Below are 288,358 nucleotides of genomic sequence, written 5' to 3' on the forward strand. Positions count from 1 at the left end.
GTTTAATAACTATGAGAGGAAACCCCAGGAGAACCCAGAGACGGGAAGAACATGCAAACTCCACGCAGAAAGGCCCCGACCACACAGTCCAACTGAGAATACGATCACTGTAAGGGGCTTTTCTGCTTTTTTCTGACTCCCACCAATATAATTTATATAAAAAAATTTACTATTTTGAGAATGAAAAAAAAATGAAGCTGTCTCTGACTCTTGCATACATGCCCTGATCATACTCTTCATCACCACATGGAGCTCCACCCCTTCTCTCTTGCCTCCAGCTTGATAAGCGCCTCCCATCTTGAAGCCGTCATACTCTTCAAAACCAACAGGGGGCGATGTGACCCTGTTTAAAAAACCAGCGCTTCCACTGGAGAGGGTCGAGGGTGAAAGCCTCAGCATATGCTGAAGAAGAACAACAACAACAACAAAACATGAACATGTGACTCACAATGCTGCACATATCTTGTCATCTGTTTACTTTTCCACCAGTTTGGTGCTGAAACTTTCACGCGTGCAGAAGAAAACACTGATTTGAGCCAAAGCGAGGCGCTATCTCTGTGTACATCACATTAGATGAGCCAGAACCAAAATAATCTCCCCCCAACAATCTTACAGGCCGCCTCTCACCTTCAGGTCATTAATTTCACCAAAGCATCAAAAAAATCCACCGGGCAACACCGCTAATCTCAGGGTTTCTCTCTTCTTTCTCCCACGTTATTGCTTGTAATAACTCTCCCATGAACTACCTGTTATTAATCATATCAGTCACAGCGGGGCTGCTGCTCCAAGCTGCCATTTGCATATTCTTCCACTTTGAACAGTATTAGCCAACAGAGTGAGGGGTTTTTTTTTTTGTGTGTGTGTGTCAATATTGTGCAGTAAAAGGAATGATGTGTAAAAGAGGGAGTGGAAGCTGAATACCAAAAGACCAACATCAAACAAGCTTTAACGGGAAACTAAAATGAGGGATTTAATTAAACTCCAGCACGTTTCTTCAGGGTGCGCGTGCTTGCCTGGTGCTCTATTCTAAAGGCAGTGAAGAGAAACGGTCGGATTATTTTTTATTCCCAAAGAGAGGTTTTCATATGCGCTCCTGTGCAAGTTACTCTGTGACAAAGTTACTTCTCACTTCGTAATTGTGCCCGGCTCCGATTTATACCCACTTGATTTGAACTCTCCTCATGACACTAATGACACTTTTCAATCGTTTTATCGAAAAATGCATGACAACAATTAAAAACAATTAAAAATAAATAGTTTCAATAATTAATTTAAAAAGAAAAAACGAAGAACAGGACTAAAACTCAATAATCCGGCATTCACCACTCAAACGTTCACGATCAAATATGTGATAAAGGTATTTACACCTCATTTGTTTGAACACCAGCCAACACTTCTCACATTACTTAAATAAAAAAATAGTGTCTCGATAGGTCTGAATGAATTTCTCAGATTGAGTTCACTATCACGTCGGTTACATTTGGGCAGCATCAGACATTTCTTGGAAGTCAGAAATGAATAGTGACCACTGTAGTGCAAAGACCCCAGCAGGCCGCCAGGTGCAGGCCGACACTGCCGGGGGTCGCTCCTGCCATCGACAAATCTAAATACACAGAGAGTAAACTTGCATTTTGGCTCGTGTCCTCCATCTGCACAACATGGACCGGCTCAGACTTCTGACAAATCTGTGGAGACCACACATGCTGGGATGTTTGAACAAACACAAATATTTATTCATCTAATATGACCAAAAAAAAGAAATAAAATATCCCTATCGGTGGTTTATTATGTGCACTGGTAAGTGAAAAACTTTTTATCCAATCTAACTTTCACGTGGACAAAAAGTTCTCATCGCTAAAAGCACAGAACGAATGCAGTCAGTTGTCATATCCGGCCAGAGGAGGCAATATGTGGCTGCACCTCTCTACCCAGCACACCTTCCAGGAGGAACAGGGAGAAAAAAATGGTGGGAAAAACACAATAATCTCATGTCGCACGTCTTACCGCTTCAGCAGTCCCCGCCCCACTTTACAAATTCAGTTTCTTTTATTCGCTCACCCGGGGCAGGCGGGGAAAGGGAGAGGTCGGGGGGTTAAAGTCAGTCCTGAAATGGGAAGACGACCTCCCCGTCTGTTATTTACAAAGAACTTTGAAGTGTTTGTTTGAGTCACTCGAAGAGGAAACGCAAACCGGAGGTGTGAATGAGCACACCCCATAGACTTTCTAAGTATTGTTCCTATTTGGTTTTATGCATTAAACGTAGCTGCACCGAGGTTTAGTGGTGTTCTCGAACCACGGCGAGAATGTTTTTGGGGTTTCGGTCCATTAGAAGGACTTTCTGTGTGGAGTTTGCATGTTGTCCTCACGCACCAGTGGGTTCTACTCAAGTTTCTTTCCTCAGCCCATAAACATCGATCACTCAAGGCCAATTGGAGAAACAGAACTGATATGAATGTAAACTCTCATAAACTGTGTTTTTAGACGCTTTGTCCCATAAGTGTCCTTTAGTTTTAGATATCTCACACAGAGTCGATGTTATTGTTGAAACCCCACGCGAGAGACATTAAACTCTGTGTTTGTTCGCCATTGATCGTCGCCCATACGTTACTGGTGACTGGTAAACAATGAGGCCTGTGCATTTCAGGGAGACTATTAAGCGCCGCTTCCCTCGCTCCTCTCAGCATCTCACTCATCTGCTCACCTATAATGAGAAGACAACGGATCAAGGACCTCGCGGCGTATCTTGGCAACAATTATATGAACTAAGAGATTGGCGAGGCGAGTGATGGAGAAAAGAGAGAGAGAGAGAGAGAGGGGTAGAGTGTGTTGGAGGGAGGAGAGGCCTCGGCAAGCAGAGATAAGACGGTATTCTCCCTTCGTGCAAAATGAGTTCATTAGGGGAGTGAGAGACAGTCGTTGCGGGGAATGGAGGTTCTGTGTGATAAAGGGCGGCAGAGGAGGGGGGGGGGGAGAAAAAAGAGTTTCATTTCCTGTTCTTCAGAGGCGGCGGCGGTATCAGAGGATCAGTCGAGAGAGGGTGGGCAAAGGGAGGGGTAACGGAGAGCTGATGGGACAGAAGGCCCAGGTTGGCGAGGTAAATGCCAAGATGCCAGGGAGTTTCAGTGGAGAAAATAAAGAGAGTGACCCTCTGGACGGCCGTCGAAAAGCATTCGAATCGAGGACTCGAGTGAAGGTGGACGAAACGAGAGTTGAAAGATATGTCAAACTCGGCTGTGCTCTGAAAAGTGGAACGTCAAAGTGAGCGGCGGCCGTCGAGTCTTTGGGGTTATCACTTTGCACTTCTGCGTGGGAGTCCTCACGCTGACAGCGGATCTGAGGACAGAGGCGCCGGCGCAGAGCCCCGGCCGGGTTGCCCAAATTGATATAAGGAAGACGAAAATACCGAAGATAGGAGGGCTGGAGAAAAAGAGATGAAATGAGCCCGGAGGTCTTGATAGACACCCGATAGTGGGCGAAGCTGGCAGGAAGGCAGCTGAGCCGATGCTGAGATGACAGGTAGAGCCGAGGTGGAGGGATACGCCGGCTGAGCCGCGCTCTTTAATATAGATCTGTGGTGATAAGGCCTGGCGCGGAGCACAGGAAGTGTCCATCAGTCAGGGGGAAAGGGGGTTCAGAGGAAATTGCCACATTAAAGCGCGCGTATATATACACACACACACACACACACACACACACACACACACACACACACACACACACACACACACACCTTTGCTTACTTTGAATGACTCGAGGGGCACGACAGGCTGTACATAGACCCTTCATTAAATACTTTTTTTTTTTCACGTTTTTTTCTCCCAATGTTTCTGAGAGCTGAAGCTCATCATACAGCCACTAGGATCTCCTCACACTCCCTTTGTGTCGGACAGCGACACAGAGCAACATCACAAAGGTTCCTACCTTCCACGGTTCTCCTAAAGCCTGAGTGTTTGTGTGGACTGAATCCAGCTGCTGTTAAAGCTGATGGTGCAGTTTAGTCCCGAACTCTGCCAGTGTAAGTACAAAGTCCCCCCCCCCCCCCCCCCCCCCAAAGAAAATGAAGGTTTGAGAAGGTTATTTGTGTGTGGTGCACAGTTTAGGTTTTTAAAAGTGATTTTCAATGGTGAATATTGCTGAAGTTAAGACCCCGTAGAGTTTATTTTCTTTCTTTTTCTCTATGTATAATACTTTCATAAGGCCAAATCTTAGAAAAATATTATTTTTTGACTGTTTCTCTGAAAAAGGTCTTGCAGGCCTCTTCTGTGACGAATACATTGAAGGCCGTTGGCGGCCAAGGCTCGGGGTTCTTCTTGGATGAGTTCCGTACCGTTGGATCTGTGCAGTTTATCCAATTACTCCCAGCAAATCCTTCCAAAGCTTCAGCAGATTGGAGTGAACTGCTGGCGTCACGTCTCTCTACAGATGTTCTTTGGGGTTAAATTGTCGGGGCTGCTTCTCGGCCTCTCGAGGAAAAGCGCCGACGTTTTTCCAAACATTTGCCACAAGAACACGTCCTGAGAGGTGAGCGCTGCAGCCTTGGTGAAGCCCTGACCCCGTCGCAGGTCTTGGTTGATTGTTCTTTAACTCCTGATGACAGTTTAGTTTTTAATCCTGTAAAAGCTTTTTCCAATTAAATTCAACTCAAAGTATCCAAATTGAACTTTTTATGTTTTTTTTTGTCCTGTTGTTGTATGTGCGTGTATTTCTTTTTCTACTTGTAATAAAAATAAAGTAAAAAAGAAAATGTATCCAAATAGTATGCACATGGCAGAAACGTATATGCTTTTAACAAAGGGAATTAATCCTTCACGCGATGTGAAACATTTTACTCTTCATAACCACAAACCACACGGGGCACCAACAGCAGCAATGGAAGGGGATCTGGCCTATTTAATCCATTAGTGTTTTACAATATGTAGACGGACAGCTGCGTATGCAGGTCTTACCTGGAAACAAGTGGAACCATAAAAAAACCAAACATGCATTGTGACGCTTTCGGCTCCATTCTGTTGGTTCTTGGGTCCTGCTACCGCTTATTTGGAGATTCTGATTCTGTCTCGTGTTTCAGGCTCCTGGACTTCATCTTCTCATGTCTTGTTGCTGCGCCCCACCCTGATGTGTTGATTGTCTTCACCTGGTGGCTTCTGGGATATATTGTCTGTATGTATTCTGTGTGTTCTGCTGGCCCCGATCCGACCGTGTTTCAGTGTGAATAGCGCGTCAGTGACAGTGATCCGTGGCCGGGGCGACCATGAGCATCGGGTTTTTTTTAGGCTCCGCTTGAGGAAACGCAAGTTTGAGACGCCGACTCTAAACAGGCCAATGGAGAATCTGAGGGGTGCAGTGAAAACTACACAAAGAATGAAAGGATCTGCTGCTAACAACCTCCCTCAGAGGTCCCGTGGCGAATCCATGCTTCAATCTGCCAAAGCAGAACAGCCATCAAAATGGCTGAAGACACAATGTGAGACGTCAGCGTGTGAAGGCTTTACACCAATGGAAGACGCCTAGGGATGTCTGTGCGCTATGATGGTAAATCAGTATGTATGTATGTGAAAGAAAAGTGGTTTGTGCTTACGTTGCACAGCAAAACTATCCGTGTTTGATTTCCGACTTTCTGAGAGCAGTATTCATGTTCTCCCTGAGCACTTCTACGGTCTTGAAAACAGGCAAGGTTAATTGCCGACTCTGCATTGGGGGTTTCATCTATGAAAAAAAAAAAAAAAAAATGTTTAAGCTTAAATACATCAAAACAAACTTAAATGAATGACAGAAGTTGTCTTTGATCTCCATATATCTTTATTATCTGTTTTTTTCCCATATATTTTTTTAATAGCTTTATACTATACAGGTGTATTTCTCAATACAGTCTTTTATTGACATACATAGATCTTACATAAAATTCAGAGGTACGAGCGAAAGAGAGGCAAGAGGGATTTTCTTTTTTTCTTTTTTTTTTTTACTTTCATCATAAGATATTTTGGCCTTTGACAAGACAACAGGAGATTACATCACACACACACACACACACACACCCACACACGCACACAGGCACGCAGACAATTGAAGTACAATATACCCACACCATTGCACGCAAGCATCAAGGGGTTTAAACGCCTCTAAACCACATGCACACCGGCCCGTCACTCACTCACTCACTCACAGAAGGAGGAGACAGGTTTTTACAGGATAGATTACACACCAATACCAGACCGACCAGTAAATACACATGTAGATGTACAGTACTTGCCATGTTTTAAATCCTGCCCCTACACACACAAATACACTCTCAACAAACACACACACACACACATACACACACGCACGCACACATGATTTGTATTCATTTTTTTGGGGTTGAAATTAAAGAGCAGTAACGCTGATATTCAGACTGTGATACTGATAATGGTATTAGCTCCGATCCGTATTTGGCTTGTATTACTGACAGTAATGCAGCATGACAACAGAGTGCAGGACATCACTGCGAATAAACAAAGACCATCAGCGACAATCCAGAACAACATTGAAAGTGAGAATTAAGAGGAAAACAAAGTTCAGCATGGATAGATGGTAAAATAAATACACATCTCATATTGCAGGAGGAATATGCATCGGTCCTGTCTGTAGTTTAGTTCCCACGGGGTTTTGTAACAGTCTGTTATACACACACACACACGCATACACGCACACACACGCACACACACACACACACACAGGTCACTACCAGACAGTGCTTCACAGTGTAGGGACCTCATTGCAAATCTGGCGTTCGTCCAAGATGCCTCAAAAAAAAAAAAAAAAAAAAAAAAGCTGGCGACAGCAACAAAATCGAAAAATCTTTTAAAATATAAACAGAACATACATCATTTATTTGGCTTCAGTGACAGATTTTTTTTTTATAATTTTCTTTTTTTAAAGATACCTGAATTTTGCTACATATTAAAATGCATAACTTAACAACACGATGACGAGAATATGAAGAATGAGCGTGGAGCCATCTCTATTTATCCGGCCTTGTTTAACTGGAGTTCACTGAGCAGTGAACTCCAGTTCGAGTGCACGTTTTATCCTCCACGCCAAACGTAGATGGTATCACACTTTATAGAAGTACATAAAACGTCCGTTACTGCTACATAACCTTAAGTTGCTCGCCACAAAACGTGGGACATTTAGATCTGGGTTTATGCACTGCAGAAACTGAACAAGCATGAGGGAACCAGGCCAAACCAAGACAAACAGAAAGGTATTGGCTCCTGGAACACAATTTCTGGATTCTGGCGGCGGAGAGGAGAGCAGATGGATGACATGTGAGATAAGAGGCAAAGACGGTGAGAAGTAGCCCCCTTGTCCTGTAGTTTTGCAGTATGGCCAGAAGAGGGCGCTCGATGCAGTTTGAGGCACCTTCTTGGAGGTCCGGAGTTGGTTCACACTGCGTTGGTCACAATGAAGTTTCTGTGGTTGTCGTTGCTTGGCTCTGGAGTAATGCTTTTTAACAGGCGCTGCAGAGACACAGATGGAGGGGAAAAGAAACAAGCTAAACCGCAGGAATATATAAATAAACACAGATCCAGGGAGTCTTTAGAATTTAAAGAAGGTCAAAATAGCCGTGAGAAATGAGTGGTTTTGACTTGGATGCTCAGTTGTTTGTTAGAAATAAGAGTAAAACTGTCAAAGAGGGATTCTGACAGGGCGTCGCACAGTGAAAGCGACTCTTTACAATTCTGCAAGGACATTTCTTTCAAAAAATGGGACTGCATTGGTAGTTTTACTGTTAATTCAGCCGCATCACACAATCCAAACACATGTATTTTAGGTTAACTGTCCTGAGGTGTATAATGCGTGATTATGAGTTTGTCTGTTAGCCATGACATACACGAGAAACTTGACTGGAGTCTATAGTGTTAAGCTTTAGCTTCCATACTTGGATACAGCAGGTGGAATAGAAGATGAATGAGTGAATGGTTGTAGATAGGTGTAGTAAAATCTTGCAGATTGATTCTGAAACATTTCAATCTTCAATTTTGGAAATAGTCTGAAAATCATGTTTTGAAAAGTCAAGCCATTCTCAGGTCAATTAAATACCAAACATGTTTAAATGTTCACCGTTACATGCAAAAACTTAAAAAAGAACATTATTGAAACTTCCTTTCAGGACAAATTTTTCCTTTGAAAGCTGATTTATTTGGGATTAAATTGATCCATATTAATTTTTCAATACCACAATCCTTGTGAAAGCTAATCCTAAACAGATCTAATTTCATTAAATTATTGGTTAACATTAAAAAGAGCATTAACTGCATTGAGACGTTTACATAAGTGTGAGCGAAAGCACTCGCCAACCAGTTCACAAAGACGCGTCCCGACCCTGCTCGGCCTCGTGTGTTCGTCAGAGTCACGGGGCTGCTCTCTGCTTTCACCCTCATTTGCACACACACACACGCACACGCGCACGCACACACGCACGCACGCCGCCTGTGTTTGTACACGTATGTCAGTGTAATTGTGTGTGCGCTGGCAGCAGAGTCAATACTGGGCAGCAGCTCGTCTCTTTGAAGTCCTCCTGCCTTCTGTCAACCTTCACACAGGCTCCGGTCAGATAATGTAGCAGTGATGATGATTGTGGTGTAGATGTCCTTATTGGTATCCCCCCCCCCCACCCCCACCCAAGTGGCAAAGTGTTGTGTGATTTTATTGGTGATTATGATGCAGCTTTTCTGCTTTTACCCTTTGCCTTTAAGTCTGACAACAGGTCGGCCTGCGTTTTGTATCCGTGTGAGCGAGCGGTGCCCGTGTCAATGCTCATTTTTGTCTTCCTTCCTGCTAATCTTTGGCGAGGGCCTCCTCACTCCTTTGATCCTAATCTCCTGAATGTCCTGTCATGTGTTCACAGGAGAGGGGAGACCCTGACGGTGCGCGGAAAGACAAGAGCCAGAGGAGATCTGTGCTGTTGGAGACGAGTCAGTTAGAGAACAAAGATCAGCTGAGGACGCAGGGCAGGACAGTGAAAGAGGTGTGTGTGTGTGTGTGTGTGTGTGTGTGTGTGTGTGTGTGTGTGTGTGTGTGTGTGTGTGTGTGTGTGTGTGTGTGTGTGTGTGTGTGTGTGTGTGTGTGTGTGTGTGTGTGCATGTGTGTGTGTGTCCAGAGAAGACTGAAAAAAGAAGACGGAATGGTAAAATAAGACAATCCTGTACCTGTTTGAAGGAACCCTTAGCATTGAGCAAGTGGTAGAACATGTAGGCAGGCACACAAATGAAGGAGGACACCCCGATGCAGTAGCCCAGGACCGTGGTCCACGGTGGGTAGTGGTAGTTGAACAACCTGACCTCGGGAGGGAAGGCCAGGAAACTTATGATGATGAACTGCAGGGGGAGGGGGGGGGGAAGCAAATCCAAGATCAGAGGTGAGAAGTTTCTATCTGGATCACTAAACACCTCAGACTGTGACGTGAGCGTGTTGATGAGGCTGACCAGCAGAAAGCAGGGGCAGATGGCCACCCAGCAAACCCTCCAGAAATAACCCGGGTAGAAACCGAGCATGTAATGGATGTCATTACAGAAACGCTGGGTACCTGGAACACACCGCAAACACCGCTGAGTCAAAAATCCTTGTAAGGAGAGGAAGAACGTTGATGGACGGGACAAAACAGGAATAGTTGCACGCTGTATTTCAAAACTCAGGTGTTAATACTAACAAGAGAGGAACAAAAAACACTTGCAGCATCATGTTAAAGCAGTTTTGGTTCGCTCACCGTAGAACCAGGAAACGGCGATAACTTCGAGCAGCACCACGGTGATGACCGCAGGGCCTGTGGCGTACTCTTCAAACAGCTTCACCACGAACGCGCCGCCCTGCGACACGAAATTAACATGCAAGTTTCTCCTCCTCTGCTCAATTGTTGTTGGTTTTTTTTTTTTACAGAAGGGAGATAAAATGTCTCTCGCTTCACTGCAATTAAAGCAGACCAGACAAAAGACGTCAATTGAATGTGAGAAGCTGTTATATCGGAGATTGAGACTTCAGAAATCAACACAACCCTCACAATATTTCTTCACATTAGACAGTAATTTTTTTGGTTTAAATTCCAGATTCCCTGTATTTTTAATAAGAAAAAAATGTTGCTGTCAATGTACTTTGACCGATAAGCAATAAATAAGATTTACCGATGGGTGCTCGTCACAGTCAAGTCTCTAACGGAAACATTTTTATCTTATCTGCATTGCATTTATGACATTATCAAGAATCAATTACACTAATAAAATGTGAATTTTATGGACCGAACTATGTCAGATACAAATTAAAATGATAAAAATAAGCGCCAGTGTAAAACTATAGGTACAGACTATATATAAAGATCTGGCCTTTCAAATTGAAACGTCCAGTCGGCACAAGAACAGTAAACTCATTACAGTGATTAATTGTTCGATGGGCCTAATTTAAATTAAGCTGGTATGAAAGTTTTTTGAATGGATTTTCAACATGCACTACGGTTGCATAAAGTTTTCTTTCTTTTTTAAAGGTTCTGATATATTACGCCGTTCCTAAATAATTGTATTTTCTGCTTTTTTTTTTTAATCTTTATATTTCAGTCTATCTTATTATCTCTTTGCTTGTAATTTTTTCTTTTCATTGTTTCGTTCTAAAAACACTTTGAACTGCTCTGCTTGCGGGCGCTGCACAAATAAACCTGCCTTGTCTAAATAACCCAACACTAATTCTCTGCGGACAAGGCAGGCTTGCTCGCGACATGTATGTAGTGTATATTTAACTTACATATGTGAGCGTGGAGAGAGCCCCGAGGTAGCAAACACACACCAGGCCAAAGACAAACAGCTCTCGTCTCTTAGCCAGGACATCGGGGAACTCGTCGAGCATGGCTGTGATCACCCCCTCCAAACCTGCAAACTGGAGGAGCGAAGAAGGACCAAAGGAAAGGAAAACATCAGGGGAAGATCAGCGGAAAGAAAGTGGCGGAGGATGAGAATGTGAAAAAGTCACAAGCGGAGTTGATTGATTGCAGGGGCGATTACTCACCTGCCTGTTTAGCGTCTAAGTTATTGAAGCCAACAACAATGTGGCGCCGTTTGGCAAACCATACCTGTGTACTTTGTAGGATTTAGAAACAGGAGCCGTTGTGTAGGGCGGTTCCCTACGAATTCAAGCACACCGACATGTTTTGCCGTAATATCCTCAGTCATAAAATCGAGGAGCGTAGCCGCCTCGATGCTGATCCCACACTGATTATCAGCGTGCGATAAGAACCTCACAGGTCTCTCCAGCTGGCTGCTTCTGAGCAGATACACAAAGGCCGATGGAGACAAGGCCACCACACAACGGTGATATGAAACTCCTATCACTTTGTTTTGTTTGACCGTTATTCAAAATGGAACCGAGAAAATGAATAGTATCCCTCACGCTCATGGAAATACAAGCACGACCGGCAGATACGAGAACAAGGTGTTTGTCCGAGTAATCATCAAATATGAGACCTCGGCGTCAAGGTGTGAGAAAGAGATCCAGGAGAACCTGGAGCGAGGAGATTACAAAACGGGAGTGAGGCGAGCCGACTCACCGTGCTGTCCAGGCCCAACATGATGATCATGAGGAAGAAGATGATGGCGAAGAAAGTGGCGGCGGGCATGTTTGCTATGGCTTCTGCATAAATGATGAAGAGCAGACTGGGACCTGGAGGGACAAAAGAAGAAGCAGATCAAAAAGCAGCAGCTGCATTGATTCAGGCGGTGGAGCAGGTCTGCGCAGGGTTAGAGGGTCAATCTGAATATAACGTCTATCCTGTGACATGCGAAGGGGAACGGGACGATGTACTCTTAGTCTACATGTTAGCGCCACTGCTGGATTATCTAATCCCTTCTCGTAGTGGTAAAAGCTTCTTGCTGATGTTGTCTGCTGCTCTCCCGCTGTTATGTCCTACCTGCATCTTTGGCCACGGCATCCACAGACTGCTGCCTCATCTCAGCCATGTAGCCCAGCACGGTGAAGATGACGAACCCAGACAGGAAGCTGGTCAGACAGTTCACAGAGCTGGTGACCAAAGCATCTCTGAGAGGGACAAAAGTTTGGATGACCAAGTTAGACCCTCTCTGTACAGCGTGATCATCTGAGCCACTGCATTGTATTTACACTTTGGAGAAGATGAAGAACTTAAGAGAAGATGAAGAACTTAAACCACACTGCGCCTTCCTACTAATGGATGTCAAGATCTAAAAGCCACCAACGAGCATAATGATGTCTGGCTATTATAAAATTCATGTGTCGCTTTCACTAAACAAATTCAAGGAGAAAGACGTTTTCAAGATGAAATAAAGGAGAAATTCAAAAGAAAGGAACCCTGACACGAAAAGGCATTCTACCGAGCCCCAGATTTCTCCTGCTGTACCCCACTGGTGCCCCTCCAGACCCATTAGGGTCACCGTTTAAAGTCAAATGTTCAAATTTCGCAAAACAATACTTCAAATTAGGCATTTCCATTAAAGTGCACTTCATAGGAAAGTGTTTAACAACAGTGAGAGTCACTTTGATATGCTAAAAAACGTGGGAAATAAGTAGCTGAGCTGCTCTTACTTGTAGCAGTTGTTGTGAAACGGGTTGTAGCTGGCAAACGCCAGGAGCACGCCAAACCCCGGACCCAGAGAGAAGAAGATCTGAGCCGCTGCATCAATCCACACCTGTGAGAGATTGACAGATTAATGAAGGCGACACGTGGAGACATTAATAAAAACATGCAGGCGATAAAGAGAGCGACAGCAGGATATGAGTTGGTAAGGTGGGTTAAGGATGTTAAAGAGATAATGGACAGTGAGAACCAGAACGGGGCTGGACGTCTCCTGGTCCCACTGCACTCACGGTCGTGCTGAGCAGTTTCTCCCAGTCCGGCTTGAGATAGAAGACGACGCCCCTCCACGCACCGGGCAGAGTGGCCCCGCGAACCAGCAACACCAGGAGGACCAGGTAGGGAAACGTGGCTGTCACCCAAACTACCTAATGCAGCCAAGAAGAGCACAGGCAACACAATGGACTGATTCTGAAAACAAACTGAGATGTGCAAATGCTAAATAGACTTCTTGTTTCTTTTTACTGCAAAGGTTTTGTAGAGGTGAAAACATCAACGCTCTAGTAGAGGACTTTTGAAAGACGATGTGCGTTTGAAACTGCGGCTACAATGGCAACAGAAGTACAAATTAAAAAATAAAAACTTATTTTGAAGACAGAGACATTTAAGACAGAGGATTTAAGGTTACCTGCTAGACCTTTTCTCACATCATCCGAAAGCTCTGACAGCAAAAAAGCTTTGAATAAAACTGTTTGAAAGGCAGCTGAAGTGACTCTAAATAATTTGAATAATCTAGTTATATTATTTGTTCAACCTTTCAGTCAACTTTTCCGTGGTTAAAGACGATAATGACATTTGTAGGTTGAAACCCCCCAAAAAAATCCAATCTCACCTCTATAATCTGACGTATAGTTTCATTTTTACAATGTAAGCCACAAACCATTTAACGTGAGGAAAGCTCTGCTAAACACCATTGTGGACATGAGGGATGATGATGATGAAGGCAACAGCCAATGGCAGGAGGACCTGCTGATGGTTTTCTTTTTTTTCCGCCTGGGTCTAAACGTTCGTTCATCCATCCATCCGCTCTAACTGACACCCTCCATCAGCCATGCAGGCGCCCTCTCAGCTACCTTCCCAGACGTCTTGACTCCCTTCCAGATGCTGAAGTAGACGATGGTGAAGATGAAGAGCAGACAGAGGGCCAGTTGCCAGCTAACAGAGCCCAGCTGGTGCAGACCCGGCGAGCGGTGGACCTGCAACACCTGCCGGCTGAGGAGAGAGGACAGGAAGTGGCGCACGCGTTTAGAGTTGGGGTAGAAGAAGACGCAGGGAGATGAAGGAGAGAACGGGAAGGAAAAAGGGAAGACGTGGAAGTAAAGTTGGGCTTTTGGGACCAACCCAACACAGTTAAGTTGGGATTCCTTGTTGAATCACAGACTAAATAAACATTTTCAACTTCTAAGACAGTGTGTTCGTAACTTATTTCAGTGATAAACCCCAAGGAAGATTTTTTTTTTTTTTTTAAAGCGAATTATCCTGATTAATATTACAGCTGCCTCTGTAAGATCTGCAATATCTACTGGCCCAACAAGATCACAAATTAAGAACTGAATAAGAAGATGGACCGTACAAGCTGTCAATGGATGGAGGAAAAGAGGCAGGCCAAGAACCACCTGGTGAATGAGTGAAGAAAGAACGAGAAGAGACGGTTCTGTCATGGGGCAAAGTGCAAAGCTCAGGACAGGGCAAAGCATTTTTGACTGGGGAAAAAAACAAAACAACATAAGACTGTCAGCAACTGATTGAATTTAGTGATTAATCAAATTTTGTAACTGAGCACAAATGTGCAAAATATCCATAAAAAAAAAATAGTTAAATACAATGTTGTACCCGTATACAATAATTGACCAAAATGTTTTCGGTTAATAATAAAAGTTTGTTTTAAATTCAATTCATAATAATATGAAATGTTCACAAAAAAAAAAAAGGTTTCGAAGGATGAGAATAAAACACAAGATTCTTTTTACATAGTCTGCAACTGTTGTAATGTTTTTTTTAAAACAGTAAATTCAGTATGGAAATTGTTTGTTTCAATATATATATAATTAATAGTGTAACCCTTCACTCATTTCTATTTATCATGGCTTCTCTTCAACGCCCCCAAAAGCCCTCTGGCCCCCCAGCCGGGTGAGACCCATTCCACACTCTACAAGCTCCTGATGTAGGGAGGGAAAAAAAAAAAAGAGTGACAGAGAAGATGAGATACACTTTACAACCCGGGGCGAAATACAGGAAAAGGACAGAGACTGTAAGGAAATAGATATGATTGAAAGGAACAGTAGGGAATAGAAATACCCCACGAGATAAGGAAAGGGACACCAAGAGGCAAAAAAGAAACAAAGAGTCTGAGAAAGCTACTAAATAAGTCATGATGTAAAAGTAGGATTCAGGGCAAGGGTTTCCCATTCACTGAAATTAAAATATAAGAAAAATATATGAGCGAAAACAAACCGTCTGTATTGCGCAGGAGGGTCAACATCTGGTCACAGGTTAAACCCACACAGCTCGAATGATAAAACGGGGACGTGATTTATGTTGAAAACAGGAAATTCTGGCGCCAGGCTGGGTCGTGGAATTTGTTACTTTTAAAACCTTTATTAGGAAAAGTCAACTGCGGATAAACCCTGGATGTGTCTCCGTTGGACAGATGCGGCGTCAAGAGCGGCTGATAAGGCCGAGCAAAGCGGTCAAGAATAATAAAGACATTGTTCTGAAAGGGCCTCGAGATACGCAAAAGTAAATAAATATATGAAACATGTAAAACCTGACTGCTTTGAATGAGTCTGGGTGGTTACTGTGAACTAAAAGCTCCGAAAAACATTTATTTCCTACAACTACTCGATGTACTAGTACTTGAAAAAGTACAGAATTTATAAAAATGTTGACCTCCTTGATCATTTTCCTCAGATTGGTCATTTTCACTCTGGTTTAACTTCTGTCCTCCCATGCCATGGTGCACTTTAAAATTTATTTTAAATTTTTTTTATACGGACCGGAAACGCCCAAACCAACCCTGTAATCGCTCTCCAGAAAGTCACCCTCCCTTCATCCGCCTGGCATCTCCCTCCTGCCGTACCCTTCCCTCCTCACGCCCTCTACATCCGACTTACATGCACTTACGTATAGAACTCCTCGGCGGGGGACGTGGACGAGTTGGACCACGACACGTTGTGGTCGGACGACATGTAGCGGTTGCAGTTGGCCGTGTTCCAGCTGTTGCCGCACGTGGTCCAGGGCAGGGTGGGCCGAAACGAGGACAGCAGGTAGTACAAGGCCCAGGCCATGATGGTGTTGTAGTAGAAGGCTATGTAGAGCGCGATGATGCAGATGGCGAAGCCTATCCCTGTGTGGGTGAGAAAACAAATGAAATGATTGAACGTGTGGTTATGCGACACGGGCAAGTGTGTTCCATGAGAAATCAGTAGTGTTTTCACGATAATTCAAGTTTGTTTGTTTGTTTGTTTGTTTGATTTTCGGGCAAGCGGTTGACATTTCCAAACAGCAACAATTTGCATACCATCAAAATTCTCAGCATCTGGCATTTGGCGTGGAAATGTGACAATTTCCATAACAGAGAGTCAGTCCACCTCACTAAATGGGCAACAACAACAAAATAAAACGGGGGGATGGTCTTCAAGGGAACTCCACAGAGTTATATGAGCTGTCTGTCAAGTCACACTGACATCTTCATCTTTATTGTTTGGTTTTCCTTCGACTGACCGAGCCATTGCGATGGGCTTTCTCTTTTTCTCTGCTCCCTGCATCCCCCCCCCCCCCCCCCCCCCCCCCCCAAAACCACGATTTACCTTTGAAGATGGGGCAGATGTGCTTCCAGATGGAGATGCAGCCACTGCGGTGGAACTGGCCGAGAGCCAGCTCCATGTAGAACAGGGGCACGCCTCCGAACACCGCCATCAACAGGTAGGGCAGCAAAAAAGCACCTGGACAGAGGCAGCGGGGGGGGGGGGGGTGGTTAACAGCGCAACAGGTTTGAAAGTGAAAATATCCACCCCGCCCCTCCAAAAAAAAAAAAAAAAAGGGGAGGGGGGATAATTGCAAGGAAGAAAGAGTTATGGAGGAACACTTAAAAGGCAATTACACTCTTGAGAAACGCTGCAAATTCACACACCATCTATAATCCTTGTGGTCCCCTCAGTAGCCCACAATCACCAGAAGAGCTGAAGAGCACTCTGTAAAAACCATCAAATATTGTACGAGCCCCATCATTTACATAACCCAAGTCCATTCAAAAACAACAAGGTGTGTTTTCCCACTTTTATATCATTTTGCATTTAATGTGTGCACTGGGAACACAGTGTGTGTGTGTGTGGGGGGGGGGGGGGGGGGGGGGGGGGGGGGTCATTTTCTTTAAAGCACATGATAAATTACAACGACTTAATGTTGGCTCAGTCCATGCCAAGAATTAAAAGCCATATGGACGGAACAGAAGCCGGACGGTAGCCAGACCTTCAAGACTCCCCAGCTTCATGTGCAGTTTGATAACACATCTCTGCTTCCCTTTTCCCAATCTGATGATAAACTTATTTTACGCGCACATGTTGCTTTTGTGCGTGCGGCCGCACGTGCACGCCTCTTTGTGACATGAACGCAGAGATAAGAGTTGATTGAGCAGCTGCCTGGGAGGACAGGTTATTAAGCAAGCACACAGAGACTGAAGGCGTTCTCATAAAGAAAAAAAAAAAAGAAAAAAAAATCACAATTAATACTGTTGCCTCTATCAAGTGTCTCCCAGTCTCCATCTCTACCTCGCTCTGCGAGACACACACACAGAACACAGGAAATTGCAAAGATTTTATTATTGCAAATTCAATATAAAGGGATGCCCTCTGTTTCACCGCGAGGTGAGGTTTGTGTAGGAGCAGGGCATGTCGGACTACGGCAACTTTGCGAAGGCACAAGATCACCTGTGTGCGACGAACAGGCAGACTTCAGTTGCCAGTTGTGAACGTCTCAGTGGACTGAAGCTGCTTCGTTTGGACAACAAAATGATGATACCCCAGAACACACGAAGATGCATGATGTAAAAATGTTTAACATTTTAAAATATAAATGGTGCAGTTGAGTTGAAAGCGTTTTCTTCTCATGACGACACCACTGTCCCACCCGCCGCCTTTCGCCCTGCCGACACCCACCTCCTCACACCCGTCACCCGCACTAAGCACCGAACCGTGGGGGACCGAGCCTTCGCCGCTGCCGCTCTGGAACTCACTCTCTCAACCCATCAGGAACACGGACTCAGTCCAAAACCTCAAAACCCAACGGGTCAAACTTGCTTTTCCTTAACCTCTTCATTTAATTTCTATTGTTACTTTCTTTTTCTTTATTCGTGTTTCTCCACTGTGAAGCGGCTTTCAGTAAAAAAAACGAAAAAAAAAGTGCTATACAAGTCTGATGGATTATTATCGTTATTATTATGACCTCGCCCCTTCTCTCCCACTCGTACTCTCATGCTCCTCTCCCCGCTAACACCTTTTTGCCTCCTCACCTCCTCCGTTCTGGTAGCAGATGTATGGGAAGCGCCAGACATTTCCCAGATCCACGGCGTAGCCAATCACAGACAGCAGGAAGTCCATCTTCTTGCTCCAGGTCTCTCGGGGTCTCTCTAGGCTAGTCTGCTGAACCACCAGAGTCCTGAGGCTTCCCAGTCGGGCTGAGGACCCGGAGCCTCCCCCGGGCCCCGAGGCTGTGCCCACGGCGCAGGCTGCGGTCCCCGGTCCCTCCCTGGGACTCTGCGGACTGGATGCGGTGAAGCCATTGGACACCTGTTGACCAGAACCGGAGGTCAGGCTCTTGGGTCCTCTGTCTGCAAGACCGTCAGCCAGCATCAGTCGACTGTTGTGCCGCTGAGTCCCCTCCTCTTCTCCCCCCACCTCCACGCTGCCTTTGTCCTTCTCGCCCTCATTCTCCCCTTGGTCCATTGTCAGCATGCTCGTCATCATCATGTCTTGTTTCTCCATTGGGTCGCGTTGATGTTGGTGTTGGCGAAGGCGGTTAGGGGTGGAGAGAGGCTCTCAGTGGCGACGAAGGGAATGTGGCGTTGCTGTCTGATATGGTGCCCATCAGGGGAACAGGGGGGTTAGGAGGGCAAAGGAATGGTGAGGCGAGGAGTGGGGGACACGTCTGGAGGAAAGACGAGGTTGTCCCGCTCGGACAGGTAAAAGAGACGGGGGAAGAGCAGGAGAGCAGAGCTAAAAGTGGAGAATGGGGCCAGAATGAGGGGAGGTGTGCATGTGGGAGAGGACTGAAATGTGCAAAGAGTCTGTTGAGCAAGAAGGAATAAGAGCAGGCTGCTAAGAGACAGAGGAGGGGATACGAGAGGAGCGATGTGTTTGAACAGGATGTGGCCAGCAGAAAAGTTACAAGAATCTTGGATCTTCTCCACCAGCGGCTCGTCCTGATGGAGCGAACTGCAAGACAGAGGGAAAACACACCGATAATCCAGAGGAAAAGACTTAATCCATCCTTTATTACTTGTCCGTAAACTTCCACAAAACAAATATAATGCGGTAGAATTAATGTTTGGAATATAATGATGAAAAACTGTTTGGAAGAACTAAATCAGATGTTGTCTTACGCGATTTTTATCTATTTGAAATAAGAAACCCTAAATCTGAGGAACAGTGCAAATTAAGGGGATTGTGCCGGGACATCCTGATTCACTGGCTAAAACCTTTTCCTCATGTTTCTCATTTGACGCTATCTGTTGCATAACCTGTTTTGATGTGTGTCTAATCAAAGCCGCATAATGGGGAGAAATGAAGGAACATAAGGACACAAGGACCAGGATGAAGGCGCCAGCAGAGAAACACAAGGACAACTTTCGTGGCAGAAGACTCCAATTCTGCTCAACAGGTTGTCCATAACACGCTCGCTGAACAGAAAAATCTGAAGCGTAACCTAAAATAATCAAATGCGAGGAGAGCCACTAGTTCTAATTGCTTTTTCAGTTCTTTTAAATGATTTTGACATAGTTTAGACTATTTTAGCAAAACTGCTTGAAAATTCAAAGATGCATTCAGCAAAGAGTAACATTATAATGCAGGAAAAGTGAATACATTTCTGCATTACTTACATTTATATTAAATTGCAAAACATTATTACATTGGTTTAAAAGTTATTTAAGTTGTTTGTTTTTTTTACTTTATAAACACAATTTAGATTAAAAAAATATCAAAAATACCACCTAAGAGTCTATCGCGAGTCATAGCTCAAACTCAGACACAGTCTGAGGGGGATTAGATTGTTTATAGTATTAGATCAATTAGTTATGGACGCCAGAGTTAATTTGCGCGAAACGACATTATCTTAATGGAGGACGAGGGTCCAGCAGTTTGACACGGCATGACGTTTCACCGCAGACTCCCATCTGACTGCCATGCCACCAGGAGCCCGTGATGTACCTGAATGTCAGCGCAACACAAACTTCTCTTCTGCTGGTAAACAAACACTTATGATGTAAGCAAAACACATTTTGCATACTCTGCCACAATCATCTGGATCCTCGGGCTCACGTAAGTACCCTGAAAGACGCACTCGAACGCAATCCTAAAATCAGAATTAAGTGCAATGTGCTTGTATTTCAGTTTACGGAATTAATGTTACATTCTGTGTTCAGAAGTAAATGTTCCACAAGGTGTCAGATGTTGCGCTGACTCCCAACTGCAGGTCAAGAAGAAACAATGACAAACTGACTGTATTCGAGCTGCATGTGCCAACACATTCACCGGCTGAAATAATGACAAAAACCTGCATATTTGATTCAATTTTAACTAAATTAAACTCTGCAGAATAAATCCGTGAAGGAAACTTTAAATCATTTTAGTCGTTTTGTGCGTAAAAATTCTAAATTCAAAATCTTGATATAATTGCCATCCAGGCTGTAATTAAAAACAAAGAGGCTGCAGGATGACACCACCAAGATTAAAGCAATGATAAACTGAGACACATGGAGATGGTGCTTAATAAAACAGGATTAAATTAAAGTAGACAAAACATTTTCTTCCATTTTAAAATTGTGAGAATTCCTTCAAAAAAACACGAAACTGGTAAAAGAAAATGCTAAAAGAAGCAGAGAATTGAAACTTCCTTTCATCTTCTCTCTAACTGATGCATACTTTACCTTTGGAGTGGACAGAAGAGCAGCAGCCACAACTCCTGCACAAAACTTAAAGCAATCCTGAGGCGAAACAAAAAACTTGCCCGAGAAACAGTGTGCACCAGCACATCAAGACACTGTGTTTGCCCATTGAGCTCTCAAACCCCTCTCCTTTCTTTCTCTCTCTCTCTCTCTCTCTCTCTCTCTCTCTCTCTCTCTCTCTCTCTCTCTCTCTCTCTCCCTCCCTTGCTGTCCCTCTCTCTCTGAATTGCAGCCACACACACACACACACACACACACACACACACACACACACACACACACACACACACACACACACACACACACACACACACATTGACACACAAGCTACGCTCAGACACACACAGCCGTGCAGACATGTGCGCAGATGGACGCATGGATGCATGCACTCAAACAGTAGATAATGGAGAAGCACACAAACACGGACCTGCACATTACTGCAACAAGTTTGCCTTGATGCAGTAATAATACAGAAAATAATGAAGTGCAGCCCGGCTCGGACGGAGGTCGGTCACGGCACCGCACTCATTAAAGCACGAGAACACGATCACACAGACAGGGGGAAGTCCTACCCCGGTAGAAGTTGTTTTTACAATGTGGGGCTCTGTGTCAGGGTGCTACACTCGCTACTGTCTTGTGGGCATGCACGAACACACTGCCAACCACGGGTGAGTTTCCTGCCGAGCTGGAGTCCACACACACACACACACACACACACGCACACACACACACACACACACACACACACACACACACACACACACACACACACACACACACACACACACACACACACACACACACACAGAGAGTGTTTGTTCCATGTTTTATTTGTTCTCGCCTACTCTCACCTGTCTGTCTCTGATCCCTGTTTGCATTCTTTCTGCTGCACACCTGCTCAGAAGAAACCAGCCTGTTGCTGATTTGACCCTTGTTGCTGGTATATTGTCAGTGTAGTCTAAATGCTAAAAACAAGAAAGAAAAAAGAGTGCATTACTGATGATTCTCTGAGTCCCTGAATCATATCGGGACTCCAAGCTAAGCTGTGGGAGGATTGACCGTGGAGCCAAACTGATTTCCTGCAGCTACACTCCTCCAGGATTTTGCCGCAATTCGAAACTTTTGCCCAGTTGAGCAGAATTTCAAGAAATTAAAAAAATCCCATTTATACAGATGAGGTCAACATGGTAGAACAGTCACATAATTAAATAGAAAGGCTGTTATACATAATATTACCAGCATTAAAACCATGATCCTGTACTGTGGTACAATGAAAGAAGACGTTTGTTTTTTATAAACTTGGTAATATACAGAACTCCCAATCCTGCTTAAATAAAACTATATAAATACAAGGTTGATTATACAAGTACGACAATTGAAAAATCATGTAAATCTCATTAAAATAATAAAAACATTTTTTTATATATTTGACCAATAGCATTATTGCTGCACAGCGCTGCAGCAATTAGCATTTTTAACAGGAAGTGAGAAAACGCCCAGTTCAAGTGCGGGGTGTAGTTTGATTGTTCTAGCTATGACTTTGTTTTTGTTTGTCCAGGTACTATGATTTGTTTCCACAGTTCAAAAACATGTGTTTGAGATGAATTGGTGACTTTCAGTGTTCGATAGATGTGAACATTAGTGTGTCTTTCTCCTTCCTCTGTGACGGACTCTCTTTTCACCCAAAGTCAGCTGTGATCAGCTCGTGTACTTTATGACACCAAAGTATGATAAAGCAGTATAGAAAACTATGGTAAGAGCACTATGACTGTTTGTAGGAAGCAATTCAGTGTTGTAGCGTGTACGTAGGCCGACTGGTCGTTATGGATGAGTTCGCTCAGCGGCTACATCCGATGAAATGCAAGATGATTGATAGAAAAGGGAGGAACAAAAAAGAATGAAGACTTGCTCAAACTATATTTCTCTTTGGTCGCTTGCAAAATAGTGGGCTCGCATGTGGATTCCTTCTTTGATGGATGGCCTAACAATTCATCTGATTCCTGACAAGAGAAGCAGATAGGACAGGTGTGGTCAACCTTGAAGGTTCCGTTTTTCACCAAATCTCACGTAGGTGTCAAAGGTACAACAACATTTTATTTCCGCAAATCCAGCCTTGGTCTTGAATCTCAGCCAGTCTAAAAGCCCCTCTGGTGACCCCGAGTGAGAACAGGCCGTTTCTGTCCTGTACTGTATTTCTATTCTACAACGATCTGTGTCTGTCCACACCACCCTCGAGAGAAGACGCGGCTTTCCGGTACTACGCGTGGATTTATCGCTACGGCTCGGAGAAACGCTGTTTTTCACTCATGCCAGTTTGAATACGTTCAGCCTTTGTGGCTGCTGCAGCAGCACATTTAAGAATCGTCAGTTAAAAATAGTGTGTGTCGGAATATGTTACTTTGGTCGTAAGTGTTGTTGCAGCTACTACCAAGTCGCTAGCGCTAGCTCCTGCTAACTGTACGATTAACTGTTATGGGTTTTTTTTCCATATTAAACTGAATTTATTCAGTATATGAGTAACCTTTTCAAGTTTTTGTGGGAGGCTCATCCAGTATCAAAGGCCGTGGTTATTTCCGCAAATGCAGTGAAAATCTCAAACTCGCCTGTTTGAGCTCACCTGCGCTAAGAGCTAGCAATGACTGACTTTCTTCTCCTCTGGGTTCTCATACACAGGCTATGGGGACACATATTGCTGTTAGAAAACCATTATAAACTGAATTTTGCTTAATATGGGACCTTTAAGTACTGCGAGACCAGATGTGACCGAACACTTCTAAAACAAGGATATATAGGAAATTCTAAATTGGATTAAATGGGCGGCTGTGTCTCAGTTGATGGAGCCGGTGGTCTATATATTGAAAGATTGCAGCAAGTTTGATCTACCGCCCTAAGTTAATTTAAAAACCCCATTCTTAATCTTTCCTGACGTCAGGGAAAGCGCTTTTCAAAGTTTGTTTTGGAAACTCTCAGGGGTGTTTCCTTAACTTTATGCGCCTGGTTTAGTGTTAGTGTTGTTTAGATCCCCACCGCTTCGGGACGTATTTCAGAATAATGACAAGATTATAACATCAGCAGGACACACAGTTCGGTTTATTCCAAGTGGCTGTCTCTTGATCAAATTTTAAATAAGAGCCTAAAATCTGAGAATTAATGAGAATAATTAGAATATTCGGCAAAGAACAAATTACCCTCTGTTAAATTTTGCATTCTGTACAGCAATTTCCTGTCGCTTACTGGCTGCCATTCAAATGCATACAGTTCAGAGATAAGCTAATGCTCACTTATATACAAACCAGACTCAATATATTGATCTAATGTCTGTGTGCCAGCTGTATTAAGATTATATGGTGCTAATTTGTTTGGTAGACAGTAAAGTACAAATATAAAAGCCTATATAGTAAAATTAAATGACAGCAGATGAGTGTTAGGAAAGTCCAAATGTAAACCTAAACAAAACAAAAATATACTCTTGGACTCTGTAAAGAAACATTTTCTATGAAGGAAATATGTTTATATCTTGTAGTGAATGAGATCTGAATGGAGTGTATTTATAAATAGTTTGCTGAGAATAGAAGGGATATCCATTTCACTTTAACATATTACTGGGAATAATAATTGGGAAAAATACTTTTTTTTTTTTTTTAGTCTTTTCCACATTGTAGATTCAGCTGCACTGAGATGTATGAGCACATTTTCGGTGAAGACGAGTCACAGAGAAACAACCTGTAGGTGGCATCTTTTCCCACTGTTTAGTCAAGACGTTGGGCAATATGAGAATGTTATTGATGATGCTTTGAGATTATGGCCTACGGCTTCCGCCCAGTCTGTGAAAAATCTGTCAGAGTGGTCGTACACCCGACAAACGTCGGTCAACACAGTCCTGTAGTGACACAAACGAGGTTAAACACGGAGAAGTAAAAGTAGTTCCTTTAGCATTTTCTGCTTTTAAAAAAAAACCAATTTGCGGCGCGTCAGAGTGACTGCATTTCACTACTATTTTCGCTGCTTTCATTTTACGGGCCACTGCGTTGATCCGTCTCGGTTTTTAAATCAGTATTTTCCTTACGGGTTGACCAGTATATTAAAGTAACATCCTGGGCAGTACCTCTAACCTTGTCTGTGTTTTGGGCTTACGTAAGAAATTTGCAATCCGAATCATCCAACAGACGTACAAGTGGTAATCCTGGATCTCGGAGATTGTGTATTAAGGAGAATACGTCATCCACAAGCTATTTTGGTTGACTGTCGCCTTTGTTCGTACAACACCAGCGGTTTAATCAGCAGAGACATTTGGACGAGCAGAGTTTGCCCGATGTCGCTCATGAGTTTTACTGCTCCGTGGATCCAGTAGCGCCGACCCGTACGAGCTACGTGCCAAAGGCTTTTAGGGCTCACACACCGGCGATGCCACATGCATAGGAAGGCATAGCCTTCAGATATCAGTTTGCGAATGCGATCAATAAGTACTCATAAAAGGTAAAAGTCAGTACTCGTCCTTTAAAAAAACGTGGTATCGGTGGATCCCTACTTATGATCAATGGATGACTCTCGTTCAAGACCTGCAGTAAACATGCGTGGCCAGCCGTAGTCTAAATCCAACTTCGTCACATCAGCGGTTTGGAAAAGCAATATAACGGTGGATCAAACTTTGAGGACGACAAGTTTATAAAACCTAAAATCCTGACATGCGACAGGTTTCAAGGTGTTGCACAATGGCGGAATATTTAGAAAGTTGCTAAAAGAAATGGCTGCAGAGGCTTACCGGGTTCGACTGCAGTGAAGGAAAGGTTGATGAGTAGAAAAGGAAAAAAAAAAGTTTGTGGGTGACAAACCACCATTGAGTCTATCGGACACTTCTGCTGCACGTAACTGGCTCAGGCCGAGGCTGGCTTATCGCTCAGGTGAAACGCTTGAATTCAGGCTAATTCTCTCAGTTCAGTGGAGTTTATGAGGCACTAATGGAAGTTTGATCACTTACTTGCAGACCGGAGGGATTTCTTTCTAAGAAATGTCAGCATTTCAGAGTAAAGCAGAGTCCATTTATGGTGATGTTGTGCTAATTATTTTGAGATTTTCTCAAAACTGTAAATGGTTAATGACCGTAATTTGCATGTTTCAGTGAACAGCGGGAACTGACCTGTTTAGCGGTGCCAGACTGTGGCCTTTGAAAGGTTTTTCAGTCAGTGTTACCAAAATAACACAGATTGAGGACATGGGGAAAGAATGCAATAGTTACTTCAAATTAGCAGTTTGAGTTTGGTTGTTTACTTGCATTTGTTTCACAACAAACTACATACTTAAGTTAACAATATGGGAAAGGTATATATCTTTAAAAGGTGTAAAAAAAACAACAACAGTGAATCAAAGTGAAAAGTTTACCTTAAAAAAAATTCATAAAAATGATAGATTTTTTAATAAATGTGACAAACAGAAATGCTTTTAAGCTAAATTATTCCAGATGCCATAACAAAATTACCCCTCGTGCAAATCTCACCTGAAAATCTCACCACACTCCAAACAAGAAAGGTCCCACAGTACATGTTTGAAGCATCAAGCTCATGCGCAATCAACTGCTTCAAAGTGTAAGAAGTGTGGTCTTACCTGGATATTTTTAGCAGGACGCTCCGTGTTGGGAGTGTTGTGAGGCGTCTGGTCATCCACAATCCCAGGACGTTGCCTATCAACGCTGACTAAACCCAATCACACAGACCACACATGCCTGGGCTTACAGTGGCCGTATTCTGCTCTGCGTGGCTTAGAACACGAACGCACATATACCCCGGCAGGCAATGCTCCCACTCACACACACTCTCACACAGACACACACACACACACACACATAGAAAAGGATCCGTGTCCCCGATCCAAGATTCCTTGATGCACATTTGTAAGAGGGCCAAAGAGGAGTGAGAGAGGAGCAGATACGCATAAATTAAGTGGCAAAATGTTAGAAATTAGCACGGCCAAACAAGTACTATGACGTGAATGGGTGTGAGGGAGATTAAAGTCCAAGCCTGTCTGTGCCCTGTTCAACCTAACCCATTTACAGCCACCTGCAACCTATCGTGCCAAAAGGCAGCATGCCAAGTACAGTAGTAGTCAGTCTTCACTGTGTGCCTGTGCGTGAAGGTGGAAAGGAGGGAGGAATGTATGATTAAAATAAGGCATCTTGAACACACACACACACACACACACACACACATCTAAAACTGACATTTACTTATTGCGTCCTTGGTTATGTCTCGTCACGCCTCCTTCCCGTTGAAAGCCGGTCGAGTGTGTGTTGAACGTCATTCCAATCAGCATCAGCTGAAGTACTAGGTTAATCCTCATTGCAACACACACACACACACACACACACACACACACACACACACACACACACACACACACACACACACACACACACACACACACCTGAAACAGAAAGTATAAAAGAAGGTATTAATTATACCAGTGGTGCCTAGTGACCAATCCTGTCTGCTTCAGCATGGGTTAATTCTTCCTGTCAGACACAAACAGCTTCTCTGGAGTATGTAAACTATGTAAACGTCAGTTTTCAAGCATCAGGACTTGTGGTGGTTTAGTTCATAAGTCCTGCTTTGTTCTGCAATCCTCACCTGATGGCAACAATAAGCCTTCATGGATTGCTTTACAAGAGAGGAGGCATTCAGGAAACTTCCCTGATTAGCCCGTCTGTTACACAGCAGGTCAAGTGGACCTGATCCAACGTTTACAAATTTACAAACAAAAAAACTTTCACAGGTTAAACTGTTTCCTATGAGCCTAATTAGTGGAATGAACATGGAAATCAGCGCCAACTTATCATGTCTGTCGCTCCTAAACCTTTAAAGATCAGCCTATAATGTGTCAGAAGATTCACACACCACTTGTGTGTCCATCCTGTGAACTATTATGAAGAGCAACACTCAGGTGATGTCACAGAAGATAAAGTCTACACTTTTTCTTTTTTATAATCATGAGGATGTTCCCTGAACGCATCATGACTCCGTGGAACAAATAAAAAAAATTAAAAAAAGGTAGAATTGATGTCAACACGCAAACATTCGAACTCATTGACAAACCTCACAATGTGTTACTGTTAATTCACAATTCAAGGCCACATTTTAATCTCTGCAAAGCTGCTAATCCCTTGAAGCAAAAGTGTGAAAACAATCGTTTGACCTCAGACACACCCAATGAAAACCCAACAGATTAATTTCCGTTTAAAGTGACTTGATAAATAACATTTCAATACATTGTATTTACTTTAGCAATAAAGTCAAGCCATTTTTAACATTTTGTTTTAGAGAATAGCCTCAAAAGGCCAAATATATACATTCCAAAATTGCCTGGATTTCGGCCTCATAACCAGCGGTGTTACTGACATATCTATTGGATAGCTATAATTATAAGCATCAATAATTGAATGTAAATAGTTAAGACAATGTTACCTGTAAAAGTAGAATACGTCATGTTGTGTTCATAGTCCTCTTAAACTGTGTGGAATTTACAGAACTGACGATAATCAATAAGGTATTCTTTCGAGGGGGGAAAACAAATAAAAGAAAATTTGGTTACAGGTAATTGCTAAATGTAGTGGCTGCAGTAGTGGTTTACTTAACCACGAAACATACAAAAATAAAGTTTACAAAAAAGGTTTACTGCCATGGAAATGAAGCCTTGTTGTGATGGTGCATTTGTGGTAGTGGGAAATTTCCGGACGGGAAAATGCATCCTGGGAAATGTTAAGTTTCTTGCTCCAAGTGATTTCTCTTTTTCCTCTAACATCAAATATCTTCTTAAGGAAACAATACGAAGTAGTTTAAAAGACCGTTTCAGTATTATTTATGTGACACGTTCTGAAATGTTCTTGTGGGAAATTGACTTCACATGTATTTTTCCCCCAAAGTCAGAATTGGGAACATTCCCACTTCCCGTGTCACTCTTGTAGAGCAGCGTGTATCTCGTCTAAGGAGAAGTTAAACACACATACTACTACTACTACTACTGAAGCTAAAACCCACGCTGAGGACTCGCTTACCTTCAAACGGAACGAAGGTGAAATGTTAAAGTCGGGAATAATTCCCAATTTCCTCTGAAACATCCTGTGAAATCATGGGATTGAGCGCACACCTCCCTAAATTCAACCCAGATAAAGAAAATACCATTCCTCTTAGGGAAGATTTCTGAGCAGGTTATCAATCTGCCAGCCGTCAAATCCACCTCATCCATCTTTACCTCAGGAGAAAGTGCAAATTTCAAAGCCACCCCACTGTCACTATAATTCACAAGGTGAAGCAGTGCTCCGAAGCGTGGCTTGCCTCCAGGTGCAGTCCTCTGGTAGATATGAATGAGCTTAAGTAAAGAAATGCTTTTTTAAAAATGTGAGTGGGTTGATTTGGGATAAAAGAACCAATGTTGAGCATCACATACAAAATATGGGATATTAAATGAGAATATTTAGAATATGGTGCCAAGTTGCACATCAAATGGAATATTTAGCATTGAGTTTTTTGTTTTTATTATTTCATTCTAACTACACACACAGCGACTGAGACAAGAATTCAAGACAGCGTTATTGAAACTACAGTAAAATAAAAGTAAACTCTATAAAAGCTGCCGTGGTCCCGGGACTCCGGCAGTCAACATGTGGTGCTGATTGGGCTTCTTCTGTTTTAGTAGCCCACACCGCGGAGGGCGGGAGGCCGTAACTCATCCCACAGGTCGGGTCCACCGCTGGGAGGTGGAGCGGTGGGGTGGAGGGGTGGAGGCCCTCCTCACCTCAGCGAGAGTGTTCTAAAGCAGGAAGCGGAGGAGCGTCACCGAGGTGCGATTGCCCGACCTGTGCAGGAAGCGGGTGGATTTTCGCCCAGACGCGGCTGCCCCGTGCAGAAATGAGCGAGTGCGACCTTTTCCTGCTTTCAACATTCCTGGATAAGCAATCAGGCGGGACGCAGGCAGAAGATGTAATAACAAATATGTGTGCACGAACCCGCATGACTCACTCAAACACATGCACACCTATGCTTCTTCTCTGGTTTACATTGTGTTGATTGCGGAGAGGAAGTTATGACAAGATTGTGAGTTACTGGAAATCCTTCAAGTGTTATTCCAACGAGAGTAAATCAATTCAGTGTTGTTTCGTGAACGAGATGAGAAATGAATGAGAAATGAGCTCAGATGGTGAAAATGGGAAATGTATTTCAGTTTCACCTCAAACTGTTGTTGTTTTTAGCTTCTTTCTCTGCAACAAAGCAGCACGACGGCGACACACAGTGAGAGACTAACGGCTGGTCTAAGAAAGAGAAAAACAGGATGGAACAAAATACACAGGCGGCCCAGTAAAAAAGAAAACAAAATCTTTATTTTTCTAGAAGATCGGGCTGTTTTGAAAGGAGGTGTGGGTGGGGGGAGGGGGGAGGGAGAGGGTATCGAGAGGTAAAAGCAGCCGAGGAATAGGGCGGAGTTAAAAAGACCAGAGGCTGGGGCTAAAACCTGGATATCCGCGGTTATGCCAGAGCTCCCATCGGGTCCCAGGCGGGGAGTACGATGGGCTCTTGTTGCATCACTTCCATGACTTCAGGGGAAAGGAACTTTTTGTCTACCACCACCTCGTACACGTACTCGGAGAACCAATCGTCCGTCATGATCAGGTAACCTAAAAGAGATGGAGGAACAAGAGGAGAAGTCTGATCAGAAAACGTGACCATGTGACGAGGAGCTCGGAAAATTTGGAACGCGGTTGAAAATAAATGCAGTCGTCTCAAAAGTAGCATCATCATCATCATCATCATCGTCAAAGTAGATGAACCACCTCCACCGTCTGAGGTCTTCCTCTTCTCCTTCCACCTCTAATCCATCCTCCAGCTCGTATCTCTGAACTGCTCCAACGTAGCTGTGGTCGAGACCAGCTTATTTAAAGTGTGTTTTAGTTTGTGTATCGACTGAATTATGGGGTTAAAATGTGATCTGCTTTTATTTCTGCATTTAATTTTGTTTTGATAGGCGCACCTGCACGTACCAATTCCAAGGACCCTGCAGCACAAGCAACGAGTTAATAAAGACACTAAAGCTCAGTACATTTAACAACTAATATAAAAGGTCATAATGCTGGAACCAAAAAGAGAGACACCATATTTAATTGAAATCTGCCACTTAAGTCATTGTTCAAAACTGCTGCTCATCTTATCCTTTGAGCTGTGGAGCTTTTGGTACTACCGGATTAGATTTAATTTCAGGGTACATCGTCATTTCAAAATGTGCTGCATTATGTTAATATTTGATATTGTGTTACATATATTTTACTAGAACCACATGGTTTAAGGGAAGGTCAGAATGCTCTTTCCACAGAAAAATAAATAAATAAATGAAGACCACAGAAGGGAGAATGAGAGCAGGAAGCCAAGGCCAAAGCTTCCACATACTTTGAGTGTTCCTTATCGATGAACTTTGTTTTCACACTCAGAAACATGGAAGACCAGAAGAATCCACGCTCCTCATGATTGACAGGGCCTCTCCCTTCAAGTCAAATATAAACTCAACATTTCTGCCATCATCTCGCTCTGCAGCGTTTCACTTTAACGCCGCTTCACCTGCTCTCTGTGCGCTCCGACAAGCGTACCTTGAACTTCTGATGGCCGTAACGGATCACCTGCTGGTTTCTGGATGACACTGTGGCTCAATACTGAAGAAGTTAATTAGAAAGAAATGAGTTTGTGTGTTTCTAGATAAAGAGCAGCTGAAAGCGAGCGCCCAGCTGACCCATATAGTAATCCTGCTCAGAACTGGGAGCCAGGTCCTGGGACTACGCTGGTTTTTTTTTTACTAATCTTTTCATCCGACACCACCTTTCGCTCAGACTCACTTTCCCCCTCGTGTCTGCAGAACAAACTGTCAACTCCGCCCCGTCAACGACGTCAGGCGATCAGCAACAACGTGCTCAGGTTCAAAACAATGTATTGGGATGGCGTGTGCGCTGCGTATCAGTGTCCTTCCAAGTACGCACATCTTCCATGGCGCGTTGCCTGGTTCTCACTGTGGTATCCATGTGTGTGTGTTGACGTGAGCTTCCTGGAACCCGCGTGTTGGGTGGCATGGTGTGTGTGTGTGTGTGTGTGTGTGTGTGTGTGTGTGTGTGTGTGCGTGCGTGCGTGCGTGCGTGCGTGCGTGCGTGCGTGCGTGCGTGCGTGCGTGCGTGCGTGCGTGCGTGCGTGCGTGCGTGCGTGCGTGCGTGTCTGAATTTTGGGTGTTATTTGTTTTTAGGGATAGGTTGACTGTCCCGTCTCCGAACAGATGGACGTACTGGAAGCTAAGAAGAAGGTCCAGTTCAAAGCGGTGGTCTCAGGTTTCGACTTGAAAGAGACAGATTCTCCTCCGCTCACTGCTACTGTGACGCAGTGTTTGTTTGGCTTTCACGAGACGGAAAAGAAAAAGTGTTAAACAATCACGTTTGAAGGCCTTAGAAGAAAATTCCTTCATTTTGGCCAAAACCCGAAAGAGCTGTGGAGTTGGGAGTGCAAAGGCCTTGCTCAAAGGTCCACAGCGGTGCAATAGAGGGGACAAGATCGGCAGCTTCACGACCCCCACTGAAATCTCTTTCTAATCAAGGGATTTGAACCAGCGACCATCTGGTTATAAGCTTGTTTATCTTACCTCTTGACCCCCGGTTGAGAATACTACGACCCTTCAGGTTTGGACTAAGTTTTCACAAGTTGATGTCAACTTGTTTATGTGGTCATTATACTTTATAAGACATATGTAATAGAACCTATAAAGTCTATAAGTCACGTGATAAATGATGTGCGGATGACATTGGAAAAGCTTTAGAAATGATCAAAAACACACGTAAGGTTTCGTTTGCAAAAGTCATTATCATGAACGTTACGATAGCATGAAGTTTGGATGAACCAAAAAAAAAAAGTATTCTTTACTCTGTCAAACTATTCCAGTGCTCAAACACGAGCTTTAACAAATCTTAAGGAGTCGATCGGGCTAATATACTTCTAAACTCTTAGGGACCCCAGAGTGTGCTGCCTGCCAAGGATTTGTTGAAAACAGTGTAAAATGTATGACTTGTGGAGTGAGCCAACTCATAACAGTGCGTGTGTGACAGCTTAAAGATGAGGGCAACAGAAAGTTAAACCTCTCCAGAGAGCGCCCTTCAGCATTCGGAGGAGAGTTAGAAAGGTCTGCGGGGAGACGTTAAGGCTTTACAACCCTTATAAATACAACTTGTCGTCTGGTACCTCTTACAGTGTTTCTCTTTTTCAGAATATTCCCCACTTATATTTCATCCGCTCGTTCTAGGAGAATCAACCTGTGCTACGGCGCGAGTTCTGCTTCGTTGCTGAACTCCTTCATGCTCGCTCTCCTCGTCCTTTCTTTCGCCTGTGCCTTTTTTTTTTTTTTTTTTTTCACCCTGCCTCAGCTTTTGTCAAACAAACAAAGGCTCAAGATTCCCAAGTGAACTCCACTTCTCAAAACTTTTGTTCTCCAAAGCTTTATTAATTTGGCTGCGGACGGGCTCGGGGGCCCGGGCCTCCCCCCATCTGCTGGTGTTTATGGAATAAGATATGCGTGAAACACATTTGATTTGACTGAGGGGTTTTCACATGTTTTCCCAACAGTCACCAAGGTTTGTGGGTTCAAAGCAAATATTGTGAGTACGTGTGCGTCTCTTTGTGTGTACATCCTGCGCCGTGTGTGTGTGGCGCGCGCTGCCAGACGATGCATGACTGACCTGAAATACTCTCCTATAATTTGCAGAGGAATGTCGAGTCCAGAGATTGGGGAAGAGAGGGTCAGAGGAAGATGAGAAACAATGATGAAAGGATGAGAGGGAATAACAACTGTAGTCTGGGGCAGCGGTGGCGAGTACCTGCTGTGCTGTGAGGGCCGTTGAATAAAGAAAACAGCCTTACTTACTTTGTGGTCAACATTTGACATTTTGACTTTGATCCTTAAAAATATCTTACCGGTGGTTTGCCAAAGACTAACTTTGCTCGTTGGGTTCATTTTTAAATTGTGGTTTAAGGAACCAAAAAAAAAACAAAAAAACAAGTGACCACAAAAAATAAAATATAACGTCAGGTTCAAAAGTTCCCGGTTTTCCCTTAATGAAGACTACACACTGTAAGCTTAAACTCTAAAATACGTCATTGAAAATATTTTTCCATATGAACATTTGGTCGATATGCTAAATATTGTTGATAGGTATTTTATTTCTTTATATTCTAAAAATGGTTTATAGACGACTCGTGATGCTTGCTTCATCAGAAGATGCCTGGTTTGAATTTGGGCCTTGCTGTGGGAAGCTTTCCTCGCTCATACACACCACTTTAAAATGTGTGTGTGTGTGTGTGTGTGCGTGCGTGCGTGCGTGCGTGCCTGCTTATTTCAGATTTCAGTTGCATGATTAATCCGAGACGATACGTCCACAGAGGACGCTGTATTTCACTCATATCGAATCATACAGAAGATGAATGGAGGCAAAAACCACAGAGCGATTTGCTGAATCCATCCGTCTTCTATACCACTTCATTCAGGTGCTGGAGCCAATCCCAGCACAACATGGAACGATAATATCCAACAACTGCAGGAGGCAGAATCTTTTAGAATGAGCAACAAAGTCAACAAAACTTTGGATTTCCCCTCCAAATGTGAGCAGCTTTTCACAAGACAAAAACTGAATGAACCAAGTTTAAAATAATGTCACACATATCAGTTAACAGCAGCATCTTCGCCAGAGCCGTGGAGTCGCCAGCTACATACAGGTAGGAAAGTCATACTTCGTGCCGTGAGATTAAAATACGCTTCACGTTGCACATGAAGCATCTAAATTCAGCCTAAATTCATCGAAAATCTCAAAATCGATAATATTTTCCCTTTGAATTGTTTGAATGAATGAATCAATGAATGATTAGGTGTTAATAAATGTTGTATGGTTGTTAAGAATTTAATATATTCATTCATTCATTCATTCATTTTCTTCCGGTTATCCGTTTCACGGGGGTGACAGTCTGACCACTGTCGCCCAGATCACAATGCACCATTTAAGAACCTTCCTGCAGGTGGTGAGCCCACGGGAAGGTGGCGCCCGGCGTGGGACACGAACCCACTACCCTGAGATTGTGAGTCTCATGCTCTACCAACTGAGCTAGCCGGGGGAATTTACTATATATATAATAATAATAATAATATATAAATCTATAGCATTGCAGTAAATTACTGCCTCTAATTCCGCTAGAAATATATATAAAAAAAACAATTTTATCAGAACTGTTAAAATGTACACTGCTCGGCTCAGATTGCATCAAATAAAAGAAAAATGTGAAAAGAGAAAATGCATCGTCACATAACACTTTGTGAACTTTTTGGAATCACTGTTCGATGATTTAATAACAGCAACAAGCCCCAGAGGCACAGAGCTTTAGAAAAAAAAAAAGGGGGGGGGGGCGGGGGGAGAAAAAGAAAAACACTATAAGGTCAGATGTGAGTTTCTGTGAGCCTTTATAAAACAGGACACAGCCAATTACAAATTCATAAACCTCTTGTTCTGACCCTGTTCTTAATTTAACGGCTCCAAACAGGAAAATTATGGTTTATAACCAAACCAGATGACTTTGTTGGAAATATATGTGAATGCTTCCTAAAACACATCCAGGTGAAAGCACCTTTTTAGAGGTCACCTCTCGGCAAGCTGGTTCAAACACATGGTGCTTGTACTCCAGTGTAAATCGAGAAGAAATAAATAAATAAAAAATGACACTCTCAAGGAATCGGTGAGTTAAGATTAGGAATGAGGTGAGGTGTTACCTTTGTTCCCACGGTCGTCCCCCCAGGAGTTTTCCACCCTCCACTTCTCGTAGCCTTCTTTCACATCCTGAGAGACGCAGCAAGGGACAGCCGATGGGGAGATAAGAGGGAGAGTCAGACATGAGAGGAAAGAAAGTGTCCTGACAGCTGGGCTTACTTACAAGGGGGGAAATTGACAGCACAATGAAAAACTGCAGCGGATTAAAGCAGTATAAACACACAGCAGGACTTTCATGCAAGATACTCTGGGAAACTCTGAACGCGTGTTTTCTGGTTGGTCAGTTTGTGAACGGATACTGAACAGGCGAGTACCTGGAGAGTATGTTTGCGTGAGCGTACCTTGTCTGTGACAGCGGTGAGGATCATAGCGTGGGTCATGAGAGAGTCGCCGAATATCAGTCTCTCTGCTTTGGAAAGATTCTTCACCGAGACTCCAAACACCAGCTCGTGGTTGAACCTGCGTGCAACATACACACAAAGCCGAGCTGCTTTAGTACACGTCCTGTGGTGAGAAAGGAAGTATGAGCTCCCCCCCTGTCGATTTCACCTTACAGTTCAAGCCAACTTTGATAACCGACTGTATTATAATCCAGCAAAGCTGCAAAGTTATTTTTAGATGAAGCAGTTGAAGAGATGACCATAAATAGCCAAATGTGCTGCCTTCATAAGTCTGGGATTGTGCGTGGGCTGAAAAACAGCTCACCGTTTCATTTCATTCTCAAGCATGAATGCAGAAATGAGGCAACATTAAGCCTCAGCCTCATTCCAATTATAATCTACCAGCACAAGACGTGGTCTGTCTGAGAGATGAGCTTCAGTACAGATGATACCAGACATTCGGCATCATGCTGCTTCAGTTCAGTCTGAATATGTGAGGCAGGCGCCAGAGGCTCAGACACTGATGCTGCTGCGCCTGAATTTCAAGGCCAAGTGACTTCCTCATGTTGGGGCAGTTGAGGTGTGGCAGCTCTGTTGACTCGCACACATGATGTTACTCGATTATACTCACACGTTCATGTCGTTGATGCCCAGCTTGCCATGGAAGTGTTTCCCAACGTCACATCCGAACCACACTGCCTAATAAAACAGAAGAAACACTTGCATTTCAACTGGGCACACGCACACATGCAATTCTTTTTTATTGACCAAATGTCTCTACAATATAACACAAAAAATTATATTTGAGGAAATACCAGTATTGTTAAAAACAACTTAAAAATGACAGACCAACAATGGAAAAATGTGTATATTAGTCCAATTTGGTTGCACTGGCTGAGTGTGATGTACTGCAAACAGGCTTTCATTTTCCAAGATTTCATCAGTGATCTCAACTTACCTCTCCATCCTTGATGGACTCAGCTGCAGCCTGTTTAAGCAGCTGGATAGGCTGGTTGTTGTACAGAGTGCTGCGACCTCCAACCATATTACCCAAAAACTCAACACTGTACAGCTTCCCGTAGGGGTTCTGGGGCCGAGGATCGTTTACAAGGCAGACCTGAAGGTAGGGCGTTGCCGCACAAGTTTAAACACTGAGAAGCTTTATGCAATAAGTCTTGAAGTAAGATTTACATGTCTGCCTGTAAAGCCTGAAGGGTCACATACTTTGTCCTGAATGTTGTATAGAGGTTTGACGTGCTCCCTGTAGAATTCTTGAGGGGTGAGTGGTCCCATGCGATTGAAGTTCTTGTCCTTGTCCCTGTACTCCCAGCAGATGGTCTCAGGAGGGCTGCCTAGACAAACACTGGCCACCCGGAACACCTGTGAACCACAGAGGGGGGAATTTATCCAAAAAGCACTGCACTGAAATGTTAATCAGGCTGTCTAAGGCCTCCAAAATGAAAAATGTTTTAAACCTCCTAGGAAAAAGAAAAAAGTCACCAGTTATTTTATTGTACATTTATCATAAGTGCACTTATTTCACCCATTAACCATAGTATCCTCTTGTGCAAATGAGTACAGTGCCTAGACCTGTCATTTCCCCCTCTTCTCCAGCTTCTGATCTTTCTATTCACCGGTTTGCAGGGCACACCCTTTCTCTCTCTCTACACCATGTGCGTCTTCCTGCAGCCCAGAAGTTCAGGCCAAATCCCCGTGGGCTAAATCGAGGTTGTTTGGACTTGGCCGTCTGTCATTCTGGTCCTTCCAACCTCTGATATAGTTATCTGTGGAATTTACCCCTTTTGCTTCTCATTTCTCCCATCCGCTGTTCTCTCCCAGGACTCCATACGTGCTTTTCCTACCAAATAGGATTAAGGAGGAACTGAGAAAATTAAGATGCAGTACAGACCATTGTTGGTGGTAGATAAAAGAGGCACAATTAGACGGTGATGCATTGGCCTGAGACGAAGCAGATGCACATGCACAGTGGGTCCAAAACACAGAGTGATTGCGCGAATGAATGGTGATACATCATACTCCAACAGCTACCTAGTATCAGAAGGCACAAATTTCGCACAGACTTTTATTCAATTTTCAGATTTTCAGAGAAATTAACCTTCTGCCAGGCTGAATAAAGAACTGCCTGCAGGATTATTTTTGGCCAGGAGTGGAGAACTGTAGCAGCCATAGCAGAAGTTTCCCATGCTCATGTTATTAAATTCCCCTCACATAAAGATGACATTCTTGCTTTTAGTCGAGTAGACGTCGAGTCTACAGAGTGCGCCATTCTCACCCCAGAAATGCTTGCAGAGAGACAAACACACACAAATATGCATAAATTCAGGCCTGGCTTACCCAAACAAACAACCCCCTTCTTCATTACAGAAACACGTAAAGTCACAAAAGTACAGACGCACACAAAAATACACACATGAGCTGAATCAACAAAGGCATCTGTTCAAATCCCTCGCTTGTTAACCTCTGAACCGCTCTGTTCTCAATTCTACTACTGTGTTTAGACTATCATGGACATGTCTACACGGTGCCCATCTCTTCATCTGGTTTCTGTTTGCCCAAATGCCTTTGGTGCGCCAAGAAGATACCTCCTCTACCCCTGGATGGCCCACGCTTTACTTCCCAATCCTCTTATGTCTTTCTTCCAATAACAACGCCGCTCTTCCCAGTAAATCCTTTATGATTCGCGTTACGTTTTTTCCCCCCGTTCTTCCAGATGCCCTGACACATCCTGTAAAAATGACCCTTGATGTTGGATCAGCCTTGTGCCCACTCATCATGCCTGGCAATGCAAATAAAGTAGCCGTGAGAGGCTGGGCTCGCACACAGAGGTCTCAGTCAGACAATAAACAGCCACAGTGACATAAGAGGAGCATCAATATTGAAACACCTGCAGACTGGTCGACAGATATACAGTACATGAGTGACAGTAAAGAGATACAGTGAGCTAGAAAACAGTAGACTTGACTTATTTCTTATTTATCTTTCGGGATAAATATATTAGTGCAAGCGTGCAATCAATTCACAACAGTCAAAATATTCAATGGCAAATACAACTTGTGATTTTTATTGAATTATTAAACCATCTGGGATGACGGTGTATTGGAAAACAAAATCCACAGCAATTGCTTCCCTACATCAGTAAACGTTAGTGACTGCCACCCATACAGGTACTGTGAACACTGCTTGTGTTTAGCCACTGAAAACATGGTGGAATGCAATAAGGCATCAATATTGCCTGATTTGCCTATATTGTCCCAAAATGGAGATTGTGTGTTTATTTACTGCTCTTCCCATTTTTAAGGATAATTTAGAACATGATTAACACTATTTGATTTCATCAACTTTCTATTTGAGGCAAAATCCAGTAATGTTTTTTTTTTTTAAAAATCAGTAAAAAAAAAAAGTCAACCGTTGAGAAATTGTGCTAACCACTACATCAGCGGCCATTATTCACAACATCTGTATAAATTAGGTCATGTTTGGACTCCAATTTCAACATCCTTTTCTTTCACACCAGAATAATTCAAAAAACATCTGAATTGTTAGCAGTTTTCAGGATCCAGCTGATTATATACGATAGTTAGCAACGTGTAACGCACTCTTCAGTCCTTAGTGTAAGGTGGATTTCATGTCAGTGACATGGTGAGTTTGCATGTCTTGCTCTAAATCTCAATCAGCTAAACTGCACATTTATTGTGGCTGAAGTTGACTAATGATCGCATCTGCAGCACTCATTTATGGATATATTGTAGGTTTGTGTGTGTAGAAAGTATTCGTTTTCCAAGGAATGTGAGACATAGTTTTGGCTTCTGAACATACAAGCCCTGCAAAAAACCATTTCTATCAGTGATACCCCAGAGTTAAAAGCTGGCAGGTAAATGAGAAGTAATTAGTTATTACATTTTCCATTTGTATTCAAGATGATATGCAATGTCTAATGCCTAATGTTTAAACGGAAGAGACTTAAACCAAATGTGCAGCACATTTGTGAGCCTGTCACCTATTATTTTGTATAAAATACATCCGACTGCTATAATGACAGATTGGAGAGGATTTTGTATTGTAAAACAATTAGCAGTTCCCCAGAAATAATAGTGCCATGGTTAACAGGTACACAAGATCAATCTATAAAAGCTGCAAAACCTTGTTGATGAGAATAAACCATTAAATGATATTATACGCAGTCTAGCCATGTTCAAAGCATGGCTGTACCAGCGGCAGGAGAAACCAGACTGGGATCCTTTTTCTCCAGTTCCTCACAAGTTTCTCAGACACACTGAACTTTTTCGGTGGTACTTTTGCAGGATTCCACTGGCATGCAGCGATATCTCGTGGTCCTAGATGGTGTATTTTAATTAAGTTGTTTCTGAATGCAAGTTACATGACCAGCCAAACAACAAGTACGACATCTGGTCTAGAAACATTCCTTTGCTCGCAATTCAGCTGCTGGGTTGGGGATTTTTAGAAACTAAGGGCCACCACCTGAAGCATATCTCGGTAAAAAAGGTTAAGTTAATGTGATTCACACAGGAGATGTTTTGGTACCGTTTTGACTGTAAGTGTTAAAGAGAAGAATTATTGAGCCTCTTTGCACCAAAAACATTTTATTCAAAGTTTATTGCCCCAAATCCAGCTTTTCTTTGATTTTCAACAATTTGAATACTGGATCACAGGAGCTGCATTCAGAATCTGCTGTGTCTGTGTGAGCTGGACTGGCTCCACCCACACATGACCTTCTTGGGAAGAGGAGGAAGTACTTCCTCTCCTGGTGCCATGTGCCAGAGCAGAGCTGCCTAATTGTGGGAGGGTCAAAGGGAGTGGGATGACTGGGATTGACTAAACCCCTGATGACACTATTTAGGGTTGATTTCTGATTCGCTGCTTGGAGTGCACACTTTTTAAAAAAAATGAATCAAGCCAGGTAGAGAGATGACAGACTTTCTTCCCTTCTGGAAAGTCATTTCCAGGTATGGGGACCAATATAACTCCAATATAACTGTTGTAAAACCATTAATATTAGAAAGTGAATTCTGTTTATGACCCCTTTAAACAATTGCACATAGAACCATCAATGCATTCATTTTTCGTATATTGCGAACATTTAGAGTATAAAAACAGTTAACTTGCTATAAAATCATTTTTGACTTGTTTATGAAATTCAATTATTTCAAATCACATTAAAAAAATATACATTTGGGGCTGAGGCACTCAACTTACTGAAAGTTCAAAACTAGCTCTCACCCAGTTGATACCAATTTGATGCAAAGCATGCGGCTCATTGCTACTCTGAAGTACATTTTTAAAAATTGTGTAGAAGCTGGACTTGTGAGTGTAAGCAAATGACACCATGCAAACAGTTTGGATAAAAATGAGTGAGGTTTTGATTAAACTTCCTTGTTTTGTAAACATGCAACACATGTGCTCATTGTTACATTCTAACAATTGCAAAAGAAATTCAAGAAATGTGAGCGGACAACTCAGAACAGGCTATTCTGAGGCTTTTCCTGAATCCCCTAACAATGACACAGACCCAGGAACCCACCCACAACGAACAACAAACCTGCACAGCCCACGGCCTCGGAGCTGCAGCGGGAGGAGGTTACCCTGCAAAAATCTCATAAATTAGACTAGTCTTAGGAATCGTTCTGTGAATTCGGAGCCAAGACCGGAGCCGCACACTGTGTTTCTGATTCCATGACGCAATGGAGCACGGAAAAGGCTACGGCGGTGGCGTGAGGGATACCATCTGTGTACGTTTCATGTGTGTGAAGTTCTGCATGTACAGTTTCCACTGATTGTGCCGTTATTTGGGTGTGCGTCGCACAAGAGAGGAGGAGCGGCAACAAACACCCGATACAGCATGAAAGAAGAAAGGCTGGCTTTGAAATCTAAGCTATCGAGAGTAGGAATTCTGTCTACGAGGACAAAACCTTTCAGTGCGCAGCATTAGTTCGTTTACTCTTACTGCAGGACGAGTTGAAGTAGGTTAAGTTTTTTAAAGCAAAAACACTATACTCCGACACTTAGATTGATTCGGTTAAATTAACCGCGCTCCGGGTTCTATACGGCGAATAGAAGCAGAGGCGCCAGCCCCTATTCCCTGTCGTGGGGTTGCACGTGGGGCCCAGTGTTGATAAAGACCAGGGCGCAGTCCCGGCCGTCACATCGGGCGGGTGGACAGCATCACTTCCACACACACTCGAGTAGGACTGACGCGGCACTTTGATCTCCCGCTGAAGAACCCACACGTGCACACGTGGATGCAAAACGCATGGGAGCATGAAGAAACGCCAGCTTCCCAATTTGTGGGAGTCCAAGAAAACCAACGCACGCAAGTCCACAAACACTCAGAGCGCTCGAGTCCACAAACAAACTTTGAAACGAGGACAAGCATTTGATGGTCTGTGAAATCACCAGTTCCTTTGAAAATTCAATCTACGCAGAGATGAAAAGTGGCTTTCTAGAACAAAAAAAAAAACAAAAACAAAAAAAAACACAACATTCATGATGACTCTTGATGACTGCTGCTCGCTCTGTGGTACCTTCAGGTCGTAACCATGAATCAGGTGCAAAGGCTCTGAAGTCAATAATCCCAATTTAGTCATAATTTACAGTGTTAATGTGTAACAGCGCTGTTGTTCTGAATGAAACAACTTGTCATGTTGACGGTGAAGGACCACACAGCTTACTGCCGGTGTGCCAAAGTCCAATCCCCCCCCCCAAAAAAAGACAGAATAAAACCCAGCCCTCACGTTTTTATTCAGTCTTACTAAAAATACACACAAAGACACATGACTGTGGAGCATTACTTATGAGGCCCAAACATTTACGTGATGCATGTAATATCTCCTGAACTTGACCCGAACCGTCACAATTAAATGTCGAATCTGGCGCTCAGAGGTTTTGGGACTCCCCAAAGTGAGTTAAATTTTCAAAGAAACGCACAAGTTGGTGACTTGATGTTCTGATTTTAAAGGTCTTTCATTTTCTTGTCTTCACTTCACTCTTTTATAATTGAAGCGTTTTTTTTATACACCAATCTTCTCCAGCACTTTATCCCGTACACCAATTATTTTCCCACTCAAGGTACTTATTTCACTACCTTATTATAACCAACTGTTCTGCTTATTTACTTTTATTAGTCTGGATGTCTGCATCTGTCATATGCAGTCATACACACACTTATATATATATATATATATGCTTTCCAGGGAAACACTCTGAACTGCACTGTATTGTCTGAAAGATGATATAATGATTGAATTATGATAGGGTGTACATTATAATGATAGTATCTTAACTTTATTCTCAGTAAATTTGTCGACAAGAATGCATTTAACTTGTAGTTTAACAAATAGTTTCATGATTTTCAAATCTATGAATATGTTGGATTTAGATCATAAAACCATGCAAATTGTCATGAAAAAGAAGCCATGGTCTGCATAAATTGACCAGAAACGTGTGATGAGTTCATCAATTTAATGAATACAAGCCGCTTTCTTTTGTTTGTTTTAGATTTCATAGCCAATCCAATGTAGATACATGTCATCTGTCTCTTACTACATGTATTGTCATTTTCTGGCTTCTTTGAGAACTGGAAAAAAAACCACTTTGTGTAATAATCAATAACAACAATTTCTAGAATTGCTTTAATGTATATTTTCAGTGTTATCGCCGATTAATAAATTGATATGAAACTGCACAAAAACACTATATATGGAATAAATTGACAACAAAAGCAAAGGCAGAACAACATGAATGAGCCACTTAAAAATTATACACCCTGCTGTGTGTATCCTATAATGGATGTTATATTAGATTACTGTAGGTAATATGTACTTTTGATAATATCAGAAGAATTTGAATCTTCACACCAGTCGTTTTTTTTTTTTGTTTTTTTTTGCCATGACTCAGTCCTCTGTCGTCACAGGCCGTGACAGAGCAATGTTTCACATAACAAAACGCTTCCAGGTGGACAAACAAGCACGCCGACTGTCCGTCGCCCGTCGGCCTCCACACTACCACGCGCTGCTCCGAGAGCCGTTTTCACCGTTATGTGTGTGTGTGTGAACAAGTCTCATGTGTGTACCTGTGCTGCGTGCGTGGAGGTGTAGTGAAACACAGGCGACTGTTTAAACAAGCAACCAGCCGTCAGCACAATACAAGCCAACAGCTGATAACAAAGTCTGCTTGACCAGACCACCAGGCCTCTGTGCTGTTTGCGACAATCTCAATGGAGATTGATTGACGAGGTTGTGTGTCACGCACACACACACTAAAGCTTCATATCTACACAACGGAACAAGTCCGGCCTACAAAAACACATACCAGTGTGCACGACGGCGTTTAGCCGAACACGTACAGGCGCACGTGACTCAATTGTTTTGTTGTCTTATTTGTTGACAAGCGCAAGCTCACTCATCAGGCGAAGCTGTATTACATTGTAGTTTTTGTTCTTGTGGAGGTGGATACTTGTTCCCCTGATGTCACACAGCTGAAGATAGTGATCTTGTTATGGAACAGACCAACATCTGACAATGGAGAGTGATCAGTGTGCACATGATTTCTTTATTCTCTTGAACCTTTTCCAATCAGTGATGGCAGCACTCATTTTGGAGGCACTTTGTAGTATTTTTAATTCCTTATTAAATGTACGACATTAGTCTCCCCTGTGCTATTAAAGAACGAATATGGTGGCTTTCATCCTTAGTCTACTGTAGGTAGAAACAAGGAAATGTGTCCACTACTTATTCATAAATTGTCTATAACTTTGAAAAACTATGTCTGCAGGTGAATATTAAACAAGGCATGATACTGTTACCATTAGTTAAATCTCTAAGAAAGTTAATAACAGCCTTATCCCTACTATCACACTGCAGGCCGCTTTGCCATTAGTTTCTGCTCAGAGGTTGCTCATTGCAGTATTTTATTATTTGACAGCTCCCTCTTCTGGTAAAAATGGAAATATCTTACAAAGTTTAAACTTTAATGTCCAGTGTTTGTCATTCGTTCATGCACAATTTCTGGATGCAGCAGTGAGCTCTAAACTCATACAGCTATTTAATGTACATGTTTTAACCAATCACCAGACCAAACCAAACCAGTCCTGAAAATTACTTCAACACTTCAATAAAACCCAACTATAAACAACGGTCGCTTCTACACACCAGTACTTGAATTCCTAATGGCACTGAAAGAAAGACAATCAAGCTTTAATTGGACTTTATACTTTTTTTTTTAAAACACATTTTGAGTTTCATGAATGAGCAAACTAGTGGAAAACCCCAAAGTCTCTTTAAAATCTGTCAATAAATAACTAGTCAACGAAAGAACAGAAGGCCGTTTTAGCCCGTGTGTGATGAGACAAATGAAGGCACGTCAGTCACTTCTTATAATCTTAATCAAGCATCAGCGAGAGGTTCCCACGGGTCACACAGCTGCCAAACAAGAACTACGATGAAGAACATTTATGTCATTGACTGTTCATACCGTCCATATTTCATCCTCAATTTAACAACTGGTGCACGGTTCAACACAGTTGCATCCTAATAATGCTTTCATTTGACTTTCTTACAATTTACTTTTTAATGAAATGAAGAGTATGAAATGGTGGCATGCAATGAGACCCGACAACCTCAGTCCTAATAGATTTTCAACTTTTCTATTTGTATATTCACAAGAGTTTTATGACACTTCTGACTATTTTAAAGTAAATTTGTTTTACTTCTTCATGACTGAATGACTGGCTAAGAGTGAAATTTAAGTAACGGTGACTCCTTCAATTAGATTGCAACAGTTTTTCATAGTTTAAATTTCTTTGATTTCTTTTTCGGGCTCACGTCACTCACATCCTGTTAAGTCCTGCATAAAATCCAACAATCCCAATTCCTTCAATTTACCCCAGAATAATGACATTAAAAGGTGCAAATGTGAGTTTTCTTTTTCAGCCTCACCTCCTCTATCATCGTGTCCACAGCCTCAGACAGTTCATCTTTGGTAGCATCGCTGGCCACCATGTTCCTCAGTCTTAGGCAGTATTCTCTCAGCTGTAACACACCGGGAGGGAAAAACTACAGTCAGCACTGGCTCGTCAATGCCTCCACTTGTCTTCTAAAGTGAAGGAACTGTATGAATGTACCTTATGATTGAGGATGTCATTCATTCTGCGCGAAGCCTCTGAGCTGTGCGACTCTGGGAAGCATTTCTTTGGAATGACACCATATTTTTCTGAAAACAGGACAGCACGAAGCAATATTGTTAAAACCATTACACTGTTATTCTAAGGATTATTCTTTGAATCTTTGTTAACTGTATGTTGTGATGATTGCTTTTCTGCAGCACTTCAGAATTATCCTTTAAAGTAAAGTGTGTTAGAATTAAAGGGGAACCATGATGATTATTCATACCCCAATACAGAATATAAAGTGAAAGAGATGTAAACATCAGTCAAGTGATATTCTCAGTCAGTACCAGGTTTGAGTAGAGACAGTTTATTGAAGTAAAGTTATAGGATATATGCACTATACTTAGTTATACAACATAATTATATCTAATGCCCAAGTCTAATATTATAATAAATCTAAATGTGAGATAGAACTGAACCGATTGCCTAATGTGACATTCATAAGTAACAGGTACAAGTGTCAGAATATAAGCAAGTTTAACAAGGGTCAAATTGTGATGGGTAGATGATCGGGTCAGTGTGTCTCAAAGTGCAGCTTATGAGGTGTTCCTGGACTGCCTAAAAAACCCCAAAACAAAGCAGCCGGAGAAAGGAAAGAAAGAAGTGTTGAACTGGTGACAGGGTTATAGAGGAAAAGACTTCAGATCCACGTGATCCCACCGAGCCACATTTGGGATTTCTGAGGTCTACGACTTGCATCATCAGCGGTCCAGTGCATTGATCACAGTGGTGACAGACACAACCACTCAACATGAACTATGTTCAAGATGATGTGTGACCTTTAACAACAACTAACCAATGAGGTTGACAAGCATGTCCCACTGCCCTCCATCGTTGGTTGGATTAGACAGAAGGAACTGAACCAAGCGTCCATCGACTGGTTCCTTCCTCTGTGCCGTCTCCACACAGGCCTGGAGGAAGTAATAGCAGCGCTCCACCTGCAGATAGAAGAACACAACAAGGAGACGCTGTTAATAAACTGAGAAACTGTAAACTATCCTATTATGCATCCTTCTAGAACTGCATTCAGCTTCAGTTGCAGAACCAAGACTCAGCACTTGATTGCAGGAGGATTTTGACCTCTCAAAGCTAGTTTTATCTTGTTTTAACATTCATTTTATTGTATTGATGGTTGTCCTGAGAGGATACTTTGAATAAAATGTATTTATACTTTTTAAATCAAAACATGCAAAATCAAAAGCTCTCAATTAAAATTTGGAAAGCATTATCTATCAGAGAAATGAACTCATAGTAGTAACTTAGCAGGGTGAAACCTCCAAACTCAGACAACTGAATCATTTCATCTATACTTTAGTTGGGAATCAAAGCAATAATGTACAGTATCAGGCCACCTTTGGACACAAATAAATTCAGATCGACACCTTTACCAGACCAACGTCTCCACAAAAGGATATAAAACATGACTCATTGTGGCAGTCGGTGGTCAAGAGGCCTGAAAGATTTGAGAACATGATGCGAATGGGATCTGAGCTTCAAGCCATCTCAACACCCCAGATATAACGTCAAACAACTGTCTCAGACTCAGAGGGAGTATACTTAGAGCTTGACCTTTTCCATCTTTAGTGCGACATCTACAGTCAGTAGGACTCTCTAACGTATGCATTGAACAAGGCGAACGAGGGACTAACAAAACTTGTAACCCCGTAGCGAGGTGTCACTCTGACGTCAACCCGGGAAGAGCACTGACCACAACAACACAAAAGAGGGTTTTAGGAGAACAAAGCCGGTATAGTACAGGAGCGCGGCATAATAACTCTGCACCAATGCACCATGCATGCTCTCTCACACACGCAGACACACACACAATGTCCTTATTGCAGAAAAACAAGAACATCCCAAATAAACTCAAACTTAAAAAAAATAAAGAAAAAAAAGTCAATTCAAAAACATGACAGAAACAAACAAGTTCATAATCCAGTGTCAGATCTCACCTTGTCCCAGAAAAATAGATAGGATTGACTAAACTCAAACTCCTCTATGTTAAACTTCTTCATGAAGGGGAGTCGCATGACGTTGAGGCACGAGAAGATCCAACATCTCCCTGCGAACAGAAAAAGAAGACAAATGTTCAGGGTACTGAGGCTTTAATATACGAGTGATTGGATCAACATCTCTCACACACCAAACTTGAAATTCAAGTGTCACTTGTTTATTAGGTTATTCCAATTTACAACCAAGCTGGTCCAATATTTTTAGCACAAGATCAAAATTGGTGGGTCAATGATCGCTGTGTTGTAACTGGGACACTTACAATAACAAATAAACGCTCGTCAGACATGGCTCTGAAGACAATGGGGAAGAATGTCTGTGTAACGGCCAGGAATTATTCATCAGATTCCAGCGTACAGTACAAACAGCACTGAGGCTAAAAGCGGCAAGCATTGCTGTTTTCGAGACACTCAAAGTGAAACCATCTGTATAACTTTTGAGGAGCAGTCGGTGCATTTATGAGCCAAGACAAACTTAGGCAGCTCACACTGGATCCGCCAACACGCATGTTGTTGTCGCTGCGCCGCTCATTGTGTCAGAAAGACGTTAAACCTGAAGTCTGTCGGCTGGAATCACTGCCAGAGTTTAATACATCACAGAAAAAGCTCGGGGGCAAATTAATGACACAACCAGGGGGAGATTATTGCCATTAATCTGCCTGTCGGCTTATTTCAGTTACCCACTTTACTAATCTTTTGCTAATTTCACACAATAACAGTGTAAATTCAGTTTTTATCACAATTCTGATTGAACAGATTATTTTTTTTTTATTTACACATACAGTATATTTCTATTATTTCAAAGCAAAACAGAAGATGAAGATTTAAGCAACAATGACCTACTAATTCATGCTTTGGTCATGAGCAACTAACATTTGATCAGAGCAAATGTGCAACACAAACATCCAAACAAGTGCATCTATAACTTGGAATTGTAGTGAGGACATTTTAGGAACACATGAACAGTTACTTCGGCAATATCTTCAATAAACAATGTTAATAAATGCTTAATAAGTGATTTTTGGGCCATGGCCCCGAGTGAGAATATAAAACCTAGGGTCAACTCCTCAAACACATCGTGTCCTACCTGAGTTTTTCTGGTTGGTGACAGGTTTGCCCTCTGTTGGGATAGAGTGCTGGAAGATGTGCACAGTATCCTGGACAGTCTGCCGGTGCAGACAAACCTCCAGTGGGTCGATGCATGTGGACACGTTCTGAGCCAAAAGGTAACGTGGCTCGGCCCGCAGCCGCTTGAGGAAGGTGGCTACCTTCTCCTGACTCAAACCTTCCGGAGCAAGCAGGAGAAGAGAAAGAAAGAAGTGGTTAATGGTGAAATAATGGAGGAAGAAAACAGGCACTTAAAAATTCTACAGAGTTTAAGAATACTTTCCCCCCCTACTCGATGTCTATGTTGGAAGGGGAAGTAGGTATTTCCTACCATGTACTGTCCAGATTCCCATGACTCGTTTGTGCACTTTAGACACGCACATTTCCCACTTAGGATCTGACTTACGAGCACTCACGCGCTCAGATGTTACAATAATGCCTGGATAACATCCGATCAATAGTCAGAAACCAACAGCACGTCATTTTTTACAATACAGATGTCTGGCGCTTGCTTTTTTCCCCCCACCCTCCACGTAGAGATCATCCAGGCAAATGGTCAATTAAGGATATTGAACAAATGTAATATTGTAGGTTAGATGAAGCATGACGAGAGTGGAAAACAGAGAGGCTGTTGAAAGCAAACATAACTCTCTCGTAGTACTGTAAGTGTAGTAGCTGAGAGCTGATCAGAGGTGGCTGGCATCAATCACCTGCCGAACACACTGGAAAGCTTGTCTAGTCTCATGTTATGGGGAAATGAGGGGTACACGTACACACACAAACACAATGACAGAATCAAACTGACACTGCCGTGTGGTTTGTAATTCACTCAAATAATAGTGCAGCGCAATTAAACATTGAGAGGGACATTGCCTAGTCATGCATGATGCCGAGAATTCGACCGGTCTCTGTTCTTTTCCACCGACGTAGAGCTGAAATGAACTGAGCTTTGCAGATTAGGACAGTGTCAAACTCCATTAACTGTCACGCTCATGTTATTAGGGAGAAAAGGAGAAGTGAGCCTACACCAGAGAATATTTCAAGAAATGTGGATCCCGTTTTTTCCTCAGAATGCAACAGCTGAGATATTTTCTATCTTTTTGATGATGCTGATGCGCATAGACACGTAATAAATGGGAAATAACAAGTGATAAACGGTGATTCACCGTATATCCCACCAGCAGTGTCTATAAACAACATATTAATCGTGCTTGGAAGTATAATAAGTGAGCCTCTCAAAAAGGGGTTGGATAGTTGTTTGGTCAGGTTGCTTTCAACCTAAATGGTGAGGGCATACATTAAATTGGTTTTCAATGGAAAGGGGACAAGCCAGCTAGGGTGACTTGCAAATTTACACATCAGTGGTTGGACAGCTGGGATTATGACAGCAAAGCATTTTAAGAGCTCTGCTAGATGGGTGCATAGGTGAATTAGAGCTGGATTAAAAAGTGATATCTTAAAATATGATTTGCATTATTAGAAAGCAGGTCCATACTTCAATGAAGAATCTTATATTGTGGTTAAAAATAAAAAACAAAAAATCAGTGGTGTATGAATGAAAACCACTTGAAGCCGATTTAAACAGAATGACCTTTGCGTTATTACATAATAAAACGAAACTGGGATTTGGAGCAATTTCCTCAACTATTTAGTTTGAATGAAGGCTAACTTACATAGCACTGCTAAAAGACGTTAAAAGAGTCCTATATTAGTCTGATTTATCTTTTAGAGACAGAGACTCTCGTTGAAATGAGTAAATCGGCGTCTAAAAGAGTTTGACAGCTTTTAGCATGTCAACGTTCATTCTGAACGAGCTAGCTCCGCGAGCTAACAGTCACATTTCCTGGAGCTCGTGATTTAAATTAAATTTTTTTTTAAACCAACAACATGGGGTGTGTCATCGTCCAGTCTGTGCGGCTTGAATGCCGGCGGCGTGCTGGCAGTTAGTCGGTGTGAACTGTCATCCTGGCTGAGAGAAGGCGGCCGGGGCGAGCCGTGCTATAGCAGGCTGGCATGCTAACGCAGCGGAAGCTAACTTTAGCCGTTTCGCTCGCGCTCCCGCAGCTGTCATCCGAAACACACGCAGCCCGCGCTCCGCCCGATGCAGACACGACACGCCGCGGCTCAAACACGGCTCGTCGGCAACTCGACCTACCGGTTTCCATGTCGCCGAGGAGCTTGGGGAGCGGAGTGCGTCGTCCTGAAAAGTCACCGGCTCTTTGTTTATCTCATTCACCGAGTCGTCAGTCAGTCAGCGGCAAGCGCGACACCAGGGTGCGCTCGATTATGGACTCCCGGTCGGTCTTTGACGTGGCGGTTGGGCGGAGTTTGCGCGTGATTTGGACGAGTGGGACCAAACACACAGCAGGTGACGTGACCCCCAGAGAGTCACCACTGAGAGACAACTGTGCATCACCGGAGGGGAGACGATTATGACAATCAACACTAGTTACATAATAATTACATCGCACATTTCAGACAGGGAGATTGACAAGAGACAACTAAACAAACGAACAACTCTGCACGCATACGTATGAGTGCACATGCTTGTACGCTTCAACTCACATCTACACACGTGCATGGGTGCACGTGCATGTAAAACACACTCAAATCAAGAGTACTTAGAAAATAAATTGAATCATTACAATTGAGTGCAAACTATCCATATCAGTAATTCTAAAGTGTACAGGCATTCTGAATGTAAATAATGCTCCAGACAATAGCTGCTCCTCCTCCTCCTCCTCCTCTTCTTCTTCCTCTTCTTCTTCCTCTTCTTCTTCTTCTTCTTCTTCTTCTTCTTCTTCTTCTTCTTCTTCTTCTTCTTCTTCTTCTTCTTGTACTGTTTTGGTGCGTGTGCTTTCTTAACTACACCTGCAACATGGAACACAATAAGCATGATGGGTTAGTGGTGAGCCCTCATGCCTCAATGTGAGAATGTCCATGTGGAGTTTGCGTTATTTCCCTGGCTACTAACAATAGATGCAAAAGCTTTGCTGTTTGTCTTGGTGCTCGTGTAGCTGAATTTTGATAAACTATTTTGAAAATACACTGATCTTGTGTCCAAACGCTGCTGAAAGCCCCCAAAGCTCCACACAGCAAAGGTGTGTGAATATTCACAAGCAAAATATATTTCGCTACATTAACAATGTTCTAGCAGTTGAGCAATTGGGTATTTCTGCCTTTCGCAATAGTTGTCAAACCTGCATGCCCACTAACTAAAGTTTTAATCTGCCAGAAAGAAAAACCCCTGTTAACTTTCTAATATTTCATGAAGGGACCAATTAAACTGAAAGTGTGTAGAAGGTATCCAGCCTACAATATTAAACAAAGCTGTAAGGTCTATGAGAGGATCAGAAGATTTTGTGAGACAGTGTGAGAAATGAGCCATGTTTATATTTAACACATAAGCACATACTGTTGTTTGATGTCAAGTCTTGTTTATTAAATTCTGTCAGATCTTATTTCGAAGGTTGACAGTCTGCAGGGAATCAGCTTCCTGAAAATACAATATTTTCTTTGAAATTTTACAGTGCTAAAATTGGAATTAAATTAAAATGAAATCTTCATTGCTTTTGTTTTTTTCCTGTTTGCATAGCAGTTTCTTGAAACTGGCACCTTTCTTATCGGAAATTCCTCATAAAATTATCGTTTTCCTGTAATTGTGTGTGTGTGTGTGTGTGTGTGTGTGTGTGTGTGTGTGTGTGTGTGTGTGTGTGTGTGTGTGTGTGTGTGTGTGTGTGTGTGTGTGTGTGTGTGTGTGTGCGTGAGAGAGAGAGAGAGAGTTACGGGTGGATTTATGGGTCACTTCCTTCCTTTACTTAAAAATGCACAAGAGCAGCAGCAGCAGCAGGACGGAGGAACAGCAGTTTAACCACAGAGGACAGGAAGCACAAAGTGGAAGAAAGAGAGAGCTGATGGACTCCCACAGACGGATTACAGTTTCAGGAAGTGCAATCCTTTCCCAACAAATCCACACAAGTCTGAGAGCCTCCCCCCTGTCAAGCAGGGACACAAAGGCCTGATCTGGGAAGTGAAACCAACGTGCCCTGACACTGGCCAGCAAGAGCACCATCACAGACAGACATGTATGACTATCTCCTCGGTGTTATCAGCTGTGTTTGCATGTTCCATTCTGGTAAGTAATGTCTTTTCAGCTTGGGCATACTGTATCTGAAATCTTATTCAAACTGGTGGCTTAACAAGGGAAAACAAACTTAAGACTGAAAAATACTCAGTCTGTCATTTTACACGACTGTCTTTGTCTTCTAAGAATTTGTTTCATGTCAAGTGACAAGTGCAAGTGTGTCAGTAGTTTATTTACAACCTTTAAAGTTTTTGTCAACTGCAGTTGGCAAATAAATACAGACATGTTCCTGTGCTAATTAAATGCATTTGATATATTTGGGGAAGACTTTTTATGTGCAACTGCCAAAGATATTACATGCTTAGTTTTATGCTAAAGCTTATTTTGTATTCTTGTTTTCTTTGTCTCTATTTGTTACAATAAATTCAGTTTTAAAATTGAATGCTGATTAATTAGGATTTCTTTGCTATATGCCTTCAAACCTATATTGCTATGGTGTTTAACACGCTCACGACCTGCTCAGATTCACTTTACAACAAAGAAGTGATTTTTCTTTAAGAGCTCCAACTTTACAAAAATAGAAAGTTCAAGAGAAACAAGGCATGCAGGTTGCAAATCAATTGTTTAACGGCGATAAACACTCGAGTATACTGCTTGAGTTGGAGGTATGGAAGTGAAACGGCAACAGTGGTTTATTTTGTACTTTACCAGCTTCTTTTTGCGCTCCTGCTCGTGGGATTCTGCAAAAATTTAAATTTAGATTGAATGGATCTTTTCAATGAATTCTTTCTTTAAATATGTTTTTTTCAGTTTAGTTTGGTACACAGCTTTTTGGTTTAAGAAAAATGAAGTGAGACTGAAGCTTCTCATTGTTTCTAAATGTGTCCTACCCATCCCACCCACCAATCCTCGAAGTAGAAGTTAAAAGATCAACAAAACTTTAACATTTAGACTTTGCTGAACCTGATCATCAAGTATAAAGTGAAAATAGGTGTCTTGTTTAGCTATAATAAAAGTTTCCTTCGTTCAGGTCTCTGTGTTGAAGACTGTGACCAGGTCATTCTTGCCAAACGTCAGGTAGTGTATGTGCCAGCAGGGGGCGCTCTGTCCCTGTCCTGCATGGTCAGGCACTGTGGACTCAACTGGACAGGCACCTGGCTGTGGAAAAACTCCACAGATGAACACTTAAGCACTGTTAAAGACACTGTAAGGCGTCATTTGATCACAGTGACGGTTTCAGCTGATGAGGCCCAACTAACTTTAAAAATCCCGAGGGTCAAGCAAGTGGACGAAGGCACCTACGGATGCTCCGTCACATGGGACAAAGGTGACACTGACCAGGGACATTTGATGTACGTGAACGTCACAGCAGGTACGTAGAGTCAGAATTCTATGTTGCACATCAGCGTGCGTTTGTACATTACCGAGTGAATGTAACTCCTTGGACGTGTCCCCTGCTGTGTCTCCTGCAGCTGTCGTCTCTCAGAGACATGTCTTGCACAGGATTTTCATCTGGGCTGGTGCTTTTCTGTGCCTGCCCGTCATTCTGGGGTTGGCTTGTTGCCTGAGTTCAGAGGTCAAGCGTCAGCCACTTCCCAGGACAGAGTTCATATATACAGCTGTGAAGAGAGATGGATCACACCCAGCTCCACAGCCTCCACCCCGACACCCAGGAGCACAGGAAAGAAACGCTTCCTTTCATCAAGGTATCGAACAATCTTCACCTAATTTTGTAGAATATCACGGTCATAAAGTCATCATGATACTTCCTATGTTCTCATTGGATTGACTAAATGTTGCAGGTCCCCCGAAATTCCACCAGAAGACTGAGGTGTGTGAACTTCCTGTTTTGAATAATGTCCTTTTCAGTGTCTCTGACATTGTGATCTGCCCAAAGCAGTGATGGTGATTTCCCTTTTTGCTTTCAGGTGGTGTATGCAGACATTTCCCAGGATGCACTGCAGCAACAAGGCGCAACGAGAGAGCCCGTCCAGTCTACTGTGTACTCACTCATGAAATTTCCCTGAACAGTGAAGAGCCGTTTGCAGAACATTAAAACATTCCTGCATGTTTGAGATGTTCTCCATCTCCTGACCTTGCCTGCATTTTTAATTAAAGAAAAGTTTTTTTTTTTTTATAGCTGTGCTAATTACTCTCTTGATCACACTGAACGTTGTGACTGTCGATGAAGCAAATCAGAATCAACTATTCTTCATATGCAAGTACAACTCACAACACGTTGGGAAGAATAAATTAAGCTGTTGCACTTTGTGAAGATTACCAAGTGGCTTGAATTCACTGACACTACAAATTGCTTTGATATTTGATTGTGGGGGAAAAAACATTTAGTACAATATACAAGTCATTTAATGAAGATTTTAATTAATATCCTGTCAGTCACTTCTCTAAACAACAGTGTATTTACAATACTAGTTACTGCAAATATAGTTAAACCATAAAGGCTTTTCAAATTAAAAGCTTTCCGTCAATCTGAACTACGGTAAAAAGAAAATGGGAAAATCATATTCATATCGTGACTAATTCACTCAGCAGAAGTTAAGTCAGTTCATTAGCGGAAGATGCTCTACACTATGAATTTTAGCACTAATTTTAAAGAAACATATTTTTCAAATGACAACTAGAGAAATGCACAACATAAGAAACAAACAGTCCCAACTTGCAGTCAGAAGATGTTTCACACAGGTAAACTAGTTTTAATGCACCTACGACTGAGGCTAAAGTGAATATTGCTTAACGTCAAACATCTTTCTGTCATTTCAGAATCAAACGCTTCTCTTGTGGTGAACAGGATAGTAAATAGCAACAACTGCCGCTGTAAGGAGACAACAGTTTAGATTTTGCTCAGCAAGTTGGACATGGATTAGTTACCGAGTCATTTGGGTCAAAAGCCTTTACAATATAAACATAACCTTTTAACATTCAAGCCCAGCACTGATCCTCGATGTGTCCATGTTCATTAGTTAATAAAGCACCAAAAGGTGTAAAATAAGCAAGTGTGAGTAAAATGAAAAAGCACACAAATGACACAAAATACAACATTTTATTTTAGAATAAATTCTCAATGGCACATTACATAACCAAATATACATATACAGATTTAGACATCTTTTAAATTAATATATTTCCTTTAATCATTTTTAAGTTATTATTTAGCGCACTCTGCAGAGACGTTTTTACATGACATCAATGCAAAAGAAGTCATCTCTGAATAAATTAAGCATATTAACAAAGAAAAAGGCTGCAGGGCGTTTCAAGCAATACCTGCTACAAACTAAACGATATCTGAACTTTCCGCCTCTGCCCAGAGGATTTCAATCCCTGCTTCCTTTACTCGAGGTAATTACTGGCCTACGCTCTCTGAGAATGGTGTGTGCTTGTCAACACATCTTTTTCTAGTCCGGTTTCAAGTAGCTTCCTTGAGAACATATTTCTGGCGAGTTAAGCGCCCGCCTAAATTACGGCAGACGTTTGTAATTTGTGAATACCGGGCTTTTGAACCTTTACACACTACGAAGCCAACAACAGGAATGGTTCCCTACACATTAAGATTACAAAGACGATTCTCCAAAACCCAGCAGTTTGGTCACATCGGAAACAAGCTCTCTTCTTAATGAACTCCAGATTTGTGCAGCTCCGGGCTTGTGCCATGTCATGTAGCTCAGGATGAGAGCAGACCTCTGTGTGGTCTGGTTGTGCTTCGACAACTGTCTTCGCAATCAGGTCATTAAATGTCAAATCAGCAAATCATAGCAAACTTGTTTTTTTTTTTTTTTTTTAATAACTGACCACGAAGGAATGTCTTAGTACCAAAAAAGTAGCAACCCATATCTTTTATTGTGAAAGAGGTTTGGCGAAAGGTTATTTAAAGCCACAACGTTGGTTAACTTAACCATCTGAAATAGTTGGCACACAGTGGCGTGTATGCGGACTGAAATGTAAGATTTCAATTCTACTTTGTGGCTTTGTTGTCTTCCCACTGAAACAAATTGACAAAAAGAGGAAGGTTTACTGGTTTAACACAACAAGGTGCAGGTGAAAACAAAGTGGATTGTTAACAGGCTGATTAAAAAGGAGCATATGCATGGATTAGACAGAGACACATGGAACCAAATGACATGGTTTAAAAAAAACAAAAAAACAACCAAAACAAATATATGCTCACTCCAATATAAATTGATTAGATTGAAGCAAATCCCACATGGTCAGCCAGGAAAACTCTTTGATTTCACATGAAATGGCCCAATTTACCTCTAATGACAACAACAAGGCGTGAAACATAAAATACAAAACAAAACAAAAACAAAAGCTTGAAGTTCACATTCAAAGTGTATTTGCCCTAAGGTGGTTCAAAGGTTCATTATAACCTGAAGCTTTTTTTTCTTCTTCTTTTTTTTTTCAAGTCATATTCATCAGCTCACATGCTGGGAAACTTTTCACACCACGGAGGCTTCCCTGTCAGAACGAAACTGCTGCACACACAGCGAACACCGACACACCGAGCGAGCAAGCTTCAATGGGAGGTATCAAGAGGGTGAAATCTTTTCCGTGAGTGCAACGTCTATTTTCGGCAAATGCGAGCGTCGATCGGTGACCCACAAACATAGCTGTATTCACATCGAGGGTTAAAATCGTCCCCTCACATGGTGAGAGACACAGAGATACGCGGACAGTGAGAAGGGAACAAAGAGGGGACACACCTGTGGTGCAAAGGGGTTCAGATAGATTGTAAGGCGCAGCTTTGGCTAAAACAGGCTTGTGGCGAATATGCGTTGGCAGTGTCTCCTACGGTGCCCCGATTTGAGCCAATTTTCCACTCACGCTTTCCCTTACAGATCCAGAAACGCTGCCACTGGAGGACACATGTCATGTTTACGATGCAGTAGACACAATGCAGCAGCGAGCAAGGTTACAAAAGCATCTCTGAAATTAGACCCCCTCCTTTAGAGAAGCAATTACATAGGCAAAGGAAAGGTTCAGTCCCTACAGTGAGGAAAGGAGTGCTGCCACCTCCAAAGGCTTTGCTACTGTAAGCAAACTGTACACTGACTTTCTGTGCATGTGTTTCTGTGCGCGTGTCTGCCTACTATTTTGAGGGGAAAAAGCAGAAGTCTCAGCAGACGCGCCGCTCGAGGGGGAAGGCAAAAGGAAACATGGTGAAGCCTGACAATTCTTTCCACGAGTGGAAAGAACACCGACAGCTGGCTGAAAAAATAAAAGGAGTAACAGTTCAGCCGTAAACTCACGTTAGTGGTACTTTACATCAGCGTGTATTAAGATGTTTGAGTGGAGGCCCAGTGTTGCTCAGCCAAAACTCTCAACATACCAGCCGCACCAGGCCTCAATGTGATGACAGCAAATAACAGCTGAGAAGCAGCACTAACTTCTGAAGCGCAGGAACACACGCACGCACGCACGCACGCACGCACGCACGCAGTTATTTTCAGTTGGGTTTACAGTATGTGTTGGGACTCTGGTGCAGTTGGTAACCTTGTCAAGTTCTCCTTGACTTAGGAAGTGGTTCAAGTGGTTTTGTGGCTGTCGTCTTGGTTTTCGGGGGTGTTTTTTTTTTTTGTTTTTTTTTTGTTTTGTTTTTTTGCAGCTCCTTCGGCCCCCCGTTATCCCATCTTTGTGCAAATCCACGATTTTCCCATCCACAAAGCTACTCGGGCTGGAGGAGAGAATGGTTGGACAAAGAAGAAGACAGTGAGAGGGGGCTGTTCATCGACAGTGCGCCACCGTTTGTGATATGATGGTTGTAGGATGAACAGAATCAGGCAAAAACGCATCAGAGGACTTTTTCCTCTCCGCATCGGAAATGCTGAAACATTATCATAATTCTAATATATCACAAGTTTCATGCGACCATGTTTGATAACTGTAGAATTCAAATATATTGTAAAATAACAATTTACAAGTTGATTCAAGTCACAGAATACATGATAAAACAATGGATGTAAACATGGGATTTCTAGAATTTGTTAAAAAAAAAAAGATGCTTAATAAGATAAACCCTCCTTGTTTAAGTGTCTCGCACTGAGTGAACCTGATGAATGTTTTATGCTTGTGTATGCGATTTAAAACAGCGATATGCTTATTGTGTTTCTGGGTATTTTCAAGCTGTATTTGGTGAAATTGTGTCTCTCTGATGAACTTCATTAGATCCAGAGTTGCTCACTTAAAAAAAGTGTTTAAAACATTAAGGAAAAGTATGCTTTAACATCAGCAACGCACACAGAAGCCGAGAGCAAATAAAAGTTTCTTGTTATAAATACCCAAACAATAAACTTATTTTGAAAATGACATTATATTTTATTGTATTAACAGTAGTACTCAATCGTGTATGAGCAAATCTATGAGGTAGGCCTATCTAGAGAAGTTTCCTTGAACTGCAAATGGTGAAAGATGTGGGATATTAATCAGTCTTAAGCCATTTACGAGAATTGATAGAATTGGCAATTGACTGTGTATCTTAATAAAGTTTAGTGAGGGAATACCGGATCACGGTTTAAAAGTGAGTGCTATTGTATCAGATAAAAGGAAAAAAAATGCAAACAAAACAGTTGTGTTGAACTTACAGTCGCGGAAGAGTGGCTCATTTTGTCAAAGCGGAACTTCAAGTTGGACCTTGGTGACGTCTTACTTTTCCCATCTGCAGAATGCAGAGGAAGGAAATTAAATTTCAGCACATTAAAAACCCCGTCACCTCTGACATGTCACACTGCAGAAAACTGCTGAATGTATGAGGAGATTCCTCTACGACATACAGCTTTACCTGTTGGACTGCGGCACATGATGACCGGGGTCCCGGAAACCTGGCAGTCAACACTGAGGGCAGGGCTGAATGCTGAGGAGGAGGAGGCCACGCACTGATGGCTGGCCTGAGGGAGGGACAGGACAATAGGGGGAGAGGCACAATTAATATAGAGGAAAAGGTTTGGAAGAAGGAAGAATTTAACTAAAATTCCATTATACTCCTCTTTAACAAAGCAAATGGCTGTAGTGGGTTTTGATACTGGAGGGACAAAGACAACATTCCTTCCACACACACACAGAAGCACAGTGAAATTATCCTTTACTTTTAAGTCAATAAGGAGCAATGGGCAGCCACTGTGCCACTCCCAGAGACTACCGTATTAGCAGTTTACATCGATTTGTTCAAGAATTACTCACCGTTTCTAGCTCTTCCAGAGCTTCTGTTTCTCCCGTGGTGCTGCTGAAGCTGCTGGTGCTGGACGAAGAACGCGAGATGTTGGGCCTGCTGCTGGTGCACTCCTTCATCTTAGCAAATGGCCTGTTGAACGAAATGGTGGAGGAAGTAAACGTGGGAAACAACAAAAGAGATTTCATCATGCGTGGAAATATTGGGACAGACTTCCGCTTCACTTCAACCAGAGATCAGAGTTCTTCCTTATGCACCACCACCGGTCTGTCTTACCTCTCCTTGTTGGGGCAGATTTCAGGCGAGCTGGGATTGGACGACGTCTCCGACCTCACCTCCTGGGACAGCGAGCAGACCTCGGTGAGCTTCTGGTCGCTGCGGGCAAACAACATTAACGTTGATCAAAAACAGTGTTTAATCACGAGCACGGACATAAGAGTCATATTTAGACAGAGTTCTAAACACTCACCCGCGTGTTTGTTTATCTGACGGGGTTTCTGTGCTGGAGTGGAGACGAGGGAAGAGGCCCGAGCGCCGTTTCACGGGACTCTTCAGAGGAGACTTGGCTGACATCACAGGAGGCTGAAGATTGCAGATCACAAAGTTACACTTCTCTAAAAGGAGCTTGCCAATGAAAACACTGTTCAAACTTTGCATAAACGTAAAGAATTTAAACGAATTAAAATGACTGCTGAATGAGAGTTCTGATCAAATCAGCTCAGGTATTCTTTTAAGCGATGACAACTTGTGCTTGTGCTCAATTTAGCTGAAAAGAGAATTCATGTCATCTTCTGGCACTCTCATTGAAACGACCAAGTTTCAAGCTACTTTACAGACAACTTGACTATGTCATATTCAAGAGGAATTATCATTTGTACCAAAATCATTGTGTCGTAAATTTACACTGACTTCAAGTTAACTGGATTCGACTATAAAATACAGAGGAGATGAGCCTTTTATTTCTGTACTATATTTTGTATTTGAACCATCATTTCAGTTTGATCTGGGATTCACTATCAGTTTATCATTTCTTCTGTCCTTTCCCGTCTCATTCCAAAACTTGCATTTTATATTTTGTTTTATTCATTTTTCAACTTCCGATTTACATAGTTTTTTTTGTCACTTTAATTGATTACTTTGTTTTGACGTCTTTATTTTTTTGAATACTTTTCTGTATTCCCCAGCTTTTAGAGCTGGAGGAAACCCACACACACATGGGGGAGAACATGCAAACTCCACACGGAAAGGCCCTGTATTTGAACCCATGACCTTCTTGCTGTGGGGCGAGAGCGCTAACCACTCCGCCCCCATGAGGCCAAAATCTGATGTAACAAGATAAAAGCAATGAAAACGATGTGAAACTCTACAAACTAAAGCTGAAAATGAGTCCTTTGAATCTGATGTTGATCACAGATAGAGAGAGTTACCATGTGGCTCAAAGTGAACCGGAGGAGTTTAGTTATGGATCACATCCATGTCCTGACTTGGACAGAATAACGTTCTTCCTCTCTCTAAAAATATTTAAAAAATGTCAGAGAAAGTCTATTTTTAACTTTCACATTCATGACATTATTCAAAGTTTTACATTTACATAACATCAGTCAAGTTCAATCTTATGCTCGCTTTCCATTGTGATCTTCATCTTTCCATCCTCTCAGTCATCCTCCTCCTCCTCCTCCACCTCACTTACAGTGAAGGTGCTCTTTGTGCATTCGCTGGTGCTCTGGGGCAGTCCTCCCCCGCTGAGGCTGGCTGGAACCCCACCTCCCACCCCAGGGCTCCTGTGGCGGTGCGACCCCACCATGGTCTCCATGGAGTGGCTCCTGACACGCATGGCTCTCTGGAGAGGCAAGAGCACACGGTAAATGAGAGGGTCAGGAACAGAAGGAACACAGGGGAAAGGAAGCAGGTGGGTGAAGGAACAGCAGGTGACAACGTAAGGACATCCATCCATCACTCCATCAACTCATGTTATTGCTGTACCCAGGGCCACAGGAGATTCCCATCTGACCTTGAGGGAAAGTTGAGGTAACAATAGAGGGGGACAAAGAGAAAAGATATACTATCCAACATAAACTACGAATTGCACAGCTAGTAGTTATCATATGGTAAAATAGTTTTCTTAAAATATTATTGCAAGAGCAACCACCAGAGGGCGCAGTTCTCCAAGAAAGACGTGCAGCGAGTTGGAGTAGATTGGGCATGGCGCCTGTGATGGGCTTTAATCTGGTTCATGAAAGTCAACATAAGACTTGCCTTACGTTTTATTTAACTATATTAACAGTCAGTATTCTCAAATGTAATCGAAGATGATGTTTTTAAAGCGTTTGGTGTCGCCAATAGGTGAGACGACCCCAAATCTTTAGAAAGCATAAACACAAACAACATTACATGAAATTGTGTTTATTGTTGAACAATTGTAATATCTTGCATTTACAAGTTTACAGAAAAGTAATACACTGCAAAGGAGATGATGGCAATGAGAATAGCGCCCCCAGGGACTGTCTGCAGAAAGTACAAAGTCGCTTGCCACAAAGCCTGTGAAGAGTAAAAGCCAAATTATCACATTAGTCACACTTCTAATAATTTCTCACACACACACAGATGGAAACACACATTCTAATGGTCCTATTAACATGAATCAGCCTTCAGTTTAGGACGAAAGAGACTGGAAAGCCACTGTGCAACAAGAAAGAGTTACACAGCGAGAGCAAACAAGAAAAACAAAAAAGATCCACAAAGACAAAGTGGCTGCTCGTCACTCTTCTGATCGCTGCAGTGTTTGGCATTCAGATTCACACATATTGTCAAACTCCTTGATAGCAGAGAAAATCTTTGCCGTTACGTGGTTTCAACACCTCAAGTCATCCTGCGAACCCGTGACATTTAGCTAACCTACAGCAAGAAAACCTTGCACTCTGGCACTATAACGACAGTGATTAAATAAATGTCACAGAGCTGGGAAAATACCGCGCGATGTACTTTGGTCTCGGCTCATGTTCACCTTGAAGGACTCGAGCAGGCCCCCGTGTCCTCCGTTCTCCAGCTTGTCCTCCTCTCCCACCTGGCCCAGGCCCAACGTGGCCTGGCTCTGCCTGTGCAGCTCATCGTGCAGATTGTCCAGCAGCGCGGCCCGAGTCCGTCCCTGAAAATCAGGGTCCACACAAGCACAGACACCTGTGAAGTGAAAAGCTTCAAGAGGACGAGGCACGTGAATGAGAGACTGGTCGTAGGGTAGCCGAGTGAATTTGTCACCTCGAGTTTGGCAAATTTATCAGATTTGTAGCAGGCGTTTTCAGCATTGATCAGCTTTGTCAGCAGGAAGTCTCGAAACTCAGGACCCTGGCGAGCGAGAGCGAGAGAGAGAAGGAGCAGAGTAAGATGATGAACAAGGAGCGTGGGGGGCAGTAGTGAAGGGGATGATAAAGGTGACCTTTATTAGCGCCGTAAAGATTCCATTGTTGCAGTACACTGTCTGTGATTATGAGTCTAAACCTCTGTAATTTAAGTCTCTTTCTGCATTCAAATCCTCCCCTTTGTCCTTTTCTGCAAGGCACTCTCAGGAAGTAATAGAATCTTCTGAATCACAGCGGTGGATTCTTTCTCCAATCAAGTTTCCACCTTTGGCGCTCACTCAGGGAAGACGAAAAGTTTCTTTTACAAGACAAAAAGTCGTATTGTGCTCACTATCAAGATCCTTCTAGTTTGAATCCATATCAACTGAAACTCTGTTTTTGAATGCAACAAAAAGGACGAACAGCCAATTTACTTCAAGTTAGCTCAAGACTACAGAAAAAGGGTTAAAATTGCTAAATGTTGATAAATTCCACTTTACAGATTGACAACTGTCTGTCTCAGAAACAATCACTCTCCATTTTAAGAGGGGCAAATGCGCTGTTTTTCCACCGGATGCAGTTGCCAAGCAACCAGAAGAGATTGCAGGAAGTTGCAGGGAAGTGGGTTTTGGTACTTTTGGGCAGAGCTGGGCCAGTTTGCTTATGCCTTTCCAGTCAGCACAGAAACAAGACTAGTGTCAATAGTTTCATCTAATTCGTCAGCAAAAATGTATTTAAAAACAAAGTGTATTCCTAAAACTATCCTGTGAACCATACATTTAAAAGTAAGTGATCATGGTTCTCCTACAGCTATAATTAAAGCATCATTTATAATTTCTGATCAAGGTGTGTATTTATAGAGCATGTTTCCAGCTTGAAGTAATTCAAAGTGCTTCACAGGAACATTTATACAAAAAAAATGAAAACTGCTAATTGAAATTGAAAACACACACCCATAAGGTAAACTGAGAGTGAAGGTGGAATTGAGAGAAAGACAAGACGATAGAAATACATTTATGAATATAAATAAACAAGATGGCATGGTAAAATGACAAAAACAAGAAAAGGTAAAACTGCAAAATATATGACTATAATAAAGCTTACAGCTCATAAAAACTGATAATGAAAACCAGAATCAGAGAAAACTCAAATTTAGATTAAAAAAAGCGATTTGGAGAAAAGAAACATATAAAACAGCTCAACTAAATAATAGTCACCACAAAGGTGTCTGTTTCACGTTCTGTCAAACTTTAAGACGCCATACGCCACAGTTTGTGTCGTGTCTTTGCAAAAAAACACCATTTTCCATCCATACCATGTCTATTGAGGGAATTAAAAAGCATATTCAAATGTGAAAAAGTAAAAGAAAACAACGTTCGGTGTGGTGATACGAAATGTAATCACATTCGGACCTTGAGACTTTACTGTGTCTCACCTTCTTGAAGACCGCTGGGTTTGGAAGAGGGGGTCCAAAAGGAGGCACGTCCTCTCTCGCTGTGACAGACACCTGGTCACGTGAAACAAACAAGAGTCTCACATAATGTCAACCAATGCTCAACGGTCAAGGTCATGTCATAAATTCAGTCTTGGTCGGGTTGAGCCAATCACACGACACCTAAAGGGTGACGGCTGCAATGTGAGGTGCTGGAATCACCATCGGGAGAATCACCACAGCGTCATTACCTTGTATGTTGTGTTCTCGGTACAGGGGTTGTCGACCTGCACCAGCACATAAGCGTGCAGAAAGTTCGAAGCGATCATGTCCGGAACAAACGGCGTCTGCACTTCCTGGAAGACTGTGGCCACAATGTCGTTGCCTATGTGCCTTTTCCTTTGCAGCTGAGGGGGAAAGAGTTTGTCAGTGAACCCGTCTTGTTCTTTTTCACTTCAGAGCAGGGTACGGGTATACCTGCTGGACGTCGCCCTCTGTGAAGGGAAGCTTGGTTGATACGTGGAACATAATCTCTCTCTGTCTGAAGGTTGTGTAGATGGACGCAGACCCCGTCTGTCCATGGGAGACGTCGAGGCCACCGCGAAACCTGTCACATTGTTGGGGGCACACATGCCAATCGTGAGGTCGGATATTCCATTATGCATTTTACACATCGGAAGCGTCGCACGAGCTCCAGGGCCACTAAGTATTTAATCGCAACGTGTCAGACACAACTTAAAGCCTCCCCAATAGTGAAAGTAACACATGTAGCACTAAAGAAAAAGGCCAGCGCAGAAAGCTCTGATTACCTGTCCACACTGCACTTTCCTTCCACCGATCTGTTTCACTAAGCAGTTTATCTCAGTTGCATGCTGAGTCCGAAACAGCGGGACAAATCGCTCCAAGGTTACAGTAATTAAACCCTGCTATTTTACCCCCACAGCTATACGTTCATACAGCTTTTTTTTTTTTTTCTCCCCCTGAGGTCTATTTATTGTTCTATTATGACTGAATTCTCTTTTATTCATTGACTGAACCTATCGCTGCTCACTCTCGCTCATTAAACCGCATTGAACTCCACCAATTACCCTTTGAAATCCTGAAGATCAATGTTGTCCCCTAAGACACTGAGAAACTCCTTAAAGGCCGGCGTCTCTTCGTTGTTCCCAAACAGCTCCTCCTCCGACGTCTGAAAGGAAATCACACGCACGGAAAACAGAGGGAAGAAAATGTGAGTCTGTGTACATAACCACATGATGCACTTATCAACGTCGTCACAACACTTCACATCTCGATAACATCCTCACGTCACACTCTTTCACAGGTTAACCACTGCAGGATGATGGTCATGTTAAGCAGGTCAGACATTCCTTTAATGAGAATTACTGAGTTCATTTCCAGGTGGACATGTTTATTAAATTAGAAGAATCACAATTAGTCTATTTACTGCCATATTACCATATTTCTCATATGTAGCATATGGCCAGTTGGTAGCGAGGATGAAATTGCGAAGCCCTCTCAGTATTAAAAGTTGTCCATTCCTGTTCTATAAGCACCAGGGATTATAAGCACTTTGCTGACACTGATCAGTCAACAGTTTTTAATCATAGCGTCCACAGGATCTGATAAGAAATTCAAACTGTAGAAGTTGTCTGTCAGATGGAGCTTTGATCAAGTAATCCCATCAATATTTACTTTAATGCCATCTGTGGTTCTGAAGAAAAGTGGTTGTTTGAGCAATGGCTCCACTAAAGTTAATTTTCTTGTAGCTGGTGTCTCTGTCCGATCCTTTTCTTTCTTTCCATCCCCTCAACGCAACTGGAAAAGCAGAAAGTTGCCACCTTGGGGTTTTTTTGCTCTTTTTTAAGGAAAGCAGCTTAAGATAAATGTGGCGTGTTCAGCCCTACATAAATTAAATTGAATATAATTTGATGACATTCAGTAATCTAATGTATTTCATTTGCATCATACCAACATTTCTTTTTATCAAACGTATGTTTATTAAATTTGCCATCTGCTCGAAGGCAAAAACACAAATCTAATTGATGAATTCAAGCAATATGGGATTTTTTTAAAAATCGCTTACCTGCCCAAACTTTTGATAAATGACGCCAAATTTGAATGTGTTGTTCACCTCGTGTTCATCGTAAGCCACTATCAACTGGGATCCCTGTGGACAAACACAAACATTTATCAGTTATCCTATCAAGTATAACTGAACTTCCTGCACACTTTCAGCATGTAATAACAGTGAGGAAAACATGTTTTTCTCCACTCCCAGAAGTCTCCAGGGCAGGTTTACTGGGATCGTCTTACGTAAGGCTTCCATGCGACAAACTGTCGAGGCCCCCAGCGAGGGGAGTGATCTTGTTGCCGTCTCTTGCATACGGAGACACAGATGGGTTTTTTTTTCCTTCCCCGAGGGCACAGGCTGAGAGCATGCTTCATCACCCTCCTCCACCAGGCTCACAGGAGGAGGAACAGATCCATCATATCCACATTAGAAAGTTGTTGCGTCAGGAGTATAATGCGCTTGCTGAATGGGGCAGATGTGACTGAGGTGGGGGGGGGGGGGGGGGTTGCTTATGAGGGGTCCAATGTGATAAGCAGTGTGCTGTTTTCCTGTGTCAGCATTATAGGGGGTTGAAAAGTTAATGAACTTGAATTTGAAGGGAGGAATCTTGGCAAAAATAATTAAACGTAAATAAGTTTGATGTTTCAGAAAAATCTCCCGGGCCAAAACTAAATGGCATGAAAAATTTATGGAGTTGCTCAATTTATGAAAAATTATTCGTCGGGGTCACAATAAAGTTGCAGTAGATATGACTGAATGAAAAAACTAGAATGTGGCCTCCCTCGGTCTCTCAGCGGAAGCAGAGACAAGAGACATAAGTCATGTCAGCTTGAGTTTGCAGAGGGCTGCTGAGGTCAGAAAGGTTATGATGAGGCTGCAGTGTGGGCGCTGATGAGGAAACCCACCCGAGGGTACAGGACCGGATTGAACTTCAGCCCTGTAGCATCATCGCACAGAAGCTGAAAGAAGAAGAAAAAAAAAAAAAAAACTGAAACAAAACATATGACTGACATGATGTGAGAAAAAAGGCTAGAGCAGAAGGCATTGCCACTGTAGGAATAATAATAAAATGTCAACAGAAATCATTTACTAGGAGGTGAAATATATCTATTCCACTGGAGAACTAAAATCTACTTAAGTCACTCAAATTACAGACTTCTCGCTTATTAGGAGACGTTAATTGGTTTGTCTAGATCACTTCTTTTTTTTTTCACACATTTTTTCTTTTCTTTTATAGTATGTGCTCAGTTACAGCAAATACAATGGCTGGACTCAATAGTGCCATCTTACCTTGGCAATCTGAGGCACACTGGGAAGCTGGTTGATGCCTGCTAGAGAGATTCGGTCGTGAACTGTTTTGGTCCTCGACCTGAAAAGGAAGAAACTTAGTGTAAGGCTGTTCAGCAAGTTTTAGGTTAGTTTAGATTGTGTTTAACTCACATGCATTTTACGATTTAGCACAATTCCCACAATGTGTGAGCACAATTAATTCTCTCTCAGAAGACACAACCGGTATAGTGTAGTGCTAAATTGCTTGACAGCTCATGTGACAACACTGGTGTGATTATTAGTGTCATCACTGTCAACTGTCTACGGGGACATTAGCATTCACCTGGCTGCAGTCCTCTCAGCAGTGCCCACAATGTCTGAGCACAAACAAAGCATTATGTTATTGTTTTTCTTGCCTGTTAATGAAAATGTCACCAGCTGTGACAATGGCAGGATTAGCCGTCCATGACAGACCCACACATGTGATACGAGCTAAAAACGACACCGCTCAGATCTGAGAGGAGGAGGGAGGACGAACACCCACCGCAGTTTCATGCTAAGGGGACGCTACTGCAGCTGTGTGACCTTCATGAATGGCAGTGTACTGTCAGTGGGTCTGATGGACGATCAGTACTGGATACCACTGAAACTTCTTCCAAACTGTTGCATGGATTATAACATTTTGCACTGATGCAGTATTTGTGGTCCCTGGAGGACGAATTGTATAAACAAAGTTTATTACAGACTTTGATGCTCCCATCAAATCGATTTATAATCCCTTTGACGATCCTTTGAAATGCCATTTTGTGCAGGAGTGTCAAAATTGCATTATTTCTGAGGCCAATTTGATCTCGAGTGGGTCTTATCAACAAAAATTTAATGATTTGTGCAACCCTGTGGCGCATGGACTGTCAGAATGGAGTATTTTAAGTTCTAGTTTACAGAAGGCAGGCTTCCTCCAACACACCAGAGAACATCTAATTAGGTTGATTGGTGACTTCAAATAGCCAGAATGTTCAAATATGTATATGATTATGTGTGTTAGTGATTATATGTCTCTCTGTGTTAGGTTTGTGATACAACTTGTGACCTCCCCAGACCTTTTTCCCCTCATTATGTCTTATTATCAACTACATCTTCCTGAAACCTAACTTGGTTAAGGCAGCTTTGAAGCTGAATGGATGACGTGTATTTATTTGTTTTTGTACCTGAGCATGATGCGCAGGAACTCCTGTCCATCAGCGTCCTCGTGCTTCAGAGACATGATTAGGTTTCCTATGCTGCTGCCAGTGCAGTAGTAGTTCATGTGCTCCTGGATGAATGAGTATTGAAAAGAGGGGAGGAAAGACAGGTGGTTTTAGGTCAGACAAAAACACTGAAACTGACATGATTGCACACGAACTCACTAACCTTGCCCAGGAAGTGTTTGCGGTACGCTCGAGCTGTGCTGTTGCACTCCAGGCGGTAGCTGTGCCCCCCACCGGGGCTCATGCCCTCTCCTCCATCCTCCTCCTCACAGAAACTGGACTCCGAGGAGGACGGCGTTCCTGCTGGGGCCTCCACATCTTCAATCCAGTAACCCCCGAACTGCGGCAGGATTACCTGGGGATAAGGGCCGCCTTTCTCCAAGACCTTTGACGTGAGGAGGGAGAGAAATGCAGGCGGGTAAACAGCAAGATCAAGAAAGGCTCTTCTGAAGTGTGGTCCCACATAATGCACCCCGCTTTTAGTTTAAATGTTAATGTCTTCTTCGAAACATTTAACGCAACTGTTACACGTGTGTTTCCAGAGTATTTTGTGAAATGACTCACATCTTCTATCCGTGGGTAAGGAATATAGTCATCCTGCAGAACAGAAGACACAAACACCATGAAAAACACTCATTTCTCATTTATATGAACTTTGTTGCCACAGTGATTGAATACAAATTGCAAGCACAGCCACAAACACAGACACAAAAAGGTAACAGAAGTTATTATGCCAAAGAGACTTCCAGGCAATGACGCAACTACTTGAAACATGCAGTCATCAGCAGACATTAGCGAGGGCGTGTCAGCTCCGACATGATGTCAGAGCTCTTTGATTCAGTCGCCCCCGGAGGTTAAGAGCTGTAACGCGTCTTGGGTAGTCAGCTAGTGTATAGCGCTGGTGTGTGACCTCTAAATACTGCTGAGGCCTGTCTGCGGCTCTGAGGGCGCAGAGCTATGGATAGCCGGTCATTTATATTCTGCAGCCGCAGGAGTCAGGACACTGGCAGGCCAGAGAGGATCAATTGGCAGCTGGAGTTCATTCAACTTAAAATCAATCAGATCAGGAGATTATTGATTTCCTACTGTGAAAGCCCTGAGAAAAATCTAAAAAAAAAAAAAGGTTCACAAAGGGTGTTCAGAACTTCTCATAAGCAGAAAAGATGAGGACAGGACAACCACAGAGGGAAATGATGAAGCAGAAATGAAGAATTTCATACAGAGAAATTAAGGTTATGGGTACAATGACACACACTGATGAGATTTACAGAGATGATATAAAAACGTGTGAATCCAGTCACACCTTCCATTTTTTGGTCTCTTCAGCTTTAGGGACCTTATTAGTGTCCGTTTGCAGCGTGCGGATGGAAAAAGCACAGAGGTCAGAAAAAGCAAGTTCACCTTATTTATATGCATTCAAATAAAGTTGCCAGTGGACAAAGTGAGCGAGTCATACATGCTAATACACTTCCCTGTGTGTATGACAGTCATCCTTTCTCTGAATCCCGATTCCACAGTCTCAAGTGTTCCTTTATTTTCATTTATTCGACTCATTTGTTGGGACACTGCAGCATTGTCACAGGTTGAAGTTGGTCTATTCTTCAGTTGAGTGGTAGTGCGCGTATATATGTAGGTGCAGAGAGTCAGTTAGGTAAGACACAGAGCAAATTGGCCAATTACATGCAAACCCACTGAAACAGCTTTACATGACTTGGCATAGGAGAGAAAATAGAGGCATGTGCTTCAGGAATGAGAGGTTTTCAACTCTACTTTCATCACTTATGCCAACAATCACTGTGCGCACGCAAGCACATGCTGTCGTTGTGGGGCCTTTCTGTTAATTCTAATAATGTAATTCTCTCCCTCGTCCCTTTGAAGAAAGGGACGAGGGAGCGAATCCTGAGTACCTGGGGAAAACCAACATAGCACAAGGAGAACATGCAAACTCTACACAGAAAGGTACTTTTCAATGTGCTATGAGGCAAGAGTGCTAAACACGACACCGCTGTGCAGTAACCACCTCATAACTGTCATGACCGGCACCTCAGCTGCCACATACGGGCACTATTGCCTCGCTTTTGGTTTTGTCCGCCTCCCTTTCCAGTTTTTTTTTTCCAGGTAGGCGTGCCGAGCTGTGTTTGCGGACGTGGAGACACTGCCTGGGATTAATGAGCTAATGGACTACACTTGCTACGCCGGGTGGAAGTCGTTTCCCTGCTAATGACTCACACTACTTAACTAGGCTTCGGTCTCGTGAGATGTGTTTGTTTTTGCGGCTTTTCTATGCCTAAGACTGATTCCCCTCTCTTCTGTAACAATCACAGCTAAATGTTGAACATTAACTGAGCTGTGACCTTAACCCTAAACCTTTCTCAAAGTCAAATGCTGTACATGTGAACTCATGAAGCGCCCTGTTCCCACAAGACAGGCCAGAACCCACAAATACACTGCGCTTACAGTCTTCAGATCTAACAGGAGAAACACACGTGTGTTTTTCATGCTTCTTGGTGACATTAAGTGGAATTACTTCCAACTCCAGCAGGTATATTCTAAATCCAGCTTGAACTAGTACTTCCATCGATATTCTACACCGCTCTAGCCCTTTGAGGGTAGCGACTTTCACTCTTGAAAATTGGGCGCTCTACTTTACTTGGATTTTTTTATTTTTTATTAATTTGATGGGTTTTGTTTTGTCTGCTGAAAATAATATTCAATTACTGTGAGAGGGCAATACATTAAATCCTTTCTGACAATAAATATGAATCGGGAACATGGGCGATGCGTTGAACAGAATATATTATATATTTCTCTTCAATATTATACAGGAAAAAGGCCCCCTGAATAAATTACAGTGTACAATAGCTCGCTCACTACACTGAGTTATCAGGTATTTGACACACTGACTGCACTTCAATGTAAATGAGTTGAGAATTAAATGTCCCAACAAGTTCAAACATTTTAGAAATTAAATCATTTCTCACTATTTTTCATTCTCGTTTCTCCTTTCACTCTTTAGTTTTTCTTTCCTACCACACCACTTTCTTCTTCCTTCACCTTGTGTCCTTATATATGCCTCCATCTGTCCTTTGACAATCCCCCCCTGCTCTCAAAGGCCTGTGGAGGGCACAAAGTGGTCCCATGTGGCGAGACACAAACTTTCTTCAGAAGGAAAATAGAATCAATGTATGCCACACAGAGAAAATAAAAAAGCTATTTCAGTCTGAATCTCTCTGAGGCCATTCTTCTGTGCCTCCTGCATCTGAATTATCCAATTTGAGACACACTGAACCAGCGAGTTGACCGATACCAATTGAGTCATCAAAGACATTCTCAAGGTATGATCAGGTTATTTATCATGGCTGCAGGATAAAAGGGGACAGATACATCTCTCAGCATGTTTCATGTTCTCTTTAGAGGTTCACCAGGTGCAAGAACAAACATGCTGTCACAGGGCAAATATGCAATTATAGCAGGAGTCAAAGAGCAGAAGAAGAGAGAAGGCAAAGAGGATGGAGAAAAATGGAGATAAAAGGACAAGACTGGAGAAGGAGACCGCATTGAGAGGACAGAAAATATGTATTCCATACCGGCATTCTTTCCAGCATATCGAAGAACTCTGCAGACTGCAACACAGAGAAAAAAGATTTCAGTGAGGATCAGAGCACCAACATCTACTTACACCAAACACAGATGTAGGCAGATTAACAGCACATTAGTTGGCCGATGGTTGCCTCTAATTTACACTTTATAGAAGTGTGTTTACACACAACATCAAACCCAACAGTCTGAGTTTAAAGCTCTTACTCATTAATAATGTTTGGTCAAGACAACAGCGGATACAGCTCTCCTCTGTGGAATTAACTTCGCCGTGTCAAGAGGGACAGGCAAGGGCAAGGACATCTCCAACACCCCCTCACTCAACACATGCACACACACACACACACTGATAAGCAACCACTTCCTTCACACTGAGAGAAACACACACATTCACATTGTACACACAATAAATACCCTCGAGTGCGTCCCCCGGGGGCTTGCACCTTGCCACATGAACAAGCTGTGAGAGTGATAATGGTCTACATGGTCTTTGTGGTCCCATTGTGTCGCCACGTGGTCAATGTGTAAATGCATTGTTTGCTGGTTTCAGGCTTTGAGTGTGTGTGTGTGTGTGTGTGTGTGTGTGTGTGTGTGTGTGTGTGTGTGTGTGTGTAATCACTCAGACTCAGAAGATGACAATTTGTGGCGGGGAATCAAACTTCCTTCTAGAAAAAAGCCAATAAAACCCTCTACCGCCACTATGTTTTGCTTTCTCTCAAACATTTCTGAGCTGTGTAGCGTGACACAACACAGTGACACAAAAATGAAAATAAAAGTACTGGCTGCCGCGGATAAAATAGCCTACTTTAACTGAGTAAGACACGTAGAATTATGCCTGTATAGATGTGTCACTCAGAAAGCTGCACCTTCAGTTGCATCCTCGAGAAAGCAAGTGGAACGAGGAAATAAATGATTTACCGACAAAGTGCAGCAGCAAAAACAGTCAAGTCTGGAAAAGTGTTTGTTTAAAAGCTGTTTGGGTGTGTTGCGGCCATAAAAACCGCTAAATAAGTCAAATTTGAGAGAAGTGCACCAATAAACACCAAGCCTTACCTGCTTTCCTGGGAAAAAACTATCATCACCACTCCCAGCACCAACACATGCACACGCACACGTCAACAAACACACTTATCAAGCAGTTAATATTAACCAGTTGAAGGTGCTGTCTGCTCACACAGTGCTTTGGTTGGGCAAGAAGAGTCAACACAGGGCGGCTTGAGCAGCAATAAAAACCGGTGCCTATATATAACTGTCTGACAGAAGAGATGCACTCTGAAGCCACACCATGGTGTGTGTGTGTGTGTGTGTGTGTGTGTGTGTGTGTGTGTGTGTGTGTGTGTGTGTGTGTGTGTGTGTGTGTGTGTGTGTGTGTGTGTGTGTGTGTGTGTGTGTGTGTGTGTGTGTGTGTGTTCCAAATGTAACAGTGTTCAAATGTGGGCAGAGTGACACAGAAGGTGAGTCAATCCAACACCAATTAATTTGTGATTTGTCATTATTGAGCAAAATGCTTGGAAATTGAGCTCATTATTTTACATTTTAAACATTAAACAAAGCACATAAAGTATTTGGATTATAATGTCTTTGTTTTAACAATGCTTCTTGGGGTTTTTTTTTCGATTTTTTTTTTATTTCTAGAGAGCGACTTTATTCAGTTTTAATTCTGATTGTGTCATATTTGCAAGGAAGATGCATTTGTGGGATGAGCAGTATTTTGCTCCCATAAGATATCTACTAAATAATCTTCGCCAATCCTCTGTCATCCCACTGCAGGGTGTGTCCTGTTTGTCAAGACGTTCATCATCCAGTTGACCAAGCAATAGTACACAGCAGAATGAGCTGTCTCTTTAGCATTGGCAGATATATTTTGGGTTTAAATTTAAAAAAAGAAGAAGTACAATCTACAAATTAAGAATTGATGCCCATCCCACCAATGCATGTAGTTTAGAAATATGGCACTGGTTCCCCAACAGTGTCTGATTCATAAGATAAGAAAAAAATCCACCAAACAACCATCCTACTTTTTGTGCTTTGCTTAGTTGGATGGTACTTTAATTAGTAAAGTGGTTCGTGCTGTAACATCACTGAGGTTGCATGTTCTCCCTGTTCCTTTGTGGAGTGTTTTTCATGTTGGATTTGTTGGCGAGTCCAAATTGTGTGAGTGTGAATGACTGTGTGTCTTTGTTAGCTCCATGATAGACTCGGACCTGTCCACAGCGTGCCCGGCCTTACACCTCATGTCAGCTGGAATAAACCTCCGCTTGTGGCACACTCAGTCACGACAAAGCAGAAAGCAGGTACAGAAAGCGGGTGGCTGTTGCTGTGTGAAGATATATAAGCCTCCAAAGAATTACATTTATTTGTTTTTTATTTTCATGCAAGTTTTACCAAGACATAAATTGGCGTATTCATCAGTTCAGTTGAAGAAATAATAAAGGCACAAATCAAATCCTAAAAAAAAAAAAAAAAAAAAAAGCTCCTGTCTGGCAGTAATAGTTCAAAAGTAATGAGTTATGAAACGAGTCTATTTCTATCCAAGTTGGTCATGTGGAAGGACAAGATATTCATAGGTATTTTATGCTTTAGCTATTTAAAATGAAGGTCTGATATAGACTGTTGACCACGGAAGGTCAAGGAGGGGATGAGACAGTGTTGGAGTGCAGTCGCCGTTTCTCGGTGCATTGCCCTGACGAGGACAAGAGACCACTATCTATCAAACACTTCAGCTGTCATTCTAAAACACGACTTTGTTATCTCTCTCCCACTTCCCTGTTCATGTCCTTGCTGTTCTCTTCTGCCTGTTATCACAGAGTCTCGTTACGCTAATTTGTCCTTTCGTCCTTTATGAAGTCTTTTTCACTTCCTCCTCTGTATCAGTTACTTCTTCCTCCTTTCACCGGCTTGTCGTCCCATTCGGTGCATTTCCGCTCTCTCCCCGGTTGGCCCCGCAACATCTGCATTCCTCATCTCCCATGGCAACCTGCGGAGGCTACCACAGGCTGCCTGCACATTAAACAGGCTGCCTGGTTCTCGGACTGCATGACTGACACATCCGTTGGCTGCCGGGGATTCGCACATATTAGTGTTCGGTCATGGACATAATCATCTGTGGAGTGACAGAACTGATGATAAATCAGAGTGGGACAGTGATCTACACCTCTCACTTCAGGATTGAAGGGACGCCACGTGTTTTAGATTCATCTCAACCACAAACTCAAAGACCGCAGAGGAATATCATGGAAGCACGGCGTGGAGAGGCGTTATTTACCTCATATTTATTCATTCATGTTCAGGCTTCATACAACCTCCTCCTTCATGAGAACAGTGACAGGAAGATGAATGGATGAATGGTCAGCCAACAGAAGTCAGACATGCACATCTTCACAGGATGCTCTCACCCTCCTGGTACCGCAGCAGATCTCTGCACCTCCACACATCTGTGTCAGCTGTCAATAGAGTTTTGGCTTGGTCCCTGGGTTACGAAATATTGTTGTGAAATCTTTCACTTGTGGGAGTAAATCCGCTATAAATACATAGCAGAGAGTTTCAGCGATTCCAACTTTATCACAATCCTGACTGCCTCTACAGGAACGGTGAAGCCGGACTCCTGATCTTTAAATAAACCGAGCACATCACGGTTAAACTAAACTACACAGTTGCACTGAAGCTACATTTACTCAATAGTTCCCATGCTGTTGAGCAATCCACTGAAAAAGGAGCAGCAGAGATTCACAAGAGATGTTTTCTGCTAATAGCTGATCTCTTGATGATTCACACACACACACACACACACACACACACACACACACACACACACACACACACACACACACACACACACACACACACACACACACACACACACACACACACACACACACACACACACACACACACACACACACACACACACACACACACACACACACACACACACACAGGACAATAAATTCCTTTGACTACTTATTTAATAGTTTTCATAGTCATAGCCTACCTTTCCCACAGCAGCCAACACATGTGAGCCTCCCGTATCTTTGTCTTCCTCATAGTTCTTTGTAAAGCCTTCCACATTCAGAACAGGACTTCCTCCTTATTGGCTTTCTAACTACATTCTGACTTTTTGCAGTCATACGCCAAAACAAGAAAGTCAAGTCAGGCAGCACTCTGAATCGTTTGTCAAACCAAAACTAGTCCTCCTAGTGTGCATGCGCAACACACAATAACACATGGTTGTTAACGTTACACTGCAAATATTTAAAAAAACAAAACGCTGAAGAAATGTCTGCACAAACAAATGCTTTTCATGTTTCTCTCAGGTTTTTAAATGCCGAGTGTGCGTGCTCAGAACTTTTATATAGATTAAATTAGCAAGAGGGCAAAAGGAGCAACATTCTACCAAAAGTTAAAAGAAATGAATGTGCCAAATATTGTACCAACATATTGTATAAAGATCAACCTGTTGTTGAAAATGATCAAGATGAAGCGAGTTTTGACAAGTTGCTGCTGTTGACAAACCGCAAGATGCTTTAAATCGCTAAAGAAGTGTGAAGAGTTTCACATCTTCAATTTGCAACTCGTAGCTTTCCTTTTATATATCGCTAAAAGAGATGCATCCCTCTTGCTTTTTTTTTTTTTTTTGCTTTTTTTTTTTTTTTAAACCAACCAGACTCCATTTACAAAAACTGGGATTAAAAATTGTAAAGCATGATGTAGCTGAAATATTTCTCCTTTAATGAGTCGCTAAATTTGTGTTGTAGAAGGATTTCTCAGATCTTATACTAGAGTTAAGCATTAAAATCAACACACACTAAAACTGATTAAACATGTGCATGCTAAAATTAGATTAATTGACTTTCTTTTTTTTAAAAAGCTTTTTGAATTGAGGTGCTGTGATTATATGAAATTATAGATCATGACTTGTCCCATCCGTGTGACAGTGACGATGACATGCTGACCATTAAAACACGAGCTGGCAGCAAAATTGCTGGTTAGTGATTCATAATTGCCAAACGTCAGACACAAATCAAGAGGGAAATTGATGATTTCTGGCTGTGGTTGTGTATCCACCACATATGAAATATACGTTCTTTTCCATCTGAGTCATCCATTTCTAACCATGATCAATCGCTTAATCACTCTCCCTGCTCTTTATGGTTTCTCCATCGGCGTTGTCTTCAGTAAATCCAGTAATAAAAGCCTATTTCCAGGTGATTTACGATAACTTGCTTCCTCTAATAAGAGGAGTCATTTATTTCCAGCGTATCACTCTTGCTAATGTTTCTTTGGAAAGCATTGTTGCTTTTAAGAAAACATAACATTTTCGGTTGAGTTACGAGTCTGAAAAATATCACGCCTGAGAATCTTATAAAGAAATATCTTCTCTTGAAGTGTAACAACTCTTGAGGAATACAATCTTTTACAAGCAGATGATTTTAATCTGTACTCATATTCAGTTTTGAGTCTAATGGTTTATTTTTTTGGGGGGGCATTCAAGCTCAACTGAACTTGACAATTTGTGGTCAGGAAACCGTTTGTATAAAGGAGAACGCTTCAAAACATCCTACTGTAGCTTCTCATGACTCATTGTACTCCATTCACCACACGTCCTCTTCTCATAACGCAGCCTTTCATTTGCCAACCTGAGAAGCTCACTTGCTCGATGACGAGAAGCAAAACGCAACACAGTCCTTGGAGACCTATCCAGAGGTCCGTATCATAACAATTTCACATGTCAGTAAAGGCAACAACAACCAAGGTAAGCCCTGGAAACAAGCGCTGAAAATAAAATAAAAACCGAGTAGGTGCAGGACCAGAGGTACAAGGTGTGCACATAGGAGTCCGTTGATAATTCCTAGGATTTCAAGGTATCGTACAACACATACTGGGATTTCAAGAGGATTCTCAAGTAAAAAAAAAAAAAATTGAACCAAGATCTAAAGTATGGCAGTCGTACACAACACAGTCAAGCTCTTGCATCAGCTTTGCATCTCGGGGCCTTATTCCTCCTCCCTCCAGAGGTAATCCCTTTTTCTTTTTTTTTAACGTCAAGCAGACACTGACAAAAAGGATTACAGCACTTGGTGCCTCGAGAAGCAGTCACACAGAGAAAAGAGGGATTTACTTTACACACGTACATCAACATGTTTGCTTAATTTGTGAGTGAATGATGGGGTATCGTACTTTAATAGGATTCGCTCAAAGCTGAGATTTCATCCCCTTAAAGTCTTACTGTACATGTGTTTCACATAATAGTGCAAAAATAAAATCCTCAAACGGGGTAATGAGTATTTTTCTAATGCATTACGTGGACGTGTATCTTCAAATACTGAATATTTATGTGTTACAGCTCATTAAAAACACAGGCTGTCAAGAAAAGGTAAACTGCAGGATGGATTATAAGTGACATAAACGATGTGACTTAAAGCATCGCCAGCCACAAAAAACAACAACCAAAAAAAAAAACCATTAGCTTTGCTTAAAATGTTATGTAATATGCGTCAGGCTGTAAACAGTTTTTGTGACACTGCAGTTTGTCACCGTCTCAGAAATGCTTTGCTTGCTAACAGGATTTCTAACTGAGAGGAATCAGAATAGATTTTCTACTCGGCGTAAAGGGCTGGAGGGCCAAAGAATGTCAATGAAAAAGTCAATAAATTAATATCCATCTAAAATGTGCTAATCCCTCCATTTGTGTGGAGATGTGAGCGTGTGCGCGTGTCTCACCTTCATGCTGGGTGGCGCGGTGCGGGGCGGTGAGGGGGGGCATTCTCCCAGAGGGACGTTGGAAATGTTCAGCAGCTCTTGTTTCCTGTAGAAAAGAAGAACAAAAGGTAAATTTTTGTGGACATCCATGACCACCGAACTGTTCCGCTTTCATTAAAGGTAATTCATTCTCAATTATGCGCACAGGTTGATTGAAGTGCTAGAATCCCGTTGTTTTGAATGGAAAATGGGCAAAAATTACTCTACCCCATTCTTGTCAAACACAATTTCACATTGTTCACGTTTTAATTTTCACATCCTTTGCTTTGCTATGGAATACAAACATAACCTAAGCCTGGTTAAACTAACCTAAACTTAAATGAACTAAAACCCTTTAAGAGTCATGACATCAAATAAGCATTCGAGGACAACTTTACAAAATACCAACATTGCATGTCAAAACATTTATGAATACAAATACAAAGCAAAAACTATAAAGGAAATTCACCCTTCCTGATCCCCAAACCAGAGATTAACCTACTACTAGTAAAAATAAACTGTAATTCGTTTAACAGTGAAAAAATTGACAACAATGACAAAAACCAAATACCTTACTTATGTTAAACAAAAAAACGTTTTTCATCAATTATTCAATATCATGAACCTAAACTGTTCATAAGATAAACCAAACAAACACACATGAACTAAGCCAAACAAAAAAAAAGGCAGTTCACCTGAACGGCACTCACTCAAAATACCTAAAAGCTTTAACTACTTAAAAGACACACAAAATTGCATCAGTGGGCTTAAACTAACCATTCTCAGATATCTGCATCCTTTTAGTGCCTGAATATTAACAAATATGACCGGCTATATATGAAATGACCCGATGCATATTTACTATGTTCCACTTACATTGCTTCTAGTATCAAAAGGGTCATTGACCTGCTGAAGCCCACCAACTATCTCACCACGATGGAACAAGAATTCTCACTCAAATACACGTACAACTAGACGTACGACTCACTCTGACACAGACAGCTAGTACAGAACACAAAACAACCCAAATAATACAAAAGTAATAGCTCGACCGGTATATGTTCTGTCAATACCAACATATGTACGTATACATATAAGTACAAATACGAAGTGTATGGAAACAAAAAGTTACAGAGTCAAAGATGTTTTCCAGGGCAGTCGGACAATGCATATGGTGAGGAGGAGGTATGCCAATTTAAAATTTACCTCAGGATGTCACTGAAAATATCAGCAGTATTATGGTAACAGGATAACATCTTGTGTCAGCTTGATGGTGTTTCTTACACATCAGCAGGAGAGCGGAGAGTCTGCCCACTCTGGGTTTTGTTTTTCATGGTTCTGCTCTGCTCCAGTTCCTATTCTGTGGACTAAAGCATCATTTAAGCCAAGAGTCTTCAAATCACTAAACTATGAAAGATTTTTTTTTTTCTTTAAATGGAATATTTTACAGAGCGGAAACCAAAACACGCACTCAAGTGTCAAATGACTCTTTGCTGTTTCAATCTGCTAAGTGAAGACCCTGGAGGTTGGCAGCCAAAGTTAGTTTCTTTCATGAACATGTGTTGGTTTAGTTTTGTTATAGTCTCCTAATAATGACTCTATAATTGAAACTTCTGTTTTTAGTCAAACAAATGACCAGTATTTGTGCTTACTCAATTATGTCCATTTGCAGTGATGTTTTCTTGCAATAAAATGAAATGAACATACTGTGTACTGTGTATTTCACATATGATCCGTCTTCGTTGTTTTGCACATCATTGTGTGCCCTTTTAATGTGTATATTAAATGTCCATAAGATATAATATCTGTTTACATGCACCTCCAATTGGCTTTGCGCTTATGTGTACTTATACATATGTCCTGATTGAGTTTTATTCACACCCAAGAAAGGTAGCCAGTCCATCAAAGTTGTAACACAGTGAGACAGACGATACAGTCACACCGAAGTAGCCAGTTAAAACCAACAGGAAAAACATCCAAACTGAATGCAAATGGTTTGTAAAAAAAAAAAAAAAAAAGTTGTATTTAGCATTGTAATTGATCACCTCAAATTAAGTAGATGCGGGGACAAGAAGAGACTGGAATAGTTTTCATGAAAAGATTATGAGGAATCACTTTTCCTTTGTTTTCATTTGCCAGACATAAATCTCAGCTGAAGACTCCACCTACAGGTATTAATAAAGTCACCTTGACAGCTCTTGTCTTTTATCCAGCTGCTCACAACCTATATAAATAGGTTGTGAGCAGCAATGACACTCATTGACTTGTAGGAAACAAGCTTGGGGAGAGCTTAAAAAAGAAGAAGAAAAAAAACAACCTGCTCAATGTTAAGTAAAAGAAACATTCAGTTCAGCTGCTGTTCATAAAGTTGTCTTACAGAGTTTATGAGCCTCACAGACACCCAAACAAAGATGGAAAATCAGAGGCAGTGAACACTAAAGTCTCCACCCAAAAGACATTTCAGGTCAAACCCAAAGCGGGCTCAGCCCTATCCATTTTATTCCTCTGTGTAGATTAAAAGCCCACATAGACCACTTCTTTTCCATGGGCTCAGCATTCACACAATGCACCGCTGTGTCGCCAATGTGCAGCTGTACTGCACCCGCTCGCAGCAACCAAGACTTGACGGTGTACATACTGGGATAAGACAGAGGACAGATTGGAGAGAATGTCTGTGATAGGCATGGTTTATAGTTTGTATTTTTCAGCCTGCAGGTGAGAGGGAGGCCCGTGGCTTTGTGGCACGGCCCTGTGAAAAGCAAAAGCTTGCTCACACCAGCGTTCCTGGCTGTGTCTCTGTCGCTGTCCCTTATGGGCACAGCGACGACACCAAGCTCATTGCCTTCTCCGCTCACACCTGCACACAAGAGAGGCTGTTTGCAGAGAGAGAGATTAGGTGTGCCCTGTGAACGAGCGAGGGAAGGATGAGGAGCTGCTGTACTTGCAGCCCAGACATCGTCTTTGTGTCAATACAACGACAGCTACGTCACCGCAACCGACTCCCACCCGGGAAGGGAGGGCCAGCAGCAGGGAGGAGGCAACCGAGCAATTCAGAGAGTGAGAACACCTCACGGAGAAAGTGAGTCACAGACTAGAAATGTGGAGAGACTATGCAGTAGGGCACTCTGAGGCTGGTGCTTGGGTTAAGGGTACCACCAAAGGTACGTATTCAGTCCTGGGCCTGAGTTGGTGAAGTGCAGGAAGTGGTGACTAAGCTTGGAGGTTCGTCTCTTACTTCAAAGCTCCTCAGCGTGTGCCTGTCATGTAGTGACACAATCTTTGAAAGCTTTTATTTCTTAAGTATTTCTTTCATTTCCCTCTGGGATTAACAACATGTTTCTATTCTGATTGTGAATACAAGGGTATGTGGGTCTGTACTTTTTTCAACAGCACATGTCTTTGATATCATGTTCTGTGAAAGTTGATTAAAATCTGTTAACTGAGCCAAACAATAGAAAAACTTTAATATGAACAGTAAGAAATTATAAGCCTGAAGATGGAGCACAGTATGCTTTATGTCTTTGTTCTGCTCACAAGCGTTTGATTTCTATGAGCAAAGAAAAAAAAAAAAAGTCCAGTGAAAGAATTAAGGCACGAAGCCAAAAAGAAATTACAAAGAAGAATCCTTCATTTTTGTGAAAATTAATTCAGATAAATACCTAGTTTTTGTTGAATAACCTTATAAAGAATGTTGTGTCTTTGTGTTTTAAAGGAATAATTGGTCTGGTTTGTGCATTGAAATTAACTGATTAGTCACCAAATCTTGACCTTGAGCTACCAGCTTATAAACATTAATCATGAGCCTGCCTTCACTTTAAAAGGGCCAAACTGTAACCCTATCTTACCATAGTCTCGTCTTTACGACCACTATCACTAATAAAATTTGGTTTTATAACCATCACAGCAGACTCAATGGGACCAACAAATCCTTACCTCTCTAAATGTCAGATAACCGCGGCTTTTTGTAAGTACTTTGTTGTCATGGTGATGACAATATACACACATAAAGAGTTCAGAGTTTGAGTTCGAGTTGGGATTAAGTTGAGTTCATACGCAATGTGTTGCGTTAAATTTACCTATAATAACTGTAAAGTGAAAAGTAATTTATCATATTAATAACAGTGTCATCTCATCTCTCTCCATTAATTTTGGTCAAATTTTAAATGTCTTAAGAACATTTGGGTATGTTTATGTATACTTTTGCTGTTTTTATATTGCATGTCTTGCGTGCAAAATCTATCAAACTATTTTACAGCAAAACTTCCCACCTATTTTATTTTTGGGTCTCTGGACCACCTCATGGAAAGACGAACATACAAATGGTGGTTTGATAAATCCGAGCGTCAGAGGCTCCCCTAAGATCTTGGCTTGCGCCCTGAACGTGTTCATGGACGTTTGCTTGTGCCCACTGCTCCGAGAGCTTGAGTTTTGGTATTACACTGACAGTGGAAGTTCAGAACAGAGAACAGATGCTGTGTGAAAAATAAAAGTACATAACATATGCATACATTAACAAGTGGCTTTATAGTTCACTACAGAGACCCCCCTGCATGTAGTTAGTAATCTCAAATTAAAAGCTTAAAAAAAAAGCTGCACAATACAAAAGTCCATATTGTTTGGGAACATCCTTCACTTAAGATAGGGGTTTGGTCAATAGCACCATTACCTTTCTCAGCCTGCAGATAGCAATGTGCAACCAATGTGTCTGACCACACCTCATTTTTTCAGTCCATGGATGCACAGTTGAGCACAAGTATTTGCTATTTAGGCATGGCAGGCGTTGGACAACTGTTTCCATCTGAAAGTAACACATGTGCAGCTTTGCGCCGAGCAAAAGAGATATTCAATATGCCATGATTATTATGAACACCAACTGCCACGGGGAATTTAGATTTGACTCAGCAGTTGACTACTATTGCAATTGTACGATGAAGGCCTACACAAAAGTGACTTGCAAAAGTTTGGGCAACCATGGACAACTTTCTCTTAATGTAACAGTTAAGCAAATGGAAGAGGATCTCTAAAAGCCATGAAGTAATATAGTGCAACTAATATTAGAGATTTATTTTTGTTTTCTACAGTTTTAGAGTGAAAAACAGAAAGTCGTAAAAGAATGTTAATCCCAGGACACATTACCTCTCAGATAACTTTGATCAAGGTATTAGGTCTTATTTAGTTTGTTATAATGACTGGTTCACCATAATTGTTAGGAAAGGCCAGGTGTTTGCAAATCTCAAAGCTTTGTAAATACCCAGACTCTAACCATTTCCCAATAATCAACAGCCAAGGGTTCACTGAGTGCAGTTGCCAAGCAATCTGAAAATGAAAATGATTTATGCCCACAAAGCAGGATAAGACTACAAGAAGATAGCGAGGTGTTTTCAGTTACCGATTTCCTCAGTTCGATATGCAATTAAGAATTGGGAGTTAACAGGAGGAGTTGATGTCTGGTAGACCAAGAGAGATATCAGAGAAAACTACCTAAGGTTTGCTATAACATCAAGCCAGAATCCCCTGTTTGATAGCAAAAGGCATCTAGAAAAGCTTTGCCTGACTCTGGAGTTGTGGTATATTGTTGTGTAACACCTGAACAAATATGGCCTTAATAGAATAATAAGGAGAAAACCTCCCCTGCGTCCTAACTAATAAATGAGGTATGTTTGGAGAAGAAAGAATAACATTTTAACTGTTAAACATGAGCGTGGGTTGATCGTGCTTCGGGGTTGTAATGTAGCCAATGGCACAGGGAACGTTTCAAGAGTAGAGGGGAGAATGGATTCAATTTAATTCCAACAGATTGTGGAAGCAAACGTAACACCATCTGAAAGGAAGCTGAAGTTGTAAAGAGGACGACTCATGATGGAAAACCCCAAGAGGCCGAGCTGAAGGTTACACCATGACAATTACAGTCTAATGGAACTTTCTTGAATATCAGTGGACGCCCTTAAAAGAGCAGTTGTACGCAATACAGCCAAGGAATCTCATAAAACTGGAAGATTTAGAAGAAAATGCCACGAATGCTACGAAAGGTGTAGACGAGCTGTGCTATAGGTGCTACCTATTCCGGGTGCCCAAACATGTGCCTTGGAGTGTTTGCCCTTTGCCTTTAATTTGAATACTTATCAATTTTGCTGCTCAAACTCAATTTACATGATCAGTAACACAGTAACACACACACACAACTATCAACAGCTCCATTGTGAGCCAATATTGTATAACTCACCAAGGATACAAAGAAGGCAAATTGTCAACTTAAAGTTCAGAAGATGGTCCATGTCGTCCACCAAGTGAGCCACCGCTTTCTCAAAAGAAAGGTGCAAGAACAGAAAGAATTAAATGGGGGTAAACATTGTTAACATTTATAAATTGGTTCATGGCTCCATGAGGAAATGATTGAATTTTCCATAAATATCTTGAAGAGTACATTTCTGCTCAAAACCTTCACTTCTGCTTTAGAGGAAGTCAGCATCTGGACTGTGGAGGGAAACATAAGGTCAAATTGCATTCAGCCGTCTGGCTCCAAGCCGGTACAGACAACATGATGCAGAAATGTCGCAGCCTGCCAAAGGCCACTGACTGCCATACAACTACATTACTTCATTAAATACCGGCGAGCAGGACCCTATGGCAACTACGTTAGACTGTGTGCATCTCGTCTGGTTTCCAAGACCCATTAAGAAAATGTATTTTACCCACAAATCTTCAAGAGTTTCTGTTGCTGGGTGAATATTGAAGGGTGAATAAAAAAAAGATGTAATTTAACTCAAGCCTGTGTCACCTCAAGCCAAGATTAATTGGTTGTAAACTCAAAGAAATTACAGATCATGTTCCACATTTGCATCCAAACTATTACAAGTTGGATTCTTGTTGCATGCCTGTAATCCTCCTTGCGTTTGACTGCTGCTAATTATCGATGATTCAACACTAATTACTTCTACACAGTCATCTGGTTTATGAAATGATGCTGGCCTAGTGTGTGTGTGTTCGTGAGAAGAGAGAGAGACGGATGAGGGAGGGACGGTAATACTGCTCTGTTATTTCATGTATTGATCAGACCAGTGAGATAACTTTTACATGACAAGGCAGGCTGGGACTGGTCGAGATTCAGAGCTGAGCGGAGTGTGTGAGAGAGTGACATCTCTGTGTTTTACACACCTCTGCATGAACGACTGATCCCAGAAGAAGAGATACGGGCGGTGAAAACGGGAAATCGGAGTGATGGAGGGCAGAGAGATGATAAAAAAATAAAGAACAGAGGACAGTGATAGAAGGAGGAGGTGACAGAGAGAGTAAAGGAGCCTCTCCCAGGGACCGACAGTGCAGTCCTGTTTCAAGTACGTCTCAATATTTGCTATGAAACTCGATGGGAAGCCTGATCTCCATGCTGATTGGCCAATTACACATCTCATGGTTTCTGTAATCGAATTAATCTATCTGTAATTGGAGACAAAGAGAAAGAGTAGGAGAGCGTAGTGCACAGCGGACACAAGGCAGCCTGCAGGGGAGGAGTCGGTCGCAACAGTCCTGATTTATATTAAAAGAGACTGACAATAAAAAAATTACGATAAACTGCACAGCAAAATCCTCTGCGGTGTCACACATTAGATCTGACAGCTGCACCTCGAAGGAACTGCTTGAAGAGAATGATGTTACCAAACACGTGCTGGGAGGTGAAGTTAAATTGCACGGACGAAAAAAGTTTGATTCATTTTGTCCAAATCCTCTTAAACATTAGCTGAATATTATTCGATCTTGACTGGCAGTCATATACATCCACTCATAAATAGCCCTTTACAGTGAAAGACACATCACGGGCCCTTTAACAGCCTTTAAGCAATTTAATTTACAACCACTTCATCTTTCTGTCCTTCCTCAATTTCCCCCTGAAGCCATCGACTGTGACAAAGTCCGCTCCACGTTGAGTGGTAAGAAATGGATGTACGAGTCACTCAGCTGTCCAACAGGAGCGCACGGGCATCCCAGATATGTGGCAAGGTCGGGAGAGCAAAAATTAGGAGGCAACTGCAGTCCAAGTTGGCGGCTATTTCCTGTGGGAACATCGGGCCTCGCCCCCTCTTTCTTACTGCAGTAAGAATAGATACAAAGTGGATAGGAGGCAGAAGATTAGACCGTCCGCCCAGACAACCTGAAATGTTACACACATCTCAAAGAGGAAGAGACAGCGAGGACAGTGTGCCTCTGGTGAAAAGAGACATTTAAACACTGTATCTCCAAGTTAATATATAACTTTGTGGGAAAATAATGGGCTTGTAGTAAGCAACTCGGAAAACAAGGTTTTATATATATATATATATATATATATATATATATATATATATATATATATATATATATATATATATATATATATATATATATATACAAACTTGGCAATTCTTTCTGTGACAAAACAGGATAATAAATACATTTTGAGTTTGTATGTGGACCTGTGTGTGTATATTCCACTTTATTCGCAGGTGAAACTCCACTCCAGACCCTATTATATCACATTATACAATGGCACAGTGGCACAGGCGCATGAAGACACTCTTTGTCATTATCACCCTAACAACTTATTTATGTGTCGGAGAGGCTGAAACCCGAGTTCACAAGCACAAAGAGTTGCACAGACAAAATGTTCTCCATGACATTAATTCACTGCAAAAGTGTTTCAACTTTGTTCACCTCTCATCTTACAGACATTAGTTAGTTCTGCATCATTTTTCTCTCGTAAAAACAAAAAAATCTTCACATCAGATCAGCAACAACAATAAAAACTGTCTGCTGACTCTTAAACAGTTGTCAATAAAGTTAATAAATTTAACCTTGTATTTCTCCACAGTTAATTCAACTCTATCAACGCTTCGTTAATTACAATCACAGTATATATGTTTAAACGGCAGTATGAAACACTTTTATGAGTATTGCTTGTATAGAATTACTATAATTTATATAGAAAAAATAAAATTGACCAGACATCATCTGTATACTTCTTGCCTCTTTGTTGTGGCAATACACCTGCTATATTATATTAAAACAGTCGTGTGATGCGTTAGATCTAACTCACTGTAGTGCAAGTTTTACACTTAGAAATATGCATAACATGCTCAAAAAGCCACATTAAGCAAATATTGCCTGCCATATTTACAGCAGTACTCAATTGCGTAGAAGATCCAGCAATATAATAAAACCTTTCAAAGAAAATTAGGGACATAAATGTCATGAAAATACATTTTAGGCTATCAATAATAAAAATGTGTGGTTCCCTTCCACACAATGTACTGCAAAAATCGTCATTTTGACTTAAAAAAGTGTTAATGGTCCTCAAAAGCACCTTCAGGTTGAAAAAGTGAGTGAGTACAACTGATTGTCTTATGATTACTGGACAAGTTGAACAGACACTCGTCAGAGCAGCAGGTGTTATGGTTTACCAGTTCACCAGCGAGTTGGCTGACTGGTGATCGTACAGTGAAGGTGAATCTGGTGTATATTTTGCACAATTTCCCTAACACGTGTGTTTAAATGAAGTCGATGCCTGATCAGACCTGTTTTAATGACAAAAGGAGGACCTCAACATAAAGTCATTTCAGACATTTAATTGTTTTTCATAACCACTTCTCACAGAGGCTGTTTGTTTCAATTCAATTTCAATTCAATTCAATTTTATTTGTAAAGCGCTAAATCACATCAACAAACATCTCAAAGCGCTCTTACAATGATAGAGTACAACAGGACCCAACTAGCTGTTGCAACAGCTGTTGCACCTTTTTCTGCCTTATCATCAGTGTGAATGCCACAGAGGTTGAATGGGGGAGGCTCAATGTCATTCCACCATCTCTGTCCCCCCCCCCCCCGCTGTGCAAGCAACAGAGGTACTAACAGAGGCACGATAGCGGCTCGAAGCTATCGGTATAAACGGTGGGGTGACAAAGGCACTCACATGCACACAATACAATTTCACACTGCTCAGAGCCATTGCCTCGATGCTCATTGATTTCCTGCCCACTTCCTAGACTACACTAAACTTTACCACAACCTGGACCCATTCCTAACTTTATTCTACCAAATTTCAATGTGATTCTTCACGTTAACTCAATGGGAGCAAAAGCCCCTTTATTGTGGGTCAGCAGGGTTCAACTGTTAATACATTACCAATAACCCCAACCTTAACCATCACACCTAATTAACCTTGACCCCAACTCTAACTTTAATCTAATTGTCATCATAAAACGACATTATAACCCTTTTTGGAAAACATGGATCATTTTGTTAGGTCCACTATTGTTAGGTGTATCCTACAAGAGCGTTTGTTCAAAACACACAGACACACACACACACACAAACACACATAAGCTGAACATCTAACACATTTCTGGTGCGAGAAGCCACCGAGTGCTGTTTGCTAGATTCTGTGAAAAAAATTGCTAAGTGCTGGTGTCAATGGGGGAACTCAATACAGCAGTGTTGTGGAATCTCTGTGTGAAATGGGATATAATTAGCTCATAACGCTGGAAGTAAACTCAACCCAGAGAAACGAAGAGAAAGGGGTTTAATTTTTAACCTTTAGTAAAAGCACAGCACATAACCAGAGGTATTAGGAGCATTTATCAAGGCTTTGTTCCTATGGTCTGTTTTCCTCTTTCTCCCTGTGTTTTTGGTGCTCTCCCCTCCACTTTTAGACCTCTCCTCTCCTCTCCTCTCCTAGGTATTTCTGTAATTAATCTAAGCGTTGGGCTAAACTGACACCAGTGAAGGTCTCGCCCTCTCCAAGTACATAGTCCCACCCAGGGAAACTATGACTGTGTGCGTCATTTCATTCCTCCCAAGGAAAAGCAGGTTAATTATACTGCAGCAAGTTTGTTGCCCCTAGACAGTTACGGCTCACTGTATCGCCACCGCACTGAGCACCTACAAAATGTTGTAGCCAAAATTATCGACCCAAATACTGACATTTCAAACAACAAATGACCGGCATCGTTGACATACAGAACACATCAGAGGAAAACAGCAGGCGCTAGTAAAAGGTTGCATACTGCAGCTTTTGTCTTACCTTTGAAATGTCTGTGTTGTTTTCTATCTCGCTGCACAATCAGTGCCAGGAGACCTCTGATGGACACTTATGTGTATTTACCTCGAAGCAGCAGACAGACACTGATAAAGGCCACCGGATCATGTTTATGCCGTTTGTCTTTTGTTGTGCTTGACGCAGTTAATTAGCCTACATTCTTCCATTGTGTGGAAAGCAACACTGACACTGAGACTAAATGTGCAGGGGAGGGACTGTATGGTTTCAGTGAGTGCATTAACCTTCAGATCCAGACCTAAATGGGAGAATTCCAACAAATGACATTTCCTGTGACTATAAAAGGTGACAAGATATCTGAGGAATGCTCCTTTTGATTACCGGCACTTCCTCTGACACAATTCGAACATTTTCCTGCAGTTTTATCTTCTTTCTCCCTTTAGCAAAGTCAGGGGTTCATGGAATAGAAAGTTATCTAATCTTTCACAAGTCACCATCACCAATTGATACCCAGGCCATTACAGAGAGATGTACAATCACCAACACACTCCCTCACACCTTCAGGAAATTAAGACTTATCACATAAGCAAACATGACTTTGGACTGTGGGAAGAAGTGGAGTTCCCAGGGAAAACCTTGAAAGCACCAGGAGAAATGCTAAATATTGAGAAAATATTTTAGGAGTGTTAAAAAAAATCATTGGACATCATAAACATCTGAAATAGTCAACAAACACTGAGTAGTCGCCAAGTTGAAGCTTGATGTGTATAAAAAACTTAAATTGTGCACAACTTTGAAGTTTCCATTTTGAAATACTTTATTAGAAGCTTATGTCTCTGCTTATTTTACATGAATCGCACATGTGTTATTGAAATACAAAAAACTATGAGAGCCACAAAGGCCATCATATACGTAGGTACACACGGGTCCATTTGGAATCAGCTCCTCTGCTCAAATTCAAAACTTTAGATTTAAACATGTCAAGGTTTTTGTCCTCTGTAGACGTGCCGCATTTCCACACTCTCTGCCATATCAGTGGAAATGCCATGAATTCTGCCTAATCACATTCATTTCCCGGAGCCCCCTTTGTCTTTATCACGCACCAAACCCACACAATCTTTCTAACTCGAGTCAATGAAAAATAAAACTGAGTTAAGCATCTGTCAGACGACACTGGATGCCTCTTTTCTCAACTCCAGCACGTCCGACTACTTGATAACCACACCACAGCGGAAAGGTCCTGAAGAACAGGAGAGCGATATGAAGACAGAGAGAATAGAGAGTGAATGGACGTCAGGCCATCGCTGAAAGAGAGAAAGCCATGGAGCAAGGAACGAAGGAAGAGAGGATAAATGAATCTCCGCGGACTAAAAATAGCTCTCAATCCCCTGTATAGAGCTGGGTAAATAGGCCTGTCTTGGGTGGGTCTCTGGGCACTTGTTAGAGACAATCCCATCTCATCCGTTACACTCTGACACAAGGTTGTCTGTCAGTCAGCAAACGTGATGAAATGTGGGCGTGTTTGTGCGCATTTGTGCGCGAGGTCATTCAAGCGTGCACTGTCAGCTGTTAGTCAAAAAAAAAAAAGAGCGAAACACATGAAAGAAACAAAGAGAGGGTTTAAAAGGGAGCAACTGAGGGTAGAGAGGAAAAGCATTAGAGGAAGCAAGACTGGAAATACTAGTGAGTCAGTGAATAATAGTGGTTGTGTTTAGGGAGTGGGAGGGCAGGCGGAGGAAAAACTGTGCAAGGTGGTCAAGAAAAGCAACATGACTGAACTTTAAAATACAAACTTCCCCTCTCAAAGGATTTTTTTTTGTTTTTTGTAATTTGCTAAGACTCACCCACTGGTCACTTTAAATACATCTCTTGGGGGGGGAAAAAGATTCATTTAAATAGTGTGTTTTTTTCCACAGAGTTACATTTAAAAAGTCTTGAGGCTTTGAATTTGGGAAGAAAATACGTATATATATATATATATATATATATATATATATATATATATATATATATATATATATTATAATCAGGTTACTGTGAGAGAAAAAGGATCTTTTCTTCTTGGACCCAAAATCAATGCAAAACAAGGACATTTTTAAGTTTGTTTCATGTTTAATGTTACTCAAAATAATGAAACGAGGCCCTGTAGCAGCTTTGTGGCTACACTGTTTAATGTAAGGCATCAAAGATTATTCATTTTGATATAAGACATGAGTCTGTCTAACTTACTCTTCAAACCAAACCAAAGAAGTTTGTAATGTGTCATATCATTTGCCTATGCAGGCCCTGGAGAAGATATGTGGCACATGCTGCCACTGGTACTGACAACAGCTGAACCAACTGTTGTTGGTTCTCATCTGTTTGGGGTGACTTGCAGCTTCTAGTTGGCTTGGCGGGTTCTTATCATAGACAGACTGAAAATAAACATTGGAGACGCCCTATAAGTTTTTCTCTAGTGCCGAAATGTAACAACTGTGAAACGACCTTTAAAGATTCCCCAGATGTTTGACTATATTTAAACTTAAAAACATCTATGTAGCACGGGAAGAGTAAGGATTCTTAGCTTTAATGGGTCCAAATAGCCGCACTCAGCCACAAATCTTGACCTGAGACAAGACATGAGATGAAGAGTAATGTAGTTAAAACTCTATGAAAGAAATGTCTGATGGAAAAGTCTCACCTGCATAACAAAGGTTTTTTGTTTTGTTTTTTATAGTCCATCTCTTGCATTTGCAAGCCTAAATCTATGTGAGTGAAAGGAGGAGACAAAGGTCATCAACCAGTCTAGAAAGTATGAAAATATTACAGTCATTGTACTTTTTTTTTTTTTGTGAAACTTTGAATGTCCTATGCAATAACAGAAAGCTCCTCAAGTTTGAACATGAAAAAATGGGGGGAAAATGCAGCTAGCAAATGTGCAATTACACACAAAAACCACCGGCTGTGTGAATGAAAGCTGTTTAAAAACCAGTTCAGCTGTTTAGGTTATATTCAGACTTAATCAAAGTGCTGCCACACAAACGGAGTCTTGAAGCTGCCAGTGCCTTTTCACTGTGCGTACGAGCGAGTGCCTTCTTTGAACTGCTGCCTGCTGAGCCGCAGAGTCACTGGCTGAGCCTGTGTGTCTGAGGAACCCAGCAGGTTATTTAGCTGTGACCAGCTGTTGGTGTAATTTCCTCCGTCAGCTGTTCAGTCCCAAGCATGTCAACAGGCACACGGCCACTGCAGGACACGGTTACATCAACGCTCTCTGAGCCAAACTGGGAGGCACATGCGACTGCGCCGGCTCCCTGAAAAACAATAGAACCGTTCTTGAGTGGACCGCCACTCGATTTATCGAGTCTCGCCATTTAGATTCCTGTCGTCCGTGTCAAGGACCCTCCAGCAGATGTATCGGACCACTAAGAACTGCTTGATGAGATTTTGTCCTAAGAGACGATGATTGTTGAGGCACTTGTGCAACTGTCAAATCAAATTAATCTGTCTGGTCGCTGGGGAAATTTGCATTTGAAACACCAAAAACAAAATAAATCATAAAACTGTGACGACCAGAAGACTGCAACAAATTATAGACGACAAAAAGCCCCGGCAGAGATGGCAACACAAATAAGACAGATTTGATGTGGCATAAAGGGTGTGTGTGGAGAAACACAAAGGGAATAAGAGGTTAGTTTGAGTGGGATTATCGTTTCTTCTTTCTTTCTTATATAATATGGGAGCCTATAGGAGAAGAGAATAGAATAGAATAGAATAGAATAGAAGAGTCACTCTGTAGCAATGTTAAAACAGTGTTAGCAGCAGTGACATGTCTAGTATAGTTGAACATCTTACAACAGTAAATGGAGAAAAAGAAAAAGAAAGTGGATTTCTTCAGTTGGGATAAAAAGTAAGATTTATACTTTGAGCATTTTCACAGAAAATGTCTGGACGAGAACAACATCCTGATCAGTAATATTGGTTAGTGTAGATATCGTAAGGTCACTTTTTGAATCAATGCTCATGTCCTTAGTTTTTGCCACATTTGGCGAGACGAAGGACTTAAGGACTTGTCACATCATGACACCAAGTCCTCCTCCACAGGCCAGCGGGCCTCTTCCACCCAGTCTGTGCAATCTGCGCTGACGAACATCCGAATCATCCGCACATTTTATTGTATGTCTGTTCCTATCGCTGCTTTGACACTTGTTCTCTTGAATAATATATTGAAGGTGAGAAAGACCTTGTCGGGATGTGATGAAGAATTTGATTCAAAAGTAGACCGTGTCCAGTCAGGCTGTCGGCAGAAGGACCAAACCACACCAGAGGAGACATGTCCTTGGGGATTGAACTGTTTGATGTGTATTTATTTTGTAGATTACAGGTTAAATTAAAAAAAGTAATTCAAGGATGAATTAATTATGAACCCGTCTGTTAACCATCTTACCTGCAGGTGATCTGGCTCTGGCTGTATCATTGTGGTTTTAAATAATATTACGGGTTGGTTAAGTTTGAATCTTGTCCCTGAGTAGGTTTTCATTGGATCCAAAGACCTGCTTGCTCCATTGACTGGAGAGTCTAAATTGATTGAAAGTAAGTGCATTTATTCTGTCTGTTTTTGAGTCAAAGCTGCATCTGACTGGTGACCTATCACACCCACTGTTGATGGAAATAAGCTCCAGCACTTGCATCATAAATATCATGACAAACAAAGAACTTTTTGTTTTGTCTTGTGGAGTCAGACAGAAAATATCAATGCCAATGTCATGTTTGTACTACAAATATAAAGCTGGAGTCAGCAGTCTGCTTTAGCAAACAGATGTGAAACAGAGGGGGAGAGGGCTCTAAATCTCTTTCCGTGTAACCGGGGGGTTTGTGCTAAGCTAAACAAACCAACCGATCGACTGGTCAGATATGAGACGACTGAATTGAGCTTTATCAGTCCACTTAATGGCCTTTACCAGCTGCTATCACTCCCATGTTAATGCTCCAGACTCGGCAAACTGCACCTGCATTTCACTTCATTTATTATCAGAATCGGCACCTGTAAATCTTTGTGGCAGATGTACCTTCAACCAGGCTACTACTACAGTGTGGTAATTTTCCAGTCCGTTTGCTGCAAAAACTTTTTTTTAAAACGTTTGAGCCTAATGTGAAGTACATTGAGCAAACTTTAATAATTCAGTAACAATGTCAAGGATTCCCACTGTGGATCATAACAAGGATCATGTTCACGGTTCCCACAAGTCATTATAATTTCAGATGAATAAACTGCATCAGTTTCATCTGCAACCAAGTGAAAATGTTGAATTTGTCATGAGGCATCTTGTTGACATCTCCAGTTCTAATTACCTCTGAAATACTGGAGTAACATCCACTTAAAACGCTCTTAGATTTTCTCAGATTTCCCTGTTAGGAAAATAAGAAAGAGAAACTCCAGACGCACCAAATGCTTTCAGCCACTGCAAGTGGAAAGCATGTGGCTGATTGTTCATCATCGCATGGTTGAGAGAGGTGTTGGGCTGTGTGCAAAGACGAGAAGACAGAGAAATGCCACTTAAAAACATCTGTTCAAAATATTTTGAAGTGAAAATGAGAAGGGACAGATTGGTTTAAAGAGAAGCTTACAATTGAAATGCTTTGTGGTTTGCTCAAATCTGCACGGAAACATTTCAAAGTCTGGATTTAAATGTTTAATATTCATAGAATTTGATCACAAACTAAGCATGATGAAGTGTTTCTTTGCTGTAAAATTGCTTCTTTGCAATGAATCTAAAAAAGATTCGAAATGCTGATATTTGTCTTTTAAATGGTGCCACATCTATAAGGGACATGCATTTGTGGGATGAGCAGCCGAGATGAGTGTGTGTCGCACCTGGTAGCGATTTCACAAATCTTCTCTGCTTTTGCAAACAGCTTTTCTTTGCTGATTCATTTGAAGTTGTTTGGATGATTGTGGTCTGAGGAAGCAAGACAAGTTGACCAGCTGGAGGAAATCTCAATGCTGAGAGACGTCGACATGAAATTCTGCCACCATTGTCAATCTCACTTCCCCACACTCTGGGACCAAACTCTATCCTCCATGATGACATTGCTGTCGACTACAGAGTGGGGCTCAGCAGAGACGACCTCCAGAAACTCGGAGTGGTGAAGATGGAGTGACCTGCCAGCAGCCCTGACTTTAACCCTATTAAACACTGTGATGCCCAGAGCAGTGTGAGCAGGAAGGTGATCAGAGTCGGCTCACCAGTGAGGCAATACAGGCAAATGCCGGTGCCGGGGCTTCCGGTGGGGCGCCTCAAACTCGGGGAAGAAATTCCCTTCAATGCTGTTGCGCAGGCAGAGCGTGCTGAGAATGGATCACTGAGCCTCACATAGGACTCGAAACTCTTGATTTATTTATTTGAACACCAACACAACATACAACACGGCCATGTGTGAGCAGCCCCAAAATCCTCCTCACTCACGGTGTCACACAATTACAACACAAACTGGACTGAGCAGGGCAACGACAATGGATGATGAGAGAAATACAAAACAAACAGTTAACGACACTAAACTTAAACACAAATTCTAGAGGTACAGTAAAACGTCCAATAATCTGGTGTGCTGCCCCGACCAAGATGCCACAGCCGCTGCTACATTATAACTAAACTAATTATTACAATCAACTCTTAAAATGGAAAAGCTTACACTGATTCAAATGTAAAGCAATGCCCAATTCATTTTACTGCAAATTAAAGGGTGGAGTCTACCATTATAGATCATTTGTAAAGATTGTACCTACAGTAGGCGTCTGCATTGGCTGAATCTACACTTTTGTTATTTGTTTTATTTACAGCCGACGAGCTAAGGTTGTTCGCATTTTTAATATTCAATCAAAAAAAAAATTCCCTTTTCACCCCTTTTATATATCACATTTTCAAACTTACTTGCTCGTTGTGTTACAGTTTATATTGTCTAACACGTGTTCAATGTTGTTAACTTGGCATCAGTGTTAAAATACACATTATAATTATCATCAATACTCCAAACATAGCATTGCCACACATACTAAACTGCATTTTACTGCTTGTCTGAATCAACATTTCACTTTAATGACAATAACGTTGTCTGTAATCTAATGAGCATATCAGGAAATAAAATACATTGCATAGTAGACAACACGTTCTATTAGGTTGTTTTTCCAAGAAATCCTTTTTACGTTGATGTTTTTTGTGATATTTTAAGCATGTGACACGTGACATGTTATCTTATAAATCAAAAACAATAGTAAAAACAAGCAAAATCTGGCTTCTTCAACATGCGACAGAGGCTAATATGCCTTGTTTCTTCAGATTATTGCTTTGGCGAAGGTTTGGCGCATTTTTCATTGGCGCAACCCACAAACTCAGCTCTGCTGCTCATCCTTTCCTTTCAGAAAGCAGGACCTTTTTCACCTAGTTGCACAAGAAAACCAGATTTTAAATGTTAAAAAAGTAAATTAATAGTCTAATTGGAAAACAAGGGGCACATATTGTCTCATTTTGTCACTAAAATAATTCATATTATGTGTCATTTCCATTCAAAATATACACAGTCCATGGCTCTATCTTAGGTGGCTTGATCTTGTCAAGAGGGATCTTGGATCAGAGCATCTTGGAATAGCCGAAACACAGAGTGTAAACAGAAAAGCCCAAGCTGTGATTACTTATTAAGTCTACAAAACACTTATAGATGGGTCTGTCACTCTCTCACACACACACACACACACACACACACACACACACACACACACACACACACACACACACACACACACACACACACACACACACACACACACACACACACACACACACACACACACACACACACACACACACACACACACACACACACACACACACACACACACACACACACACAGACCAGTGGCATCACACAACATTGGACTGACAGGCACATAGGCAGTTTTAACAAGTGTTAACGTCTCTACACACCACACACAGAAAAATATAAAAAGCACGGTATATACAAAGACACAAGCAGACAAAACAAGTCTGCAGCTGAAGATAAATGAGCAATGGATGATATTAATGCACAAACATTCACATACGAGCTGCAAATCCCATGCTGTTCGACTTAATGGAGGGCAAATGTAGAGTGTGGCTCTATCAGTCGAGATAAAGATGAAGGAAGACATACAAGTTGCATTTCCGTGTGAGTTCCATCCATTAAAGCAAGCCAGAGAACTGGGAACAAAAGGAGGAAATCACATTTTTAAATTCATTTCTGCAAAGTCGGGTTCCCTCAAACCCACTGAAACGCTTTTTTCCTGGAGTCTATACATCTTTGCCTATCATTATGTTGTTAAGAATGCTCGGCTCTAATAATACCAATCAGTCTGTCATACTTTTCCATGTATCTACAGAGTGACTCTTGCTTGACGAACATAAAACATCCTTTCACAAAGTATGGTCTACGGTTGAAAGCAGCATTAAAAGTCTGAAAGGACACAATCATGCACACAATAACCATGACTTGGAAAACGACACCTCAAAATTGTCAACAATTCTGCCAGAATCATCAGACGGTACAGCAGCCACACAGACAGCAGATACAGCAGTGCCACAATGTTGTCGCAGTGTTTAAGAGTGTTAATGCTTTCTGCAAGATTGCACTTTTGTCATTTAACAAAAGAAATTATGAATGCACAACATCAACACTTCCACAAATGTAAACAAACACAAATTTCTTCATCTGGGCAACAGTAAACCACTCCTACATCCATAAAGGATTATAGCCTCAAGACATGACTGCATTTATCTTGAGGGTAGAAATGATCTACTGAGGCCTCTGTGACCTTGCAGCACTTGCAATTACATTTGTCCACACTGTTGCAGGGAAGTATGTTTAGTTCAATGAGAACCACTTCTGGTTTGCTGGGAAACCACCGGGGTGTTTCTTTGAGAATATGTGCAATTGAAGCCTATTATCAACTTCAATGTTTAAGAAGCGTGATCTTCATTATTTAAGATAACTGAGGTCACATGGTTTTAAGACAATGATTTCAGTGGGCAGCATTTCCTGTTAACATTCAGAACCCGACAATAAACATTTTGCTTTCAGGGGAAACACAGTGAAGAGCAATTTATGACCCTCAATTTGCATGTTTGCTGATAAAGCCACGTCTCCTGGAGTTAATTTTAAACCATCTGAAACTAGATTACACACACAAACAGACGAAGAGGTCACACAAACTTATCAGCATTTACAAAATGAATTACAGCCTATTTTGGGCCAGGCTATTAGAACAAAGTTGCAAAGGGCTTTTAGTGGCACGCACGCACGCACGCACGCACGCACGCACGCACGCACGCACACACACACACACACGCAAACAAATGCTCACACAAGGATAAGGACAAATAAGGACGAGACAAATGCACTACACACAGACACACACACACACACACACGCACGCACACACACACACATGCACACGCAAACAAATGCTCACACAAGGATGTGTGTGTGTGTGTGTGTGTGTGTGTGTGTGTGTGTGTGTGTGTGTGTGTGTGTGTGTGTGTGTGTGTGTGTGTGTGTGTGTGTGTGTGTGTGTGTGTGTGTGTGTGTGTGTGGTGCATTTGTCTAGTTAGGTTCAGGCAAGTAGTTAAGGGTGAGTTTCCAGTCAGCCTGCAGGAAATACATTTATGCAAAATTCCTCCATAGTATAAAAACACAGGTAAGAGGTGTGTGTGGTGGTGGTGGTGGTGGTGGCGGGGGGGGGGGGGGGGGGGGGTATCAGAGTCTCAACTCTGCCAACATCACACACTGTTACCAGGTGTAATATTCTCAGGAGTCTTATTGACTGCGCTGGGTTGCATTAGCAGGAAGATGATCTGGCTCAGGTGCAGGTGAAGCAGCAGTTGTAGAAGACGTCAGGTATTAAAGTATGAGCCCTGTTTTATCGCACAATGCAACAATGTGCTCGCATTATGTGAACGTGACTGAGGGGTCTTGTAAATCTCCTCAGCTTCAGATGTGATTTCAAATCTGCTCTTTATTGCCGCTTATGTTGCGCTGCACTAGTTCACCAGAAAACAAATGTCTTCCCAGATATAAGAATCAAAGAACAAAAGTAGAAATAGAGAGATCAACATGTGTCCAATAATGATGTTATGTGCAGTAAAAAAAAAAAAAAAGCCACTTAATATAAAGCTAGAAAGAGAAGTCAGAGTGAACAAACAATTTTTTTCCATGTTAAGTTCTTTCTACTTCCACACCGGTGCTTTGTTTCGTTGATGCTCTCTGCACCTCTTATTGGCTCTTCAAAAGCACTCAGAGCACACCTCCATTCACCTCCACTTCTCAATACCTTTCTCCTTCTTTCCCATCCATCATTTCCACTGACCCAGATACACACACACACACACAAGTACGGTCAACAAGACACACACTCACAGACAAGCACACTCTAATAAAATGGACCTCTAGTAAAACTGCAGAGGCAGACTCACTGAACCATACAGAGCTCAAAGTGCCCTCATGCCACAGGAATAACAAAGACATTACAAGCTAGTAAAGTTTTCTTCACAATCCCAGCTCGGCACCGCAGTGCAGACCGTCTGCTCATCCCGAGCACCACCTATACCCAGTATGCCTCCCTCGTCAAGCAGCGCAGCGGCACAAACTTCACCCACCCTTCGCTCTCCTCTTTCTCCCGCTCCTTCTCCTTCGCTTTGCGAGACTTGTGAAGGAGTCCGATCAGGATGACGGCCGCCCGGATACCGGCCTTTTTGTTGTGGAACCGTCCCGATGTCTGAGACATGCCTGACGCTTCTGCCGGGGGCAGGAGGGGTTCGGGTGACAGCCGATCCAAGGTCAGACCGGCTCCAGGGCTCCCTGGTTGCAGGACCTGCCTGGACGTGGCTTTGCGAGGTTCCAGCGTGGGTTTTGGTGGAGAGACTGCCAACAAAGAACCTCTTTGAAATTGTGCCCTCTTGATTGGCAGCCTCTTGTCAGACCTTCCGTTCTGGGTCTGAACCAGGAATCCGAAGAGTCAAACACCCTGAACACCTTTGTGTTTTGGATGATCAAAACAAATCTCAGTTGTTCTTGCTCGCAGGATCAACGAGTGTTTGCTGTAATCCCAGAGGTCCCAGAGTGGCACAGTTGGACTCCAGCTCAAGGTGAACTCTTATCTGCATTGCCAGCTCCTGCAGCGAATCTGTGCATCACAGCTCCAAAACACAAGCTGGTCCCCGACGAGAGGATGAGGAGCCGCTGCCTGGCAGAAAGGCTTGCTGTGGCACTGCATCTCTCTGCCTACCTCTACCTTCCCACCTCTCCCTCCTTCTCTAACGTGCTCTGCTTCTTCTCCCTCTGTGTCTGCTGCTGCTGCTGCTCTGCTCCCTCCTTCCTGTCAACCAAACCCCGCCCGCCTCCGTCTGACAGGCTGGAGAGTGTCAGGACTCCGCCTCCTCCCGCTCCTCCCCTACTGTATGCCACCCTCCCCCTCGCTCTCCTCCTCCCTTGTCCTTGTTTCTACCTTGTTAATAATTTTGTATTAATATCCCCGACCTTGTTCTATCTACACTTGATTTCATGATTTCATTTCCAGGCACAAACAACCCGCCCATAAAAAAAACTGTAACACACAAGCAAACATTATCTCTCTGTGTGGAATCTCAATTCAAGCAGTCTTATCAATTTATTGCGCGGTGTGCTGTTGCCAAGGGCATGACAACCAAATTAAACCACACACAAATGTACACATTCTAAAACAGAAATGCACAGCACATATATTTTGTGTTTTATTTCTTCTTATTCTTTACTCTGACATACCCCTAGTCCTCTTTGTGCCGCTAATAAACAGTCTGCATTCCTCTCGTTGTTCGAACAAATATCCATTCTGGTGTGCCGGGGCGTCTCTCCGGCTCCAGCCACAACCCGTTTCCTTTTTAGTTGTCTCACTTCAGTAAACAGAGCCGAGGCAGTCGTCTTCCCAGAATATATTGATCTGAAGGGCTCCGTTTCCATCGTTGACCACCTGTTGTTCTTCCTCTCTGAGCTCATCAACTGATTGACTGTGAGAGATTGAGTGAATGAATGGACGAGTGTGTATCCACATGATTTCCAGTTTTCATTATTCATTTTATCTTCCCCATTTCATTTTTCTTTTTTTTTTTAAAATAGTTGAATTAAACTGGCAGTGGCACACATCCCACTCCATTTTGTTCTCAGCTTGTTTGCAATTCACATTGAATAATAGTTTGGCAACTCTGGCAATTTCTGTATAAGCAATTTGCAGTTCACCAGGAGGATAAAAGGGATATTATGCCTTCTGGGTAACGCATCTCATCTTCAGGTTTGCAGGTCCTTTTGTAATAGCCCTTTATTGTCATACCTACTTGTGGTTACCCATTATAGCTTATTGCATAATTTTAATGGGTCTTCATTATATTCAGAAATATAATTAAAAAAAAAAGAAATTTTTTTAAATTTGCAAATTATTTTCTGAAAGAACACATTAAAATAAGTCCTGCTGAGAATCTAACTCATGCAGTCACCAATTAAACAATGTGTTATTACTCAATTTTCTCTCTTACCTTCAGTACTTGCACAGACAATGGTTTCTGTGAAGGGATCAACAGAAGTATCTGTCATTAAAACTTTCTTCAAAGATCCCAAAGCATACTAACTAGACAGAGAGACAAACAATAAAGTGATATTTAAGTAGACAGGCTCATTAAACAAAATATCAGTCCACTTCTTTGTTTAATTTGTCACAAACTTATTTTAAAGATACAGTATTAACCAAATGCAGTGTATTTTGCGTCTAAATCTAGCATTTCTTTTTGATTTAATCAAATTCACAAGCCTGAATCTCAGTGTTAACATTGGCTGTGGTGGTCAGCATATTAGAGATATTTAAGTACAGAGGTTAAAGAAGGACACATGGTATTTGGAGTTTTGCAGGTTTGAATCCCACCAGGGAGCAAGGCCCATGAAACCACTTTGTTTGTCCCCGTTACATTTTGATCGTCATCTGTAAGACTTTTTGCAGGATTTAACATGAGCGTGCTGCCACATTGCTCTCCTTTGAGCTCCTGCAGACTTCCAGTCATCTTGTTAAAGTTGCGTCCACGACGCATTTATGGTGTCATCTATAAATGTAAACCTTTCAAACACCTTTTTGCTCTCATGCAGCCCCGTGCTATCGCACTCCCACTCCCACTCTTCACTGTCATCACTTCGCCACGCTGAGGATCGTCAGCATGGAGATCAGAGAAACACAGACATCCCGGTCCCCCCCCCCCCTCCCTCCCCCTCCCCAACAACTTTCTACAGCTCTCCTGCTGTAAACATTAAACTGGCTATTACCTTTAATTGTTGAAACTTCTTCTCATATTTTTTCAAAGTTTAACTTTGTACTACTGTGTCGGAAAACATTTTTTTTTTTTTTTAGAGTTTCAAACAGGTTTATTTAGTGAAATCTTTTAACAGGAGCAGATTTCCAATGATGACACATGAGAATAACTTGTTAGTCAGGTTTTCAGGGCTGGACCTTTCTCAGTACATCATGAGGTTATTTTTAGAAGATGATCCAGGATTTGCAGTAAAGCTGTGACTGTGTTTGAACCCAATATCAATTTGTCAAAAAATAACAGAAACATGTCATTAAGCAAGCAATTTGTTTGGGGTTTTTTTGTTTGTTTTTTCAACTTTTAACTATTCCTATTTTGAAAATTAAAAAATGTCCCCAAAGGTTCTGCGTAACACAAAGCAGCAGTTATAGGGCTGTAGTTATGGACTTCATGTTTACAGACTTTGTCCTGAACATTCTCCTTGAACTGAAACGTATCCTCCAAGACACGTGCATATAAATGGGTAAAAACAGGCAGGTGCATTATTATCAGATGATCACGTAGCAGCATAGATAAAACTGGGCAGGCACACAAGGACATAGACATAAAACTACAGAATACGAGCAACACGAAAGCCTGATGCAGCAGAAGAAGAAGAAAAAAAAAAAAAAAAAAGGTGGTGATTCATATTGCGCATCCTGTGCAGTTTGTCTAGGTGAGAGTGGTGATAATAAAAAAGGTGAATGTTGCTAACTAAAATAGACTCCTCTCAGACTCCTCAGACAGAGGACGATTAGAGAAATGGATCATTCAAGATGAGGTACAAAGGCGTTTGAGTAGATGAGATGCTTCTGTGATTGCCCGACAGCAGAACAGATTAAGCTGAGAAAACAGCGGCTACAAATACAATAATCAAACAGAAGGCCTTCTCTTTCTCTCTCCTCACACATTGCTTTTCCTGTGTGTGATCAGCGCCATAGCAACCAGGCAGCTGCCAGCGAATCTGCCCGAAGGACCCCCAAGGCTGTATCCCCTTGACAACTATTCAAAGAAAAAAAAAAAAAAAAAAAGATAGATATACAGTTATTATCCTTATTGGAATTTACTTTTAAAAATCATAGTGTGAGATGTTTGATTGACATACTGTGTGATCGTGGCTCCTTCACTTACAGCCACCTGAGGATTTTCCCAGCTCGAGACGGGAGAGACGGATGAATAAGCTCACAGCTAACTTGTTCTGTCGAACGTCCCCCAGAGGCCGACTGTTACACACACACACACACATACGTATGTATGTACACTTACGTGTGTGTGCATAAACAATTCACTAGGTTGTTAATGCGAATCATGAGGGGGGGAGGGGGGGGGGGGGTGGTGAAATTAGACACCTGTATCTATTCACTTTCGAATGCAAAAACACAGTTTCAGCTCCTCCCACGCTCACAAACAGGTGTGACATTGTTCTTGTGTGATACACTGAAGAACAGCCAAGTGAACAGTCAGAGAAGACATGGTAGTTTTACCTCATGTAACATTGGTAAACAGGTACACACAGTCAGCTGGAGCTTTTCCTGATGTTTCCAAGGTGAAACTCATTAATTCAAACAATTTGATGAATTGCCAGTTTCTTCAGTCACCTTGCTTATTTTAATTAGGAACCTGCATATCAATAAAACAATGATTGAAAACATGACGTGTTTTTTTCTTCTTCTTTGTCATCAGTTTATAGTTGAAGCAGTAAGGAAATTTAAGACTATTTTCTTTGTGCGCGGATGAGTAGAGAGTCGATAGTAAGCACAAGCATGGCTGAAATGTCATCTTGAAACCTTTTTCAGCCTGAAAGTGATTTAGATTATTTTAGGTAGCTTAGCTGCTTTGTTTGTAATGAGAAGAATTACCATCTGGACCTTCACAGCAAGTGGTGAACAGAGGAAACAATCATGGTCTGGACATCTGTTATGCAGATATCTGCAGGCTAAACCAGACTCTGATCATCATTTGACAAATCCTGTTGCTAAATTGTTGATGATGGAGGTAAAACGCATATCAAGGAGAAGGAGGAGGATGTGTGTACATACTGTACTTAAACATTTAATCTGTCAGTTTGGATCAATATCTCTGTGTGTGTGTGTGTGTGTGTGTGTGTGTGTGTGTGTGTGTGTGTGTGTGTGTGTGTGTGTGTGTGTGTGTGTGTGTGTGTGTGTGTGTGTGTGTGTGTGTGTGTGTGTGTGTGTGTGTGTGTGTGTGTTATTCCTCAGTGAATTATATGTCTACATAAAATTTTATTTACTTTCATGTAAAATAAAACTGTAAGGTCTATAAGGCATCCACTTTCAATTATGGTTGACAACTACTCGTGAAATTGAATGTTGGATTAATTTTGTGTTCCTGACTAGTTTTATATGAGTTCCATCACTCGATCTATGTCAAGTGCAAACACACACATGCACACACTGCTGCACACACAACCAGTGCATGCCTTATTGGTACCCAGCAGCCTTTCCTGTCACTTCACAGGTCCTCAAGTGTCTCGAAAACAGACGCCAGCCCACCAGGGTCACCTCACTTTGCAGCCCATACTATTAAAGGACAACACACTTACTCCCGTATAGATTAGATACTCTGCGATGTCTTTTATAGTAAATTACAATACACTATGACATTTCCCAAAGCATGTCCCTTCACATGCTCACAAAGCCACAAACAAAATACTTGACCCAACTACAACACTGCTGAAGAAAGTGACCTTCACAACTGCTGCAGAGTAAGTGCCCCCCCACCCCCACCCCCACCCCCCAACACACATACACATGCAGTGTTAGGATGGCTGGCGGCGGCTGGATAAATCCAGGGGATTGAGGCAGAGATGAGGTGTGGACCAACCCGGTGTTTTGTTTCACCCACACAGAAAATTACAATGTACCGAGACACTTCCACACAACACCGTCTCCCTCCGACGGCCTCAGGTTCGGAGAGCAGACATTAACCGTGAGAGGCAGCCTCATGCAGACTGCTGCGTGTCACCGTACAGCTCAGAGGAGACCGCAACGACAAATACACTGCTTGTTCCATGTCTAAAAACAACATGCGTATATCTATACGTTTTCATTCATAACCACGTCACAATATTGGACGGAATTGTGCTTCAATTTGAAACGGTGCTCAGGCACACTGGGGAACATCCTCATCTGAACACTGAACAGAACACCACATGAAATATGGGTAACGGCCTTGAATACATTGTTTTACTCTCAGAAAGGCCGTATCCTGACTTTGTGTGCGAAAAATGACCCGTTACAGGAACACGACAACCTCTAACCACTAACGCGCTGCTGATTACTAAAAGAAAATTGTTAATGCGATTACAATCTGTCAATTGTCTCTAGGTATCTGTTAGCATTAGCAGAAACTTTTATCTTAATGGATACTTTACTAGGAGAGCAACGTCTCATTCACCCAGAATTACCTCTCTCTTCATAACAGCATCAGGAAGGATGTCCAATTGGAAGTAGGATTAGTTTGTGGATATTAGCGGATATAATGGCCACAGTGTTTCCTGTATACTGTTCTGCTGCTGCTGCCTCATCTCATTGGCATCAATTAATAAAGGGTTTGATGCTTTCTAGGTGTTTTCTATGTGCAATGGAGCACGTGCAGCTTAAAAAAAAGGACTTTAATAATGACTGTTTTACAATGAAATGGGACAAAAATAACTTTGTGCAGCACCATTTAACTTGGACCTTCCTGATACAAATTCAGAATACAGGAATGACTGAACCAGACATCTAAGAGACCCAAAGAGTGCAGTCAGCACAGTTAATGTGTCACAGCATCACTGCAATAATACAGCGATGTCCATATTATAAATATATTCTAATTGAGAGAGTCAATGTGCAAGTTACTTTTTCGAGAGACTAAGTATGTTGAGTTCGGTAACTAGTTAGTGATTCCACTATTTCTTAAAGTGGTAAGTGAGAAATTGATTCAATGTTTTCATTAAATGGCACATAACTGTGTATAAGCATTTGATTGTAGCTGATCAAACTTGCTCTAATGTCGTGTTTTTCTGTATGTCTTTTCAGGATTGGTCCAGCAACAGCTGAGAAGCAAAAAAATCTCTCTAAACACTCTAAAAACCCATTAAGAATAAATTACATCCCCGATCGGTGATGCAGACTCTTGCCATTTACTTTAGTGCAACATGTGACATTTTGTGAGTCGTCCACAAATCCACCCTCTTTCTACACTAATCCATGTCGAGTTATTTTCTCCAATACATATTGGCGTAAACCCCAATAAGAACTCGACTAGACACTCGCGTGTCTTTGCAGACTAATCCATCCGTAGACCCTTGTCTCATCAATATCAGTGACAGTGTCGGTGGTTCGGCCCGGAAGATGTGTCTGGTATTTATGGAAAAACACCCCAAGTTCAAAAGCAAATGGCAAACAGGTCATGAATATGAGATTAACCCTGAAATATCATGTTGTCTTATAAATTAAACAGCAATCCTTTAAGCACAAAGAAATGTCAACACTCCCCCTCTCTCGCCCAGTGGGTCATGCCCTTATGTACAGAGCATGTGGCGCTCACATGTGTTTGACAGTTTTGCATCATGTCGTGGAGACTTTGATTATGTAACAAACAAAAGCAAATTGACAGTCGGAGCCTTTCAGGAAGCGAGGCAGTACGTGCTGAGCATTCGCACACAGTTGTTAGGGCTTTTTAAGCTGCTCTGATTACTCTCTAATGGGCCTGCGAGTTGCCAATCATCAACGTAAATGGCTTTATTGTTTTGTGTAATTGACATGTTTATTAAAACTGGCTCCTTCTGTCATGTTATCATTGTGAACATGTGGTGTAACAATCCCTCTCTCTTTTCTGCTGATCACAACTTGCTAAGACTTACATATTAAGGTGAATTATTAAGGTATTTGCTTGAACCTGTTGTTTGCTAAAGTGTGGCTTTTCAAATGTAAATGGTCAAATTACACACCAGTGGGCGATAATCAAAGAGTGTGAACCATCACCCTTCACCACCAAAGCAACGTTCGCCTCATAAACATTAAGAACGCGCAGACATCAGACGCAATTCCTCTGAGTTCTGCATCACTCAAGTAAAATATCAAATGCTTGGCCAAAACTTTGTCATTTCTTGGCCCTCAAATCGCTCACTGTTGCTATAGATCAACAATACACACTCAGTCACTTTTTTAGGGACATGTGTACAATGAAATGTAAATGTGACATCACTGCCATGCAGACATGCAGTCACGCACTCTGTCAACATCAATTAGTGTCAAATGTACTTTTTTTTTTTCATCCGTGGCAGGAAAACATTAGGGCCCGGGAAAAACTCACAGATGGACAAGGAGAAAACGCAAAAGTTCATGTGACAGTATTAATTCAATGTGTATTTAAATTGCACGTCAGGGTTGACTTCATACAAATCTGAACATTATTAACTTTGTAAGGATGCATGTACACTTCCATACATACTTAAATGCCTGCTTGTGGTATATGTCTACTTAAAAAGTATGTTAAGAGCCTAATTGGGAACCATCTCACTACATACACTCCTGTTTAGTGTTACTTGGACTGACTTCAGCCCTCTATAACCCTCTGAAGGATCAGTGGCTCAGGCTGATGGATGGATCCCCTTTGCATGTATTGTTCGGTTTCATTTTGGGACTGCTTGATCCAATTCTACATCTGTCCTTCAGTTTCTAATTTGTTGTTCGATGCTTAAGAGGCTTCGTTTGTGGATTAACAAGAAATTCATTATTTTCCTTTGTGCTCACTGGGCTTCACGGGAACTACAGCAGAGAAATTATTGCAGCACAGCGTTGGAGCTATATCATGAAAAATGAAAGTAGGAGGAGGTCCAAATATGGATTTCACAAGGTGTACCTTTAGCGGAGTCCGGTGAGTGCCTAGTGTCAAGCAGAGAAGCTGTCTGTTGTGTTGGCTCTCGTCATTGTGTTGCCTCTCCAGAGCTTCCTCTCTCCTTTATAACAGCCCCACTTCTCTTCCTCTGGCTCTGGTCCTTCTCACAGTTCCATCACCCTTTCTCCATCATCAGCGTTACGTACTATGAAACCATTTTTTCTTTCATTCTCCAAGTGTTCCCTCCGCTTTTGACCTTCACAGGCCTTGAAAAACCACTACAGATTTGTAATGCTCAATGAGATGTTTGATAGACACACCAACCTTCTGATTGGCTATAATCATGTATTTGTAGGAAGAATTCAGACCTGAATGTCTGATAACATTTCCTGCCCATTCTGCACCATCAATGAACTTTGAAAGACTAATAGAAATGTTGAAATCACTGCAATCAAAGGTTTATCTCGGATAATGTTACATTTAGATAATTAGCATTCTGTGAGACATTACCACCATCAGTTTGGAGTATAAGTGTCTCATCCATCTCTTCCTGCAAATTAAGTCACACTTCATATCACTTTTTTTCTTTTCAATCTCCTTTCTTGGCATGGTAATCCTTTCCATGATTCAGTGTTTGGATCTACACTCATTTTCAAGTGCAAAGCCACAGACGTAACTACATTGATGGCAGCACATAATCCAAAGGCGAAAGATGTGTCAACACATTTATTAAAGTATTGGTAATAAGCAAATGTATTACACAACCACTTCATTTGTATAATTACAAGGTTCCTCTTTTGGTTTCACACACATGTAATTTTCCACTCACCTGAGTGTGTGGTGTCGGCCTCTTGAAATTCTTCCTTTGACGAAAAATAGCAACTCAAGTGTCGGGATTCATTATTATATACTAAGTGCCATAAATGGACAGATTTACCAAGAAGGGCTGTTAAAAGGTCTTATGATGTAATTGCTATCTATTGTAGAAGAATGCAGTAATAAAATGGGGATTATGTGTGACATTAAATAAAATAAAGATAAGTCAAAAAAAAAATAATTACTGAATTTTGCATTTATTACACTGCTATTTTCAATTAACTGCCATTATTTGATTATTTGATAGTGATATGGAACAAACAATGTCATAGATAGAGTGACATTTTAGAATAAGATGAGTACAAATGTTTTCACATTTATTCACAGACTTGTCAGCTTTGCTCAGATTGACAAACCCTGGTGCAGTTCAGATGGAGTTCAATTGATTCAATCATTGAATTCAATCCTTGCTCACTGTGACGGGCTTCAGCCCCAGCAGGTATGGAAGGGTTGAGTGCCACATGAACTGGGAAAATAAATGAAAAAAGGACTAACATATTTTCCATAGTCTCAATGTGCAACTAGATAAACAAGAAAAAAAAGACAACAACAAAAAGTTTGTGTTTGGAAGAGCAGCAGAACGATGTATGTGGGTTGTGTAGATGAAATATTTGCCAAATATTCTTTGCCAAAGCTATAAAGCTTCTCTTTGCACCTGCCAGTGAGCTTGTTTTGAGCTGCTGATCGTCCCCACCTATGAGCATGGGCCCTGCTACCCTCGTCACTTGGTGTCCGCTGGTGTTGATTACATGTACACTTGTAAATAAACATGTGGAGACCTGCTTGTTTAACGATGAGTCCAGATTGTGTCTACCTCATTTGGATTGTATGGTCAATGTGGAGAGAAGATGTGGTGAAGGCTTTACTAATTACTGCACTGAAAGAAAAAAAGACCTTTTGAAGGGGGGGACAGGCTGTTGAATGTTCACTTCATGATTGTCTTGTTTTTTTTCAGACTTTATCCAAATCTTCAAACAAGAGTCAAAAGCAAAGAAAAGCTGTTTGGTATTGGCAGAGAAGATTTAGAAAAAAATTTCCATGGGCACAACCCAACAAGCTGAGCTCTTCTACTCATCCCACAAATGCACGTTCCTCACAAATGTGACTTTATTTAACATGGAAATAATCAGGCATTGCAAAGGTGGAATTTCGTGTCCATAAGCATTGTTAAATAAAATAATCTATCAAATACAAATTTTATTACTTTTACGTAGTTTAAAATTTTCCGTAAGTAGTAGTAATTCTTTTTGCTGTATGTGTCATGGTTCTTCTGTTTTGTGTTATTTGATCGTTTTTCTTGATTTTGTGTTCAAACCAGATCTACATGCTCTTTACTCAATTAGAGAAAAGAAATGAGACAGCAATGTTGCTTTTCACTGTCACACAAATCCTTTTTCCCCCTTTCAGCCTTCCTCTGTCTGGTTGAACTGTTTGGGGTTTTTTTCTGTCTTGGGTTTCTGTTAATAAAATTTGAGTGTCTCTGGGTGGCGCTCTTATTTGTCTGCCAGCTGTAGCCTCTCATGCAAACGACCCATTTCCTCTGCAGGCTGCGCAAAATGAATCATCAGCTGTGTGATAAAGTACGTTTCTAGACCTGCTTGACAGCTGTTTTTAAATGTAAGAGCTTCATGAATCACTGTTGTACCATATCAGCCACAGAGCAGCCAAACAAATGGCAGAGGATGGTGGATTATTACTTTAAGATAAGTTTACCGCCACATGCTGTTTTTTTTCTTCTCAGGAGGGCAGAGCAGCAGTGAGTTATTGCTCCATGTGCTCTATCGGGGTAGGGAAATTGCTCCTATATGAGTTATCTACACGTAAAACAACATGGTGACACGCAAGCAGCAACACAAACATTCACGAGTGCAGATACAGTGCTGTATATCAGGTTAAGTGACATGGGAAACTCAAAGTTGAATAGGACACACAAATAAAAGTGGCAGCAATGGAAGATGAATGCACTTCAAAGTGGGAAACGAAACACTGGATTAAACACACGGTGAGCTTGGAGCTGGTGTCAACAGCACTAGAGGATCATTTCAAGAGTGTAAGTGGAGTGCCACAAGTGACTAAAGTACTCGAGTTAATTTTACATTATTGTCTGCAGCGAAAAAACAAACCTGAGCTGGAATATGCGCAAATGTTCAGCTTCCTCCTAAAAACCAGTATTTGCCTTTGACGAAAAGAAGCTGAGAGTCTTGAATTCCATCAATGATCATATTTCACTCGTGAGCTCGAACGAATGACTGTTGTTTTCTTCCAACAAAGAGCCATTTTAGATTACCCTGCTATTGAAGAACAGGAATGGGAGGTTTGTCTCAGTTTAAATTCCTTTATCTTTTGTCTTGAACTTTTGCTTTGTGGGGTTTTATTGGTGTTTTTTTTTCTTCTCCTATTTGCCCTTTCAGAGCATAAAGCCTCCTGTGATCCTCGGTGTTAATGGCTTGAACATCCCGTCACACGAATTCATCATGTGACAAGTAATAAAAACATTGTGCGCGTTATAGTCAGGTGTGAAATGACATGTTGATAGAACCTGCTGTGTGAAATTCAATCAGACCGAACACAAGGTCTTGTTTTTCCTCTTTTTCTGTCAAGGATTCTCGGTGAAATAGTGATTATTCCCCTTAAGAGCAGGACAGTGACAGGCTCCTAATCGGAATCTTAGTGCAAAGGTTGACACATGTGCAGCATGTTTCAAGTATCATTTAAGTAAAAAATTGGTACATTGTTACAGTGTGACACGCAACATGGAAGACATGACCAACAAACTTGAGCACGGTGAGTGTACGCCAGTACAAACACATCAACATACCAAACAAGCACACCGTACTGCATGAAATACATAATACTACAAATAATTAATCACACAAACACAGGGCGATGGCCTTGAATTTAACAGCAAAAAGCAACATGGATTTTCCCATTTAACTTTAACTAACTTAACTTTGTCTGATCTGAAATTAACAAGGTGTTTTTGTTGCCTGAATCTGACAACACATGGGTGAGAAAGAGCTTATAAGAGCACAGCAAAACATTGTAAATCTCAGTAAACATAATATCTAACCTGCTAAATATTCATTGAACAGTAGAAAAGCGCAGTAGACTACAGTTGTAATGATACAGGATTTGTTGCCTCACTATTTTCACTATCTTGTTTTGCCACCTGTAAAGCACTTTGAATTGCACCAACCTGCACAAAAATATGAAACATAAAGAGAGCGTGATTGATATCGATTACAGATGTTTTTTTTTTTTTATGAAAATTGCTCCCATCATTACAAAGTAATTGATTTGAGGTTCAAAGAGAAAACACTTTTCCAAATACCTGACGCTCATTAACATGTACAAAGACATCATGTTCTTATACCTGACATTACAATTTCAAGATATTGTCCAATGTTGGAAACTGGTTCGTGTCACTTTGATATAGAAGAATCAAAGATATAGCTTTGAGTTTCGAACAGTAACACACGTCAAAATAAAACAGAAAATGACTCACAAAGTGATCAGATTGTTTCATAACCAATTCAAGGATGTACTCACAGAAGTTTACATTCATAACGAAGCTGTTTATCCTGTCATCATGCATCCAGACTGTAAAACCACTCTCTTTTGTCTCATTGCCTCCACTTGAGACGGTTTTCTACAGACCTTTATGCCAGTTTGTTCCTCTCATTAGTCTTAGCTGCTCTCTGTCTCTCTTATCTCCCACCATTCTGCTGTTTCCTCTCCACACGTCTCACCGGATTAAGGTAATACTCTGGCATGATTTCAGGGCACATAGGCTGAACCTGCAAAACAGCCCTGAGTCAGTGAGCTGCAGTTTAAAATATCATTACTGAGCGTCGCCGTTCCACTTTTGGACTTGACCTGCTTGTGAATTACTGTACGTGTCCAATGACTCTGATCTCTGTGATACACACACCTCTACACCTCTACACCTCTACACCCGCTGCCTCATTCTTCTTATCCTACACAAGAAAGTATGAGAGATGATCAGTGTGTGCGTGTGTGTGTGTGTGTGTGTGTGTGTGTGTGTGTGTGTGTGTGTGTGTGTGTGTGTGTGTGTGTGTGTGTGTGTGTGTGTGTGTGTGTGTGTGTGTGTGTGCGTGTGTGTGCACGCAGGGCACCGAGCCGGGGGCCTTGCTGAGTCGACCAAACAAGACACCATGTGTTTGTCAGGAGGCGACAGATGGAGGAGAGGGAGGAGAGAGGAGGAGGTGAGGGATAGAAAGTGTGGCGTGTGACGGTCAACACACGCACACACACACACATACACGCGCACACGCATGCCCACACAAAGACACACACAGCTTACCTTCAGGAGTGACAGACGAAACATCAGATCATTAAATCTCAGCTGTTGATGGCTGCTTCACACAGAACAAATCTGTGGCTCATATGTTTGACTCACAGTTTAAGTGCACAAGGCCTGTCAAAGCTTCAGACACACAAACGTGACTACATTAAACTCAACTGTATCTATGTTGGGGGACACATTTGTACAGTCATTGCTTTTATAAGTTCACAAATCTAAATCTGCAAATACAATATCCAATATGTCCATGTTGCGTAACACTGGAAATGCTATGAAGAAAATGGGATAGCAAAGAGGGCTGGGACATATCAACATTTCCTGGTTACCAGCGGGTTTTTATTGCCTGTCGCAGACAATAAACCGGGACAGCATTTACTGTATATCAGAAGAACAAATTAGCTGGCGTCCACACACAAAGTGCAGCACGAGCAACATTTGTCAAAGGACAGCAGCAGGATCATGTGTTTGACAGGCCGCTGAGGGTCGGATTAAAATCGGTTTAGCAAACTGTTACTCTGACAAACCTTGTGGAGATTCTTTACGTTTGCCTTTAGAAGTAAAGAGAAGGGCGACACGTGACGGTAATAATTCTTTTGCAAGTCTAACTTCTTCATGAAACACACCATCCGCCACCCCATTCATTCAGGAAACAGAAAATGTACAACCTTCTGCTGCAGGTTCTCCCATACATCCAACCAAGAATGGGCAGTAACATGTTAGAATTAATAGCTTACTGTAATCTGATTACTTCTTTTTTTTTGAGACTGTCTTGTAACAATGACATATCAGCAGCACGACGCCAGTGTGAACAACAGTGCAGTGATCAACATGGAGCGCAGGGGAGAGCAGGACCTGCGGCGTTCAAAGCTCAAAAGTACAAACTTTGAGTTCGACTCAGTAAAAGGTGGAAAACACATAAGCGCCGACTGTGTTGGAAGAAAACTTCATCCACAGTGAAAAATTCCCCCTCAAATGTGAGCAAGCCGCAAGAAAGCTGGCACGGGAAGGTGAAACTGAGTGAGAAAACCCCGGACGAGACCCGGAATGTGAAATATGGTGGAATGTGCAAAACAAAAATAGGTTCAACAATTTGCGTCGAGTCAGAGAATGCTTAGTTTAACTGCTGCTTGATGCAACGTGCATAAAGTTAAAGGATTGAAATGAAGTTTAAATAAAACAAGTTTAAATAAAAAGAGAGTTTCATTTGATTCAGTTTTATATGATGGAATCTGCGGAGCGACGAGAACGAGGCTGAAAGGTCTATTGCTTCACAGCGTATACAGGCTGTGCATCATGTTTTTGAAAAGTAATGAAAATTACTGAAGTAGTTACTTTTGAAAATAAGTAATCAGTGAAGTAACTGGATTATTTTCTGAGGGAAGTAATCAGGAACTAATTACTATTTCCAAGTAACTTCACCTACGCTGTTGGCTTTTCCTATGAACTTCCAAAACATGTATTTTGATTGATTAGTGCATAACAGCCCCCCAAGTGTAGAATCGAACCGGGTCTCTTCTCACTGTGAAGAGGACGCTAACCACCACACCAACAGATGCAGCAGTCGTTTGTGCGTTATGTTTGATTGGACGACGCAGTTCTTACTCGGAACCACTCAGCATGAAGTGTGACGAGTGGCGCTGTGGTGTTTTGTAGAAAATACCTGCTAGTCGACATTATCATCACTGCAGGGAAATTGCTGGTGTAATCCATGTGTAATGAAAGTGTTGTGAAAGAGAGGATTGTTGTGATTATGTTTTGTTTTGGGGTTTTTTGGAGGGGGGGGAGGGGTAATATGCATGCATCAACCACCAGGTGTTAAACACAAAGTGTAAAAGCTTCCAGTTACTGACTACCACACTGATTACGGCTGTTTCGCAAAACACTGCTGTTCTGCAACGGTGATTTATGTGAAATTATTATAACCAGAGTATAAGCATGAATGCCTCAAATGTCATGATTCAATAATTTTGTAGAACTTAGAGGAGTCACGTTTCTGTTATGGCAGCAACTGTTTTCCATTTTATTCTCCGAGAGAGCATGTATGTGACTGGAGTGTTGAGCAGTGTATGAACAATATTTGTTCACTGCAGCAGCAGTGGGATTATCTGTACCGCATGACTTTGTCAGAGGTTGCTTGTTGGCATTAACTTATTCACCTGAAGCGCTGGTGGCCTTCATTGATAATGGCGGACAATGAAGAGCGTGCACACTGGGAAAAGGCTGAGTTGTAATTTATATCATGCAAAGTGAAATAGGACTGTGCTTCCCCCCCCCCCAGCGTTCCAGCTGAGGGAAATATGAGTGATAATCTATAAGGGGGAAATAGCAACAGAGCTTTGTATGTTCTGTGTATGTGTGTGAAGAAGCAGTGGCAAGACCAGTGAACAGGTCTGTGTGAATCAGAGCAGAACAAAGATGCAGAGGAGAACAAGGTGTTTTCAAAGGGGACACACACACACACACACACACACACACACACACACACACACACACACACACACACACACACACACCCACATAGGTATGACAGCCCAACCGGCTATTACAAACTGCTCTCTTGCCCTGCGAGCGTCCGAAGTGGAGTCTGATGAATGAGCCATCAGCAGGACCGTTTATGTCGCAGCCTATCTGGAGACCAGACACCGACAAACCCAGCCAGGACGAGCACAAACACGATGGATGGACGCTGCATGCAGTATCAGGCAGGAGAGACAAATGTGACGAGAATGATGATGTAGTCATAAGACTAATGCGATTGCGATATTCAAACACAGAACCAAGTGGATATCGAGGCAGATTCTATCGAGTTGTTGCGTCACTTCTGTTTTTCTACCGTGGGTGATTGCCTATAACTTTGCTGTTCACAGCATGTTACACTGTGAAATCAGAATATGAATTCTCACATAGCGAGTAAGGCGAGCCTTCTTGAATCACAGCAGCGATATTGTCCGTTTGAGTGCAGTTGGGAGTCCTTCTGTGTGGCGTTTGTTTTTGCAGGGCTTTCCCCCTGGTACTTCAGAGAGCTTCCAGAGGCCAAAGCAAAAGGAAATGAAGAGAAATTGTGTTTTCAACGTTGCCATGAGCTTGACAATAGGATTTTTTTTTTTTTTTAAGGATTTTCAGTTTATTTAGATAAACATTAGTGTTAATTGGACCTAACATATCTGGATTGAGCAGTGTCAACACACCTTCCATGATCAGTCAAATTCACCAAATAACGCACCAAAAATGAAAGCTGCCATGCGAAGTGCTTAACACACCACTGGGAACAACTTGGGGTTTAGTGCCTTGCCCAAAGATACGTCAATGCATGGGCAAGGTGAGATGAGGAAATGAACACCCAACCCTTGGATTGGAAGACATGCTCTGTCATCTAATCTTCATACTTGAAGAAAAATAACTACAACGCATGTTTTCAGATGCACCGCAAAAATTGAAAACCTCTTTTCTATTTAAAACAAATATTGAAGGAATCCATGTGTAACTGACCTTCAGCCCCGAAATTCAACATGCAGTCACCCAGTTCTATGTGAATTAGTAACGGCTGTGTGAAGAAACATCAGCCTGCATCTCTACAGAATCTTATAGATTTTCTGGAGATTTTGGAACGATGTTGGGCACAATTTCGATATTGTCATATCACTTCAAATACCCTTCAGTTTGCTGGACCACTTATTCTTTTCGGGGTCACAAGGGGCCAAACCCAGCATGCTTCACGGGAGGCAGAGTACACGCTGTACAGGTCACCAGTGCAAACACACGGAGTTGAGAGGAAGTCTTTTCCACATTATTGGAAGCTGTCAGCGCCACATGCCAGATATAGATTACGGCTTGTTTAGCCAGGATCAAGATGTCCAGGACTATAGATCCCTCCTTTACTGTTCTTCCACTGTCACTGCAAAATGTGCTCATTACCCTGCGTCACTGAAGGTGCTGTGGTGCTTGGCACTGTGAGAGAAGTTCAGGGTTCAATTCTAAAGGCTTTCATCGTAGAGTATGCATGTTTTTCATTAATGTACTTGTTCGTAGTGCTACTCTAGTTTCCTCTTATGGCTGCCTGCTTGACTTTTTGATGAATGGAATTGTCTGTAGGTGCAAGTGTGGGACTTTCTCAACTGTTGCAGACAAAAGATGGATGGAAAAATATACTGGTTTCTCCTTGTTTGTGTGTTATCCGGTCATCGCTGTAGCCGCAAGTATAGGCTCTACTGGAAAGTCTTCTTTGAAGACTTCATTTCAACATGGGCACCGACACCTTCGACCTGCTCTTTTTGAACATTTCCAATGACAATCACAATTTCAATGGCATTCAGTTTTATTTATTTGCTCTTATAGTTTTTAACGTATGTGCATAAAAAACACTCTTCTGTCTTATTTTTAAATAATGTCATGCACATTGGATTACCTGAATACAACATGTATTCTAGAAATGAACCTCCCCAGGATTGTCTCTGATGATATTATCGTTTGTATTTGTGATTCTATCTTAACAATTTAATAATTACGTGGCAAGAAGCTGAACCGTTCTGCAAGAAATAGTATTACAATAAAACCCCAAAAGGATTTTTGTTATGTCTTACATAAACTCCCCTCCTCATTTTCTGTCTTTAAACTTTTCCTTGTTTGTAATGCTCAAGCAAATTTACCAAAAATATCCTTCTTTTTTTTTTTTTTAAAGAGCCGAGGACTGGCATAAAAAAAGAGCCGATTTCAAGGTAAAGCGAAAACTAACCCAAGCAGGCAATAAAAAAAAAACTAAATAAAGGAAAAAAAGAGTGAAGACTTGAGAACGAGGAAGAAAATTGGAGACACGCTGCAAACAAGAAGAAGAAAATGAAGGGAAAATGCAAGTGAGAAAGAGCTGGCATAAGCTGGAGGACAGAAATGAGCTCTGAGTGATACAGAACCGTGATGAATAGGAGATATATCGGCTCCTTTTGTCAGCGCTGATTACAGTGTCAAACCACAGACAGTCCTTTGTTAATCACCAAGCACGCTGGCCTTGACTATCTCTCTGCTTACTGCTGTCATTTTAACCACGACAGAAATGTCAGACAATTATTTTCACACACTCGGGCTTATTTTCAGCGCGATTGTTTATCTCTGCTTATAATGTGTGGGTAAATTGGCTCTGGGAGATGTTTTGTTTTCCTTTTTCTGGCGCACACACACACACACACACACACACACACACACTGAATGTGTGCACAGGTTTTTTTTGCCATTTTTCGTCACTAATCGCTGAAATGACGGCAAATGAGTTCCTGACAGGCGTGAAAACACGAGCGGACAAATGAAGCTTTCCACTCCTGCTGTTCAAAAACTATTTTGTACAAGCAGCATCGCATGGCAACGGAAAGCCGCACTCTTTGCTCAGTGTTTTAATTACACTATTATTTTGTTTTGCCACTTTTTCTTTTCCTCTTTCCATTTCCTCTGGGACTGCCGTGTCATGCGTAACATTTGAGGTAAATCAATTTCCTCCTTTTCCCCGTTTGCTTGGTTGACTAGGATGTCAACTGATTGCCGGTTGCTTCACAGTTGTTAGGAAATACATTAGTGACGGCAAGAGGACGGGAGATGGCAAATGACACGTTAATACACGACACAACAATAACGAGTGCCACTGTTTGGCGTTAACACCTGTACCATACATTAACACAAAATACTGACAATTCAATGAACAATAAACCTCGACATCAACTGTCAACTGATATCTTAGCAGTGGAGACTGAAGAGAGGTGCAGTGATCTGGAAACCTCTAACAGCACGTCTTATTCAAGTACTTTCCGATAAGCTTAACCCTTCAATGGGTACGCGATCAGAAATGGGAACTTGTGCGTCTCTTTGTTTCCGGGTCAACTAACAATGGTAAAGTTAAGAAAATATTGGAAATATAGCAAATTATATCACATTCTTATTATTATTTTCACTCTGACATAACAGGTCCTCCTTAAGATAGCTGGTGAAGTGCATGTAAAACAGAGACATGCTTGCCCCCAGATGTTTACAAGAGAACATGTGTCTGCAGGACAACAACCAGCAGTGACATGTTTGATCCACACTCAGACACAGAAGCTATAATACGCATACGACTATTTAATGAAGAAAAATGACAGGCTTTTTCACCAGACATAACAGGCTAAGTATCAGACTGCCTTTCCAAATTACTTTTGTAAAATTCAAGACAATTAATGACATCAAGACCTCAATCTGGATGAAATCCCAACTGTTCAGAGACCAGAGGATGTTCATGTGCTTATTGGTATCCAATGTTATTAGAAAGAAGGCAAACCACACAAGATATTTTATGAACGAGAAATTGTGAAATGTGTGGTTTACCTGTATTTACAATAGGCTTGCTTGTGTACTCGGCACATGACGGTGAATCTTTGAACGGATTGCAAAGACTTGCAGCATCAACATTTTCAATAAGGGTTGCCTCTAATGTCGAGATCAACAGTAACTGAAAATGTTCCATGGTTAATCTTTAACAAACCCCAAACATTCACTTCAGGCTTTTATCTTTAGGGCTGGAAACAAGCAGTACAGGAGCTAAAGCAATCCAAAAGGTTATCTTTTATAGAGCATGGAACGGCGACATAACCGCCCGGGACTGGTTTCACAAAGATATCAGCATTTCGTTTTAGTGATACCGATCTAATTAAATGTCTATCATTGGTTTCCATCCAACCATGGGCAAATGAGAGAAAGGCAGTTGTAGGATCCACATCAACAGTCGGCTCAGTAAGAATCTCGGCGACCATTACACAGTGGAGATTAGCAGCAGTAAGGAAAATGACCTTACATCTGTGTTAAACACAATGACACACAGTTAACCTTATAGGTGAGATTTGACTGGGTTCATTTGAGGAGATGATAATGTTTTGAGGTTGATCACAGGAGAAGAGTCTCAGTCAGGGATGTAACTAAGAATCTGGTGGTTACTCAAAGCTCCACTGTTTCTCTGTGGAGAGAGGAGAACCTTCCAGACAGGCAGTTTGGAAGAAACCAGCTGTGGCTCCTCACGAGGCCTTTTATCATCCCTAGAGCGAAGCATGGTGGTGGCAGCATCATGCTGTGAGGTTTTTTTAGTGGCAGAAACTGGGAGACTAGTCAGGATAGAGGGGAAGATGAAGTCAGGATTGTATAGAGACCTCTTTGATGAAAACCTCCTCCAGAGAGCACTTGACCTCAGACTGAGGTCACGGCTCATCTTTCTGCAGGACAACGACCCAAAGAACACATCCAAGATCCCAAAGGAGGCTTCGGGAAAACTCAGTGAAACCCTGAGTGGCACAGCCTGAGCCCAGACTTGAATCTGATTGAAAATCTCTGGAGAGATCTGAAAATGGCTGTGCCAACACATCAGACCTGATGGAGCCTGAGACAAATCAGGAATTGGCAATACTGCTCGAAGCCAGACGTCATTATGGGTTATTGGATGTAGAATTCTGAGGAGAAACATGAATTTAATCCATTTTGGAAAAAGGCTCTAAAGGTTTAATTTCTCACCAAAAGGGGGAAAGTGAGAAGCACAATCAATACTTCCCGGATGCACTGTATATTTATTGTTATTATTGTATTAATAAATACATTGATTAAATGTGTAAACAATTAAAAGTGGAATTAAATATACAAATATGTCATTAAATGTACCGTTAATTCATTAAAAATACCAATTAATTCTATCCAAAACATATTTAATATATTAATCAAACATATTTGATTATTTCACTATTCAATTAATTATTTCATGGTCCGGGTGTTGCACAGCTTCATGAATTTATTTTATGGGACATGTTAGTGTGCGGCACCTGGGATACGCGACTACGCTGAATGTTTACCTCACGTGCAGAATTTAGGAAATAAAAGTTACACACCTGTTGGGTGGAAAACAAGACAAGTCTGGAGTTTTACTGAGTCAGGAGCAGACATTAACATCTGGCGCCACGCAGTGGATCACAATCCGTTCACAAGCTCTGCATCAATACATTATCAGGAGAACCAATCGCGTTTAAAATTTATGTTTATGTATGTTTACATTATTAAATATGTTTTACATTAAATTAATTGGTATTTTAATGAATTAATGACATTTAATGACACATTTATACATTTTATTTCAATTTTAATTAATGACAAATTTAATTAATTGCTCAATGGTGTATTTATTTATTTAATCGTGGCACATTTTGTCCTCCATATATTCTATCAAAGAGCATGTAATATTTTAATCAATCCCCTGAAATTGACTACGACCTTCATTCACCAGTTTTTATCAAAACTGTACAAAAAAACCTCTGATCTCACTCTTCATACTATTATCAACATTATTTCTCTGGATCATTTTCTGATGAAGACGTTCTTCGGTTCCAGACTGTTTGTGTAGGTGACAGGTGAGTCCAGATTCAGTGACAACCTGCTTTAACAAAGGTTTTCATTTTAGAGCATCAATTTAAAAATGAAATTTCAGTCAAGTTTTGGAACTAAAACCAGTTAAATTGTCTTCTCCGCATAAGCAGATATTTACCATATTAACCTCTTGATGGTCCATCAACTACACACGCGAGACCTGCCTTTTTCCTCCGACGAGACAAAAATACACAAAGTTCCCATCATCATCATCACTGAACACGTGCAAAGCAATGATAGTACACTTCATGACCAGTGCAGAAACCATAACAACCATGACTATTTTTCACTGTGTCAATCATCACACACACTTTCAGAAGTTGATGCGGACCTCGCTGTACATTCAGCTTTTCATCTATTGTCACAAGTAATTTGATATTGTGGTGACCTCGGGGAAATTGACAAGATCTATCAAAGCAAGCCATTACTATTTGTGCTCTTAGTGACGGTCTAGGGGCCAAACAGGCAAGGACAGGCTGAGGCCGTATCTGCAGGTTGCTCATATGGAGATGAATTATTCGTTGGGAGAGAAAATTGGGTTTGAGTTCAGCTCTGCCAGAGCGAGACGGGGTCTTGTTCCCTGCCTCTGATGCACACACAGAATAGATGCGCTGCTGCAAGAGTGTGTGTGTGTGTGTGTGTGTGTGTGTGTGTGTGTGTGTGTGTGTGTGTGTGTGCGCAGTGGTCAAACCAAATGCTGTTTTCCTTATAGATTTTTAAATCCACTTATGATTAGGAGAAAAATAAAAAGGTGAGTCGATAAAACTAATTTGAGTGCTGAGAGATGAGATGATGTGAATGGGGGGGGGAGGAAAAAAGAATCGGAAACTCTGAAAAGCTTCTGAATGACTGGATGGACCTGAGACGTCAGTAGCCAGGCGCTGGACCATCTGTGGGCAGCTTTTATGTGGACGCTGGCGGATGACCTGGCTGTTACAGAGGAAGCAGTGCCCCCTTTCTAAACCACACTTTTATCCACAGAGGTCACCCTTTTACAAGTGAGAGTGTGGAGGTGGGAAAAAAAAAAAAAAAAAACATCTTTCACGACTCCCTGACCACCCCCACCCCACACACACACACACACACACCTCGCCCTCTTTGTCATTTTCGTCTGCCCGTCGCCATCAACAGCAAATCTTTCCCCAAGAGAAAACCCTTGTTTTTCACTTCCATTCATCATTTTTTGACCTCAATTTCTTATTTTTAAATTAAGAACATTTCTGTGTGTGTGTGTGTGTGTGTGTGTACACACCACAGAGCTAGAAAGGATAAAAAATAAAAAATTCATGCAATCAGGAAAGGATCTCTGTTCACTGCTCTGTTATTGTCACCTCTGCTCTTTTCTTCCACCCTTGATCCCTTTTTTCCACAGCTCCACACCACGCACAGGCTACTTGCATCCTTTTCACTCTTTCTCCTCTTCATTTCAGTGGGTCCTCGTCCTCCTTTCAGATGCCCAAGGAGATGGACTATAATTTGCCACAAGCTTATGTCAAGTATTTCTGTACAAATCAGCCACAGAAGCAGCCTCGTAGCACAATTCAAAAACATCGACGGCAACCCTGCCAGGACTCATTCGTTTTGGGAAGAACTCCCAGCGACTCAACAACATGGAGACGACAAGGACATCAGGTTTATTTTGGGTTTAATAATGAACTGAGTGATTCTTTAACACACAAATAGATGGCATCCCAGAAAAAAAAAGAATTATTTTACGTTTCATGTACTGGAGGACAGCACCTCATATTTCCTAGAGACACACAATCTCAAGAAACAGAAAAACAGCCCTAAAAAGAATTTTATGACTGACTTTTTGATTGACAAAACAGATCAAAAATCTAAATATACCAGTTTGTGTCACAAATGTAAAATATCTAAACGTTTCAAGGATGGAATTAACACATTTAAAAAAAAAAAAAGCATTATAGATTTTTCAAGTGTGTTTTCTTCATAAAATTTATATATATTTAAAGACAGCTAATGTCTATCCAGATTAAAAGTGAATTATAAAATTGTGCTTCATCATGGCTTCATCAAATTCAGATTTTACTGTATTTGAATCATTCCGAGAAAATTATTTGATGGCTCTTTGGTAATTTACTTGTCCAGATTCGTGTGAGAATATCCCCAAATTTCACTTTCATTGAGGAAATTTGTAAATTGCTATAATGACACAAACTTCGCTCATGATTCTGTTTTTGTCTTTGCCGACAAACATACGTGCGGTATATCTCTTAAGGAAGAGGAATGTGTATTTTGCAGGACTGACACTGATGTAACTATGAGGTGAGTTTGGATGCTTGCAGAATCAATCTCTGTACATCTTCATCCTCGAAGGGAGCCAGCGAGAGCAGCAGTTCTGAAGAAACCCACAGCACAAGAACGGGTACATCCTCTGATCCTCTCACCTCCGATCAGTCTCAACTCCTACGTGTGTGTGTGTGTGTGTGTGTGTGTGTGTGTGTGTGTGTGTGTGTGTGTGTGTGTGTGTGTGTGTGTGTGTGTGTGTGTGTGTGTGTGTGTGTGTGTGTGTGTGTGTGTGTGTGTGTGTGTGTGTGTGTGTGTGTGTGTGTGTGTGTGTGTGTGTGTGTTTACCCTTTCTCCGCAGCTTGTCGCTCAGGGAGCTCTCCTCCTCTAAATAGGTGAGGGTCTGTTTTATGAGCCCTTAACAGCCAGCACTCAGGCCAGATGGTGCGCTTATCAGCTACTCTGTGCATCTGAGTGTGCCAGTGTTTGTGTGCGTAGCATCAGGAAAAGGGAAAGAAGTAAATATTTGTCAAAAGCAAAGAGGCAGCTGCGTTGTCTGGGGGACTCAAGAGTAGCAAGACTGTCACTTTAACAAGCGGAGCACACATGCAGTGACACTCGTGGCAACAGGCTGAAAGACAGAAAAGCAACAATGATGTTTTCCGTATGTTTTTTTTGTTTGTTTTTTTATGTGTCTCTAACACTAATAGGTAAGCTTTAAATAAAACAGTTCCTGCCCAGAGTCGTTTAAACAAATGTTAAAGTACTGAAACCACACACACACACACACACACGCACAGAGTAATACGCTATAGACATCAACAATGGCGAGTACACGGATATTCCTATGGAGAGATGAAGAAGGCGGATTGTTATTGCGAGCAACTCTCCACTGTAAAGCCACCGAGTCCCAGGGGAGTATGGACTGGGTGTCATGACACTCTGGAGGCTGCCATTGTTGTTATTGTCCGTCTACTTGTGCATGTGCAGCAGAACTATTTACTACGGCCGTGGTGCACTCGCACAGTAGAAAATTCTGAAAGGTTGCGTCTTCTCCCTTTTTACACAGAGACGGAGTGTTCAAGGTTTAAGAAGCTTCCAAGAAGGTGTATTTTCAGTGGCTCTGAGCATCGCTCCCTGTGCTTGTGTCATTGTTGTTGTTGTGCAATTCTTGTGCCAAGTATTGATAATATTAATATTGTACTTATATACAATTTTTCTGTCCTCTCTATGCTCATATCATTATTGGTACGAACATATTGTATCATTCTCTTTTAATTTTAAAATGTTCTTTTTTTTTTAATGTTCAAAATAAAGATATATATACTGTACCATACCACAGAAAAACCTCCATTATTACCATGTCTGAATAAACTTGTGAGGGACTGGAGAAAATGAAAACAAGAAAAGGCTAATTGTGGGTAAAAAGCACAGCAACCAGAGGAACACGAACACAGAATGTTCAGGAAGAGCTGCTGGTAAAGGATTATTGACAGAACATAGAAAAAATGAATGCAACTTATATTACACCAGTCTGACTTATGTTCTTTTTCCTCATCTTTACAATTTTCAACATAATTTATATTCAGGCGTGATTTATATTCTGGAAAATTTGCCGATTCAAATACGATGAATTAAAAGCTTACACAGTATATTAGATTACACCTTCTTTTACTGTTCACATCAAAGAATCATGACCCAAACATGATCAACACACTACCTGCTACAGCTTGTACAACTTGAAATCACACTGAACTGGTACACTGACAAACAAAACACAGACAAATGTATACTGAACTGAAAGGAGAAGTCCGGGTCAAACTGTACCTGCAAAAATGCGTGCATGTTGTAGTAAATTACAATTATAAATATTTGGTTCTGGTAAAACTGTTAAGCAAGACAGTGAGAAATATTAAGCACATGAATATAAGGTCTCCCAGTCCATCGATCACTTTATTTAAAAAAAAACCAAAAAAAAAAACGCTATTAAAAATATAGTTTGAGACAAAACTTTGTATTGGAGAAAAAAGTTCTGTCACTTTTTTAAACAAAAATCAAGTACTGAGATCTTGATGCCGTCCTATGAGGAACTATAAACTCCTGGAAAGGTGTCGAGACATTTTTGGAAACTCCTGTGCCGATTCTGTCACAACTAATTGCAGCCCAGTGAAATATTGGTTTTTGGACTCTGGGTGCAATATTCATCGCGATAAATCTTTTGCAAAATAAATTTTAAAAAAGACTGAGATGCAATAAATACTTAAATGCAGGGTGCATTCATGCTCTGCATGTCAACATATAAAGCCCATTAGATGTCGGCCTGGAGCCCAGATTGTGTTGAGAACCGCTCATATTTCTTTTCATTAATTCAACATCACACCTTGTGCCAACAGGCCAGAAGTCAGAAGCACAAAGGAACAATAATAAAAGAGAAAATGGCCAAACACAAAGTCAATAAACTGCTCAACTCCTGAAGCACTGCTGGTGGGAACCGCAAACAGACAATAAATCGAAAAAATGTTCAACATATGTTTGATAACTTGCAGCCTAATTTAGGACGGCCGCCACGCTACAAGAGAGTTCTTGATTTGACTCAACTGGGAGGAACCTGCTGCTTCTACCTGCGCCTGCTGGGGTTTTCTCCACGTACCCCAGGAAACACTAAACATTTTTCAGTAATTCAAAATGTCCCGAGGTGTGAACATGTGGGTGACTGGAGACCTGTGTATATTTCTACCTCTCCTTTCACAATGGATGGGATAAGCCGTCACCATTTGCAAACCCTAGTAGTCGATATAAAATAGAAGATAGGATGGACGCAATTGTATTTACATATGAGCTAAAGAACACTGATGTTATCAGCGCAGGCTCATGTAAATACTTCACACAAAAGAAGCTTTCTGAAAACTTCGATTTGCCACCGATGCCCAAAGAACATCAACCCAAACAAGTAGAAACTCATTTCCTCGCACATACCAGAGACATTTAAATGAATAGTCATTACCAGCGGCTTGTCCAGGTCGAACCTGCACCTTGGCAAATGTAAGCTCATATCGGCTCCGACCGGCCTACAAGATGGACGAGTAGTATTGATGGATGGATGAGTTGGATTATACTATTCAACCCGTTTGACACAGTGTTTGAAAGAAATGCGGAAAAGTATTAAAACGAAACAAAATCCGAGCTTTCAGATAGAATACATCAATAAATCACTGACGTTGTCAATTCACTTGAAAGTCCATTTATAACATAATAACTGCGGCAAAGAAATGATGGAATCCCCCCGTCTTGGAGGATGTTCATTCAGTTCAGTTTACAAAGTTCCACTGAGATTCATGAAGACGTCATGCCTGAAGAAAACATGCAAATTCCCACAGTCATTGACGATGTGGGGCTGCGTGTCGGGCGTAGACGCTGAAGGGATGGCCGTCATTACATCTTCACTAAATGCACAACTTTACGTTGACATTTTGGACGGTTTTTCCCTCTTCCATCGGTTGAAGGGATGTTTGGGGATGACGATACATCTTGTCAAAAAACTTAACACATAATGTAAATGTCATGGCCTGTCTAAAAGTTCAGTTTGCTATACGGACAATAAAAAACAAGAGTCACGACTTCACCCAACTCACAGCTTGTCGTCTTCCAGGACACTATTAAATCTATATGTTTTAAAGGCCAAATCGACGCTGATCCCCACTTTGCTTCTTTATCACACTGATATATTTAGTGAAATGTAAGATTCAAAACAAACCGTTAATAAAATTGAGGCGCTCGTCCCATAGCATCACTGCAGTGTGTTTATCATTATGTCCAGCTCTTCAGTGGCTTTAAGGACATTGTGCATGAAATGCTGGAGTTTCATTCATCTGACGTTCAGGCAAAAGTCCAAATAAAAGTTAATATCATAATGATGCTGCTGATGGGTTGAATGTGTAATTAAGAGTTTTTGAATTCACTATGTGAACCTAAACAACAATAATTCATTCATTCATTCATTCATTCATTTTCTTCCGCTTATCCGTTTCCGGGTCGCGGGGGTGACAGTCTGAGCACCGTCACCCAGATCACATCGCACCATTTAAGAACCTTCCTGCAGGTGGTGAGCCCACGGGAAGGTGGCGCCCGGCGTGGGACACGCCTCACGTCTCATGCGCTACCAACTGAGCTAGCCGGGGGGACAATAATAATATATACTTTTATTAACAGGATCTTGGTATTGAAATTTTTATTTTTTCCCCTCACTAATCAACAGCTTTTTAAGATTGTGCTGAGGTTTAGAGAGGTCTTTTCCTTTTCAGTGCCAGTTTTGAGAAGGTTTTTTTGGCAGAGCTGTTAATAGAAACTTTGAGAATGTGTGAGAAACTATGAGCGGCTGAAATGCATTATCACACCCTGTTTTTATACTGAGGTGGCAGGGCTAAGACAATCGGTAAAAACGATGGTGTTAATATAAGACAAACCCAAGTAAAATGTAAAAAAAAACCTAAACAAACAATAAGTCAGGTTAATTTGAAAAAAATAGATTGATGTTTAACTTCTTTTTAATGATGGAAACGCGGGATGACCAATCTTCTCCTACCGAGACAATATAAGGTCCTTTGTCCTTTACCCTCCCACTGAATGCATTACCTGAGTGCAGCCTACACCACTCTACATACCTCAACCATTAAATCGGTTTTAACCTTGCTCCGAGCTTTTACCCGCTCGTCTGCCACGACTGCCAGCAACAGTGAGATGATGATCCTTGAATAGAGATGAACCTTCATTCCATACCTGTAAATCTTTTTGCCATTTCAACAAAATGATACTTCTTCAAGTAAAAACCACATAACTGTTATATTGTGCATCGTGTCTTCTCTTGATCCACCGCATGAAACGTCCTGCAGTCGCTTTCAGCGACGACCAGCAGAGCAGGTCAGACTTCCCAATGGTTCTGTTTTGATACTCTGGCAATGAAGTCTGTCCACGAGGCGAGACAACCAGGGCCAGTCACCATGGTAATGAACCATAGTTGGACCATCCCTCAGGTGATCATTGGTTCTTGCTACCATGGCAACAGCCGTAGCTCCCTATAGGCCGTTGCATAGCGTACGGCTGGATAAATAAATGCAGCGATCTTGTCTCGCTGTGGTAACCTATAGACAGACGCCAGCTTGTTAGGGTCGAGCTTCTTATTCCTCCAAGTGTGTGGTGGGAAAAAGCTAAAAAAATATATATATATCAAGCTTGACAAAGAAAATGCATGAAAATAAGATTATCAATGCATCAGCTTGCATTTCTTCAATGGTTTTTTACCTCGATGATGTTTCACACATGAACACCAGTGACGGTGTGCTTCTCTCCCTCTCAGCTTCAACAGGTAGACACGTAACAGGTGGAACTGCAGTCAACATGGATTTAACGAGGCCAATCAGAGAGAAATTGCTCCATCTAGTGAACATCGCGCCACAATTCAGCCGCTTCTGTTGCAGCGCGCTGATGTTTTAAGTTTCCCCGCTCAACTCACCGGTTTGAGACAAACACGTGGAGGTGGCTCCCCCTTGTGGCTCAAAACGGAGTTTTAATTACTCTATTTATGCGAGTAAACTGTTCTAAATGTATTTATAGCCACACGCACACCAAAGCAAGATTTTTTTATCATCTAAGTACAGTCATACACTGACGAGGAGAAAACTATTGTCAGTGTATCATAATCAGCTGCAATGTGAAGGTTAGACAATAATAAATGTACCTGAAAAATTACTTCTTTTTTTTTTTATACCAGCTCCTCCTACTGGACCTGCTTCAGCTGTGATTGCACTTTGCTCTGTCATGTTTATTTGTTCTGTGTTTTTTTGTTTTTTTTATTGTGGTTGTTGTTTATAATTTAATTTGTGCCCACACGTCCAACATAAACTTTTCCATTCAATTCAATTCAATGTTTTTTTTGTCAAAATTTCATAGTTTTGTATTCTATTGCTCTTTGGCTTGAACTGGGTTCGGCCCACCTCATGAATAAGCATGCATTGATATTGATATGCTAAGTTTCCTTGAACACTTTAACGGTAGAAAGATCAACAGATAAACAGAAAAACAGATTTTCCCACAGCGCTTTGTCGTCACTGGAATTAGAGGTGTGAGAGGAGAGGAAGTGCTACATCCTCACCCTGCGCTCTTGAGGAAGGGTGGAGTCCTACCACTTCCCACATTGCACAGGAACAAATACATCTGCAACCAACCCCGCAGTCAGGGCTTCTATCAAGTTTCTCACAGTCTCTGAGGCAGAGAGAAACAAATACACAAGCAAGGCTCGAAGCCACATTGTTCTCAAAGTGAAATGAAACCGTGCTAAATGTGGTTCCTTTTAAATCTGGACTCCACATTAACCCCAGCTGAGAGTCACACTCACCCTCACTGGCTGCAAGCTGCCGTCCTCTTATCATTGATCCTCATTGTGGGCTTATATTAGGTTGGGTAACAGACTGTAACTGTGTACACTACATCAACAAGCGCTTCCAATAAGCACAACACAATAAAGCCGACAGCTCATTAAGATGGCACACAGCCTCCCGGTGACTAATCATTGCTGCCCGTCCTCATGCTGCAGAACAAAGCCCCGAGCGTTAATAAGCCATCACCTAAAGTAAATATGATACCAGCAGAGATTCAATCTCATGTTTGTCCGGTGGCCACAACTCGCTGCAATATAGAAGCACCAGGAGATAAAGTAAATGCCAGGCTACAGAAATAGCAGCAACACATTTGCTCTTTTCCATGATGTTGGGAGACAGATAACATTTACACCTGGTCCCCCCCCCCTAAAAAAAAGAAACGAGGTTAGAGCACAATGAATGGAGGGTATGTTTTTATTTTAAGAAGGCGCCTCCCATTCAACACATAGCTTGTTTGTTTGTTTTTTTGAAACGCTGCTCTTTTACATAGACATTGTTCATGTTTTTTCCAAAAACTAATTTCAACTGAAGTGCAACAGTAAACTGTACTTAGACGCAATACCGGGTGGGCAACAATTTGTCAGCTCTGAAGTCAAACTTTTATGAATATAATTTGCATACATAAAATGAAACATGATAGAATAATTTCTAGAATCTAGAAAAGATGGGGGGGAAAATGCTGAAATGTTTTGGTTGCAGAGGGGGGCCAGTGGCGTTTGACAGAGCCAGTCTTTGGGGGTCGTGGGGCTCCAAGGAGTAAAGGTTCCCATCCCCTGCGCTAACATGAAGCGGCTCGCTCTCAGCTCCATTCCAAGAGAGAAGAAGAGAGTTCAGGCGAGAAGAACAGAAAACAAGAGGGGGAAGGAAATATAAAGTGCGGAGTATCAGTGTCTAATTAGCAGCAGCTGGCTGCAGACGCTCTGGCACATGAACGTTAACGTCCAGACAGAGGAGCCAACCAGACAGCTGGTCTGCTTGAAAGTCCAGCAGGTAAAACAATCTGGAAGCGAGCCTGGGAGACAAGCAGACAAATAATTTGTTTGTTTGTTTATTGTCTTACAGTGTTGAAGCCTTAAGGAAAACAGAGATTGGTTTTACTGAGAAAGCGGCTTGTTTTCACTTTGTCGTTCCCTCTGCCTATGAGATCAAAACACCACAAAGCTTCCCTGGAAACACAATGATTAGTCCTTGAGACTGATGCCGCTGTATTCATGCCATGAATCCACCTCACCGCAGACCAAAGCAATCATCTGCTCTCTGCCAGGCACTGTGACGAACAGCTGTATGGCTGGAGCTCCTCGTATCCGAAAGTAACACTGTTCTGTTAGAAGCTGCTCCAACTCTTCCCACTGGTCTGAATTCAATGCAATCACGGCTACTTTTTTTTTTTTTACCCACCACATTGATTGATTCCTTGCCATGCCCTACTGGGATGTAAGACAGTTTCCCTGCAATACGGTGTGAGATCAGCGACACTGCCGCGCTGAAAACACAATGATTTCACTAGTTTGTGTCCACTTGAAACAGCAGCTCTAACGAGACCGACGCTGAAATCTATCTTTCTCATGATGCATCAAGCGTCAAAAGGAGCAACTGATAAAAGCAAGAAAAACATATGGCATTTTTATATTGCAACACACATGGGTAGTAGACAGTAGTTACTCACCACAGTTTGCGCGGCATGGTTAAACAGTATTGCAAAAATGATCGGGTGCAATGTTGTCCCCTTCCAGCTCGCTCTCTCTCTCTCTCCACTTGTAATACTCACTCAACCCTCACCACCACTTCAAGACTAAACAGATGCATGTGTTTGGTCAGACAGTCTCGCTCTCTCTCTCTCTCACACACACACAGGTTATATTGACACACGGGTTTGATTATGCGGTTATTAATGAGGCGCTGAGTGCACGGCAAAGGTGGAAAGATCCTTTTGTAGTAACCATGAGCGGAGGTACAGCAGAGAGACGGCGGGGATTAATGATAGAGGAGACGGGGACAGAAGGAGGTTGTGTTTGGTTGGAGGATGAGGGGGAATAAAAAGCACATCGTGAACCCAGAGTAGGCAGGCCGGGGAAAGGAGAAGAAAATAGAAAGCTGGGGGATAAAAACCTCACACCTGCTGCCCCTGCAGCTGCAGCTGCAAACTTTGAAGTGAGCGATCCATCTGATGCCTTTTTGTTCCTCTGGTCCTCCGCTACACTATTTGTAACTCCCTTCTCTCATTTTGGATTTATTTCTACTTTATGTTCACATGTTCAAAAACTACCAAGTCAACAAAACACTCCAAAAGACATAAATTGGCTTTATAACAAGCGGTGAGTTTACAATGTGACTCATGATGAATGCATTGAAAAAGAAATGTGTCATAAGTTATATTTTTATATTTTTAGTGGGGGGGTATCTGCAAATGATGGTTATCAGCCCTTACATCATGATCACTTACAGGTGAAGTGAATAACAGTGATTATCTCTATATTGGTGCGTTTCTTAGCGAGTGGGATATACTGGCCAGCAAGTCGAAAAATGAGCCATTATATGGATTTTACTCAATTTGAGTGAATATGACAAGGGCCCGATTGGGATGGCGAGAGGACTGGACCATAGCATCGCCACGTTACCGCTGTTGCAGGGCGTTCTGCGGTGGTCCGACGAAACGGGAAGCAGTGAACCACTGACAGGGTCATGGGTGACCAAGGCTTATCAGTACACAGCTGAGGGAAGACTGAGACCATGTGGTCTGATCCGAACCACAAGCTGCTGCAGCTGAAACTGCTGCATGATGGTTCGGATTGAAATGAGTCCATATGCAGATCGTATCCCATTTTGCTCTGGTGTACTGTATATAGAAGGTGTGTAAATGTCAAACATAGGTCACTTTTATTTCAAAGACACGTCACAATAAGCACTCACCACATCTGGAATGTTTACGTAACAAACAAAAGGAAATATTGTGTTTTGTTTTCTCGCACCTTTTGTTTCGTACACCCACAGTGCATCTAACACACGGTACATCTAATACCGCTGGATCAAACAACCACACACACGCTTGTGTACAGAATTTGCCACTATCCAGCGTCGAGCAGCAGCAGCAGCTCCAGCAGGAGTCACGACTCACTCATTCATATTCAGAGCCACTCCAGAGCAGACGGTCTAATGACACCTGGCTACACAGGGACCGTGTGTGTGTGTGTGTGTGTGTGTGTGTGTGTGTGTGTGTGTGTGTGTGTGTGTGTGTGTGTGTGTGTGTGTGTGTGTGTGTGTGTGTGTGTGTGTGTGTGTGTGTGTGTGTGTGTGTGTGTGTCAGAGCACCACAAGCAGGAGACAAATCTGAATGCATGCTGCACACTGACCTGGTTTGTATTATTTATACACAAAGGAACACTGCTGACTTACAAATCTACCTTGTTTAGACTTTTACCATCACAGCACAGTCAGTAGTTTGACTTTGACTTTCACCAACATAAACTTTTATGTAAATTACCCTGATAGGCACAGTGATAACAGAAGCTTTAATGCAGTTCCTCTCAAAATTAGATTTACACATTTATGTCAGCTCTGCTTTCTAACCCGCTGTAAGGGAATCATCTCTTCCCATCACTATCGCAGGTATAATGAGAATACTGAGGCCCACCTTTATCTTATCGTTGACTCAATACACAAAGATGAAAATATATAGCCACTGGCAGGAAGCATTAATTACTGCAGCTTATTTTCATTCACATTCAGTCAATAATAAACATGCACATGGTAACTAGTTTCCTTCAAGCATCAAATTTACTGTTGTCTTGTCCCTCTACATTGAGTCTATTACAATTATTACAGCCAGAGAGCAATTTTCCATTTAGTATCAAACATGTGAATGTGTTCCCTTCCACACTCATATCCACGACTGACAAGAATGAAACAACGTCCTTGTGCAGCTATCGGATCGAGTGAGACTGTTTTGAAAATGGAGATGAAGATTACCTTCTGTAAACATCTTCAGAAACAAAATGATTCAACATAGTGGTCTGCACAGTGGCAGGAATATTACTGGTGTGAGTCCAGCTTGGCTTCCTTTCTGTGTGGAGTTTTTTCTGCGTCTAATTAGAAACCGCCTGCCCTGGAATGGATCCGTTTATACGCTGTCTTCAGCCCGTCAGCTGGAGGTGATTGGGACATTTTTATTTCCCAATAATTTTGTTTTCGCACAGGTTTTAAAGTTGTTATTGCGCCGTCCCAGAGTGTACTTCCAGATTAACCAACACGAGTGGCACCTGCTTAACTTTACACGACCAAGAACCTCCGCACCTCCTCTGGAGGGGAGTTCTTCTCAGCAAACTGTCAAGTCAGGAATGGAGACAGCAGGGGAGCAAACAAAGAAAGGTTAAACAGAAAGTAAATGTCAGTCTGACTGACTAACATGTGAGGGAGACAAGATGTGCCTGAATGAAGGGGATTTTTTGGAGATAAAGATTGACACGCGTCCACACCCGGCCTTCACCTCTTATCACTACAGCGACCTTCTCGGAAACAGCTCGCTGGAGGCTGTTTGAACAAAGACAAATAAAGACAGAGCAGGTCATGTCCATCATTACTTCCATCAGATAATAACTACAGTGTGATTTATGTAAAATACTTTCTGTCCACTTGCAAAATCCGTCCACGAATTGAAGTGATCTTCATATCAGCACCACTGTTTGTTTTTTTTGGTTTTTGTTTCTTTGACAATTGAGAGATGGACAGCAAAATAGCCATTTTCTCATCATGTCATCTACCAAAGTGACTGTGATTCGTCATTGTGAAAAGAAAATCCAACCAGACGTCCCAGAGTGAGCTGAGATCCTGTTTCGGTCTCGGAGACACAATGCGATTTTAAATTCTTTATCCAGAACAAGAAGTACCCATTCAGTGATAACACTATATTTCATGAGCACAAAAAAGCCAAAACAAGAGCGATACGTTTTCCATTGCATGAAATTAACTTTGAATATATAGATAGTAGAATAATGCATTTTGAGCCACAATCAATTCATAAAAAGTGATCTGCAAGAAGCCCTCACAGCTTCAGCAGCACCCAATGTAGAGAAGTTAAACTAACGGCAAAAAGTGTTGACATGAGTCCCCACTCTACGGTCATGTACCACTGTGTTCAAGTTATATTAAAGGATATTGGGGCGGTGGTAACCTGCCAAACAGGCACAAGATGGATGTGAAGAAGAGGCAGACGGGAATGGATAGCATCAAAGCTGAAGAAGAAAGGCACGAATTGAGGTAATTTCTCACTTGAAGACTTGTTCTGGTCCATTTTGCTTGGGAGGCATGTATTGATTCCCGAGATGTCGCGGCTTAAGTAAAATGTCCCGACGCTCTGGAGTGAATCGATTGCTGAGGTTTTAGTCAAAGTGAATCACGGCGGCGGGAAACAAGCGAGGGAAAAGCCTTGGAAGTTGCGGAAATATGATCAAAACTGTGGAGCACATTATTCTGGGAACATACAAGGTCCTGCATCCTTTCACAGCCAAATAAAGCTCGTCTGGATGCTCTTCAAAATGTAGACAGCACAGCGGGCAAGTCTGCCGTCTGCCTTATTTTGACAAATCTGTTTACCTCCAAGACTTTTCTCTTTTTTTCTAGATTGATCCCTGGTTAGCGAACAGTGATGTGGGAAACAATCCATCCCCTGCAGTAAAGAAATATTTGGGAAGTGTCACATTTGACAGCTCAGAAAGCAAAATAAAAGAATCTAACAAACCGTTTGCGCTACAGAGATTTAAAAAAATCCAGCAGGTTGCTGATACATGCAAAGACTTTTTACTCAACTTCCTATGAACAACATGAGCTAATCAAAAATATATATATATATTTTATTTTTTTTTTTAGAGCATTAGGCGACGTAAAAGCAGGTTTTAAAGTATTACTTACCGGGCTTTCAGTGAGGACAAAGTCGACTTGTCAATCCTGGAAATAAACAGAAAACACACACACACACATTATTGATCATGCTTCCAGCACCAATTTCTCAAAGCAGCAATTACATTCTTTGCTGTAAGCACTCTAATACAGCAGTAACGAGGGTCTAAATGTGCAGATCAATAGAGCAATGAGAGAGATTTATGACTTCACCTGCACATGGGGAATTCAGCATTTCAAAGAAAAATGTTTATTAAGCATTTAAATGTATATCGTCCACTTCAGTTGCTACAGACCCAATCAATAGACTAAAAACATATTACACTAAACACACCGGTTCACAGTCAAACTAATCAGGTCACAGCTTCGAATGAGAATAAAATACAGGTTCTATCAGTGTCTGTGCACCTCGCCAGCAGAGAGGATCATGGTTTTCGACAGGTTGTAGTTGAAAAGGCTGCTCAGACTGGTTCTGAGTGTTTATGTTCGTTATTCATGCTTCACTACATACTGTTTAGACTATCAAGATAGAAAATCAGAGCGTTTGAAATCCACAACTTTGCAGTGAAGTTACAGTTTACTTAAGTGCAAAGCCTCAGTGAGGCAAATAAGGTTTTTGGATGGAAAAGCAGTAAAAACAGGAATTTATAAAAAAATATAAATTATTTGCATGCACATGAACAAAACTGCGTGCATGCTCAATGCTTGTTTTACAAAGTCTTCACATGCTTTTCACAGCAAAGTGTTTTGACATTAATTCTTTAATCCAATTGAATTGGAGAATTAACCTTGCAGAACAGTGTCAGATCTATTTGATGGAGGCGCGCACTCTCACAGCAGATGCACACACATTGCACAAACACTATTTTTAACCACAGTCACACACAGCCAGAACATTCCAAATATAATATGAATGCTTTCCAGGGTTTTGAAAACTATCTGCAACATTTGATGGGAACATACCGAGCATTGATAAGTACATTTGTGGAAGGTTAAAAATCATTTTGCCAAACAGACACATCTGAACAGTAACTTTATAGGTAATCATTCTATTGCACACATCAGAATATTTTCCATCTTCAACTGAAACAAAGTTGATCATGGATCTTTTCATGCAGTTTATTAGTTTAAATCATTTTTGCTGCTCTGCTGCAGCAACATTTCAATACCACCACAGTATCTGATCTGACAAATGACCCTGTGTTGGACTAATGGAGCAGCAGGCTGTGCTCTGGAAGGATGTCTGAAACCCACATTCTGCCTGAGCCACTGTACAACTCGGTGATACAACAATAGAATATGAAGTTTAATCACATTAATGTTATCTTTTGATGAGTCCGATGGGCTCTCAAACACTAAATATTAGCAGAAATATACCTCAAATGAACCACAGCACTAAATAATGCTTTACTATCGCTGTGAATTTCAGTGCAAACACTTATTGTATCATTACAGTAGTAGTTTCAATTTGGGGATTAATTCTATTATCATGTTTCGTTTGTTTAACAAACATTGCGCAGTGACAGTGGATTATCTTCCTTACAGTTCACAAACAGGCTTTTTGTTTTTATTGTATTTTGCATGCGAGAGGAATACTGATTTCAACTTTAATGAAGCCTCGATAACTCTTTCTACTTCTGAGTTTACGTGGACCTACTTTTTGAGGAATCTGAAGAACCTCAGAAGAAAGTTATTACAATAGTATATTTTGACTCTGATGCCCAATAGTGTGGTTTGCCTGTGTGGTTTGTCTTCTACCACCTCAACTTCCTCAACCATAAGACACACATCTGAATTCATCACCAAGTTCTTACAAAAGGGGCCCCTCTTAAATTCAGCCTACAATTTGACCCAAAACATCCCCTTTGCAAAGTGCTTCCTTACAAGCCCTGCATTTACTTCGAGAGCCGATTTTGGACAAGTTTTCCTGTTAAATACGCAATTACAAAAAAAACCTGCAGAGAAAGTAACTTTCAAACCAAATGCCAGCCGATCAGCTCCCTCTGCTTTCAGTACAACTTTCTACTTTTTTTCTTTTAAAGAACTTTATGAAAAAGGAATGATCCTTTGTAGAGCTTGATAATAAAACTGTATATTGGGAGTAGCAGGCTTCGCCATTCAGTGGGAAGACTTTATGATCCAATAACAGAATAAATGCAATCTGAATAATTGATTTTCACTGCGGGGCAGTTATTGCTCATGGGATTTTTTTTTTCCTTTGAAGGAATATTATCAACACTTTCATTTCTTGCACTCAGGCTACAGATGAGAGCTTCAGTCTCTGATCACACGACATACCAGCATGTTGTTGAGCTGAATCCTTTTAAGACTGCATTTTCGAAGAAGATCGGGATCTCTGAGGGACAACTCTGAGCAAGAGTGGTCAAACTGATGCGGTTCACACTCGTATCAACCAACATTTTCTACTTTATATGAGGAAAATAAATTTCTGTTTTTCACATTTCCCATCCATCCATATTGAAAATGACATGTAACGTGGAGCTCTTATAAGTCACAGGTCAGCTCAACCCTTCTGGCCGTCCCAGCCTGGAGGGGGGGGGGGGGGGGGATAAGTGGTCTGAAGCAGGGCTTTAGTGTCAGAGCAACCAGCGACGAGGGAGCGCGCACAAAAACACTCCAGCCAAGTGTGTCAGGACATTCGTCCCTAAATGGGCTCCCTGGCAGTTTCTTCTGCACATTGCATCATGGGAACTGTCCTCAGCCAACTGAGGGGAGAAGACAACTAATCAGAGCTGAATGTGTACAGTGTGTCACGAGGACGGCAACACAACAGCAGCAGCTAATGGGCAGAGACAAAGCAGCCTGTTGATTGTAGTAGTTCCTCCCTGAGCGGAGATGGCACAGAGTGAAACTGTGTGCGTACACACACACACACACACACACACACACCCACACCCAGTGTGAGAGGTGTGACACAGTGGAGCAGCCCTCCACCCATCCTTCCTTTTTATAAGACAAGTTATCTCTGTACTATGCTCAGCTCGATGTGAACAAACTCCCTAATACACATTGGAGCAGAAACAAAAACTGACTAACTCTAATGTGCATCATTTATTCACATTACCATGTGCACAGTCTTGAGCATACACAGAGCAAACTGCCTCACACATGTTATCCAATAAAATAAGTCAACGTACCATCCAACTCCACCAAATGAGACACTTCTCCTCCTCCGCAGCATTTTGTCAGTCAGGATGTGTCGGGGGTCTCCCTCTTCTTCTCAGCCCCTCTCTCTCATCAGAGGAAACGTATGCTCTTCTCCGACTCTCTCTCTCTTTTAGTGTGTTCTCTATACTTGCACTTTGTCTGCCTCTCTGTCTGACCGCGCCTCCCTCCCTCTTTCTGCTTTCGCCTCTATTTATCTTTTTTTTTTTTTTTCCACTCTCTCTCTCTTTGTCTCCACCTGCCTCTCAGGAGCCGTCATTTTCCTCTTTGCCACTTGACCGGGCAACTACTTTCCTGCAGCGTTGCTCTTTGGCTTTCACAGTCTATTAAACATGCCCCCCCTCCCCCTCCCCTCTCCCTCACACACACAATCCAATACACTGACACATACAGGTACTTCAGTCAGGGTGAATGAAGGAGCAAGTTGAGGAGGGGCCACAGTCCTGCATCTGACTCTCTGTTTGTTCAACACACACAAACAAAGAGTTATAGATACAGTCACACCTGAACTCTTGAATCACCTCTGTGATTGACACCATAACGCTTGGGGTATGCCCACACAGCCGCACGCAAAGGAAAGTGGTCACTTCCTGCGCTGCGTGTCCATTGGCGAGTATGCTAATGTAGTCGTCACTGACGGTTCACACTCACGTGTGCAGGAAAAAGACCATGAAAGAACTAATATGAAAGAGTCTTCTGCATATGCAACGCAAATACAGTTACTAAAGTGGGCCCTTTCATTCGTCCGGGTATTTTTTGCCTTACATTTGTAATCTTTTTAAAGCATGTTGTAAAAGGCTGTTTCCAATGGCAGATTCCCTAGTGAGGAGGGAGATGAGATTTTCTTGATGTGCAATTTAAAGAGCATATCCTCATGAAGGCAAAAACAGACCTATACAGTCAGGCTGCAACACATATAAAAAAAAAAACTCGGATGTCATGACCACAGGGAGTGTCTTTCCTGACACCCTTCCTCCTCTCTCCTGAGTTGACAGGTTCACACACTTGATGTATAGTGAAAGAACAGAGATAGTTCAAGAAAGCTTTGTCTCAAGAAGCCTTGTGGACGGCAAATTCTGCTGTGATACTCTTTATATAGTCGAGGTTTTGCTCTATTAACCCACGAAGACCTGAGGCAAAACATGAGCCTTTATCGAGGGCACGATTTGAATCTTTCTGCCTGACATGAATTCACTGTTCACAGTGTGAGATTAAGCAAACTGTGTTGCACTTCACTGGTTATGCATCTTTAAGACGATGGCAGCGTATAAGCACTGTTGTGTTGCATCAGGCTCTGAATAGAGACCTGCCTACATACTGCATCTGCATAAGACAACAAATTCCATTTAAATACAGTCAGGTTTAAGCTCAAGAGAAAAAAAACAGCTGTTTAATCATTTAGTGACCCCCCCCCCCCCCTCGACATCCCCCCTTTCCACCCTCTAACTATAGTGTGTGTGTGTGTGTGTGTGCACGTCCCGTCACGTTCAGTACCCATCATCATTTGCAATGCATACCGTAAACAACTACACCCTGCAGCTTTATTGTATAGCCAAAGATGAAGCGGCGCCAAATTAAAAAAAAAAAATGCTTTTGACCGACTCCAGTAAATTGCACACTAATAATTTTGTTAGAACAACATGTACCACTACAAGCCTACTTATTAGAATAACTCCTCTTCAGAGATGTTGATGTCATAACAATGTTATATTTAATCAGTTCAGACAGTTCAGACAATGCATGCGATCCTTTAATTTGGAAGTGTTGATGCACTCGCATTTCTTGCCTTATTTGCATATAAACCTTTTGCAGCATTCGTGAGATCCCATAATTATGGTTTATTAATACCACGATTGTTGATGCAGAGATTGTGAAATGCTTCGTGGATCACTGTAATCTTCAATAAGTAATGTGTTCTGGTCATATTCCGAGTAAAATTGTTTGAAAACCTGCATTGTTTGCAGGTAACCAGGTTAAACTGTGACAAAGATTCAGCTTTGATGTGGGGATGCAAACGGCAAGACTCAACCAACGAGCAAGAGACAAAAGTCGATCCCAAGCTGGTGAACTGACTGCGTTACTGCGGCATCTGAAGTGACACTAGCAAATATTTTTGGCTCCCACCCACACAGATATAACACCAATCAGTCAGTGCAAAAAGTAACACCACCTGCAGAACACTGAGGGAGTGCTGCCACTGGAGGAAAATCCACGAGACACTCTCGCTCTCTTTCAGCCCCCAAATTAAATAAGTTTAAAAAATAAAGAGCAGGGAAGTCAAATTGACTCTGTAATATATATTTGAGCATGATATGAACCAAATGTTTAAAAGTTATTGTTGCATTGTTTCAAGCTGTTTCAGTGAGAAACAGTTCAAGTTATTCAAATTAGCCACAAGTGTAACAGCTGACCAAATTATAAATACATGAATGCAATTCCTTTTCTTTTGAAACTTGTACAACTATAGCCATTTTACACTCAGATTACTGCAAAATAGCATTGTGTTTATCGTGCATTATTTATTGCGTAAGTACAACCTACTTAGCTCATTTTAAATTTACCACTCATGATATCCAAATATTGATTTGCATTCTCAAAACAGTATTTCATTAACTGGGAAAATTCCTGATTTGTTTTGAGAAAAATACTTTGATGATGCAAACAGGTAAATACAATTAAATGCATAAAGTTACACCACTATTTTTACTATTTCTTTTACGATTGATTATTGACTATAACACTGCCACTTGCAATCGAATTTAATTCGAGCAACGTAACAGTAGTGCTGAGGCATTAGTATTCTTTCCACCTCCCAGAGTGATCCTTCACCCATTACAACAGGACAAAAAGGATCAACAGCTCTCAAACAACAGCTCAATTTCCGACAGGATCACTTTAAAACGGAAACTGTGCTCCCAAAGCTCCATCAATAATAGTTCAATTTCATTTAGAGTGATTTCAAAATGTAGCAAACACACAGTTTTAATGGATGTCGAATATGTTCATAGCCAAATGCTTTTACAGTGGCAGTCTCCATTATCAACATTTCTCTCTCTCCTTTGTTTTCTTGTGGATGACTGCATGTTACTGGCTCATATCTCTAATATGGTTAGATGGTGCTGATTAAAAGCAACGAAATGATCCGCTGGCACAATGCAATTTGTATTTGTGTGCTTCTTTGCTTGCACTCAAACACATAAGGAACAGCAGTCCTTACACAACATTCGTCAGTATCATAAAAAAGATGAGGGGATTCGAATATGGGGTTATTTAAGTGAGTTTAATGAAATATACTTCAACAATGAAACTTTATATTCATGACAGTCACGTTTTTGGTGGGAGGAAAACACAAAGTATGTTTGATTTAGAGTGCCGTGCAGTAAAACTCAAACACTGAGTGCAGTATCCTGTGCTTAAATTATTTTTAAATGTGAAAAATGCTGCACAAAATCCAAGGTGTGGGCAGCTCGTGGTGCTTTATGTCGCAAAAATGGGAAGTTTTGGCCACGGCAGTAATATGTTTTTTGGGTTTTTTTTTTTTTAAATGCTCTTAAACCATATGTATGTACCTGGCAGCAGCACCAGCCTGCAGCAGTAGACAAACAGTGTGTAACAAAACCAGCTGGCAGACCAGCAAATGCTTCACTCAGGAGTCACTGGAGACCAAAATGGAAGAGAAAGAAAGCCGATTGCTAGTTTCTGTTGCACTGTTCGCCTGTGGTGAACCTCGTGGGTGGTGCATCCATGTGGTTCTCCCACATCGCTTTTTCGGGGCTGGTGGCCGGGGAGCCCAGGCCACCGTCTCGGCCTTTCCTCCAGCGTGCATGCAGGCTAATTGTTTTTTTAGGTTTTCCTGCAGCTTTAGAATGGTCCAAAGCTATGAAGCATAATTTCTCCAGCAGATCTGGGGTGACCCCTGGGCCTCCTCACAACTTGAACCCCCCCCCCCCCCCCCCAAAAAAAAATGTGAGCTGATTCCTTTCAATTTGAAGGTGTCATGGCTTTATGTTGAGTACATCTGTGTCCATACTCAGAAGCACTCAACCAAGGAAAACATAAACAAACAATTAGCCTGCAGTCTTCAGAGGACAATGCTGGGAGAGGGCTGTCTGGGGAGCATAGTGGACTCACATACATTCACTAAGTGGAAAAGATGTGGGTGGACGTAAAGATGATTACATGTAATTATCAAGTGAAAGTTAGATCTCAACTAAAGGTTAACCAGCCAAGGTAACTTCACAAATGTATATTCATCATTAAACATATGGACCAGGAATCATCGGTGGTGCACACTGGAAGCACATCAGTCGATAGCAAATGTAACTTACTGTGAATCATAAACACTGTAGACCTGAACACAGTATCCCTTAACACTAAACAAATTCAACATAGCATCACATTGCCATAGAAATCAAATAATGTCGGGCTTCGATTCCTGTGAGAACATTCAGAGGTTTCATTTATTATTCACTTTTTAACAAGGTTGTGATATAAGACTACTTGTCACACTCTCGTCCTCAAGTCTCACACAGACTTTGTCCGAGAATGTGCAAGTTGCCATCACACGACCACAGATGTTGGGACGTGGGCTGAGGGACGTCACCGTCCAGCAGGCAAGTTGGCCGGTGCCACTGGGTCACTTCTCTTGTACTGAATCACACCACGGAGCAGCCTGATCCGAGAGGACTGCAGTACGACAGCAGTGTGTGGGGGGGGGGGGTGATGCCAACGCCGTTTGTGAAATTGAAAAGCTATAAATGTGTCAGGATCAAGCCATCACCTTGTCATGGGCGTCACGGGAAGATTAGATTTTCACCCCCCTGATGTGAGGGAATACACACTGATGGCAAAAACATAATTAAGGCATAATTAATTAACATAATTAATTTGTGTCGCTATTGCAGGGCGCAGTCGAGCTGCAAAGTTGGATCAACTGTGATTCCAGAACAATCCACGACAAACATCTTTTACAATGTTGTTCTTCCCGTGATGAAACAACTTAGCTCATAAAAAAAAATTAAGCATTTGTTAGAAGGATGAGGGGGTTGTGTGTTTTTTGCACATTCACAAGTGTTTGTAAGGGAGAGAGATTGAGGTGAGAAAGTGACAAAAAAAAATAAAAGAAATTGCTAAAGCCAAACTAAAGTGCGACCAAACATAGCATCAAACACACTGCGTGGGAAAAAAAACAAACACAACTTTTGAAATTTCACAATGGTTCTTCTACAAACTGCATTCTCCGACACCCGTCTCAGCTGCAGCCTCTCTGAACCAACACCAGAGACAAAGGGGAGAGTACATCCTGTACAGGTCACCCGTCCATCAGAGGGCCCAACTGCATAATATCAGACGAGCAATTTCATTATGGCCGTCACTCCATGCTAAACCATGCTTAATGTAAGTGCTACAAATCTGCAATAATCCTACAGTGTGACAAGGACTAAAATGCACGAGGTGAATGTGATGTGAACAAAACCATATTTGGAGAAGGACATTATAACATACAATGTACAAGAATATCTCACACACACACACACACACACACACACACACACACACACACACACGGTAATGTTGCCTATGGCAACTGATACACACTTCAAAAAAAGCCACACAATGACATCTTGTTTCACGCTCTGGCCTCATAAAGAGAAAGTCCCTGGTTTGAGCTCAGGGTTGGACTTGTTTGTGCAGAGTTTGCATGTTTTTATACATGCACAGGTTTCCTCTAAATGGCTCATGGGCGTAAATATAGAGATGTGAAAACGTGTAATTGTCAATCGCTCAGTGTTTGACCTGCGGTAGACTTGTTTATTGACATATGTATCTATCGTGGCTGCTTTATTTATTTTTGGCAAGTGCTGCTCGGGCTTGTCGAGTTGTGTGTCTGTTGTCGTGTTGTCGGTTGGGAGGTGTTAAGATCTGTGCAGTGGCTGTCAATGCAATATATGAGCAACCAGGTTATTTCTGCAGAATTTAGTAGTTGAATGAAAACTGTGCCACTATTTTTACATTGGAAATACAACAAACTTCAACAGTAGAATTTTGAATAGATTTGAAATGTAAATTTGTAAATGGGTGAGAAACAGACTTTTGTTGTTTATCTGCTGCATAAATCACTTTAAAAGATGAATCCTCTGGAAAGCAAAGATTGTTTTCAGCCCACCAACATGGATGCAGTGTGCAATTACTTACTGCATAATGATGCTGTATATGTGAGACGAATACACAGCTGTATTACTTGTATATGATTATAGGATACTGTTCTCAGACTCCATTAATTCAGTTTCTTTTCATCTATTTGTTTTTTTATTTGGGTCCCCAATCCCTTCCTCAATAACCATCCCTCTGTCAACCAGTGGTCTTGAGACGTGACGTTTTGTTTTTCATTAGTTTTTCCTTCTTCCTCAATGCCTCTCCCCTCTTCCGTCTCTCTCACCACAATGTAATAAGGAGTTCGGTCATTAGATGGATTCCCAGAGGGCGATACACACCCAGACAGATGTGAGAGACCTTTTTCTTTCCTCTCATCTATCTCTCCCTTGCTCCCATCCATTGTTCCCTTCTGTCTTTCTAATAGGTTACTTAGTCATATGAGGTTTACCAGGACAGCTGCTGATTTAGAGACACAGCTGATGCTCTGCTTTAATGGCTCCTGTCCCAGCCACATGCATCGCCGTCTAGTAAAAACACATGCAGAGATACACATCCACAGGGCTCAAACCACTAAATCTACCTGTTCAGCCGCCATAAGACAATGTCTGTAAATGCAGCAGCATTTTGAGCAGAATGGAATAACAGGCCGAAGCAGGAAGAAACAAAACTTAAACCATTTATATGCAATATACCGCAAAGGTATGAAGTGAAATTCAGTTAATGACTCTCAGTGTATAAAGATGGATGGCGTAATGCCGCCAACAGAAACGAGAGACAAGCAGCAGGTACAGACCCTTAACTCCACTTAGAAATTGCACAATGATGGTGAACTTCATAACAACCAGCTATCATCATCATCATCACCACCCCTGCCCTTCCAAAAAGAAAGAAAGCAAGAGCCGAGACACAAGTTAGCTATTCCAGTGGATTTTGATGCTGAAATTACATCGGTTCCTGGAGGCGGCTGTTAGGACTGATGTCGCTTGAAGTACACCACAGGGAAGACAGAAAAGTCACGATGTCCTTCAGTTGCTTAAAGTAACCCGGGCCTGTCAAATCTTGTGAATCCAGAATCTCGCCTGTCCAATAACAAAGATAGCAAAGTTATAGTATAGTTGAATAGTAAACACAATATTATTTTTTCAACCAAAAGAAATCGAAAAGCTCATACTGGCTGACCTGAAGGAGTAGATACTACGCTGACTCGCTACTGCCACCTAATGTATAAAAATGCTATTACTTTACTTTACATACTGTGTGTGACAGTAATGATCTTTGAATGTTGACATGTTGTACAAACACAATTTGTCCTAAATATTCACAAATAAGCTACGTTCAATCCAATCAACAGGGTAAAAGAAGTTTGCCCTGAAGTATCGGCTTTACATCTGAACATGAAGACCACGTTTCTGCTTTCTTTCATTTATTAACAATACAGAACATGTTCTTAATGTATATCAGTGGATAAGGCCAAAGAGCATATTGATGCACTTAAATCTACACAGTTTGGGTTCTTAAATTATCTTTAACGTGCTATTTATATCATCACCACAATGTGCTGAGCCTCTCTTCAAAGTAAATTTTAATAAGAAATAACATGACACGCATACAGAATTCATGCTTCAGGTGCACAGTTTAGTCTGTCCAACCTGCAGAAGCCACGCTAATGACTGTATATTGAGCTGAAAAAAGTAGAATATATATATATATATATATATATATATGTGCGATTTCCCCCTTCTGTCCCTTATCTGCATAGTAATTACATCTACTACACCAGCAGACCAGAAAAACTCACACAAAGTAATTTTACAATCTAACTAAAGCAGTCTTATGTGATTAAATTTAAACTCACTGTTGCTTAACAACTAGTATTACATGCCAGACATCCATTGTTTCCAACAGAAATGATAAGTCTGATCCATTTGCATTATATGACACATGTTGAACAATGAATGTTAGAGGCCTTGAAAAGCAGAATCTACAATAAGTCTTTGTAAGCGACATATGTAACATTTGTTATGGTCTCACATTCTCCTCCTGCTTTACAAAACACATCCTGAAAATACATAAAAACATTTGTCCCCAAGTTGCTGGCAAGTGGAAATTTGCATTCCAGTCTCACAGGACTGTGACTTCACTTAATGAATAAAGACGGGTGTGTAGTTTGCCATGCATCTTATGACACACTCGCAGGGCAAAGACAGAAGATTAATAATGCACCTCACTGTCAAACAATACACTGAAAAGGACTGAAGGTCTTTTTTTCCCCCCCAACAGATTTACTCAACATGATCCAATAAGCTTATACCTTTGCTTCATGAATAGGGACGACCTCGCCATCACAATGGCTGCTTTTAATGTGCATTAAGTAATGAAGCAAATACAGAAGATAACAGTTATATATATTTCAACATTTTTCCATTCCTCAAACTTGTGACAAGGTTTCTTTTTCACTCCATCCCACTGATTGTTTCTCATTTTCCTCAGTATCGATGTTCACGAAACCTTCCTCCCGCTTTGCTTCTATTTTTATTTTCAGACGTTCCCCCTATAGTTCTTCTCGCTGTTGGTGGATTTTAGTGAAAGTGACAGCAAGCCCACCCATACACCCACTCTTCCAGTTCTGCCTCCCTCTCACACACACACACACACACACACCCTCCACCCACGGCTTCCACAGTGCCTTCATCCCTTCTCTCCCCAGTTTCTCACTATTCCAGGCGACATTGATCAGAAAAGACAAAAAAAAAACATCCATTTAATTCACATACTTTCTCTTCGCGGCAGTTCTGGCGGGATAAAGCAAGGCGCACACACAGACCGAGATACACATGAGAAGACACAATGACAAACGCCCACAGGGGCAAATGCTCAGCCCACACAAAAACAATTTAATCAGGTATATTCGGAGAACATAGCAATTTCCTCACAGCTTTTCATTTTCCGATTTAATAGGAAGACACTAATACAAACATAGGCTCACACCAAATACCCTCCACTGCTGGTGACTCACGTTTGACTGAAGCTTTTCGGAAAGTGAAAGTAGATTAAAGAAAAAGATTGAGATGTTTTCTTTTTAACAATTATTAACTTGAAATACTGAAGATATGCATGGATAAAAGGACAATGAGTCAGGTAAAAGAAGATGCGTGAGAGAGTGACCTGAGCAGTCGGGATGACGCATGTTGAGAAATGAGTTAATGACCAATGGAGCATGTGTGACGGAAGAAAGATAGGGAGTGTGAGGAGGAGGAGGAGGAGGAAGGAGAGGTGAGAGAAGGAAGCGAGAACTGCTGACAGATCGAGGGATTCTTGAAAGGTGAATAATGAGGAGCAGAGAAGAGAGAAGACAAGTGCAGAGGAGTTTGGTGAGGACAAAAGATAGGATAGGAGAGTGCTCTGACGTTCATTAGCTCTCAAGGGAACAACTCGAGGCGCCACGTGAACAAAAGACGGCGTGAACTTGGCGGAAAAAGGTTAAACCCAGTTAAGAGAAGAAAGGTTAAACAAAGAAACAGTCCTAAACAAGACAGATTTACCACTTTCGGTTTAACTTTTTAAGCACGTATGCATGGCCAGTATGTGTACCAGTACCACGTACCAGTACCACCAGTTGGTTTTGTGTTGGAACAAGAGGCCACAAGGAATTACAGAAACACATACCAAAAGACAAGTACAAATAAACATATATTGCCAAATCAAAAGTTGTGCAAGTCGTATGTGGAAATTGAAAATTCTTATTTAAATTTGAACAAGGGAACGGATCCATACGTTTTCTATGCACACATCACCTGGAATATGCAAAAAAAAATTTAAAAGGCAAACTTCCAGGAAAGATCGAATCAGAAAGAAGATTTAAATGAGGATGTTGTGATTTGACAGCAATAAGCACTTTGTCCTTTGAATGGAGGCAATACAAGAGAATCATTTTTAATTGAGGGAAAAATAACAGGGGCTTACAGAGCTAGTCCATGTCGAGCATGACACATGTCACGTTTGGTTTTTATTAACAAAGCCATCATTTTTTCTTAATCTACATGATTTCCTTCAGATTCGGTGAGAACAATTGATTCTAAATATCTGAAAGTGACTCTTTGCAGTGATCATTCGCTAGACCATGGTTGCAGATCTGTACCTTTCTTTACGAGAAAAGAACAAAATGGAACTCAGCCACGGTCACCAGATGTCTCGAAATATGTTGAATGATGTTGTCACATACGTACCGCTTCCTCAGAATAAACACACTCATGATTCAAATAAACATCTTCCCGCTTTCCATTCTTGGCAACGTATGCAGCGTGGATCTTTTTTTCTCTTGGCAGGGGGACGCTTGCTTACACAGATTACACACACCCACCCTTTACTGTATGCCCATTAACCAGGGCCCCAATGGCACATGGCAAGAAAATCCAGGCATGCATGACAACATTTAAGCAATTGGCTCACACACAGACGAAAACGTCGCACATATTACTGAGATGCAATGCAGTAGTAACGCAAGGCAGCCTTCTGTGGTTAAATGTTGAGCCTTTTCTCTGGCTTCAAAATTCTTTGAATTTTCCCTTGTGGCATCAGCGAGACGCAGCGAGATGAAATTTATGAAAAGAAACGCTGCTCTTGTCTTCCCACACGCATATGCAAAAAATAAGAAACACAGCCCCGTGCCCTCAAACAAGCACACCAACCAACACAACAAGGTGTCAAACCCACTGAAATATATAGCCCAGTAAAAAGACATTGCAGCACTGTTGCAGCATTACAGGAGGGACCATTTGCATGCCATCCAGGCTTCCAAAGACTCTTTCACAGCGTGCACATTTACGCACATACGCACACGGACAGCCACCCGGCTTCTCTCGGCAAAGCACCCCGTGAAAATCTATATGGTCGGCAACATTTCACTCAAGTTTAGGGAAACAGAAGAAAAAGCAAAAATGGAAAATGGGTTTCCACTTGACTTGATTGTGTTTTCAGATTACACCTGGAACTACCGCGAGCCTCCCTCACTCCAGCTGGAGAGTTCTCACACAAATACATACACACTCTTCTCATCAGTCGGCCGGCTTCCAGCTCGCTGCTGTCAGCAGTCACCTGCAGGCAGCAGGAACATCTCCCGTCTGCTCCCGTCTGCGCCGCAGAGTGAAAAAGCCTTACCTCGGCTCCCCTGCGGATCCTTTGCAAGCTGGGGTGAACATCTCGCAGCCGGTGGATGGTGCAGCATGAGCAGTGGACCAACTGTCAGAGCAGAAGAGGTTGAGACTATGTGAGTGCATATATGAGAGAGGGAGAGAGAGAGGAGGGGGGGGGGGGGGGCGTACAGGGGGAGGGTGCAGCGATAAAGCACGGGGTAGAGCAGAATTATGAGATGAGAGGGAGCGAGAGAATGTGTGTGTCACAATGGGAGACAGTGTTACCATGGAGAGAAGGCTACGCCTAAACTCCTTCAAGCCTTTTAAGACCAAGTAAAGAGCGGCAGAAGAGAAAGTCACGGTGGGAGGGAAAGGGAAAGGGGGTCCGTGTCAGCCGAGGAAGAAAAGACAGAATAAGGAATCAAAGGAGAAAAGACTGCAGAGAAGAAAATTAATAAGGACGGATTAAGAGAGTAAAAAGGCTGACCTGAGGGCAACTTTCCACTCATCTGTAGTCAGAGCATTACACCAGCATGGAGAGCGGTCAGAAACAAACGCATGGATAGACTTGGTTGCCATCAGATGACTTTTTTTTTTTTTTTAATGTAACTAATTGTGTGAAGCACTTTAAGAGTACCGCAGTGTGCTTTATATGTGAAGTCATCTCAATAAGACATTACTGTGTTTGATTTAAATGTGGCTCGGCTGGAAAGCCCTGGAAAGTAAAACGCTGCTGACAACTAATAAAATATCCGTCATCATTAGAGATGTACCACTGCCGGTCACAAGCAAAAGCTAGGGAAACAAGAGCTATGTCCTTGGCGGACAAAACCAACATATTGCAGATGTATATATATTTCTGATTGGACACATGATACAAGCGGGAGACTCGATATTGTGATTCATAACTTTGTGACTCCCCTGGCCAGCTCAGTTGGTAGAGCATGAGACTCACAATCTCAGGGTAGTGGGTTCGTCACCTTCCTGTGGGCTCACCACCTGCAGGAAGGTTCTTAATCGGTGCGATGTGATCTGGGTGACACCCCCGCGACCTGGAAACGGATAAGCGGAAGAGAATGAATGAATGAATGAATGAATGAAGGAACTTTGTGACTGCAGTACCGAGATCACATGATGGCACACTTGTAGAGGAATAATTAAGACTTTGGCCCAAGTTTGTAGAACAGAAATATATCTTGTGAGTCTTCATGTACTATATTTGATGTAAATGACCGTCCTGATGCCAGTTGTAGTGAAAGTGACAAACCCTCACCATTTAGTGCAGCTATGTACACCAAACGGGAATACCTTTTCTTTTCCTCCAGATATGCCCTCAATCATATTATATATCTCTTTTCAGCTCGTGCATTTTGACACTACTGAAAAGCAAGATTATTTTCTTATATCGATGTGGATTGTAAAACATGCCTGAACACTTCCCATGCATTAATTGTTTTTAACCACAAACACTTCCTCAGTTATATGTATTCTGCTCGCTTATATTTTTGGCACCGGGAAAAAATAACAACAGTTAAAATACATACACGTGGGAAAAAAAGACTTTATAATAGGTTTATAATAATCTATTCCATCCTCGGCTTGGTTTGATGCGATATGTGGCTGTTGAGTTTGTGCTTTGTAGGGAGCTGTCACTGTGAATAAAACCCAACTCTTACCTCACACAAGTGTGCTAAAAGGGTTCACAGTAAAGGTCAGCGATTCTGATATCTGACACACAGTTAACTCACAGAGACATGGGCACACGCGCACACACAATACAACAAACAAACACCGTGGGACCACGGGTGTCAGTTATTCAATGAAGTAGATACCCTCGTGAAGTACAAAGGCTATCAAACGCACACACACACACACACACACACACACACACACACACACACACACACACACACACACACACACACACACACACACACACACACACACACACACACACACACACACACACACACACACACACACACACACACACACACACACACACACACACACACACACACACACACACACACACACACACACACACACACACACACACACACACACACACACACACACACACACACACACACACACACACAATGTGATTGATGTGCAGCTCAGAGGCCACAGTGTTCCATTGATGGCTTTAAACAGAAAAAAAGGAAACAGCAGCCTTTCTAAACCATTTCTTATTGATCTGGTTGCTCGCCTGTAGCTTTGACGACACACACACACACACACACAGAGCACCAGCAGAACAACAGGAAGGGGAGAAAGAGATAGGAGGTTTAATTAAAGCTTTCCTCTATATTAGATGGACTGAAAGAGACATGAGAGAGCCTACAGGTGCATACTCATGCTATGTCACTGTCCATCCTCTCCTTACTGTCACGCACACTGAATGTTTGTTTTGATAATCTCTCTCTCTCTCTCTCTCTCTCTCTCTTCTCTCCACCCCCCCCCCCTCCCTCTCCACCCCCCCCCCCCCCCCCCCCCCCTCCCCGTGTTGGGGGATTTATTTGTCAGCTGTAATTGATCCAGCTGGTCGAGGGTTGCCTGGGAAACCAGTTTGGAAAGTGACAGCTGGAGGTCTGCCAAAGGTTTGGATAAGATTAGCTGCAGTGACCTACTGTAACCAACGATCTGCCATTTATGTAAACAGAGAGCAGGTATAACAAAACCCGCGAAACGATTGAACTGCTGAATGAATGGCTTCGCTTTGGACTAAAGCCCCGCGTCTGTGAGAGGAGGAGGATTTGCATGACGTGAACGGGGGAAGTTCTGGCTGGCATTTGTTTGTGACACTGTTCCAGGCTGTTTGCCAGAGCAACAAGTCCCCCCATAGGGCTGATCTGTGTCTGCGAACGTCACTAACAAGTGACGTGTCTGAGTCTTTGTCAGGGCGAGCTGATGGCACATGGCAGAGCTCATGTCTCTAAGTATATCTACAGTGTCTCCGTTCAGACATGTTATAGAAATTATTTTCAGCCACAATTCTTTTTTTTTTAAATTTCATGACACAGTAACACATCACGACACTCAAACAGCAGAAACAGTCGATTTCAGTTTCGATGACACATCTTCAATGGGACCAATAGGATCTTGGTAGGGCTATCAGAGATAAGGGTGGGACATCAAAATGCTATTATAACTTGATATATTTGAGAGGTGGAGGAGAGAGAAATGCCGCACATCTGATTTCAATCTGGTCCCTTAATGGGAAATTTGCCGATGATTGCATAATACGATCAATTTGTAAAAAAACGGCTTGATGGGTTAGTTTAGGTGGGAAAATGATATAAAATGAACTGATGGTCAATCAACAAATCAAAAGCCACTTTACTTGGTAAAACTAATTAAACTAAGCAGAGATTAAATATTAAATATGACTGAAGTAATTGAAACTTTGAAGCAAAGCATTCAGCAGCAGCAGCTAACAATGAAGAAGACTATTTGTTTGCACTTAAGCACATTTCTTCTTCCGTGATGTTGTCACTCGCAGCCCGTGCTGTTGTTGGACAAAGTTTCCGTTCAGCTGCAAGATCAGGACCAAACCGCCTTTGGGAGTATTTTACTAAAACATCTACTTTTACAATTATTTCACTTTGGGCCCCACTAAAACACTGAGAATGAGCTTGTATATCTTTAATAATAATAATCTATAAATTGATATAACACAAAACGCGACAATCAGTTTGAAAAAAGGTTTACATAAAAAAATTAATAGGTAGGCCAAATATAGAGAAAACTAAAATGAATGCTCGAAAGAGGTACTCCCTGAAAGGCAGGTTTCCCTATTGCTGTTCCTCAGGAAGCTCTCTGGCGCCCCCTATAGGGAAGCTCCAACCCACACTAATGCTATGCAATGTAAACATAAATGTATTAGTATTTATGCCCAAGCTGAACCTAACCCAGTATCCTTTAGTGGTAGCATAGAAAACTCTGAAGACTGTAGTCTTTATTTAGTTTTCACTCATATTGCTGCTTTAGTAATCAACAAAATGAGCAGAATGTGGGCATCATTTTTGAGATACTCTCCCTCCAAACACAATATTGACATCCACTGTGAGATGATTTATAAATATTTTTATGATATACATGTATCCATAACAGCAATGCAGAAATGAATCCACTGTTTAACTGAACATGGACTCACCAACAGTCACAAACATGCTGGTTGCTGCCCTGAATTCAGCAGCGTTGACCCTGCGTTGGCGAGAACGGACAGCAGCAGGCCTGCAAGCTGAGCAGCGTGATCGCCAAGAAAAACTTCACTGTCTGCTCCTTCGAGTAGGTGACCTGTACACAAGTAAGACAATGTGAAAATGTTCATTTACTGAACCTGAACCAAAAAGAATTTCAAAAAACAAACACATAGCACTGGATTTTTTTCACGGGCATCACTCTTTAGCTCTACTTTAACAGCTCAGAGGAGAGCTGCACTAGTTTTTTAAAGAAATAGCGGCAGGAATCATTTTTAACTGGGGACGAATTCCAGTAAAATTGAATATGATGTTGTGAAAATCGTCACGTTTTCACACTTGCTTGTTAATGCATACACTTAGTTGCAGCCTTTTGATTCGGTTTTTTTTAAATGTAGGCTATATATTTACAATAAGACATAGCGAGCCCTTATACAATATCTGTGCTTGTTCAGAAATGTGTACTTTTGACATTTATTTTAAAACCTAATGTGCAGTGAAACGAGTGTGATCCCTTCCTTCCAGGACAAACGGAACAAAAACAGCCAGACAAAAAGCACTTCACTCAGTTAAACTAGTGTGTTTGAATTTAAGATAAAAACTGGATTTATTTTCAATAAAATCTGTATTTTCATGAGCCATGACGTCCAAATCTGCTGAACTAATTAAAGTCAACACTAGATGGCAGGATGAAAGCACAAATGGCTCCCTGTGGAAAAGAAAATGATAAACATTTGAAAGGAAAAACAACAACAATTTAAGACGTGTACCAATAAGGTGTTCGTTTCTGAATAGGAAATAAATTGCAAAATGTCAAATTCCAGAGCTCTTTGTAGTTCTGTATTTTGCACAATAAAAGAAGATTTCCATGCTTTAAACCTCAAGTTTGAAAGAAAGGGGGTTGTGGCAGTGTGTGCGCGCGCGTGTGTGTGTGTGTGTACATCCTTAATAGCACCAATTCCTCTAAATTAAGCTCAGAATATGACATGATTGAAAGCAGGAGAGATACTGAAACGTGTGTGATAAAAGACTCAAACCTGCTGGTTACATGTGAATCCATAAAGCCCAACCAGAAGAGTCAAACACGCCACAAGACAGACAGTCCAGACTCAACGGATAATTGAGGGGAATTCAAGACAGGTGTTGGCGGAGAAGAGGACACAAAGGTGGACGCAAGAGGACCAGGATGTCAGGATAAGAGTACTGAACAGGAAACAAGCTGGAGATAATTCACGTGTATGAATGTGACAAAATAAAAGCACAGGAGTCCTGACAGCAGCAGGACAGGCCATGTCCTCCTGAAGGTTATTCAATATACATTTTGACGACATTATATTCTTATTGAATACCTATACTCCATAGCCTAGAGAGCTCATAATTCCATACCATCCTACCAAAAATATATATTTAATTGAGGTCACTGCTGTAAGCGCCCATATTTTACACTAGATCCTCTCCCAGTTTCACTTTGGATATTGAGGTTTCAAACTTCTCTTTTAGTGATGCTTCAAGTTGTGACTATAGTGAGGAGGGTCTTCATAGTTGCTGAGTCTTTTTATAATGCTCTGAGCTGGTCTCCTCTCTTTGATTCTTCACATGCCACCATTTCACTGTCTAGTTTGTGCTCCCTCGTCTTTGGATCACTATTCCTTCATTGTACATGGTAAATGGATTTCACTTATAAAGCAGTTTTCCACCGCTTGAGCAGTCCCCAAGGCAGTCTACAAAAATACATCTTTATCATTATCCATCCAGAATGGATAGATGGTCAGAGTGCTGGAGGGGATCCTGGCTAGTTATGGGCAAAGGTGGAGGGTGCACTGAACAGGGCTCTCATAGGATAGCATAGCTTTATGTCTAATTAACAAAAAGAATATAAAAAAATATATTTTATCTCCAAACCACTTTTTCAATGGAGTGAATCTCTGATTTTGTTCCACCGTTCTCATGCATATATTTTGGTGTGTTCACTGGAAAGTGAAGGGAAACTCCCCCATCTCCGCAAAAGAAAGAAGTCCTGAAACCAAAGACTTCAAATGAGTTTGTGAACAAACACACACAAAAAATGAGAGAAGCTTCGATGACAGATAATGCAGAAATCTTATTTATTTCTTTTCATGAGCATCAGCCACAAAGCAGTAATGACGGTGAGAAACATGAATGGATTGCCTCGCTGCATTCATGCTTCTGGATGGACTAAACACAGTTCAAACGTCAGTAATGTCCTTGAACGTACGAGATAGCAACGCAAAAATCATTCTCGTGTCTATATATGGATCAAGAAGTTCTTCACAGCACAAGTGCATCTTTCTCCAAGTCACATCCCAAAAGTACCTTTCCAGCTTCCACACTTTCAGACACAGATGATGCTGCAAAAAAAGAAAACAAAGAAAGGAAAAAGATTTGATTAGTGTGGTAACCAGTAATATGATAAAGGCCAATAATGTAATAACTGCCAGCAATGGAATCATTTGTCACTTTGAATGTAATAAATGTAATAGCTTGAAAAGGGTTTAATAAAACAGCATGACTTTGACTGACTGTGCTACATCGTATGTATCCTCAATGAATGAATATGACAGCTGTGCCATCCACTGTCACTATTTTTTATAAACAAACTGCACAATACTTGCAAAAACAGCTTTTATTTCTAAGAAACTTTGTCCGATAAATGTATTACTGCAACTTTGGCTCAGTTATTACATTTTGACAGGATTTTTAAAACAATGCGACACCCAAATGTGATAACTTATCAGATTAATGGCAAAACGTTATTCCGACAATAGGTCACATATCCTATTACACTATCGGCAACGTCGTACGCTATTGACTTCTCATATTATTTGTTGCGACAGCACTCATACAAACTGGCCAATAAAAGCACAAGTAAAGCAACAACGCGCTTACTACCTTTCTGAGCGCGAAGCCACGAGACAGCCTTCATAGAGAGAAGCTCCCACTCCTCCTTTGTGTCACTCTTGAATCCATGAAGCCAGATCAGGGCGAGGATGGTAGCCCACACTTCATTGGTGACCTAATTCACCAAATCAGCAGTATTTCATACAGAATATTTCATTTCATATCTCTTTTAAAGTAATCATTTCAGTGCATATTTCTGACAAAGACCCACCAGTGCAGGTTTTGACTTTTCCACCTCCATGCAGGTCTTTCCCAGAGCAGCAGCCAGAGCTGAATCCAGCAGCCAGCAACCAGACGCCTTCTGGAGGGACACCAGCTGCAGCAAGGGGTCTCTGGGTGGTTGTATGGGGGGAATAACTTCAATCTCACCAACATCTATTGACTCTGAGGGAAGAAAAAAAAACAATGAAAGACTTTGTTTCATAACTGATGCTGAGCTCTATGTGTTTGATTACAGTACAATAGTCAGCAAGATCGTCTTTCAATCTACGGATGAATGTTCAGATCTGTGTGAAATTCAGGTGAATACAAGCAATTAAAAGAAAAAAAAGATGACAAATAGTATGGAAAGTATTGAGTTTGATCAAAATAAACTGCAGCTATTTTGGTACGAGCTCCACTCACAATGAAATACTCCACTGCACCCTCTAGTGGCCACTTTGCCAAATAACAAACAACCAAAATGCAGGAATTTTAATACAATCACAATTCAATGCCACGTTTAAAAAAAAAAAATCAAAGTTCTGTAAAAGACAAAGATGCCTCAAAGTGTGTGCATCACTGAAATATAACATACCGTTATAACGCTCTTCTGATCCTTCATACTCACAGACGTCTGCGCAGTCTGTTTCGTTCAAGAAAACATTTGTTATTAAATGGAGGCTGCAACATACCATAACTTTTACTGATAAAAGTGTTGAGCAGCTTAAATTAGTGATGTTGCTCTGAGAGGTGCTGTGAATAGCTCTGCTTTGTTTCCCATGTGCAGCCGGCAAAGCCTATGTACCATTCCATGAATAGATAAGTTGACTAGTGCAGCTCGTCATCAGCTTCATGGACCTCTATGGACAAAATATTACATCATCTTTACTGTTGCTTAATGAACTAGTATATTTGTGAACTCTGAGTCATAATCCCATATTATAACATCTTATAATTACTGAAACAGTATTATCAGGAGCACAGGAGTGAACAAAAGGCCCAAGGCTTGTTATTTACTCCATAAATATTGAAAATATATATTTACGAAAGAGCTAAGAAAACATTTCCAAAAAGTAAGGTCATTGTAAATGATAATAATAAAAAGAAGAAGAAGTACACACACCCACACACACACACTTGACAAAAACAAATTTACAACTTCAATCTCAGGAAGTCAAACTATTTTCTAGTTGAGCTCCACAGCTTGAAAAAGGTTAAAGGTCATTAAAAAAGATTCTTTTTTTTTTATTTTGTATTTTGTCAGTGAGGGTCTGTGTGTGACTGCTCTGTGAGGTGCTCCAAAAGGAAAATACAGTTTTACTTACATTTCACTGGTAAATGGCAATCCAAATATTCCTCCATTTGCACCATTTGCGAAGCACAGCACATCATTGGAGGCATCATTCCCATAGCCACTGCATTGGGACAAAATGATATGGATGAAGGTCATTTGAGTATCACACAATAACCAGGGGTCTCATTTATAAATCCTGAAAGATGCGTACGCCACTTCCTACGCAAAGTTTGTGATCTAAAAAAAAAGTAAACTTTGGAGAAAGTGCATACCGGTCAGCCAACTTTGGAACTTGCGCATGCACATTTTGGAAAATTGGGAAACTGGCTGCGCTGATGGCGAGGTGGAGAAATGAACCCAGATTCACCTCGCACATTTAATGTCTTCGCATATCATACTTATTGATCCACGTCATCATAAACAGCCAACCTGCAGTGTTCTCGATGCGTTTCTTTAGTGAGACTTTACTACTGAATCAGCAGTGCGATGATCATATTTCAAACGTTCATCTTCAAATATGCTAAGGAAGCATATAAATAGTGCGGTGACAGTCGTGCGTAAAGCTGCACCGTGGACGGGCTGCACCGCCATGGGTTCTGGAACGCACTGGCTCGGAGCGCAGACAGACGACGATTTTCCTGGCCTCCATCTCCTCCATGACTATTTCTCTCTCCGTAAAAAAATTACTTTTCTTCGTCTTTTCTGTCAGGATTCAGCGTCCAATGCCATCGATCAACAAGCTGACTGAGACGTGAAAATACTGACGAGGCACTTTGCATTGACCATGTATAGGTAGAGAGTGGGCGTGTTGAGGGCGGGATTTGAACTGCGCAACCTTCCAGGTGGACTGAGATCTATAAAAGTAAAGTGCACGCAGATGTGCGTACGCCCCGTTTTACCGATTCCAATTGTTTTTTTGGCGCACGCCATTTTCAGCTTGTCGGCGCGCGTACATTTTCATTAGGAATCCTACGCAACGTTTTATAAATGAGGCCCCTGGTGATTGCTGTTCAATGGTACAAATAATTCCAATAATGATCAGTTTTCTATTTCATCCAATAGCTTACAATCTCAAACATGGCACAAGCACACTATACTTGGACATATTACTCTCAAGACAAAAGCAAAACACTTACTCGGTATAGGAATATCTCTGCGCACCAGGGGTCCTTGAGCTGCCTCGCTGCTCTCTCTGTTGACAGCAATGAAAGCAGTGAAGGTGCTACTCACTCCTGATTGGACACTGAGCTCCACCACTTTTTTCTTCTTTGTTTTGCCATCATCCTCTTCCAAGTTCTCTGATTCTAGGGATCGAATCAGAGTCCGGGCAGCCAACCTGTGTATTGTTAATCTGCAGACGAAGAAACACAAGTGAAGCATCTTCTTATGTGAAAAAAACTAAAAACATACGTACTGTATGTTGCTTAGAGCAGACGTTCTAATGAGTGAGCGTGAGACTTGCCAATGAAGGTTTTTGATCCTCTGCTCTATCTTACCCAGTGTCTTCCTTAGGATTGAGACCGAAGTGCAGCTGAGTCTGAGTGGGATTTCCAGCGAGGCTGTACTTCACCGTCACACAGCCTGGTGCCGCCCCTGAGCTCTGACACAACATCACAGTGTGAGTTTCATCTCCACATGAAGACAAGGGTGACAAATACATGCCCACACATCTTCCAGTCAGAGTGGGCTGCTCCTACCTGGCCAGTGAGTTGACCATACAGCAGCTTCCTTTGGCCCTGGAAGATGGTGGTGATTGGTGGAGAGACAACAGTGACGGAGATTCCCTTTGGTAAATCCCATGTGACTGCGATGTCTTCCACAGCCGGTTGCAGAGCGAATCGCAGCGACTGCATCACCTGATGAGTAAACAAAGTTTAAAATATGCATCTTACTTATGTTGGTAGTCAATGCATCCAACCATCCACCAGGTTAGTCTGTATTTTATCCCTCCCCCCCGCCCGCCCTCTAAAGGAAAAAAAAAACCGCTATCAGTGTTGTCATACCTTTGGCTGCATCCTGTCATTTCCCGTGATGAACTGAGCGTGACCTCCTCCCTCATTGGCCAACCCGTTGATGAGAGCAGAGCTCGCTCCTTCCCCGATCCCGAAGGAGAAACACCTGCAACACAACGGCTTTTTTGTTTGTTTGCTTTAAAATGGAGGTGGACATAAGCCACATCACTAATTGTGAGTGTTTCGAGTGTGAGCTCACCTGTGGGAGCCAGAATTCTTCCTCACCAGGTCTAAAACTTGCTTGGTGTTGTCCACCTCCCCGTCAGTGAAGATGAACAGCTAAGATGAAAGATGGTGTAACCATGAAGTCACATGTCAGCCGAACGGCACGCGTGGAACTACCGTGTGTGGCAATTGTCTTTTTCACATGCAAAGGCCAGAAACCGGTTTGGTGAGAATCTGTGTGCTGTGTGACTAAAACTGTGGGGAAGCAAACACTTGGAGCCGATTGCGAAAGACAAACCTGACTCACGCTGGGTGCGAGGTCAGGACTACTATGTTGGTTGCAGCCCAAACACGCCCTTTGAGGAATGAGGAGCTACGCGAGCTGAAAAAAGTGCATGTGTACGAGGACGTGTACTTGTCTCGGTTGATTGGGAATGCAGGGCTGTTTGTAGATGTCTCGCAGCGCCTCCAGGATCTCCGTCCCTCCGAGATCAGCTTCCATCTTTTCCACCTGCTGCAGAGCCTCTTCCAAGGTCTTCTCGCTGTACTCCATGCTGGTACTGCCGTCAGACACACACAGACGGGATAAAAAGTCAGCTGGTCGATGTTTGCACTACACAATGTATTCAGAAGTGTCCTGCACTGTCTGACGTGCTTTTTGCAAAACTTAAAATGGAAAGAAAGAATAAGTTACAGTTGGACTTTTTGGAAGAAAAAAGCTTAATAAGAGAACCCAATTTTATTTTGGGGAGTCTCTTACGGGAAGATGTGCTCAAAGCTGGATCCAAAGCTGTAAATGTTGAAATAGCAGCCCATTGGTAAGCTCTTCAACAGCAGCAGAAGTGTATCCTTAGAGAACATCAAAGAGAATCAAGGTCAGTTTCTGAAACAGGCAGGACCAGTGTCATGCAGGTGATAACGTATACTGAATACCCTGGCGCTGCTTATCCTCGTTTCTTGCTGCCGGCTGCTATTGATATTGCAGTCCATACTTCCTGATCGATCCATCAGGAACACAAACTCTCCAGAGGAAGCTACTGAAGACATGACGGACGGAGGAAACTCAGGGAACAGGCTCACCATCACCACTGGATCACCCATCAGAGTACCTGAGACACAACACAGAGAAAACACCAACAATCTATTTGTTGCTTGGAGGATGAAGACATAACAGTCATTATTACCACGCAAACTAAAAACATTTGCGCTCACCAGGTGCTGCAGAGGCCTGTCCTGCTTCCACCACCGCAGTGGGCTGGTGGGCATCTTTGTAATATATCAGCAGTTCAACATCTCTGTCAAACTTGTGTCCTGCACTCAGCTTCACCTGCAGGTTACAAATACATTATGATAAATGATGATATGATACCTTGTTCTGAGTGCAGAGGATCAACACACACAGCGGACACATCGGCCCACGACCTACCGTGGCCTGGGTTTGTTCTGCGTTCAGGTACTGGAGAGGATCCAGGGAAGAGTTGGACTCCACCTTAGATATGGGACGAGGAGAGGACACTCGAGCAGAGAAAGACAGACTGTAAGGAACCAGAGAGGCTGGAACAGAGGTCACCTGGACCGAGGGTCCTTCACTACCTGCAAACAACATGAGAAACAACTGGAAATGAATCCAGTCCTGTTTGAGTAGAGATTAGTGAAGACAGAAGTTTCAGATAGGACTCCTACATACTACATTACTGTGAATAAATTATATTATAGGACATTTAGCTGAATGTTTTTTCTGTTCCAGCTGGTCTTTTTACCCTGAGGTTGGTAGCGAGGGTTGAGCACAGCAGGCAGGCAAAACCTCAGCCCATCATCAGCCTGCACGGTCAGCTCAGTGACGTACTCCAGCCTGATGGAGGCGCTCTCTCCTGGAGGCAGAGAGCCCACACTCATGGAGAAAATATCTGGACTCTGATCACTCTCCTCCAACAGGAAAGCCTGCTGACCGGAGCTCAGGGCGTCATCATACTCCTCACGAGCCTGCAGGACAGGAGACACATGTGAGCCACGTTCACTCCCACTACTGGATGTTGTACTCAGTACATCTGCTCCTGTTCTGCTCACCTCCTGTTTCTCCTTCACCTCAGCGACAATCTCCTTCTGGCCCACCTTGGCACTGAAATGACAGACGGCAGCATCTCCAGGCAGAGGGAAGACGAAAACCGCCTCGATGGGTTTGTCTTCTTTGTTCTCATACTTCAGAGTGGAGACCAGTGTCGCCACATAGTCCCTCACCTCCAGCTCCACATCAATGCTCTTCAGAGGGACTGATGGAGAAACACACCGTCACAAGCAGAAACATTCAAACACAATTTTCATCATTTCAGCTGTTTACATCCCCACGATAGGTCTGACGTGAAACAGTCAAGATGTCTGAAGTGAAAACTTTCAAGCACACACACACACACACACACACACACACACACACACACACACACACACACACACACACACACACACAAAATTACCTGGTTGCTTCTGGGCAGTCAGCAAACCACAGCAGTTCACCATCATTTCTGAAAATAAGAAGATGTTTCATCACACTTGTGTTTTCACAAGAAGAAAATAATAATGGAATATATTATTAATTTTGTTTAAAATACATCAGACTGTCTAATCACAATTTAAAAAACACAATATCTAAATGATGCCTTTAATAACGGTGTTAAGTCACTTAACTCCATTTGCACATTGCTTGTACACAACTATATTACTTTGCAGAATAAACACTGCAGGTATGTGTCAGTAGAAACTGTGACTCTCTTTACAGTAACTGACAAACATCAGGACACACGGAAGTTCCAGTCATCCACCCGATCCAGCAGCTGTAAATAGACGCCACGCTTTTCACTACGTCATCATTCAATACTAGAATAAAATCAAGAGATCTTACCTCTAAAGATGTTTAGGTTACTGTTCCAGAGACACTTACGGTGCTGGCTCTTCAAATCTGTGCGCAGATTTAATACAGTGACAGTTTTCCTTATTATTTACAAACAGAAAGTAACGCCCATCAGGGGACGCTTGATTTTCATCCACAGGACTACCGGATGGGCGGAGCTACTGCAGTGGAAAACCCAGTCTTGTCTGTCCAATAGCTTCATGTTAGTGAGACTGGATATTATTGATCGAACTACTTACCCGCAGTGTTTACAACAGTAATAACTGCTTTATATCGATTATCATTTTTGTTGTTCCAGAGCTCTGAAAAGCAGCCAGTGAAAACAAAGTGTTAGACCACCAACTTCTTCCTAAATCTTTTCCAAAACACCCCACTGTTTACTTTATTCAAGTTTTGCCTTTGTACTTTTGCCCATACTTTTTACCGATGCATTTCTTGCTCCAGCACACAGCGGGATCAAAAGAGCCACACCAACAGAGGAAAACCAGTCGGCTCATGTCCTCGCTCCACGAACCTGCAGGAGAGGTTGTGATTTCACAAACACGTCGTCCACAGGAAACAGTAGCTCACTAAGTTGTCCTACTGTGGCCTTTGGTGGTTTGTCTCTGCACAGGATGCTGCTTAGTATTGAGAACACTTGAAATCTACTCACTTGTGAACGGCGTGAGACGTCGTTGTGGAGCTGTAATTAAAGCTCAAGGCCACATGAGAAGTTTTTGAGACATTTGACACTTTTTGTTGTGGTATCCTCACCACCTCACGCCTTTGTTTCAATAAACTGTTTGAGGTGAAGAAATCACCATTGCATGATATAATATCACTGTACCATGACCTTTTTCAACTTTGTCAACTGAAGCCAAATTCCCCAGAATGTTTTCTGTGTATATATACATGCGTACATAAATAACTATTTTGGATTCATAATGTGCATATACACGTACATATATACACACATATCCAATGCGCACTCTGCCCACATGACGCACAGTGTGCATGTTCCTGGATACAACACCACAAGTGAGTTGTGACAGTAAACTATTATTCGCCATGGCTGAAACTTTTGGTGTGTCACAAGAGATGAAAAATCATGATGAAGTACGGTGCACGCCTAAGTTACACAACGTATAGAAAGTTGATGCATGCACATACATCTGTGAGGTGTGGCATCTGGAAAAGTTATAAAGAAGTACGCAGAGTGTCGTTGCTCTGACAGACCCCATAAGGACCTTTGTTCATTGTGGGGTGGTTGGTTGATCTGGGTACTATTTTCTGTGGATGAGTTTTTCTTAGTTTCTGGTCATTTACCTGAGGGAACCTTGTTTTTGTTTTTTTTAATTCTCAATCAAGCTTTCATCTCTGGATGGCAGTTTTCTGGAAGTAGTAAAAAGCAGTAAACATCCCAGCGAATGCAAACAGCTCCTGAGCTTGTGGCAGTGTGGTCATGAATGCAATTTGTACGTGTCCATTCGTATACAAATGGGCTGAAACAGTTTTTTCTACAGGTCACACATGAAGCTGTGGACACACAACTGATTTAAAGATTCAAGTTTAATTTCTTTCAAGGTACAAATACAGTGAAAGACTTCAGAGAAAATGTTTTTGAATGATTTTACAAAACCAATAACAGAGGCAACCAGAACTTTCAATTACATCTTAAAGTTGTCACATGAAAATAGAACTCAGGATCTGATTCTGTCAATGAAGAAGTGGCCAAGACTGTAATGAAGGCCTCAGAGTCCCAGAGCATCTTTCTGCACACTGCAGCCCAGAAGAGCATTTCCAGCATCCACACATTCTGTCACGTTTGGAGCTGAAAGAAATGCACACAAGAAAAGCAACCGTGGATTCAGACAATCAACTTTTTCAACCAGAGCACAAGGTTAGATATCCAGATGAATTAATGTGGTCATACCATTCTGAGCCTGAAGCCACAACACAGCCTTTCTGGCCAGAATCTCCCACTCGTCCTTTGCATCAGTGTGAAACTCATGAAGCCAGGTTAGAGCCAGAATGGTGGCCCACACTTCACTTTTCACCTAATTCACCAAAACAACGACAAACATGAGAGACGGATTAAAAACAGAACAAAGTGTCTCATTATAAAATGGAACTGAATCTGAAGACGGTATTGTTTCAGCTGCACCACAAAGACATAAACCAAACATAACCAAATCAACACGAGCAGCATTTACTGAATGTAGAACTACAAATATCGAAGTTCATGCACAAGAATAAACAAACATAAAGAGAAGGCGACACAAGCGAGACTCTCAGGCAGCAGAGTGAGAAGCCAAATGTTCTACTGAGAGGAGATCCGTCTCTGGAGAGTGACCCTTCAAAGTCAAACTGAGCTTTCACCAAGCCATAGTTCTCAAACAACCCAGAGGCTTGGCTATCTATAGTGTCCATCACTGGCTCTTGTTGTGGTAGCAGCTGGGTTGAGCTGTCTTTGAGCTGGAGCTGAAGGATGAACCCCTGAATTTTCCTTCCTCTGACAATGACTCACCGGGGCGGGTTTTGACTTTTCCACCTCTTTGCTCGTCTTTCCCAGTGCGGCAGCCAGAGCTGCGTCCTGCATCCAGAAACCTGAAGCATTTTGGAGGGAGACCAGCTGCAGCAGAGGGTCACAGGGTGGCTGCTTCACAATCGCATCAGCCATCTCTACACCTTTGTCAGGAAACATGGCTGTAGAGGAAAACAACCACATTTTGCCAAACTTTTACATCAAAATACCAACATTTTCTCTATTGTAAGGATTGACTAGAAATAAAGAAGGTGACAGGACACGGCCTTCAAATGTTGGAGAAGTGCAAAAACAAACAAATTCTGGAAGATACGCATTAGGTCCTCATTGTGTATTCATTCATCCATCTTCATACCACCTGATGAAACTGCAGACGATGGGAAATGTCACACACACCCACATCCACACTCTCTGGTTGAGTTACATTTTTACAGCACAGGGAACCAAAGAAGGCCGCGATATCCTTGGTCTGAGTTACAAACATGACGGCCACCATGCAGGCCTTTTGTTTAAAACCTTCTGAGGTCAAAGGTCATTAAAAAAGGTTCCTCATGTATTTTTTTATTTTATAAGTGAGGGTCTGTGTGTAATTGCTCTGTGAGGTTCTCCTAAAGAAAAGTACAGTTTTACTTACTCCTCATTTGTAAAGAGCAACCCTTATCCTTACCCACATCCATAACCTCATCATTGCTCCTCAGTGGAAGATTCATTCCCAGAGCCTCTGCATTGGGACAAAGTGATATGGATGAAGGTCATTTAATTATCACACAATGAGAAGTGCAAAACCACGACGGCCTTCATGCAGACACTCGACAAGGAAATAACAATACTGAATCATGCAGGCAGCAAACAAAGAGCAATCAAATCCAAAATATTTTCAACTTTAAAATTGTCCACGTAACTGTTTTGGAACCTTGCCATTTACTGCACTCTTCATCCTCTCAAGTTAACGAGGGAATTCCAGATCATTTTTTTCAGCTCACTGTTGCTCAATGAATTCAGTGGAAACTATTTTCACTACATTTAGATCAAATTATTGCAGAGGTCATCACTGATGTTCAGTATTTCAAAACAAAGAACTGAAAGACCTGTCAATTCAGTTTTAAAATTTTCACTGTCGTTCTTCAGTTGACAAAAATAGTGAGAGTCAAATATGAAACATGACAAGATTTAAATGTTAAAATTTATGTTCATTCGAGTTTGTTTTTTTTTAATTACCTTTCTGATGTGACTTTCCCGCTGAACAGAAAGGTTTGAAAAAAGAACAGAGAATAATATTAGAAAATGAGCATGAAAGTAAGCCAAGAAAATATCAACTAAACTACTTCCTTTTAGAACTTCTGATCTTCTGAATCGAGCTCATTGATCACAAAAAGCAGTTTAAGCACACCCTGTATAACTCTGCCTTCGAGGAACAAGTACTTTTTTGGTGCTTGGCCAGAGCCGAGGCCACAAGTTGACTGTTTGTTAGGTAAAGTGCGGGATCGCGTTGGTGACAGGATGGTGTTTACTGGTAGCGTGTTAAGCTCTACTATGAAACCATCTCTCATTTCATTGTCATCCACACACACAGATTAGTCACAAATAAATGCTGATGTCTGCCATTCAAAGTGCCTCTGCACCTTCGGGTTCAGTGTCTTGTGAAGAAAAAATAACACTTGGGCACATTATTAGAGATTTAAGCCAAGTTCGCCAACAACCCTGGAATTGTAAAATGGCACAGTCTTCCAGCTAAGCCATGATCGCAACTTATTAGAAGTGATGCCCCGCACATCTTGAAGATTTTATTTTATTTTAGGGTTACATGCCTCATGCCTTCATGAACTCAGTCATGAGCCAGAATTTTTTCAGTGAACAAAATTCCCTTTTGCATTATATGTTACGTTTGTCACATTTCATTGTTCTAATAATTCAAAAAACAGGAAACGTGAGTTGATGTGTTTGTAATCTGATTCCATCAATGTTTGTTGTATTGAATTTAACTTTGTACTTACGCATTTTTGGTGGAGTCTTTGCTTTAGACTTTGACTTAGATACTATAAAAGAAGGACATATTGCCTAAATTAGAGCAAGAGAATGAAGCACTCCTACCAAACACATCGTGCTTTAACCTAAATCTGTACACAATAATATTGTAAGACTACAACTGTATCAAAGTGAGGTAATTAAAGTCGGAAAACAATGTGTCTTGTTATTTAGTGTGGATTACTGTTGAACCTCATTGTTTGGTTGATTGCAAATAAAGTTTGTACTTACACATTTTTGGTAGAGCAAAACTGCTAACTATAAAATAAGGAGGACAAAAATTAGAGTAAGAGAATGAAGCACTCCTACCAAACATATCGTGCTTTAACCATCATTTGACTGCAAATAAACGTTTTACTTACTCTGAGCTAGCATAGAACAGTCCCGTGGCATCAATACTGTCATGATAGAGAGAGAGAGAGAGAGAGAGAGAGAGAGAGAGAGAGAGAGAGAGAGCGAGATATTACATCTCAAAAAATAAAGCCGCAAAACAATGTGTCTTGTTATTCAGTGTGGATTACTGTTGAACCTCATTGTTTGTTTGATTGCAAATAAACTTTGTACTTTCACATTTTTGGTTGAGCATATCTCATCACTATAAAATAAGGAGGACAAAAATGAGAGCAAGAGAATGAAGCACTCCTATCAAACACATCGTGCTTTAACCATCATTTGACTGCAAATAAACGTTTTACTTACTCCGAGCTGGCATAGAACAGCCCTGTGACATCATTCCTGTCATGATAGAGAGAGAGAGAGAGAGAGAGAGAGAGAGAGAGAGAGAGAGAGAGAGAGAGAGAGAGAGAGAGAGAGAGAGAGAGAGAGAGAGAGAGAGCGAGATATTACATCTCAAAAAATAAAGCCGCAAAACAATGTGTCTTGTTATTCAGTGTGGATTACTGTTGAACCTCATTGTTTGTTTGATTGCAAATAAACTTTGTACTTTCACATTTTTGGTAGAGCACATCTTATCACTATAAAATAAGGAGGACAAAAATGAGAGCGAGAGAATGAAGCACTCCTATCAAACACATCGTGCTTTAACCATCATTTGACTGCAAATAAACGTTTTACTTACTCTGAGCTGGCATAGAATGATAATTCTGTATTATCATTCCTGTCATGATAGAGAGAGAGAGAGAGAGAGAGAGAGAGAGAGAGAGAGAGAGAGATTACATCTCAAAAAATGAAAAGAAAAAACAAACACACAAATCGCCCAAACTCATAGAGAGAAGTGGAAATTGGACATACCGTAACCAGGCAATGGAACGTTTCGACGCACCAAAGGTCCTTGGATCGGCTCGCCATCACCTTTGTTGACAGCAATGAAAGCAGTGAAACAACTGCTCACTCCTGATTGGATGCTGAGAGCCACCACCTTCTCCTTCACTCCTGCCTCTTGGTTCCCTCTCGGCTCTCTTCCCTCCATCTCCAAAGAGCGAATCAGAGTCCGAGCGCCCAGCCTGTGGACTGTTAATCTGGAGACACATTTCACATCATGTCTCTAAGCAACGTCTCTCTCGTCAGTCACACTCTTACTTGTCTCACTGTTTTAAACAGCAGATCAAAGTTAGTTGCTTCAGTCAGAAGAGCGCCTGACCGCAACAATAAAGCTATCAAATACAGTATTGACCTGAAGATGAGATGGAATTTTTCCATGAAAATAAGCCGAACAAAGCAGGGATATTATACTTTTACTTGGAACTTTGTGTCATACAGAGTTCTGCATCACCTCACCGGGTCTCAGATACAAGAGGAACAAACTGAATGAGACCCACAGACACCTGACTGAGGCCAACAAACGTTGGGTGCGTTCAATGACATACAAGTGGTCAAAGGAGTTTTTAATGCATTATCTGAAATGACTTGTATCAGAAGAAAAAGTATGGCAGAAGCAGCCATAGTGGAGGAAATGTATAGGCTAATACACAGGTGGCTGTATATGTCGTAATGTACATATGACTGGACGTAACAAGGAAATGCCACTTTAAATAGTCATAGTATTTCAATACCTATTATTCTTTATAATTCTTATCTCATATATTTTGTGCAATGTGAAGCTGCTGTGAAAACTAAATCCTGCTTTACCCAGTATCTTCTTCTGGTTTCAGACTGAAGTGCAGCTGGTTCTGAGTGAGATGACCTGCCAGGATGTACTTCACCGTCACGCAGCCCTTTGCAGCCTCTGAGCTCTGATACGACATTTAGGATATGAAGATCGTGTTATGTTACTGTCGAAGTAACTTGATGAAATTTTTAAAAAAAAATCAGCATGAGTTATTGGAGCTCACACCTGTCTAGTGATTTGGCCGTAAACCAGCGAACGCTGACCCTGGAAAAGTGCTGTGATTGGTGGAGAGAGGACAGTGACAGACACGTCCTTTGGCAAATCCCATGTGATGGAAATGTCCACCACGGCCGGCTGCAGAGCAAATCGCAGCGACTGCATCACCTGAAATATTCAGATGAAAACTGTTTGTAGAAGGCGATTCAGTTTTACTTGTTGTGACCACAATCTCAATGATTGTGTGACGGATTATCTGTGTGTATTGTTGTACTTTTGGCTGCATCCTGTCAGTTCCTGTGATGAACTGAGCGTAACCCCCTCCCTCTTTGGCCAATCCGTTGATGAGAGCAGAGCTGGCTCCTTCCCCGATCCCAAAGGAGAAGCACCTGCAACACGACAGTTTCCTTCTAAAATCAAAATATCTTTTATTACTAGAGCTGCACTCCTGGATCGGTTTTTGGGGGTTTACCTGTGGGAGCCTGAATTCTTCTTCACCAGATCAATGACTGCCTTGGTGTTCCCCACCTCTCCATCAGTGAAGACAAACAGCTGAGAAGGAGAGTTTGGAAAAAAAAAAAACAACCATTTATTAGACACAACACTGGACAGAGCTCAGCAAAGGTCCTGAAAAGCAGCAGGCAGTGTTTGACTATGTGTAAGAACACTTTGCGCTGGTTTGTGCCAAACTGTGACACACAAACTCACTCTGGCGGTATGTGGAGCAAAGCCTCAGGCACTCAAGAGGAGATATTTGAAATAATGAATATTACAAAATAGCACATTCATTGTTGTCACACATTATGTGAAGTCATCCTACAATCTGCAGCCTTATAGAGACCTGGACCATCGTCACTGGTACGACCGGACACCACCAATGATCTGAGCAGCCCGAAACATTCAAGTGTGACCTCAACTATTGCAGCAGTCAAAATCACCCAATAGGGTTAAATAACCAACATTTCCATCCACACACTGGCTGACTAAAACTTACGCTTACATTATAGTCTTCATCCCCCCAAGAAGCTCCCTCTCAATCAGCTTATTTAAACATTTATGTTCCTGCCCTCCTCCACCTTCCCCAGAGACACATCCACCAGATACTGAGTGAGCCTCTTCGACGTAGAAAGACACTTTGAAGGACCCGAAATGTATTTATTATGCCGTTTTCTTCTGCAGGCTTCGTAGCATCCCCCCCAAAGAAACAGCACTAATTAATAGCTTGAAATGCCAAGAATAGAGTTTTTAAGCCTTTCTTGGGTTTCATCACCTGAAGGAGGGATTAAATGCATCGTCTGAGGTTCAATATACACTTCTGTGCCCCCTTTTGAACCTCAGACAAAAAGTGAAGCCCAAATCTTCAAAACAAATTGGATTGAGAATGTTGAGAACCAGGACCTGCTTGTGAGACGACACCTCTCATTGGGTTTGGGAGCAGCGAGAGGAAGTTGAAAGTGAGAAGGATGTCTGGCCTGCTGTGGAAATTTCTAAAGTAAGCAAAACTGAGGAGATGTTATAACTTTGACTACTTGTTGAATTGCTGAAGTGTCACAGAGAGCACGTGGCTTCTCGTACAGTTCTGTGGTGTTCAGCCTGTGGAGCAGCCCTTCTACACAGGTGCCACTGTAGCCTGGTCAGGCTGAGAGGTCTGCGCTGTAATGTGAAGAAACCAGAGACAAAGAGGCAGGACACCTTGTTAGAATGAGTACAGTCTTTATCCCTTCACTGCAAAAGCAGGGATGGAAAATGGATGGATGCAGGTTCTTGTACTGCTCGCCTCACCGCCATTTCTTAGAAGGTGCCATTGTAACAACACACAAGTTAAAGGTGTTATTCATATGTATGTTTAGAAACATAATGCATAAATTGATGAGGTTAATCATTTTCTATTTTTTTTTTTTTTTTTTAATTCAGCCTTTATTTAACCCGGAAGAAATATATTAAACTCAAGATCTCTTTTACAAGGGGGGCCTGGCCAAGAGGTCTGCAGCACATGTCACATCATCAGATTTCAAAATCACTTGAGGTATCTGTTTCAGAAATACAAGAGGTGTATGGTAAAATGTTGTTAAAAAAAACAGTAAAATGAGGTGTGGTCAGTATGAGCTTTGAACCAAACAAGCTTGTCAGCTGCACAATAAATGTGGACACAAGCATGAAAAGTGTTACAATGGAAAAATATTTAAAAGACATTTTGTCCAACCAGCCCAACCTGTCCAGGTATGTGTGTGGCGAGTGCGTACATCTATTACTGTTACAGGAACTGGGAACCTGTCTGAACGCTCACAATGTGGGGACTTGTCTTCATAGACAGAAAGCAACGTGTTGACAAAATAAATGACTGAAAGTGAGCTCTCCATGAAAGAACCCATCTCAGACATGTGGTCTCGTGTACACAATGCAAGTGAAGCATGAAAATGTGCCTGTGTGTGTGTGTGTGTGTGTGTGTGTGTGTGTGTGTGTGTGTGTGTGTGTGTGTGTGTGTGTGTGTGTGTGTGTGTGTGTGTGTGTGTGTGTGTGTGTGTGTGTGTGTGTGTGTGTGTGTGTGTGTGTGTGTGTGTGTGTGTGTGTGTGTGTGTGTGTGTGTGTGTTTGTGTTTACTTGTCTCGGCTGACTGGGAATGCAGGGCTGGTCATAAATATGCTTGAGAGGCCTCAGAATTTCTGTTCCTCCCAAATTTGCCTCCATCACTCCAACTTGCTTCAGAGCCTCCTCCATGGTCTGCTGACTGTACTCCACACTTTTACTGCAATCACACAGACACATGCAAAAGTCAAGGATGCATGTATCTATTTTAAACCAAAGAAGAAAAAAAAAATGACAATATGAATGAGGATCTATTCACGGGAAGATGTGCTCAAAGTGGGATCCAAAACTGTAAATGTTGAAATAGCAGCCCATTGGTAAGCTCTTCAACAGCAGCAGAAGTGTATCCTTAGAGAACATCAAAGAGAATCAAGGTCAGTTTCTGAAACAGGCAGGACCAGTGTCATGCAGGTGATAACGTATACTGAATACCCTGGCGCTGCTTATCCTCGTTTCTTGCTGCCGGCTGCTATTGATATTGCAGTCCATACTTCCTGATCGATCCATCAGGAACACAAACTCTCCAGAGGAAGCTACTGAAGACATGACGGACGGAGGAAACTCAGGGAACAGGCTCACCATCACCACTGGATCACCCATCAGAGTACCTGAGACACAACACAGAGAAAACACCAACAATCTATTTGTTGCTTGGAGGATGAAGACATAACAGTCATTATTACCACGCAAACTAAAAACATTTGCGCTCACCAGGTGCTGCAGAGGCCTGTCCTGCTTCCACCACCGCAGTGGGCTGGTGGGCATCTTTGTAATATATCAGCAGTTCAACATCTCTGTCAAACTTGTGTCCTGCACTCAGCTTCACCTGCAGGTTACAAATACATTATGATAAATGATGATATGATACCTTGTTCTGAGTGCAGAGGATCAACACACACAGCGGACACATCGGCCCGCGACCTACCGTGGCCTGGGTTTGTTCTGCGTTCAGGTACTGGAGAGGATCCAGGGAAGAGTTGGATTCCACCTTAGATATGGGACGAGGAGAGGACACTCGAGCAGAGAAGGACAGACTGTAAGGAACCAGAGAGGCTGGAACAGAGGTCACCTGGACCGAGGGTCCTTCACTACCTGCAAACAACATGAGAAACAACTGGAAATGAATCCAGTCCTGTTTGAGTAGAGATTAGTGAAGACAGAAGTTTCAGATAGGACTCCTACATACTACATTACTGTGAATAAATTATATTATAGGACATTTAGCTGAATGTTTTTTCTGTTCCAGCTGGTCTTTTTACCCTGAGGTTGGTAGCGAGGGTTGAGCACAGCAGGCAGGCAAAACCTCAGCCCATCATCAGCCTGCACGGTCAGCTCAGTGACGTACTCCAGCCTGATGGAGGCGCTCTCTCCTGGAGGCAGAGAGCCCACACTCATGGAGAAAATATCTGGACTCTGATCACTCTCCTCCAACAGGAAAGCCTGCTGACCGGAGCTCAGGGCGTCATCATACTCCTCACGAGCCTGCAGGACAGGAGACACATGTGAGCCACGTTCACTCCCACTACTGGATGTTGTACTCAGTACATCTGCTCCTGTTCTGCTCACCTCCTGTTTCTCCTTCACCTCAGCGACAATCTCCTTCTGGCCCACCTTGGCACTGAAATGACAGACGGCAGCATCTCCAGGCAGAGGGAAGACGAAAACCGCCTCGATGGGTTTGTCTTCTTTGTTCTCATACTTCAGAGTGGAGACCAGTGTCGCCACATAGTCCCTCACCTCCAGCTCCACATCAATGCTCTTCAGAGGGACTGATGGAGAAACACACCGTCACAAGCAGAAACATTCAAACACAATTTTCATCATTTCAGCTGTTTACATCCCCACGATAGGTCTGACGTGAAACAGTCAAGATGTCTGAAGTGAAAACCTTCAAGCACACACACACACACACACACACACACACACACACACACACACACACACACACACATTACCTGGTTGCTTCTGGGCAGTCAGCAAACCACAGCAGTTCACCATCATTTCTGAAAATAAGAAGATGTTTCATCACACTTGTGTTTTCACAAGAAGAAAATAATAATGGAATATATTATTAATTTTGTTTAAAATACATCAGACTGTCTAATCACAATTTAAAAAACACAATATCTAAATGATGCCTTTAATAACGGTGTTAAGTCACTTAACTCCATTTGCACATTGCTTGTACACAACTATATTACTTTGCAGAATAAACACTGCAGGTATGTGTCAGTAGAAACTGTGACTCTCTTTACAGTAACTGACAAACATCAGGACACACGGAAGTTCCAGTCATCCACCCGATCCAGCAGCTGTAAATAGACGCCACGCTTTTCACTACGTCATCATTCAATACTAGAATAAAATCAAGAGATCTTACCTCTAAAGATGTTTAGGTTACTGTTCCAGAGACACTTACGGTGCTGGCTCTTCAAATCTGTGCGCAGATTTAATACAGTGACAGTTTTCCTTATTATTTACAAACAGAAAGTAACGCCCATCAGGGGACGCTTGATTTTCATCCACAGGACTACCGGATGGGCGGAGCTACTGCAGTGGAAAACCCAGTCTTGTCTGTCCAATAGCTTCATGTTAGTGAGACTGGATATTATTGATCGAACTACTTACCCGCAGTGTTTACAACAGTAATAACTGCTTTATATCGATTATCATTTTTGTTGTTCCAGAGCTCTGAAAAGCAGCCAGTGAAAACAAAGTGTTAGACCACCAACTTCTTCCTAAATCTTTTCCAAAACACCCCACTGTTTACTTTATTCAAGTTTTGCCTTTGTACTTTTGCCCATACTTTTTACCGATGCATTTCTTGCTCCAGCACACAGCGGGATCAAAAGAGCCACACCAACAGAGGAAAACCAGTCGGCTCATGTCCTCGCTCCACGAACCTGCAGGAGAGGTTGTGATTTCACAAACACGTCGTCCACAGGAAACAGTAGCTCACTAAGTTGTCCTACTGTGGCCTTTGGTGGTTTGTCTCTGCACAGGATGCTGCTTAGTATTGAGAACACTTGAAATCTACTCACTTGTGAACGGCGTGAGATGTCGTTGTGGAGCTGTAATTAAAGCTCAAGGCCACATGAGAAGTTTTTGAGACATTTGACACTTTTTGTTGTGGTATCCTCACCACCTCACGCCTTTGTTTCAATAAACTGTTTGAGGTGAAGAAATCACCATTGCATGATATAATATCACTGTACCATGACCTTTTTCAACTTTGTCAACTGAAGCCAAATTCCCCAGAATGTTTTCTGTGTATATATACATGCGTACATAAATAACTATTTTGGATTCATAATGTGCATATACACGTACATATATACACACATATCCAATGCGCACTCTGCCCACATGACGCACAGTGTGCATGTTCCTGGATACAACACCACAAGTGAGTTGTGACAGTAAACTATTATTCGCCATGGCTGAAACGTTTGGTGTGTCACAAGAGATGAAAAATCATGATGAAGTGCGGTGCACGCCTAAGTTACACAACGTATAGAAAGTTGATGCATGCACATACATCTGTGAGGTGTGGCATCTGGAAAAGTTATAAAGAAGTACGCAGAGTGTCGTTGCTCTGACAGACCCCATAAGGACCTTTGTTCATTGTGGGGTGGTTGGTTGATCTGGGTACTATTTTCTGTGGATGAGTTTTTCTTAGTTTCTGGTCATTTACCTGAGGGAACCTTGTTTTTGTTTTTTTTAATTCTCAATCAAGCTTTCATCTCTGGATGGCAGTTTTCTGGAAGTAGTAAAAAGCAGTAAACATCCCAGCGAATGCAAACAGCTCCTGAGCTTGTGGCAGTGTGGTCATGAATGCAATTTGTACGTGTCCATTCGTATACAAATGGGCTGAAACAGTTTTTTCTACAGGTCACACATGAAGCTGTGGACACACAACTGATTTAAAGATTCAAGTTTAATTTCTTTCAAGGTACAAATACAGTGAAAGACTTCAGAGAAAATGTTTTTGAATGATTTTACAAAACCAATAACAGAGGCAACCAGAACTTTCAATTACATCTTAAAGTTGTCACATGAAAATAGAACTCAGGATCTGATTCTGTCAATGAAGAAGTGGCCAAGACTGTAATGAAGGCCTCAGAGTCCCAGAGCATCTTTCTGCACACTGCAGCCCAGAAGAGCATTTCCAGCATCCACACATTCTGTCACGTTTGGAGCTGAAAGAAATGCACACAAGAAAAGCAACCGTGGATTCAGACAATCAACTTTTTCAACCAGAGCACAAGGGTAGATATCCAGATGAATTAATGTGGTCATACCATTCTGAGCCTGAAGCCACAACACAGCCTTTCTGGCCAGAATCTCCCACTCGTCCTTTGCATCAGTGTGAAACTCATGAAGCCAGGTTAGAGCCAGAATGGTGGCCCACACTTCACTTTTCACCTAATTCACCAAAACAACGACAAACATGAGAGACGGATTAAAAACAGAACAAAGTGTCTCATTATAAAATGGAACTGAATCTGAAGACGGTATTGTTTCAGCTGCACCACAAAGACATAAACCAAACATAACCAAATCAACACGAGCAGCATTTACTGAATGTAGAACTACAAATATCGAAGTTCATGCACAAGAATAAACAAACATAAAGAGAAGGCGACACAAGCGAGACTCTCAGGCAGCAGAGTGAGAAGCCAAATGTTCTACTGAGAGGAGATCCGTCTCTGGAGAGTGACCCTTCAAAGTCAAACTGAGCTTTCACCAAGCCATAGTTCTCAAACAACCCAGAGGCTTGGCTATCTATAGTGTCCATCACTGGCTCTTGTTGTGGTAGCAGCTGGGTTGAGCTGTCTTTGAGCTGGAGCTGAAGGATGAACCCCTGAATTTTCCTTCCTCTGACAATGACTCACCGGGGCGGGTTTTGACTTTTCCACCTCTTTGCTCGTCTTTCCCAGTGCGGCAGCCAGAGCTGCGTCCTGCATCCAGAAACCTGAAGCATTTTGGAGGGAGACCAGCTGCAGCAGAGGGTCACAGGGTGGCTGCTTCACAATCGCATCAGCCATCTCTACACCTTTGTCAGGAAACATGGCTGTAGAGGAAAACAACCACATTTTGCCAAACTTTTACATCAAAATACCAACATTTTCTCTATTGTAAGGATTGACTAGAAATAAAGAAGGTGACAGGACACGGCCTTCAAATGTTGGAGAAGTGCAAAAACAAACAAATTCTGGAAGATACGCATTAGGTCCTCATTGTGTATTCATTCATCCATCTTCATACCACCTGATGAAACTGCAGACGATGGGAAATGTCACACACACCCACATCCACACTCTCTGGTTGAGTTACATTTTTACAGCACAGGGAACCAAAGAAGGCCGCGATATCCTTGGTCTGAGTTACAAACATGACGGCCACCATGCAGGCCTTTTGTTTAAAACCTTCTGAGGTCAAAGGTCATTAAAAAAGGTTCCTCATGTATTTTTTTATTTTATAAGTGAGGGTCTGTGTGTAATTGCTCTGTGAAGTTCTCCTAAAGAAAAGTACAGTTTTACTTACTCCTCATTTGTAAAGAGCAACCCTTATCCTTACCCACATCCATAACCTCATCATTGCTCCTCAGTGGAAGATTCATTCCCAGAGCCTCTGCATTGGGACAAAGTGATATGGATGAAGGTCATTTAATTATCACACAATGAGAAGTGCAAAACCACGACGGCCATCATGCAGACACTCGACAAGGAAATAACAATACTGAATCATGCAGGCAGCAAACAAAGAGCAATCAAATCCAAAATATTTTCAACTTTAAAATTGTCCACGTAACTGTTTTGGAACCTTGCCATTTACTGCACTCTTCATCCTCTCAAGTTAACGAGGGAATTCCAGATCATTTTTTTCAGCTCACTGTTGCTCAATGAATTCAGTGGAAACTATTTTCACTACATTTAGATCAAATTATTGCAGAGGTCATCACTGATGTTCAGTATTTCAAAACAAAGAACTGAAAGACCTGTCAATTCAGTTTTAAAATTTTCACTGTCGTTCTTCAGTTGACAAAAATAGTGAGAGTCAAATATGAAACATGACAAGATTTAAATGTTAAAATTTATGTTCATTCGAGTTTGTTTTTTTTTAATTACCTTTCTGATGTGACTTTCCCGCTGAACAGAAAGGTTTGAAAAAAGAACAGAGAATAATATTAGAAAATGAGCATGAAAGTAAGCCAAGAAAATATCAACTAAACTACTTCCTTTTAGAACTTCTGATCTTCTGAATCGAGCTCATTGATCACAAAAAGCAGTTTAAGCACACCCTGTATAACTCTGCCTTCGAGGAACAAGTACTTTTTTGGTGCTTGGCCAGAGCCGAGGCCACAAGTTGACTGTTTGTTAGGTAAAGTGCGGGATCGCGTTGGTGACAGGATGGTGTTTACTGGTAGCGTGTTAAGCTCTACTATGAAACCATCTCTCATTTCATTGTCATCCACACACACAGATTAGTCACAAATAAATGCTGATGTCTGCCATTCAAAGTGCCTCTGCACCTTCGAGTTCAGTGTCTTGTGAAGAAAAAATAACACTTGGGCACATTATTAGAGATTTAAGCCAAGTTCGCCAACAACCCTGGAATTGTAAAATGGCACAGTCTTCCAGCTAAGCCATGATCGCAACTTATTAGAAGTGATGCCCCGCACATCTTGAAGATTTTATTTTATTTTAGGGTTACATGCCTCATGCCTTCATGAACTCAGTCATGAGCCAGAATTTTTTCAGTGAACAAAATTCCCTTTTGCATTATATGTTACGTTTGTCACATTTCATTGTTCTAATAATTCAAAAAACAGGAAACGTGAGTTGATGTGTTTGTAATCTGATTCCATCAATGTTTGTTGTATTGAATTTAACTTTGTACTTACGCATTTTTGGTGGAGTCTTTGCTTTAGACTTTGACTTAGATACTATAAAAGAAGGACATATTGCCTAAATTAGAGCAAGAGAATGAAGCACTCCTACCAAACACATCGTGCTTTAACCTAAATCTGTACACAATAATATTGTAAGACTACAACTGTATCAAAGTGAGGTAATTAAAGTCGGAAAACAATGTGTCTTGTTATTTAGTGTGGATTACTGTTGAACCTCATTGTTTGGTTGATTGCAAATAAAGTTTGTACTTACACATTTTTGGTAGAGCAAAACTGCTAACTATAAAATAAGGAGGACAAAAATTAGAGTAAGAGAATGAAGCACTCCTACCAAACATATCGTGCTTTAACCATCGTTTGACTGCAAATAAACGTTTTACTTACTCCGAGCTGGCATAGAACGCTTCCGTGGCATGAATACTGTCATGATAGAGAGCGAGAGAGAGAGAGAGAGAGAGAGAGAGAGAGAGAGAGAGAGAGAGAGAGAGAGAGAGAGAGCGAGATATTACATCTCAAAAAATAAAGCCGCAAAACAATGTGTCTTGTTATTCAGTGTGGATTACTGTTGAACCTCATTGTTTGTTTGATTGCAAATAAACTTTGTACTTTCACATTTTTGGTTGAGCATATCTCATCACTATAAAATAAGGAGGACAAAAATGAGAGCAAGAGAATGAAGCACTCCTATCAAACACATCGTGCTTTAACCATCATTTGACTGCAAATAAACGTTTTACTTACTCCGAGCTGGCATAGAACAGCCCTGTGACATCATTCCTGTCATGATAGAGAGAGAGAGAGAGAGAGAGAGAGAGAGAGAGAGAGAGAGAGAGAGAGAGAGAGAGAGAGAGCGAGATATTACATCTCAAAAAATAAAGCCGCAAAACAATGTGTCTTGTTATTCAGTGTGGATTACTGTTGAACCTCATTGTTTGTTTGATTGCAAATAAACTTTGTACTTTCACATTTTTGGTAGAGCACATCTTATCACTATAAAATAAGGAGGACAAAAATGAGAGCGAGAGAATGAAGCACTCCTATCAAACACATCGTGCTTTAACCATCATTTGACTGCAAATAAATGTTTTACTTACTCTGAGCTGGCATAGAATGATAATTCTGTATTATCATTCCTGTCATGATAGAGAGAGAGAGAGAGAGAGAGAGAGAGAGAGAGAGAGAGAGATTACATCTCAAAAAATGAAAAGAAAAAACAAACACACAAATCGCCCAAACTCATAGAGAGAAGTGGAAATTGGACATACCGTAACCAGGCAATGGAACGTTTCGACGCACCAAAGGTCCTTGGATCGGCTCGCCATCACCTTTGTTGACAGCAATGAAAGCAGTGAAACAACTGCTCACTCCTGATTGGATGCTGAGAGCCACCACCTTCTCCTTCACTCCTGCCTCTTGGTTCCCTCTCGGCTCTCTTCCCTCCATCTCCAAAGAGCGAATCAGAGTCCGAGCGCCCAGCCTGTGGACTGTTAATCTGGAGACACATTTCATATCATGTCTCTAAGCAACGTCTCTCTCGTCAGTCACACTCTTACTTGTCTCACTGTTTTAAACAGCAGATCAAAGTTAGTTGCTTCAGTCAGAAGAGCGCCTGACCGCAACAATAAAGCTATCAAATACAGTATTGACCTGAAGATGAGATGGAATTTTTCCATGAAAATAAGCCGAACAAAGCAGGGATATTATACTTTTACTTGGAACTTTGTGTCATACAGAGTTCTGCATCACCTCACCGGGTCTCAGATACAAGAGGAACAAACTGAATGAGACCCACAGACACCTGACTGAGGCCAACAAACGTTGGGTGCGTTCAATGACATACAAGTGGTCAAAGGAGTTTTTAATGCATTATCTGAAATGACTTGTATCAGAAGAAAAAGTATGGCAGAAGCAGCCATAGTGGAGGAAATGTATAGGCTAATACACAGGTGGCTGTATATGTCGTAATGTACATATGACTGGACGTAACAAGGAAATGCCACTTTAAATAGTCATAGTATTTCAATACCTATTATTCTTTATAATTCTTATCTCATATATTTTGTGCAATGTGAAGCTGCTGTGAAAACTAAATCCTGCTTTACCCAGTATCTTCTTCTGGTTTCAGACTGAAGTGCAGCTGGTTCTGAGTGAGATGACCTGCCAGGATGTACTTCACCGTCACGCAGCCCTTTGCAGCCTCTGAGCTCTGATACGACATTTAGGATATGAAGATCGTGTTATGTTACTGTCGAAGTAACTTGATGAAATTTTTAAAAAAAAATCAGCATGAGTTATTGGAGCTCACACCTGTCTAGTGATTTGGCCGTAAACCAGCGAACGCTGACCCTGGAAAAGTGCTGTGATTGGTGGAGAGAGGACAGTGACAGACACGTCCTTTGGCAAATCCCATGTGATGGAAATGTCCACCACGGCCGGCTGCAGAGCAAATCGCAGCGACTGCATCACCTGAAATATTCAGATGAAAACTGTTTGTAGAAGGCGATTCAGTTTTACTTGTTGTGACCACAATCTCAATGATTGTGTGACGGATTATCTGTGTGTATTGTTGTACTTTTGGCTGCATCCTGTCAGTTCCTGTGATGAACTGAGCGTAACCCCCTCCCTCTTTGGCCAATCCGTTGATGAGAGCAGAGCTGGCTCCTTCCCCGATCCCAAAGGAGAAGCACCTGCAACACGACAGTTTCCTTCTAAAATCAAAATATCTTTTATTACTAGAGCTGCACTCCTGGATCGGTTTTTGGGGGTTTACCTGTGGGAGCCTGAATTCTTCTTCACCAGATCAATGACTGCCTTGGTGTTCCCCACCTCTCCATCAGTGAAGACAAACAGCTGAGAAGGAGAGTTTGGAAAAAAAAACAACAACCATTTATTAGACACAACACTGGACAGAGCTCAGCAAAGGTCCTGAAAAGCAGCAGGCAGTGTTTGACTATGTGTAAGAACACTTTGCGCTGGTTTGTGCCAAACTGTGACACACAAACTCACTCTGGCGGTATGTGGAGCAAAGCCTCAGGCACTCAAGAGGAGATATTTGAAATAATGAATATTACAAAATAGCACATTCATTGTTGTCACACATTATGTGAAGTCATCCTACAATCTGCAGCCTTATTAACCTGGACCATCGTCACTGGTACGACCGGACACCACCAATGATCTGAGCAGCCCGAAACATTCAAGTGTGACCTCAACTATTGCAGCAGTCAAAATCACCCAATAGGGTTAAATAACCAACATTTCCATCCACACACTGGCTGACTAAAACTTACGCTTACATTATAGTCTTCATCCCCCCAAGAAGCTCCCTCTCAATCAGCTTATTTAAACATTTATGTTCCTGCCCTCCTCCACCTTCCCCAGAGACACATCCACCAGATACTGAGTGAGCCTCTTCGACGTAGAAAGACACTTTGAAGGACCCGAAATGTATTTATTATGCCGTTTTCTTCTGCAGGCTTCGTAGCATCCCCCCCAAAGAAACAGCACTAATTAATAGCTTGAAATGCCAAGAATAGAGTTTTTAAGCCTTTCTTGGGTTTCATCACCTGAAGGAGGGATTAAATGCATCGTCTGAGGTTCAATATACACTTCTGTGCCCCCTTTTGAACCTCAGACAAAAAGTGAAGCCCAAATCTTCAAAACAAATTGGATTGAGAATGTTGAGAACCAGGACCTGCTTGTGAGACGACACCTCTCATTGGGTTTGGGAGCAGCGAGAGGAAGTTGAAAGTGAGAAGGATGTCTGGCCTGCTGTGGAAATTTCTAAAGTAAGCAAAACTGAGGAGATGTTATAACTTTGACTACTTGTTGAATTGCTGAAGTGTCACAGAGAGCACGTGGCTTCTCGTACAGTTCTGTGGTGTTCAGCCTGTGGAGCAGCCCTTCTACACAGGTGCCACTGTAGCCTGGTCAGGCTGAGAGGTCTGCGCTGTAATGTGAAGAAACCAGAGACAAAGAGGCAGGACACCTTGTTAGAATGAGTACAGTCTTTATCCCTTCACTGCAAAAGCAGGGATGGAAAATGGATGGATGCAGGTTCTTGTACTGCTCGCCTCACCGCCATTTCTTAGAAGGTGCCATTGTAACAACACACAAGTTAAAGGTGTTATTCATATGTATGTTTAGAAACATAATGCATAAATTGATGAGGTTAATCATTTTCTATTTTTTTTTTTTTTTTTAATTCAGCCTTTATTTAACCAGGAAGAAATTTATTAAACTCAAGATCTCTTTTACAAGGGGGGCCTGGCCAAGAGGTCTGCAGCACATGTCACATCATCAGATTTCAAAATCACTTGAGGTATCTGTTTCAGAAATACAAGAGGTGTATGGTAAAATGTTGTTAAAAAAAACAGTAAAATGAGGTGTGGTCAGTATGAGCTTTGAACCAAACAAGCTTGTCAGCTGCACAATAAATGTGGACACAAGCATGAAAAGTGTTACAATGGAAAAATATTTAAAAGACATTTTGTCCAACCAGCCCAACCTGTCCAGGTATGTGTGTGGCGAGTGCGTACATCTATTACTGTTACAGGAACTGGGAACCTGTCTGAACGCTCACAATGTGGGGACTTGTCTTCATAGACAGAAAGCAACGTGTGGACAAAATAAATGACTGAAAGTGAGCTCTCCATGAAAGAACCCATCTCAGACATGTGGTCTCATGTACACAATGCAAGTGAAGCATGAAAATGTGCCTGTGTGTGTGTGTGTGTGTGTGTGTGTGTGTGTGTGTGTGTGTGTGTGTGTGTGTGTGTGTGTGTGTGTGTGTGTGTGTGTGTGTGTGTGTGTTTGTGTTTACTTGTCTCGGCTGACTGGGAATGCAGGGCTGGTCATAAATATGCTCGAGAGGCCTCAGAATTTCTGTTCCTCCCAAATTTGCCTCCATCACTCCAACTTGCTTCAGAGCCTCCTCCATGGTCTGCTGACTGTACTCCACACTTTTACTGCAATCACACAGACACATGCAAAAGTCAAGGATGCATGTATCTATTTTAAACCAAAGAAAAAAAAAAATGACAATATGAATGAGGATCTATTCACGGGAAGATGTGCTCAAAGTGGGATCCAAAACTGTAAATGTTGAAATAGCAGCCCATTGGTAAGCTCTTCAACAGCAGCAGCAGCGTATCCTTCAAGAAAGAGGAAAATATGAAGGCCACGGCATAGATGGGCGACGAAAGAGTTAATAACAGCAAGAACAAAAAATACCCGTGCACTGCTTATGCGAGTCTGATTTCTGGCTATGTTGTTCATATGGGCGCCCATACTTCCTGATCGATCCATCAGGAACACAAACTCTCCAGAGGAAGCTACTGAAGACATGACGGACGGAGGAAACTCAGGGAACAGGCTCACCATCACCACTGGATCACCCATCAGAGTACCTGAGACACAACACAGAGAAAACACCAACAATCTATTTGTTGCTTGGAGGATGAAGACATAACAGTCATTATTACCACGCAAACTAAAAACATTTGCGCTCACCAGGTGCTGCAGAGGCCTGTCCTGCTTCCACCACCGCAGTGGGCTGGTGGGCATCTTTGTAATATATCAGCAGTTCAACATCTCTGTCAAACTTGTGTCCTGCACTCAGCTTCACCTGCAGGTTACAAATACATTATGATAAATGATGATATGATACCTTGTTCTGAGTGCAGAGGATCAACACACACAGCGGACACATCGGCCCGCGACCTACCGTGGCCTGGGTTTGTTCTGCGTTCAGGTACTGGAGAGGATCCAGGGAAGAGTTGGATTCCACCTTAGATATGGGACGAGGAGAGGACACTCGAGCAGAGAAGGACAGACTGTAAGGAACCAGAGAGGCTGGAACAGAGGTCACCTGGACCGAGGGTCCTTCACTACCTGCAAACAACATGAGAAACAACTGGAAATGAATCCAGTCCTGTTTGAGTAGAGATTAGTGAAGACAGAAGTTTCAGATAGGACTCCTACATACTACATTACTGTGAATAAATTATATTATAGGACATTTAGCTGAATGTTTTTTCTGTTCCAGCTGGTCTTTTTACCCTGAGGTTGGTAGCGAGGGTTGAGCACAGCAGGCAGGCAAAACCTCAGCCCATCATCAGCCTGCACGGTCAGCTCAGTGACGTACTCCAGCCTGATGGAGGCGCTCTCTCCTGGAGGCAGAGAGCCCACACTCATGGAGAAAATATCTGGACTCTGATCACTCTCCTCCAACAGGAAAGCCTGCTGACCGGAGCTCAGGGCGTCATCATACTCCTCACGAGCCTGCAGGACAGGAGACACATGTGAGCCACGTTCACTCCCACTACTGGATGTTGTACTCAGTACATCTGCTCCTGTTCTGCTCACCTCCTGTTTCTCCTTCACCTCAGCGACAATCTCCTTCTGGCCCACCTTGGCACTGAAATGACAGACGGCAGCATCTCCAGGCAGAGGGAAGACGAAAACCGCCTCGATGGGTTTGTCTTCTTTGTTCTCGTACTTCAGAGTGGAGACCAGTGTCGCCACATAGTCCCTCACCTCCAGCTCCACATCAATGCTCTTCAGAGGGACTGATGGAGAAACACACCGTCACAAGCAGAAACATTCAAACACAATTTTCATCATTTCAGCTGTTTACATCCCCACGATAGGTCTGACGTGAAACAGTCAAGATGTCTGAAGTGAAAACTTTCAAGCACACACACACACACACACACACACACACACACACACATTACCTGGTTGCTTCTGGGCAGTCAGCAAACCACAGCAGTTCACCATCATTTCTGAAAATAAGAAGATGTTTCATCACACTTGTGTTTTCACAAGAAGAAAATAATAATGGAATATATTATTAATTTTGTTTAAAATACATCAGACTGTCTAATCACAATTTAAAAAACACAATATCTAAATGATGCCTTTAATAACGGTGTTAAGTCACTTAACTCCATTTGCACATTGCTTGTACACAACTATATTAGTTTGCAGAATAAACACTGCAGGTATGTCTCAGTAGAAACTGTGACTCTCTTTACAGTAACTGACAAACATCAGGACACACGGAAGTTCCAGTCATCCACCCGATCCAGCAGCTGTAAATAGACGCCACGCTTTTCACTACGTCATCATTCAATACTAGAATAAAATCAAGAGATCTTACCTCTAAAGATGTTTAGGTTACTGTTCCAGAGACACTTACGGTGCTGGCTCTCCAAAACTGTGCGCAGATTTAATACAGTGACAGTTTTCCTTATTATTTACAAACAGAAATTAACGCCCATCAGGGGAAGCTTGATTTTCTTCCACAGGACTACCGGATGGGCGGAGCTACTGCAGTGGAAAACCCAGTCTTGTCTGTCCAATAGCTTCATGTTAGGAAATGAAATGTTTTTTTTGTTTGTTTTTTTATGTTTATTGTCAATTTTAAAGTGTTGCTAAATGTTAAATATCTATCATACTTTCACATATGAGGCAAAAAGCCTGGAGAGTATGAGGTACCCTATTGTATTTGGTCATGAATGGATTATATCATACTGGGTATTTTTATTTAACTTTTTATTTTCCTGACATTGCAATTACTATTGCAAAAACACATCAGCAGTAGGGTAAGACTCTCACGACGGTCTAATCCCACCTCACGTTCCCTATTAGTGGGTGGACAACCCAACGCTGGGTGAATTCTGCTTCACCATGATAAGAAGAGCCGACATCGAAGGATCAATTATAGTTAGATGATCACATAATTATTCTAAAACTGACGAGTGGTTTAGAAATGATGGAGTGGAAAATTGTTCAGTGATTTCAACATTTGCATCCATCAATTGAAACTCTGAATCACCTCAACTTTCTTATTTTCACTGATAAATTATGAAAACCAAAAAGACGTTCATGTACAAGACTTAAACAAACATAAAGAGAACGCTACACAAGCGAGACTCTCAGGTAGCAGAGTGAGGAGTCAAATGTTCTACTGAGAGGAGATCCGTCTCTGGAGAGTGACCCCTTTATGTCAAACCGAGCTTTCACCAAGCCATAGTTGTCAAACAACCCAGAGACTTGGCTATCTATACTGGCTGCTTCCCCTCAGCATCAGCCATCACTACAGCACCATCGGTAGACAAGGCTGCAGAGGAAAACAACTTGTGATAAATCTTTGTTTCCTCTACATTCAACGCCACTCCTTCAAATTTCTTTTTTCGTTCTTCTTTAATCGACGCAAGGCGCCTACATAGGATTTATAGGATTTTTTTTATTTTTTATTTTTTTGACATTTCACTGTATTCTGCACCAGAATGTTTCATCAAAATTGACTTTATATTGAGACTGTAGTCATTTTCAGTATTAACTGTTTGATCTTGCAAAATCATAGATAATTACATCACGTACACTGTGTGCCACAACAAAGCAAAACGTAAATAATTGATGACTTGTATTATGCGATAAGAAATGAAGCAAGATTCGCTCTATAGAGATATGTTTTGAGGGATAAAGAAATGTTCAAAACAAAATGATGTTGAATACACTGTTTTCATTTATTGACATGTATTTGCTGCTAAAATTGGTCAACAGCCTAGTCATGATTATTTTTGCCTGAAAGATAGGGTGAATGCAAACATTGACTTTTTATGGTAAAAATGTTGTATTTCTCAAAACTGGTCAGGAAAAGCTTGCCAGAAGTAGAATTACAGGATTCCTTGACCTGAAAAACGTAAGTATATAGAGCAACATTATGGTTCTTGCACAATTGGAAGTTAGGTTATGAAGATAAGCACATTTTCAGTTCCTTCGGTGTGGTTGACTGTATCATTGAAAATGTGTTAAAATTCCACAGTGGATCTCAGTTTATGAGGGCAGTGTATCATTCCTTTATGGGGTTATTCTCCTGACACAGACAGCTTTAAATCCGAATGGAGCAGTGGTATCAATGATGTTTAGAACTTTAGAGCTGAAGTTACCTACAAGGTCATCGGCACGAGCTGAGAGCAGAACCGATGTGTGGGCGAACGTCTGGGTCAAGAATGTTTGTGTGTTTTCAGCAACGTGACACGCAATATTTGAAACATCTCCACAACTGATAACAGCAAAACATTTGGTCAGTGACTCTTATTGCTGTGAATCATGTGTAATCATCAATGTGTATCATTACAAGTAAGTTACAAGACCAACCGTTTTTTTTGTTATAGTAATTTTGCTGTGTATCTTTGGTGGTCCCGATCTTTCTGTCAGTAAAGTCAAACAGATAGGACAGGAGAGTGTATGCATGAATTGTATATTGTTACAGAGCGCATGCACCGAGTCCTGTTTCATTTTTTACTACAGAAAAATAAATGATTTTTGCAAAGCCTTCTCTCATTGTATAAAGTAAAAAGAAATCTGAGTGCATGGCCAATCTGAATCTTCAGTAAATCATCTCCCATCTTGTTTTCAGAATATTGACATGAGGATTTTTTGTTTATACAGTAGTGCTGTTTGAGTGTGAGGTGTGTCTTAACTGTTGATAGTATAGTATACTGTAGGATTTAATGTATTGAAAGTGATGAAGATATATTGTTGTAAAATTAGGAAAACCACAATGATGTGCAGGGGTAGGATTGAATAAGTACGTCTTCTTCCTACTCCTTTTTGTGCTTGTGGAAAAACACGGGCACATATGGCGTTGACCTTTTTATATTGTTTATGTAATTAGGTGGGTTTTTTTTGTGCCGTTTCATTTTTTTTACATGTTCGAAATAAAATCTTCAAATCAAATCAAATCATTTCAGATTTTTGAACCAAAGAATGTGAAGAATGGCACTAAGCTGCGTTTTTCACATTCTTTTTGAAACCACCATGTCAGCCGTCATGTCCTTGTACCTCCACCTGTCTGTTGAAGTTTGAGAGTTATGCTCACAGCAGCAGCAATAGAAAACTTGCATAATGGTGGATATTTAAATCTCCAATGGTGGGCTTAGAAAAAAAAAAGGAAACGATCTAACAATTTGCTCCAATTCTCCGACATACGGAAACACAAACAGCCATTCTGAGAAAACAGGTGCATTTCTATGTCTGGGAATTTAGTGCACCAACACTTTGCGGTTGATATGACAGAAACCTCATAAAGGGTCTACCTGAATTTACACCAAAACAAGTTTCCCCTTAAAGCAGATGAACACAAACCTTTGACCTCAACTGCAGCTTATTTCCAGTAAACTGGCAGGTTTATAACACTTTAATACAGTCAAGTACAATGAGTGTGGTTCCTCTTCATGTTTTCATTTCCTTTTTAGTTGTGCAGCTTTACCACAACCTCATTGTGGGAGATATAGAGACACAACTACTATGTTTAAAAAGAATGAGGTGAAGTATTTTTGATCATTCATTGAATGGATGGAAATCAGTGATGCTCCTGAAACAAACAACACAGCACCAAAGCAGAGAAAAACATTCCAACCGTTACCTTTTACCGCACTCTCTCTCATAAACTGAAGTTCAACGTTGACCCTGCCGTTGGCTGGCAACTGATGCCGCTCTCTGCTATGCCGTTAGACGTCTGGGTGCCCATGGGGAGAGAGGAAGGGGCTGTGGAGTTTGCAGTTGTGAAAAGTTTCTTTTGGTTTTGTGAGGAAAAGAGAGAGTGATGGATGGAGGACAAAGGGGGGAGTGGGGCAGGCCGAGGGTGAACACCCTGTCCAGTAATATATGCGGCCCTATTGTGGTGAATCAATGCACCGTGCAATAATGGGGGGGGGGGGGGGGGGGGGGGGGGGGGTGCTATGACAAAATGCCTTGAGCCTCATGTTGGATTACCCCCAGCACCCCCCCACCCCCAGCCCAACACCCCCGCCCGCTCCTCAGCCTAACAAGTGCACCCGAGACCACGCAATGCCAACTCGAGCCTCATCCCAGATCCACAAAGTGCCTGTCCCAGTGTTACCCAGTGTTATCTGGTGGATGTTATGTGAGGACTCCGTCTGAGACAAGAGCTCAAGGACAAATCAACAAGAAGACTCAATAACTGTGTTCCAGAGAGAAGAATGCAGCGATACCGGAGTCGACACTTGTGCTGTCACATTAAGACTTTTTCTCTGCACTGAGACATCTCTGCTGGTACAAAGGTAAGCACATTCTCTGGAGGTTTATTTACAACTGCCGGTTAACAAACTCTAATTTAAATCAAGTACCACAGCATGCAATACTATGCATTGCCTCCTTCTATGATTTGTTTCATGTTTACATGTCCGACAGCAAAGCTCTGTGGCGACAGGTAAAGTTGTGTTTGAGGTTATTCTTGTTTTATTCATGAGCAAAATAATTAAAATATTAGGCTGAAAGTGAATAACTCCTGGGTAATGAGCAAAACCGGGAGACACAGCTAAAGAGTCTGTGCCAGTCATTTCAAACCGATTGGCTGAATGGGGTCTGGCAGAGTAGAGGGAACAGTAGGCCTCATGCATTGTTTGAGTCACTTCCCTGTGAGGAAAAAAAAAAAAACTGTGTGTGGGAACAAACCCAAAGTATTGTATCTGAATAAAGATTAGAAGGAACAATAGGAGCCTCAGTAGGGACAGGGCTGGGAAGAGTCTGGGCGGACGCATCGGGGGTGGTGGCAAGAAAGGACACACGGATGAGCAGCACAACATGAACAATTTAGCACAAGACATTACTGAACAATAGGGATTGGGTCATTTGACGGCCAAGCGAGAAATGCTTTATGGAATTCATCCATCCATCTATTTTCTTCCTCTTATGCGTTTCCGGGTCACGGGGGTGGCGGTCTGAGCACTGTCACCCAGATCACATTGCACCGATCAAGAACCTTCCTACAGGTGGTGAGCCCACGGGAATTTATGTAATTCACGTTGCGGCAATTATTCAGCTCAGCCAAATATCTCAATGTGTAACGATGTTTTCATCCAGGCGCTCAATCAGTACAGATACATCTGCAATTATTCAAATATTTGCCACATGCACAGTTTCTTAAAAGCCTTCAGATCAGCCGTCAAGGTGCACTTTGCTTTCTAAGCGACCGTAACATTTTGCTTTTGTTTTCATGCAGATGCGATGTGACAATATCTCAGAGGCATAGTGTTACAAGGTAGAACAATCATGGAGAGAAGTGGAATGCAGGTGCACAAGTTTACCCCTGCTTACCTGCTCCTCCTGGCCCTGCCATGCACATGCTTCCTCCCTAACTTTTGGTCGCGCGTGTTAACGCTGTCCTGGGATTCACACACGCACCAGTACATCACCGAGCAGGCCATCCTTAATGTCACCCTGGAGTCTCTGAATGGCATCAAAGGTCATGACAGAAACCGTTCAGAGGAGGAGGTGAGGGGACGCTGACTGCACTTAAATGATAATAAAATAGTTATCAACAGTTCAGCATTAAGTGAATTACTATCTTACATCTTTTATTCTCTCCCAGACCAGATTGGGCCGTGGCTTCTGGAGAGCAGTGGGAGAAGTGGTGAAGTCCAACGCAGCCATGGATTTCCTGAGCACCACCCGGTCCGACCCAATCTACCACTTTGATTCTGAGCGTATCGACGGCGCCAAGGTGATGTTACGGCAGTTCTGGACCCAGACCGTGCTCTCTGTAAGAGCAAAAGAGTACCAAAGTGCCCGTCATAGCTTGGGACAGCTATTTCATTCCCTACAGGTACACGTTGAATTAGCTTTAATTTTTCATGAAACATTTGATAGCTTCTGGATTGAAAAGCTTTAAAGAAATCCTGACTTACATAAAACTTAGCCGTCGCCACTGAATTCTTCCGTTTCAATTTGTGTATTGAAATAACTGCTATGTTAACAGATTTCACATTGTGCTGGCCAAAACCTTGACAATTCTTTGTGTTCTCAGGACTTCTACAGCCACAGTAACTGGGTTGAGATGGGCCAGCGCTCCATTTACCTCCACCTACTTTCACCAGAGGAGCCAGCCGTCCCTGTCGCCAACGGTAACTCACATGTTGTGATTTTACATTTATTGACACTGATCTCACGGCGGGTAAATTGAGAAGATATACTGAGTCACCACTGCCAAACATCGATCAGAATTAATATTGTTCCTGCATGATGACGTGAAGCTAAGCTGCAGTTCCTTCTACTTACAGAAGGCACTCCTACCTGCATGGAGTGCTTCAGCATTACGTGTCGAAACAACCTTCTGCCACAACTGATGAATCCACAGGAAGAGTCTCTGCTGCTCACCACAGGCTACTTCAACACTTTTCCTCCAAAGCCTGCAGGTGTGTCAAACAGCATCTTGTGAGAAAGAAATTAAACTGGATTTCGATAACTTTTCAAATCCACAATGCAACATTTTACACGTTTCAGGCAAATGCAGTCATGGAGGCATTCTGGACAGCAGTCGCCACTCGATGGCCAAAGGAGGCATCAACAAGGACAGCACCTCGCCTCTCTTCTCCCCTCATCATTACCTGCATGCCAAAGCTGCTGCTCTGGCTACTGAGGCAACACTGACTGTACTGAGAGATCTTAGAGACACCATTGGTCACAAAGCCTTCCTCAGGTGAACAGTAAATAAATGTCTCATTAAAGTAAACAACTTTTATTGCATTTTGATTTGAATATCTCAGCAAACTTCCTTTTACAGACTCTTCAGTGTAAGGCAGGTTCCTGCACTGGTGTTTGTTATGGACACTACAGGCAGCATGTTTGAGGAGATCACTGCCGCCCGCCTCCGTGCTCACTCCATCATCCAGAGCCGGGCCAAAAGCTCTGGCCAGGCTAGAACTTTTCTACTTGTGCCCTTCCATGATCCAGGTGAGGGCAGACCTTCTTTCTTTGGGGGGACGAACATGTTATATTATATATAATAAGAACAATGCAGGACGATATCCAGTGTGCTGGTTCAGAAGGTTTTAAGCGTTCAAGTCTCTCTTTAACATTCCAAATGATGCCCTGGATTGCAAATGGTGGAAGCCACACAGGACAGAAAACAACAGTCAACAAATTATCAAATTGGAGACCAATTTAGAAGAAGATATGATGTCATGTGAAACGGAACTGCAAAGCTGCTACCAGGAATTGGCTGGCCGCACTTGATGTGAAAACAGTGTGAGACTTTGCTCAGTTAGTAGAGCAGGCTTCCTTCCAACCGCAAGATTGAAGCATCTTTGAACAAGATACTAAACAGGAAATGATTCCAAAATTAGGTCAAGTTGCTTGCGTGGCAGTTATTACTCTTGGCATGTGTATGTGTACATGAATGTGATCAACACATTATGGACATCAAGCCTGTGTCCAAAGGTCAGAAAGTAACTATAGATATTTGAAGTTATTGTTCCAATTCAAAGCAAAGCCAACATCACAGTATGTAATTTCTCACACTTTCACACTCCAAATGATGCTTCTCTTGGCAAAAACATGTATTTTTGCATTGCGCCTTAAAATAAGGTTCTTATCTTTTCTTGGGAAATAAATAAAGGCATTATGATTTTATGAAAAAACATTACTTTAATGATGTTGCCAAATTACATAATTCTTCCCCTAATTGAGCAAAAACTGGTCAATTAAAAATAATAAAAACTTACTGTCATGACCAAGTGTTGCCCCCGCCACACATTTGTAGAGATGTGCTCTCTGTTCATTGTTACATGTCAACTATTGCATCCTGTTTTTATTTACAGTTTACACAGAAGTGGAAATGTTTGGATAATAGGTTGTCTGTATTCTACAGAGGTTGGACCAGTGTATGAGACGGAGGACCCAAACCAGTTTATGGAGCACATGGAGGACCTGATGGCCCTGGGAGGAGGCGATGAACCCGAGATGTGCCTCTCGGCCATTCAGGTACATTCTGATGCTGAAACACTCGCAGGGCAAACGTCCAGCCGTGTTCACGTTGCATTCACTGTGATCAATACGCTCTTTCCCTGTGTATTCTGTAGTTGGCTCTCACTCACAGTCCGCCGCTGTCAGAGGTCTTTGTGTTCACTGACGCGTCCCCCAAAGATGCTTATTTGTTTGATGCAGTTAAAGCCCTCGCCCTGGAAAAACAGACCAAGGTTTGTTGAATCACTTTGATAAAACGTGGACTTTTTTTTTTTCCAGGGGTATATTCCTCCGATGTGTTTTAATGTTTTAATCTTCATGCTGCACTCTTCTTATGCCAAGGAACCCTCAGAGGAAGCCCACATTTAAACAAAACACACATCTTCCAGCTCAACCACCTCGGATCTGATCTGATCTTCCCACAGGTGACATTTCTCTTAACCGAAGACCCCAATTATACAAGAGACAGCAGAGCAATACGGGGGAAGAGGAGGAGGAGGAGGACGAGGAGTAGAGAAGCTCCTTCCCCTAATCGTTTCTCGCTCTACTCTTCATTGTCCTTCGTATCAGGCGGCCTCACTATCTTCACCACCAACTCTGACATCCACAGGGTCTCTAGCATAGTGGAGGACAACACAGCCGCTGAGAAGGTACAGCATTGATACACGTCTGGTGTCGGTATGAAAAACAGTTTAAAAAAAAAAACTCTGCTTACCTTTAAAAGACCCATACACTCCTTTGTATATGTTTGTAGCTTGTAGGGGTTTTTTTTAACCCTGTCACCCTGAGCTCATAAGTCTATTTCTATAAGCAGTCACAAAGTGATGTCAGGGACTCAGGACAGAGGATCCAAACACAAGACCAAAACAAAAAACAAAAATCCTCCAGATAAATCAGGAGAGGGTATACACAGTGGAAACCTACAAGGATCGTGGGCAACAGACGAACTGACTGATCATCACAACCTACACACAGACAGAAGCAAGGCACAACTGAAATCAATCAATGGTAATAAGTTGAGGAGGAGAGGTCAAAAGTCACACAAAATGTGAGCATATAGAGAATATAGAAACATGGAAACATTGCAAAGTACAAATAAAAATACAAGCAACAAGTAAAGTAACTCCACTATTACTTAAAGTAACTTGTAAATGTAATATATCACTATTTTTCATTGGCTTTCACAAAAAGGTTCCGGAGGCGACACAATCAGCTCCTTCAATTCACTTACAGTTGTGCTAGAAGATACTTGAAACACTATGAAGTCAGTTTTTAGCCACATTTACATTTACCTGAGGGCACATTTCTAATAATGGCACTTTGAATGGTATACAGTCTTTTGCCACTCTGTCTCCACCTTCTGTTCTAACTCTTTTCCACCTGAAATACTTGTTTTCCAACTCTCCAGGTGACTCTTCTGCATGTGGAAAGTGACCAAGAGCTGATGTCCCTTCATTCCTTCAGAGTTGATGATTCAGTCAAAAATGTCACTCTTCATGTGTGTGGCACTATGACAGAGTGTATCCTTACCAACCCCTCAGGTATCCACCACAGCATGCACTTCTAGATAATCCCATCAGAATGCGGATTAGAAACTATAGTCTGCTAGGTGAACTGTTGATTAGAGCTATCTCCAGAGAGCTGCAATATGATTGTTTTTGCCCATTAGAGTGCTACTGAAATCTGGGATTGTACAATCTTCTGTCTTCTACAACTTTTTTCATGCTGACTTTGATATTACACTGAATCTATATGTTCACATTCTTCTTCAGACCAAAACCAGTCTCTGTTGAATGAGACTCTAAGAGGCCCCTTTGCAGAGCTGCAGCACTTCCAGGGTCTGTACCGCATCAGCTTGCTTCCACCAATTCAGCCTGGTCAGTGGAAACTACAAGCCAAGAGTGACGGACACCTCACATTCAATGCAATAGGTATGAAAGAACAACAGGACTGTCCTGAAAGAGATTATCAGAGGAGCACGAACTGTTTTCAGATGAATGAATTGTCCTTTTGTTCTGCACCGCCAGGTGACAGCAGTGTGGATTTCCTGTATTACTTTGCCACCGTTACCAACGAGACGCACCCAGGACTGGCCAGAGTCGAGGGCAGTCCTGTGGCAGGTCAGAAATTTGCATATATTCTTCAAATATATAAAGATAAGTATAGCAATAAAGCTTCAACCACAGCATTGTTACTGAGACAAATTTGAAAGTACTTGCAGATGAGCGAAACTATTTGTCCTTCTTGACTTCAGGTGTCCCTGCCTTCCTGGTGCTGGCTGTAACCGGCCTGGATTCAGAGGAGGAGGCATCTTTCAGTTATGCAACACTGCTGGGAGCAGAAGGGCAGAGCCTTCAGCGGGTGATGCTGAACTCCTCTTCTTCTTCCTCTTCCTCATTTCACTCCACACAGGCGCTTGTGGGATCGGTGGACCCTGTTCCCAGAGTTCCTTTCTGCGTTCGACTTACAGGCCAGGACAGCAGAGGAAACAAGCTGGAAAGGGTTTCTGCAGAGATGGTGCAGCCCACCTACGTTCAGATAGAGGTAATCAGCAGCAGCAATGCTAAAGGAGGCTGCCATTTGCTGCGACAGACTACCGTCTGATTTGGGGGAAAACATGAAGCTTGAGTAAGACATCTGGTATATTTACTTACTGACAGCTGGTAAAGAATTAAGGAAACAGGTAAGCAGGTAGTGCTAGGTCTCTCCAAAATAGAAATAAACCATTCTTTACTGGTCCCCTTTGGAACAATTCCTTCTCTGCATTTAGCCCATCCTATTCACAGTTAACCTAAACTGCACCTAGAGTGTTCCGCCACAAGGCAGCACCCATCAAGTTCGGTGTCAAGGTCCTTTTTCCATTAGCAAAAGTAGTACCCGGTCAGCAGAGGGAATCGAACATTCAAACTTCCAAACACAACCTTGCTTCTATTACCTCTAAGCCACTTCTGCCCTGTGAAGAGATAACCGATAAGGCAGGAACTTAACTATGTGTGTATTTGCCATAAGACGGCGGGTAAAAGAGAGCCTGATGTACTAATACAATACAACTATCAAATTACAAGAAATATTGTTCCGCAGCAGCTTTCTACATGATGTAAGATGGTGTTGTGAATTTACATTTTTCTGGACCGAGATGGACAGATGCTAAAATGTTATTGTTACTTTATCAGTTCTACTCAAAGTGTTTATTTTCAAGAAGATAAAGCGGTCCTCTATTTTCAACTTCATTATGTGATACCTTAACACTTCCATGAAAGAATCCTGTAGATCTATAATGGTTGATCACAAACATTTGGTTCACATAGAAACATGGAACAAGAACTTTAAATACACTTTAGATACACTCTCTCTCTCTCTCTCTCTCTCTCTCTCTCTCTCTCTCTCTCTCTCTCTCTCTCTCTCTCTCTCTCTCTCTCTCTCTCTCTCTCCAGGTGCTAACCATCCCTCGCCTCGTACCTGGTCACAGCACAACGGTGACCTTCAAGATCCTGAACCATGGGCCGGCCCGACTCTTCAGTCTGACTGCTGATGATGACTGTAGATACCTTCACACCAGAGGACCGCACAGGTAGAAACAGAAAGCATAAATCAGGAAATAAATATAAAGTGAAGTTTCCTATCATCCTTCGCTGATGTACATGCATTGCCTGCTTTTAGAACACTGTCTTACTGGCAACCAGGAGGAAAGTAAAATAATTCTTGAGCATTTTGATGGGGGTTTTTTTTTCAGTACGTTTCACTTAAATATGTTTTTGTTTGTTTTTAAAACTTCAGGTTCCTTGTTGGAGCACAAGGGTCATTCCCTGGCCAGGTAGACCTCCACACTCCTGCCACAGCTCAGGCAGGAGCCTCCGTCACCCTCACCTTCACTGTGCATGCTCTCGATTCTCCGGACACAAATTATGCAGTGGTCTACCTGACCGTGGTGCCCCCGGTAAGTAATGACCAAAAGTTCTGTATGAGTGCTGCATCTGTTCAGATACACACAAACACACACCCAATCCAAATGATGTCTAGAGACGAATCTCTTCAAAATAATTGACATGAAGATGACCAGGGACAGTTGACCCTGTGTTATTTACACCAGGTGAGGGATGATTAGATACAGCTTGAATGATAAGCAAAAAGGAAGAGCACATCTTTACATACTGGCTTTGAACTCCGTCACTTGTCTATAATGAAATCATTTCAATGCCAGCACAATAACCACCACCACAGAGAATCATACTGTGATACTGGTAGTCTATGTTTATTGATTTATGGTTTCATTTTGTTTACGTCTTTGACTGCACATGTCGCTCATGCTTGATGGTTGTGTCCCTGTCAGGATCCTGACACTTCCCCGCCGTCCTGCTCTGCAGCACGAGTGCAGGGAAGCTGTTCTTCTGTTTGCGGCGAGTCCAGCTGGAGTGTGTCCCTGGCTGTGTCAGATATCGGTCGCGCCGGGCTCGCTGCGCTCCAGCTGCAGAAAGGAGAAGGTGATCTCACCGTATTCCACAGTCCTCCACCCATGGAGGAGACCCCAGTAAAGACCCAGTCAGGCCCTGACCAGCAACAGGTACACAGGGAAGAGACAACCAATGGAAACCATCACCATCAACATAAAGCCAGATTAAAGTATGGAGACCCTCCTCTGAATATTTCTGAATGGGTGCCCAGTTCATCGCAGCCACTCTGGGTCAGGTACACGTCCAGTTGTTGCTCCGCGAAGGCAGAGATGCTGGTGTGGGACACAGCCGGAAACATGAAACGCTGCCATTTAAAATCTGGTGAGCAGCGGCATCTGAGAGACCGGAGCACAGAAACCAGTGGAGTTGGACAGATCACAATCACGGCCGTGTTTATTTTTTGTTGTTCAACCGTGCTTCTGATTTGAGCTCATGTGATTACAAATGTTTTGCTGGTCAAAATTATTGTTGTTGTTGCAACTATGACACTACATTTACATAATAACACCACAGAATGTTTTATTTATCATCCTTTTTTGGTTCTATCCGGCACTTAAGACAGGGGGAGGGGATGCTGGAGATGCTATGAGCCAAGTGGGCAGCTGCCCAGGGGGCAAACTCAACATCGGCGCACCGTGCAGCAGCTCAAATACCATCTCGTGACTCCGCCCCCTGTCTGCGCAGACAGCTGTCAGCACGTGCAGTTGAAACCGAGCACTGCAGCTCAGACACAAACTTTCTCTTGTATTACTGGAACTTTTCAGGGTTAGGGTTCGGGTTCCCCTTTTTATTTACATACTTGTAAACAAACACAAGCAGATGCTTTTAGAAAAATGAATGTGTTTTGGGGCCGGTTTACTTGAAATGAGTTAGTCTGAGTTTAGGGAAAACAAAAGGTATATCAGGTATATTTTCAAACAACACATCAATCCATCTTTCAAAGCATTTTAGAATGCTTTGATAGAAACCTCAAAAAATGAAGAGCAAAATAAACTTTTTTTAAGCTTATAGATTTTCAGTCATTAATGAATATGGACATATCTAATCATAAACATTAACCAACCTGGAAACATTTGCAAAATTCTGATTGTGTGCATTCAAAAATAACTATGATAGAGAAAGTTGAACCTGACCTGCAGCTTTTCAGCCAAATTTCTCCTTAGAAGAGACGTGACAGAGCTGATAATCAGAGACTCAGCGCCCTCTACTGACCAGCCGCCACTGGTGGGGATAATAATAAAACTGAGCCCTGTAAGCTTGACTTGAATGTCCCTATCAGAAATACCACCTCACTTTATCAGAAAAGAAAATACCGAAGAGAAGAAATCATGAGTTTTTAATACATCAAAGTTTTTTTTAGCTCCACATCACAATGTTGCTTCCAGTTTTAAAATGTTCTCTGCCGTAAGGATGCTGTCCGACGACGCCACATCGCCTGGTGACCTCCTGTCTCAGTCGTCCTCCTCCTCCTCCTCCCCGGCCTCCAGCAGACACACAAAGAAGGCCCTGAGGGCCACGTCTGTTCCCTGCTGCTCGTCCGCCACTTGTTGAAAGCGTGGTCTGGGATCACGCCCTCGTCAGCCAGCCAGTCACGGAAGAACTGGAGGAGATCTGGAGAGGACAACAATGTCAGTTTGCTGCTTCTGAAAATACTTTTGTTTATGTCGAATCTGATCTCTAATGTTTAACGAGCTGGTTTCATGTCAAAGTACGAGCCTTTTAATGGAAGGTTAAGATTTCACTGACACATTCAGCATGACGACTTCAAAAAGCTGTGAGAATAATGCAACTACTCAGGATTAAACTGAATTTAAATGCTTTTCTTTCCCTTGTACTCCAACTTTACCACTCAATTATCGTGTCTTGTTCTCCAATAAAATGAAAACAGGATTATAAACAAATGAAGGAAAATCATTTCTCCCCACATTTGATTTTTTTTTTGTACGCTAAATCATACAACTATTTCATACAACTGTTTATAAACTGCTTAGTGAATTCACTGCAAGTATCAATGGTGCTCATGAAACTACTGTAATGATCCAGAGAAATAAAAACACCATGTGGTGCTCCAGCTTTTACTGCTGGAAATAAAACCCAGAGAGAAGCATGAATGTACAAGTGAACTAAATCTACAGCTTCCAGACAGAAAGCTGAAAATACTGGCAAAATATAGCTTGAATTACATTTTTAATTGCTAATTCTAATTGTCTTATTTAATTTGATTATTATTATTTTGAGAGGGGCAGTTTTTCAAGAGTATCATTATGTTCCTGATTTTAAGAATATTCAAGGTGAAAGAGGTCAAGCAGATTTGCTTGATGTGGGAGTTGAAGGAATTCAAAGTAACACCATCCAGAGTTATTATGTGTTCATTTCTCTCTCAGAGGTTTGAGGCTTCTTTGACTTCTGAAGGATTAAATTACATGCGTCATTCCTACGCAAAACTGATTAACTCTTCGACTGGTTGGCCATTACACAAGAACATTGGTGTGTGACACAGAAACTCCAGCAACACGACCTCAGTACAGGAGAAAGACAGAGTTCAGCAGTGTCTGTTAAATATGTTGGGCCAAATAAATGCACCAAAAGAAGCCCAGGTAAGTATGGAGGAGCGGGGGCAATGGGCAAGTAAGGTGGAATTTCTCATGGCTGTGGCGGGAAATGTCGTTGGCCTGGGCAACGTGTGGAGGTTCCCGTACCTCTGCTACAAAAACGGAGGAGGTAAGCACTGAAAATGCATTCTATAATTAAATGCTTCATTCAATTTATTCAAAAAAATGCATCAAAACTTAATTTTTTTTTAATTTACCACAATTATTTGCATGTTTTAAACCACAAGCTGGTTGTTCTGTTTGTAACTGACTAATAACAACAAAACCCTTCCCACTGAATGAGTTTCATAAACACAACTTAAGTAACTTTAAAGACAAAGGAAAATTGTGTACATTTCTTTTGTTTTTTTTTAAATCAATCTTTTTTATTATTTCATTTCAGCTCCACAAAGTGTAATAAAAATAATAATAATAGAATAAAGAACCTTAAATAAACCTTTTCGTTTACACAGGTGGTAAATGGCATGTTTATATTATGAATCTAAATGAATCGGCTAGCTCAGTTGGTAGAGCATGAGACTCACAATCTCAGGGTAGTGGGTTCGTGTCCCACGCCGGGCGCCACCTTCCCGTGGGCTCACCACCTGCAGGAAGGTTCTTAAATGGTGCAATGTGATCTGGGTGACGGTGCTCAGACTGTCACCCCCGTGACCCGGAAGAAAATGAATGAATGAATAAATGAATCGGATGCAAACAACAGGCAGACTTGACACTGAAAAGCACATTATAGAACTTTGACTTCTCTTTTTGGATGTTCAATAGACTCTTTATCTCTGCAGCCACACATTTGTAGTTTCTTGTTCTCAGAAACTAGGAATCATCAACCCTGCAATGCATCCAAAGCAGAATACATTAACTTCTTCAAGTTATTCATTTGAAGAAAACGTGTGTCACTAACTTTAAAGGACTGACCAAGTATGTCAAAGTCCTTTGTTGAAACACTTTGGTTCAAATTTACAGTACTGTATTTGTACTATGATTTGATGACCACTAGACTAGATACAGCATGTATCCCTCTCAATACGTGTGTGAGACTATTGGTGTGTGACTGGTGTAACCATGCACAACCACACTTTCTGCTGGTGGCTGGCTGGCTCAACTACTCCTCGACTCTGCGTTGTGTTATTTTATAGAATGAGACGGGAGGCTGGAACTGTCTTTGTGTCGTCGTTTATTGCCTGAATATGAAAGAACAAGTGCTGGTCAGGTTCACGGCTCACAATGGCGTTTACACACAGCACGCTCGTGCACGCCTCCGGTGAACTGACAATGCTGGCCTCTTGGCAGCAGCATATACACACACTTCCTAATGGAAGGCGCTATAGAGCCATTTAAATAATTTGTGAACCCAATTCATAACAAGTGGAATTAAACAACACATAACCCTTGTTACACTGGGATGGTTAAAAAACAACAACAACAACCTGTATTTAGTGCCTTGGCGTACCTGCTCTACAGAAAGTGCAGTATAAGTGTGCCTCACTGTGTACTTTATAACTTTAGGTGCATTCTTGGTGCCATATCTGGTATTCGTGGTGACATGTGGGGTACCCTTGTTCCTGCTGGAGACAGCCATGGGTCAACACACCCAGGAGGGTGGCATCACCTGCTGGAGGAAGCTTTGCCCGCTCGCAGAAGGTTGTTTTGTTTTTGTCGATGTTGTTTACTTTCTAAACTTTATTGCGGCACTATATAATGCACGGCATAAGTCCTCTCCTGCATTGATTTGGAAATGATTTCTTTCTTCATTGCAGATGAGGTCACTCAGTTCACAATGACACCGAACGATAAGCAGCTTTTGTAAATGATAGTTGTTTCAAATGTTGTGCTTTTAAACCATAAATTCTACATCTGCCCTGTCAGGTATCGGCTATGGTGGGCAGTTGATCCTCTTCTACAGCTGCATGACATACATCATCATCCTGTCCTGGGCTTTGCTCTACCTTGTGTTCTCCTTCAGCTCTCAGCTCCCCTGGGCCAGCTGCGATAACTACTGGAACACAGGTGAGACGCAAACATTGGCCTGGTTGATTTTCTTCACTTTGGGTTAATATGTGGAACAATAGAATAAAAACCACAAAACATTTTGCAGGCAAACAGCTACGTGGTGTACATTTCAAACATAAAATTGGACTTTTTCCTTTAATTTTTGTTTTTTAAACAAATTACTTGTAAAAACAAATTCTAACGTCCGTAAACGTGAGTCCTCGTTGTCTGAATGTGTCTTTCACCATCACTCTAGATGACTGTGACGACTTTTCAACCAGAAAGCTTCAGTGGACCAACCAGACGAACTCCACCTCCGCCGCCACAGAATTCTGGGAGTAGGACAAACTAGTTCTTAACACAGTAACTCAGAATTTTCTCTCACACTGCACTCAGTCTTACATGCTGGATTTATTCGTCTGCGCATACTCTGTGTTTCCAGACGACGGGTCCTGGCCATCTCAGGGGGGATTGAGGAGATAGGCGGTATCCGCTGGGAGGTGTTTTGGTGTTTGATTGTCATGTGGGTCATCTGCTACTTTTGTGTCTGGAAAGGGGTGAAGTCCACAGGAAAAGTAAACACATGTAACACAAGACTAAATCAAACCTATAAATACAGCGCATTCGAAAATGCCTCAGATGTTTTTCTTTTGTTCCAGGTGGTATATTTCACTGCGACCTTCCCCTACTTGATGTTGCTCATCCTTTTGATTCGCGGTCTGTCTCTTCCTGGTGCGCAGGGAGGTGTCTTGTTTTACCTTCTCCCTGAAGTTTCCAGACTCACAGACCCTCAGGTAAAAGATCGGCTCAGCATTATAAGTTCTACAGTTCAGCTCTAGTATCACAGTTCAACCGAATCGATTTCGCACCCGCTCTTGGAACAGGTTTGGATGGAGGCCGGGGCTCAGATTTTCTTCTCGTACAGTGTCGGTGTGGGTTCGTTGGTCGTACTCGGCAGCTACAATAAATACAACAACAACTGCTACAAGTCAGTATTCCTACATTGTGACCGGATTAGATTTTTCTCCTCGTTTATGCTCAAAGATTTTCGATAAGGTTCTGGCATTGTTTCAAGATAATGTACCAAAACGAAGTGACACATTTCTATATTTTACAGAGACTGTCTGTGGCTGTGCCTGCTGAACAGTGGAACCAGTGTTGTTGCTGGGTTTGCAGTCTTCTCTGTCCTGGGCTTCATGGCTCAGGAGCAGGGGGTCCCCATCGCAGAAGTGGCAGAGTCAGGTACATATTCAGAGCTGTTTGAGAGGTCGTGAACTCACCTTGATCTGATTGGATGACATAACGGGGTAAACTCGATTCTGGTGTGTCAGAATTGAGACTGCAGCAACCATGAATGAAGAATAAAGTGACAGCTCTGTGCACGTGCTTGAGGTGCTGAGTCAAGTTCACTCAATCACAGTTGTCCCCTTTAGGGATCTACCAAGTTTAACCAACTGGAAGGAAACATTATTGGTCCAGGATCCAGTGAAGGAACTGAACGTCCCTGTCGGTCTGTTAAAGTTTAGACTGATGTCATGTCAGTACAGTCTTTAATAAACTGAATTTGTAGGATAAATGGAAAAAAAGAATAGAACTGTGACGTTGCGGTGTAATGTCCTGGCTGTGCAATGGAGCCCTTTTTTGGACAAGTAAAGACACGACAACTCAGGTTGCTCTTCTCCTTTCGCCAGCAAGCGTTCAGTCCTGCTGTTAAACGATGGAAGACACTTGTTGAATACAAAACAAGTCGTCCGGCTGGTGGCTCAGCTGACAAGGGACGAGTGTCATCTGGGCTTATGTTTCTAGTTTTTGGAAGATGGAAGCTTGTTAAGTCATAGATGTCTCCAATTTGCAACACAACAATCCCACCGTGACACATCCTGTTAAAATGATTTTAATGGTAGTAAAAATATGTAGATCCATCTCTGACCTGGACAGCGTGTGTTTATCTTCATCATTAAAAAACAGATAAAAAAAAAAAAAGAAAACACATTTCTTAAGCAATCAAAAAAATATATAATTCATAGTCAGTATATAGCAAATTCACTTGACAACACTTGTTGAAACACTGACGAAATGGCAAGTCGTTGCGAAGAAATCCAGTTTAGCATCTTTCTGATTTTGTCTTCCAGGTCCGGGCTTGGCATTTATTGCTTACCCTCAGGCCGTAGCCATGATGCCTCTGCCTCAACTGTGGTCCATCTGTTTCTTTGTCATGCTCATTCTCTTGGGCCTGGACACACAAGTACGAAACACATGCAGATGGCTTGTTTAAAAAATAAAAAAAGATCACATTTGGGTTTTACTGCCTCTGTTATATCTCTTTTTTTTTCCTTTTTCTCCCCACAGTTTATTGCCATGGACGTAGTGATGACATCCGTCATAGATATGTTTCCCCAAGTAATGCGCAGGCCGGGCCGACGAGAGCAATTCCTCCTTCTCTTCTGCTTGCTGTGCTTCCTCTGCCAGCTCGTCATGATCACTGAAGTCAGTACTTACGGTTACATTAACATTTAGAAGTGTGTCTTTTATTGCATAGAGCATATTGAGGGTATAAACTCGAGGTCAAACTGACTTTGACCTTTTCACATAAACTGCCGCAGTTTGATAAAACAGTCACACAACTACTCTTCTGCAAGAGAAACCTATTAAAACCCTACAAAAAGCTCTATCCAGCTCTTCAAAGCTACAAAACCCATTTCTACATAACTTTTCTTCAAGTAGGTGTTAAATAGTTGTTAAGCTCGACTGAAGGCAGACATCAACGCTTCCTGAGACTGAATGAATGCAAACGAGCACAAAGAGCCTCAAAATCCAAAACTCATGATTTGTTGTTTGTTTTTTTACCTTAATGGAAATAGTCTTAAGGTCTGACATCAACATGGGTTTCCTCTCTCAATTTACTGCATAACAGGTCAGTCAGCAGCAGAGTACTAACATTTAGTATTCTTCATATTTTACATGAAAGACTTTTTCCTTTTCTCACCTTGAACAAAAACGAGGGCCCTGAAATCGAAATGACAAGGTAGAGTAAAACGAGAACCTTGCCTGAAAGAATATATGAGCCAGTTCTACAACACATCTCTACACCATGTAACATACATCCGTCAACCCACTTAACCAACTGCACGAGAAATAAAAGCAGAGATTATGAATCTATTTGGAGTAAATAATTGATCTAACGTCCCTGCTGTTGATTCCAGGGTGGAATGTACATTTTCCAGATGTTTGACTATTATGCTTGTAATGGAACCTGCATCCTCTTCCTCTGCGTGTTTGAAACCCTGGCTCTTGGGTGGATATTCGGTAAGGAAGCCGATCTTAAAGTATTAGTGTATAGTATTTACTGTATGTGGGGGGGGGGGGGGGGGGGGGGGGTCATTTGATAGTGCAGAAGTGTAAAGAAGCATGTCTGATGGGATTATACTTTTGAACTCTCATTTAGGGGCAGATCGTGTGATGGACATTATAAAGGACATGACAGGTGTGAGAGCCAACCCCTTCTTCAAAATCTGCTGGCTTTACGTCACCCCACTGATTTCACTGGTGAGTTGCCTTTTTTTGTTTCAGAATACAATCAGCATTTAACAGGATCCCCTACTAAACCATCTCTGTGTCATCAGGGCTCTTTAATATGTTCTTTAGTGAAGTACCAGCCTCTGACCTTTAACCGGTGGTACTTGTACCCAGACTGGGCTTATGTGTTGGGCTGGCTATTTTCCCTCTCCTCCATCCTACTTGTGCCCGGATGGGCACTGTATAAGATGGCTACTGGGACCGGGACCCTCAGTCAGGTGGGACAATCCTAGATTTATTTCAATAAATAAGAACTAAAGAATGGTGTGTATGTCATTCTAATTTCTCTCAACATTTGGTATTCTTGTCTATTTAGCCATCAGTTTAAGAACAGCGAATTAAAGACGATCCAATGTGCTTCCAAACATATGACTCCTAAAATATGCGCGCACAACCTCGAACACTACATGGGATTTTAGTTTGAATATTAAAAGGGAGAAGGTTAAAGTCATGCCTCTTTTTTCTTTTTGCATTATTGTTATTGTGATTCAATTGTAATTTTGACTCGGGTAGTTTTCGTGAAAACAAATTGTGTTTGTGTACAAAGTAAATGAATGTAATCCAAAATAAAGCTCGGATGTTTGGAAAAGCTGTATTACTAGACCATTTCTTATCATTTTACTCTCAATATTTCTTTGTGTTTTGCAGCGTTTCCACCACCTGTGCAAGTCTGATTTTGGACGCTCACGCTCCCAGAAGAGAGAAACTGTGCAGCAGGACACTGGAGAGCAAATGGAAACGTTCATCAACTGTCCTCAGTGAATTCTGAACTATGATCCAACAACATGTAGGCCTCCAGATGTAGTCATTTCTCTCCCTCTTTCTTTTACCCCCATTGTATTATATGAACTCATTCAAGATGAGATGTAAAATTAAGCCTATAGTCGTCTTCTTTTTCTCACAATATTTGCGTTTCTACACAAGTACACATACGAAATGCAAGTCTCAATTTTCTAAATGCTGACGACAAATACTATCGACTTTGGTTGGGTTAGTTTATGATAGAAACCTAATTGTGTTGCATCATAATGCCGTGTTGAATGAACCGAGTCAAATAAAACTGCAGCTCTCCAGAGTTATGCAACTGTGAACTTGGTGAGTCATTGTCATTCGTTTGCAAAGGCTCCAAACAAACCTGGTGGAAAAGAACGACTCCTTATTGAGGCTTTTGCAATATTTAATGATCCATTCTTTAAAACCAGGTGTGTTTAGGTGAGGAGGCATCGCAAACACACAGGCGTAGAGGCTCCTCAAAGAATTAAAGGGAAACCAGAACAATTACACTCCGGTGATGATGGAACATCTGTCATGATGGAACGGCGTGTACTTTGTCTAATTACTTGTATTGAAGTGTTTTCTTGCATTTCACCTGAACAAATTAACACATTTTGAAAGAGATATTCTTGTGAATACTAAATGTGATGAGAAAAAACCCCCACATTTTCTTTGTGGATTATTTAAAAAAAAATAAAAAATTGCCTTTTGGGCACTAAATGTATAAAACAGAAGTACGACAGAGGGCAGAAATATGTCACTGAACTCTACTTGAAAACCTGAGAAGGAAACCGCTTCTACGGGCGTTGAAGTCACAGGACACATAACACATACATGTGGTCAACACATGCATCACACCTTCTGTGTTAGTTCCCATGAAAACGGACGGACTATTTCAAGGTCACGTAAGCCGACTCTGCAGGCAGGACGTCGATTGGACAAGAAAGTATGTGGATAAACTTGATTTCATAACATATTGCTTTATTTCCACAGCTTGAATTTATGAAAAATACACCATATAAACCACTTACATTTTTTTGATAGCGTGTGCATCGCTGGCCGCGTGGTCCACCATATGCGCAAACACAAAGGAGAAAAGAATTAATGTTCTTACACATACCACATGCATAAAACCATCTATTCGGCATACTTTTAGGAATTTCAAAACCGTAAAGCAAACTGTGCGCCATTTTTACAACAACCACAACATCAACCAGAAGTCTTGGTGTAAAAAAATAAAAAAGAACCAACTGTCATTGTGAAAATGGACAGTAAAGCTGCTGGATGAGAGAAAATTAGACAACATTGTTTCAGGGACGCTGCATTGAGTTCAGTCGGTAACCTGCCGCAATTACATTCGGTTTGTATTGTGATTGATTCTATTGAAAATCAATAGGATAATGTGTAATGCTTGATGCACTCTGGTGATGTAAAATTAAAAAAAAAAAAAAAAAAAAAAATGTAAAAAAAGATCGGGTGAAAAAAAGTTTAAGGCATTGTTTAAATGTTTGGACAGAAATCCTTGCAGCGGTCCAGTGTTGAGTAGATTCTGATGCGACATTATACGGCAGCACATCGGGTGCTGCCAGTTTCCTTTTAAACGCCTCTGTACTGGAAGCCTGGAGCTCCGACTTTATTTCTTTAATATAAGGCACAGATGCTGCCCGATAAGGTCTTTTATCACCCAGCTTGGACTGCCGGCTCTTACTTGGGGTAATAAAGCTCCCCTCCCAGTACACGTGTTCGGTTATTTTTTCTCGTCTTACATGGCAGCGAAACAACCGACTGTCGCCATGACGGATGCTGTGGCCGTCGCGTTACGTGCCACATTTGTGAGAGCCAATTTTCTCTGCCTTTCGGGGGAAATGCATTTTATTTTCACACAATCCTTTAAATGGCTCGCCAGCAGAGGTCCTCACCTCATCTCTGTGCTTCTAGAAGGGCTTCATGGTAATAGGAAAGAAGGGACCGTATTGCACCGGAGTGCAGTAACGGAGTTTTCAAATATCCGAACAAAATTTTCAAGTAGAAATGTGACAGGAAATACTTGACCTGCAGAGATATTTTTCACAGCTTCTTTAACACAGAGATTAATGATATAGGATAAAACTAAATATAAGATCACAAATGAACTAGACGGGCCTCACAGTGGTGTAGTGGTTTGAAATCTCGTCTCACACCCACAAATATAACCCGTTTGAGTCCACGCTCGGGGCGTGGAGTTTGCATGTTCTCCTTGTGCACGTGGGGCTTTTCTTCAAAAATCCCAAAACAAACATTTCTGGTGAACTGGGCTCCTGAAGGTGGCCGTGGGTGTAACTGTGATGGACTGTTGACCTGATAGTGTGTACCCTGCCTTCACCCATAGCCCCCACCCCCGGCATCTGAAGCTGGATAAAGCAGTGTCAAAGATGGAGGGAGGTTCAACAACTGGGTAGTCATCCTGAAAAGGCACGGAAGATTGCGCTACCCAGTGGAACTGTCCGGAGACATGAAGGCGACTCTATCTGAGCATTTATCATTAGCCGTGAGCTTGCCGTCTTGTTCTGAGGCCGAACGGTGAAATACAGGACAAGTCTGACCAGAACCGCTCTCATGAGCAGGAGACAGAGGCGACTCGGAGGTTTCTGCAGCTCGCAGCCAGACCGCGTCATCAAGGGAAATGCTCTCTGGTTGACGAGCTGAATCTGGATAAGAAGGACTTTGTAGATTCTGCAGGGCTTTGAGGTCGGGGTAGCTCCCCGATTCATCCATGACATTGTGTACGTGCTCCCACCCCATGGCGCCACCAGGGTGGTTGGCGGCCCGACACAGCAGCTCCGTGTGCTGCCGCAGCTGAGCGATGCCCCGGTCTGTGGCCGTGCTTTGGCGCAACAAGTCCTTGGTGCGCAGCGTGATGTCCAGGAGCCCAGACTGTCTGAGGATCTCCATCGTGTTGAAGAAACGGCGGTGGCGAGTGCTTGGGGCGGCGTCTTTGTGGTGTCCTCTGCCTGTGAGGAAAGCGGAGGTGGCCTGCAGAGTGGAGACAGACAGGGAGCCCTGATTTGTGGAAGCCGAGGCAGAGGAGGACTGAGTGTCTCCGGTTGAAGAGGAAGATGCGGAGGCTGCCGACTTAGGCTGTTTGTGAAAATGCTGCTCGGGCAGGCCTCGGGTCACAGGTGCGTCATTAATCTTGGGGTGTGTGCACACCCTCTTGCTCAGACTCTGTGACTCGGAGTTCAGTGAAGATTTATCTGGTGGCTTCTTGCTGGGGTGCGGCGCAATGCGAGGGTAGGAGTTAAGGATGGGTATGTAGCTGTTATTGACTTTCTTGGCGGTGACATTCGACCTCTGAGTCGAGGGCTTGTGAAGCTGCAGCGTGTCTGGGGCCGGGCGAGGCTGCTGGAAAAGGAGCATATGTGGAGGAGCAGAAAAGCCGTTTTCCCTGATGTTGTTTCTCCAAAGCGGCTGCCCACTTTTCTGGATTACACTTGGTTGCTGGGACAAGAAAAGGCGGAGAAGGTATCAACAAAACAAGGGATCAAGAAAAATATGCTCAATATCAGGTTGTTTTTTTTCCTCCAATAGTTCATTCTTTCTTTATTCTTACCCTGTAAGCGACGCCTGCTTACCTGCTTGAGCACCATGTCCTTGATGATGTAAATGGAGGGGAGACCGTGTCCTGCTGGTACACTGGGAACACTTCCAGTGTTCCTTTGAACAAGTTGTTCATTTTGTCCCGGCTGTGACGCTTGTGCATGGTCGCTGGCTCTGAATTGGTTTTTGTTGCTCTGCCGGTCCTCCACGTCCCTGTGATGCCAGTCTGAACCATCTGCAGAAAAGACAAAACATACAAGGGAAAAGTTCAGCTGGAAAACCCCAAGTTCTGTGGAACACGCTGGTTTTGATACTGAAGTATTTGTTTTCACCCTCTTATCTAATGCTCAACCTTTTGTTTTCCCAAGTTGGAGGTGAACAATGGATTACAAAGTGGTCATTCAATCCTTCTTTGTAGGGTAAGGCCATTAACACTTTTTATGTTCATGCGCCGTTTAGTTAAAATGTAATTGTGGCTAATGTCGTTCCTGCCAAACTTGGTGGACATCATACGGTCTTAATTAGTTGCTGCAAAATTTTGTTTAAAATGTTCATTTTCTGTCTTCAAAAGGTCAGTGATGACATTCTAGAGTTAACTTTTGTTCATTTCAAAGAATCACTACAGACCCTGCATTCTTTATTTCATATGGACTTAATCCATTACCTTAAAAGTCAGCACAAGTTTCTTATATTGACCTGAAATACACAATACCCATTTTGCGTGCACTATTGGATTAAATGTTAATAGCCACATACATGTTGGTTAAATTCACTTTAACTCACCTGAATAACCGGAATCCTTCTCTGAACTGCAGCTGGAGCCCTTTACACTGGAGTCGTCTGCGTCTTTAGAGCCACGTATGGCCAGCAGAGTTGTGCTGTTGCTCTTATCTTTAGCGTTCTTGCAGGAAGTGTGCTCACCCAGTCGAGGCTGTTGGTTCGGCATGCTGGACCCTGACAAGAAAATATCGGACATTTAAACTGCTACTGAAAGCAGCAATAATGGTGCAGCGTGCATGAGAATGAGCACCTTTCCAGGGTGGTGGTGGTGGGATCATGTTTCTCCTATCAGTAAATATAAACAACAAGGTTGACTTGTTTACCCATAAGAACGTCAACAGCAGGAACAACCTGTCCTCAACTCCCCTGCAGACACTTTCTAAATTAGGTAAAATGACAGAACTTTGAACATGTATATTTTAAAGAGGACATATTGAAATATGACCAAATAATTCCAGATAAAATGAGCCAGGAACAGAAATATTTAGCTCATGGGGAGGCAAAGGCATGGAGTTACAGTCCTCAGCAGCAGCCTTCAGCCCAAAACCTTCAACAATACTTTCATAACCAGAGAGTATTCGCTGCAAACAAAAAACGGTTTTGATTTGTCTTACTAGAGAAGCTTCCAATCGCCTGCTGAATATTTTATACAGCTGCCTGTGACTGACACACTTCAGACTGTGAGTTCTTTGTTTGGAGCAGAGGAGATAGAAACAAAAGAATTGGTGCAGAGTTGCCCTGCAGATGCACGACTGAGATGTGAAACAAGATCTACATTGCCCTTGGCACACACAGCTGAAGATCTGCGGTGGATACAGTCAGCATTCGGTTTGCAGCTGACATTTAAGCGTCAGCAGGTTGACATTGCTAGTCTCGGTTTTAGTGGACACCACGTTGTGACTTTCAATACCTTGTCCCTGACTGTCCTGGAACAACACGAACTATTTCTCATCCATGTGAGCTTGAACCGGTGAAATGCAGAGATCCGGTGGGTCCGTGAAGGCACCACATGTCCTCTCGCGTCCTCCCCCTGAGTTATTATGCAATTCAACTTTGAGTCCAACCCCCTCGGTTTTTCCCTTGCATATACTTCCTCTCACACGGCTGGTAAACACGTACACGCACAAATACACAAATTTAAAAAAGACCACGAATACCCCCCCCCCCCCCCCCTCCTCCTCCTCCCAAAAAAAAAAAAAGACTGGACGACATTACGCGACGCTACGAGTTTCAAACCCACGTGGGAAATTAAGTTGAAAACCCACAAATATAACCACACGGTCTTGAGAAATTAGCAGGTTTTAAAAAGCCCAAATCTAAAATATCACCGCATTTATGTGTCGTGTGCAACTCACCCCAAGACGTGAAATCGACATTTAAGTCACTTTAATAGCCGTTCTTTTTTCTTCATAAACGTGTTTAGAGGTCAGAAAACTCTGAAGTTTACTATTAATCTCATGTCACACTCGTTACATATCAGCGGTACTAATAATACAGTAAATAGTGTAATCTTTGTTCAATAAAACGAGATAACGCGGCGGTGGTAGTGGGTCGAGATTCAGTAACAACAAAGCACCGGAAATCAAACATAAACACAGCGGAGTTCAAAATAAAATGCAACGGGTGCAAAAACATTAATTTCCTAATGACATCACCTGCTCTCATGACAACACTCGGTGTAATTCAAAGTTACGTCGATGATTTATTCTTCCAGCAAAACTCACCTGCACGTATATCCAGATGTGTGCCCCTCTGCGCTCGCTCTTGTACTGAAACGGAGAGCGCTAACCACGGATAACTTGACGCTGCATTTGATGAAACGTTCACAGAAAAGTGGGGGGAAAAGAACAAAATCTGTTTAAGAGCAGTTTCTCACTAAGGTCCGTCCCAACGGGGCAAAAGAAACAGAGGAGCGCACTTTAGTGACACAATCCCAGGGCTGAGTCACCTCAGCTGAACCCGTGTCCGCCTGTTGGACCACCTACCAGACACAATAAAAAAAGATCTCCGCTGGCACACGAAGCGCTGATTGGTCCGCGTGCCAGCGGCCACAGCCAATCGGGAATCAGTGCACGTGCACCGGCGAGACAGTGACGGTAAGGACTGGAGGACATGGGGGTGGGTGGGGGCACACAACCGTTTCATCGCCTCACAAAAGGAAGTATTTATACGATGTTAAAATAATAAACTAGGATAAATAGCATTTCTTCAAGAAAGTGCAAGTGCAAATACTGGAGCTGAAAAACAGCTGAAGAACAAGCTGTAGAACAATTTAAAGGATTGATAGTTTGAAAGAAATAAAGGTTTAAAGACTGGAAGTTTAAGAAATTACAAGAGGTTTAAGAAAAACTTAAAGGACTGGAAGTTTGAAATAAAGTTAAAGGACTCTGGTGGTTTAAGGAATAAGTGACAGAAACTATTAGATATTAAAGGACTTGTAGTCTCAGAAGAATTTAAAGGAATGGTTGTAAGAAAAGGTTACAGGGCTATTAATTGATTGAAAATTAAATGGCGGGAAGTTGAAGAAAAACTTATAGGACTGGTAGTTTAAGAAGAGGAATTGGAAGTATTGCTTCCAGCGTTCACGAAATAATAAGGATGAAATGAAATGTGAAATTAGTAAATTTCCGCATAACATGTTCAGGCAAAACCAGTGAAGGCAAAGATCCTTGACCTCTAACTCTTTTTAATGGTTTTTCACCAACCTTGGACACTGTTTTTATCTGATTTCACCTTTATTCTTATTAGTTTTTTGTTTTTTTTAATCCTCTTAACGTGTAGCACTTTAAAAAAAAAAAAAGATAAAAATTGCATTACAAATAAAATGTATTGTAATTATTGTTATCAAGAGAACAAAAACTACACAAGCGGTTTTCTTGCAACAAGTTTATTTGGTTTCTTCTTAATACCTCCAAGTTGTCCAAAATCTGCTAAATTCAAAAAAATCAACTGTGAAAACTAAACACCTAAACATAAAAGGCATTAATAGAAACTTAAAAAAAACATGCACCCCATTAAAAAAAACAACACTAAAGTAACTAGAGCAACATATACTCAAATCAAATATCTTGTAGGTGGCCCTCCATCCATGTGGCTGAGAAAAAGACTCAAATAGGTAACAATGAACATTAAATTCTGAGGAGCACGAGTTAATCGTTAAAGATACAGTATTTCATCAATATTTTAATATCTTATGTTACCAGTTCCTATGATGTGAAATAGTATTTCTCTAAGCATTTAATTTGAACATTTGACAAATGAAAACACACTCTTGAACAACAGATTTAAATACATTCTTAAATCCTGATCAAGTGACAGTGAACTCAGGTGTTTCACTGTGTGACTCAAACAGTACTCAAAACCATATCCTCGTCTATATGTTTATGTTAAGATGACATTTTACAGTAACTGTATTCCATTTTTGGCCCCTCTTGCAGAAGGCGTTCTATGTCTGTGGTGCCAAATGCTTTCCTCTATTCCGTTGCATGCTGGGACATGCTGGGACAGCAGGCTGAGGGTGGCCAACGTCAACATGCTCAACAGATTCTTCAGAAAGGCCAAGAGCAGCGGCGTTGGGAACAGACTCTGTATTGTTGGTCTCAGAGTCTCGGTTGTAATTAGGACCCATCGTCACTCACCTCTCTCCAGAAGAGATTCTTCCTGTGGCCATCACACATTAGAACGCTTCTGCTTAATCAGTTTTCAGCGCCACCGATCTGTTGTCCTTAGACCCAGAAGGACACGGTTTGTTTGGCACAGGAACGATGCGGGACATCGTCCACAGCGCGGGGACCCTCTGCAGACTCAGCTAGCTTTTGGAGGGGAGTCTCCTCAGCAGCGGTGGTCAGGGTGGGGGCAGTCTGCAGAGGTCAGGCGGAGGGGGGGAGGTGATACTTTCACAGAAAAGTGTGAGGTTATAAGGAGGGGGTGGGGGGTGGGAGGTTATCCCTGAAGACAGACTGCAGGGGCTGTCAACATCAAATCTAGTAAACAGAGGCCTGGACTACAAAGCAGGCTTAACATACCTGGGACATCTCAGTTATCTGGATACATAAACCCACACATTCGCAATCTTTGTTAAGCAGCACTACAAAGCAGGTTATCAACTCGCTGACTCAACACAGACTTTTCCCATCATGATCAGTTCACATGAAATGGGAAGTGTTTGCGGCGTCTGACCAATCGCAAACCCTGCAAAGCAGCTTACGTCATTCAAGAGCAAAGATGTGAAGTCAATCATCATCCAGGCCAAAAGCAACACCGACGCTGTTGCAAAAGCCCGGAAGGAACGCTGGCAGAAGAAATGCCGACCCTGTTAATGTGCAACTTCATGAGATTTATCGGACAATAAAGGGGCAGCACTGTCATGATTCAATCTCACTTTATGGCACACACATTTCAGGCAGAGTGCTTCCTCAGTGCCCTTCCTTTTCTGTAGATTTCCCATCGAGTTCTTCCGAGGACAGGTCCCCTCCCCCCAGAACAAATACGTCGAAGCTTTATTTTATGTCAAACTTTCACTTTAAAAAAAACACTGTCTCCTCTCACAATCCGCACACCGATCCGGCTCTTCCAAGAATGGTCAGGCCTTTTATCCTCCAGTATAGATCCTTATCCAGCCTGATCTTAAAGATGTTCTTGACCATTTTTTAAGTTATTTTGTGGACGGTAAAGTAAGACAAGGATCCCAAGTGGACTACCAGTTGCACACGTGTAGGAAAAAAAAAAGATATTGCAAAATATTCAAAAGTCTAATTTTTGAATTGGTATTACGATTATGTACACAAACAAGCCATTTTAGAAACCGTTGCAACCAGCTGGTACTTCAGCGTCAACACACCACTGTGGGGTGCCTGCTCAACCTAAAATCACCTGTTTTAAAAGAGCCTAAGGAGAGCATTGAAACCTTTAAATTGCATCCATCCTTCACCTTTGAAAATGTAGAACACCATTTTGTGCAATTATAAGGTGACATCTTGAGCTCTATAACTTTGCTTTTAGGTAAACTGATTGCATTTCTGCAAGTGCGTCATACCCTCAGATAGACACCCGTAACCTGGGATTGAGTGTCAAGCTCTGGAATCCAACACACTGGTTTACATATATTCTGTGAAAGACCTGCTCTATTATAGTCACAATATGCAGACAAGTTTATTTATTTTTTTACATCAACACTTAATTTGAAGCCAAGTTGCTGCAGATGTGCTGCACCCTGTGGGTCACACACAGTTGGACGGCTGCTCTGCTGTCAAATAACAGTCTTGGATGTGTTGAAATGCAGGAAAAACAACCTGCTGTATAAAATACACCAAAACAGCTCAAACTCAATCTGCAGCAGACACTTTATTTTTTTTTTCTATATTAAAACTTCAAAAAACAGCCCAAATCATCTTCACAACGACAAGGACAGATTGGTACAATTGAAATATTTCCTAAATCGGCTGCAAAATAAGATCATAAAACAATTTGCTCACTAAATACATTCAACTTTAGTTAATATTTGGCATCAAATTTTAATCTCGCTTCTTCGTCACCGACTGCCACGATAACAGCCGAGGAGCCTCAGTCATATACTGCCTTAGAGAAAGGCTTTCCTCACAGTCAAGTCCTCCTACGAGCTCTCAGACCTGCATCAGTTTATGTTTCCTTGGCTCAGGTATGTCAAGTGCATTCCACCAGCAGACTGGAGGCATTGATCAGGCCCGGATGTCTGCTCACATGCATGGTTGCTATCGAGGAGTATTTAATGAAAGTAGCACAGGTCTCTTGGGTGTGGGCCTTAGCTGCAGCACTTGTTAGAATATGCATGATCTTCAGGAGTGCAGCCTCGCTGGAAAAAAAAAATAAAAAAATACACCGATCAGATCGACAGGTAGACATAGTCCACGCAACTGCAACAGACTGATGTAGTACACCAGTTCTGAGAAAGGTCAAGCTTGGTCATTCTGTGGCAAAACATTGAGAGTTTCCGAGTGGCGGTCCAATACCTGCCACAATGGATGGTGAAGGCCAGACACCAGGCAGCCTCCCCCTCTGGCGTCGACGGCTCCTGAAGGACGAGGCGGGCCAAGCAGAGGGAGGCTCCAGCCAGCTGGAGTGGCGAGAACACGACACACTGGCCCTCCAGGAGGGACAGCTCCAGCAGATACCGAGCCATCCACAACACCTAGTGGCACAAATGTCAGGGTGTGATGACACTTTGAAGTCGGTGACAGCTTTAAAAAAATAAAAAATAAATAAATAAATGGATATCGACCATAGCGCTGCAGCGAGCGACCGTAGCAAGGAGACTGAGGAAGTGCAGAGGAGGGCAGTGTGACAGGTTGAACTTGAGCCCACAGAGGACTTTGCGCTCCATCCTCAGCAGCTGCTGCTTGGTGTAGGTGTGGTCCATCAAGTAGCAGAGCACAGACACCTAGAAAGAGCCGTCAGAGGGATTACATTTTGGAAACAGACTTGCACAAGATTTCTACATGAAGTGATTCTGCTAAGCTAATCAAGTTCTCACAAGTGCTTCAATTCTTTTTTTTTTTTTTTTTCTTGCATCAAGGAAATGAGGCCTTCCGGTTTTGTACCTCAGGGAGAAGGCACTCTTCCTTCTTCGCTGCCAGGAAGAGGCAAACCATGCCAAGGAGCTGCAAGCTGGTCGTGGTCACCTTGATCAGTCGCAGAGAGCGGTTGAGAAGGTGTATGGCCAGATAGAGGGTCTCTTCTTGAAAGTTCATCATCTCCTGGGTAGAAACAATTTGAAATGCACGAGCGCCTCTCACACTGGAAAGGAGTCCAGTCAAACTGAAATCACTTATGATATGGTATGTGGATGGCAACTACTGAAGCCCGGCTCATTCTGCGTCTGGTTTGGAGCCAAACTTCATAAACCTTTTTATATTAAACTAGGGCTGTGAAAAATTGATGCGTTAATGTGGATTAATCCATCATCATGATTAATCTGATTTAAAAAAAAAAATGTTAAGGCAATCAGCCCATGTCCACAGGGTCCATCAGTTTTTTGCATCCCATTCATGAAATGCAACGTTATGCATGCTGGGTGTAGTGCAGCTCATTTGCATAAAGCAGAATCCTGCCAACTTCATGCAAACTAAGGGGGGGGGGCGGAGCACCAACAAATTAGTTTGTAGCCGCCTGACGAAGGAGTAACAGGGCCACATTAATGTGGATAAATGTTTGTTTTGAAAAACAAGTTTCTGTTAACATAAATGTGTTAACTGCATATTTTCTCTTCTTGAGTCTGTTTGCTCGAGCTTAGAGATTATAAACTGATATTCCATAGCACCCATGTGATTAATCTAATTAAAAATTTTAATCGTTAGACAGTATTAAATTAAAGCAATACATGAAGACCTTTTACAAGATAGAGCACAGGTGACCAGGTTCCCTTTTGAATTTTAGTGTAGAACCTAGTGGCAGTTTCCAAAAAAAAAATATTTTATATGTTTGAGGAATAATTAAATTAATAAACGTAATCACCCACATGAACTTGAATGATCCAGTCTACCAGGATGGCTCGAGTGACATCAGTGAAGTGCAGGGGGAGGTCAGTGTTGGGGAAACAGTGCTGCGCTTGATTTCTCTACAGGGTAGAAACCAAAAGCAGGAGGCACAGTCTCAATTATTAAAAAGCAACAGCATATTCAGTGTTTGCGCCAAGATCTTCGGGAGACACCGGAGTGGCTTAGCGACTACTACACAACGACGAGGTCTCACCATCATTTCCAGGAACATGTCCCAGGCATATGTCCGGTCCCATATGAGGCCTAATTTCTCCAGCGCAATCTCCATTTCGTGCCGCAGCAAGCTGGGAACAAGCGCCTGGAGGCTGTGAAGACCTTGTAGCCCGTGAGGGTAAAAAACAACAGGCTCCTCTACACTCCCATTGGCTGTGAAAGAGACCAAACGAGAACGTGAGGAACTGAGCAGGTCCTTCACTCCCTGGTCTTAAACAAGGGCATTCACCTCGTGGAGGAGTTTTGGTTCCCTTTTTGAAGACAAAGAGTAAAATAGACAAACTACTGGGCAGTTTTTCATGAGAACATTCTGCAGACACCTCCAGTACCTTCCTTGTGATCCCTGGCACAACTCCAAGGGAGGCCTCGACCCCAGCTTTGGAAACGCTCCCCTAGAAGAACAGACATTCAATTAAAAAAAAAATATATATATCATGCAAAAGTTTTGACTAATTGATAAATATCTGATCCCAGTACTGCAGTGTGAAAAAGAAAAGACACTACCGACTGTGCGTGTCCCACTGTCCTCATGAAAGGTCATCGCGATGCCGTCGCTGCTCTGGGCAGACGACCTCCTTTCCTGCAAGACAACAACTCGCTCATCGATGGAAACACCGAGGAGAAAGTAAACAGCACAAGACCCTAGAAGATAATCGGTCATGATGGGTTTCAAAACACGGGGAGGACTTTCCCCAGGGGGCGTCAGGAAGTGTTTAAAGAAAGAAAGGAGCGAAGTGAACAATCTTAGAATTTCTAGGGTTAAAATGTAGGATGTGTTGTTAAATCAATAAAAGGCCATTGGTGTAAAAAGACACTTTTAGAAATTTCAAAATAGAAGCCATTTGGATGGCAAAACCCTAAATCTTACCAAGTTCATTAGTTTTGTTTTCAGTCAAAACGTCTGATCCCACTTGATTCAAGACAAATTCACCTGTCCCACCTGCATCACAAATATCTTGTTCTGAGTTGTATTTTTGAAGAAACACTGGTTTATTTTACATTTGTGGCTTATTCCAATACACCAGGCTTGATAATACTGGTATACTATTGCTTTAAATGAGTTCGCTGCTAATCTTAGGATCTCAATATTCTAAATCATGTCACATGTCAAGAAATCTTACCAAGACAACCCTCACTTGTTCTATTGGCCGATCTTTTCACTTATTTCAAGGTAAATGTAGCATGAAAAGTACGTTTTTTTTCTTCTTTTAAGAGGGTCATATTTTTGACGTGTAAAAACAAGTATACCTTTAATTGCACGTGGATCATAACAGCCACTTACAAATTTACAATATTACCTTGAAATGGTAAAAATATCAGAAGTCTGGCAGATTAAAACTCACACAGAATTTTAAGTAAAGGAGACATTTTGAAAGCATTCTTTATTGATGAAGTCCAGCATGTTGAAGAGGAGGCTGCTGCAGGAGCAAAGCATCAACACAAACCTTACTTTTTTTTTTTCCTATGAAGCTCTGAATGGTCTCGGGCCTAAATAAATCTCCAATTTACTGAGGTCATCAGGGAGAGGTTTATTTAACGTTTCCAGTCATAAGAAACGAGGTGACGCAGCTTTTAGTTCCTACACGCCTCACCTGTGGAACAAACTCCCTGAACACCTGAGCACTGCACACCTCTTTCCAATCAGGACTTAAAACTATATTTGCTCAGGTTTTCTAGTTTAGTTTATTTTTTAATAAAGTTTATTAATGAATCACTTTGCTTTAAAGTAGGCCATTTGATAATCACCCTGTATTCTCTGGTAAAGCACTGAATTGCCTTGTGTCTGAATGGTGCCATCGAAATAACTTGCTTGTTTTTTTAAAATGTGTTTCTCATCCACTTAAAAAAAAAACAAAAAACACCACGTCAATCATACCCTATTTTTTTTTTTTTTTTTTTATTTTATTTTTTTTTTTTTTAAGTGCCACAACTGAAGAAAGTAAAGGAGAAGCAAAGTGACCACATGTGAGGATGCAGTTGACTGAATGGAGAGGTGAGGACCCGGTCGTGTCTCACCTTCATGTCTAAGTCCAGCAGAGGCTTGGGGTCGTAGAAACCCGTCCTGGCCATGCTTCCCAGGCCGGGGCCGCTGCAGCTACTTATCCACGGGCTTGTGTGGAGGTGTGGAGCAGAGAGTGACGGGAGAGCCGGGGCTCGAGCCGGCTCCGCTATTTAACACTGCGGCTGATTGAGGAGCAGACCAGGTGGGCGTGCAGGTAGACCGACTGACCGCGGCTTCCGGTTCACTCTCTCGTCAACGTTCATTCAACGAGGAGAAAAAAAAAAGTCTGATTCAAACTGAGAGAAAGTCTTTTTTTTTTGTTTACCTTAATATTTTTATTTTTGAATTCACAGAAAATCTAAATACATTTTCTTGTATAATGCATCAGTGATTGAACTGAATATAAGACTATAAGAAAATATTATAGTAACTATAATAATGATGCATGTTTCAAAGAACCCCATGAAGTAGGGATGGTAATTTATTTCTTTATTTTCTGGAGGGGTGAAATAACATGAGGATTGCTATATAATTGGGTACAGAAAGGGATGGAGTGTTTGCATGTTCTCGCTGAGGCAAGGCAAATGTATTCATGGACTGCCATACAGACGCAAGGCAATTCACAGCGCTTTACAAGGAAATAACGGAAATACATTAAAACAATACGATTTTTTTTTAAAAAAAAGCACAAAAAGGAGGATGAATAATGTAAAGACTTTATTAAGATCAAGGTAATATAAGTAAAAAGCATTGTTTCATGAAAAGCCTGAGCAAATAATAGTATTTTAATGTCTGATTTTTAAAAAGGGATTCATCAGGTGTTCAGGAAGTTTGTTACACAGGTGGAGAGTGTAGGAACTAAAAGCTGCTTCACCTTGTTTCTTCTGGCTGGAAACACTTAGTAAACCTCTTCCAGGGACCCTCAGGAGTCTGGATGGTTCATATTCTATAAATAAATCTGAGATGTATTTCAGCCCGACCCCCTTCAAAGCTTTAGAGACAAGAATACAGACTTTGATGTGGATCTTTTGACACTCAGGCAGCCAGTGCAGATTTAAGCTCAGGTATAATGTGTTCCAGTGTTCTGGATGAGCAGCAGCTGTCTGACAGATTCTTTTTACTGAGACCTGTAAACAACAACCATCCAGCCTACTGAAAATAAATGTGTGTCTGAATCTTGTTCGGTCAGAAATCCTTTAATTCTTGAAATATTTTTCAGATGGTAGTAGTTTTTGTGTTTTGTTCCTGGTGCCTGCCTCCTGCAACACAAAGAGATGTTTGTTATGACACACTCTCCAGCAGTGTGTGTTCAATCCTGAAGTTTAGGACCCTCTTCAACGGACACCAGTGATCACAGGGGAGCCTGACAGGTTGCTGCACATTTTTATCACATCTAAGTTACCCATTACTTTTAATGAAGGATCCAGTGTTTGTATAATTAGAGTGTTTGGTAAATCTGAGATTTGAGAAGTGGGTACTGATCTGATCACATGATCATGTCCAGGATGTACAGTTGCCAATATCAGTTGGGATCCTAAGATATAAAGGAGGTATACAATGTGGATATAAAATATTAACTCCATTAAGTGAAGTCTCTGACATTTTCTGCAACATCCATAAGGGCATGGTCAGTTTCCAGTTGTGAGGATCGTACAACAACGATGCAAAGAAAAGAGACACAGACGGATTCATTCAGTAAAAATGTTTACTGGCACATTATAGTTGCAAATGTTATAAGCTACCATACTGTAGCAGGTATCACCCGTTACATTGTAAAGTCTTGCAAAAGGGGGGGCTGGAAATGTCTACCAGGACAATGTCCTCCCCTTTAAGATTGCTTCTTCTTCTTCTTTTTTTTTTCATTGCCTTCTTAGCCTCGACTATCAGCAACAAGCAAAACAAACTAAGGAAATAAAATCTGTGTTACACCAGCATCAGGTGTGACATTCCTGACCGTTGATCACATTCAAATATACAGAGAAGCAAGGTAACCATAGTAAAGCTGCAAATCAAACACTACAAAGCTGCAGGCCTCCCCTTCTACTAATGCTGCATTCACCATCAAGCTTTATTTTTTATTCTTATTTTAATTTTTTTGGTATTTACACAATAATGAAGAGGCACTTGTTGTGCCCGTGTATGCCTACAGGAGAGGTCAGGGGGTATTAACTTGCATGTTTAGCTGTGAAGCATTGCTTAAAGCGTGGCCAGCAGCGAGGTTCAGTGTATGGCTTCACAACCAATATCAAAAAAGTCCAGCAGCACCCCCTTATGGCCATGATAGCAATGAAGGCAAATCCCACAGTGGAGTCCCATCAGTGCAATGGTTCTGATAATCTGGCCCTGCCGCTTCCAAAGCAGGACACTAGGCTAGAGTATGATGGCTGAGCCTGAGCCAGTGAGAAGAGGTGCTGGAGTTGTGAACTGTAAATCAAAGCCATTGGACCAACTCCGGTGCCGTCTCGTATACTCGGGGATGAGATCTTAAGAAGAAAAAAACAAAACAAACACCTGCTGCATCCCTGTGTGCATCGCCGCTCTCACACAAACACCTCGCAGGCACTCGGCCACACCAACACTCACACAAACTGAGGGGGAAAGAAAAAGAAAATATGCAAAAAAAAAATTAAGATGTGACATGAGGGAAATCCCAGAGGAGGCCGAGTTTTCAGGTTTACACAAAAAAAAATGTTCTAACTGAATGGAAGTTACTTATCTATGAGGATATCTTATATGTTCTGAACATTATGGTCAGGTTTATATATTTTTTTTTAACTTTAGGACCCCTGTGTTAATGCTACTCTGAAAAAAGGTTGACTGTGCTCTGTTCTGACAACACAGGCTTGAAATGAGTTAAAAAAAAAATAAATAAAAAAAGCACCCCTCACAGGACAAACCCTCTGAAATGAAGAACTTAAAATGCAAATGGTTTAAAAGATGTTTTAATATATATTTCTTTTTTTTTCCATATAAGGTATACCTAAACAAGACAATATGTCCTCCAAATCTTGAGAAATAGATTGACAAAAAGGAAGAAAAAAAAAAGAAGAAATGAACAAACAAAAACAATGACATACAAAATGCTTTTGATGTTCCTTTAGTGAAATTCAAAGAGCAACCATCGTCTATTCCAGCATCGTGGAATAAAATGTGTGTGTGTGTGTGTGTGTGTGTGTGTGTGTGTGTCAACACGCTGTTCAATATGCTGTCCAGGGCTCCGCTTAATCAATAACTGAGAGAATCCAGGTTACTTATTCAAACTTCCCAACAGAGCTCGTGTTTTATTGGCTTCTTCTCTCCGCAGGCCGAGGTTTGGTCGTACAGCTCATGTTGCGTTCGGCTGGAATGTAAACCTGCAGATTGTTGCTCCCAACATACGGCTACATTGATATAAGTGCTTCGACACAGCATTTAAGGAAAGATAAGTACTCCAAACATCAAACATGGAATCATGTCAAGTGTTCAACATTTAACAGGTCAGTCAATTTTGTGGTGGTGGTGGTGTTGTTTTTTTGGCCTCTCAACCAACTCATCGTCGCTTTCATTCTTTAAATATGGGGACATTCAAAAGCTCACTTTAAAAACTTACACTGATATTACAAATACAAAATGAACAATACATCGGTGCCTATCTCTTCAAGACTCACTGGACCACGGACCGCAAACTGCTGCGCTCATCTGCACTCGTCTCTCCGGACAGGCGGGGGGGGGGGGGGGGGGGGGGACCTGCGTTTATAGATTCTGTCGTTAACAGTGTGCGACTGTCCACGGAGAAAACCAGCAACAGGTCGGGTCAGTCTGCTCTGCCTGAGTCGCTTCACGCAGAATGGAATGCAGCTTTTAAAGCAAATTCAAAAAGAAACTGCCAAACATCAGGTCCCGGGTTGCGAATCCCAAACGAGTCAAATTGGCGGCAAGCTGGTAAATAAATTACATGCTTGTTCCCTTTAAAACAAAGAAAATGAAAGAGAAGTCCGTTGAGTGTGCTGCGTAGTGTCCTCTCACGTTGATATTCCAGCAATGATTATGAGCTTTTTGAAAAACGTGCAACAAAAGAAAAAGAAAAACAGACAAAAAAAAAAATGGATGGCTTCGAATCAAAACACGGCTTGTTCATACACTCTCTCGCACTCGACGCACAGAAGTTTTCATCCACTCATTGCTCACATACACACACGTGCAGTGCAAACACAGTAATGGCAATCCTCCTCACCCTTTCCCTCCCCCCCTCTATTCTTCTTCCTTACTTCCCGCCAACTGTAGGAAAATCCCCACTCTTGATTTGTAACAGCAAGTTCCAGAAAGAGCACTTGTTAAAAAAAAAAAAAAATTATTAAAATTTTTTTTTTCAACAAATCACAAAATAAATGCAGAAATATGGCTTTACATTTAAAACCGCAAGAACTGATAAAATCAAATTTGCCCCCCCCCCCCCCCACTCTTTTTTCCATTTTTCCTAATTTTAATTCAACTTTTGTTAATTCTATCAAGTGCGTGTATGTATATAGATATATGCAGTCTATGCACGGGTCAGTGTGTGTGTGTGTGTGTGTGTGTGAGAGAAGCATGGGTACAGCTGGTAAAAAGGTGGTACTTGCTGGCATAACCTGGTTTTCAAAGTGTCAAGGCTTTGATGTGGTGCCCAGTGTAGTGCAGCGGAGGTCCTGCAGGGGACGCCGGGTGGCAGCCCTGAGAGGACATTCCAAGACAAAGCTGCCTGTCTTAACCACACAAACCTGCTGAGGTCAGTCGTTCATGGTCTGCGTTTCCTACTCTGATCCGTGTCCCGCTCCATTTTGCCAGTGTGTGTGTGTGTGTGTGTGTCTGTATGTGTTAAAAATAGAATGAAAATGTGTCTTGTGCCACTTTTTTTTTTTGTTGTTTGTTTGTTTGTTTGTGTTGTGTTGTTCGGATTCCCCCAGCAGTGCGAGTGTGTATGTGTGATTGTGATCATGTGTCAGCCTGCCTGCTCGTTCAAGAGTCCGAGGGATCATTCCCGTATGCTTGCAGAGTAGGAAAACTGAGGGAAGTGTGTACGCTGATCCGAATCCTCCACGTCTAAACTGTCATCTGGAGTGTGCACAGATGGAGAGAGGAGAGAGAGAGAGAGAGAGAGAGAGAGAGAGAGAGAGAGAGAGAGAGAGAGAGAGAGAGAGAGAGAGAGATGAAGAAAAAACAAACAAACACTGTTAAGATCCATGTCCAAAGCTTGTAACGTCTTAGAAAAATCCATCTAACAAATCTACTCACATTTGTCTGGTGGAGTTATCGTAATACTTTGTGCCGTGAACTCGTCATCAAAGTAGCGCGTGTCCGTCTCTGATGTTACCTGGGGCTTGAAGGGCGGGATAAGCTGAGGAGAGCAAGGGAAGCAAGTCAACGTGCTGAGCGGAACCTTTTTGTTTTCAACGTGGCGCCCGTTTGTTTTCTAACCCCACCTTTTTGTCGGTGACATCCTGCCAGTTGATGGAGGTGAAGAACTTGTGGCTCATCACCTCTTTGGCGTCGTCCGGTCCGCCTCCCAGCCTGCGAACGCGACAAACTCATTTATCGCCCGTGCAAACACCCACGCCGATGCTGTAATAAGAAATTAACGGCCAAACACTGGCCGTGTTGTTCTCCCCCTCACAGCTCCTGGACAAATTGACTCTTCATTTCCGCACTACGTCCACGCGTCAGTGCGCCTGCAGCACAGAGCGCCGTGTGCTAATAATAGCCGTTCTTTGACTATTGCCACAAACACGGCGGCTTGACCAAAACAACAATCAATACTGTCCTTGTTTGTGGCCGTTACCCTCAACCAAAACTAATCAAGAAAGAACATGAGCTGAAATAATGTGGTTACTTCATTTTATAGCTGAATTGATGGCGCCCCTGAGCGCAGTGGAAAATTTAGAACTTTAATCCAAGAAAAGGTTGTTTTTTTTATCAATGTACTGTTCCATCGTTTAGGGATTTATGTATTTGTGGCACAATAAAACAATCATTACGTGCCAAAGAGCCGCTTCTCTCGACTTTATGTCTTCAACATCAAATTAAAACACAAAAAGTGTTCACAAGTGTTTGTTGTTGTTTCAAACTGCTCGAGGAAGCGAATCAGATTTAGAAAAATGTTAACATTTAGGAGCCTCCCGCCTCCGACATCTGAACAACAGCAACACGTCTTTCATCATCTCTTTAATGATGCAAACAAAATGTGAAATTTTTTTTGCTTTATATAAATAGTCGCCACAAAATCCTTAAACTCTGCTGCTCACTTTTACCTTTAATTGTTCTTTGTTTATGCACCAATCTATTTCTGCCAGTGGAATGAATGAACGAATGAGTCAAGTTTCACGTATCAGGAGTGGAAAAGTCACAAAGTTCTTTACAATAATCGGATGAAAAGACACACAAAACGAGGTAAAAGCGAGACTGAGAAGGCGGGTCTTCAGTCGGTTTTTAAAGATGTCTACCGAGTCCACGCTCCTCAACTCCTTTGGAAAACCATTCCAGCGTTGGTGGAGCAACAACCCCAAACGCACAGGCGACTTCTGTCGTCGCGGTGCTTTGCAGAACAAGTAAACCCTGTTCAGAAGACCTCGGTGTGCAACTGGAGACACGAAGCTTCGGCAGCTCCTTCATGTAAACAGGAGTGTGACTGCGTAACGTTTGGAAAACAAGCAGCAGGACTCTGAAATGAACACACCAGTTGCAGGCGGCTCAAGGATGTGCCTGCAAAACAGGTCAACCATGGAGAGCAGCGGTGCCGACTAAAAGAAACGAATATGAAATGTTTTTGCAATGTTTCCTAAATGGTTAAATGATGAGCCAATCAGTTTATTGACCGAGATTAATTGAGTTTAAAAATACAAACTCATCATTTGTACGACAGGTTTAAAAGCAACAGATTAGGTGTGACAAAATCAAAAACAAAAATAAAGGCACTTCTGTTTTTTCACTATTTAATTGCATGAAAGTTTTCAGCCATCCGACATATTGTCCGGTTTAAAAGAAGACTTAACGGATTGTCATCAGCTTAGAAATGGAACAACGCATCCTTAAAAAATGTCTTAAGCAATACCCAGGAGACACAAAGAAAACAAAGCACCGAGTACAGAACCCTGAGGGATGCCACAAGATAGGATTTTTTTTTTCAGTGTGTCGCCTAAATAAGAGGAGAACCAGCTTGAGGCCTTCCCAGATACACCAACGCCTTTACTAAGTATTTGTATTAAAACTGAACCCTGCATCAGTGAATTATTTGTGAAGAGCGGTTTCTTTTGAATGGAGCCGATGGAAACCCGCGTGTGAACGTGCACGAGCCGCACATCACCAACCTCTGTTTGGGATCCTTTTTGAGCAGGCCTGCCAGCAGGGCCTTGGCCTCGGGGGCCAGGTTTTTGGGGAAGCGGATCTCCTCCATGAGGATGAGCTCGAACAGACGCTCGTGGTCCTGGTTGTAGAAGGGCAACCGGCCGCACATCATCTCGTACATCACCACGCCCAGTCCCCACCAGTCCACCGCTCGCCCGTAGTCATTGTCCTCCAGCACCTACGGGGCAACGATGAACGCTTGATTTTTTTAATTCAAACATAGAAACAAACACCCGCCCAGTGTCAACAATGGACCTACAGGATCGTCACCTCTACTCCCTTCCTCCACCTGCACTAAGATAGAACCTCCCAACTAAACTAATGACCAAACCTGAAGCTCCCAGCACTCATGCGGTCCCGTGACACCAGTCCTCATTTACATCATATAAATCACAAAACGCTTTGTTATTCACGTCGAGTTACCTCTGGTGCCAAGTACTCCGGGGTTCCACAGAAGGTTTTCATGGTGGCGCCGTCTGTGATCCCCTCTTTACACAGCCCAAAGTCTGTTATCTTTATGTGACCGTCCTTGTCTAACATGAGGTTCTCCAGCTGTGCAGACAAACATTCAGATTAGAGCCAAATGAACCGTCTGCTCTGGGAGGGAAACTATCTGCTGGCGGAGTCGAGTGTGAAGCGCACAACTTCAACTTAATGTTTCTCTCATTGGACATGGTGAATGTCAGTGTGGGGTTAAGACGTGTTGCCAATATTCTCACAGCAGATATTAAAAAAAACAAAAAAAAACAACATGTTCTTCTGTCCACCTTACCTTTAAATCCCTGTAAACTACGTTGCGTGAGTGTAAATACTCCAGTGCCGACACTATTTCTGCACCATAGAACCGAGCCCTGTCTTCTGTGAACACTCGGTCCCGGGATAAGTGAAAGAAGAGCTGCAGAGAAACAAACAAACAGGAAGGAAGGATTCTTAAAACGATTCTTCAGCCTCGCTGAGAAACATGTGTCGCCATAACCTGTTCGGGCATTATTGATTAACAGAAAATATCCAACATGATGTGACGTCTGCACTTCTACGAGGATCCAATTCATAAACAAATCTAACAATCAGCTCCATGTTTAATTGCTTGTTTGCAAAAACAACAGTAAGATTGTATATATTGTCATCCTCTTAAACTAATAGCTGCTTTTTCTCAACAGTCTTTGTTCAAAAAAACAGAAAGAACCGAACCAAAATTTGAATATTGCACATTTAAAAATAGCATAGTCCTGTGCTTTGGGTAAACAACCCTCTTGACACTGCGTGTCATGCGATGGGGGTAAAACAGGAAAAACGTGATCCGTCCACCAAAGTGTGGAGGCTTCTTGTAGCATCAACAAGAGGCAACACGAGCAAAGAATATTCGTGGGCAAGAAATGAGCGGAGGCCATCGGCTTCCCAAAGTGTTGATATTAATCTGCCTCTGGTCACCTTGTTCCACACAAACGTTTAACACACAAGTGATCACAAAGAGGAAGACTTACTTCTCCTCCGTTGGCGTACTCCATCACAAAGCATAGCCGGTCGTGTGTTTGAAATGCATATTTTAGTGTCTGTAAGAGGTGGGAAACAAAACGAGCGCGTCACGATCAGATGGCGTCCCGTAGTGGGAAAGAGACGTCGACAGAACTGCTGCTAACTCACCGTTAGGAAGGGATGCCGCGTGTTTTGGAGAACTCGGCTTTCTGTAACTGTGTGTGCCACCTCGTCCTGAAGACACAAACACACACTCTTTGTATTCGCAATGAAAATAAGACTATGTACAACTTGGAAGAGAACACGGTCTCTGTGTTTTTTGATGTAGAAATGCTCACTTTAGCGATGATGACTTCTTTGCGGAGGATTTTCATGGCATAGTACATCCCCGTGGCCTTTTCCTTCACGAGGATGACTTTACCAAATGTCCCTTTGCCCAGCAGCTTCAGGTAGTCGAAATCACTCATCGTCTGCGGGAAACATTTTGACATTGTGGGAAAAAACAAATACAAAATAAAACAGTTTTTAGAAATGATATATATATATGTTGTAACCGCCTGTCTGGATCGTTTTCATTGTGTTGTTCCTAAAACTGCAACCCCAGAACATTAATCTCCCACCCACGTGAGAAGACAAGATAAGTAAATATTTAACTCGCACTAAAGAAATTACATACAATTAAACAAGTATTCGTATTCTATTTTATTTATAGCAGGAGTGCCCAGCTCGTTTTATCCCAGTGGGAAATATTTCTCTCTGTTTCAGTAAAAAGAAGTACAGTAAGATCGTTACAAAAAAAAGAAAGAAAGCGGTCCTCCCCAAACCTGAACAAAATGAGATCTTTTAAGAAAAACGGCAGCAATTTGAACATCGTATCATTTTAATGTCTTCTGGTGCAAAACACAGAATCAAAAAGTCAATGTTGATGATGCTTCACGAGCAATAACGAAACTTGCTTTTCCTGCTGCATCTCTGACGTTCAATCAATGGCAAATAAATTAGCGGCAGCGGTTACTTTTAATAAATAAACTCAACTGAACATCTTTACACTTTGCACTGTGATCCCAGAGGTTGGAATGAACTCTCTGGTGAGCCAGTGTTTCCCCCTGCGTTGTACGTTTGAAACCTTTCTGTAATAGTAAATAAAGAGCTCTGCAGGGCTGTGGGGCGAATGGGAACGTTGATCACTATTTGAAAATGAATATTATCGGTGGGAAAAACTGGGACACAAGTACAACAACTTTTCGAGTCAGGCTCGTCTGATGACCCGCAAACTTCGGCCTGTGAAGTAAACATTAACCGCCACTTGCGCCGCATCGCTGCTTACTTTTTCCATTACATAACGCCGCCCCCTGGTTGAGACACAGAGGAGGTCTGTGAAACATTTCAAAATCACCTCAAGTGTTACGTAGACAGAATATGTCTACAAATACCACCACCACCCCCCCCCCCCCACCACCCCCCGCACCTGCAACATTATTTTGTCATAAAAAAGAAGAAAGAGCTCGGAGAAAGAGGCTTAAATTGTGAGTGATTTGCTCATTAAAGATGAGCTTAGCTGGACAAACGTCGAGGAGCCGGGCGCTGCTGCGGCTGCAAGTACTGACCACTTTATTGCGGGATTTGGAAATGGCGATCTCCATCTCCTCTGTGCCGCTGCTGTCGCTTGGCGAGCCAAATTTGATCTCCATGGGCTCCTCGTCCTGCTGCTGGCTCTTCAGGCTGTTAGCCACCGCCTGGATCGATCGCATCCATTCCTCCCTGATCACAGGAAGAACACACGCGTTATACTGAACAAATCTGGCCACAGTCGTGTGTGAATCACTGGAGGAATAAAGGCTTTACTGCGAGGACATAACGTGACGTTTCATTCTGCATTAAAAAAAAAAAAACAAGATGGCCGGTATATCGAGAAAAGGATATATTTGAAAGGAGGAACAGCAGCGTAGAAAGCTGAGAGTTTAGAAGGTAGAGGATAATCTGTACTATTCAGCCGGCTGCGGTTGGGATTTGGTACTTGGCAGGGCCCATGTAAACAAAACTCAATGATGATTGCTTGGGTTAGAGGTGAATAATCAGGTCTAATCTGGCACTAAATTATATTTGGGGCTGGACGGTTGTTTCTACTGAAAAACAAAAACAATTCGCTGAATGGAGTAAACAAAGGCCCATTTATTCCTGTTCTGTGTCTTTAAGACAGCCACACAAAAGCGCACATAAAACGACTTGATTTAACAAATATCTTTGAAATGTGTTTCTTCGTGTGTGTTTGAATGTTAATATGTTAACACATATTAATGAAAACTACAAGACTTGCGTGCACACTAAGCAGGCTAATTCTCTTCTTTGTCCTTCTGGCTTTCAATCTAAGCCACTGTTATTCACTATCACTTTCAAAGACTGATACATCCAACTGAAAGGCCCGGGTTTCATTCGAGTCTTTATAGTTCTGCTCTATCAATAATAAAACCTAGGGACACACAGGTCTGCTTCTTTGAACTTGGCAGTTGACAGCAATAAAACAGTAACTTTCTCAACTTAACAGGAAATGCGCATTTTAAAGCTTTAGGTACATAAACGTGCAGGATTCACATTATGATTTATATTAGTAAATATGGATGCTTCACATGTCGGCATTAAGGTTGAAGTTAGTGTGCAATCACAGCTGACAAAATTATGACTAAGTTATAGAAATAAGAGGGAATAATAAGAGCCCAAATTCTGAAAAGTGGCCTTCTGAGGAGCAGCATAGCTGCCATGTCTGCACAAGAGATGTGTATTGATGCAAAGTTTGGGCCGTTGGTTTAAAGCGATTTGTTCAGAATTTCACCTGTTTCATATTTTTTCTATTTGGTGACATTTTTAGGAAGTCAATAACTCACATTATTGAATCACGTTGTTTATCATTTTAATCCATGTGCCCTCGTTAAAATAAATCGTGACGAGGGCTTCAAAAGAATAGAAGGTTTTATAAAATATTGTTTGCCTGACACTCTAGTTTCTCTCGCACTCTTTCATAGGAGGATGTTGTTTGTTTTTGTATCAGTGTCGACAGGCGATCCTCGCTCAAACATCCTGGAGGATGGGAGGTGTTTGTTTTCACATGTAAATTGAATTTTGAGACGGACTGGACTAAACCCACAACAAGCAGCCCTCTCATATGTCTTTATAGTTCTACTGTGGAGACAGGACGCAGGAGCCCGTTACCTCTCCTCATTGCTGTCTACGTGGAAGGTCCGCTCGATAACCGAGGTCCACTGCAGACACCGAATGACAAACGTATTGGGTTTGGGACGCTCCGTCTTCATCAGCTGACATTCTGCAGAGCACAGGCACGGTCGCTCACATTAGACAACTGAACAGCGACACTTGAAAAATCTGCAAGACCAAAGGAAGAGAGAGCTGACCTGCGACGGAGAAGTTGTTGAGTGGTGGCAGGCTGTGGTCGCTGGACACCTCCGGCTTCTCTTTGTAGCCGATGAAGGAGCCATCGCTCTTCAGGATGAAGTAACGAGGACGCCACGTTTTGATGTATTCACCTTGGAAGCGGACGGGACGAGAGAAAATTTCAGCTTTTGTTGTTTCACTGCTGGTTCGTCTCTTCCAAAGAATTCAAGATAACAGTCGAAAGTGTCTTAATATGCTAAACAGACGCCCATGAATTGTTGAGCTGCTCACTTGACAGATGCTTTGAAAGCACATATGGCAGTACGTATCAATGAGAATATGACCTGTGACATGGGATTTTCTAACTCAGTTGAAGTTGAGGAGTGATCACAGAGGGCCTCTTACCTCTCTTGTGGAGCCATCCCTCTCTCACAACACTGACTTCATTCATGCTGGGGCAGAAGACTGTCTGGGTAGGGAGGGGGCTGCGGACAAGCTAGTGGGAATCGTGCCAAATCTCCTTACTGGTCAAGTGCCCGACTGTGGTTTAGATTTTAAGGAGAGGAGGGGAGGGGGAAAAAAAAAAAAAATCCTATATAGTGCGAAACCTGAAAGAAAAGAACAAAAAGATGACTTGTTATTACAAAGTAACCAATTATGGCAGACAGTTCGACTTTAAAAACGGTGATCACGGCAGCCTGGTGTATCGTAAACGTGTAATTACAACGCAGGAGAACCGGAGGACTACTCTACACCAAGCTGCACAGATCAACTGATTCCGATCAGATCAGGCTTGAGCTCAAAATTTTGAAAAAGTAACAAACACCGACAAATCAGTTCTCTTGAAAACTGATGCACCATTCTTGGAAGAGGTTGGTATGTGAACCATGTGAGTGATAGAAGCTTTTAAGTGGTGAACTTTGAACTCAAAATGTATTGAAACAAGTTGAATTCACTGCAAGAACAGGATAGTTAAGTTCTAATGATTGAGCAGAACTAACAATTTACAGACAAAATAAATCTAAGTGGTAATTAAATATTTACCTTTAATATAAATAAACATAACCACCAGATTATCTTCGACTTCTTTTGTCTTGATTGTTACGGCAGAAAGTCCAACATTATTTGCCAAAATGTTCACGCAATCATCGACTAAAATAATAATACTGGATCAAATTTCCCATCCTTCACACTCGGTTAGCGGCCTAATCTTTAGACATCATTATTTCCTTTCCACTCCAGTCATGTGAGCGTCTTGTTTACACTCCACCGAGTTGATTATAACTTTTGAATGTTGTTGAATTTACTGGCAAACGCAACCATTTCCTCTTCCATAGTATCAACTTCTTTCACGGAGATAGCGACAGTGTTGTGTGTAATTAACAACTCTGACTCTTTCAGATGAACACACTGGACAGCAAAGCCCACAGGACGGCTTTATTGTGGTGGTTATCTCGGACGGCGTTGTAGGGCGAGTGGAGGGAGATAATGAAACCAGGGTAGGTTGGACTAACTTCTCAGAGCATGCAAAACGTGTCAGTGTTTGGAAGATTACTCAATTTATTATGAATGTGTTAGAACATCTGACTCAAAACTTTTAAAAGCCTTGAAGCGGGTGTGTGGTTATGTGCTCTTTAAAATCTGTATAAACACTCACTAAATACTGAGTCTTAGGTGGTGGAATTGACACTCACTCGGTTGTTAATGTACACCAAGAAAAGAATGTGAGACACGGGACCAAAAGGAAGTAAATGTACAGCCACCGGGACGGAGGTGAAGACAAACAGCTTTCTACAAGCAAAGGATTGTCTCGCTGCAGCCAACAAGAGCTTGAACAACTTCCCAATCAACAACAACAACAAATACTGCACAAATCTACATGTCAGCACCACAAACCACCATCATGGTATGCAAATCTTCCTGGCCTGCTCCTGGAGATTTCCATCGCCACTAATAATCTAACAATGGGAGGTCCATGTGTTTTTAATGATGTGATCAATACCAGGGATTTAAAAAATTTAAAAAAAGCTCTTTGCAGGCAAAAAAAACAAAACAAAAAAACAAACAACCTCCTGCAGCTCTGGTTGAATGTTTGCAGAGAGGCCTTGGTGATCCAGGGTCGACCCTGAGCCAGCAGCTTACGTTAGATAAAGTCTTTAGCAGAATTTCACTGGAAATGATGGGACCTGGCATCACAGTGCGTACAGTCACTGAGTCAGCCTACGATGGTTTGTTTACGAAGATAGCAACGATGAAGCGATAAGGCTTTCCTCGACTTCAGACTTTTTTTATGATCACACTCCAGTACTCGCAGGCTGCACGGCGGTGAGTGATCGGTATAAACAAGGCTTCAACGTAGACTGCACAACAACCACACAACAATCATGCCAGCCAGCGTTAACTGGAGGGGGGTGAGGGGGGGGGGGTGTTATTGGCAACACGAAGCAGATCCTGAAGGAATAAACAGAGAGGGACAACACAGCTACCCGGTTAGCTGATAATATTCAACCGACGTGCAGAAAACCACGCAGTGTCGCGAGCGCGAGCCGCTCCATGTAAACATCACCGGAGCGTTAAACACAACAACAGTGTAGCGGCGAGCTAACGAGCGTTACCCTCCACCACGGCGGGTCCGTTTGGCGTCGCTACACGCCAACACCGCGGCTACGACCGTGTGTGGAGACGTTGAAGCTGGTGGGAAAGCCAGAAGACAGCAGCTCGGGGGAAACGCTGACCGTGACCCCGCATTAACGGGCGAGCAAACGAGGCGGCTAAAGCCCGGACAACACTCCTCCGGCTACATGCTAAGTTAGCACGTCAGTTAGCCACCTGCGCTAGTTCTCGTTCACTTACCTGGACTCCCGAGCGAGCAGAAATACCCCCAGAAGCTCCGCCGCACGGAGCTCGCCCCTCGTTATCACCCGGAGCTGGTGTGTACTGAACTCTGTCAATGATCACACAGCTTAGCCGACTGCTCGCCGAGCCTGTTTTCTTGTGACAACAGCGGCGGCGGCGTGCTCCTGCTCTGTAAACTGCTGCAGTGGTTCACTGGAGCGGACGCAGGCACACCACGGAGCAAAGTCCACCCGGGAGAGGGGGGTGGTGGTGGTGGTAGTGGTGGTGGGGGCAAACTGCCGGACAGGTACGTCCAGTAGTACGACCACAAGTGAATTACGGAATCCAGGAAATAGTAACGAAGAAGAAGGAAAAAAAAAAAAAAAAAAAAAGCCGCACTCTTGGCGGGTTTAATGTGGTTAGTAGCCCTCCGTCCTCGAGCAGACAGACAGCACAGCAGACACCGAGGGAAGTGACGTCGAGCAGCGGAGGAGAGGAGGTGAGGAGAGGAGAGGGTCCACTGCACGGTGCAGTCTGCACCTGGGTACATCCAGTCCTGTCCTGCAGCGTAACCTCAGCTTCACCCCACCGGAGCAGCACAGGGTCCGAGCACAACTACCCCGTTCTAAAGTCAACTACACCCCGCCGGAAGCTGGAGGACTAACCAGTACAACCCCCCCCTGACCCTCCACTCAAAAATAACGACAGGAAGTGTGATGTTAAAAACATTTATTGTCCAGATGCGATATCCAAAGATGACCTTTTCTTTTCTCTTCTCCGTAATACAGCAAGTATTTCAGGTCATTGAGCTTTCGACTGCTGCCTCTGCTGTTTTCGTTGCAGGTATCGAGCACGAGCGTCGCTCAGAGAGGAGTCGGTGCTTCTTTTCTCCATCTTCTTCATGGCGTCCTCAGCAGAAACCTCTGAAAAATAAATGCAAAGAAATCTATTAAGATAGTTAAAACACATAATGTTGATTAAAAATAGGGAAAATGCTTGTTTTACACTAAATATTGGATATTTCCTTTTTTATTTCTATATTTAAATTCTTGTTGCACTCCTTGTCTATAATCTCTATTTTCATAATAGTGTGGGCGATGTTAAATGTTAACACCGTAGGGGGTCAAGCGAGACAAAATTTTAATCCCACTGAGTGCGTGTACAGCAGAATTGACGAAAAAAACCAAAATTTTACTTTAAAAGGAGGAGTACAGATTTTAGTGTGAAAAAAACCCAACTATTTTTTTCACCTTCTTACACAAGACTTGCATTTGATGTAGTGTTACACAAAAGAATGATCTTTTCCATGTCTCATTGTCCCTTTCACGTTGAGATTTAAAAGGGTCGTGACCTTAAAAATACAATTCCTGTAAAAACAAATTAAACATACCATAACATGCAAAGACAATAATGTCTAGATATTTGTGTTAAATGGTACTGAAAAGTGTTAAAGGTACTAAAAAGAACTAAAACAACTTCCCGAGGTTAAGTTGTAACCTTACATAAATTCCTTTTTAAAAGTTATGTATTTTTAAGTGTTAATCATGAGGTTAAATACATCTTTAGGAGGAAAACTTAAAAGCAATGCAAATGTTGACACTCGACAAGTATTCTCTGTACAGTCATTTGCTTCAGACAACATCAGCAGAATAGAATGCGAGACTGGTGTCAAATTACTAGCGTGAGACGCTGCATGCTGGTAGGCTCAAGTGCTGTTGAAGTGTACACTCTCTGGGAACAAGGTGATTTTAAAATGTGATTGGTGAGAAAGTCAAGTGTAGTTCTGAAATACATGAAAAAAAACACCAACATATTAACTATCATATTAGATGCTGTTTAACCCTAACCCATAATTAGGATCAAACACACTCCGTGTTAATAACGTCTAATTCTGATAACCTGATGGCCTTTTGGCGGCTTCCTTTGTCTCCCATTTCGCCATCTCCTCTTCTGTAACTTCTTCCCGGGCGACGCTGCTCAGCTCGTAGACGTCCACTTCGTGCAGTTTAGGCAATAAATCCTTCACCCACTCGTACCGGATGGGACACACCGTCCTGACGTACACCCGCGAAGTCACCAGTACATCATGGAAGATGACCCAGTTCAGCTCTGCCTCCTGGTCAAATAGCTTGAAGCCACAACAAAATTAGATTGAGGAGGGGGGGGGGGGGGGGTTATAGAAAAGGGCGATTTAGCAACTGATGCAGTTTAAATGCGAAGAAACGTGACGAAATAGACATTTACTGAGGAGGATGGATGAATGTGAATCATAGATCCATGGCCGTCCATTGTGCAAAACACCTTTCCAACAGACCTTCGAGCAAAGGAAAAAAAAAAATCATAATTATACATTTCTAAAAGAATATCTAAGTGATCCGATTCTATGCAGAATCACATGAATAACTGTGATACCTTCTGGCAACATTGGTGAAGTATCCGGTGCACAGGCATCGTCTGAAGAGCTCGCTCTTATTGCCATCGAAGGTTTCTACAGGGAAATCTCGTTTCTACACACGCAGATCCACAAAGGTGAGGGAGAACCGTTCATTGCACATGCCCAACATGTTTCAGTGACGTGAATCCACTGTACCTGCTGCAGCCTGAGGAGGATCTCCCTCAGCTGAGTCTCCACACTGAAGGCGGACTTCAGCGCCCTCCAGTGGATCCAGTTGTCCTTACACCACGCTGAAGGCCTGTCGCTGCAGGAGTGAAAACTCTTGCTTTAAATCTGATCGCCACGCAAGTGAAATACAAATCACAGAGGATCATGGACATTTCTTGGCAAAGCGCCCGTCGGTTCCTTCCTTTTACCTGGATTTACACAACTGAAAAACCCAGAGGAGGGTGGAAAAGTCGTTCATACTGCCAGTCTTTGCAGCCAGCGCTCTGTGCTTCTGATCTGCTTCTTTCTGCTTCTCTGGGTGACCTGCGGTGGGCAATTCATCTGTCAGACACTGCGAGCTCAAAGCTCAGATTGTTGTCTGAACAAAGAACAAAAAGGCTGGCTATATTTTAGTTTACATGACATTTTCATTGGTTCAATTCAATTAAAAATAAATAACTTGTCAAATGTCTTACATGTTTGAGCACCTGCACATAATCACATATTATCAGAGCCGTCATTTTTTTGCACAATCTACATCAGACATTCAACATCAAGTTCTCTGTAACTCAAACAAAACCAGCTGTTTATCAGGGTAATTAAAGTGCTTTCTGCTTTGGCCACTAGATGGCACTGTAACCGAGGAAGTCTCGACTGACGGCTGAATTCAGCTAGAATGAAAAAAAAAGAAGAGAAAAAAGACAGAATTGTTGGGAATCAACAAAATATAAAATTCCATTATATATCTTACACCTGCCTGCTTTAGATTTTTTTTTTCCCCCCAGGCTGGTTTCTTAACATGAAAAGACGATACAACAGACCTGGCCTGATGAAGATGTTCTCCACAGACAACATGGCCGCCACGGGCAGCAGCAGGTCCTCGCAGCCAAGTGAAGCCGCTTTGAGCACGGCCCTGGTGAGGCCGGGGTGTAGCGGGAACTCCACCATCAGCTGCCCCAGATCAGTCACAGTGCCCCGTCTACATCGAGGGTATGTCAGATATGAGCAAGAGCTACTTATTCTGATGTTGGGATGTTCGAAAAACAAAACAAAACTCAGCGTAAAGAAACACTCGCCTGTCAATGGCGTCGAACTGGTAGAGCTGCTTGAGGGCTTCGAGAATGAATCTCTCCTCCGGGCGGTCCAGGTAGGGAAACCTTAACAGCACGAAACTGGGTTTAAATATGAATCCTGGACAATAAGCAATGCTGAATAACAAATACACAGAATGTGCGAGAGCGTACCGGATCACATCATGAACACCCAGACACTTGAGTGTGAGGATCACTGCAGTCAGACTTGTCCTCTGGATTTCTGGAACCGTGTACTCGGGCATGCACGTCTCCCAAAAGTCCCTGGAGTAGATCCGGAAGCACTTCCCGGCTGATGTTCTGCCGGCACGGCCGGCTCTCTGCTCGGCCTCGCTCCTGGTGATGCAAAGCGGTGAGCTTATCGTTAAGACACGGACAGATATATTACTGGAAAAACAAACACCGGCCAGTGTTTAGAAGAACCCACTTTGAAATAGGCACAACATCCAAGATGTCCATGCCCACCCTTGAGTTGTGGTTGAGCTGTTTCACGAATCCGCTGTCTATGATGTACCTGGAAATGAAGGAAGCCTTCAGGACATGGGGTTTTTCTTTGTTTTTTTTATTGTTGAATATCATAAAACAAAGGCTTCACTTGCTTTATGCCATCGATGGTGAGAGATGTTGCAGCAATATTTGTGGCAACTACACATTTTCTTATTCCTGGAGGCGGCGGCTGGAAGATCTGCCTTTGTTGGTCTTTAAAGGAAAAATAAATTACATCAAAGCATAAAAAATAAAAATAAAAAAAGGACAAACACTGATTTTAACGTCGGGACGGATTAACACGCGGTTGTGTGTTTACCAGTGGGCATGGATCCATAAAGGGGCAAAATCAGAAGACCGTCCACGGTTTGGTCCTGCACGTCGTAGCGATAGTCGATGCACTCTGCCTTCTCAAACAACAGGTCACAGGCGCGCTCAATCTCCGACTGACCTGTCAAAACACACGAGAGCTCATGTGGGAAACTGTCACCAGACAGACCCAGACTCCGCTCGTCAAGGAGCAACAGTCACTGCTTGCCTGTTAAAAACACCAGAATGTCCCCGGCCACCTCACTGCTGTGCACATCCAGGGCGACTTTGACAACCTGAGCGGCAAAGACGGACGAAAGTCAGTGAAGGTGAAGACGGACATATATACCGAGACACTTTTCTAGTGACGTTTTGTTGCGGAACCGGGTTGAATGAAACAACTGGACCTCTTTCACGTAACCAGCGCTCTCCGTCTCTTTGGGTCCAACGGCCGAGCCGAACGAGCAGGTGACGGGGAACGTCCTCCCAGGAATCGTAAAGACGGGACAGCCGCCGAGAAAAGCGGAGAGTTTGTCGGTCTCCAAGGTGGCTGACATCACCACCACCTTCAGGGGAAAAGAGCGCCCCCTTGTGGCCGTATCCGGATCAGAGAAGATTTTCTTCAGTAAACCCATGAGAATATCCTGGAAGGAACAAACACAAACTCGGTGTGTGTGTGTGACGGTAAAAAGTCAATGCTTTATTATCAAAATCTAAGTTAACTGCGTGTACACAGAGTAGTAAGCAAAGATAGATCAGATTGTTTATATGAGGCTGTACAGCGTCAGAACAAGGTGATAAATTGCTGACAACCAGTTCAGACCTGAACATCTCCATGGTCGATACCCACTGGAGGCTACCAGGTACACTTTTAAATGTACTTTTATCAGAGTTTTGTTTGCTTTATTATAACTGCAAAAACATGAATCAGAAACAAAGCAAATTTTTGAATAATATGACAGAATGATGACAACATGGAGTGTGCCTGCTTGACACACTTAACAGTGATAAAACAAAATGTTCAGTGACTTTTTCATAATACAACTGATTTTTATTTGACTGATTTGTCATTGTTTACTCTTTTTTTTAAAATGACATATTAATGACGACTTGTGGACTTTTTACTCACACACACAGATTAGTGTGAACCTGGAGGACTCTGATGCCGTGTTCCTGAGTGTGGACTCACTGTGTTCAGGCTGCGTTCATGAACTTCATCCAGGATCACAACACTGTACTGGGAGAGTCCAGGGTCGGCCAGGATCTCCCTCAGCAGGCATCCGTCTGTCATGTACTTAACCCGCGTGTCCTGCGTCACACACACACACACACACACACCATCAACGTGAATCAGACAAGCGCGAGGCAGAGGCCTGCAGGTCAGGGGCTCGTGGTTTTGTCTCCCACCTGTGTCGTGCAGTCATCAAATCGCACTTGGTAGCCAACCTCTTTCCCCAGAGTGCACTGCATCTCCTGGGCCACGCGCTGTGCCACTGTGATGGCAGCCACGCGACGAGGCTGGGTGACGCCAATTCTGCCATCTTTACAAAAGCCTGACGAAAAGCAGAGTGAATCGCGTGCTTGTATTCGCAGGTGGCTCGAAGCTGAGGCGCAAATTAACTCAGACGACACTGGAGTTACTGAGGTTTCCCGGGTACCTATAAAGTTTGCAGCGCTCACCTGCTTCATGGAGGTACTGTGGAAGTTGTGTAGTTTTCCCGCTGCCAGTCTCACCGGTCACAAGCAGGAAAGGGCTGCTCTTCACGGCCTGGACCAGCTCGTCTCTGTGGCGGTAGATCGGAAGGTGTTTGGACTCGGGCTTTTTCGGACTCCGTCTCGATGCGCTGGACATGTTGTAAAAAAACTGTGGTTGCTAACAGTAACGAAGGAGGAGGGAGCGGCACAGACGTAGAAATAAGTGACTTCAATCACGCGGAAATCATTTCATTGAGAATAATAAATTGAAGTTATCTTTCCATTTGTTTTTAAAACGCCATACTTCCGCAACTTCCGGTAAATATTTCACACTGGATTTCTATTGGTGTACTTGGTGTTACGCGACCCGCACTTATCTGCATAGACGTATATAACTAGATTCTTAGCTTCAGCTGCTTCCTGTTAGAGGTAAATATAATAGATCTGATATTTCCGCCATCTTGGATGAGGAACTGTTTCACCGACATAAAGTAGAACACAATTAAAATAATCATAACTTTGCATTTTCAACAGCTTAACTGCAGCTTGCTTTTTGGTAAATTAAACTTGGTTTATAACAGGTTGTTTTAGTGCATACAAATTTATTTTTGAATGGACTGGATCTGCACTTCTACAGGTTTCTTCTTTTTAAAATTTAGTTTTTCCTTTCCTCCGTCACCCATGCTTGCTCATGTGGAATTTGTTTTGTTTTTTCCTGTAGAAATGTAGTGAGAGAACTGCGCTGTATTTGGTGCAATATAATTAAAATTGAACTGGAGGCTAAGCGGTCCTCATCCAAGATGGCGGCAACTCCGGTCGCATTCAAAAAGACAACATGAGATTATTGTGAAGCCTCTTTGTGATGTGAAACTAATATTTATACACGTGGCCTTTGTTGTTACATGAATAAATGTGTGCAAAATATCTTCCGCATGAATAACAATGATACTATATTACACATTATTGACTTGTTTATATGTTATTTGGATGTAATATGAAAGTTAGCCATTTCAAAGACCGACGCAATATAATACCACATATTGGGATATTATTAATGTTCAAGTTTAATGATTACCTTTATATAAATAGCAATAAATTGTTTTGTAAATCACAATCTGCTTTTATGAGAGATTTTCCTTGTTTCCTATATGTATTTCAGGCTCAATATCCACCTTATTCATATGTATGCACATTTACACAGACATGGGGATATCAGCATATACACTTTCAGGTCTATTCTATACTTACTTCTATATTTACAAGGCAAAGTGTGATGAACAATGATCACATGTCGGCCCATGAGTTGATAGGGGCAAATCAATCAAATTATCGTCACCAAATGTTCCTTACACTTGAAGTAGAACTGCAGGAGCTCAACATTTAAGAGGTAACCAATTGTTAACTAAGGCGTATCTGTCTTGGTTGACAATTTGTTCTCATCAGCGATGACTAAACGTGACCCCAAAACTGAAAATAAATCTGCACTGTGGTATCTGTCAATACGAAGAATGACCTTTTGCATGTAAATAACACACAAACATGACCTTGATGTGGCATTTCAGCTTGTGCATCTTGACAGTGTTCACCACTTCAATCAGCATTAACACAACTTTAAACTCAAGGAAAATGTTCTCAGAAAAAACCTTTTTGGAACGCAATAAAATGGAAAGACGTTTATTTTTTTATTGTATACATACAGTTTTGATCCTTTTCATGAGCGTTTACACATCTGCTGAAGCAGTACAAAGCAATTAACCAAACTAATGAAGACACTGAGCAAATATGAAGCTGAACGACTACGTTGCTGAAACAAAGACATAATCTCACTGTCACAAACTGTTCTCTACAGGCGGTCCAGGCGGTCCGTGCTCCGGTTGTAGATTGGGTTTGTGTATTCACACTCTGAGATGGGAACAAAGGGAAAGTGGCAGAGAAGCTCAGTGCACGGCATCATTCCATTCTTAACAAGCTCACAGACAAAGTCGGCACCCACTGTTTTCGTCTTTCTTCTTCTCGACACCGGCTGCAGGAAACACAACACTCTGATGAGCATCTGAAATTCTTTCTTGAGCTTTGATGAATGATGAATACCTCTGGATGCAAATCAATGAAACTACCTCTGTGGTGAGCCTCCGCCTGCACTGCCGCTGCTTGTTGCTGGTTGAGTTCAACTTGGTTGACTGTGTGAATAAAAGTGATGGTTGACATTTCAGACAGAAACAAAGTGATGCAATATGAGAAAGTGAGAATATTACCATAATAATGCCGCCTGACACTTGCTTCCCGTAACCGATTGAAGAGGTCTGAGGGGGTGAGACGGGGTTGGGTCATTCCATGAAATGTTAAACTTCCAAACATCAATAACAAAGACCGCTGTATGGGTTACCACCAAGCACCTATGTGAAATCTCTTTCGCGTTCTCTGACTCTCCACCCTTTCAAATTTCATTTGATCGAGACTGGGGTAGATCCCGCTGCTGCTGTGGCCCGGCTGTGGCCCGGCAGGATCCTGCAGAACTTCTGGTGGAGCGCTGTGGCTTCTGGCGTGGTCGGCGCTGGTCGGACATTGGTCATCGTTTTCTAGAGAGGTTTTAGTCATTTATCATGCTCAAATGTATTTAACAAGGTGTATGACTTAAAATATATATATAAAAAAACATGCGTGGACATACCGTAAACAAAAAAGTTATTCTCTGCAGGAGAAAGACAGGAAGACGGCGACACAGTCAGTTGTTTGACCTGAACAGACACTTGCTCTATTCTGCTGCTGCAACACTGGGATTTCCCTTATTGGGACCAATAAAGTACAGATATCTATCATTTATTATTTCTATATGTCGTGTGGTATTTGTACTTGTATAAGTACATTAGAAGAGTATGAGTTGACATTTCTCAATGTGAAGCAGTCCGGCCAGTACCGCTGCAAACTATAGCTTCCAATGTGTTTATACAGTTCAGTTACTGTCTAATCACAGGACCTCCGGCTTCAGTTAACTGAAGCAAAACTGAACATTATTCTTTCAGTAAAATCAACATTTTATGATGAGTCCTGCCCTTACCTGCGCCGAGACTGGGCCCTACTGGCTGAGCACCCACGGTGCTCGCAACAGTAATGACCGGCTCGTTTCTATCTTCCGTTTTGTTGTTACAGAACCCTGAAAAAGAACCAGCGGGAATAAAGACTTAGACTCGTCCCAAACCTTTCCCAAAAGTTTTGCCTTCACACTTAGAGAAACCCGCCCCTGTCCTCACCAAAGCATGCCTTGTAACTGCAGAAAGCTCCGACAAGCAGCAGAATGAAGAGAGTCACACCGACGCAGACGAACAGCACTTCCTGGCGCCACGGAGCTGCACAAGATGTCGTCCACAGGAAACAGTAGCTCACTAACTAGTCCGCCTGTGGCCTTCTGTGGTTTAAGAGAACAAACCACCCGCCTCTGCCACAGGACGCCGCTTGGGATTGAGAACACTCGTACTCACGTTGTTCAATGAGGAGCTCCACTTGATGACAAAGGTCTCCCTGCCGACAGCGATAGCTCCCCAGGTCGGACTCGGCGAGGTCGTCGATGCAGATGGAGTAGTTTCCTTCCGAGGCCTGGTTTGGAAAGACCTTCACTCGACCGTATCGGTGGTCCGTGAACCTGATGATGCTCCGGACCGAGAGCTGGACTTCTACAACCCTGCTGTCAATGTGGGACCACGTCACCGTATTTGTGCTGCTTGTTGAAAATCTGCATGGTAGGAGCGCGCGCGAGCCGAGCCGCACCCCAACCCGGTGCGGGTCGCTCAGTTCTTCGTCACAAGGTTCTCCATGGTCAAACTGCTCGTCTTGAAGGAGAGAGTGAGAGACAAGAACTAGTTTGTCTGCTTCCTGTGTCCTTCGTTCCACTAAAGGGATGTATTTCATAAATGACTACAGTTTTCAAAAGTTATGACGTCATTCTAAACACCACGGTTGATACATAACGTGTGAATTCACTTCATTCATTAAAATCTTGTGGCGGGGGGGGGGGGGGGGACGTCACCTACATTTGACAATATCTGAATTAACTGTAGTTAATGAACTAGAGGTGTTTCAGCCAGGAAAAAGGGTGAAATGTGCTCAATGTGTTTCAGAGTTAAAGTGCATGAAAGCAACATCATTTTGATTTCCACAGTTCGTTTTAATTGACGTACGACTTAATTCAAACTTTTAAACTGCCTGTCTTCACGCAAATACTTTGTCTTGTCAGATTCATGTGAGTAAAACTAAAAAAAAACCGTCACCGTCAGATATAATAATATCTGCTGTGCGTTTGAATAAGCAAGAATGTCAAAAATACATTGTTTTCCTCAGTGCGACGTGATGTGTGAGTGAGCTTATAACCAGAGCCGCTCACTTCCTGTTAGTCCCTCACGGGTCTACTAAAAGAAATACAACAAAAGAATTAGGTTTTGCATCAAAGTATTGTGTAATATTTTAAGAAGTTTATGTAAATGTGTGACTCCTCACTGTCGCTACTGAGTATAAAATGTAAATATTGCTTTTAGCTATTGTGAGAGTGATCCTAAAGTATTCTTAATTTATTTCTTTTAGTTGAAGGTGATTATTTGGAGTTACACAAAATAACAACCTTTTTTAATATAACTTCAAAAAAACTTTTTTTTATAAACAAATAATGTTCATATATATATATATATATAAAGTATAATCATTTGATTAACAATTTATATAGACAAATTGTTAATTAAATGCAATTATACTTTGTTACAAAGTATAACATGTTTAATTAATATTACTTTTTTGTCTTTTCTAATGAAATTGAAATCAAGTGAAATAAATAGGGGAAAAAAAAAAATATATATATATACATATATATATATAATTTAATTGATTTCACTTGTTCATCTTGGTCCCCACCATTAGAAAAGACAAATAAAGTCATGTTAATGAAACATGTTATACTTTGTAACAAAGTAATTACATTTGATTAACATTTTCCGCCTATATAAGTATATCGATATATATATATATATATATATATATATATATATATTCAAACAGGAGGACTCACCGTTTGAAGACACACACACAAAGCATGTGACTAGAAGGACAATGCACCTCTCAGCAGTCATCGCCAGCGTCTGGTCTGGTACAGTGAGCAGCGGTGAAGTGCTGCAGCGTCAAGTCTTGTCAGCGTCACGGGAGGAAAAACCTCAAGACCCTCACAGCTCATAATGTGTTTCTTCCACTTTCACACGCTCGGCTGCAGAGCAGTGACACGTAATAGTTATGTCGAACAGGTTTGGGTTTTCTTTTCACATGCAACTACAGACGGATGAATAAAGTATATTTTGGGTCACTTTGGAAAACGGACAGAGAGAAGCTGACGTGGATTTGAAATGGCGAGAGTTTCCAGACCACTTCCTGTTGACGCTTCCGGACGTTTCTGAAATGCGAGAAGGGCCTCGCTGTGAAACAAACAATGCATGAGCTTGAGGTTATCGCTGTAGGACCTGAAAGACAAAGTGAAACACACCGAGGTCTCTTGCACGTGAGCGTCAGTGCGAGTCTCAGTTTGGCAAACTGTCCAGGTTCTCTTCACAAACACCGAAGACCAAAAGACCGAGATTAGGCAGATTAGGAATTTGAAGCGGGTCTGAATCTAAAGGCTTCTCCTTTTTTTTTTAATTGAAATCGCTTGAGATTTGTTTTTTACTCACCTTAGTCTGTATTGATTTTTCTCATTTCTTTCCAAGACAAACTAAAAAAAAAAAAAAAAACAGGACAGAGTATTATTTTACAAATGTAGTTGAGGGTTAACTTAATCTGGACAAAAATAGGATGTATTGAAAACAAAACAAAAACAAAAAAGGGTAAGTAAATAAGTAAATCAATAAATAAAGCAGAGGAGATGAAGAAAAGAAAAGCGGGTAGTGTCCTGTCGGGAGCTTCAATCTATTCTGTCGGTTCCTTCTCACCGTTTCTGTCTTCTTTCGTTGATCAGTCTTTCAACTGTCTGTCGCTCTCCGGGTTCCTGAGAGAAAAAAAGGTCCATTTCTTCCACTTGTCTTCTTCTTGTGTCTCTTGTAGTCTCAATCGGTAGGTCAGTTTTTCCAGTTTGTAGATTTCTTGTATTACTTCTGTCCATTGTCCCCGTGTGGGTGGATCCACTTTACCCCAGTTTCTTGTTAAAGCCTTTTTTTCTGCGGCCATCAGTGACATCACCCCCCCGTGTGTATGTGGTTTTCCGTTAGGTTACCCAGACATAGTATCATACAGCTGAAATCGCTTGAGATGTATATTAACATACGTTTGCTTGGAATCAACATTGCTGTCAAATGCCTCAGCAATATTATTTATTCAATTAATTAATTAATATAGTTTTTGAAAAGTAGACTAAGGTCACGTTTAGAAAACAAACTAACTTCGAGTCCGTCTGGTGCTTTTCTTTTTAATAAACATGCCAACGTTATGTTTGTCAGCGTGTATTTATTGATTGGTATGTTTGTAGGGAAGTACGTATGTAACCAACTTTCTGAAACTTTTGTCTTTAACCAACGAGGGTTCCATTAAATTCTGAGAGCAATTGGGTCAAAGGTCAAGATCTACGTCATGAAATGGGAAAAAAAACCTGTATTTTTGTCATAATGCAGTCAGTTTTAATCTGATTGATCTCAAACAGTGACAACAGAAAGAAATTCAAACGACCATGACAAATGATGGCGTGGTGGATCAAATAACCTTCTAATCCATTGGTTCCCATGGTGACAAAAAGATGCAGTCTACCAAGTGTCCGTTCTAGTTTAATTTCATCTTAATCACCTTTAAGTTGCTTTAAAGTGTTTTCTAGAAATGATACTGAAAATGTATTTAATAACTTCCTTCCAATTAAAAAGTTAAATAGTTAATAACTGATCCATTTGAACTGTGATTAGTTTTACCCGCTTTTTATTGATTTATTCTTAAAATATAGAAGTTATTGTGGGGAAAAAAAACAAAAAAAAAACAACCTTTGATTTGAATTAATTTTCTTAGCTGCTTATTTTAATTGGTGCTAAACTTCGTCCTAACGGAGCGGAGACTAATTCGTCTCTTCAATTTGACCTGGAGACACAGAAACAGACGAGAGACTGAGACGAGCAGGAGAAACATTGGCAAAAGAGTTTTATTGTGAGCAAACAGAAGAGGCCTTGTATAAAAAAAAATAAGCTGTGTGATGTGTATTTAAAAAAAAAAAAAAAAAAAAGATCATGTGGAGACATTCAGAGGTGATGAGACGACTCCGGACAGGAAGTTAAAACAACAACAACAACAAAAACACTCCAGAACCCTTCGCACCGTTTCTCTGCACCGACATTCAGCTTCGACACGACGAGAGAAGACAACTGCTTTAAACGTTTCACGTCCCGGTTTTAAAAACAAGTCGATATAACAGGGGCCTGAACACTTTCCCCTCGTTTCCACGATTGACAGAAGAGACGAGCGTCAGAGGTGCACACTGGCTCAACGCGTCATTCATTTTTACTCGTCTAGTTCAAGGCAAATAAGAACATTTTTCCCTTTTTAATTTGGTCACATTCGGGTATGAAATTGGATTTCTGCATGCGATACATTCTCACGGTGGCTGCATCGATTCACGATGAAGCACAGAGACGCAAACCCGGGCAAGAATCAGTGGCGTCTCAAAAACCCAAGAACACAATAAAACCTTTTTCCACAAGTAAATAAATACCGTGAAACTGTCCTTAGAGACCTTTTTTTTTTTTTTTTTTGTAATTCTTTACAGGTGGAGCTTTTAAGTCTTAAAAACTAAAAATATATATCTCAAAATATTATTCAAAAAGTAAGATTCTTTTTTTTTTTTTGACCAGAAGCCAATCAATTATTTATAAATTATGAATGTAGAAAAAAGTGACAAAACACTTGAACTATAGCCTAACTTTTTAATGTGTCCTCCACTGGCCTTATTAAAACTTTGACATAAAACATTGAGTGACACACACAAGCTTAAATAGAATCGAAGAATAAATTATGATTTCAATTCCAGATCCACGGGTTGAAATTTGAGAACGTACGAGGGACAAGACGAAGCATTGCAGAGCTAAACGAAGCGGGGAGCGTACCAATGAAGCATCACATTAAAAAAAAAACAAACAAACAAAAAAAAATAATACATTTTTTTTTTCTAGAAAAATATATTGTTAAATATTCAAGACATGCATGGTAGAAATATACGATAGACAGAAGCAAAAACAACAACAACAAATAGTTAACCCTGTATCATCAGCATTAGATGTTCAACGTTCGTTATTAAAGTAAATTCAAGTTTCTTCTTTCAGCTGTTTTCAAAAACTTCATTGTTCAGATGAGGAAAGGATGGAAAGCATTGGGGGAGGAGGGGGGACTCCATGATCGCTCATAATTCTCTCCAGAGCTAAAATGATTCCTTAATCCGACAGAAGAATCAAAAGCTGGTTTAAAGCTCAGTGATTGTTGACGAGAGCAGCAAATCCAAGAGTGTGACTGTGCATTTCATCAGAAACGACCGTTTCCTGTTAACATTCCCACAAACCTTTCGACATTGCTCGGACATATGGAGTGCTGCAGATCCTCCCTCTAAGCTGCGGTGTCAAACTGACTTTAGCCTGTACGAGGACAGTTGTGTCTACGTGTGTCTGTAATGAGCTTTGTTTGTGCGTACACATTTGCATCAACACAGCAAAAACGCGTCCAATTGGAATTAAATTTGCGCATGCATAATGTAATTTGTTGTGAGCATGTCGAGATTTGTGCAGGCCGACGAGGACCTGTAAATGTCTGCCTTGTTTTTAAAAAAAAAAATTTGTCGCCCTCAGATTTAACTCGCAGGCTACTGCCGAGAACCTGCAGTTGGCATGTGTACCTGCGAGTCCCGACTGAGGGCAAATAAAACCCAACTTTACGTGAACACGGCACGAGAGGAAATCTAGGATATTTACAGGTCCTTGTCGGCGTGCGCATATCCCAGTACAAACACAGACGCACAGATTCAGCTCCGCACAAACAAATCGAGGTGTGCACAGATCAGCGTGGACAGAAAAAGAGTCATTACAAGCACCAATATCGGTTTGACGACTCAAATTGAAATACAGACAGCGCTTTGCTGTTACAACAGCCCCGTGGTGGCAGCTGCTGGTGTGGAAAAGAAACGTCCCCGCGATGGGTGCGCGTGTTGTGATCGTTGGGACAAATTGAAAAGGATGATTTTGTGTTTCCGATATCTCTGTGCATGCCAGTCCTCCTCTCTCACACGAGCCACGATCAGTCACTTTGCCGGGCTCTTCCCGGGACAGCGCCGATCTGATGCACACCAAAACAGATTCACACTCACAGGGAAACACAGCTCCTCACCACAGTCGTGCTTTCGGGAGTCAAAACTCAACACATGCAAACTGCTCGCCTCAAGTCGCTAGAAAGTAAAAGGATATGTGAGCAAAGATGTACACAACCAAACATACACATATATAGATATATTCATCTCATTTGTTTCCATTTTTAAACCATTTGTATTCAAAATACATTAACGTTTTTTTCAAGTCCAAGTTCAAACCTACGAAAATGTCTTTGGTCGAGAAAAATATCTTAAAATCTACAGGCTATAAATGTTATTGTACAGAAATGAAACCAAAAAAAAAAAAAAAAACGTACTCGAGATCATGTAACTGATCAAAATTGGGGAAAGCGGATACCAAGTATCTAATCATTTCTATTTGGAGAGCTCCAAATATATTAAAGTGCTTCTGTATTATTCCCTCAGCATTTCATGTGAAAGAAAACATCCGTCAAAATAAGGCAGATCGGTTTCATCTACTCAGAGACCTCTGAAGAGATATATATACACGTTTGTTCAGAAGGAGGACACTAAAAGTTTAAAGTGTACAGGGGAGGAGAGAGAGAGAGAAACAGAGAGAGAGAGAGAGAGAGAGAGAGAGAGAGAGAGAGAGAGAGAGAGAGAGAGAGAGAGAGAGAGAGAGAGAGAGAGAGAGAGAGAGAGAGAGAGAGCGGTCCTCCAGAAGGATGATTGTTAAATCAGCTCTAAAGACACGGGGGAGGCGTCATCACAGCTGTTGCTATAAAACTGGGTGAATAAAAAAAAAAAAAGAAAAAGAAAAAAGAAAAAATAGCAGCCTATTCACACACCATCTAATGATGCCTTATTTCACACAGCTGGAGACATAAAAGTGGACTTAAATTAAGACACAGGAGGAAAAACTAAAGTCTTGGGGGGGTGGGGGTGTCGTACTGCCAAGTAACGCAAAGAAAAACAGACAACACCTAAAGGTTTGTTCATTTCAAGGACCCGGAGGGGGGCGGGGGGGTTCACGGCTGTAGTGGACTCATGGCGTCTGGAGGTCAGGGTGGGAGGACTCACTCTGTTGGAGCCCTTTTGGCCTGCCGTGGTGTAGCTTACATCCACTGGTATGGCTGCATGGGGCCACACCTGCCCGCCCACGTTAAGAGGTTTTTCCCACAATGGGGTTATCACTGAAACAGAGAGACAAAATCACATTTAGATGACGGCTTGTGAGGCTGTAATTCAATCTACGGCACACAGACAACCAGTCCAATGAAGAATGATCAACTGTGTGCATTTTACTTAGAAGTGACGTAGTGGGTCACAACCTGGTAAAGAGTAATAAATCAGCCTTGCAGTGGTTGACAGTATAATAACATTCCAGTTACATGTGGCGCACCCCTAGGCTCAATAACGGGCCCAGCGTTTTTTCCTTCAGAACACGATTCACCGACACATCTTCGGAATTGCTTCACTTGTGTTTAGGAGGCCAGCGCTGGTTGAGACTTACAGGCTGCCGTACTGCGCTGTGGTGTCGTTCCTGATGAGGTGCTGATTCTGCAGCTCTCTCATGATGTTTCGGAGCTGCTGGAGCGTCTGAAAAGTCTCCTTGGGTTCCTGAATGGTGAACTTTGAGTATTCCTCCTGCTCCCGCTGAGGACCCTGGTATACTACCATAGTGGCACATGCGTCTACGGAGAGGACAAACACGAGACAGAGCTTTAACTTTAGACGATAGTCGGCTGCAGCTTGTGGATTCCTGATGACACACGGAAACATGTTCCTCGGTCAGGATGTTGGTTTTGTGAGCAGACAGACACTGACCCTCCATGTTCTGGAGCTTGGTGTCGTTGGAGGAGAGGAGAGAGAAAATCCTCTCAGATTCACGGTCACAGTCTATGTCCAGCTGCAGGTTGTCCAGCACCGTGCTGCAAGTGTGAGGAGATCATTACAAGGCTCACACACACACACACACACAACAATATCCTGAGTAATGCTGTAACGATATGATTTGATCACCAATTAACGGTTGAGAGGGTCTATTAAATACTTTCTCTTAAAAAAATAAAAAAAAAAGAGTTCAAACCTTTGATGATGAAACTTTGATTCTGAATACGTACACTTCCCATGAAGCAGGTTTCTATTTCCTGTTTAAACTACCGAGCTAAATGTGTACGACGGCTTTGAATATCCGACGAAGCTGTGGACTCACGTTGTGCAGGGCTTACAGCCTGGAGAGTTGCTGTTTTGGTTTTTGCAGCACTGCCAGGCTCCAGCGGTGTAATTGGATGGATGGAAAGTGGTCAGACGTCCCTCGTTACAGTGGCTGACCTGCCCCAGGACGTCCAGCCACTCGCTGGCTTCCACACAGTTTCCGGCCTGGACGTAGAGAGGCTTCTCAGAGTGCACCACCTGAAACATCTGACCAGAGGGAAGGAGATGTTACGCGTGTGCGTTCAACACAAATAAACAGTCCATGTTTACAATGTACCAATAGTTTGACTGTTAATAATTTTTTTTCCCTTCATGATGTCTGAGATGCTCAAATGCTGAAAGAGTCTACCAACAAAGCGTTTCATCCTTATGTGGTTTAAAACCTGGACAGCTGACACTTCCATGACTCAAGTGTTTATTTGGACTATCCGAGGGAAACCGGCTCACATTTTTGCGGTTAAAGGCACTTTCATCCAGTTTCTCCACAGCCTGGATGTTTTTGACACCGATGGTGCAGAGGGCTTCTTTCCCTGGAAAGCAAAACGAAATTATATGTTGAAAATAAACATGACGGATACATGAAATTTTCCTTTGTTTTGGGGAAATGAAATCAGAACGTGTACCGTAAGTGAATTGTTCTTTCACACAAGTCAGTGCAGCTTTTAGAACGGTTACAACACTCCACCAAGGTGAGGACAGGTGGTAAAATGCTGCACTGCATCTTTTACTTTACACCAGATGAAGCTCAATTACTTGAGATGTTCCACACACAATGATATAATAATAATAATCAATGGCCTTCCCATTCCTGACATCCTTTAACAATAATTAGTTTCTTTCATATTATTTTTGTTAATGTTCCACATTTGTCTGAAATTCAATCCCCAGTAAACTTTGCGTCTATATTTAGCTGCCATTTGTTGGTGGCATTACGACTGATGCTGTGATGTGGCGCCGAGTGACGCAATGGACAGAGTCTGGCCTCACCTTTGTGTTTGTGGTAGGAGAGCTCCCTGTTGGTCACCCTCAGCCATCTCTTTTTAAAGTTCTTCTTGCCGAGGCGTTTTCTGCCCTGAGCACGTTTCTGCACTTCTCTGTAGGGGCAAAAACACGACCGAGGAACAGAAAATAATCAGCACGTTCAAGACCGTCCGACTGACTGCCAAGAAAAATCACACGACTCGGCTAAAAGTGGAACCAACTGGAAACTTGAGCAAGAAAAGCAACTGACAATGTCTCATGGTAATTTTATCATCTTTCCAATTTGAAAACATTGACGTTAATATGATAATGTCTCACCCCTCCTTCAGAACCACAGCATCCTCCAGTCCGCTGGACTCCTTGCTGACATTGGAGGAGATCTCATCAAGAAACTGGAAACCAGACACACGACACCATCAACAATGATACCAAAACAGCCACATCCAGCATCTGAGTTTGCTTTGAGTAAATACCTTTTTAACTTTTTCAATACACTTGTCTTCTTGGAATGATTTGAAGAAGTCATACATGTAGGTTTCTTTGAAACTGGACTGAAAAAAAGAAGAAGAAAGAACATGGAACATGGAGAAAACACTTTAACAAAGTCTCATCTTTTGCTTGATAAAAGACTGAATCAACCACCTTGTGACTATAAATGCTTCCAGGCTGCTTGGATTTATTTTGATTTCATTGCCAGTAGAATTGATTGTAAAAAAAAAACACACCAAAAAATAAAATAAAAAACAGAACACGTTTATCCTTTTTTCCACGACAAATTCCATTTATAATATCATGCAGCTTTAGAATATCAGTGTTTTGGACAACGATTATAAAAAATGAGTGAACACTATGTGGATGGATGTATGCAGAAGTTCACCTTAACGTTGAGTATCAGGGCACGAAGCTTGATTTGATTATGTTATGGGTAGGGGGAAGTACACACTGATTACAAGATACAGATCTTAAAACGGCACGCTGCTTTTCTTCTTACCAGTTTCTTTGACAAACTACCCCAGCTGCCCAGAGTCTGGATGGTTTTAGAGATGAGAGTGAGCGTGCGTGAAATCTCAGGATCCTGCCATTACAGAAGAAATTACAAGGATTTTAGACCGCTGATTAATTCAAAGCCCAGTTTCATTATTTAATGGTCGGAGGTGGTACGCATCAGCGGGCACTTACAGGATGATGGGAACGGAGCTGGAAAGAGTGTGGAGAAAGAACCGCCACGGCGAAGAAGCGCAGGAACACAAAGCTGCTGACAGCCGAGTACTGAACATGTGGGTCACCTACAAAGAGAAAAAATTGGTAATTTAAGCATGATTTATGCACGCAGAGAACACCAATTGACAAAGAAAATGACAAAAGAAACTTAGAGATTTGGCTCCATCTTTTGGTGCAATAACAAAACTACATCCACATTTGGTTTCACTTTGTAACCGGATCAGTTTTGTGTCGAACACTACAATTCACATGTTTATTTCTTACAAGTTTCAATGTTCTCCTACTTGCCACACATTGTGAGATGATATAATTCATGTACCTCAACAGCTGTATAATCTGGTACACCTATGGACGACACGACTATTTAAAGGAAGCTTCCTTATCATAGGTGTGTTTGCTGTAGGTTTGCATGGATTTGGTTTAACGTATTCTGAACACACACCAACAGCTTTTCAAACAGGATGTGTGTGTGTGTGTGTGTGTGTGTGTGTGTGTGTGTGTGTGTGTGTGTGTGTGTGTGTGTGTGTGTGTGTTACCTGGGAAGCGTTTGCAGGCCAAGTGTCTGAGAGACCTGAATACGTCACACATGAGAGGGGGGCAGCTGGAACTGGACTGAGTGATGGAGGAGAAAACCTTCTGCACATAAACCTGAAGATTTTCCTGTCGGGACAACAAAAACATTTGCATTTTGACTTGTGCAAACATCAGAAGACACCGTTTAACGATCAACTGAGGATGACTGAACTGGTCACATAAAGCAGGAAGTGAGACAAAGATCTAAATGCTATTAAATAATGAAAACACTGGTATGATATGAAACTAGGAAATAATATATGTTGAAATACAAAATAAAACATGACATCATCAAAAGATTAAAAACATAAAGGATATTTCTTTTCTCAGGACCAAATTAATTTCTTTTTGATTCCAACATAGCGGTGAGAAATAAGCCGATTTACCTTGTTGACCACCACATTGTCACCTTCTTTAAGTTTAATGGGGTCTATCTCGCATGTTTTGTTGGATTCACAAATCTGAAAGGATGAAAAGAGACAAACAACAAAAGAAACAGTTAGTTCAGGTTAATTGTATTCACGAGAAACGGTACAAGGACTTTAGGTCCCAGTTGAATCCATCCAATGTTTAAATAAAAGGAACAATAGAAGATGATGGATACAATGCCTGTTTTACTCTGATGAAACGCACCACTCACAAAATGTCAGGGAAATTTGGCTTTCGGATGAAATTAATGGAAAACGTACAGCGATAATGTTACAGTGATACTATAGCGACTGGATTAATGAGGTTATTCTGGTAGTACAGGCTTGTCACTGTACCACTCACAAAGTGTAGGGCAGTTGACTAGACACACCCGTCCACACTGCAACACCACCACCAAAAGGTTTGTGTGGTGACAACAGTAACCGATGCATAGTGCTCTCCTTGACATCGCGGCCATTATTTCTGCTCAACGTGAATAGACTTTCATCACAGAACAGCCCTGAGGACCACTGGTCCCTTGTCCAGCTTAAATACTCCCTGGTCCATCAAGACAATGACGCCTGTGTCTGGTGGTGTGATCAGGTAGCCTTGTAGGTCAAGCAGACCACGCCGATGTAAACAGTTTCCAATGGTCTGACTGGACACTTGGTGCCTCACACCTCCCCTATATGTTTCTGGTGGACTTCAGTGGCATTTATAATCGAATTTCACACGGGACTTTTCACAATGAACATCAGTGTGGGACGTGGCCAAAGGACGTCCAATTGTAGGTCTTTCTGCGACTCTTCAGTTTCTGTTGCAACCTGCTGAGAACACTCTGTGTCTCTCTAAGCTCAGCGACCACTTCCGTCTGAGAACATCCTGTTTGAAGACTCGCAATGGTGAGGTGCAGTTGATCAATTGTTAGGTGTGGTCTTGTTCTCATGATGTCAAAATGTAAACAGCATGATGAAGAGAACTGTTGAACCGGGACAGTTATTGGTGGATTCATGCATCAAACACCTGTTGTGAATTTTGTGGTTAAGCTCCTTGTTAGAGAACAGCGAGTTGTGCAAAAAGTACTGAACCTTTGAACAGTTCAGACATGTGCATTCACACCCTTACAGGTCACATTAAGTTCACGAGTTAAGGTTGTAGTGTGAAAGCTGTGAGAGGATGTCACATTCATCCTGAAATTTCAGCCCAAAGCCGAATGTCCCCAACATTTTAAGAGTAGTGTACGACAATATAAACTAAAATATCATGCTGCAGAAAAACGTTTTCAGCAGCACAATATGACAGCTTACCGAGGTGCGTGTTGTTCAGTATAGGAAAGCCACAGATGATACAAAAAGAACAATCGACTGAAAACAAGTTTCATGAATTCATATCCTGCAAGATTAAATCTGAACATCTGCTCCTGTGAGCTGGAAAGACACATGTTCCAGTGGATTTTTAAACACTGACCTCAGTGACTCATGCTGCCCGCTCTGGTGTGTGTGTGTGTGTGTGTTTCCCTATTGGTCATACCTCATCTATTACAGGCTTCAGGGTAACGGCTAGGTAATTTTTCCCCACAATCTTCATCATGTCATCAATGCAGCGTGTTGCCAGCGAGTTGCCGCGGAATATAGTGTTGGCCTCCCTGTAAAGACACACAATTCATCCATTTCAGTAGTGATTTAAAAATGGGCATCGTACTGCTTTAAGAGTCAGGTGCAGATTCAAATAGAAAAATGTAACTGTGTTTTTGTTCCCTCCTGCAATTTCATCTATAATACTTCATGGGTCGTTATTATTTTACAGTGAAGTGTCATTGTCAGCTCGATAATTGTATTAACCGTTATTTAAATGACATACCACCTTTAAATGTCAGCTGTGTTTTATAGTCACTTCCTATTTTGTATCTAACTCGGGCACCATAGTTCCCAGACCCAGAGTTGTAGAAAAAGAGGAACTTGGTTTTGACACCCCCGTGTAAAAGAGAAGTAAATGAGATGGACTCATTCACGCATACATCAACACGTGAGCACTGTGTGAGTGTGCAGGTGGGAGCACTCACTGAGTGTTGTCCAGCTCCAACGCTGCCACAGCAGAGACGAAAGGCACAAAGCGATTGTGGTGAAGCAGCAGTCGAGCCAAAGGCAGAACAGCCTCGTATCGCTCTCTGCAGATGTCCCCCAAGATGTGTGCTGCCGACGCCGAGATCGGCTGAAGGCAATCGGGAAGGCAGACGAAGGAAGGTGAGAGGAGGAGAGGGAATACACAGATTGATGGCAGTGACAAAACGCAACTGAACAATTCCATTGTTCCTTTTGTTAAACACTTCAGAGAGCTAAATCTGAACATATACATTTCTGCACAGAGTCTTCAGATTAGCTTTTACTCTAATACGGTCTCACTTTCACATCCGGGGATTTGAGCAGCAGGCTGCAGAGTGGTGTGTAGCAGGCAGATGGCAGCACCGTGTCTTCTATGTAGGTCAGCTTCAAACGCAGAGAGCCCAAATCATCAGACTTGGACTTGCTGCCGGTCCCTTTAGGCTGGAGCAGATACCTGTCAGACCACAGGAACACAGACACCAGGTTACCCTCGGAGAGATAGTCCGGAGCAGAAACCACCAGCAATCCACACAAGTCAAACCATTTCATTAACTCTTTCAAATGTACTATGACGAGTTGGTTGATCGAGCAGAAGTAAACCCAGCGGCGATGAACTTTTCTGGATGAAGGAGAGAATGAAAAACATTTACACCGAACCTGATCGAAGGTGCAAATAACAGCTGAACACATCGGATCGATAAGTGGACGAATGTCATCTAAAGAGTAAACTGCATAATTCAAACATGCAATATTACATTTCAGAGAGCTCAAAAGTGTTATTTTTCTCTCATTATCAATCACATTAATAGAGTAACTGTTAATGTTAATATACATTAACACACATCTCGTGTGGTTCAGTGACTAAATGTCCCAACATTTCAATTGTTTATTTGGTCTCTAACGGGTTGAAAGGTAGCAATAATGGTTCAATAATTACAACAATCAAATCTCCATTCTCATGCAGTCATTGTTATATTCTTTCAAATGAAAATTGATTAGTTATATTTGCAAATTTAAAGGTCTGATATAATTGATAAACTCCATCGATCTTTTTCGACTTAAAAGCAAAAAAAACGAAACACCCGACACGTTATTTTGAATGGCTGTTGTTAATCACTGCTTGAAAACAAGTACAACCTCAAAATGTGTTCATAAAGTATAAGTTTTGTGTTCCTACGTCTTCTGTGAAAATAAACACATGTAGAAAATGTTTGTCTGCACAAAAGCAGCTCAGTTTTCTTCTGAATGAAGCTGCAGCCTTCCTGCTTCTCCCCACCTGTGCTGCTGTATGCCATTCGCCCTGTCAGCAGGTTAGGCATTAACTGAACTGGAAAGATAAAAATTTGTACTGTTTAAGGGAGCATACACTTCTTGCTGGACACCAACAGGTGGCGCCCAGCACACAGTTGGCACATATGGAGCTGAAACGTTTCAGAATCCTCATGGAGGTTTGTCCTTAAGTTGCTTGATCTGTGATCCTGGTACATTAGACACAGGAACCCTTCAACAAGTCACCTCCACTGTTTTCATGGGGTCAAGCAGGTTTATTTTTCGGAATTCTACTTTACTTTTTTGATGGAACGCAACATGGCTGGATTCCAGCATAAACACAGGACATGAGGCACTGCCACCATGCAAAACGCCGCCCACGCATTCAACTCACTGCCCTCATGTACTAACAGATTGCTATCTGGCAAAATCCCACACCACCTTCCCTGACGCAGACCTAAGGAAACACCCACACATGAAGAAAAAAAAAAAGAAAAGAAAAAGTGCTGAATACTGAGAAATCAGGAAGATCTTTGAAATCACCTTGAGAAGACAAGGCAGACGTAATGGCACATAAACTTGTTAAACAAGTCTCCAATTCAAAAAGCCAGATTAAAAAAAAAAAAAAAGAATTTTTCACTTCTGTGAGTGTAAAGTCCTGCACGAGTCAGGAGAAAAGTGACGGACATGTGACATCAGAGCGATCTCGTCTGGCTTTGTTTTGTTTATGGACAAAAATCACTGTCACACATCACACTCAACATGGACTAATTCCCGTTGGAAACCCACCTCACACTCAGAGACCACAGTTTCTTTTCAATGTGAGTCAGGCCTGGTGTGCCGTGTGAACAGAGCGGGTGTATTTTCAGCCATGGCGGTACGGGAATGCCTTCAGGGCAAATCAGTCAGTATGTATGTGACTGCATGTTCCTGAGACGCCATGTAAAGCTCAATCAAATTTAAAGAAATGTGTACCCATGTAGCAAGTAAAAACCGTTCAGCTGATCTATTTTGAAGCACATTACCACCAACAGAACACAGGAGTGTAATCTATGTAACCCAACAGCTCGAGTTATTACTGGAGAGGAAACACACCTGTGCATATTCTGTACTGTCTTCCAATTTTATGTTCACAGCAAAAATATATTCATAAAGTGAGAAATAAAGAAATGGGATTGTCTAAATTACAGTTATTTTTTATACAAATCCTAAAAAACAAACAGTTTGAAATGCGGATAATTTCATCCTTTCGTTGCTCACCAGGCTTTGTGGATGTGGTCATTTCGCAGGATCTTGACAGGGACCCGTGTCTCCCCCAGAAACACATCCTGAGCCAGATTCTCATTGTTCCACAAATCAACTCTGCAAAAGGAGAAGATATGATGTGACTAACCCGAACCCATGATTCTCGTCCCCGAGTATGTTCAACGCATGAACACATAAAAACCTGACTCCTATCTGGCAAACCGCAAAGTGGTGCTTACCTGCTTGCTGCAGAAAAGCCAATACAATACCCGTGCAAGGACACCACGTCAAATCCAAACCTCAAAACCATGCATGAGTGTTTACCTTTAAATCTGTCTAGTCTTACCCAGAGAGCTACGAGTCCACCGTGATGGAAGCCCCCACATATCCTTACCCAGAAACCAAAGCTCTGGTAGTCAGAACACACCACATCCATATTCACTTTGTTTGTCCCCAAGTTGTGAAGGAATTATTTTTCTTCTCAAGTCAATAAAGGGAAAAGAGAACGGAGTGCGAGGGAGAGCACGAGGGGGACACAGAGAAACGGAGACGCAGAAATGCTCAGATGAAACAACAGAAACAACTCACTTGATCTCAAGTTTTTCGATGTCTTCCTCCTCCACTTGGAAATGGGACTTTTTCGAGTAGCTGCTGGACCGTGTGACCTGAGGACGAACACGTGAAAACTTACCAACAGGCTCAGTAATACAAATACCTGCTGGGCAAGTTTTTCACAGAAATCCCTCAGTAAATGATCTGAAAGTCTATTCTGAACCCGTGATGTGACAAGACCGTCACTCAACTCACCTCAAAGAAGAAGGTTTCATCGAAATAAGGGTTGCTGGTTTTTTTCTTCACCTTCGTTTTCTTCTGATCAGACCTGAGGAAACATTCAACAGAAAGTGATGTGATGACATTTTACATTTCCCATTTATGTGTTCAGCCACAAGGAATGATGCACCAGTTGTTTGGGACTCGTATGGACTCATATTAGACAGGAAACCTCAGCTAAATCCTGCTTTTTGATCTGCTTTTGTTGTACATCTGCAATGTTAAACCTTTATGATTTTTTGTGTTTCCATATTTACACCAAATCCTTTTATTTTGAAGAATCATGCTTTTGTATTATTTTGGTGAGAGTGGGGGTATCTTTAAGGCTTCCCTGTAATGTTTTGGCAAAGCGTATATATGGAATTAAAGGCAAGTATGAATGTATATTAAAATTTTTGCGTAGACGAGGTCATTTGACAGGATGCTTGGATGGAGGTTTGCACCGAAGCCCATTCAGCCACTAATTCAAACACATGGCGGGAATTCGGATGGAAAGTAATCACTGGATTCTTTAGAACACCAGTAATAACAGCTAAAATGAACCCAGCATGTCCGAGCTCATGCTGGAGAGGCTGCGGAGCACACATCCCTAATCACTCCCATCTGTTCCGAATTGTCCAGTTTTTGGAAAGATGTTTTTCTACAAGATTTCCCACAAGACCTTGCAGTTGCTGTATTCGGGGTAATACCTAATGGTCTGGAAGAGAGCCAAGAAACACCTTTTACAGACTTTCTTTTTTTTTTTACAGCTCTAAAGTGTATAACTATTTAATGGATGAGACCTGATCCTCCTGCTTATTATATCTGGATCCAAGAGGTGTGGCACATATACCAAATGGAGCACTAAGACACCAAAATCTATGTTCACTGTTCGATGGAGTGCTGACTTGTTCTCCTTGACTTGATGACACTTATCTCTTAACGATTCTGGTTACCGATTTGATGTTGCTGTTCTGTCTAATAACTGAAAAGAAATGTTGGGCGGGGGGGAGCAGGAACTTGTACTATGTATACTGTAAGAATTTCAAGAAATGTGAAAAAAATATATGTTGGGGGGGGGGGGGGGGGGGGGGAAATAAACAACAACTAAAGAACAGGACCTATAAAGTACTGATGAAGAAAAAAAGATGATCCAAAATATAAATTTACAAAGCATGTAAAGGTAATTTAAATGCTTATATGGTGACATTGTGCTGTGAGGCAGTGTTACCTGGCAGGTCCAACCAGCGACACGGTGGCATAGGGGTCACAGTTCTGCCCACTGATTAAAGGCAGCTCCTTGCACTCGATTATTCTGGAGAAAAAAAAAGAACACAACAGTCACGCCACACAGAAATGGTTTGACAAAGTAACAAGTCAGTACTAATAGTTTATCAACTTTAAATGCTTTTCACCCTTGATTTAATTAAATTCCACCATTTGTAACTATCATTTAATCAACAAGTGGTTAGCACTCTCACCTCACAGCTGGAATATGCCTGGTTCAAGTCCAAGCTTAAAGGCCTTTCTATACAGAGTTTGCATCTTTTCTTATGCTTTCAAAGCTAATCTGTGATTCTACATTACCCGAACACAAGATGTGAGTTTTCTTAGCTTTGTCGATGGTAAGCTGGGATCTAATCCAGTCTCGTATTGGAAAAAAAAACCACAGAAGATGGACGGATGGATGTTTTGACAGGCTTTAAAATGACCCAGACCTCAGGAGAGATTAACTTTCAACACTGTCTTCAGAGCAAGAATGGGAAATAATTTCTTGTTGGTCCAACAGACACGTGAGCGGAAACGTTTTGATATTAACCCTGCAGTACCTTCAGTACCTCGCTCTACCTCCATTACCACAGGGCCCAGTTTCACAAGAGGCAATCTTAAAACGGGGAACAAAAGCTTGGACATTGTAATGCTGTTGAGCTTCACTGGACTTCACTATATTATAGAGATAAAATTTCAATATATATCATTTTTTTTAAATTGCCCCAATTAAATAAATCACTGATACAACTACAATGAGAAATAAAACTTGTAGTTCTTATGAATGCAGCACAAATACATCACAAAACACCGACAGGTGACAGCAGCCAAACGCTGAATAGAAAAACCTCCATTAAACCTTTTTACATATAATATCACATTTACTATATGGACAAAAGTATGCAGACAGCTGACTAATACACCAACGGGGACTGTACTGCAACTGTGCCAATACAAACGCTTCAATATGAAGTTTGTCCTGTTTCATACCTGTATAGGTAGGCGATTTCAAACTTGATTTAAAATACTGTTTTATGAGCCTATGTAAAATCACTTTTTTCCCCCATTGTTTCCAACTTCTTCATAGAAGCACCTTGCGAGTTTTTGGAATAAATTAATAATAACAACTTGTGATTACTGAAGTCTGTCATACTCCAACATGTGTTATATTGAATTTAATTATATATCATGTAATAATGTAATCTTAAATCTAAATTTAAAAATCTTATTTCAAGATTTCTTATCAAGTAAAATGTACTTGCTGCATGGACAGATAGTGTTTTTCTGAAATGTTTTGTTTGTATCTTATGTGGGCTACCTATTTTTGCAGTGTAGAATATCTCATAAGAACAGGTTTTTCCTTAAAATATATATTTCACCTCAGGTCAAAATCATAATCAGATTCAGAAATGTCTTAAAAATTCTATTTTATATAAATCACAAGTGCAGAAAATAAACTGTCAAAACAACCACCTTTGCAATGATAACATATCTTTTTGAGATGCACCTTTACTATACATATACTACTTCTAAAAAAAATCTAGAAAATCTGACATCAGTATTCAAAAATGACACTTCTGCCAGGTCCTCCATTCTCAAACATGTAGTTGGAGAAATAGTCACATAAAAATAAAGTGCAACAGTCCTAGTTTAGAAGCTGTGGCTCGCCCTCATGTTTGGCTCGTGTCACGCAGGGACCACTGCTTTTTTCACAGGTGTTTCAGGTGACAACAAACAGACACTGTAGGCACCCTAAACAGGATGTGGCTGCTAAGCCGGAGTCACCTGAGAATAAGAGTGAATTTGGCCCATCGCTAAGTGAGGCCAGAGGGAGAAGTCAGGCAGCTGGATGTCAGGATGTTTGTGTATATCATCTTCAGAGGTGTCATGACGATATTTCCCTATAGCTTCCTTTGCCCGGGTCTTCTCTCCTCAACATCTCTGGCGACCAATCGCACTGAAATAAGACGACTGGTGGAGTGCAAAATAACAAAACCCGATACTTTTCACGTTAACTTTGGCACCTTCTTTGATCCAGTTGACGGACGAAGATGCATTAATCATCACAAGTGGATAGAGTCTACAGTGGGCAGGACGAAACTTTGAGCAAACAATCTGACACTCTGAATGACAGCAGCAACAGAAAACCACACAAGTTGCAGTATGAGACGTGCAGGCTTCCTGCTCAGATGCCATCACTTCCTCCTCGCTACCCCGCTCTCTTCGTATGAATGGGGGTGAAAAACAGCAAACGTGATCAGCATGAAGTCTATCATGCGTGCACAACTCAAAGAGCCTCACAGAAACACGTTTGCACGTCCATGCACACATGTACCATACACACAAATAAAAACAAACAAGACATTAAAAATATAGTGAAATTGAAATGAAATGATGTAGCTGGAAGATCATTCACACATAAAATCATCAATTATGGATGACAAAGCATGACACATGCTGTGTGATGACCTGATGATGTAAAAAGTACAACTGTAAAGTAAAAGGTGATGGATTGAGGAAACCTTAAATCTGATGCACTGTTATTAGGGATTTTTTTGTTTTTAAACACATTTCAATTTGGTTGTTCTCTCATTTGTTTCTAAACCGAAGGAATTGATTTTTCTAAAAAGCACACTTTATAAAACACATTCCTTTAGCTTCTTGGCACTCTTCTTAGACACATGTGTGAAACGCAGGGCTGTAATCGGAAAGGAAACATGGACGACATGAGGACAAGTCTCAGCATTTCAATAACTTTTTTGTTGTTACCGACACACCTTACCCATGTTTAAACTGATTTTGCTTTTTGGTTCAACTGTGGTGATGCGTTTCCCCAGCAAACCAGGCAAAGCACATTAAGCCTGAAGACACAAACTTCTTATTGTTTTTTGCACTCAATTCTTCAATTTCTTATGTTTCTTTTGGCATCATTAACCTTATGAATATGTATGAAAATGCAGAAAGGGATACTCTCGTTGTGACGCAAGAGTGCTAACCACTTCCAGTTATATAAACAAATGTGAAAATTGAACTCATAGATAGACAGATAGAAGATTTTATCGTCAATTTTCTGTACGTTCAGAACTTACAGAGGAACCGAAAAGGCGTTTCTCTCACGCTTTGTATTAGCGAGCACACATCTAAGTGATTGAACTCCCATTCCATTGTCTACCCTTTAAATGTAACCGAAGCCTTTAAATCTCCTGCAAATTTCTCCAGTTTTTGATAAAGCCAACTGTAATAAAGTACAAATAAGAACAATAAGTAGCTCCTGGGTCTTACCGGACAAGTAAATGTTGACCGATGGAGCCATTCTCCGTGATCACTTCATTCAATCGCATATCCAGGTGGACCTTACCCTGGTAACAATGAAGAGGGGACACCAAGATTTTACAAATTACAAGTAATTCAAGTCAAGAATCTTCAGACTTGCATCAGTCGAAAGGCTCAAGTCAAATCCTGAGTTAATATGGAAGTTGTTAAAAAAAATGTGTACAATGGAATGTATGTAAAGACACATTTTCGTCATACTTTGTAGTAGGTTACATGTTTCTTTCTTTCACTCAGCTTCTTGTTATTCTAGGTTATCAGTCTGAGACCTCTGGTCTTACTTCACCTCATGTTTGAGCGTGTTTTAGGTTAATGGAGACAGCATGTGTGACGAGAGCCACAACAGCTGTGAAATTTGTCATCACTCAGGAAGATCTGTACGGGGTCGGATGTGGTGAAGGCTGCCGGACTTGCTTTCGGAAGTGTCAAGGAGAGAGAGCGAGAGAGCGAGCGAGAGAGCAGCAGAGAAAGAGAGAGAGAGAGAGCGGGCTAAACAAAACGCCCACACACTTTGCACTCTGTCTCTGCAATTCAGCACTTGGCTAAGATGGCAAGTTCTTTCTGATGCAAGATAAGCCTTCAAGCAAATATGAAACCTAACAGTTTCAAATGAGCCCATATCTTCAACAAATTAACGCTCATTGTTACAACTACATCCCATGACGACTGGGTAATTAATTTAGTCCAAAAGGGATTTTAAGTGGCTTGCTCCTGTAGACTCCTGCGTCGACTAAGCAGGCACATGAGAATGTGAAATATTGCTCCATGCATACAGGGTACAAACCCAGTTTGGCCACAAACCAAGCCGGAGAAGCATTGCAATAACACCTCCATGGCTCACTGATGTAATGTTGCAGTTGAAAGTGTCTACTTGTGAGTGAATCAGTGTAGCAGCACAAACCCAGAATAGTCTGGCGTGGGCTAATGGCAGCTAGAGTCAACACGTTAGCTCCAGCAGCACAGAAGTGGTAGTGTGCTGCAGTTTCAAGCAGACCGCAAAACACTATCTGATCGGATAAATGTACCATTTAAACAGGACAACCCACATGCATGGCCTATATGTGACAGAAACTCTGGCTGCACACCTGAGAAAATGATCAATAGAATGCTGAAAGGTTAAAACAAAAAAAGAAAAAAGAAAAAGAATGCTACTGTGACTAAAGCTACTAAACTGACTGTCCTGAAACTATATATATATTTTTTTTCATTAGGTTAAAGGTTTGCAGACAACAGGCATGTAGAAAACCAGAGTGAAAAAATCTGATGCTTCAAGCAGCAGGCAAAATGTAAAGTCATTTATATCAATGCAGCCACAATACTCGACCAGTCTCATGCGGTTGATAATAAATGCAAAGTTGTAAGTTGGTCCAAACTTTTACCCAGACACCAAGTGACACAACTGTTAGGGTATGTTGAAGGTGTGGGCTTTGAAAGGCTTCCCTTGGTATCATGTTTGCATAATACACAATAAAAGGTTTACAATTGCAATCAAATCACACGAGATAAGGATTCAACCGATGAATATTTTCCTTCTACCTTCATGTGATTCGTTCAAACGTTTAGAATCACAAATTACCTGGACTTCTGAGTTAGGATCTACTGTCTGAAGGCCGAACCAGTCCTCCTTCCCACTGTATTTACACAGGTCGTCCTTCCGGATCGATACCTTGCCTTAAAAAGACAAAACACATTCAGATAGGAGACAACCACTCAGATGAGAACGTCGACTTGTCTGCGACTTACCAACAGGTCTGCGTTCTTGAAAAACGCTCTTGGCATAAACATAGAAGGATAAACACTGAAATGGCCGCGGGATCTCAAAGTAGAAGTCTTCTCCATAGAGAGGGCTGTAAATGAAAGCAGAGGGTTAAATGAGCAGACGCACAGTTTGGTGGGATAAGGAAGGAGTAGAGGTTGAAATAGGTGGTGTACTTTGTGGTAAACTGCAAGCAGAAGAACAGTGTCTGGTGAAACATTAAACTGTCAATGCAATTTATTTTACTTGCTTCCCATGTAAACAAACATATAGGATATCAAATACATTCGGAGCAATAATTTATATTCTAGTAGCATACACTTCATCAAATCTCTCTCTCTTTTTTTAATTATTTGTAATTTGGGTCAAGATTCTTTTAAAAAGAAGGCATTTGCAAACACTCCCAGTATGAGTATATCTTGGATTTATGATTCGCTTCATGAATCAGGCACTACTTTTACTCTACAAATACAGCGAGTGTTTTATTATTGCCCCAACAGTAGAGGACAGTGTCTTGTGGGGAAAAGTAATTGGAAGTAGTTGGTTAATAGTAACATAACAACTAAAAAGTGGGACAGTGTGTCAAAACGTAGATTCATAAACAAAAATAAAAACAGGAATATGTTGGCTCAGAGTGATGTCATCTTCCAGAAAAGACTTGTTATCGGGTTGCCCAGGAGATTCTAAAACAGCCAGTGTAGAAATGATCTAGCAGGAGAGAGAACAATTTCTCCTATGTTGGATTCTCCTCGTTGGCTTCCTGTAAAATCTAAAATTCAGAATTCCTCCTTTAACATTTAAAGCTCTTAACAACCAATCTTCGCCGTATCTTGAAAAGCCTTTAGTCCCATATTAACCCATCAAAACATTTTGATCTCAGAATGCTGTTGACAGGAGGTTTATAGAGGTTCTTAAAGTGGATTTGAAGGTGGAGCTTTCAGTTAATCAGTCTCTTCTCTCCCCGTTTCAGGTAGGGAGGCCAACACAGTCTTTACTGTTAAGATCAGGCTTAAATCCTTTCTATTTGAAAGAGCTTACGATCATGTCTGACTCGGGTCCCCTGGGGTCACTTTTAACTTAAGCTGCTATAGGTTTAGACTGCTTGGGGAGTCCTATTTTTTTCAATGCTTTCACACTTTCACCATATTCGTTTTTTCACCATCTTTCTGTCTCTCTCATCTCTCATCTTTCCTGCAGGATTATGATTGATGCTTTCTACTCTCTCGATGTGTGGATTAGCTTGCCGTCTAACGCAAACTTGTATTTTTCTCTTTAGACCCTCAACTGGTGCACCAGATACTGCTGAGAAGAGAGAAAAGACATTTCTTCCAATGGAGATCTTCCTAACCACCATCATCTACAAATACTAAAAGTGCTGTGAGGTGGCTATTATCATTATTGGCTAATCCAATAATCTAATAAAACCAAAGGCTACTGTGGCCAATGTAATTACTTTTAAGACATTTTTGTCAGAAATTCCTGAGAATATCAGTTGAATATCTAAAACTTTGATCTTGTAGCCAACTTCAGTTGACATACAAATAGTAACTATTGATGGATTGTGGATTACAAAATATTAGTAAAACAAATAAACAAACGAAAAAGGGGTGGGACTCTGTTCAAGGTTTATTACTTGATCTTAAACAGTTTCACACATTTTCGCACTGCTTCGGGATCTTTGGGCCCGGTGTTGTAATGATGAGAAAATTACCGTTTACAAAGACTGTGTTCCTAGATTATGTGGAAAAAAATGATAGTCGCCCAAATGGGACTTGTTCATTTACAATTTATGTGTCTGAGCAGAAGGTGAACGACGCAGGGTGCCATTCTGACCCACTGAGGTTCGAGGGAGACGTTTTGGTTTTGCTCAAATTTGTTACTTGCATCACTAGACCTTTAGAACGTCTGTTGTATTTTTCTCACAGCAGTGAAACAACACTGTGCAAGTCATTTAAAAGTGTCTTTATCTTCAATACAAAGTTTAAATTAAAAGTAGATTTTAGAAACAGTGTCCCCTTTAATTCACACATAACTACAACAACGGTGCTGCTTAATAGGTGCAAAAAAGACATTGTAAATATTAGCGGTTGGGTTGTGGGTGTGATGAGGAAAACATTAATGTAATTTAAGGTAAGGGATTTTGCAGGTATGGATCAGCAGCAGCAGCAGCAGCAAGGCATTACCAACAAACCTGAATTAGCCAAACTGAAAATAATCAATAACTGGAGAAAATGAGAGTGGATGGTGATTTAGTGTAAAATTGTATTATTCAATTGAGAAATAATTTTCTATGAAACTTACTTTGTTGAGACTTCTACTTGTTTGAAAGTTAAACACATATTGCATATGATATTTCTGAGGAAATGTTTTTAAAAATAAATATAGTGTATTATCACTTGGACTATTTCGGACAGCACCATTGAAAGAACAGATTTTAGTTTCCAGCAACCTGCACGTATTAACCATGTGGGAAGAACCGAAAAGAAAGCTATTACATACGCAGGTGGAACATGCAAACTCCAGTTATAAAACCGCCAGCCGTGCTGCGAAGTGGCGACAGATCTCCTGTCCGGTACAGGATTGCCTGCCCGGTGGGAGCTGGCACAAACACAGAAGGCCCAAGCATCTGTGCCGGTCCGAGCTGCCAACACTACCAGCTCACGACCGACACCACGAGCCAGACGGCTTGACCTGACACAGCCGGTTGTGGGTTAAGCACTACCTTGCTGAACGTGCTGCCTGCAGATGGAACACCTGTCCCAGAGCAAACTGAATTGTTCTCAGACAGTCGGATGAACAGTTCACACATTCAGGACAAATACAGCTCTCGTGATTCGGATTCAAAAGTCCACTTAAGTTCGCCAAGTTTGAAGTCACATTTTGTTTTTCTTTTTCTTAAGTGAAATGGACAGCTGGTGTGTGAATGACTTTGCACACACTTCATTTGTATATATTTATACCAGTTTTAAAAGATCAATGACAGCTTGAATTGAAACTGTGTGTGGAAAAGGCTGAAGACACTAGACACTCACAGAGCGTGTGTGTGTGTGTATTTCTAGTTTTGTTTGGGTTGTAGGCATTAGGTCAGCCGATTTGTGTTTAGTCTGTTAATGTATGATCCGCATAAGTCATATTCTAAGAACCAGCAGGAGGTTAAAATTAGCCCCAAAATTAAATTACAGTTTCAAAAACTGAAATCTAACCTGCTCGATAAAGTCTGAGTGTTGAGGTACCTTATCATCCCATCAGATCTTACTCCCATGTTTCCGTCTACATTTCATGCATCTTGAATGGTGAAATATCTCGCCTGAAATGTCCTCACAGCTCGTCCAACACATCCAGTGTTACTCCCACACACACACACACACACACACACACACACACACACACACACACACACACACACACACACACACACACACACACACACACACACACACACACACACACACACACACACACACACACACACACACACACACACACACACACACACACACACACACACACACACACACACACACACACACACACACACACACACACACACACACACACACACACACACACACACACACACACACACAACATTACATGAAACTACGCACTTGTAACCCACCCCCACTTGTTCTGTGCACCGTCAAACATACACCCACGATGGTCCCCATTTCCCACGTTGTCGTCCTGGCGTCTAAATAATGCGAAAACGCTCTCGAGAGCCACTTGACCACAGCTGTTTGAACATGCCTGTTCTATTCGAGGGATTAGCCGCAATTAGAGCTTCCCCACAGCCTTTAAACAATTAGAGACAGGAGCACATACAACAGGCATGAGTCAAGCACCATCAAATAAACAGTGGGCCAAAGCTGAGTGATTATTAAGATGTGTTAAACAGTGGCTAAGGTGGTTGAGAGTGACACACAGAGAGAGAAAAACAGGGGAGTGTGTGGGAGGACACACTTCCTCAGAAACAGTGAAATCCTTTTGAACAGCACAGAAATCAAGAGAGAGAGAGAGAGAGAGAGCGAGCGATCGTGCATTACCTAAAGGAAACAGTGCTCTCTTTACAGCGAGCTGCCAATAGTGTAGATGAAAACCTAAGAAGGTTTCCTGATCTCCCACACCTCTTTAAAACCGGATGACTGGTGTCAGGGCTCAGAATTTTGGATAACGGTTTCCACATGAGAGATTTTATCGACAGGATATTTCTCTCTTGTAGCTTTGTTTTGTCTTCCATCCTTAAAACAAACTCAAAGCTGCATGAAAAGTCACAGCAGCCAAACATTATGGTCCAAAGCGCCTCAGTTTATGCTTCACTCTGGATTTAATTTGAGTAAGACGTTACATCCTGAAGAGTAAGTGTCCTCTGAGTCCAACTTCACTGCACAAGAGTACAGCAGCTTTAAACACAAACAAATCTGTACTGTGTCTAGATTACTATTATCCATCTTTTTAACAAAACTCAAACACCGAGCCCGATTACATGACTGTGAAAATCCAATCACCGGAAGTCATCGGAAGAATGTAATCATTGAATCTAAAGCATTTATGTGTACCTCAAATGTGGGATGATTGGGGGAAAAAAAGGCCAAATTCCATGTTTCAGTCAACATCACATCACTTCCATTCTTTACATTTAATAAAAGACCAATCTGATAAATCAGTACGCAGACATTGGAGTACTCTGGGTGTGTTTATTCTATTTCTCAATCAGACAAGTACAATTTTCTGATAAAGCAATTGTGCCGTCTCCATGAATAGTGTGATCATTAAAACGACCAGACACTGATCAGACACTTTTGAGAAATAGTTCTGGCTTTCTTGTTGTTGTTTTACCAGCATAACATCTAAACACATGCCTATTCAGGAAGATACTGAGGTAAAATCAACAACAAATGACAAGTTTCAACATATGGACAACAAAGCCTGAGGAGCATTTCTTATATGATGATAAACAGTTGTTAAGTAAGAGCCGATAAACCTGTGATGACATTTCCTTCCGGCTAAGTGGACTTTACCCTACACATCTGGAGCCAAGCAAATAAATCACTACCAGATAGGAGAAAATGACACCACAAACCTGAGAGCTTTGCCGACATGTAAACAGAACAATGTTTGGATCTTTGGTATAGCCAGCATTACCTGCTAGCGATGAGGTGTGGAGTGTCTTGAGATTAAAAAACTCAGACACCGAAACACTCGTGAAGTTTCATCCTTGTGGAAGAAACTTTCCTGGTGCAGAGCTGCATTGATGAGCAAATCGATAACCGAGGACCGCCTGATCGATACTCTTTATTGAATAACCTAAGGCAGAGGTCGACATAACACCAAAAACACGACGACATCGTGAAAAGCTCATGCACTTGGTTCTAAAATGATAGAAGAACCTGAAGTGTCTGAGGTGCAATAAGACGGCTCGCTTTCATGGCAGCATCACTGAGCTACAAGTGCTGCCTGCTGTTCGGTTCTGGCTCTCAGTGTTGTGTTGTCACTGTGAATTTCACTAAAACAGTGCATCTCAGAGTGAACAAACACGGAACAACACTTAATTGAATTGAAAATTTAAGGTTGTTTTTTTTTTGCAATATTTACACTTTGCAAGGTCATCCCGTGAGCCAGATGTTTTATTGTTATTTTTTGAGGCTTTGTGTTTTAATGGCTTATTGGTTTGGAACGGAATTGACAAGCAATACTGTGGTTGATTGGCTCAGTTTTATCAAATGGAAAAAAGTTGAAAACTGTCAACAACAGTACAATTGAAATATTCCATATTGAATAAGCCTCTTATTGAGAGACACGTCAGAAACAGGTGAATGCCTTTGTCGAGAATCGAAGTGAAGGAATAAAAAAAAAAAAAAAAAAAACAGGAAAATGTTTTAAAAGTACATAATTGTTATCACACCTGCCAGATTTATGTTGATTTTATGGCTGTAGAATTTTCGAAGAATGTGCAATGAGCGCGAGTACTTCTGTGCCTTTTCCCAAGACAAAAGCAACTTTCAATATTACTGCTTATGTTACAAATGTATGACATGCTGGTGTTCGGACGGCCACACTAAGTAATAACATTTATTGCTGAGCCGACTAAAATTTCATCATGTAAACACTTCATTTACAGAATCCAAATGTACGCACATTGATCAGCTCAGGAACCATGTGATTGGCACATCAGCACTTTTTATTCTTTAATCCTTTAAGGAATGACAATAAGTTAAATTGGTCATGGAAACAAATCCATCTTCAATTTTGAAGAGGATTATGGGAAAAGTTGGATGTGGGATCAAGAGCACCTATAAACCACATCAATCTGATCACTTAACTAAGTGACAGTAAATTGAATAATTTGATTTCCTAATTAGAGAGGATTCAATAAGCAATGAGCTAACCAAATAGCAGATAATGATTCATATATGGAGGCAAGGCCTCATTTCTCTGCTTTCTGGCAATTTTAGAATTTTAATAGATTTAGATTTTATAGGAGATTATAGTAACGTAACAAAATGCATTCACCATTTTGTCATAGGCAAAAGGATGAGACTAAATGAACTTAATAATACTTGACATTTCAAAACTTCTTCTTTTTTTTTTTACACTTTACCGTCAACACTTGAACCAAAGAAAAACCTTTTCATGCTGCCTTCACAAATGTGACAAGCAGCATGTGGGTTAAGTCTGACTTTTACCACCACATGTTAAATTAAGGAAATGACGTAGTTGTTTGAATATTCAATCACACCTCTGATCATAAAAACTATGCATGTTTATGGAATATTTATGAAAATAATAAAAAGTTGGCGTTTCACAGTTTTACAGTTCGTTGACAGTAGGAGCAACTCAAAGTGCAAATCTAACCAGAGGAGGAGACGGGAGATGTGGTTTGCAACAGAAATCACAATGAAAATTTCCTCCAAGCATGTAACACGTGTTTTCGCTGCTTACGTGACGCTTTTGTCGAACACCTTGGTGCGAAACACTTCCTCCTGATCCAGACTGATGGTGCAAAACGTACACAGGTCCCTTTGTCGATTTGGACCCGAGACCGGACCCAAGTTCTTGGCTTCACCTGTGGCATCAACACAGGAACATTATTAAGGTCCGAACTACAATCAAACTTCCTGATGGTAAATAAATTGATTACAGAAACAAGAAATATCCCGAATACACATAATGCACTCATACTGTAAAAACGATCTACCGTGTGTCACTGTGTTTACTACCCTTTTCTTCTGCAGTTATAAAGTTTTGTCCAAAAGTTAAACAACAGTTTGCTGGACTAGTTCATATTCAAAACAACCCAGCAAATACTGAGTTTGAGCTCTATATCACACTGGAAGTCTTTTACACACTGAAGGAAAAAAAAAGAAAAAATGGATCTTGTAAAATCATAGTTATGAGATTTGTTTAACTAAATCCTGACCAAAAATATTTCCGTAAGTGGAAACACACTCAGGATGCTTGTAAAATATGCTTTGATGTCCAACATCCTCGCGATGAGTGGGGGACACGGGCTCCTGCCAGTTGTCGCAGGGCAGACTGTGGAGCGGATGTAGCTCAAGTAGACTTGAGGCTCATATATGTGGTTAACATGAAACACTGACTTCCTCAGCATAACCCACAGCGAGAGTGCAGCCCTGATTCACAAATGACAAACAAACCACTTCCAAAACATCGCAGGCAGATCCAAAGTGCATGGTATTCAATTTAGTTGAAAAAACATCTAATTACTGCCAGAAAGGTCGATCCTGCAGTGTCAAACGGCAAACAGCCGCTTGAACCCAGTCCTATCAATGACTTCAGAGGGAGTCAGATTTAGAGCAGTGGATTAGAGGGGCAGTGGAGGGCTAAGTTCGTCCTGTAGCTGTGGATTGGTATCCTTAACCCGAGTAGAGACCTGGTTAGGTAAAGGCCACCAGTAAGATCAGCTTTTTGAAACAGGCTATTAATAATGGCGAATGGCTAATCTTAGCAACGAGCAGTGAAACAAGCAAGCTGTCACTAAGCTTGGACCAGGATGACCTGGTGGGAGTCGAGCACACGACTACATATGCATGCGAGCACAAACACACACGGCGTACTTCGGCCAACCAGCCCTGCCGCCTTCTCTTTTCCACTCCAATACTTCCACTGAAACAGAAGCATGTCACAGAGTGAAACCATGACCCACAGGTCACGCAGTAAAACGACGTCGGTCTCAGCTCAGCACTGCCACATCATTTTGGCAAGCAGACTTTAAGAATGAGAGGAAAATTAAGAAATGGCGCATGTAGACGGTGCTCTGCAAAAAAAAAATGTAAACGCTGCTTTAATATGAAAACATCACCTCGATTGACGGTGGCTAAAGGAAAGAGGACAAAGTGTGAACGAGGAAGAATGGCGTTTCGTAAGACTGCAAAGTGAGTTACATGCCATGATGGTTCCTCTATTTTGTTCTGCTTACTGTTTTTTTTCATTAATTCATTGTAGTGAAACTGACATTTGTCTTCAAACTGTGTGCCTACGTACACTTTGCACGAATTCGCATACATTCACCTGAGTTCATGTATTCATGGACACTCATGACAAAGTCTTGGAAATGTATAATAATCGGCGTATTGCGTAAAGTACCCGACATTTAAAAATAATAATGACACCTCCATCCTCTTTATCCTGAAAAGGATCGCGAGAGCTGGCGTTTATCAGAGCTGGTGTTGGGCAAGAGGCGGTGTACACCCTGGACTTGTCACCAGTGCATCATGGAGCGAATAAACATTCACACCCTCAGTCCATTCAGAGTCACCAATTAACCAGAGATGCAAGTCATTGGAGTAACAGAATGAAACCCACTATGGTGGTGGTGGGGGGGGCAGGCACATTCTAAATTCATATCCATAAAGAGAAAGGAAAGGTGTAAACTTTACCCTGTTTGGCAGAGGTGCTAACCACTGCCTCACCGTGCCACCTTCACATGCGAAACAAAACAATAAATATAATTGTGAATCAGTGGATTTTGTCGAAGGATGTGTGGAGGGGTAAAAACAACAACACCAAAGCTAAATAAAACACATTATGGGGAGAAACATATTGAAATGCCAGAAGTGGTTGAAGCTACTGAAGAGAAAAAGTTCACATTCCAACAGGTGCAGGGACACCTGGCATGTATCCCAGCCCAGCAGGACACTCACTGCCAGGAAAGACTTATTTGGACTCATATTGACGCAAGACTTTTGGTTTATGTCAGCGATAGTTAGTGCTGCCTGTTTCTGCTATACTCGTCATGTAGCAGCAAATAATGACACAATCCTCAAAAGACTTGACAAGTCAGGACACTAAACTCAGTGTGCAGTGAATGATGGGACTTGAATCAAGAGTAGATGTTGAAGGTTTAGAGTCCGATGAGACGTCTACAGTGTGGGTTGACGCTGCACTGCATTGTGACTCCCGTATAATGCGGTTTGACTTGTTGTACTTGATGTTATTGTGGTGCTCCAAGTTACCTGCCTGCACCGTGCCTGCAGTGAGTAGCTGGCTGTGTTAGCTCGGCGATGATGGAGGTTATAAGCCCGCTGTGGCTCCAGCGCGAGCTGAGCTCATGGGGCGGTATAGCTAAACTGCCCCCAACAGGCAGCGAACACCCGGGGAGCTCCGGGGAGCCCGGCCGGGGGGAGGCGAGGCGCGGCGGGATGAATGAAACCATCCGCGGCGGGCTGGCAGCCCGTGCTAGCATGCTAGGCTAACCTAACGTGAGGTACCAGGCTGCAGATGGGCTGCCCGCCTTCCCGCGCCTCCACACGCCGCCGCGCCCCTCCGGCTTCCCGTCTCCACCGACCTCTCTCTCTCTCTCTCCGTGTGTGTGTGTGTGTGTGTATCTCCCTCTCTCTCTCCCTCTCTCTCTCTCTCTCCTCCCTGCGGCGTGAGACTTACATATTTTCCCCCGCAGGCTCTGTAAAATCCGAACCCTAGCGTCGTCCTCTTCCGCCATGGTCAGGGCTGACTGTCGTCGCGGCTCCGGTGCATTCAGCGCTGGTTTATCATATCCGTTTATGAATGCAGGCAGAGCGGAGGAAAAGCCAGTCCCACTACCGCGTCACGTCGTGGTCCCGCACACACACACACGCACACACACACACACAAAAACACACGCACAGACACACAAAAAAAACCACACACAAACACACTCCGCCGCTTCTGCTGCCGCCAAACGTTTGGAGAAATAACCAGCTTCCTCAAAAGTCGAGCTGGCCGCGTCGGCTCGCACCGCAGCGTGTAGGTGGCAGGAGTTTTAAAGGGGCTTTAAGCGCTCGGTGCTGCCGCCGCTCATTATGCAACCGCACCGCCGGCGGTGAACTCATACTTTGACTCGTGGAGCCTCAGCGAGCCGCGGACAGCGGCGGCGCTCTGAGTGAGTGAACCCGGCGGAGAGCAGGCAAACTGCCGGGGAGACAGCAGAGGAGGGGGAGAGGGACATCCAGCACTTTATAGAAATGCACTAACACGTATATTTTTTTGTTTCGTTTTGTTTTGTTTTGTTTTGTTTTACCGTCACATTATAACCTGCACTTTAAGAAGTGGAGCACGTGATCCTCAAGTAGATCACCTGTTAGAGTATAAAAAGAAAATTACGATTCAATGAGAAAGTTATTTTTTCCCCCATAAAAATAAATCAAATGTTCATATATTTCTCATTTATTGCACACGAATAGATCCTTAAAAGTATCGAAAATCTGAAAGTGCCTCAGAACGAAAAGCACAGAAAAGTACATTTCACAAGATCCGATCCCATTTAAATTTCCACAGTTATCACAGTTAAAATATACGTGCTTGAAACGGTTAAGTTGTATGTTGTGAACATTACACGGACAAAGTCTCCAGTGGTATTAATGGTGTAACTTTATTGGTAACGTCCAATCACAGTACTCAGGTGGTTAAATTATGCAGTATTCAGTATTATTGCAAAACAATAAAGTTACATTCAAAAGAAGCAACAGTTACATCACCAGCACCTGTTCCTAATTAAAGGTGTATGGGAATGAAGATAAGGGTTATTACAGCTTATATTTGGATTCTGATTAATTAAAAAAAAATAATTAGATTAGATATATCTTGAATTATTACAACAGTTAAATGGGATTGGATCCAATCTCAGGGAGCACCATCGCCCAAATGTAAAAGTCCTGGATTTTTTTTTTTTATAAGTTGCACTTTCATACAATGAGTTTTACCGTTTTCCAAATGAATAATTAGTTTTATTTCAAGGTGACACTAGTCCAGTCTTCTTCACTGACACCAAGCTGAGGTGAAGTCAGGTATGCAAAATTTTGTTTACATCGTCTTTGTCTATTACTAATGTGCAATGCATCACACACAATGTCACACACCTACACTGGGAACAAATAGTCGAAAAAAAATGTGTTTGTCAAGATATACATTTTTAGTAACAATGCTTTTTAGTTATTTCCCTTCTTAGACATTCACTGGATGAGCATGAACATTGAGAATAATAACTGAGTCATTCGCTCTTTTCTGACTGAAATGCATTACTATTGCTTATATATCATTCATGATAAGAAAACTCGGGTTTGCTTGAGAATAGGATCCATATTATTGCTTAAATCATCTACTCCTGTTTTACATACATATTCAACCTTGTGAATGATATTTTAGTGCAGTATGGGGAAAGATTATGTATATAATACCTAAAATAGTTCACCCAACCTTTACACCATAGGCCCTGTGTTAAAAAAAACCCCAAAGAATTTAGAAACATCTGGAAATCACTTCTTGAGGCCCGACTCTTAAGTACAGATGCAGTTTGTGTGCAAGAATGAAGGAATGGACTTCTCAGATGGGCTGCAGTTCCCCAGAGGACGGGGAGGAGCCCATAACCACCAGGTGGCTTTATATTTAAGAATGTGTTTGTCATATACCAGTAAATCTTTTCAAATGTTCCCCTTAAACTCTTGTTTACACTTGAACCAGAAGGTGTTTGTGTCACTATCAGAGCTTCACAACAAGCCCGTGTGACATGTTGCGAGGCGGTTACTGAGTACTGTGTATTGTACTTTGAACTTCAGGCAGACAGAAGACAGGGCGAGGCTGAGTAGAATATGAACAATATTTATTTAAATAGCCGTACATGTTCTTTACATAATAAACACACAAAAGTAGTAACTTTAATCTGAATGGTGCCATATGTTAATTAGAAATTACAGTCATATCAATGGTGCTTAGAATTGAAATATAATTCTCAAAGTATTAAATGAACTAATAAGCATAGTCTACCTATAAAGTGCAACTTACCATTCCCAGTTAACTGAATGGGAAATTCATAATTCATATAGATTTTCTCACACTTACAGTATGTCTAAAAAAGTGAAGATGTGACCACACAGGGAAGCTTTTCAACTGTCCAGCACATTACCAATGCTGTTCTGATATTGCACACCTTTTGAAGAGACGGCATGTCTTTTCTTGAGGTTACAGCCATGTCATCGATTCTGCTTTACATGCATAGACATTAGACAAAGTACAGCATGTGTCATCTTATTGTGATTCAAAAGAAACAAAAACTAGACAAAGGTGAAAAGAATTACTGAGTGGCTTGGTTTGTGAGGAATGATGCTGCGGACTACACTGACGTTAGATCCTTATGTTTAGTGTCCTTTTCAAACACTTTATTGAGTTTAATGGAAAATACAACATTACAAATCATACATTTCACCACCAGAGTAGCAACTTGAATCCATATGGGAAATTCAAAGGTAGTTTTTTTTTTTTTTTTTTTTTTTTGCTTCTTGTCAGTTGCATTCTCTCGAGGATCTTTAGAAAAATGGTTCCTCTTTGCACACCCATTTCTCTGGCTTGTGTACAGAAAGGTGGGGACCTGTAGACTCAGAGTCATTTTGTCCAAAGGGTTTACAGGACTTCTCACGAGTGCTGTGACTGTTAGTTCTTGGTCCCATGGAAGTATCCTTTTCTCTGTCTCTGTCACAGGCCGCCTGCTTTTTTGAAATGAAATGCAGAGGCTGCTGTGTGTTGAGCCTCTGTTTCATTATTTTATGCTTCACTTTTGAGGGGGTCAGCGAAAACATAGGGTCAATGCTGGGCGATCGTGGACTTTTAATACTGGAATATGACACATCTTTGAAGGCGTTCGAAGATACAAAGTCAGTGGTATCCTCGGGTTTAGACTTATTCTTATCAACAGAGAAAAGTCCTTCATCAGGCATTTCACATTTTATGTCAGTGGCACCTTCATTGTCAGCTTCTTCTGTTTTGATGGTTGCTTGTTTCCCGTCCTCACTGAGGTGTGCAGAGTATTTGGAACCCGATGTGAAGTCCTCATAATTATACCCTTCCTCGTTTGTCTCCTGGTGTTTTCTCTCGTGGCTCCTCTTGGTGGCGAGGTAGAGGAACCGCTGGGGGCAGAAGGAGCAGCGGTACCTCTTTTCGGGGTTGGGGCTGCGGGGCGTGTTGTCAAAGCAGGAGCCATTCTCCATGCAGTTGCTGCAGATGTAATCGCCGCTGGCAGGCGCCTCACCTGGCGGACCTTGTTTGCCACAGGTCCGGCAGAAGCATGGGTGAGAACCAATGACATGCGCTTTCAGACCGGTCTCCGTGATGAAGGAGCTGTCGCAGATGTCACAGCTGTATGTCGCCCTCGGGCTACAGTTCCTACTGAGACTGTGTTTCAGGCCTGTGCTACCACCTGAGACGCTCTCGTAGGTCAGCCGACTACTTCTATCAGGGTGGGCCTCGCTGGCAGCGCTTCTGTCTCCTGATGCTTCAAGATAACGATGGAGCAGAGCTTTCCTGTGCTTATACCTGAGCTTCTTTCTTTTCTTTTTAGCCTTGTAAGAATAGTAGGGTCGCCAGAGCTTATCAGCTGTGTCACACTCATTGTGATCCTCGTTTGTTTCTGCCTCTGCACTAGCAGTGGCTTCTGTCCTGAAGCGGCGTCTGGGAGTCTCTGATTCCTCACTTGTTTGATGGCACCGACGTGGGCTCTGCTCCTCACTCACTTCTCTACTTCTCTTTTTCTTTCTGGGAAAGAGGTTAGATCCTTTGATTTGACGGCGGATGATGGCCTCGTTTCCAATCTTCACTGTTATCTGACAGAGTGGCATGGCATCACTGTCCACAGATGGACCCGGGCATGCGGGCTTGGCGATATACGTTTCTGTTTTGGCCCCTACTCTTTTTTCACGCAGCAGACTCTCTGTGCTTGTTTGAAGCAGCTCTTTTGTCATGTCCTCAACTCTTTTTGCAGAAGCCGATAGCTCACCTAACTTTGTAACAGTGCTCAGGGAGTTTAAGAATGGCATGCCGTGACTGATTTGCTCTGGGTTGATTAACACTGGTGGATCATCGTCGTAACCCTTTGTAGAGTCTGTGTTGGATCGCAAAGAGAAGTTGCTTTCATAACTAATGAAGGCTGGATCTCCTCTCTCACCTTCTCTTTTTTTGCCTCCACGAACTTCCACTTCACTGTTCAGATGTTGGTCCATATCTTGGTCACACGGCTTGTCAAAGCTGATGCGAGGCATGACGGGTGAGATGGTCTTCGTTGTTGCCATGAAGGTCAGAGGGAATGAAGCCGTATCGGGGTGACTTATCAGATTATTGTCTTCAAATGGAGGGATAAGAGAGTTGCTGCCGAGTGAGGACTGGTCAGGTCTTTCGGCGCCCTCAGAGTATGTCTGACTGTAAGTCTTATATTGTCTCTTTCGAAACTTCATGGGCAGAAGCCTGTAGAGCTTGATGGGATAAACACTGGCTTTCAGGCCACCATTGGCAGACTTTCTCTTAACTGCTAGACTGGGATCAATGCCGTGGAAGGACTTCTGATGGTTTTTCAAGATATAGTACGTCATGAACGTCTCCAGGCAGAAAATGCACTGATAGCGCCGTTCACCTGTGTGCCAAATCTCGTGCTTTGTGCGATACTCTGCTAAAGCAAATACTTTATTACAATAATGACAGGGATAGGCCCTCTGCCAGGAGTGTACATTCTCATGTCGTTTCAGACTGGATAGGGTGACATAGACCCGTTTACACACACTGCAGTTGTACCTCCTTTGGGTACCATAAGGCCTCACGGCTTTCTCTTCCTGTGGAAACTCTGACAGGTCATCTTGAAGGTGCTCTGCTGCAAAAGGACTCGATTGATTGGGAGAAGG

The 288,358-nt window shown here is 42.0% G+C and overlaps 15 protein-coding genes across 48 annotated transcripts in view; 3 read left to right on the forward strand and 12 right to left on the reverse strand.

Moving 5' to 3' along the window:
• Positions 1–5,961: 5,961 nt before the first annotated feature.
• Positions 5,962–26,537, reverse strand: slc6a4a (solute carrier family 6 member 4a). 4 transcript variants are annotated; one of them, XM_080460390.1, is made up of 15 exons: positions 26,391–26,481; positions 18,523–19,059; positions 18,138–18,414; positions 16,438–16,572; positions 15,752–15,974; positions 13,702–13,840; positions 12,862–12,996; positions 12,580–12,683; positions 11,930–12,057; positions 11,570–11,682; positions 10,771–10,902; positions 9,749–9,848; positions 9,468–9,568; positions 9,192–9,359; positions 5,963–7,499 (listed from the first exon to the last, which is right to left on the reverse strand). In XM_080460390.1, the coding sequence occupies exons 2-15, from the start codon at positions 18,607–18,609 to the stop codon at positions 7,425–7,427; spliced, it is 1,917 nt and encodes a 638-aa protein (XP_080316516.1). In that variant the 5' UTR covers positions 18,610–19,059; positions 26,391–26,481; the 3' UTR covers positions 5,963–7,424. The 4 variants fall into 4 exon arrangements, with proteins under 4 accessions (XP_080316514.1, XP_080316513.1, XP_080316516.1 ...); XM_080460389.1 differs by lacking the exon at positions 26,391–26,481 and adding an exon at positions 20,772–20,896; XM_080460388.1 differs by having other exon boundaries at positions 5,962–7,499; positions 18,138–19,059; positions 26,391–26,537.
• A 3,598-nt stretch (positions 26,538–30,135) lies between these two features.
• blmh (bleomycin hydrolase) lies at positions 30,136–52,090 on the reverse strand. Of its 2 annotated transcripts, none has more exons than XM_080460207.1 (13): positions 52,020–52,090; positions 51,457–51,706; positions 49,282–49,479; positions 48,138–48,247; positions 46,982–47,123; positions 46,141–46,229; positions 45,956–46,048; positions 37,209–37,364; positions 36,943–37,101; positions 36,616–36,683; positions 35,946–36,063; positions 35,607–35,673; positions 30,136–30,450 (listed from the first exon to the last, which is right to left on the reverse strand). In XM_080460207.1, the coding sequence occupies exons 2-13, from the start codon at positions 51,464–51,466 to the stop codon at positions 30,302–30,304; spliced, it is 1,359 nt and encodes a 452-aa protein (XP_080316333.1). In that variant the 5' UTR covers positions 51,467–51,706; positions 52,020–52,090; the 3' UTR covers positions 30,136–30,301. The 2 variants fall into 2 exon arrangements, with proteins under 2 accessions (XP_080316333.1, XP_080316332.1); XM_080460206.1 differs by having other exon boundaries at positions 51,867–52,066.
• A 978-nt stretch (positions 52,091–53,068) lies between these two features.
• On the forward strand, positions 53,069–55,664 carry LOC308107335 (uncharacterized protein). Of its 2 annotated transcripts, none has more exons than XM_080459634.1 (5): positions 53,069–53,436; positions 54,416–54,757; positions 54,858–55,091; positions 55,188–55,216; positions 55,314–55,664. In XM_080459634.1, the coding sequence occupies exons 1-5, from the start codon at positions 53,385–53,387 to the stop codon at positions 55,410–55,412; spliced, it is 756 nt and encodes a 251-aa protein (XP_080315760.1). In that variant the 5' UTR covers positions 53,069–53,384; the 3' UTR covers positions 55,413–55,664. The 2 variants fall into 2 exon arrangements, with proteins under 2 accessions (XP_080315760.1, XP_080315761.1); XM_080459635.1 differs by having other exon boundaries at positions 53,317–53,436; positions 54,626–54,757; positions 55,314–55,424.
• A 2,138-nt stretch (positions 55,665–57,802) lies between these two features.
• Positions 57,803–153,267, reverse strand: rap1gap2a (RAP1 GTPase activating protein 2a). Of its 17 annotated transcripts, none has more exons than XM_080459648.1 (24): positions 153,182–153,267; positions 138,695–138,730; positions 80,240–80,324; positions 73,510–73,545; positions 71,226–71,258; positions 70,487–70,519; positions 70,086–70,307; positions 69,884–69,987; positions 68,697–68,775; positions 68,312–68,365; positions 67,419–67,502; positions 66,421–66,521; positions 65,810–65,939; positions 65,584–65,739; positions 65,336–65,407; positions 63,821–63,907; positions 63,570–63,710; positions 62,256–62,405; positions 61,035–61,147; positions 60,842–60,940; positions 60,577–60,697; positions 60,179–60,284; positions 59,982–60,055; positions 57,803–59,074 (listed from the first exon to the last, which is right to left on the reverse strand). In XM_080459648.1, the coding sequence occupies exons 1-24, from the start codon at positions 153,220–153,222 to the stop codon at positions 59,066–59,068; spliced, it is 2,166 nt and encodes a 721-aa protein (XP_080315774.1). In that variant the 5' UTR covers positions 153,223–153,267; the 3' UTR covers positions 57,803–59,065. The 17 variants fall into 17 exon arrangements, with proteins under 17 accessions (XP_080315774.1, XP_080315773.1, XP_080315776.1 ...); XM_080459647.1 differs by lacking the exon at positions 153,182–153,267 and adding an exon at positions 141,841–142,038; XM_080459650.1 differs by lacking the exon at positions 71,226–71,258.
• Positions 153,268–159,439: 6,172 nt separating this feature from the next.
• Positions 159,440–178,788, reverse strand: LOC308107366 (uncharacterized protein). The gene is made up of 43 exons (XM_080459686.1): positions 178,657–178,788; positions 178,232–178,279; positions 177,843–178,045; positions 177,536–177,758; positions 177,202–177,368; positions 176,988–177,102; positions 176,709–176,884; positions 176,536–176,624; positions 176,292–176,436; positions 174,163–174,242; positions 173,965–174,079; positions 173,700–173,858; positions 173,495–173,598; positions 172,658–172,884; positions 172,485–172,523; positions 172,106–172,141; positions 171,769–171,804; positions 171,638–171,664; positions 171,376–171,417; positions 170,600–170,620; positions 170,049–170,102; positions 169,364–169,542; positions 168,770–168,893; positions 168,592–168,667; positions 166,849–166,937; positions 166,424–166,471; positions 166,020–166,222; positions 165,713–165,935; positions 165,379–165,545; positions 165,165–165,279; positions 164,886–165,061; positions 164,713–164,801; positions 164,368–164,512; positions 163,987–164,066; positions 163,779–163,893; positions 163,473–163,631; positions 163,272–163,375; positions 162,912–163,126; positions 161,807–161,896; positions 161,077–161,124; positions 160,492–160,664; positions 160,272–160,395; positions 159,440–159,730 (listed from the first exon to the last, which is right to left on the reverse strand). The coding sequence occupies exons 2-43, from the start codon at positions 178,275–178,277 to the stop codon at positions 159,651–159,653; spliced, it is 4,926 nt and encodes a 1,641-aa protein (XP_080315812.1). The 5' UTR covers positions 178,278–178,279; positions 178,657–178,788; the 3' UTR covers positions 159,440–159,650.
• Positions 178,789–180,195: 1,407 nt separating this feature from the next.
• On the reverse strand, positions 180,196–190,509 carry LOC308107787 (von Willebrand factor A domain-containing protein 5A-like). Of its 7 annotated transcripts, none has more exons than XM_080460280.1 (24): positions 190,355–190,509; positions 189,930–189,977; positions 189,559–189,761; positions 189,252–189,474; positions 188,918–189,084; positions 188,704–188,818; positions 188,425–188,600; positions 188,257–188,345; positions 188,015–188,159; positions 185,963–186,042; positions 185,765–185,879; positions 185,500–185,658; positions 185,295–185,398; positions 184,458–184,684; positions 184,287–184,325; positions 183,934–183,969; positions 183,577–183,612; positions 183,446–183,472; positions 183,184–183,225; positions 182,408–182,428; positions 181,857–181,910; positions 181,172–181,350; positions 180,578–180,701; positions 180,196–180,475 (listed from the first exon to the last, which is right to left on the reverse strand). In XM_080460280.1, the coding sequence occupies exons 2-24, from the start codon at positions 189,973–189,975 to the stop codon at positions 180,396–180,398; spliced, it is 2,487 nt and encodes an 828-aa protein (XP_080316406.1). In that variant the 5' UTR covers positions 189,976–189,977; positions 190,355–190,509; the 3' UTR covers positions 180,196–180,395. The 7 variants fall into 7 exon arrangements, with proteins under 7 accessions (XP_080316406.1, XP_080316409.1, XP_080316408.1 ...); XM_080460283.1 differs by having other exon boundaries at positions 183,934–183,953; positions 184,310–184,325; positions 190,355–190,495; XM_080460282.1 differs by lacking the exon at positions 183,934–183,969.
• A 3,459-nt stretch (positions 190,510–193,968) lies between these two features.
• Positions 193,969–202,849, forward strand: vwa7 (von Willebrand factor A domain containing 7; the record flags this gene model as incomplete). Its single annotated transcript, XM_080459687.1, has 17 exons — positions 193,969–194,036; positions 195,252–195,501; positions 195,599–195,832; positions 196,034–196,130; positions 196,287–196,421; positions 196,510–196,705; positions 196,790–196,959; positions 197,876–197,988; positions 198,087–198,203; positions 198,396–198,620; positions 199,379–199,511; positions 199,743–199,901; positions 199,998–200,090; positions 200,225–200,514; positions 201,405–201,541; positions 201,748–201,907; positions 202,301–202,849. 17 exons carry the CDS (start codon positions 193,969–193,971, stop codon positions 202,847–202,849), a joined length of 3,126 nt encoding a protein of 1,041 aa, XP_080315813.1.
• Positions 202,850–205,024: 2,175 nt separating this feature from the next.
• On the forward strand, positions 205,025–211,357 carry LOC308107368 (sodium- and chloride-dependent GABA transporter 2-like; the record flags this gene model as incomplete). The annotated part of the gene is made up of 14 exons (XM_080459688.1): positions 205,025–205,142; positions 206,537–206,671; positions 206,897–207,037; positions 207,276–207,357; positions 207,462–207,594; positions 207,679–207,813; positions 207,904–208,007; positions 208,137–208,261; positions 209,152–209,264; positions 209,369–209,506; positions 210,223–210,325; positions 210,465–210,565; positions 210,643–210,813; positions 211,244–211,357. 14 exons carry the CDS (start codon positions 205,025–205,027, stop codon positions 211,355–211,357), a joined length of 1,713 nt encoding a protein of 570 aa, XP_080315814.1.
• A 974-nt stretch (positions 211,358–212,331) lies between these two features.
• LOC308107879 (CLOCK-interacting pacemaker) lies at positions 212,332–217,717 on the reverse strand. Of its 3 annotated transcripts, none has more exons than XM_080460451.1 (4): positions 217,450–217,717; positions 215,729–215,899; positions 214,981–215,180; positions 212,332–214,846 (listed from the first exon to the last, which is right to left on the reverse strand). In XM_080460451.1, exons 2-4 carry the CDS (start codon positions 215,889–215,891, stop codon positions 213,836–213,838), a joined length of 1,374 nt encoding a protein of 457 aa, XP_080316577.1. In that variant the 5' UTR covers positions 215,892–215,899; positions 217,450–217,717; the 3' UTR covers positions 212,332–213,835. The 3 variants fall into 3 exon arrangements, with proteins under 3 accessions (XP_080316577.1, XP_080316578.1, XP_080316576.1); XM_080460452.1 differs by lacking the exon at positions 217,450–217,717 and adding an exon at positions 217,081–217,315; XM_080460450.1 differs by lacking the exon at positions 217,450–217,717 and adding an exon at positions 215,976–216,075.
• A 3,331-nt stretch (positions 217,718–221,048) lies between these two features.
• ccnp (cyclin P) lies at positions 221,049–225,540 on the reverse strand (the record flags this gene model as incomplete). The annotated part of the gene is made up of 8 exons (XM_080459689.1): positions 221,049–221,555; positions 221,713–221,891; positions 221,982–222,140; positions 222,301–222,456; positions 223,218–223,316; positions 223,451–223,623; positions 223,993–224,050; positions 225,487–225,540. 8 exons carry the CDS (start codon positions 225,538–225,540, stop codon positions 221,387–221,389), a joined length of 1,047 nt encoding a protein of 348 aa, XP_080315815.1. The 3' UTR covers positions 221,049–221,386.
• Positions 225,541–229,927: 4,387 nt separating this feature from the next.
• On the reverse strand, positions 229,928–241,170 carry akt2 (v-akt murine thymoma viral oncogene homolog 2). 2 transcript variants are annotated; one of them, XM_080459555.1, is made up of 14 exons: positions 240,545–241,170; positions 238,097–238,299; positions 237,712–237,843; positions 237,512–237,623; positions 235,912–236,065; positions 234,643–234,774; positions 234,473–234,538; positions 234,313–234,381; positions 233,601–233,723; positions 233,252–233,380; positions 232,792–233,006; positions 230,911–230,998; positions 230,723–230,825; positions 229,928–230,542 (listed from the first exon to the last, which is right to left on the reverse strand). In XM_080459555.1, exons 2-14 carry the CDS (start codon positions 238,140–238,142, stop codon positions 230,463–230,465), a joined length of 1,449 nt encoding a protein of 482 aa, XP_080315681.1. In that variant the 5' UTR covers positions 238,143–238,299; positions 240,545–241,170; the 3' UTR covers positions 229,928–230,462. The 2 variants fall into 2 exon arrangements, with proteins under 2 accessions (XP_080315681.1, XP_080315682.1); XM_080459556.1 differs by lacking the exon at positions 240,545–241,170 and adding an exon at positions 240,307–240,507.
• A 69-nt stretch (positions 241,171–241,239) lies between these two features.
• Positions 241,240–247,106, reverse strand: dhx40 (DEAH (Asp-Glu-Ala-His) box polypeptide 40). Its single transcript, XM_080459557.1, has 17 exons — positions 246,695–247,106; positions 246,422–246,567; positions 246,204–246,323; positions 245,422–245,658; positions 245,244–245,310; positions 245,025–245,156; positions 244,819–244,918; positions 244,647–244,733; positions 244,373–244,555; positions 244,205–244,285; positions 243,950–244,107; positions 243,338–243,452; positions 243,117–243,225; positions 242,939–243,033; positions 242,771–242,840; positions 242,426–242,654; positions 241,240–241,449 (listed from the first exon to the last, which is right to left on the reverse strand). The coding sequence occupies exons 1-17, from the start codon at positions 246,864–246,866 to the stop codon at positions 241,328–241,330; spliced, it is 2,223 nt and encodes a 740-aa protein (XP_080315683.1). The 5' UTR covers positions 246,867–247,106; the 3' UTR covers positions 241,240–241,327.
• A 1,256-nt stretch (positions 247,107–248,362) lies between these two features.
• Positions 248,363–252,785, reverse strand: LOC308107902 (uncharacterized protein). Of its 3 annotated transcripts, XM_080460491.1 has the most exons (12): positions 252,670–252,785; positions 252,412–252,452; positions 251,763–252,159; positions 250,189–250,536; positions 249,961–250,056; positions 249,768–249,863; positions 249,381–249,401; positions 249,106–249,288; positions 248,965–249,012; positions 248,827–248,889; positions 248,703–248,732; positions 248,363–248,611 (listed from the first exon to the last, which is right to left on the reverse strand). In XM_080460491.1, the coding sequence occupies exons 3-12, from the start codon at positions 251,821–251,823 to the stop codon at positions 248,553–248,555; spliced, it is 1,005 nt and encodes a 334-aa protein (XP_080316617.1). In that variant the 5' UTR covers positions 251,824–252,159; positions 252,412–252,452; positions 252,670–252,785; the 3' UTR covers positions 248,363–248,552. The 3 variants fall into 3 exon arrangements, with proteins under 3 accessions (XP_080316617.1, XP_080316619.1, XP_080316618.1); XM_080460493.1 differs by lacking the exons at positions 252,412–252,452; positions 252,670–252,785 and having other exon boundaries at positions 250,189–250,391; positions 251,763–251,847; XM_080460492.1 differs by lacking the exons at positions 252,412–252,452; positions 252,670–252,785 and having other exon boundaries at positions 248,546–248,732; positions 251,763–251,838.
• A 4,270-nt stretch (positions 252,786–257,055) lies between these two features.
• Positions 257,056–283,222, reverse strand: rasa2 (RAS p21 protein activator 2). The gene is made up of 24 exons (XM_080459264.1): positions 283,104–283,222; positions 280,143–280,266; positions 273,191–273,294; positions 273,024–273,118; positions 271,400–271,476; positions 268,080–268,163; positions 266,846–266,918; positions 266,627–266,703; positions 266,054–266,155; positions 263,825–263,978; positions 263,485–263,633; positions 262,953–263,067; positions 261,401–261,475; positions 260,978–261,101; positions 260,400–260,506; positions 260,212–260,295; positions 259,694–259,771; positions 259,539–259,612; positions 259,227–259,333; positions 258,687–258,769; positions 258,238–258,446; positions 257,850–257,953; positions 257,536–257,716; positions 257,056–257,215 (listed from the first exon to the last, which is right to left on the reverse strand). The coding sequence occupies exons 1-24, from the start codon at positions 283,159–283,161 to the stop codon at positions 257,185–257,187; spliced, it is 2,469 nt and encodes an 822-aa protein (XP_080315390.1). The 5' UTR covers positions 283,162–283,222; the 3' UTR covers positions 257,056–257,184.
• A 2,065-nt stretch (positions 283,223–285,287) lies between these two features.
• Positions 285,288–288,358, reverse strand: part of zbtb38 (zinc finger and BTB domain containing 38) — a 13,100-nt gene continuing 10,029 nt past the window's right edge. For both annotated transcript variants that reach the window (XM_080459265.1, XM_080459266.1), the window contains one exon: positions 285,288–288,358. This exon is cut by the window's right edge and continues 1,326 nt beyond it. In XM_080459265.1, coding sequence (XP_080315391.1) covers positions 286,001–288,358 — 2,358 coding nt within the window. In that variant the 3' untranslated portion in view covers positions 285,288–286,000.

Source organism: Lipophrys pholis, assembly GCF_963383615.2.
Source record: "Lipophrys pholis genome assembly, chromosome: 3".
Lineage (NCBI taxonomy): Eukaryota > Metazoa > Chordata > Actinopteri > Blenniiformes > Blenniidae > Lipophrys > Lipophrys pholis.

Coding starts and splice junctions, on each gene's coding strand:
- LOC308107787 (XM_080460280.1), bottom strand. CDS start 189,975: ATGATGGTGAACTGCTGTGGTTTGCTGACTGCCCAGAAGCAACCAG. Junction 186,043..188,014: donor TTCCCAGTCAGCCGAGACAA/GTAAACACAAAC, acceptor TCTCCTTCTCAG/CTGTTTGTCTTCACTGATGG. Junction 182,429..183,183: donor AAAGACTCCACCAAAAATGC/GTAAGTACAAAG, acceptor CTTTCTGTTCAG/CGGGAAAGTCACATCAGAAA.
- LOC308107366 (XM_080459686.1), bottom strand. CDS start 178,277: ATGATGGTGAACTGCTGTGGTTTGCTGACTGCCCAGAAGCAACCAG. Junction 170,621..171,375: donor AAAGACTCCACCAAAAATGC/GTAAGTACAAAG, acceptor CTTTCTGTTCAG/CGGGAAAGTCACATCAGAAA. Junction 166,223..166,423: donor GACTGCCCAGAAGCAACCAG/GTAATTTTGTGT, acceptor TTTCTCCATCAG/TCCCTCTGAAGAGCATTGAT.
- akt2 (XM_080459555.1), bottom strand. CDS start 238,142: ATGAATGAAGTCAGTGTTGTGAGAGAGGGATGGCTCCACAAGAGAG. Junction 234,539..234,642: donor AAGAAGTCATCATCGCTAAA/GTGAGCATTTCT, acceptor TTGTGTCTTCAG/GACGAGGTGGCACACACAGT. Junction 230,999..232,791: donor AAAAAGGATCCCAAACAGAG/GTTGGTGATGTG, acceptor TCGCGTTCGCAG/GCTGGGAGGCGGACCGGACG.
- LOC308107335 (XM_080459634.1), top strand. CDS start 53,385: ATGTATGACTATCTCCTCGGTGTTATCAGCTGTGTTTGCATGTTCCAT. Junction 54,758..54,857: donor GTACGTGAACGTCACAGCAG/GTACGTAGAGTC, acceptor TGTCTCCTGCAG/CTGTCGTCTCTCAGAGACAT. Junction 55,217..55,313: donor AATTCCACCAGAAGACTGAG/GTGTGTGAACTT, acceptor TTTTGCTTTCAG/GTGGTGTATGCAGACATTTC.
- rasa2 (XM_080459264.1), bottom strand. CDS start 283,161: ATGGCGGAAGAGGACGACGCTAGGGTTCGGATTTTACAGAGCCTGCGG. Junction 266,704..266,845: donor ATGAAACCTTCTTCTTTGAG/GTGAGTTGAGTG, acceptor GTTCGTCCTCAG/GTCACACGGTCCAGCAGCTA. Junction 257,717..257,849: donor CAAGCTCCAGAACATGGAGG/GTCAGTGTCTGT, acceptor TCCTCTCCGTAG/ACGCATGTGCCACTATGGTA.
- slc6a4a (XM_080460388.1), bottom strand. CDS start 18,609: ATGGAGAAACAAGACATGATGATGACGAGCATGCTGACAATGGACCAA. Junction 16,573..18,137: donor CTGCTACCAGAACGGAGGAG/GTGAGGAGGCAA, acceptor GCCTCTGTCCAG/GTGCTTTTTTGCTGCCCTAC. Junction 10,903..11,569: donor TGTTGGGCCTGGACAGCACG/GTGAGTCGGCTC, acceptor TCGCTCCTCCAG/TTTGCAGGTTTGGAGGGGGT.
- dhx40 (XM_080459557.1), bottom strand. CDS start 246,866: ATGTCCAGCGCATCGAGACGGAGTCCGAAAAAGCCCGAGTCCAAACAC. Junction 245,659..246,203: donor ATGAACGCAGCCTGAACACA/GTGAGTCCACAC, acceptor TGTTCCTTCCAG/GATATTCTCATGGGTTTACT. Junction 244,108..244,204: donor CAGTTCGACGCCATTGACAG/GCGAGTGTTTCT, acceptor CCCTCGATGTAG/ACGGGGCACTGTGACTGATC.
- LOC308107902 (XM_080460491.1), bottom strand. CDS start 251,823: ATGACTGCTGAGAGGTGCATTGTCCTTCTAGTCACATGCTTTGTGTGT. Junction 249,864..249,960: donor CAGTTACAAGGCATGCTTTG/GTGAGGACAGGG, acceptor GTTCTTTTTCAG/GGTTCTGTAACAACAAAACG. Junction 249,013..249,105: donor GCGAAAGAGATTTCACATAG/GTGCTTGGTGGT, acceptor TCACCCCCTCAG/ACCTCTTCAATCGGTTACGG.
- LOC308107879 (XM_080460450.1), bottom strand. CDS start 216,003: ATGATCCCACCACCACCACCCTGGAAAG. Junction 215,900..215,975: donor ACCACCACCACCCTGGAAAG/GTGCTCATTCTC, acceptor TTTTCTTGTCAG/GGTCCAGCATGCCGAACCAA. Junction 215,181..215,728: donor GAAGGATTCCGGTTATTCAG/GTGAGTTAAAGT, acceptor TCTTTTCTGCAG/ATGGTTCAGACTGGCATCAC.
- rap1gap2a (XM_080459637.1), bottom strand. CDS start 102,069: ATGTCTCAGACATCGGGACGGTTCCACAACAAAAAGGCCGGTATCCGG. Junction 70,520..71,225: donor AAGAGACCAAAAAATGGAAG/GTGTGACTGGAT, acceptor TCTGTTCTGCAG/GATGACTATATTCCTTACCC. Junction 68,776..69,883: donor TTCCTGCGCATCATGCTCAG/GTACAAAAACAA, acceptor CTTCCTTTTCAG/GTCGAGGACCAAAACAGTTC.
- blmh (XM_080460207.1), bottom strand. Junction 48,248..49,281: donor CACCAACCAGAAAAACTCAG/GTAGGACACGAT, acceptor TTCTGTTCGCAG/GGAGATGTTGGATCTTCTCG. Junction 36,684..36,942: donor AGTCCATCAAGGATGGAGAG/GTAAGTTGAGAT, acceptor CTGTTTTATTAG/GCAGTGTGGTTCGGATGTGA.